The sequence below is a fragment of the Chiloscyllium plagiosum genome, unplaced genomic scaffold, assembly GCF_037043375.1.
Source record: "Chiloscyllium plagiosum isolate Xiang-an unplaced genomic scaffold, Cpla_swu_hap1 HiC_scaffold_37, whole genome shotgun sequence".
Classification (NCBI taxonomy): domain Eukaryota; kingdom Metazoa; phylum Chordata; class Chondrichthyes; order Orectolobiformes; family Hemiscylliidae; genus Chiloscyllium; species Chiloscyllium plagiosum.
The window spans coordinates 21,007,743-21,242,872 of NW_028270175.1; the positions used below are offsets into that span (position 1 = coordinate 21,007,743).

The 235,130-nt window shown below is 44.5% G+C and overlaps 2 protein-coding genes across 5 annotated transcripts; one reads left to right on the forward strand and one right to left on the reverse strand.

Moving 5' to 3' along the window:
• Nucleotides 1–41,446: 41,446 nt before the first annotated feature.
• Nucleotides 41,447–47,183, forward strand: LOC122540104 (taste receptor type 1 member 3-like). Its single transcript, XM_087980176.1, has 4 exons — nt 41,447–42,127; nt 42,869–43,087; nt 43,871–43,988; nt 44,890–47,183. The coding sequence occupies exons 1-4, from the start codon at nt 41,447–41,449 to the stop codon at nt 45,804–45,806; spliced, it is 1,935 nt and encodes a 644-aa protein (XP_087836302.1). The 3' UTR covers nt 45,807–47,183.
• An 18,507-nt stretch (nt 47,184–65,690) lies between these two features.
• LOC122540344 (segment polarity protein dishevelled homolog DVL-1-like) lies at nt 65,691–195,446 on the reverse strand. 4 transcript variants are annotated; one of them, XM_043675923.2, is made up of 16 exons: nt 195,142–195,276; nt 162,061–162,246; nt 158,698–158,767; nt 140,297–140,418; nt 122,361–122,485; nt 93,804–93,936; nt 83,221–83,314; nt 82,797–82,866; nt 81,767–81,906; nt 79,950–80,026; nt 79,286–79,353; nt 78,287–78,436; nt 77,458–77,589; nt 70,565–70,732; nt 68,482–68,688; nt 65,691–67,349 (listed from the first exon to the last, which is right to left on the reverse strand). In XM_043675923.2, exons 2-16 carry the CDS (start codon nt 162,168–162,170, stop codon nt 66,988–66,990), a joined length of 2,028 nt encoding a protein of 675 aa, XP_043531858.1. In that variant the 5' UTR covers nt 162,171–162,246; nt 195,142–195,276; the 3' UTR covers nt 65,691–66,987. The 4 variants fall into 4 exon arrangements, with proteins under 4 accessions (XP_043531858.1, XP_087836570.1, XP_043531857.1 ...); XM_087980444.1 differs by having other exon boundaries at nt 162,051–162,246; XM_043675922.2 differs by lacking the exon at nt 162,061–162,246 and having other exon boundaries at nt 195,142–195,446.
• Nucleotides 195,447–235,130: the final 39,684 nt, after the last annotated feature.

The window sequence follows — 235,130 nt, forward strand, 5'->3', positions numbered from 1 at the left end:
TTAATGAAATATTTGTATCATTGATAGTCACAGGTGAGGTGCTAGAAGACTGGAGGTTGGCTAATGTGGTGTCACTGTTTAAGAAGGGTGGTAAGGACAAGCCAGGGAACTATAGATCAGTGAGCCTGACGTCGGTGGTGGGCAAGTTGTTGGAGGGAATCCTGAGGGACAGGATGTTCATGTATTTGGAAAGGCAAGGACTGATTAGGGATTGTCAACATGGCTTAGTGCGTGGGAAATCATGTCTCACAAACTTGATTGAGTTTTTTGAGGAAGTAACAAATAGGATTGATGAGGGCAGAGCGGTAGATGTGATCTATATGAACTTCAGTAAGGCGTTCGACAAGGTTCCCCATGGGAGACTGATTAGCAAGGTTAGATCTCATGGAATACAGGGAGAACTAGCCATTTGGATACAGAACTGGCTCAAAGGTAGAAGACAGAGGATGCTGGTGGAGGGTTGTTTTTTGGACGGGAGGCCTGTGACCAGTGGTGTGCCACAAGGATCGGTGCTGGGTCCACTACTTTCCGTCATTTTATGAATGATTTGGATGTGAGCATAAGAAGTATAGTTAGTTAAGTTTGCAGATGACACCAAAATTGGATGTGTAGTGGACGGCGAAGAAGGTTACCTCAAATTGCAACAGGATCTTGGTCAGATAGGTCAATGGATTGAGAAGTGGCAGATGGAGTTTAATTCCGGTAAATGTGAGGTGCTGCATTTTGGGAAAGCAAATATTAGCAGGACTTATACACTTAATGGTAAGGTCGTAGGGATTGTTGGTGAACAAAGAGACCTTGGAGTGAAGGTTCATAGTTCCTTGAAAGTGGAGTCACAGGTAGATAGGATAGTGAAGAAGGCGTTTGGTATTGAGTACAGGGGTTGGGAGGTCATGTTGTAACTGTACAGGACATTGGTTAGGCCACTGTTGGAATATCACGTGCAATTCTGGTCTACTTCCTATCGGAAAGGTGTTGTGAAACTTGATAGGATTCAAAAAAAAGTTACAAGGATTGGAGGATTTGAAATATAGGAAGAGGCTGAACAGGCTGGGGTTGTTTCCCTTGGAGTGTCGGAGGCTGAGGGGTGACCTTTTAGAGGTTTACAAATTCATGAGGGGCATGGATAGGATAAATAGACAAAGTCTCTTTCCTGGGGTGGAGGAGTCCAGAACTAGACGACATAGGTTTAGGGTGAGAGAGGAAAGATGTAAAAGAGACCTAAGGGGCAACTTTTTCACGCAAAGTGGGGTACGTGTATGGAATGAGCTGCCAGAGGAAGTGGTGGAGGCTAGTACAATTGTAACATTTAAAAGGCATCTGGATGGGTGTATGAATAGGCAGGGCTTGGAGGGATGTGGGCCAGGTGCTGGCACATGGGACTAGATTGGGTTGGGATATTTTGTCGGCATGGACAGGTTGGACCGAAGGGTCTGTTTCCATGCTGACATCTCTCTGACTCTGAGGTCTGGCAGCATCAGTAGAGAAATCAGAGTTAACGTTTCCAGTTGAGTTACTCTTCCTCAGAACTCAGAACCTTCCTCAGTGCTCTCAGATGCTGCCAGACTTGCTGAGCTTTTGCAGCAATTTCTGTTTTTGTTTCTTATTTACAGCATCTGCATTTCTTTTGGTTTTTAATAACTTAAACAGCAATGTAGTAATGACCAATTAATCCAATTCCAGTTGAGAAATAAATTTTAAACTGTCATCGTCAGTAATCACTTGCTAATGGGCAAGATATGAGAATTTTGTATGGGGAGAATTGAATTCCTCTAGATGCCTTGCGTCTTTTAACATGGGAATGCTATTGCACATCACCAGAGACACAGTGTTTGTCAGAAAGTAGATCCAGTTCCAGTAGTAAGGAAACCTTAACAACTGGGTATCTCCCTACTGCCCCAATCTTCATCCATTGTCACAATTGTTGGTATCGCATGAATAACTTCCAGCTGGATTGCCATTGAAGACTTGTTTTAGATTAATTTTAAAAAACATGAGTGGCTTTGAGGGAATGGTAAGGAGATCAGTAGATTGGGTTGAGGGATAAGGTAGGTAGGTTAAGGGATGGTGAGAATGTGAATGGTGGTGGTGGTATGTTACAGATCACTCAGCAAGTGCCCTTTTCACCACCAGCCAAGCTATGTCTGGTGCTGGTTGGAAAATTCGCACAATGAGGCATTCTGCCAAATGACATTGACAGTTTGCTCAGCCTTATTCTTTTTTCAAAGGGTCTCTATGTGCTGAAAATAGCCTGATGGGCTTGTGGTCAAAGCTGTTTACCTTTACAAATTTTTCCATGAGGGACAGACGATGCAAAGTGGTCCAACTATTTAGAGTGTTCCACGCCAGTCAGGCAGGTTCATTCTTTCTAACACCAGGGTCAGGTAGAACATCAGTATGTTAGTGACACTTGATGCTTGCACACCAAGGATCTATGCACAGCTTAATGCAGCTGCACACAAAGGTGGCCATCAGGATGAGAGCAGCATTGCGTACATTCTTCCTCCCCTTATGTGGAATTTCTTACCTCGTGTCCCTGTGGACACGGTCCATCTTTGACCTCCAGATGAAGAAGAAGAAGGCTCAGGTGACTGCAATAGCACAGGTTCGAGGAATAAGCGAGATCTGTGCCACATATAACAGAGTGCCGCACACCTGATGACCATGTTTTTACCTGCAATGGAGAAAGAGCAATGCTCCCATCTGCCCAATTTCTGCCTCAACTTAATGATACACTCCTCCCAAGTTTTGGCGCAATCCTCGGCCCATCTGAACCATATATCGAGCACCTTCAAATAATCTAACTTGAAGGTGAAGGGGCTAAAGGATTGGTCGGCCTGATTTCCAAAGAACATGGCCTCGTTCTTGCCATGATTTACCTTGGGTCCCAAGGCCAGTTTGAACTGGTCACAGATGCTCATGAGTTTGCGTACTGACAGCAGATCAAGTAGAAAACAGCGATGTCATCCATGCACATGAAGGCTTTGACCTGCAGGCCACTGCTGCCTGGAATAGTCACGCCTTTCAGGCTCCCATCCTTCCTACTGGATTGGGCAAAAAGTTCTATACAATACATAAACAAGGCAGGAGAGAGAGGGCAGTCCTGCCTGGCTCCCGATCTGATCGAGAAGCTTTCTGATTCCCACCCATTGATTGAGATTGCACTGATGATGTTGGTGTAGAGCAGTCAGATCCAATTGCAGATTCCTTCGCCAAAGCCTGTTTTGGAGACCACATCTCTCATGTAGTTGTGTGATGGATATCCCTTCAAAGGCCTTCTGGTCCAGCCTGATGATGCAGATGTCCACCCACCTGTCCTGCATGTAGGTAATCATATCTCTGAGGCTCTCAGCAATCTTCCTGCCTGGTGCAGGACAGGTTTGATCAGGGTGAATCACCAATCCCAGACCAGACCTGACTCAGTTGGCTATGATGTCAGACAAGGTTTTATAATACAGATTCAACACTGAAATGGTGCCACTTACAAATTTCTTCTTTCTCCCTATCGCCTCCGAAGATAGGGGAGGGTGATGATACCGTTCCTCATTGATTCATATGTGAGATCTGCCATAGGCCTTCTGCTCAAAGGCAGAGATACTACATATTGCATCATAAGATTTTCCCCAGCAAGTAGGTATATGGGATTGTCCTATATGGAAGGGATCTAATTATCTTTCCTTCTTCCAACATACTTTTCATGATAGGGCTAGAATATGAATTTGGCCATTCATTGTTTGGATTTTTCCTTTATACCAACCTAAGTTTTAAAAAAAGACTGACCTTGGAGTATTTTTAACTTGAAACATTGTTCCATTACCTGTGTGGTTAAGATGTTGCTCAGTAGATATAAAAATGCAAATATCCCTCAAATGAGGTCGAACAATTACTTGAATAAGAAGAACATAGCATAAATGTTCACAATGAAAATCAATGAGTTTCTGTTTGCACAGAAGAGTCAATTAATTTGGAGATTTGTTGCAATTCAAAATGAATTGCTGTCCTGTCTCTTACAACTGATATTTTTATTTAGTGATGGGCAAGAGTTCTGTGATTGAGACTCAGGGGCTTCATTGAATCAGTGCACAGGACATGCTGCCTGGAGTCTACAATATAGGACCCCTGGTTCTTTTCCATACAGTACCCATTGGGCTTGTTCATCAGTCAAAGCCCGAAGAGGTGACTTGTGACAGGTAAGGTACTCTGATAGAATAATTATACATTCTCTCCACCCTCAAGGTACTGATTCTCTCTGTAGTTCAGATCACCTACTCTCTTGCAGTGCTGACTCTCCCAACATTCACGACCTTTTGTATGAAAAACTGCATCCTTATTTCACTCCTTAGTGTCTTGGCTATAATTTTCTTGTTTCCTTGTTTTTAATTCTCTTATCAGCAAGAATCTGTATATATCTTCATTAATCCCTTAATCATTATAAAGCACCTCAATTAGATCATTTCTCATACTTCTATACAAGCCTCGTCTATGAGTCTGTTCTCATAATTTAATCTCTTTAATTTTAGCTTCATTACAATGAATGTGTGCTGTTCCCCTTTCAAAATCAATCTATTCCCTACAGCCATCCCCACAGTAGGTCATGTATTTGAAGAGGCCAAATGTCAGGTTAGTTGCCAACAGCATGACTTATAGCCATGGGTGAGGTATAGAGAACACTTTTGCTCCTCCATAGTATAAGTTGTAATTTAACTATTTACAGTAATAATGAAAACTGTGATATTTGACATCCCTACAAACAGAATAAATGTGGACTCAGTACTTCAATTCCAAGCACCACATCCAGCATAAATCACAAGAATAATGCCAAAGATCAACTGTCCTAACCCAACCATGGTTAATGCTGATATGTCCAAAATCAAGCAGAAATGCAGTGCAAGTGCTCACACTGAGTGTCAGTTGGCTGGTTAGCTACAGAAGACAAGTTTATGTGTTCAAGCATTGCTTCAGAGACTTGAGCCCATAATCCAGGCCACACACACCAGTGCAGTCCTGAAAGAATGCTTCAGTGTCAGAAATACTGTCTTTCAAATGAAATATTAAACCAAATCACAGCAAATGATGGGGAAGGCAAATGGAATATTGGCCTTTACTTCAAAGAGAATGGAATATGAAAGCAGGGAGGATTTGCTAAACTGTACAAGGCACTAGTTCCAGTATACCACAGCTAGAACACTGAACAGTTTTGGGTCACTGATCTAGGGAGAAAGTAAGAACTGCAGATGCTGGAGATTAGAGTTGAAAAGTGTGGTGCTGGAAAAGCACAGCAGGTCAGGTAGCATCTGAGGAATAAGAAAATCAACGCTTCGGAATAAACCTTTCACCAGGAATGTGAGGCGGGGGAAAAAGAGCTGGCAGATAATCAAGAGGGTGGGAATGGGGGAAGATAGCTGGGAATGCGATAGGTAGATGCAGGTTGTGTGGTGATAGTGATAGGTTGGAGGGGAGAGTGGAGCAGATAGGTGGGAATGAAGATGGAAAGGTAGGACAGTTCAAGAGGGTGGTGCCGAGTTGGAGGGTTGGATCTGGGATGAGGTGGGGGGAGGGGAGATTAGAAAACTGGTGAAGTTGATGTTGACACTGTGTGATTGAAGGGTCCCAAGGCAGAAGGTGAGGCATTCTCTAGTTGTCAGATGGCTTGGATTTGATGGAGGAGGAGTCCCAGGACTTGCATGGCCTTGATGGAGTGGCAGGGGGAGTTGAACTGGTCGGCCACAGGGCGGTGGGGTTGCTTGGTGCATGTGTCCCAGAGATGTTCCCTGAAATGTTCTACGAGTTGGCATCCTAATTCTCCAGTGTAGAGTAGGCCACATCGAGAGCAACGGACACAATAGATGAGATGTTTGGATTGCAGGAAAATTTCTGCTGGATGTTAAAAGATTCTTTGGGGCTTTGGACAGAAGTGATGGGGGAGATGTGGGTGCAGGTTTTACACCTCTTGTGTTGGCAAGGGAAGGTGCCGGGTGTGGAAGATGGGTTGGTGGGGGGGCATGGACTTAACGAGGGCATCAGAGGGAATGGTCTCTGCGGACTTATCCCCACTGATCTCCAGATACAATGTATTATCCTATGCCATTTCTGCCACCTACAATCAGACCCCACCAACAGAGATATATTTCCCTCATTACCCCTATCTGTATTCCGCATGGACCATTCTCTCCATGACTCCCTCGTTAGGTCCACGTTCCTCCATCAACCCATCTTCCACACCCGGTACCTTTCCTTGCCACCGCAAGAGGTGATGAAGAGCTTATGCTCGAAATGTCGATTCTCCTGCTCCTCGGATGCTGCCTGACTGGCTGTGCTTTTCCAGCACCACATTCTTCGACTAATCAACCTCACCTACCACTCTGCCAAGGACATGCAAGTCCTGGGCCTCCTCCACCACCAAATCTAAGCTACCCGATTATTTTAGGAAGAACACCTCATCTTTTGCCTTGGGACCCTTCAACCACACAGCATCAACATCGACTTCACCAGTTTCCTCATCACCCCTCCTCCCCACCTCATCCCAAATTCAACCCTCCAATTCGGCACCACTGTCTTTAACTGTCCTATCTTTACATCTTCCTTCCCACCTATCCGCTCCACCCCCAACCTAATACGGAGACTTGGATATCACAGGGATAGGAATGGTTGTTGGATGTTCCAGGGTTTAGATGTTTCAAAAGGAATTGGAGGGAGGTAACAGAGGTGGGGGAGTGGCATTGCTAGTCAGGGATAATATCACAGCTGCAGAAAGGGAAGTCATCAAGGAGGGTTTGTCTACAGAGTAAGTATGGGTGGAGGTCAGAATCAGGAAATGAGCACTCACTTTATTGGGAGTTTTCTACAGACTCTCCAATAGCAACAGAGGTACAGAGGATCAGATTGGGAGGCAGATTTTGGAAAGATGCAGAAGTAACAGGATTGTTGTTGTGGGTAACTTTAACTTCCCTAATATTGATTGGAACCTCCTTAGTTCAAATAGTTTGGATGGAGCAGTTTTTGTCAGGTGTGTCCAGGAAGGATTCCTGACTCAATATGTAGATAGGCCGACTGGAGGGGAGGCCATATTGAATTTGGTGCTTGGCAACGAACCAGGCCAGGTTTCATAACTCTCGATGAGAGAGCATTTTGGTGACAGTGATCACAACTCCCTGACCTTTACTGTAGTCATGGAGAGGGATAGGAGCAGATGGTATGGGCAAGTATTTAATTGGGGGAGGAGGAATTATAATGCTATTAGGCAGGAACTGGAGCACCTAAATTGGGAATAGATGTTCTCAGGGAAATGCACGACAGAAATGTGGAGGTTGTTTAGGGAGCACTTACTGATAGGTTTGTCCCACTGAGACAAGGAAGGGATGGCAGACTGAAGGAACCTTGGGTGACAAGGGATGTGGAACATCAAGTCAAGAGGAGAGCTAGAAGAGGGCATGAGAAAGCTTTAGAGGGTACAATTAAGGAAAACCCTAAGGCTTTCTACACTTAAGTGAGGAACAAGAGGATGGCCAGAGTGAGGGATAGTGGAGGGAACATGTGCCTGGAGTCGGAGAAGGTAAGGGAGGTCCTTAATGAATACTTTGCTTCAGTATTCTCTACTGAGAGGGTCCTTGACCTTTGTGAGGGCAGCATGGAACAGGCTGAAAAGCTAAAAAATATTGATATTAAGGAGGATGTGCTGAAAATTTTGCAAAACCTGAGGATAGATGAGCCCCCTTGGCTAGGCAGGAAATGGGATATACTCAAAGTTACTACAGGAAGTGAGGGAAGAGATTGATGCACCTTTGGCGATGATCTTTGCGTGCTCACTGTCCAATGGAGTAGTGCCAGACGATTTGAGGGTGGCAAATATTATTTCCTCATTCAAGAAAGGGAATAGCAATGATCCTGGGAATTACAGACCAGTTAGTCTTATGTCTGTGGTGGGCAAATTATTGGAGAGGATTCTGAGAGACAGGACTTATGATTGTGTGGAAAACCATAGTTTGATTAGAGATAGTCAGCATGGCTTTGTGAGGAGCACATCATGCCTCACAAACCTTATTGAATTCTTTGAGGATATAACAAAACACATTGATGAAGGTAGAGCAGTGGATGTAGACTCATTCAGAAAGTAAGGAGTCATGGGATACAGGATTGGCTGGCCCATCAAAGACGGAGGGTGGTAGTAGATGGAAAGTATTCGGCCTGGGGCTCGGTGACCAGTGGTGTTGTGCTGGGATCTGTTCTGGAACCTCTGCTCTTTGTAATTTTTATAAATGACTTGGATGAGGAAGTGGAAGGGTGGGTTAGTAGTTTGCTGATGACACAAAGGTTGTTGGAGTTGTGAATAGTGTGAAGGGCTGTTTTAGATTGCGATGGGACATCAACAGGATGCAGACCTGGGCTGATAAGTGACAGATGGAATTCAACCTGGAAAAGTGATTCATTTTGGAAGGTCAAATTTGAATGCAGAATACAGGGTGAAAGGCAAGATTCTAGGCAGTGTGCAGGAACAGAGGGATCTTGGGGTCCATGTCCACAGATCCCTCGAGTTTATTGGGTTGTTAAGATGGCATATAGTGTGTTGGCTTTCATTAGCAGGGGGACTGAGTTTAAGAGCTGCGAGGTTATGCTGCAACTCTATAATGCCCTGGTTAGACCACACTTGGAATGTTGTGTTCAGTTCTGGTCGCCTCATAAGAAGGATATGGAAACTTTAGAGAGGGTGAAGAGAAGATTCACTAGGATGCTACCTAGACTGGGGGGCATGTCTTATGAATAAAAGTTGAGGGAGCGAGGGCTTTTCTCATTGGAGCGAAGAAGGATGAGGTGATTTGATAGAGGTCTACAAGATGATGAGAGGCATATGATAGAGTGAATAGTCAGAGACGTTTTTTTCCAGGGCAGAAATGGCTGTCTGGAGGAGGCATAATTTTAAGGTGATTGGAGGAAAGTTTAGGAGAGATGTCAGAGGTCGGTTGTTTACACAGAGAATGGCGAATGCAAGGAATGCACTCCCAGCGGTGGTAGTAGAGTCAGATAGATTCACTCTTTGGTAGGCACATGGATGATATTAAAGTGTAGGGTATGGAGGTTAGTTTGATGTTAGAGTAGAATAAATGTTGGCACAACACCGAGGGCCGAAGGGCCTGTACTGTGCCGTACTGTTCTATATTCTATCACTATCCGCGTCTACCTATCACCTTCCCGGCTACCTTCCCCACATTCCCCACCCTCCTATTCATCTCTCAGCCCCGTTCAGCTTATGCCTGAAACGTTGACTCTCCTGGTCCTCAGATGCTTCCTGACCTGCTGTGTTTTTCCAGTGCTACACTTTTTGTGTCTTTTCAAAGTCCCTTACTGGCATTGGAGACGATCCAAAGAAGATTCACTTGGATGATCCCATGTCTTATGAGGAGAAGTTTAGTAATCTGGGCTTATACTCGTTGGTATACAGAAGAATAAGTGATAACCTTATTGAAACATACAAGATTCTTAGCGGACTTGACAGGGAAAATGCAGAGAGATTTTTTTCCCCATGTGGGGGAGTACAGGAGCAGAGAGCAATGTCTCAGAATAAGAGGTTGCACATTTAAGACAAAGATTAGGACAGATTTCTTCTTTCATAGAATTGTGAATTCATGAAATTCTTCACCATAGAAGACTGTGATTCTCGGTAATTAAATATATTCAAGGCAGAGATAGACATGGAATCATGGGTTGGGGGAAAAGGCAGAAAAGTTAAGTTGAGGATTATCAGTTCAGTCATGATCTCATTGAACCGTGGAGCAGACTTGATGGGCTGAAAAGCCTACTTCTGCTCCTATATCTTATGGTTATATCTTATGGTTAAGTACTTTGGAATATAAACCGTCATGAAAAGTCTGTATTTCCAAAATTATTTCCAAAAGTGCAAAATGTTGCTTTTAATCAACCTGCTTAGATATGTTATGACATACCTGCAGGTAGGTAGGACTTCAACATGGACCTTCTAGCCAAGAGACAGGGGCATTGCCAGTGTACATGACCCATCCACCCAAAAGCACATGTTGTACTATTCTGTTTGTTGATTATTCCTTATTTTGGATGTGGGATAAAGTTATTGCATCCATTGGGGACAGCACAATACTACATTACTCAATGAGTCAATCAACCTGCCTCGAGTACCTAGAATAAATGGGGATAATTTTGGTCTCCAGGCAAAAACAGATCCTAAATGCTAATAAGAAATGCTCACTTTGGTATTCAATTTTCGGCTTCATTGATGAACATTTTGATTTAAATGTACCTGCAGTTGTTATCACTGGTTTTGTCCTCAAGTGCTGATTAGACACAATTTGCGTGGAGTGATTTATGTGGGTGCCTTGCACGTACTTTCACTAAAGGTGTGAACTGCTCTGGATGACACAGCAGCGCATTAACACTGGGACTAAGTATAGAGTCATAGAGATATACAGCACGGAAATAGATCCTTTGGTCTAACTTGTCCATGCCGACCAGATATCCTAACCTAAACTAGTCCCATTTGCCAACACTTGGCCCATATCCGTCAATACCCTTCCTATTCATGTACCCATCCAGATGCCTTTCAAATGTTGTAATTGTACCAGCCTCCACCATTTCCCTCTGGCAGCTCATTCCATACACGCATCACCCACTGCGAGAAAAAGCTGTCCCTTAGGTCCCTTTTAAATCTTTCCCAACTCACTTTAAACCTGTGCCCTTTAGTTTTGGACTCTCCTATGGCAGGGAACAGACCTTGTCTATTCACCCTATCCATGCCCCTCATGATTTTATAAACCTCTATAAGGTCGCCCCTCAGCCTCTGACATTCCAAGGAAATAGACTGTCCTGAGAGCTCAAACCCTCTTGTAAAGCTTTTCTGAACCGTTTCAAGTTTCACAATATCCTTCTGATAGGAGGTGGACCAAAATTGCATGCAATATTCTAAAAGTGGCCTAACCAATGTCCTGTACAGCTGCAACATGACCTCCCAACTCCTGTATTCAGTGCTCTGACCAATAAAGGAAAGCATACCAAACACCTTCTTCACTATCCTGTCTCCCTCCGACTCCACTTTCAAGGAACTATGAACCTGTACTCCAAGGTCTCTTTGTTCAGCAATACTCCCCAGGCTCTTACCATTAAGTGTATAAGTACTGGCCTGACTTGCCTTTCCAAAATGCAGCACCTCACATTTTTCTAAATTAAACTTCATCTACCACTCCCCATCTGATCAAGATCCTGTTGTGACCTCTGAGATGACCTTCTTCCCTGTCTACTATACCTCCAATTTTGGTGTAATCTGCAAACTTACTAATTATACCTCCTATGTTCACATCCAAATCATTTACATAAATGACGAAAAGCAGTGGACCCAGCACCGATCCTTGTGGCACACCACTGGTCACAGGCTTCCAGTCTGAAAAGCAACCCTCCACCACCACCTTCAAGCCAGTTCTGTATCCAAATGGCTAGTTCTCACTGTATTCCATGAGATCTAACTTTGCTCACCAGTCTACCATGAGGAACCTTGTCAAATGCCTTACTGAAATCCACATAGATCATATCCACCGCTTTGCCCTCATTAATCCTCTTCGTCAATTCTTCAAAAAACTCAATTAACTTCGTGAGACATGATTTCCCATGCACAAAACCAGTCAATTATCCCTAGTCAGTCCTTACCTTTCCAAATGCATGTAAATCCAGTCCCTCATGATTCCCTCCAACAACTTGTCCACCACTGATGTCTGGCTTACCAGACTATAGTTCCCTGGCTTTTCCTTACCACCTTTCTTAAATAGTGGCACTATGTTTGACAACCTCCAGTCTTCCGACACCTCATCTGTAACTATCGATGATACAAATATCTCAGCAAGGAGCCCAGAAATCACTTCCCTAGCTTCCCACAGAGTTCTAGGGTGCACCTGATCAGTACTTATGGATTTATCCACTTTTTTGCATTTTAAGACATCCAGCACTTCCTCCCAAGTAATATGGACACTTTTTAAGATGTGACCATCTATTTACCCACATTCTATATCTCCTATGTACTTCTCCACAGTAAAAACTGGTGCAAAATACAGGTACACATCCTTTATCTGAAATTCCAAAATCCGAAAAGCTCTGAAATCCAAAGATTTTTTGTGAAGTTTTTCTCTGTATAACAAGGTTGTTTGGCGTGCGAACAGGTGACCCAACTCCACACACGCTTGATCCACATCACTCAGATGTGATGTGGCAGCGTGGCCCAGCACTGGCAGACATCAATTGTGTCCCAGTGCTCATACTAGTCACATGTGGGTCTGCTGTTCAGTGAGGTTTTTTTTTATTTCACTGTGAAAATGTCATTTATTCTGAAATCTGAAAAATTCTGAAATCCGAAAAACAACTGGCCCCAAGGATTTCGGATAAAGGATTATGTACTTGTACTCATTTCGTATCTCCCCCATCTCCTGTGGTTCCACACATAGGCTGCCTTGCTGATCTTTGAGGCACCTTATTCTCTCCCTAGTTACTCTTTTGCCTTTCATATATTTATAAAATTTCTTTGGATTCTCCTTAACCCTCTTGCCAAAGCTATCTCAAGTCCCCTTTCTGCCCCTCCTGATCTCCCTCCAAAGTATACTCCTACTGCCTTTATACTGTTGTAAGGATTGACACGATCTCTGCTGTCTTTACCTGACATATGCTTCCTTCTTTTTCTGAACAAAAGCCTCAATTTCTCTAGTCATCCAGCATTCCCTACACCTACCAGCCTTGCCTTTCACTCTGACAGAAATGTACTGTCTCTGGACTCTTGTTATCTTATTTTTGAAGGCTTCTAATTTTTCAGCTGTCTCTTTACCTGCGAACATCTGCCCCCAATCAACTTTTGAAAGTTTGTGCCTTACACTGTCAAATCGGCCTTCCTCCAATTTAAAACTTTAATTTAGAGCAGTGAGAACATAGTTTATTGAATGTAGTGTTGGAGGTCCTGGTGGAGTAGATTGAGAATAGGAGGAATATTCTGCAACTGCATGGAGAAAAGATGTCAGCTTACCTTCCTCTGTTCCACTCTGCAGCAGCTGGTACTGCTTTGTATTGGCTCATTATTCCTCTATTCTTCAGCTAAGAAGCAAGGAGCACTGCAAGCAAGATGCCAATGACTAAACACTCCTTCTCCAGGTGATCCATCTAAAGTTATAACTTAGCAGTTAGTCTTTTTAGGTGAAGTCATCAGAGAATTTCCATTTGTTGTTCAAATATTGATGAAGTCTTAACAAAATTTCCCTGTTTGAGAGGGCCCATCTTCACTGCTTCAGAAACATTTAAAATGAAAGGTCAGAATTATGTGGTGAGGATACTTTTAAGTAGTCATGAAATCCACATCAAGCATATGTTTAATCTCAGGTAGCTGGTTGCTTTTTGGAGAGGATTTTTAACTAACATAGTGCCAGTTATTCCTTTAACAGATGGTGTATGGTGCTGAATTCAGAGTAAGTTGGCATTTCAGCTTAAGACCCCATATTGGCTGCCTATTTAGTCTCTAAGATATTCAGCAAAAACTCCTTCCTTTGTCTCTCCAGGTCAGGGTCACATTATTCCTGATGAAGGGCTTTTGCCCGAAACGTCGATTTTGCTGCTCCTCGGATGCTGCCTGAATTGTTGTGCTCTTCCAGCACCACTAATCCAGAATCAGGCCATCAGTTGTCTTCTCTGTCTATCTGTACTTCTGTCTTTATTTTTTTCTTTCTTTTTTTGTCACCCTCTCCCTCTCTGTTACTCTTGCCAATTCTCCCTCTGTCAATTTTTCTTTCTCTTCTTCTGCCCTCCCTTCTTATTCTTCTTCACTATTGTCATCACACTCTGTTCGCTCTCCTTCCTTTCTATTTCTGTGTCTTTCTTTCTCACAATGGCAGGATTTTCTTTGTATTTTTCCCTCACTGTTGCTGCCTTGTTTTCTCTCTCTGTCTGTTACTAGTTTGCTCTGGCTTTTATAGCTGTCTGTTCCTGGTTGATATCCATATGCCATGAATTTCTCATTTATCTATATTTAAGCTTTTATCCTGTTGGTTATGGGATTTTTCTGGTGATGACGTTTGCGATTGATGAAATAAATAATTCCACCTCTCTTCTGCTGGGTGTGCAACTGGGTTATGAAACCTATGATGACTGTTTTGAGATACTGGCCTCCCTCCTGCCCAGCCTTCTATTGTTATCAGAAGACAAGAATAATGAGATTGACATTCTCTGTAATTACACAGAAACCGTGATAGCACTGATAGGATCTTGGGCATCAGAACGAGCAATTGTCACAGCCAAACTATTCAGCTTGTTTTTAATTCCACATGTAAATTGTGTTTTCAAGGTTTGTGAACTGAATACTTCTTATGTTGTGATAACTAGGAATTAAAGTTTCCAGGATAGAAACTAATTGTGAATGGCAGCATAAAACAGGTGATAATGAAGAACATCAAGAACATCTCTGAAATGACAGCCAGACTACTGCGACCACTAGGACTTATAACAGCACACAAACCAACAGCCACACTCAGACAACAACTCACCAGAATGAAGGACCCGATACCCAGCATGAGCAAAACTAATGTAGTGTACAAAATCCCATGCAAGGACTGCACAAAACACTATATAGGACAAACAGGAAGACAGCTAACGATCCGCATCCACGAACATCAACTAGCCACGAAACGACATGACCAGCTATCCCTAGTAGCCACACACGTAGACAACAAGCAACATGAATTTGACTGGGACAGCACTACCATTATAGGGCAAGCCAAACAAAGAACAGCCAGGGAATTCCTAGAAGCACGGCACTCATCCACAAACTCCATCAACAAACACATCGACCTGGACCCAATATACCGGCCACTTCAGCGGACAGCTGAAACTGACAACTGGAAGCGGCAGGGACAGGCCACTATAAATGCCGGAGGAAACACCACAAAAGCGCTTCACAGGAGGCTCCCAAGCACTGAGGATGTCACCTAGACAGGGGACGAAACGTTTGCAACAAAAACTTCCAGCTCGGCGAACAGAACCACAGCAACAGCAGGTGATAATGAAATTTCAGCAATATTTACATATCACTGAAGTCAACAAAAGAAGGGAATTGAGTTGGATATAAAATTCTCTATTGAATCATTATCATCCATTTTGTGCAACCACTGTCTAACATTAGTTATATAGGTCCGAGGCTCATATATGGACCATTCTTTATTCCAGTCTTATCCAAGACTCCCCCATTTTACCAGTACATTGATAACTGTATTTGTCACATTTCATGCTTTCACCACAAAATGTAAAATTTCACAACCTTTGCTACCAGTTTCCACCCTTTCCTCATCTTGAATGGTCCATCTCAGACCCTCACCTTTGATTTCTCTGTTGTCATTTCTGGGGAGAGGTCTTGAACATAATTTGTGAAAAGACTTCACTTCCTCACAGCTTTTTATTAGAATAGAATAGACCACTTAAAATTCCACTGTCTTTCTGTCATATCTGTTCTCATGATGTAAGGTTCCATTTTAGAGCTTCAGATTTTTCATCCTTTTTCCTCAACTGAGGGTTCTCCCACCACTGATTAACAGGGCCCTTGACCATATCTATTCAATTTCCTGTAAACCTAAACTCATATATTCACGTCCAAAAACTACAATAGTATTTTCTTTATTCCATTGCACTTTCTACCCCAACCGTAATGGATTATTCTCCAGCATATCAGCCACCATCAATCATATCTTCCCTTCCCCTCCCTTTCAGTCATCCAGAGGGACCATTCCCTCTGTGACACTGATCCACTGTAGGAAAGTGGAGTTGAAGATTATCAGATCAGCCATGATCTGATTGAATGGCACAGCAGACACAATGGGCTGAATGGCCTACTTCTGCTCCTATGTTTTGTGGTCTTATAGATCAGAATTGAACTAACTAAACTAAATAAGCTAGCAATTAAATGGCATAAGTCTGGGTCTTAAAATCCAGCATCAACACAGCAGATAGTGGGAGGTGAAAAGCTCCACAGTGGTGAGAAGGAATGTTTTGAGAATGGAATAGTACAATGAATCTTGATAGCAACATTATGAACATGCAAAAGGAGATGTGTGTTGAATCTTAAAAATAATTGAAAAGCCAAGTTTAGAGGAGTAAAAACAGGAAATGCTGAAAATACTCAGCTGGTCTGGCAGGATATTTAAGAGAGAAGCAGGGCTGAATCTTACCAAATCAGTTCATAAAAATGTAATTTAATAAAAATATGAATAAAAAAAAACTAATGGTGCCATTATTACGTATTGTGAAAACCTATCTGGTTCACCAATGCCCTTTAGGGAAGGAAATCCGTCATCCTTACTTAGTCTGGCCTACACTTGCCCACAGCACATATATTCTCCCTGGACATGGCAGTTAGGGGAATTTGGCACCCCACTTTGCAGATGGGAATCTGGAGGAACTGTGGATGAGGTGATGCAGAGGAAGAATGTCCTTTTTCCCAAGGAAGGCAAGGCAACAGACACTGTCAGCCTTCATATCAAAGCTCATACTCTACCAGCCTCACTATTACATGCAACATCTTCCCTCACTTGTCCTCTCCCGCCCAAACACCACTAACCTACTAACCCTGCATACCCTCTGCACTGCCTGCTTACTCACATGGGGATCTCATCACCTTCCCCTCATCTGCACCAGCAGTAACAGTTGTGTCACCAACTTTCATCTCATTCACCCCCTCCTTTCTCTCATTGCAGAAGAAATGGCCATAAGAGCCAGGGTAGGTGGTGAAGTACCCCCAACACTAGGCTCCTCAGCCCCTTCAAGGAGAGGATCTTGACCCCCTTACTTATGAGGACTGGTCCTGTGGAAATGCTGAAACTTCCATGTCCTGCCAACCAAGTAAGGGGCATTATTATTGTGATGCTATTCACCCATTATCTCAACAGTGAATATATTATTAACATAAATTTATCTCTTGCTCACAACATACTCTCTTTTGTCTCCTGCAGGTACAATCAGGAATTCCACAGTCTCTGTGTTCAAGAGGATGGTGCACAAACACATCCCCTGGCTTTCTCCTCTTGAGGAATAGATGGCTCAAGAGAAGCATTAGCAAGGTTGCCTCTTGCACCCCTCATCAGCTCAGATATTGCCACCTCAATGGATAAATAAGTTAGATTAGAGTCAGGAGCATCTGCAGGTGAACATCTGACTGCCATGTATCTGCAGGTGGTACAGGACTGCTGGAGACTAGGCATTTGTTCAGCACCAGGCAGAAGAGGAATCTTGGAAATGACCTTTAGCTCTTTGCTGACAAGGAGACAGGGTGGTGCCAGTAGGTACTGGCCAGAGGAGGAACCACATACACACCCCCGAGAAGCCAGGATGCTGCAGACTGTGAATGACAACCCTCTCCTGAATGGCGCCTTTTGGTTCCCTGCTTTGTCATCTCCTCACTTATAGATTGAGTCACACACCTTCACTTTTGTAATCCCCTCTGCATCCCAGCATTCTGCCTTCAATCATCACTATAGGTTCCCCAGCTTCCTTCCTGTAGCAGTAGCCCCTGATAAAGCCCACTTGACTTTTAGTGGCTGGATGCCAGGACGAACAGTGGTCCACCTCCTAGTGTAACTTAGCCGAAAAGCTGTGAACAATGAGTGACAAGACCCCTGCCTGATACCTGCCCAGAATGATCCATAGTGCTGACTGTGGCCTGGCACCTGGTCCATAGAGGCATGGACCTCCTGATTCTGAACACTCTGAGTGACCAACTAACCATCCCTAATCCTAGACTGATATCAGCAGCAGCCTTTTACTATACTAGGACCCATGCCTGAAATGTCTTCTTTCGCTGAGATCGATTCCCCTTAGACTTTGAGACATGGTTGCTTGTTTGAAGTTCATGTATGTTTGGCTGGTATGCAGCTGGCACATATGCAGGTGTGAGACCGACATAGCACAGTGCCACACAACATGTCTACTCCCTTGAAAATTGTCTGTTGACCACTATGACAAGCTTCCTGACTTTGTCTGCTCTGAATAGCAAGGTGAGGTAGAAGTACTGTGAGCATTTAAAGTCTGGGTGAGGGGTCAAAGAGTAAATAGGCAAGACAAGAGAAAGCAGGGCTGCTATAAGCATCCAAGAAGGTGTGAAATGATGAGTGCTAAGGAAGTAAGCAAGCAGCCCTGAGACATAGCAGGGTAAAATCTATGAGGTGGGTTCTTGGCCCTTTGCCTGTAGTGTCCTTGAAGCAGCATTCCATTGAAAGGTGCTGATGTGTTGCAGAGTGCTTTGAAATGTAGTTTAAGTTGATTGGAGACATGCCATGATGATGTGGAGAGACTGGTTGCCAATGTTCATGGAGTGCATGCGGCTGTTGCCTGCTGAGCATGCCCTGAGAAAATGGTGATGCTGTCCAAGATAGAGTTCCAAAAGAGCAAGCAGTAAGCTGGAGTTGCCAGTTACCCATTCAGACTTTCAGCACTTTGTTTCTATCCAGTATGTGTATGCCTACATATTAATGAAATGAGATTAGGTCATGATGAGGGTGATAATGAACAATAATTCAACTTAACAGGCTTCTCACCACTCTGATCAGAATCTTATGTCAACATCTGGGACTTAATTGGTCTCAACATTGAGAAAGGTCTTGCTTGATATCTTACCTGGTTTTCTCAAACTTCTCACCATTGCGCATGTCATTCAGGGCCTGGGAAGTTTCCTCCCAGAGTTAACGTTTCAGGTCTGGTTCTCTCTCCACAGATGCCATCAGATCTGCTGAATTAGTTCAGCACTTTTTTGTTTTAATTTCCAGTATTCACAGTATTTTGCTTTTGTGTCAAATTCAGAAGAACGAAAGCCATAGTTTTATTGATTGGGCATAAAGAGAGACAAAGAGACAGGAAGAGAGAAACAGAGAGACCAAGCCTGGCTTGCATGGGAAAACAGTGACATGATGATTTAATTGTTAAGTCTCTTCAATCTTCAAATTAGTTATGGGTCCTCAAGTGAAAAACTGAACAACAAGAATATCTTCCCATCATTCCTGAGTTCAATGCCAAGTGATCAAAACCAAGCCATGGCCATGGTCTCCATCATCAGAAACTTCTGCTGGAATTGGGAGCAATGATGAATATGGGTGAGAGGGAATAGAATTAGTTCAGAAATATGCATTATTTGAAGGTATCTCCATAGGCTACATCGAGCTGATTCCCTTCCACCTCAATCTACCCAGCACCAAGCAAAAACGTTTCTGAGATTGTGGACCGGATCAGGCATATGAATGTCAATGTTATAATTCTCTTCTCCAATGAGAGACCCGCTCATGAATTCTTGAAACAGATACTTAAAGCAAACATCACAGAGAAGTTCTGGATTGGAAGTGAGGCCTGGGTCAAATCTGCCTTTATTTGTACCCAAATGTTAGACAGATTGGCACTGTGATCGGTACAATCATTAACAGCAGAAGCATGCCAGGTTTCGACAGTTACGTTTTAAACCATCTTACTAATGTCAGGGAAGCGACGAAACAGGTTCTCATCACAAAACGTGGTGATAATCAGACCTTTCCTTTTTGGCCACGTGCCGCGGAGTTTTCCAGTCAGCTGCTCAAAGCCATTCAGCATCTGATCCCTGACAACCTACCCATGGTGTTGAATCAACCAGTGACATCTAGTGTGTACGTGGCAGTGTACAGCATTGCACATGCACTCCATACTCTGCTCAAGTGCCACAGTCGAAGATGCCAAAACACAGCTGGATGGCACAACTGGCAAGTACAGGAAAGTCTTATTGTTTGTGCTCAGGATTAGATGCTCCAATGGATCATTGCAGCCCTGAATGTATGCTGTAATAAAATTATTACAATTTCTAATGCATTTACCAATTTCTGCATCAGATCTAACCATAGGGTTCCTCAGTAATGAATACACTCACGAACCACAGGATTCTCCAGTTGTGTACATACTGACTTGACCACAGGGTTCCTTAGTAGTGAATACACTCACTAACCACAGGGTAAAGCAAAGTCACTATGGTCTTACCAGCCCATGGAGCTGGTCTCTCATTAAAGAAAGATGACTGGTAGTGTGGTCACCACACCTCAGGCAAGGGGAGAGGTTCAGAAGGGGAGACCTTCATGGAATCTGCACTGCAGGAATTGAACACACACTGATTGGCATCATTCTGCATTGCAAACCAACAACCTTTGAACCAACTGACCTAACCTAAATAGTGTGCGCACTCACTGACCACTGGATTCCTCAGAAGTGGTCACATTTACTGACCACATGATTCTTCAGTACTGAACATATTCCCTGACCACAGAGTCCCTCTGGATTGAACATACCTCTTAACAGAGGATTCCTCAGTCATGATCACACTCACTGACCCTAGGGTTCCTTAACAATGAATGTACTCACTAAGCACAGAGTTCCTCAGAAGTGATCACACTCACTGTCCACAGGTTCACTAGTAGAGAATTGAATGAGCAGTTCAGGCTGAAAGGTCTATTCCTGTCCCTGTTCCCTGCTTTGGCAAGTCTGGAGTCCTTTATTGTTGAAATGTACATATGCCCTGGAGGTACTGGTCAACAGCACAGGGTCCATTTATTTTAGCAGTAACTAACTTCCTAAGTTTTCAACCTGATGTGGAGGAAATGTGCAGTCAGGCCCATGATTCACCTAGTTCCATATAATGAATGGGCACCTGTCTTAATGTCTTTCATCATAGGATCATACGAAATAAGAAAAGTCTGCCATTCAGCCTGTCAAACTTCTTCCACTTTTCAGTAAGATCATGACTAATTTGATTGTTGTCTTAACTTGATTTTCCTTTTGTCCATGAGTCTCAACTCTCTTGTCAATTAAAGATTCTCAATTAAAGAATCTGACTTGCTCACTTTTGTAGATGTTCAATAATGCAATCTCTGCTGCTCTTCCTGGAAAAGTTTACAAAGACTCTTTAGGCCAGTGTCATTATTTTTGTCTGATTACACTTCTTCAAAACTTTCCAGGATGTTTTATTACATTAAAGGTGCTATGTATATTCAAGCTCTATTCTCTCCCATGCACTGGTCAACCCCTTTCATCGCCATCTTTGCTCCCTTAATTTAAGAAAACAGATTTGATTGATTATTAGATTTAGCCATTCTTTCCCAATTTGTCTGGACTGTTTCAAACAATATCAGGTCCCCCTCTCCTCTGCAAACTGCTCACTATTTCAGGATCTTCCTCAAATTTATTGCAATCCATCTTTTAATACCCTCCTTGATTCTCACCTCCAACGACAAAACAGGAAACTGAAGGCTTTCTTTGTCACAATTTTGAGATCATCTGCTCAGCTGCATCTGCTATTTTTGTCTTCTCCAAACCCACTAAGCCAAGTTTACCCCTGCCCTGTCCCTGAATTCATCTTTCTTTCTTGTGTGATGTTTCTTGGCATAGTTTCCTAGATTAAAGGTTTTATGTAATACAACTTGTCATTGTATCATTTTTTAATGAGAGGATTTACAGGTAGATTAACAGATTTCCAAGCCATAATTTTAATGCTCCTTTCATTTTGACTATCTTTAAACTAGTTGTCAGGACTGGGGAGGAGGTGGGAAGGTGGGGGTCTTCTTTGTGGCCACATTCAAATTTTGAGTGAGAGCAAAGAACCACCCACACTCACCAAATGCATTTGTTCCATCGGATGTTGCTTAAAAATTCTTAACCAGGGCTCAATGGCTCTTTGCTCAAGGATTTAATTGTACATATTTCTTGAATTCATTAGTATTAAAAGTTCTTTGGTACAGAATTTAAAATATTTGTAACAATATTAGACTTTCAGCTTGTAACTCGCTCTAGGGTATTTGTTATCCTATAAATGAGCCACAAGTATGCCCTTCAATTAGATTTTAATCAAAAAGTTTGTGTTTCAGATATAAGTATCTGATACGCAGGAGTGAGCTACAGGCTGGTATCCATAACCCTAACCCTATCGGTCTGAGGGGCATTGCTGGGATTGTCTAGAGTGCGATTTGAATTCTGCATGCCAATTCCCAGAGTGGAATTTTATTACAGGGCCAGAAAGACGTCTCATCTCTGAACTGATTTCTTCAATCCCTTTAACAAGTATTGGGCTTTGCAACGTAGAATGTCTACACCAGTACAGAAAACACATCCTGGATTTCATTTAGTGATTCAAGGACAGTACACCAAGATTAACTAATTAATAAACATACCTGTATCGGCAGGTACCTCCATCCTATTCTTCCAAGAGCTGTGGCCTGGGGCAGAAGGAAATTGCCATCAGCCTTTATTTCTACTGCTTTGAATATAAAGGTTGTCCAGGAGGAACTTTCCAGAACCTGGCCAGTAAGCCTAATTACTTATCGAATATCATACAGTTCACTAGATCAGAGCAAAGGAATAATTCTGTGGAATATTTTAATGCCAGCAAGAAATCCAAATATGGGAGGACAGCAGTTTATTTGCACAGAAATGAAGAGTTACAGGATGGAATCCAATTTTAGAAAGAATAGTCAATATAGAGAATAATTAAAACTTTTACAAATTGGATATCAGTTACAGGTTGTTTATTTTTCCATTTATTCATAGTTTGTGGGCATTGCCATCATTAGTTCCCCACCCCTAATTGCTAATGAGAAGGTGGTGGTGAGCTCCCTTCTTCAACTGTTGCAGTCCATTTTGTTGTAGGTATCCCCACAGTTGGGTATGGAATTACATGATTATAATCCAATGTTGTTTGAGAGACAGAGTTATATTTCCATGCCAAATGGTGTGAGACGTAAAGGAGAACTTATATTTGGTGTTCCCATATTCCTGCTATCCTGGATGGCAAAATCACAGGTTAGCAAAGTGGTGTCGAAGAAGCTTTGGTGACCTTCTGCAGTACTTGCTGTAGATTTTACACGCAGTAATAATTGTGGATGAGGTGCCAGAAAGTATCCAATGTCTGACCAGCTCTTGTCACCACTGTGATCAATGGAGACTCCTAGGATGTTAAAGATGAGGATTTTGGGGATTCTAAAGTTGTTGAATATCTTGAAAAGATGGTTAGACACTCGTGTTTATTTTAATTTTTTTATGGGATGTGGGCTTCATTGATTGGACCAGCATTTATTGCCTATCCTTAATTACCCAGGTAGTGAGCTGCCTGCTTCAACTACTGCAGTATATTTGGTGTAGATAGACCCACAGTACTGTAATGGATGGCGTTCCAGAGTTTTAACCAAGCAACAATAAAGGAATGGTGATATATTTTCAAGTCAGGATGATGAGTGGCTTGAGGTATTATCTTTTTTTCTGATAGTGTTCCCATGAATCTGTTAACCTTGATCTTCTTGATGGTAATAGTTAAGGGTTTGGATGGTGCTCTCTAAGGAGCCTTGATGAATTGAAGGAGCTAGTTATTGCCTGGTACTTGTTAGGGATGAAATACTACTTGCGCAGACCTGTTTGTTACTGCGTACAAGCAAAACCTCATTCATTTTCTGAGCAGTTGCAAATGAACTATGCATTCATCAAAGAGAAATCCCTTTTTCCCTCTTTCATAAGATCAGAGATAATTGATGAAACAGCTGAATATGATTCGGACTATGGTCCTGATTAAAAGCCATAGCTTTGTCCAGAGCTGAGATGATTGGCCTCCAATGACCACAACTATTGTCCTTTGCCTTAGGTCAATAATTTTAATTAACTTGTACTCTCAGAGCAGGTAGTATTTGAACCTGTATTCTCTGGCTCAGTGGTACACTTCCACTACACCACAAGAGACCTTCCTTTGCCCTAGGGATGACTGCAGCTAATGAAGAGTTTCTCAACAATTCTATCAACTTCAATTTTACCAGGAATTTAGGATTAACAAGACATGGAAGATGTAAAGGATTGTTGGTCATCCATCAGATGAATTTTGACTGATTACTTTTTTTGTGCACATAGCTTTTCTTGCGATGAATGCAAATCTGTTGAATGGTCACCACCAAACAGTCCTTCCTGCTTCAAGGAAATTTTGCTGTATCTGTCCTGGATCTCACCTGTTGGTATCACTCTGCTTCTGTTCATGGTACTCAAACTCACTCTGATACTGGCCATTATGGTGATCTTTCTAGTGTATTCTAGCACACTAACAGTGGAAGGTGCTGGAGGAAAGAAGAACACGATCATCCTAACCTCACTGGCTCTCTTATGCTGCAGCATATTGTTGTACCTCAGAGAACCTTCTGTATTCATCTGTAAATCACGTCTACCGGTCACTGCCTTCAGCCTCACCTTCTCTATCTCAACTCTTCTAGTCAACTTGATGCAGATCCTGCTCAGCACTGAGCTCACTGGATGAGCCAAGTCTTTGCTGCAGAGAAAGAAACACAGTCGTTGGTACATCATCATCTGCATCAGCCTCATGGGGCAAGGCACCATTTGTTATCTTTGGCTGAAAATAGATGGTGATTTTCTGATGAAGACCACAGGCAATTCTAAAGATGCCCTTGTCCTCTACTGTAAGAGTGATTCAAAGGTGATGTCCTGGCTGATGTTGGGTTACAGTGGCCTACAGGCACTGGCTTGTTTCATGTGTACCTTTCTGATCCAGACCCCCATCTCAAACTTATAACCTGGCCTGGGAAATAAGTGTCTCTGTGCTCTTCTGTATTATCATCTGGCTTTGCTTCATCCCATTTTACCCAGTAGTAAGCAGGAAACATGCATCCACCATTCAGATTTCTGCCACACTTTTCAGTTACCTGTTTTAAACCACAGTACAACACTCCTGATTATTTCCTCATTTATGGTCTATAAACATCAACAAGGAGGGAGTGTCAATGATACAAACTCATTGAGTTATCTTTAGAAATATGAGGGAAGGATATGGATAGAGGACAGCTGCTGGATAGAAGGAGAATGACAAAGAAGAGGAGCAAACACTGATGGAGAGGAACAGTTTATAGAGAGAGGATTAGTTTCACATCTCATTTTGTGCCCTTCACTCTTTCCATATGCTCAGTGTCCTTACTCTCTATCCCTAGCTGCTGGGAGCTGTATTGCATTGATCCTAAGGTGCAGTCTATCCTCAAGGGTTTCTTATCACTCCCACATTAGGCAGGTTTGTTCTTCATTCTTGACTGGCACCTAATCCAGTCAGGACCTCACTGTTGGAATAACCTTGAATATCCACCTCAATCATTCGGTCTGTACTACAGTGATCAAACATTTTGTGCCAATCTACTGCTCTTTAGGTCCTGCACAAAATGTGTTGGAAAAAATTGGTGAATACTTGGTGAATGCATGTTGCAAGTTGATAATGCAGGTAAATGGAAGACTTTTCAACATTTAACACCTTGCTTTTGTGGCTACCTCTTGAAAAACCCAGTATTATTCACCATGCACTCTACACTTTGCACCTTTGGAACAAATCCCCAATCTGTTCTGAAATACATGCATCTTTGAGCTGTGACTGAAATCACCAAAATTTACATTGCCATTGGCCAACCCAACTCACTGGTGCTAGAAAAGACAACCAGATAAGAGTAACTCTTCCCCCAAACATACAAGGCTGCATGATCTCAACTCACTCCCACATCCATGTCACTCCCTCAACCTATGTCCAGAAATAAATGGTTTACTATTTATTTAATATACTGCCTTTAATCCCATTAAACAACTGTACTTTGTAAGGTGGATCATTTTGTCTGCAGAATAACTGCCTTGTTCAGTTATACATAAGCATCTAATGAACATCTGTAAAACATCTGAAACAGATACTTAAATCTCTAGTCGTAGTATTACACCTTAACAAGGCCAACCTTTCTAGAGAGACAGAATTGAAGAGCAGAGAAGCTATGTTAAGTGAAAAGAATCTTGGGAATATTATAAAAAGAATATAGATGCACTGGAGAAAGTATAAAGAAAAAAGATTTACACAGAACAGTCTAGGTCATTTCTCTGGAGAAGCAAGCTCTGAGGGATAACTGATTAAGATCTTTAAAATTGTGAGGGAATTTCTTAGGGAATATATAGTAAATTTAGTTCCACTTGTGGGGAAACATGGCCAGATCCAATAAATGTAAATTAGACATTAATAAGACCAATTGGTTTTTAGGTCAGTCTTTTTAATTCAGAATTAGTTCATAGCTCACTTTTGAAATATTTGTGCAATTCTGGTCTCCCTTCTTTCGGAAGGAAGTTGTGAAACTTGAAAGGATTCATAAAAGATTTACAAGGATATTGCCAGGGTTGGAGGGTTTGAGCTGTAGCGAGAGGCTAAATAGACTGGGACTGTTTTCCCTGGTGTCGGAGGTTGGGGACTGACTTTATAGAGATTTATAAAATCACGAGAGGCATGGATAGGGTAAGTAGACAAGGTCCTTTCCCTGGGGTGGAGGAGTTCAGAACTGGAACTTGAGAGAGGAAAGACTTAAAAGGGACCTGAGGGGCAACCTTTTCACCCAGAAGACGGTGCATATATGGAGTGAGCTGCCAAAGGAAGTAGTGGAGCTGAAAATGTGTTGTTGGAAAAGCGCAGCAGGTCAGGCAGCATCCAAGGAGCAGGAGAATCGACGTTTTGGGCATGAGCCCTTCTTCAGGAATCTGAGGAAGTAATGGAGGCTGGTACAATTGCAGCATTTCAAAGGCATCTGGATGGGTATATGAATAGAGAGGTTTAGAGGGATATGGGCCATGTGCTGGAAAATGGGACTAGATTAATTTAGAATATCTGGTCACCATGGATAAGTTGGACAGAAGGGTCTGTTTCTGTGGTATACAACTCTATGACTCTAATAAGGGGGTCAGCCATTTGGCAATGAAATGAGTGACTTTTTTTTTACCCAAAAGAGTTGGGACATTTGGGATTGTACAGTACATATTTAGTGATTGAGTATATTCAAATCAAATATTGATAGATATTTGGACCCAAAGGGAATCAAGGGATATGGATATGTTGCAGGAAGAAGGTGCAGTTATGTTAAGGATCCATCAGTAATGAATAAATAGTGGAAAAACAAATTGCTCTCCATGATTTACCTTTCTCAATGACGACAGTCACTGTTTCCACATATGTGCGCATTGACTGTCTTACTCACTACCTCAGGCTTCTCTTTTGCCCTAATTTCTCAGTCTAGCTGCTTTGCACTGATCCTCCTAGATAGTGCCTCCCAGAAAGTTGGCAAAACTCCAAGAGAACATGGTATTTTACAAACAGGGTTTACTCAGGTAAAGTTGCCATAGTCACAGAGAACCATGCGGTGCTCTTTCATTAGAGAGAGATAACTGGTGGTGACTTTAATCTGAGGGTCACCACGCCTCAAGCATGGGCAATGTTGAGAAAGCAGGACCTTCATGGTAATCTCAGGCTGTGCTGGGGTAAATGGCAAAAGGTTTCATGGTACAAGGTCAAAGGGAGTGGTTGTGTCATTTAAGCTCTCCTGCCTTCTATCATTTCACTTGCTCAAAACCTACAACATCTCTGACTTTTCCCTGTTCCAGTGAAAGGAACAGACCTGAAACATTGAGCAGAATCTTAAGTGCTCCTCCCTGGTGAGTTTGGGGCAAGGAAAAATTTAATCATGGGCTGGGATCATGGGGTTCCTGGCTCTGTCCTGATTTAGTCCATAGTGAATTTTGACATTCATGCTCCAATGCCAATTGAGGCCCTTAAATTGGCAGTTAATAAACATTTCCATTATGTTCTATTTTCATTTATTATTGCCATACGATAATTTGTCTCATTTACTGCTGTCCCAGCAGATGGCGATAACATACAGCATTCACTCAGTTCTCACTGGGATGAGTATCTTAATGGAGAGTAATAACAATATTTTGCTGTTAAAAACACCTTTTATCAAAAACAAATCCAAACATGTTTCCTCAACAGCGATAATTTTGACTGAACTCTTTCAACTGCATTGATCTGACACCTCTTGCTTACGTATCATTCAACAAAGAATTCTGACAATTTAATTGAAAGCATAACATATTAAAATACAGTACTGATAAGTTAGCTTCCCTATTCAAACAAATTAACTAGGACTGCCATAGTGTTAAGGGTTTAGACGGAGAGGAATTTGTTAAGTGCAAACAAGAAAATTTTCTGATTCAGTATGTGCATGTAACTACGAGAGAAGGTGCAAAACTTGATCTCCTCTTGGGGAATAAGGCATGGCAGGTGACTGAGGTGTCAGTGGGGGAGCACTTTGTGGCCAGTGATCATAATTCTATTAGTTTTAAAATAATGATGGAAAAGGATAGACTGGAAGTTCTATATTGGAGGAAGGCCAATTTTGACGATATTAGACAAGAACTTTCAAAAGCTTAGGGCAGATGTTCGCAGGTAAAGAGATGGCTGGAAAATGGGAAGCCTTCAGAAATGAGACAACAAGAGTCCAGAGACAGTATATTCCAGTTAGGGTAAAAGGGAAGGCTGGTAGGTATAGGGAATGCTGGATGACTAGAGAAATTGAGGGTTTGGTTAAGAAAAAGAAGGTAGCATATGTCAGGTATAGACAGGACAGATCAAGTGAATCCTTAGAAGTTATAAAGGCAATAGGAGTATACTTATGAGGGAAATCAGGCGGGCAAAAAAGGGACATGAGATAGCTTTGGCAAATAGGGTTAAGGATAATCCAAAGGGTTTTTACAAATACATTAAGGACAGAAGGGTAACTAGAGAGCGAATAGAGCCCCTCAAAGATCAGCAAGGCAGCCCATATGTGGAGTGCACGAGATGGGGAGATACTAAACAAGTATTTTGCATCAATGTTTACTTGGAGAAGTACATGGAAGATACAGAATGTGGGGAAATAGATGGTGACAACTTGAAAAATGTCCATATTACAGAGGAGGAGCTGCTGGATGTCTTGAAACACATAAAAGTGGATAAATCCCCAGGTCCTGATCAGGTGTACCCTAGAACTCTAAGGGAGGCGATTGCTGGGCCCCTTGCTGACATATTTGTATCACTGATAGTCACAGGTGAGGTACCGGAAGACTGAGGGTTGGCTGACATAGTACCACTATTTAAGAAAGGTGGTAAGGACAAGCCAGGAAACTATAGAACAGTGAGCCTGACGTCGGTGGTGGGCAAGTTGTTGGAGGGAATCCTGAGGGACAGGATTTTTACATGTATTTGGAAAGGCAAGGACTGATTAGAGATAGTCAATATGGTTTTGTGCACGGAAGATCATGTCTCACAAACGCAAATGAGTTTTTGAAGAAGTAACAAAGAGGATTGAACTGGACAGATCGGTGGACGTGATCCATATGGATTTCAGTAAGGGGTTCGACAAAGTTCCTCATGGGAGACTGGTTAGCAAGTTTAGATCTTATGGAATACAGGGAGAACTAGCCATTTGGATACAGAACTGGCTCAAAGGTAGAAGACAGAGGGTGTTGGTGGATGATTGTTTTTAAGACTGGAGACCTGTGACCAGTGGAGTGCCACAAGGATTGGTGCTGGGTCCACTAATTTTATCATTCATAGAAATGATTTGGGTCTGAACATAGGAGGTATAGTTAGTAAGTTTCCAGATGACACCAAAATTGGAGGTGTAGTGGACAGCAAAGAAGGTTATCTCAGAGTGCAATAGGATCTTGATCAGATGTGCTAATGGGTTGAGGAGTGGCAGATGGAGTTTAATTTAGATAAATGTGAGGTGCTGCATTCTGGAAAAGCAAATCTTAGAGGACTTATACACTTAATGATAAGGTTCTAGGGAGTGTTGCTGAACAAAGAGACCTTGGAGTGTAGATTCATAGCTCCTTGAAAGTGGAGCTGCAGGTACATAGGATAATGAAGAAGGCTTTTGGCATGCTTTTCTTCATGGTCAGAGTATTGAGTACAGGAGTTGGGAGGTCATGCTGCGGCTGTACAGGACATTGGTTAGGCCTCTTTTGGAATATTGTGTGCAATCCTGGTCTCCTTCCTATTGGAAGAATGTTGTGAAACTTGAAAGGGTTCAGAAAAGATTTACAAGGATGTTGCCAGGGTTGGAGGATTTAAGCTATAGGGAGAGGCTGTACACGCTGGGGCTGTTTTCCCTGGAGCGTCAGAGACTGAGGGGTGACCTAATAGAGGTTTATAAAATCATGAGGGGCATGGATATGATAAATAGACAATGTCTTTTCCCTGGGATGGGCGAGTCCAGAACTAGAGGGCGTAGGTTTTGGGTGACGGTTAAAAGATATAAAAGGGACCTAAGGGGCAACGTTTTCACACAGAGGGTGGTGCATGCACAGAATGAGCTGCCTGACGAAGTGGTGGAGGCGGATACAATTGCAGCATTTAAAAGGCATCTGGAGGAGTATATGAATAGGAAGAGTTTAGAGGGATATGGGCCAAGTGCTGGCAGGTGGGACTAGATTAGGTTAGGATATCTGGTCAGCATGGACGACTTGGACTGAAGGGTCTGCTTCTGTCTGTGCTGTACATCTCTATGACTCTAACTTTAAAAGACATCATAAAACTTGAAGCATAACAGCTTCGAACTCAAAAATGAAGTAAACATTAGCAGCAGAGAATGAAACAGATTTTTCAATGTTAAAAGAAATATAAATGGTGACAGAGTAAGGGCACAATATTTGCCCTGAGTGACGGAAAGTCTAATTCGGTGCCACCAACTGGCATGTCCTTTCTCCAGCAGCATCCTGCCCCTCAGCCTTGTTCCCACAGGTTGTGGGGAGGGCTAGTCACTGGCAAGCAGTGGATAATCAATTCTGGTAAATTAAAGGAGCTGGTTTGTTGCCTCGCTGTGGTGCCATACTGCAGCAGAGTGTAGGGTGATATTTGCTACATCTGGGCAAATATATATATGGTGACTTTATGAAGAAGACAACAAGCGCTGCTGAAGATCTCGTTGTCCCCTTCAGTAAGGATCATTCGAGGTAATATTCTGGCTCATATGCGGGATACAGTTGTCTGCCTACAGGTACTGGCCTGTTTCACATGTATCTTTCTGATCCAGATCCCAGATGAAAACTGTAATCCTGGATTGGGAGATCAGCATCTCAAAACACCTCTAATCTCAGAACTGGATTTGTGTCACTACAAGCAAGAAACATGTATTCACCATCAAGTTTCCTGCCAATTTTTGAATTTCCAGCAATCCTGGGTGCCTCCTGGGTGTCTATTTTATCCTCGGATGTTCTGTTCCAGTACAATACACTGAATGTCTTCAAACTTATGGTTTCAAAATATTAACAAAGAAGGATATGGAATGAGAAAAGTGTGATGTGGGAGCCCTCGAACCCAACCCACTGCAAGCTGTAGTTTAGAGTCTCCAAGTAGATACAATTTGTCACGTGATACATAGCATATATGGTGATAACTATACAATTATAGAAGCTAAAAAATTTCAAGTGTTGACCAACTTTCAAACTATAGTCATTTTTGCCTTCAGTTTTTTTCTGCCATCTTCGTCTTATCTCAAAGGTAATGTTTCAAAGCCTTGTCTTCCATGAGATAGTCGCATTGCTCACGTAGTCTGAGCCTAGACAAGGAAGTTGACATAAATTCACAGGATCACTGGGAACCAGTTGTCTTTCTTGACATCAGTGTATCTTCCTACATGTACTCCATCTTTTTTCATATCCTCAGTGGGTAACTGGGTACCTTGAGGACAGTAAATGAATATTGAGAGGAAACCTTGCCTGTATCTTCAGAAGTAGTCTAGATTTACAACCAACTTCCCAGGGTAACTAGGGATAAGCATCAAATGCTGGCGTTGCCAACAGTGTCCACATCCACATCAAAATGAATACACTTAAATTTTCCAAGTAGTACTAATAATCTTTCATTATTTACCTTTTCAAACTATTTCCAAAAAACGCTTCATGTCTCCTTTAAAAATGGCAAGTAGTGAGTGTGTTATCATTAGTCCGTAAGTGAAGATTGTAGAATGTAACAGGTCCCATCAGCATCTAAGAGAAGCTGAGATGCCTATTCCACAAAGAACTAACCCTCTCATTAGACAGCTCAAGAATGTCACTTGCGGGAGGTTAGTAATGTGCATTCCAGATAGGGATTGGGATATATCTTGAGGGTCAGAATAATCTAAAGACGGAGAAAACAAATCAACAGTAAGATTGAACTGGGTTTGTACGACTGAACAATGGACAGGGCAGGGGTGACTTAATCTGAGACGCGGTTTAATTTGAAAATTGCAGTACCTGAATGTATTTACACAGTTCAGTGAATCACATGCAAACAAGACAGGACATGAAATTACAGCAACTTGGTGCAATAATAATACTCACAGGTGTTCAAAATAAACTTGATTTTCTTACATCATGGTCCATTGATAAATTCTGGTACTGAAGAGATTCCTCTTCTTAATTATTTACACCAAATAAATCTTCTCTTGACTAATGGGATATCAGTCTTTATTTCAAGGACTTTGGGGAGAAAATTAAGTTTCAGTTCTTCAGAGTTTTGGTCAGAATCCATTTGTGAAATGATGTTTAGTTTGAACACTGAATCCCATGGATTTGCAAGGAGTACAGCACAAATTCACCAGCATTACATAGGACCTGAAAAGATTGTGCAGGGTATTTTTTAAAAATGACTTCATGGAGTGTGGACCAATATTTATTGCCTGTCCCTAGTTGCCCTTGAGAAGTTGGTGGTGCAGGTGAGCTGCCTTCTTCAACCACTGCAGTCCCACAGTGGCATGAGGGAGAGAATTCCAGGATTTTGACTCAACAACAATGAAGGAACAATGATATATTTCAAAGTCAGGATGGTGTGTGGCTTGAAGGAGAATTCGCAGGTGGCAATGTTTCAATGTATCTGGTGCCCTTGTCCTTCTAAATGGTAGTGATCATGGGTTTGGAAGGTGCTGTCTAAGGATTTTTGGTGATTTTCTGCAGTGCATCTTGTAGATGATACACACTACTGCTACTAAGCACCAGTGGTGGAGGGAGTGAGGTTTGTGGATTTTGTGTCAATCAACCAGGCTATTTTGTCTTTGATCATGTGAAGCTTCTTCAATGTTGTTGGAGCTGCACTCATCCAGGCAAGTGGGAAATATTCAATCACACCCCTCCTGACTTGTGCCTTGTAGATGGTGGACAGATTTTGAGGAGTCAGAAAGTGAGTTAAACACTGCAGGATTCCTTGCCTCTGACCTGCTCTTATAGTAATTATAAAGCTAGTCCAGTTTAATTCCTGGTATGTTGATGGTAGATTAGATTAGATTACTTACAGTGTGGAAACATGCCCTTCGGCCCAACAAGTCCACACCGACCCGCCGAAGCGCAACCCACCCAGATCCATTCCCCTACATTTAACCCTTCACCTAACACTACGGGCAATTTAGCACAGCCAATTCACCTAACCTGCACATTTTTGGATTGTGGGAAGAAACCGGAGGACCCGGAGAAAACCCACGCAGACACGGGAAGAATGTGCAAACTCCACACAGAGAGTCGCCTGAGGTGGGAATTGAACCCAGGTCTCTGGCGCTGTAAGGCAGCAGTGCTAACCACTGCGCCACCGTGCCGCCCACACCATTGTAACACCATTGTATGTCAAGAGGTGATAGAATCTCTCTTGTTGGAGATGATCATTACCTGGCACTTGTCACAAAGCTCATCCCTTTTTTTTCCAGAAGCTATTTCTTGGCTCAAGGAGACTCTGTTCTTGACTTTTTTTCAGAGGGCCAATAAACCAGGCCGGGCTCCAATCAGTCTGGTTTGGTACAGAGATGAAAAGAATTTTGAGAGGCCTTTTGTTTATATGTAAACAGATGAGACTTCAGGCCAAAGTGGTTATGTTTTAGAAGTGACCTGTATAATGAAAGGGGAGTAGTCAGCTCTCTAGCAGAGCGGTTTTAGTTCACTCTTGAACTGGTTGGAAGTTCAACAGGAAGCTGTGTGGAAACTCTCTCTCTCTTTGCTTCCCTCCAACTTCAACCTGTAAACATGTGTTCCATTTATACTGGTTTTTAAAAGGAGTTTGCTTATTGGGACTGTTGTGTATATTTGGAACAGCATAATTAAGTCTAGTTGGATAGGTTGAGTTCTGTAGGGGTTCTTTATTCTGTTTTTTATTGTGTAATGTTGTGAATGAATGTTTGTCTGTTTTAAAATCTTGTGTCAACCTAGCTATCTTACTCCGGGTAATTTTCACTGTACATTTACTGAAACAAATTGCAAAGTTATGGTCTGGGGTTGCCTGCTTAAGAATGTTTTGAGTGGTCTGGCCTAGTCCATAACAACATTGCGGGAGGGAATGGCCTAATTACTACTAGATTGTTAAGCCAGAAACCCAGATAATGTTCTGAGCTCTTGGATTTGAATCCTGCTATAGCTAGATGGTAGAATCAAAATTCAATAAAAAGTCTGGAATTAAGAATGTAAAAAATGACCATGAAACCCATCTGATTCACTACTATCCTTTTGGGTGGGAAATCTGCCATCATTACCTGGTCTGGCTTATATGTGACTCCTGACTCATGGCGATATAGTTGACTCTCTGGGCAATTAGAAATAGGCATTAATGCTGGCCCAGCCAGCACCACCCGCATCCTGTGAATGAATTAAAACTAAACTTATGTGACTTGCTATTTGTCAGCCCAAAACCCAGATATTGTTTCATTATCTATGCAGTCACAAATGGTGTTGAATGTTGTGCAGTGATCAGTGAACATTCTTGCTTCTGACCTTGTGATGAAGTAGCTGCAGACGGTTGGGCCTAGGATTTTACACTGAGGAACACCTGCAGAGATATCCTGGAGCTGAGATAACTGACCTCCAAAAATCACAATCATTTTCCTTTATGCCAGGTATGACTCCAACCAATGGAATGTTTTCCCCTAATTCCCATTGACTCAGTTTTGTTGGGACTCCTTGATATTACACTTAGTTAAATCCAGCCTTGATGTCCTAGGCAGTCAATCTCATCTCACCTTTAGAATTCAGCTCTTTTGTGCATGTTTGAACTAAGGCTATAATGAGGTCAGGAGTTGAATGCAAACTGAGCATCAGTGAATTGGTTATTGCTGAGCAAATCTTGCTTGATAGCATCTTTGATGATACTTCCATCACTTAAGTGATGATTGAAGGTTATAAAGACAGAATCCATAAATTTAGTTGGTATTCTCTTGGATTTATCATGGGTGGATCGATGGCTCAGTGGTTAGCACTGCTGCCTCACAGCACCGGGGGCCTGGGTTCAATTCCTGCCTCGGGTGACTGTGTGGAGCTTGCACATTCTCCCTGTGTCTGTGTGAGTTTCCTCCGGGGGCTCTGGTTTCCTCCCACAATGCAAAGATGTGCAGGCCAAATGAATTGGCCATAGCATTGGGTACCTTAGTCAAGGGTATATATAGGGTAGGGGTGGTTGCTCCTCGGAGGGCCAGTGTGGACTTGTTGGGCTGAAGGGCCTGTTTCTATACTGTAGGGTATCTAATCTAATTTAGAAAAATGGAGCATGATCTAACTATGAAAGATAAGGTTATCAAGGGATATGGAGCAATGGCAGGAAAATGAAGTTAGGGTACAGATCAGAAATGATCGAATGAACTGGTAAAAGTACTCGTAGTTGAATGACTTACTCCTATTCGTATGTATACAGTTTCATCAAACATTCCTAAGTCAATGTGATAATCCCTACAAGGTCCATGGGGAGTCACTAATGTCCCTGTGCAGCTTGCTGAATACGAGTTCCCTTAGTAACAGGCAATTTCCTGTCCAGCTAGAACTCATCACCTGAGCCCTTGCTAAGGAAGACATTATCTCATCCTCTAACTCTATTCTGATTTTACTGCCTTACTACTCTCTCTACCTCCCCCTCACTTTTGATGGTTTGCATTGGCCTTAATGGGCTTTGCATGTAATTATTTATTGGCTGCAGGAGTGTTTTACAGGTGGTGGTTAATGTTTAAAAAGGGGAAAAAAAACAAAAAAAAAGAGTCACTGTGATTCTGGTAGTAGAAAAAAGAAACAGTTCAATTGCATGGTGTAAGAGCACTTCTAGACATAAAAACAAAAAAGTTAAGGCAGACCCACTCAATTAGAAACTCAGGTGATTTCCTGGTGGTGATTAATAGGATTAAAAGGAAAACTTATTATTGGTGATTTGGTAATGGGGGAATAAAAAAAATGTTGTGTATGATAGCACTTCCAGGTATGTATATAAGAAAAAGCAGACCCACGGATTTTCCATTCTGGCTTCCTGAGTTATTACAGTCAGGCAGAACAGGGGTTTCTTCTACAGTATCTCACCAAATGCTACTAGAGCAGGTAAAGCACAGGTTAGATACAGAATAAAGCTTCCTCTATGTGGTACCATCAAACAGCCTGCAACTAGTACAGTCATAAGTAGATGTTTTCCTTACAATTTCTATCAACAATAGTTTAGCACGAGTAAATTCACAGACATTAGGCTCAGAAAGGTCCAAAGTATGGTTCTGATATCGAGAGACAAAACGGCTAGTGGCTGTTTTCCAATTCCAGTTTATTTATTGGATTATTCTGAAATTGTACCTTAATTTGTGACAGTTCAATAGTACTGTATTTTTCTTTCAAGAAACAAGAACCACGTGCTATAAAATGCCTTCACAAATCCAGAGCAGTGAAAGAACTTCACAGCCTTTAGGTTTGAAGTTGAGCAGCCAACATAATTAAACCTGTCAGCTAATTTGCACATAGCAAGATCTAACGAACAGCAAAGAGAGAAATAAAGAACTAATGTGAAGACCACATCTTATTTTCTTCCTTTTTAATTGTGGACTGAAATGGGAAAAGGATTGTTTAAAACCATTGCTGAACTTTGAAAAACAAATTACTGGAGCTCAATGTAGGTTGGGTTTCCATTATTTCTTTTCAAGCAATGGGGGAGGTGAGATAAGTTACCACAGCACTGAAGTGTAGAGTGAAATTCAACCAATGGCAGATCGCTGATTGGCTTGTGCAATTGCAAGCAGTCGCTGGCTGTCAGAGGTGATCAGCCTGGCAACAACTCTCTGCTTGGTTCCTGACAACTGAGCAACTGGTGTGGGTGAATGATACAGAATCAGAAGGCCTTCAGATTGGAAGAAGCAGGGTCTGTATCTGTGTCTCTCAGCACTAAAAGTAACCAAAGTCTGATGAAAGCTGGTTATTTTCTTCCCCAGTTGCTTTAAGCTGATACCAGTAACTAAAACACTTTAGAATTAGTGTACCAATGCTCTGTGCCTCCTGCAAGGCAAGAAAGAATCTGGAAAAGGAAATTAGACAATAGAAAATCTTGAGAAGCAAAAGGAACATCTCCATAAATCGTATGGATTGGTGCTATTTAATTGTGTTTTCCCAATGACATTTTTAACCTCCATCAATAATCCCAATTTTTTTGGTGTGTCTGTCTGTATTTGTGTGTAGGTATTTGAAAAGGGAATTAGAGTTTTAACTAGTAGAGTTATATGTTGATATAGTTTGGTTTACTTGTGGTTAGAGCTTATTTAATTGCAATTAATAGTAATTCTTGTTAAGTATAGGAACCTGGTCAGTATTTTTTTGTTAACCTGATGCTATCAAACAGGTAAACTGGGCACTTTATGTATCTTGATTAAATCAGTAACTTTTGAGGTGACCCACGGAGTAATGGAGCTCACAAATTTGAACATGTTCCCAAGTGGTTGTAACACTAAACTCTTTCAGTGATGCTGATAGTGAAATAAGCATTAGCCAGGACACCAAAGAACTCTACTGTACTTCTTGCAGTAATGGCTTTGGATCTTTTATGCCCACCTGAGTGGACAAGAAGCATTTTACCTTAACATCACATTCAAAATGGCATTTCTGACAAAGCAGCACTCTCTCAATGGTGAAATGTCAGCCTGAATTATGAGCTAAATTTTCTGGAACGGGACTTGAACCCACACATTATGACTCTGAGGTGAGGGTTTTATCACCAAGTGACTGATGACACCCATGCAAATAGCCAAAAGTGTATGGCAGTTATTCATTATAAATTCAGGTATATAGTCCTTGGATACATTCATTGTCTGGGTAAACTGGCAGATTCTGCTGACAGGCTGCCTGGGTTCACTTAGAGAACCTGCAATCTGCCATGAACACAATGAAGAATAGCAAGGGGAGTATTCTAATCAAAACATTAAATAATTTACTAACCTAAGTTGAGTTGACAGTATCAGGAAAAAGATAAAAACTGTCAGCAGTGTAAGAACCAACTGTGTCTCCTAAAAGATACAGCCACATACTAAACATCCAATTGCACTGCATGTTGGAATTTCCATGCATGTCTCAATGGGTTCTGTCTTGTACTTAAATCCTGCTTTGATGTCAAATAAGCTCATTTTCCTTGATGTTTCAGTTCAGAAATCAGCCTGGCATTCTCTGCCACTGTCGACTGCAAATCTACTGTCACTGGTCAATATATATGTTGGGATTATTTTTGATCCTGAAAAGTATCTTTGGGTTGTTCAGGACATAGATACTTGCAGATCAACAACAATCCTTAGTCACAAACACAAATAGTTTCTGCATAAATTATGCTCAAGTAACACCTAGAATATGTCCAGTAATAATGGGAGGTGAACAGGGAAAAGGCAAGATAATGTCTGCTCAGAGAAAGTCTGAGAGGATAATATTTGGATAAGGAAACTAAGAATCAGATGTGCGGTCTGCCACTCAGATATTTAATCTTTCCACAATGCATATGCAACATTGATGATTTCTCATGCAAATAATGACTGAATGACGTCTGTGACCTGAGCTAACAACACAAGCATACAAACACTGTACTTGTGCACTTGTTTCAGCTCTTCATCCACTCTTTAACATGCTTCATGTTCATTACTGGATAGTTTTCTGTTGCATCCTAAATGGACAGTATGATACCTCAGCATCTGACCGCAGCAGAGACCCACTCAGGCAGTTCCAGGCTGCAGGCGACTACATACTTGGAGGGTTCTTTCCCCTTTATTCCACTGAAGTACACTGGATGAGTGAAACAAGGTCAGAGTCTGGAAAATGTGAAAGGTAAGGCATGCTGTTTGTGCTGAATTAAATTGGATCTCCATTAGCCTGATGTGGGACTGAATCTATACGATGTAGTTTCAAACTCTATTCCCGAGTTAGTACAATCATTTACATTTATATAGTGTCTTTAATGCAGTAAAATATCCCAAGATAATGCACAGAGAAAATTATCAGACAAAATTCTGACGTCAAGTCAAAAGGTCATAAGGTCATGTCCCCAAAGCATTATTCAAGAGGTAGGCGAAGAATGTCATAAAGGAGGAATGAGAGGTAGAGGGAAGTAGAACTTTAATGAGAAAATTCCAGCGCTTAGAGCCGTGGAAACCAAAACTACTGTTCTCAATTGTGGAGAGAAGAAATTTGGGGATGAATGGGCGATCAAAATTGGAAGAGTGAAGAGATTTGGAGTGAGGGTTTATAGGGCTCACTATGGTTACTGAAATAGCTTGTTCAAATTTGTAAATGACAGTGAAAATAATCAAATTGAGGCATTGGTGGAATAAGTTTTGATGTAGGTTAGTGAACACAGGGATGGCAGGTGAAAGGTTTATGACATTAACTTTGGATGATGATCTAATTTGGGTGAAGAGAAGAGGCTGGAATTGGCCTCAATGCTGTACCCTCTGGTTTGAAATGTAAAAATGCCCAGTGAGCTGCATCCTTGTTGGAATTTGTGCAGGCACATGGGCAGTAAACAATCAGTAAACTTGATAAATAACAAATGAATACATGCTACACCTTCCAATAGTACCTTACACCAGAAGCATTAGATGGCAGTGGAGCTGGCAAATTAAGGTGGAATTCTATCTGTATAAAATTGAAGTGTTTTGAATGCTGTCTGTAAAACGTGACTTTAGGGACTGGAATTTTTCAACCTGTGTGACTGACTGTATCATTAGTGTTAGCCCACACACTCACTCAGTAACCCCTCTATCAACATACTATGTTACCAACTCTCCTCATGTTAATCTTTCACTCCGCCATTCAATAGCAACCTTCCATTGAAGGAAATGTGAAATACCTGATTTTATGAATTTAAGCCTTTTCCTTGCCCTTACGGTTCCGTCAGCTATTACTTGTTGACCTTTGCTCTTTTACAGTTTCCAGCTGAATGGTTTCCACTGGTTTCAGGCGATGAAGTTTGCCATTGAGGAGATCAATAACTCCAGCACTCTCTTACCAGGTGTGACCCTGGGATACGACATCCAGGACACCTGCCTCAAGTCCTCGATTGCGATACAGTCAGCCATTTCCTTCTTGACCGCAAAGGATGAAAACAGATTTAAACTGAAGTGTGATTACACGAACTATAGTACACGAGTACTCGCTGCTCTTGGCCCCTCTAACTCTGAGCTCTCCAAGGTGATTGCTCGGCTCTTCAGCTTCCTCCTCATTCCACAGGTATGATAGAGGAAATCAGTCAATGGTATGAAAGTCACGATCATTCTCAAGAATCAATGCATTGATTCAAAATACAATGGTCCTAAAGGTGCTCTTCATTGATAATCCTAACCTGTATTGCTCTAACTATTCCCAATTGAAGGATCAGTGCAACATTAACGTCAGGTTAAGGAAGGAGATCAGTTGAGAATCTCACCTCTGCTGGAAAGTGTACTGGGATGTTAGGATCTTAGAATTGTTTAGGACAGAAATGGGTTAATCAACACATCATGCCTGTTCTTTGAATAAAGATATCTCATTATTCTTACTCTCCTTATACGTTTCCAAATGCCCTAAAGTTTTTAATGAAGTATTCATTCAAATTCCTTTAGGAAGCTACCACAAATACTGCTCTTGTAAACCTTCGTGGTAGTGTATTCCAGATTACATTAGCTTACTGTGTGAAAAGATTTCTCATTCTTCCCTCCAGTTTGTTTTTTTTTGATTGAGGAAGCAGGATTGGTCTTGCAATTATGCTCCCCATGATCAAAGAGCCTGGTGATACTTATTGACGAAAGCCATTGCACTAAGAATGTGCTGAAGCGTGGAGTGTGACTAATGACTGTTCTCCAGTGGAGCAGCATTCCAGCAGATTCCAGCATGGTAAAAATTGGAAACGAGGAATTTCTAAATCCTAAAATACTTTCAATAACATCCAGCGTTTTTAATGATAAATATTTTACGTTAAGCAGAAACTGCTTGTAACAGGGTGACAGGTTGGAAGAATTACTGAATTGTGTTGGGGAATCTACTGAAACATTTATCTATACCTTATTCACATCAGTCCAGTTCTTTCACTCAATAACCCATGTATCCAGGGCCCCGTGTCACTGAACTTTACTGATGCTAATCCATCGTTTTCACATAGTCATTCAATACTGCACCATATTCCTGTTTTTGCTGATGTTAAACAATTCCCTCATGAGTATCTATGTGGTTGGGCTTTTCTTTCTTGTTGCAGATTAGTTATGCTGCTTCAAGCAATTTATTCAATGACAGGACGAATTTTCCATCATTTTACCGGACGGTTCCCACAGATGAAGTCCAGGCAGCAGCCATGGTGTCAATGGTGAAGACATTTCAATGGAACTGGATGGCAGTGATTGGGACAGACAACATGTACGGCCGAAGGGGAATAGAACACTTTACCAAACTTGCTTCTGGAACTGGGATTTGCATTGCATATGAGGAATTGATTCCCTTGAATTTACCTGGCTCCACATTTCATAGAAAAATGGTGTCAGTCATCAAGAACATTATCTATTCACGAGTTAACATCACAGCTGTATTCGCTGATGAACATTATGCCCAGACACTAATGACAATAATCCTTGAGCAAAATGTGACAGGTAAAGTGTGGATTGCCAGTGAGGCTTGGGTCACCTCTGAAACAGTTGCTAGCTCCCCAAACATCTCAAGCATAGGGACCATTCTAGGTGTGGCCATTAAAAGTGGCCATATACCTGGCTTTGAATGCTACAAATCTGCAGCACTGGCCGTCAGGGACCTGCCCAGTCTGAAATCTAAGAGATGTGGGAGTGAAGGGAAACTTCTGAAAGCAGAGTGTAATGAATGTCTAACACAATCTGTTGATGAAGATGCTGACGGTGATAGTGAAGACCTACAGCGCATTTCGTTTAATGTCTATGCTGCAGTCTACACTGTGGCCCATGCACTCCATCGCCTGCTCCACTGTAACTTGGGGAACTGCAGTAGGAGCACTATTTACCCATGGCAGGTGAGTCTTGTGTAGTAAAGGCATCTCAGGGGGTCACTAATGGGATCAAATCTTTTGATCTAGTCTGAAGACTGAGGCAAGTAATTAATTGGAAAATAAAAACTCCTAATTTAATCATTGAAAAAATGCTCAAAGTGCTTAATATTGTTATTTGTTCTTTATAAAGAATGTTGTTACATTAGTGAATGTGTCAGGCATTCTACAGTATTAATTTGTTCTTTCGTGTTATTGATTGAAGTTAACTGTTGCTCAGACTAAGGGAGAGAATTTCCTTGCAATCATCAAATTGTACCATAGGAGTTCTAACATTCACCTAATCAGTCTCATTTGATAGATAGCATCTCTGAAATTTTTTTCATTCAAATGTGGGACATAGGCATTACTGCCCAGGCCAGCACTTATTGCCCATCTCCAGTTCAGCACTCCCTCAGCATTGCAAAGAGGTGTTGGCATGGATATTTGTCCAAAACTCTGAACTTTATCAAGAATCCATAATGGTGCTGACTCTCACTGGGTTTCAGCTCCCCCACTGCCTGAAGTTGGTATTTCTTAATGGGATACAGTTTCCCTCCTTTCACTGGAGTACAAATTCCACTAATATCAACTAACCTTCGATAGCTCACACATTTGGCTATTCTCCAACTATGTGTTAGGAGAGGGAACGTTTCTCAGATGTGCAGCATTTTTCTTACATATCTCAACATTTTTGTTAACTAAATATGACTCTTGGTTTCCATCCAGCTCCTCAAAGAAATTCCACAAGTTAATTTCACTCTCCATGGCAGAGTGATTTTCTTTGACAAATATGGAAACCCACCCACAGGATATGATATAATTAACTGGCAATGGAGAAGTGGGAATCAAATTCCTGACTTCAAAATGATTGGAGAATACATAGCACAGCAGAAGGAGCTTCGAATTAATACATCCCTGATCCAATGGAACACACCTCAGAATAAGGTAAAGGGTTTCTTCTCATCTCTCTCCCTCTTTTCTTCTCCCCCGCCCCCATATTTCCTTAAAAGATAAAATGGTCTCTGCCTCAACAACTTCACTTGTCAAAGCACTACATCATCAAGTAACCTCCAGTGTAAGGAAAACTCTACATTTCAATGAACCTTTTATCACATGCTGTTATAACTTTAAATTCCTCATTACTGATTCCCCAATCACAGGGAAGTCCTTTCTCAATTTACTTTACCAAAACTCATTGTCATATAAAAAAATTGTCCTTTTGGCTATCTCCATTCCAGTGGGAATGTTCCCAGCATTTCGAATCTGTCTTATCACTGTAGTTTCCCATTTTGGTGAATCTACATGAATACTAAATCTAAACACTTTTGTTACTTTTTAATGTTATAAACATTGCAAGAATCTGTACAGTAGCAACAAGAAGAGCAGAGAGGTTAGATAAGTGAATATTGGTGAGGTTAGAAGTGGCTTTTAGGAAAGCTTTGAAGACGACAGGACACATTTTCACGCACGAGTAGACATGCATGCATGAACTCAGATCAAAGATAAATTCATGGGGAATGTACTGTACTGAAGGAGCTGAAAATGATTACAAGGATTTTGAAGGTGGCACATTGAAGAACAAGGAGCTTGCAGAGATCAGAACCATTAGGAGAACCGAAGGTGAGGCAGTGTAACCTAGTAGTGCACCCATCAATCCTGTTCTGTCTTCATCTGAAGGAGGAGTTTTAACTCTTAATAATGCAAAGTTTATTATGTTTGTACTGTCAGATTCCTGGTTCCAACTGTTCAACTTCTTGTGAACCTGGACAAATAAAGATGGTGAAAGGATTCCATTCCTGCTGCTATGAATGTGCAGATTGTCCAGCAGGAACTTTTCAGAGTGATGGTGAGTCTAAGCATTTTCGTTTACACCAATCTACTGCTCAAAGGAGTCTTAGATACTAGCACTGAAGTGTCCAATGCAGGTGCTGTTTTTAGGTGGAAACAATGGTGTAGTGATAATAGTCTGGGGATTGGGGTTAAAGTCTTACAGCAGTTAATGAAATTTAATTTTAATTAATAAAGCTGGTCTCAGTAATAGCAAAAATGACAGCAATCATGTATTGTTGCAAAAAATCCATCAAGTTCACTAACCATTTAAATTTGACATCCTTACTCAATTTGAGTTACATGGGACTCCAAATCCAGAGTGAAGTTGATTGACTCTTAAATGCCTCCTGCAATAGCCAAGCAATCCATTCAGGTCAAGGGCAATTAGGAATGGGCAGCCCTTGCCAGTAATGCTCACAAGCTATAAACAAATATAGAAAACACTGTATTCAACTAAAGACCAATAAAATATTGAAATGGTCTACCCCCAATCGTTTTTATTATTTAGTCAAGGGATGAGTGTCACTGGCAAGGTCAGCAATCATCATCTAACTACACTTAAAGTGTTGCTTTCTCAAACACTTAACAGTTCACGTGTCCTGGGTTCACTCACAGTGGAGTTAGGAGGGGGGGGAGGTTTCAGGATTTTGATCCAGCAACACCGAAGGGGCAGTGATATGATTCCAAATCAGGATGATGCGTGACTTGGAGGAGAACTTGCATATGCGTATTCCAATGCATATTCTTCCTTTGTGCTTCTAGGTGTTTGAAATCATGAATTTAGAAGGTGCTGTCAAAGGAGCCTTGGCAAGTTGCAGTGTATCATGTACACACTATTGCTAATGTGAAATAGGGGTGGAGATATTTGATGCACAAATCCCCCTCGTATAGTAACAATGTTTCCCTCCTCCACACAGACAATCAGTGCATTCCGTGCCTGAAGAATGAATGGTCATTGCTGAAGAGTATTAAATGTCAGAATAAAACAATTGAGTTCCTACGGTGGACAGACACACTGGGTATCCTATTGGTCTCACTGACTACTGTGGGTCTTCTCATCATAGCGGCGATAACCAGCATTTTCATCATCAATCTGAATACTCCCATGGTCCAGCTGGCTGGTGGTAAAACCTGTCTGGTGATGCTGGTGTCCATGACCATCTCGTGCTGCAGTCTTTACTTGTTCATGGAGAAGCCAAACTGGTTGCTCTGTACCATCAGGCAGCCCATTTTCTCATTTGGTCTGACAGGCTGTCTATCAGCTATGCTAGTAAAGTCCTTCCGTGTAAGTGGCCTGTTAATAGGGTCCAGCTTTAGTGCACAATGGTGGCCTGGGGTTCTGAAGTATCTCGGGGTGTGTTCACTTGTTCTCATTCAGATCATTCTGTGTTCAGTTTGGCAGTCCACATCCCCTCCCTCTGTCTTTGCAAACTACAACATCTCTGTGACAGTAATAGTTGTGGAGTGTGATGAGGGTTCTGTGACTGGCTTTGGGCTACTAATGGGCTACAATGGTGTGCTTGCTCTTGCATGCTTCCTGTGCACATTCATGGTTCAAAGCTCAGCCAAAACCTACAACCTAGCACGGCACATCACCTTCGCTATGCTCATCTACCTCATGGCCTGGGTTTTCTTCATCCCAGCCCATGCCGCAGTGAAAGGCAAGTTTGTCTCCTCTATACAGCTGTTTACAGGTCTCGTGAGCATATATGGAATCATCACCGCCTACTTCCTGCCTAAATGCTACATTATCCTCCTTAAACCTGAGTTCAACAGTGAAACCTACTGTCGAAACCCGATGGTCAATCCTCCACCCAACACTGAATCCCAGTGACACATTATCCCTGCTCACTGCTGAGGATAATAATGACACCAATCATTACCTCCATTCATTTATTACTGTTGCCTTTAGGTTGTATCCCTCCAGTTCAAAACCATCTCAGATTACTCTTACAAGTGCCTATTCCTCACACAAACCGTGGGATTGGAAGGCTGGTTTCCCTTTCTACCCACCAGCCAATGGATGATCAATGGTTAGGGATCAGGGGTGGAAAGTCTGGCTTATGTTCCCCTCCCAAACCTAGGTTTACTGAGGGCATCACACACTTAATTTTAATCAGAGTAAAGATTGTGAATGTCAGTGAAACTTCAATAATCAATCTGTACCATGTGGCCCTCTATAAACCAGAGTTGAACAGCCAAACCTACTGTCAAAGCTTTATAACTGCACATGTGCTACAATGCTGCAGCATCAACCTTCTCATTCTAATAGAATGAGAATTTTAACACTGTGTCTCAGTCTAGTTAAGAAATCAAAACCTCAGCAATCTCAATTGCGCCAACTTGTCAGTCAACAGCCCCAACCCGAATCTTTGTCAACATCAAATCCTGAACCCTGTCAATATCAACCCAACAGCCCCAGTCTCAAACCCAGCTCCAATCCTGCGAATGTCAAATGCCCAAACCTACCCACTTCATTGTTGCTGTGCCCAGCATTTTGTCAGCCAGCTTCAACTAGTTCATTCTCACTAATCCTAGCTTCATCCTCACTCACTTTAGCACCCTGTACTCATCCACACCATTCTTAGTCCAAGAATCCACCTGTCAACTTCAATGAGTTGAACCCAGTATCATTCTAACCTCCCTCACAAATCTTACCCAGCCTATTAACTACTATTTATAAAGACATACTGCAAATTAGTTTCATAAAGTTTGAACAAATCTTAGATACTTCAAAACCGGAGAAAAGCATGTACTTCCTTAGGAGATGCAAGGTGAGTTGTAAAATGGATCCTCATCTATGGGGCTTGGATTCAAAGCTGACTATTTCTGACCCACAGGAGCCCACTGTTGTTCACCATTTAACATTCAGTAGGAAAATCAAGATGATCTTTGTCAATCTCTGCATATTCCAAATAAACTTAAGAAAAATGGAGTTCAGAGAGTGTGGTCTGTTAGAGAGTTTACCCAAGCAGTTAGTCAGGTTGTAACGTCAATTGCACACTTGTCAGTTCACTGTGTAATAGACTAGTATTGCTGTTATGGTCTAGAGAATGTTGTCTTCACCAACACAACTGCCAATTAATCTCCAAACTGTGACTGATGCAAACAGACATGCATTGAAGCCCAGAAGGATTTGGATTCTAGCTATTCAATTGTGATATGTTGTTTATTTTCTCCCCGACCTACAACTCAAAGAACAAGCTAATGGAATCCCAGCTGAATGTCAAGTTTACTAGTTATGGCACAAGATTCATGGCATTAGCACAACAGCAAAGTTTACTCTCGCAAATGTTAACTGGACTACCCTATTAGAATTGTGAGCAATTTATTTCTAAGTGTATATGATGCATGACATATCCAAATTGTGCATATCAGTAAGCGTGAAGGTTATATTAACAAACAGGATGAGAGTACAGCGACATTAGTTTACAATGCAAATAATATTCAAACCAATCAGCCAAAGCTATAGAAGTGTCCAAGTTTAACCTGCATACTTCCTCCAACAGATGCAATTGGAAAGTGTAGGCAAAACTTTACTCGATATTTAACCTATGATACACTTAGTCTGTGAGATTTTGATGCAATAGTGTTGAGGGTGCTTAAATCTCTACTTCACTCATGCTATATCTAACTTGGGAATGTTTGAGTGGGCTGTGTAACAAGAACTTTACTTTGTAGTTAATACATGCAGCATGCATGTCAATGCAAACTCCTCTAAGATAATCAATTTGTATCACCAAAGAAATAGGAGTAGACTATACAGACCCTTGAGCTAGTTCTGCCATTCAGTACAATTATGGCTTATCTCCTGCCTCAGCTCCACTTTCCCACCCATTTTCACATACATTTTGATTTCTTGAGAAACCTAAAAGCCTTAAACACATTTAATGATGCAATATCCATAACTCTCTGGGATAAACATTTCTAATGATACACAACTGAGTGAAGAAATCTCTACTCATCTCAGTGTGAAATAACCTCATTGTCTACCATGGAAAGCCCTTTCAGCATCTTTTATTTCAATGAGGTCACTGCTCTTCTCAACTTCAGATAATATTCAACACACCGTTGCTGTTCTGCTAACACCCTGTGCTCCTTATATGAGTACACCAAAGTCTGTGAAAGTTAACATTTGGAAGCTTCATGCATTTGAAAAAAAAATGTTTTTTCTAGATTTATAATATTCACTGCCCCACAATACTCTATCTGCCACCATTGCCCAGTCTTTAATCTGTCTCGATCACTTCTTTGTATTGTCACAGCTAACATTCTTACCTAACTTTGATTCATCAGTAAACTTAGATGCATTTGTCTAAGTCATTAATATAGATTTCAGATAGTTTAGATCCCAGCTCACATCCATGTAGCAATCCATTAGTTACAGCCTGCCATGCTGAAATTGGTCATTTATCTCTACGTTTTTTCCTGTCTGTTAACCATTCCTCCATTCATTCAAATATATTATCCCTTCTTCTTGCTTATTGACCTTTTTTTTGGTTCCTTACCAAATGTATTTTGGAAATCCAAGTGTATTATATCTACTTGCTCTTGTTTATCTACCCTATTATTTACATTGTTAAAAGATGTTAACAAATTTTATATATATGATATTTCCATTAAAACCAAGTTTATGTCACCTCCTCATACTCATATTTTGTAAGTGTATTTATTATTAACAATTAACAAAAAAAAATCATTTTCTCCCTCACAAAGGATGTGACTAGAAAAGTTGATGAGGGTCGAGCTGTGGATGTGGTGTATATGGACTTTAGCAAGGCATTTGATAAGGTTCCCCATGGTAGGCTCATTCAGAAGGTCAGGAGGAATGGGATTCAGGGGAACATAGCTGTCTGGATACAGAATTGGCTGGCCAACAGAAGACAGCGAGTGTTAGTAGAAGGAAAATATTCTGCCTGGAAGTCTGTGGTGAGTGGTGTTCCACAGGGCTCTGTCCTTGGGCCTCTATTGTTTGTAATTTTTATTAATGACTTGGATGAGGGGATTGAAGGATGGGTCAGCAAGTTTGCAGATGACACAAAGGTTGGAGGTGGTCGTTGACAGTATAGAGGGCTGTTGTAGGCTGCAGCGGACATTGACAAGATGCAGAGATGGGCTGAGAGGTGGCAGATGGAGTTCAACCTGGATAAATGCGAGGTGATGCATTTTGGAAGGTCGAATTTGAAAGCTGAGTACAGGATTAAGGACAGGATTCTTGGTAGTGTGGAGGAACAGAGGGATCTTGGGGTGCAGGTACATAGATCCCTTAAAATGGCCACCCAAGTGGACAGGGTTGTTAAGAAAGCATATGGTGTTTTGGCTTTCATTAACAGGGGTATTGAGTTTAAGAGTCGTGAGACCTTGTTGCAGCTCTATAAAACTTTGGTTAGACCGCACTTGGAATACTGCGTCCAGTTCTGGTCGCCCTATTATAAGAAAGATGTGGATGCTTTGGAGCGGGTTCAGAGGAGGTTTACCAGGATGCTGCCTGGACTGGAGGGCTTATCTTATAATGAGAGGTTGACTGAGCTCTGACTTTTTTCATTGGAGAAAAGGAGGAGAAGAGGGGACCTAATTGAGGTATACAAGGTAATGAGAGGCATAGATAGTCTCTGGCTATCGACTCTATTTCCCAGGGCAGAAATGACTAACACGAGGGGTCATAGTTTTAAGCTGGTTGGTGGAAAGTATAGAGGGGATGTCAGAGGCGGGTTCTTTACACAGAGAGTTGTGAGAGCATGGAATGCGTTGCCGGCAGCAGTTGTGGAGGCAGGGTCATTGGGGACATTTAAGAGACTCCTCGACACACATATGGTCACAGAAATTTGAGGGTGCATACATGAGCATCAGTGGTCGGCACAACATTGTGGGCTGAAGGGCCTGTTCTGTGCTGTACTGTTCTATGTTCTATGTTCTTTCCTGATGACTGCCATCCCTAGCCATTCAGTGTTGAAAATCTAAACATCTATACAGTTTTGTTTCTTACCTGGTGAATCTGAATTGCAGTTTTTGTAAGGGCTGTTCTTAACTGTGAGATAAGTAAATTGAAATAAAAGCAATGTTAGTTCACTGGTAGGTAGAGCTAGTGGTGAGGCTTTGCAGCATTGTCAGACGAGGGGTCAAGAGATTATGTAGATGTCAAAAAGGCTATTTTGAGTGCTTATGAATTGGTAGAGGTTGAGAAACAAAGGAGGTACTAGGTCAGACCTACGTTGAGTTCAAAAGAATTAAACCTAGTAATTTTAATAGATAGATGTGGGCCTTAAAAATAGATAAGATACATGAGGTTCTAGAGAGATTATTCTGCTGGAGGAGTCTAAAACCTACTTCCAGAGATGATAAGAATTCATGTGCATGGACAGAAAGTTCAAGAAGTGAGAAGAGTGGTAGAGATGGCAGATGAATATGCATTGGAACATAAGGCAAAGTTTAGCTTCTGACAGGAATTTCATCCTGTGAGAGACAGAAATTTAGAGAAGGGGAGATCCTTCACTACAAAACAAAGAGTAGTTCACACTGGAAATAGTTTATCACAGGTGAAAAAGGAAACCCAAGAGGGTGGAAACATGGTGAAAGGCTTCAGGGGTGTTTTCACTGTAATGGAGTGGGACACAAAATTACAGTGCCGATGGTTTAAGAAAGACACTGGGAAAAGGTGTTTTCACCGCCTGGAGGTTGGACACACAAAATCACAGTGCTGGTCATTGAAGAAAGGCACTGTGGGAAAATAGGCTAAGCCAGTGGGATTAGTAAATGTAGTAAATTAAATCCCAAGAAAATTCAAGGATCTACAGGAGAGTGCACAGCCTAGGCAGGGGCTGAGCATTGAGTTAGTGCCCGGTCTATACGTTGTCGGTAATGTTTACTCAGGAACAACAGGGGGACAAGGTTAAAAAGTTGTAATTTTGAGAGATATGGGAGCTAATCAGTCTCTAATAGTAACAGATGAACGTATTTGCACTCTTTCTGACGTTACCCAAGAGTGGTCATTTGTGGAATAGATGGACAGAAATTTAGCGTTCCCCTGTGTAAGGTCAAGTTGGACAGCCAAATTAAGACTGGGGAAGTAACAGTGGGAGTGATTGAGAGCTTGCCAGTTCCAGGAATACAGTTTGTTCTTGGGAATGATTTAGCAGGATCCAAGGTGGGAGTGACAACCCCTTGTTGTGGAGAAGCCAAAAGGAAGACCAGGAAATTGAAGAGTTAAAAAGAAAAATACCCTGGAATATTTCCAGACTGTGTAGTAACAAGATCATAAGTCACAAGAAGAAAAAACGAAAGTTAAAGATGAAGGAGTTGAAGTTCAATTAGCTGACACCCTGTTTCATGTAATGGTGCAGGAAAAACCTGAAAAGGTAGAGGATCAGGCGCGAGTGTTTAGTCCTGAAAGGCTAATGGACTTGCAAGAGAAAAACAAGACAATAAATATTGATGCACAATCAGAAAAGGAATCAGAATGTATTGCTAAAGGCTATTACCTTAAAGATAGAATCCTAAGATAAAATGGAGACCATGAAGGTTAGTGTCGAGGAGAAATGGGCGGAAGTGCACCAGACTGTGTTACAGACAGAAAGCAATATGGGTAGCACACATGAATTACCAGTAGGAGGTCATCTAAGTGTGAGGAACACTCAGGCTAAGGTACCTAAGCATGTCTACTGGCCTGGACTACACAAGGAAGTAGTTAAATTTTGCCATAATGTCACATGTAGGTGGGTAAGCCAGAGGCAATAATAAAACAAGCACCTTTGTTGCCAATTCCTGCATTCAAAGAACCTTTCACGTGGGTTGATTGTGTAGGTCCCCTCCCTGAAACTAAAAGTGGGAACTAGTACTTGCTAACCATAATGGATGTGTCTACCAGATTTCTGGAGGCAATTCCATTACAGATTATTAAGGTAAAATGGGTGGTGGAGGAGCTCAGAGGTTTCTTTACCTGGTATGGACTACCCAGAGAGATTCAGTCAGACCAAGGGTCTAATTTTATGGATGGGCTGTTTAAGGAAGCCATGGATAGCTTAGGCATACAGCACTTTCAATCAAGTGAATACCATCCTGAATCCCAGGGAGCTCTGGGAAGGTGGTATCAAGACCCTGAAGACCATATTAAGAGCATACTGTCAGGATTACCGAATGATTGGAATAAAGGTATCTCATTCATATTGTTTGCCATTAGAGATGCCCCAAATGAATCTATTCAGTTTACTCCCTTTGAGTTAATTTTTGGACATGAAGTTGGACTTACTACGTGGTTATTGGCAGGTACCTTTATCAGAGAAAGCAAAATAAATTTCTGCATTTGTAACACCAAATGGAATATATCAATTCAAAGTGATGCCCTTTGGAATGAAGAATGCACCAACCACATTCCAAAGACTCATGAACAGAGTTATGGCCGCATGAACAAATTGTGCAGTTTATCTGGATGATGTAGTGATCTTTAGCAAGTCACAGAAAGATCACATAATACAGTTGGCTGAGCTCTTTGAGCGGTTATGAGAATCAAAACTGGTAATAAATTTAAAGAAAACAGATTTCGCGAATGCAGAGGAGACATTCTTGTGAAATAACATCGGTCATGGAAGATTGACCTAGAGGAATGTGAAGGTGAAGGCCATCAAGGAATTTCCATGACCATCCTCGAAGAAAGAGCTACTTCAATATTTGGGACTAAACGATTCTACTAGAGGTTTGTTCCAAACTTCAGCATATGGTGGCACTGCTAACAGAGTTACTAAAGAAAAATACAAAATTTCGATGGACGAAACAATGCCAGGATGCATTTGAGAATTTAAAAGCAGTATTAACCACCACATCAGTTTTAGCTACACCAAAATTTTTGAAACTCTTTAAAGATGTAATCGATGCTAGCGATTTAGGAGTTGGACCTGTACAGTTATAGGAAGATGTTGATAGAATTGAATAGCCAACTGGCTACTTTCCAAAGAAACTCAACACCCACCAGCAAAAATACTCTACTATCGAAAAATAATTATTGAGTTTGGACAAGTCTTACAACATTTTAATGTTTACGTGATGAACAATGTGTCAGAGACTTTTGTGTACACAGACCACCATCTGGTTACATTCTTGGGAAGTTTTAAAGACAAAAACATGAAACAATTTCATTGGAGTCTTGTTACAGACTTAATTTACAAATTTCACCTGTTATGGGTCGTAAAAATGTGGTAGCAGTTGCGTAATCCTGGATTTAAAGGAAAAAGTGTAGATAAGATTTGACAGATTCCAATGTTATATATGTGTGCAGAACTTAATATGAAAAGTTTAACTTAGATTAATGACCTATGTATTTCATCGCAATGGGATTAAGAATCAGAAAAAAAAAGCCCATCTTTTCATTATGATCTTTTTTCTTAAGGTAGGAGGTGTGAAGTTGTTGAAGACATGTACTGTACCTTGAAGAGAGAGTGAATGCTGTGATTTCAAGCACCTGTGTATGAGAGTAGATGGCAGTCCCAGAGTATACTGGAAAATTGAAAATATGTAACATTTGGCTGCAAAATGGATACCTGAGTTTTGGTTGCTGTTTTGACAACAATTCAAATTTAACCAATCAGTTTAAATTATGCTCAGGATACTAAAATCCAATCAAGTTTGAATTTGTTGTTTTGCCAACATCAAACCAATGAGATGATCAGATGTTGGGGGATATAAAATGAGGACCTTTTGAAAATTGGGCAGAGAGCAACTGCCATTGAGACAGAAATGTATGGAGAGCTAACATCTTGCTCTCCAAGAAACTAGGAAATATTCCCTATTAAAGGTACCTTTTCATATGAAACATACTCACCGTAAAAAGACAACAATTCAGGGAGATCTTCAGCCAGTAGAGACACAGAAGACGACAGCAGCTGCATGGTTTTGAAATTAAGTTTATGCAATTTTAATAAGTGTCTTATTAGAACAGCATATTGTTAAACTGTTGGAGGCAGATAATAAACAGTGAAAATAGCTCCCTTACAGGAGACACACCTGTCGGATAAAGAACACTTGAAATTACGACAGGGTGGATTTGATCAGGCCTTTTTTTTCTTCTTTTAGCTCAAAAAGCAGGGGAGTTGTTATTCTTGTTCGGAAGAATTTCCCTTTCAAAATCCTAAATCAGATAAAAGACGAATCTGGACGATATATTTTGATTAAAGCCCTTATAAATGGAGAGGAATATGGGATTTTAAATTTGTACTGCCCCCCGGCACACCCCTTTAAATTTATAACGGAAGCCTTTTCAAAATTGATGGCTTTTGGTGCCCGTCATACAATTATAGGGGGAGACTTTAATTGTATTATGGATCCGGAAATAGATAGGATTCCCAAGAGTACAGCAGGAGTATCTCCCAGATCGAGACAATTGGTGGATCTGAACAAAGAATTAGGATTAGTAGATGTATGGAGATGTCTTCATCCACAGGGCAGAGATTTATCTTTCTACTCCAATCCACATAAATGTCATACCAGAATTGATATGTTTTTTGCCCCCTCGATTTTTTAAAATTCCATATCATCCTGTAAAATAGGTAGTATAGCAATTTCTGACCACGCTGCTATATATATGGAAACTAAGGCAAGGAACAATGGGACATCCCCTCGGCATTGGTGTATGGACTCCTTCCTAATGAAAGATAGTGAATTTGTAAAGTACTTCTCTCAAGAATTTAAAACTTTTTTAGAAATTAATTCAGGTATGGCTAGCAACCCATCAATGATGTGAGAGACCATCAAAGCTTACACGTGAGGTTTAATCATCTCCTACTCAGCGACCCAGAAAAAATTGAAGGGAGAACAACAGCGTCTGCTTGAAGCTCGCTTAAAAGCAGCTGAAACAGCATACACTGATAGACCTTCTATTATTAAATTGCAAAGGATTACGGCTCTTAGGACAGCTCTAACCATTACGCTTACTCAAACGGCTAAGAGGGAAATATTATTTGCAAAACAAAGGTTATATGAATATGGCGACAAACCGGGTAGATACTTAGCATTTCTTGCAAAGAAAAAAAAGGCCCCTCAGACTATTACATCTATCAAGGAAAGTACGGGTATTTTGACTCATGATCATAAAAAGATTAATGCTATCTTTAGAGAATTTTATTCTGAGTTATATAAATCACAGGATTGTGAAGATAGGACTAGGAGGATGCAGTTATTTTTTAAAAATTTGACCTTTACGGGCCTAACTCCGGAACAGGTATCGGTCCTAAATGCTCCTCTAACAGTCCAAGAAATACTTGATGCAATTAGGCAACTTCAGAGCGGTAAGGCACCAGGCCCAGATGGTTTTCAAGCTGAATTCTATAAAGAATTTACAGAAATATTGGCTGGTCCACTTATGGACATGTATAACTATGCATATAGTCCGGGCTGTCTCCCGCCTTCGCTGAAAGAGGCAAATATCTCTCTTATCCTTAAAAAAGGAAAGGATCCAGAAGATTGTACGTCATACAGACCAATATCCTTGCTAAATGTAGATTTTAAAATCCTTTCTAAAACGTTAGCACTGAGACTAGAAAGGGTATTGCCACATTTTATAAAGGAGGATCAGACGGGGTTTATTAAGGGCCGTAGATCATCCAATAATATTAGAAGGGTTTTGAATATGATTCAACCCTGTCATCAGGGAAAGATAGCAGGAGTAGTAGTTTCATTAGACGCGGAAAAGACATTTGATAGGGTTAAATGGTCATATTTGTTTTACACATTGGAAAGGTTTGGCGTTGGACAGGTGTTTACCAAATGGGTCTCAACATTGTATAGTGATGCCAAAGCAGTTGTGGTTACCAATGGATTAGGTTTGGATAGCTTCAGTGTGGGTAGGGGCTGCCGTCAGGGATATCCTCTCTCGCCATTGTTATTTACGCTAATAATTGAACCACTAGATGAAGCAATACGAGCTGATCCTAATGTAACGGCCCCGAGGATTGGTACAGGTAAACATAAAATTACCCTTTATGCAGATGATGTTCTTCTATTCCTCAGTAATCCTCTGATGTCCGTACCTCGCCTAATCCAAGTTATTAATACATTTAGCGCATTCTCAGCCTATAAAATTAATTTTTAAAAATCGGAGGCTATGCCAATGGGTGGCCTTGCTATGACACCCCACTTAGTGGACGGATCCCTTTTTCCCTTTCGTTGGTCCCTGGAGGGTTTCTTATATTTAGGCATTTTTATTACCCCAGTATTTGGTCAGTTGTATAAGGCTAATTTTGTGCATTTACTGGAAAGGATAAGGCAGGACCTCCAGCGATGGGGAGACCTTCCAATTTCCTGGTTGGGTAGAATAGCACTAATTAAAATGAATGTCCTGCCCCGTCTCCTATATCCTATGAGAATGCTTCCGGTGATGCTGCCGAGGATGGCTCTATGTAAATTATATGACTGGCTGGGTTCCTTTATCTGGAATCATAGACGGCCCCTCATTAAGCTGAAGAAGCTACAGCTTCCACAGACAAGGAGAGGATTGGACTTTCCAGATTTTAGGAAATATCAGTTAAGTTCCCTATTAAGTTACATAGCTGATTGGGTCTTGTCTGATCCACAATCAATCTGGTTGGACATCAAGGCCTCTCAAGTAAAATACCCACTTATTAACCTTTTATTTTCAGACAAGAGGAAAATCATTACAAATCACTGTAAAAACCCTATAATACTAAACACAATTAAGGCTTGGAATATAATGCGCCAAAATGAGGGTAATTCCCATAAAACATCCCCCTAAGCACCGATCGTGGGAGCATGGGGATTCCAACCGGGGTTTACAGATGCCACTTTTAAACTCTGGAGATCCAGGGGTATCTCATGTCTAGGGGACCTAATTAAAGATGGGGTCCTGAAGCCTTTTGAACAGCTGCGTCAGAAATTCGGATTACCTAATGGAGATCTCTTTCGATACTTCCAAATTCGAGACTATATACAGAAGAAGACTACGTTATTAGATAGTCTTTATAAATCAGATAGAGAATGTAGTGTTCTACGACCAGTGGGGGTATCTTCCGTCAGTACTATTTATCATTTACTACATGATGAAGTATCGGGAGATATGGATAATCTGCTTAAAACATGGGATCAGGATTTGGGACTAGAAATCTCTATAGAAACATGGAATGATATTTGGGAAAACGCTAGAAGAATTACTATCTGTAACAGAACCCAGGCTATCCAGCTGAAGATATTTCATAGGGCCCATATAGCAACGGTTCGATTGGCAAAATTTAAGGCAGGAGCATCTCCAATGTGTCCCAAATGCAAAATAGAGGTGGGCACTCTTGTACATTGCCAATGGACCTGTTATAAGATCCGTAGATATTGGACTAAAGTAGCAAGTACGCTGACAGAAATTTTAGGAACGGAAATTAAAGTGGACCCTGTATTTCTCCTTTTGGGCTTTTCGAACTTTCCCTCCCTGGACATGTACGGGAAGAGACTATTTTCTATTCTCTCTTTCTGTGCAAGGAAAAATATTTTGGTGAACTGGGTGGCTGAGGGCCCCCCTGGACTTTCAAATTGGCACAGATTAATTATGGAATGTATTCCCCTTGACTTCCTTACAAATATGGTGCACCGAAAGACCGAATTATTTTATAAAATATGGCAGCCCTTCTTGAATTACATAAATACAGATATTTCGGCTATCCTAACAAGGGCATTTATTTAATTGAGATTACAAACCTGGCTGGTCCAGGGCCCCTTAGGAGAGGAGTCCCGCAAGAATATAGGTTTTATTACATTTGATGTTAACACATTCCGAGCATGTAAGAGACTTAAATATACACTCTGGTTAGTTGTAGGTTAGATTAGTAGACAGTTGAGTTTTGTTTTTTTTTCTTTGTCGGTATGGTTTTTCTTTTGTTAAATTTTGGCTATTGTATATTTGATTTAATTGTATATCAATGTTTGTATTTGAGAATTTTGTTTATTTTTGTAAACTTTTAAAAATGTTAAATTTCTAATAAAAATATCTATAAAAAAAAAGTAAATTGATGTTATTTTGGAATTTGGGAGTTGTCACTCATTAACAGAGGGATTCCCCTCAGTGTCATAACAAATGGGACAGGAATAAACCCTGGAACCCGTTCCACCCCCTTTAAAAATCATCAGGATTGACCTTCTGCCTCAGCGCCAGGGACCTGGGTTCAATTCCGGCCTCTGGCAACTGTTTATGTGAAGTTTGCACATTCTCCCCGTGTCTGCATGGGTTTGCTCCAGGTGATCCAGTTTTCTCCCACAGTCTAAAGACCTGCAGGTTAGGTGGATTGACTGAGCTAAACTACTCATAATATCAAGGGATGTGCAGGCTGGATGGATTAGCCATGGGAAATGCAGGGTTACAGGGACAATCAAGGGTGTGGGTTGCTCTTTGGAGGGTCGATGTGAACTCAATAGGCCAAATGGTCTTTTTCCACACTAGGGATTCTACAATTCTATGATTCACTTTTCTGCCTACTCCCCATACCCTCTGAATTCTTAAAAAGATCAAATTCTGGCTACCTCAGCTTTAAACTCACTGAACAATAGTGTAATCACAATCCTCCAGAGTAGACAATTCAAAACATTCACAACCCTATGAGTACACAGATTTCTCATCTCACTCCAAAATGATCAACCTCTTATTCTGAGGCTGTATCCCTACATTTTATTCATTAACCAATCGATCATTCATATTAACGAAATAACCTGAACACTACGAGTCCTTACTGAGAGTCACAGAGATGTATAGCATGGAAACAGACCCTTCGGTTCAACCCATCCATGCCAACCAGCTATCCCAACCCAATCTAGTCCCACTTGCCAGCACCCACCCCATATACTTCCAAACTCTTCTTATTCATATACCTGTCCAGATGCCTTTTAAATGTTGCAATTGTACTAGCCTCCACTACTTCCTCTGGCAGCCCATTCGACACACGCACCACCTTCTGTGTGAGAAAATTGCCACATGGATCTCTCTTATATCTTTCCCTTCTCATCCTAAACCTATGCTCTCTAGTTCTGGACTCCCTTAACCCAGGGAAAAAACCCTATTTGCCCTATCCATGCCCCTCATGATTTTATAAACCTCTTTAAGGTCACCCCTCAGTCTCCAACGCTCCCGGGAAAACAGCCCTAGAGTATTCAACCTCTCCTTATAGCTCAAATCCTCCAACCCTGGCAACATCCTTGTAAATCTTTTCTGAACCCTTTCAAGTTTCACAATATTCTTCCAATAGGAAGGAGACCAGAATTGCATGCAATATTCCATAAGTGGCCTAACTAATGTCCTGTACAGCCGCAACATGACCTCCCAACTCCTATTGTCAATGTTTTGACCAATAAAGGAAAGCACACGAAATGCCTCCTTCACTATCCTATCTACCTGTGACTCTACTTTCAAGGAGCTACGAACCTACATTCCAAGGTCTTTTTGTTCAGCAACACTCCCTATGACCTTATCATTAAGTGTACAAGTCCTGCTAAGATTTGCTTTTTCAAAATGCAGCACCTTGCATTTATCTAAATTAAACTCAATCTGCCACTTCTCAGCCCATTGGCCCATCTGATCAAGATCCTGTTGTAATCCGAGGTAACCTTCTTCGCTGTCCACTACACCTCCCATTTTGGTGTCATCTGTAAACTTACTAACTATACGTCTTATGCTCACATAAGAGAAGGAACTAGCAGGAATAAACCCTGGAACCAGTTCCACCATCATTCAAAATGATGATTGACGTTCAGCCTCAGTAGCTAGCACTGCTACTTCAGCGCCAAGGGCCCAGGTTCGTCTACTGAAGTAGCATGGGCTGAGGTTAGAAACAGGAAAGGAGAGGTCACCCTGCTGGGAGTTTTCTATAGGCCTCTGAAAAGTTCAAGCGATGTAGAGGAAAAGATTGCAAAGATGATTCTGGATAGGAGCGAAAGTAACAGGGTAGTTGTTATGGGGAACTTTTAACTTTCCAAATTTTGACTGGAAACACTATCGTTAGAGTACTTTAGGTGGGTCAGTTTTTGTCCAATGTGTGCAGGAGGGTTTCCTGACACAGTGTGTAGATAAGCCAACAAGAGGCGAGGCCACATTGCATTTGGTACTGGATAACGAACCAGGCCAGGTGTTAGATTTAGAGGTAGGTGAGCACTTTGGTGATAGTGACCACAATTCGGTTAGGTTTACTTTAGCGATGGAAAGGGATAGCTGGATATAACACAAGGCAAGAGTTATAGCTGGGCGAAAGGCAATTATGATGCTATTAGGCAAGATTTAGGATGCATAGAATGGGGAAGGAAACTGCAGGTGATGGGCACAATTGAAGTGTGGAGCTTGTTCAAAGAACAGCTACAGCATGTCCTTGATAAGTATGTATCTATTAGGCAGGGAGGAAGTGGTTGAGCGAGGGAACCGTGGTTTACTAAAGAAGTTGAATCTCTTGTCAAGAGGAAGAAGGCGGCTGATGCAAGGATGAGACGCAAAGGCTCAGTTAGGGCACTGGAGAGTTACAAATTAGCCTGGAAAAACCTAAAGAGAGCGCTAAGAAGAGCCAGGAGGGGACATAAGTAGTCTTTGGCAGGTAGGATAAAGAACAACCCTAAAGCTTTCTATAGGTACATCAGGAGTAAACGAATGACTAAGGTAAGATTAGGGCCAATCAAGGACAGTAATGGGAAGCTGTGCGTGGAGTCCAAAGAGGTAGGAAAGATGCTAATTGAATATTTTTTGTGAGTATTCACACAGGAACAAGACAATGTTGTTGAGGAGAATACTGAGATACAGGCTGTTAGACTAGACGAGATTGATGTTCATAAGGAGGAGGTGTCAGCAATTCTGGAAAGTGTGAAAATAGATAAGTCCCCTGAGCCGGATGGGATTTATCCTCAGATTCTGTGGGAAGCTAGGGAGGAGATTGAAGAGCTTTTGGCTTTGATCTTTATGTCGTCATTGTCTACAGCAATAGTGCCAGAAGACTGGAGGATAGCGAAAGTTGTCTGCTTGTTCAAGGAGAGTGGAGACAACCCTGGTAATTATAGACCAGTGAGCCTTACTTCGGTTTTCAGTAAAGTGTTGGAAAGGATAAGAGATAGGATTTATAATCATCTCGAAAGAAATAATCTGATTAGGGATAGTCAACATGGTTTTGTGAAAGATAGGTAGTACCTCATAAACGTTATTGAGTTCTTTGAGAAGGTGACCAAACTGGTGGATGAGGGTAAAGCAGTTGATGTAGCATATATGGATTTCAGTAAAGTGCCTGGTAAGGTTCCCCATGGTAGGTATTGCAGAATAATCGGAGACGTGGGATTAAGGGTGACTTGGCGGTTTGGATCAGAAATTGGCTAGCTATAAGAATGCAGAGAGTGATGGTTGACAGGAAATGTTCATCATGGAGTTCAGTTACTTGTGCTGTACTGCAGGGATCTGTTTTGGGGTCACTGCTGTTTGTCATTTTTATAAATGACCTGGATGAGGGCGTAGAAAGATGGGTTAGTAAATTTGCGGATGACACTAAGGTTGGTGAAGTTGTCGGTAGTGCGGAAGGATGTTGCAGATTACAGAGAAACATAGATAAGCTGCAGAGCAGGGCTGAGAGGTGGCAAATGGAGTTTAATGGGGAAAAGTGTGAGGTGATTCACTTTGGAAGAAGTAACAGGAATACAGAGCACTGAGCTAATGGTAAGATTCTTGGTAGTGTGGATGAGTAGAGAGATCTCAATGTCCATGTGCATAGATCCCTGAAAGTTGCCACTCAGGTAGACAGGGTTGTTAAAAAGGCATACGGTGTGTTAGCTTTTATTGGTAGAGGGATTGAGTTTCAGAGCCATGTGGTCATGTTGCAGCTATACAGAACTCTGGTGCGGCCACACTGAGTACTGTGTACAGTTCTGGTCACCGCATTATAGGAAGGAAGGAAGTGGAAGCATTGGAAAGGGTGCAGAGGAGATTTACTAGGATGTTGCTTGGTATGGAGGGAAGGTCTTATGAGGAAAGGCTAAGGGACTTGAGGCTGTTTTCGTTTTAGAGAAGAAGGTTGAGAGCTGACTTAATAGAGACATACAAGGTGATCACAGGGTTAGATAGGGTGGACAGTGAAAGCCTTTTTCCTCAGATGGTGATGGCTAGCATGAGGGGACACAGCTTTAAATTGAGGGGTGATAGATATCGGACAGATGTTAGAGGTATGCCTGCAAAAGTAGTAGACTTGCCAACTTTAAGGGCATTTAAATGGTCACTGGATAAACATATGGATGATACTGGAATAGTGTAGATTGGTTTCACAGGTCGGCGCAACATTAAGGGCTGAAGGGCCTGTACTGCACTGTAATGTTCTAACTTTTTATTTTGTGACATTTTAGTGCATGTCTTTTGGAGATCTGAGTATGCTATATCTATGGCTCTCCTTTGTCGATCTGCCAGGTTACATCCACAAAAAAAAACATTTTCAAACACTATTTTCCATTCAGGAAACCATGCTGACTCTGATCATATGATGATTTCCTATGTGCATTAATTCTTTCTGAAATAATATATTCAAGTTTCTTTTGAACCACTGGCTTGTGGTTCCTTGCTTTCTCTCCCTCCTTTCTTGAATACAGATATTATATTTGCTCATTTCCAAACCAATGAGACCATTCTCGACAGAGGAATGTTTGGAAAATATAACCAGTTGCAACTTCTATTTCTGCAGCTATTACTTTGAGAACCCTAGGATACAGAACATCTAGTCCTCGGGATTTATTGGCTATTTGTCCTTTATGTTTCTCCAATAATTTTCTCTGCTGATATGAAAGACCTTATGTTTAGCACTCTTATTAGCCCCTTTGTTACATTTCCAATATGTAATTTGTGTCTTTTACTGTAACAGAGACAAAATATATTTGTTTTAAGTTTGTCATTTTCTCATTATAATTTCTCATGCCTCTGCATCTAAAAGACCAATATTTACTTGACCCCTCTCTTCATTTTTATATCAGCTCAAACAATCTGTTTTACATTCTGTGGCATCATGGCTATGAGAGAATAGTAGCTGGCATGGAACCTACCCATTGAGTTGATGATGTTGGTCCTAATCTCAAAACTGTTCCAGCATAAACAAAATTAAATTGACAAAGACACTGCAAGTGTAAAAAGGAAAATATAAACAAAATAAGACAGGAAAAAATGGAAATTTTTTTAGTTTTTAAAATAGCTTTTACATGGAGGCAGCGATATATTAACTATAGAGACACAGAATCAGAATGCAATATCTACAACACTGTTACACACAATGACAGCCTCCAGCTGCCACATGATCTGCAGTCTGGATTGAACTTCTTTCAGTGAATTTAATCTATAGAATAGTTATAATAATTAATTTAATAAAATTTAATTTCCTACTGTACATTTCTTTTTACATTTTATCATCATTCTGATTAGCATTCTTAAACTTTCTTGTAAATTTCAATTAGTGTTATTATTTCAATCCAGCTGAGTGCAGTCCAAATGCTGGACCAATTTGTGCCAACATTCAAAGAGTGCATTTTACGCAACATCTGTTGATCCTCAAGGTATCCACAAGATGGCCCCAGACAAAGCAATGTTTGATGAAAGGCTACAATTGAAAGTCCTTTTTGAGTGAGTTTCTCACTTCTCTTCAAAGCATGTTGCAGAATCCTGGAATTTTGGTACTGGTGCAAAGAGAATAATATTCACACTCACTTTTCGGAGGAACACTTTGCATGTGTATCAAAGGATGGAGGCGCACACACAATGTTTGGTTAGCTTAATCCAGTGCCCTGCTCATTTCTGTACTCTAAGGACTGCAATTAGATCTGGTGGAATCAAATCTGATTCTCCACAATCTACATCTTCCTCAATCTCTAAACAGAAGGAAATCGTTATTTCACACTATACATCCGGCAGTCTATGCCTACTCTTTTAGTTTACTGTTTACATTTAGCTCCAACTCTTGAGTAAAGTTGCATATGTTGCGCAGTGGAGAATATTCCATTATATTCCTGTCAGGAACAGAAGGCAACATTTCTGGAGTAAGTCTGATGTGTTATCTAGGGTAAGACAGCGTGGGGCAGGTGGTGTTAGGCTTATTGTGTGGCTTATTAGGGAGGGGGTGCAGGAGTAGCAGAAAATTGGGGCGGTCCTTGTGCAACACAAATCATCTACAATTCTCCTGGCCCCAAGCAGAAAGATTTTGAAACAGTCAATCTTGCAGGATGGATTTTAATTGCAATTTGAGTCTCACAAAGAAGACAGAAACATGATCTGAAATGTTAATTTTTCTCAGAATGTGGGCATCAATGTCATTGGTTGTTCATCCGTGGATGGAGAGGTGATGGCCTACTGGTATTATCAATAGACTATTAATCCGGAGACCTAGGTAACATCCTGGGACCTGGGTTTGAATCCCACCATGGCAGATAGTGGAATTTAGATTCAATAAAAACTTTTTTTTTTAAGCATTGGAATGAAGAGTCTAACAATCATCATGAATCCATTGTCAATTTTTGGGGAAAACCTATCTGGTTAACCAATGTCCTTTAGGGAGGGAAACTGCCATCTTATCTGGTTTGGCCTACATACGATCCCAGACCCACAGCAGTGTGGTTGACTTTTAACTGCCCTGGGCAATCAGGCATGGCCGATAAAGTTGGCCTAGCCGGTGATGCCCACATCCTGTGAATGAATTAAAAAACCTCTAACTACCCTTGAAACACTGCAGTCATGTGATGTAGGTACACCTACACTGCTGTTCGCAGTTCCAAGATTTTGACTGAGCAATGGTTAAGCAACTGTGATGTAGTTCCAAGTCAGCTTGGTGTGTGGCTTGGAGGGGAACTTGCAGGTTTAGTCTTCCCATAGATCTGTTGGCCTTCCTCTTCTCAGAAGTTGTGGTTATGGAAGGCCTTGTTGAAGGGGCTTTGGTGGGTTGCTGCACTGGGAGAAAGTGAGGTCTGCAGATGCTGGAGATCAAAGTTGAAACTTTATTGCTGGAACAGCACAGCAGGTCAGGCAGCATCCAGGGAACAGGAGATTCGACGTTTCGGGCACAGGCCCTTCCTCAGGAATGAGCAGAGAGTGTTCAGCAGGAGAAGATAAAAGGTAGGGAGGAGGGACTTGGAGGAGGGGAGTTGGAAATGTGATAGGTGGAAAGAGGTCAGGGTGAGGGTGATAGGTCGGAGTAGGGTGGAGGCGGAGAGGTCAAGAAGAAGACTGCAGGTCAGGAAGGCGGTGCCGGGCTGGAAGGATCCGGCTGAGACAAGGTGGGGGGAGGGGGGATGAAGAAACTGGTGAAGTCCAAGTTCATCCCCTGCGGTTGGAGGGTTCCCAGTCGGAAGATAAGACGCTCCTCCTCCGACCGTCGGGTTGTTGTGGTTTGGCGGTGGATGAGTCCAATGACCTGCATATCCTCGGTGGAGTGGGAGGGGGAGTTGAAATGCTGTGCCACAGGTTGGTTGGGTTGGTTCGTCCGGGTGGCCCAGAGGTGCTCCCTGAATCGCTCCGCAAGTAGGCGGCCTGTCTCCCCAATATAGAGGAGGCCACACCGGCTGCAGCGGATGCAGTAGATGATGTGGGTGGAGGTGCAGGTGAATCTGTGGCGGATATGGAAGTTTCCCTTGGGGCCTTGGAGAGAAGTGAGGGGGGAGGTGTGGGCGCAAGTGTTGCACCTCCTGCGGTTGCAAGGGAAGGTGCCGGGAGTGGTGGTTGGGTCGGTGGGGGGTGTGGATCTGACAAGGGTGCACTGCACTTTGTAGATGGTGCACACTGCTACCACTGTGCACTTGTAGACAGTGAATATTCAAGGTATTGGATGGGGTTCCAATCAAACAGGCTGCATTGTCCTGAATGTTTTTTGGCTTCTAAAGTATTTTATTGGAGCTACACCCAGCAAGGCAAATAGAGAACATTCCATCACATTCCTGACTTGTGCCTTGTAGATAGTGAGGACATCAGTTATTCACCACAGAATTCCCAGCCTCTAAACTGCTCACAATAAAGAAAAAGAGCAGGTGGAGTAGAAGTAGGGGTGGACAGATGACACCAAGCATGGGGCAATGAGTCCCAAAGAGTTCAGAGCAGGATAATCTCATTTGAATGATCTACTGACACTCACTGCACTTGAATGATGGCCACTTGCACATGATTATAGGGCAAATGGGGCCCATAAAACTTGCATCCCCCTGAGAGTTAGCATCTTCATTACAAGTGTGAAAACTGTGAAATAAAGCATAATCTAATTCATGTCCTTATGATTGCAGGCTGGATGCAATAGGTCTCAACACTGAAAGCAGCACTGAACCAAAGTATCATGTCTCAGTTGCTGTTCCAATCAAACTGTGAAACTTTCAGAAATGACTGATCCAGTTACATCATTCAGCAATAACCAGAACAAAAGTGCCCAAGCTAGACATTTAAAAAAATTGTGGATTGTACACAGGCGGCATGTCCAACTTCCTGTTGTTTAGGGGAATAAGCTACAGCGTGAAAGACCTGGTTGAATGTTTGGAGATGTAGCTGAAACTTTCTTAATGCTTCAATGGAAAACAATTCTTGGAAGGCTGCTAACCTGCGAAGAAAGTGAATCGTTTGTGCGTCATTGCGCTGGGAATGGAATCACATCCCTTTGTGCTGAGCCATCTCTGTATAACAAAACAGTGCTTGCTAAAAGGGTTACATGATCCACAATAACAAAAACAGGGTGCACCCATCACAACAGCAGATGAATGATGTTGAGAGGACCATATGAAATTCTCATCTGAGATCATCATCCAGCCAGGTCAAAAGGTCTTCAACATCTTTTTTAAGTCTACATAGAAGGTGATGATTACACTGAAATGTGCAATACACTTACATAAAGCTGTCCTTGGCACCAATATTTATCAAAACCAATACATTTAAAGTTGTTATTAATGGAGGACAGATAACAAAGAGAACCATGGTTAGAATTAGAAGCCTGAGGTTCTTGTGACACCAGGAGTGAGACACAAGCAGTGTTGTGTGCAAAGACTTTAGTGTTGTTTAGTGCAGAAGGCTGATGATGTCACATAATGTCAATAAAGAATTCGCAGGGGTTACCCATGGCCTTTTGGAAGGATTGCCGGCTGCCCGTTAGCTCAGGAGGGACTGCTGCTAGATCCCGGACAGGAGGAGCTCCAGGAGGCCCACTTGTTACCATGACTGTGGGTAGCTGGTAAACAGGAGGGACCCCCGGAGGTCCATGAGAGCAATAGCTGTGGTGACTGAGCTGGCTTGCTGGCCGTTCGCAGTGAACGCTGTTCCCAGTGGTACGGTCTGGCTCACTTCCATTACCCACTGACTTGGAGTCTGTTTTCTGCTCCTTTTCCTTCCCTGCTGAGCCTTTCCTCTCACCCATGCTCCGATTGGATCCACTGCTCTTGCTTCCTGTACACATAGCAGGTAACACAAGACACCAGTCATTTCATACTATGAGCCTCACCATAATAAAACATCCACAAATGCAGAGGTGTCCAGCTCGTTCAACTGTACCTGGACTGTTGAACAGACGTGTTATAAAATGGTTAAACAACATCATAGTCCTGCTTTCCCACAGCTACAGAGAGAATAACATGGCTACAGAAAAATCCAAATAAATTTTACAGTCAGCGCAGCAATTAAAGTTGGTCAGTAATGACTGGGTTTCTGAGGAGCAACTGAACATAGCTGTAACATTTGATAAAAGTTCATCTATAAAACTATTTCATTTATTTTGAAAGAAATTCAAATTCTTTTGATGACTCTGTCAGCATGCTGGGTCACTGCTACTTCCTGAGCATGTTCAAGTGAGTTAGGCTTCACTTACCTGCCTCTTCTGCTGCAATGAGTTACTGGAATTATGATCTTCATATAGCAAACGATTTGGTCTTTATATAGTGAACTTTAGATAACTATTTGTAAATTTAACAGAACTGGTGACTCCAGTGCTCAGACAAAAACTCAAACTTGCTGAATGACAGGTTTTCTTTTCTGAATTTTGCAGACATTTATTTTATTAAAACTTCTTAATGAAGCTACATTAACCTTACAATCTCACCCAGCTATAAAATCATTTCCTGTAAATTGTATGGCTCCTCCACTCAGGATTCCTGAAGAAGGGCTTATGCCCGAAACATCGATTCTCCTGCTCCTTGGATGCTGCCTGACCTGCTGCGCTTTTCCAGCAACACATGTTTCAGCTCCTCCACTCAATCAGACCACTCCCCTTCATTTCCCCATTCTTTACTTCCTTTTCTGTACCCAACCTCTCCCCAAACACTCCCTTCTTTTCTGCAGCCACTTGACATAGCCACAACCTATTCCTGCATCCCTTTCTCTGCACTCTCTTCCTCAAGCACCCTCCTCGTATCCCTCACACTTTCGATTCTGTTCTCCACAGACTTAACCCTAACCCCTATATCCCACCATCTTTCCCACCTCCCAACAGCACCACCTTGGTGGTTTTGGAAGGCAGTTGCATTGGCTGCTACACATTGTACATCAGACAAACCAGAGTTAGACCTATATAAATGAATCTTACCTTCACTCTGCTGACTCCCAGTGCTGCCATTTCCATAGGTCAAAGCAGGATCCTGGCAAGTGGACGAGTAATACGGATGAGGCAGTGGATACTGATATGGGAAGCCCTGAGTCAGTGGCCAGGGACAATTTGGATGTGGAAGAGGTGCGAGGATGTCATGCTCTGATGTCCCACTGGAACCTTCATTTAAGCTCAGGCCAGCCAAATCTACCGGCAAAGGGAAGAGTTCACCAAAAATTAAATACATTCCTTCAAGCCTTCCAGCCTCAAAATTGAGTTCAATAATTTCATTTCTTAACAACTTATGTCACTTTCTCAGACAGCTTGTGTAAGCAATTGTTGTGTCACTCTTGACATTCAACAGCATTACTCTCTCTGAATCCCCACTAGTTTCAACATCCTGTTGGATACACTGACCAGAAGCTGAACTGGACGAGCCATGTATAGTCCGACAACAGTAGGTCACTGCCTGGGAATTCAGTGATGAATAACCCACCTCCTGACTCCCCAAAGCCTGGCTGTTGAGTACAAGGCACAGTCAGGAGTGTCATGGAATATTTTCCACCGCTTGAATAGTGCAACTCCGACAATAATCAAGAAACTCAACACCACTCAGAACAAAGCAGTCCATTTGATTGGCACTCCCTCCATGCCTAGTTCACAGTGTCATCAAATACAAGATGCATTGCAACTCACTAAGGCTCCTGAGAGAACACTGTTCAAACCTGTAACTTTTACCACCAACAAAGACCGGGGAAGCAGATTCATGGGTCCACCATTAGAAAATTCTCCTCTAAGATACAGACCACTCTAACCTAAAAATATATCGCTTTTCCTTCATTTTCACTGAGTCAAAACTCTGGGGAATTCCCTTCTCAACAGCACTGCAATAAACCTCCACCATGTGGACTGCAGCAGTTCAAAATGTGGCTCAATACAACCTTCTCAAGAACAATTACGGTCAAGCAACAAATGCTGCTTTAGCCACTGATGCTAGAAAACTTACAGACTAACCTTCTCTTTCATTACTATACTATTTTGACTTGCACAACTGTGACATATACTTTTTAATCAATCCAGCCTTCCACTCCTTCACAAATTTTAGGTTTTTTTCCCCCTATTTTTTGCTGTCCCTGTATTTGCTTACAAATTGTTACATTTTTACCAAATAACATTTATTACAAATCCACGGGTTCTCATAGCTGCCTTGACCACACTTGCTTTCACCCTGTTTCCAGTAAAGACTCCATTCCATTCTTCCAGTTTTTCTGTCTCTATTGTATCTGTCTGATGATACTATCTTCCCTGCCAGTGCATCTGATGTCTTCCTTTGTCCTACCCACCATGATTGACAGGATTTTCAATTTTATCTGATTCACTTCATGCAACTGGGCTTCTATCCCTTTCCGACCTATCCAGAAAAATATTAGAGTGTTCCTCATTTGTCCTCATCTTCTACTCCATTCCACAAGCCTCCACTTTTAACAAATCATCGTTCTTCCAAAGTGCATCACCTCACCTTATCAGGGTTAAATATTATCTGCCACTGTTCTGTCAAGCTGACCAACCCATCTATATAACCTACAACCATCTTCTTCACTATTAACGACCCTAACAATCTTTGTTTCACATGCAAACTTGTTTAACATCCCCCCCACAGTTTCATCTATATCATTTATGTGTATAACAAACAGTAAGGGTCCCAGTACCAATCCTTGTGGTACACCTCCAGACATTGGCCTCCAGTCACTCAAACAACCTTCTACCATTATCCTTTGTGTCCTTTTGCTAAGCCAGTTTCTGAACCAACTTGCCAAGTTTCCCTGAATTCCATGTGCTTTAAACTTCTCAGTCTACCATGTGGTACCTTGTCAAAAATCTTGCTAAAATCCACATAAACTGTTATCATCTGAACTTTCCTCATACACATACATGATCTCATTTTTGAAAAAAGCCATACTATCGCTAATTAACTCATGTTTTTCCAAGTTGATATCAATTCTCTCCAGAATTTCCTCCAAGAGTTTCCCTATCATTGACATGACCAGGTTTATTAAATGTTAAGGACGCAGAATGAACTTACTGGTAGAGAGATCACCAAAGATGTAATAACATTGCTCGGAGAAGGTAATCTTGTTCACTGTGTGCCTTAGGTAGCCATGTTTCAGCATGCTGCTGGCATATTTCCTTGCTTCACGACGATCTTTGAAACCTTGCACATGTGAGAAAAGCCAATCGACCACATCCGCTCCTGAAAAAAATCAAAAGCAACTGCATTAGGAGCAAACCAACTGTAAAGCCTGCATTCTAACTTAAGACAGAGCTTGCAGAATCTCCCCACACCATTGATCTTGGACAGGATTTCTCAGGATTCCTTCCCAGAATTCAGTCAGGGCTTCTCAGGACCAGCTAGTCAAGCCCTCCATTTCTTCCTCTCAAAGAACATTAAAGCACAGGAAGAGGCCCTTCGGCCCTCCATGCCTGCGCCGATCCATATCGTCTATCAAAATCTGCCACCCACTTTCAAAGGATCTGTATCCCTTTGCTCCTTGCCCATTCATGTATCTGTCTAGATACATCTTAAATACACTATCGTTCCTGCCCTACCACCTCCGCTGGCAATGCATTCCAGGCACCCACCACCCACTGTGTGAAGAACTTTCCACATATATCTTCCCTAAACTTTTCTCCTCTCACTTTGAACTCGTGACCCCTAGTAATCGAGTCCTCCACTCTGGGAAAAAGCTTCTTACTATCCACACTGTCTACACCTCTTATGACTTTGTAGGCCTCAATCAGATCCCATCGCAACCTCCTCCTTTCCAATGAAATTAATCCTAATCTACTCAACCTCTCCTCATAGAGGGCACCCTCCATACCACGGAACATCCTGGCAAACCTCCTCTGTACCCTCTCCAAATCATCCACATTCTTTTGGTAATGTGGAGACCAGAACTGTACGCAGTATTCCAAATGTGGCCGAACCAAAGTCTTATACAACTGTAACATGACCTGCCAATTCTTGTACTCAATACCCCATATGCCTTCTTGACCACTCTACTGACCTGTGTTGCCATGTTCAGGGAACCATGCACCTGAACACCCAGATCTCTCTGTACCTCAATTTTCTCTAAGATTTTTCCATTTACTGTGTGGTTCACTCTGGAATTACATCTTCCAAAATGCAGCACCTCGCATTTGTCCGGACTGAACTCCATCTGCCATTTCTCTGCCCAACTCTCCAATCTATCTACATTCTGCTGTATTCTCTGCCAGTCCCCTTCACTATCTTAGTATCAATACACCAATCTTAGTATCATCTGCAAACTTGCTAATGAAGCAACTTAGACCTTCCTCCAAATCATTTATGTATATCACAACTAACAGTGGTCCCAGCACGGATCCCTGTGGGACATCACTGGTCACAGGTCTCCATTTTAAGAAGCTCCCTTCCACTACTACTCTCTGTCTCCTGTTGCCCAACCAGTTCTTTGTCCATCCAGCTAGAACACCATGGACCCCATGCGACTTCACCTTCTTTATCTGCCTTCATTAGGGAACCTTATTAAACACCTTACTAAAGTCCATGTATATGACATTAACATCCCTTCCCTCATCAATCAACTTTGTCACCTCTTCAAAGAATTCTACTAGGTTTGTAAGATATGACCTTCCCTGCACAAAACCATGCTGCGTATCCTAATAAGCCCATTTTCTCCCAAATGGATATATATCCTATCTTCTTCAGTAGCTTCCCTACCATTGACGTCAGGCTCACAGGTCTGTAATTACCTGGATTATCCCTGCTATCCTTCTTAAACAAGGGGACAACATTACAAATTCTCCAGTCCTCTGGGACCTCCCCCATTTCAAGGATGTTGCAAAGATATCTGTTAAAGTCCCAGCTATTCCCTCTCCTGCCGATCCAACTAGTCCCCCTCCACCGACACATTCATTCAATTGGCAGAACTGGTCCTCACCCTAAACAACTTCTTCTTTCAATCGTCCCACTTCCGACAAACCAGAGGGGTGGCTATGGGTATTCACGAGTCCCAGCTATGTCTGCCTCTTCAGAGGATACGTGGAATAGCCCCTCATCCACAACCATACTGGCACCATTCCCCACCTTTTCCTCTACTACATCGAAGACTATATTGGTGCTGCCTCATGCTGCCATGACGAGTTTGAACAGTTCATCCACTACACCAACACCTTCCACTGTGAACTCAAATTCAGCTGGACCATCTCTAACACCTCTCTCCTCTTCCTGGACCTCTCAGTCTCCAGTGATTGACTCAACACTAACATCTACTTCAAATCTGCCAACTCCCACAGCTACCTTGCCTACACCTCCCCCCAAACCCCTCCTGCAAAAACACGATCCCTTACTCCCAATTCCTCTGCCATATCTGCTCGCAGGATGAATGATTCCACTCCAGGACGTCTCAGATTTCCTCCTTCTTTGAGGACCATAATTTCGCCTTCCCTGTGATCAACAACGCCCTCAATCACATCTCCTCCATTTCCTGCACCTCCACCCTCAAGCCCCTCCCCGCCCCAACCACAACAAGCATGGAATTCCCCTGTCCTCACATTCCATCCAACTAATCTCCAAATCCAGCGTATCACCCACTGCCATATAGTGAGACCACACCACCAAAAATATATTTCCCTCCCCACTCCTATTTGCATCCCACAGAAACCACTCCCTCCGTGACTCCCTCGTTAGATCCACACACCCCACCAATCTCCTCTCCACACCTGGCATCTTCCCCAGCTGCTGTAAGAGGTGCAAACCCTGCACACACATCTCCCTCCTCACCTCTGTTCAAGGCCCCAAAGGATCATTCCAAATATGGCAGAGACTTACTTGCATATCCTAAAATCTCTTTTACTGCATCCGTTGCTCTCAGTGTGGTCTCCGAGACATCGGAGAGACCGAGCGCAAACTCACGGAACAGTTCAGGGAACATCTCTGGTCTGTACACACCAACCAACGCCACCTTCCTGTGGCCATCCATTTCAACTCCAACTCCCACTCCCACGATGACACGCCCATTCTGGGCCTCCTCCACCACTTCAACAAGGCCACCTGCAAACTGGAGGAAGAACACCTCATCTTCCACCTCGGGAGCTTATGACCACACATTGAATTCACCAGTTTCCAAATCTCCCCACCTCATCCCAGATCTAATCCTCTGACTCGGCACCACCCTCTCGATGACACTTCCCACCGACCTATCACAATCACCTCCTGCCTTTGCCCACCTATCACCTGCCTTTTCCCTAACCCCACCCCCCAACTTATTTCTCAGCCCTCTACCCCATCCTGATGAAGGGTTATGCCTGAAATGTCAGCTCATAGCTCTCTTGCTCCTCAGATGCTGCCTGAACTGCTGTGCCTTTTCCAGTGCCACATTTTATTGATGACTCTCCAGTATCTGCAATCCGCACTATCTTCGAGCCCCAATGTTTCCCAATGTTATTCAAACCTGGCCATGACTTCGGGATTCAACTCTAAATGCATTTTTTCAGCAGCGCCCACTATTTTAACACAGAGACAGAGACAGACAGCCAAACCCAAATCAGCCTTTCTACCTCTGGATTTGCAACGCAATTAAAATCAAAGACCCTGCAATAGTCATTCCAATGGTTCCTAACTGGACTTTTGATTAACCAATTCCAGACTTTGTGAATAATTAATTTCCAGACACTGGTTTTGTATCATACACAAAAGACTTGAAGTTATTGTGTATCTAATAAACAGTTAGCAGAGAGAAGGTTAAACAATAAGCTAATGAAAGTCTCTGCTTTAAACCCAAAACACCTGCTTTCAGCCCCATTCACACAGAAAACGGACAGACAAGCCAACACTTAAGGCACAAAGAAAATAACGAACTATCAGATTACTTAAAGGTCTTCCATGATAAAATGATTCATAGGCATAAAGGTAGACTCTTTGGTATTTTTTCTTAAACTTTGATCAAGGTCACCTTCTTAGTGCACCCATGCAGAGGCAACAATACTTCTGACTCAGCTTTCTAATCTTTGGGTTTCCAGAGGTGATGCAGCAGATTAGGCAGGAAGCCTTCAAATCTTCATGCTGTCTCAGGAGCAGCCCAGAACCATCTCTCAGAAAACATAGTTCAAAAAATAATTGATTCCTCCCAAGGCCTCAATTGCCATTCAACAACTGCTATCTGGTTGAACACAGGGTCTCTTTTAACTTGCTTGAACTAATTCCCATTAATAGGCAATTTCAATATCTGCCTAAAGACTTTGCTCTTCCTGGGATCACTGTTTCTGTTAAAACATTTTTAATTAGCTTGCAATTAGTCTTCAGGCCTGACCTCACAAACAAAGCTTGATTCGTCTGTTCTCCTTTTACCACAAGTTGTCCAGAAGTCCACCAGTCATTTTAAACTCATAACTCAAAACTGAAAAAAAGAATGAAAATACTCAAAGATCACTGAGGGTTCTAACACCATCAAATTCAGAACTCATGAAATCAACCAGAATATCAAATCATTGAGCTGCAGGCATCCCCATTTAACCAGAAACAAAAAAGTCTAGCACTGAAAAGCTGTGTCCGCCATCAAATTCATCTCTGGCATAGACCAAGTATTGTCCTCTTTGACCATGCAAAAAACACTTGCCTCAGATCATGAGCTGTCCATTTGGATTGCGCATCATTGTATCACATCACTTATGGTTCCCAGACACCAGACTTATTCTTGGACCATGAATAATCTCTTTACCCATATACAATCCTCGTGATCGTAAACTCTATCCACTTCATTTTCTCTCGAAAAAATCTATAACATAAATCTATAAGATTGTGGGGAGATTACTGTCCTCCTGCTGCTGACTATGATTCTTGGTATATGTGACTCATTGGTGAGTAATAGATTGGACAGGATTACCAGTGACCAGATTAAACGATAAAGTGACAAGGATGGGGCTCAAAGATTAAGCAAGGTCAGCCCAGCACCACAAAATACTTCAACCAACAGTGACTATACTTGTAAAATAATTAATTAATTGCAAATTAATCTGACATATACAGAGGGTGCAAAAGTCAATTTATTGCAATGTGAATAATTTTTAAGATTCTGGAAATCCAACAATTTCATTTTTACTCAATTGGCAACTTTACATGATAGAAGTTTAACTCGTAGTATTTGTGATCTCTGGATTATTATGGTAACATAAATCCGATATTACCATAGCTCTGTAAGTACTGGGCTGGGATAACTGAGAAGCATGGCAGAGGATGAGTTGTTTTCTGAAACTAGGAAGTTTGTTGCTTTTGAGGGTGTGGAAGGATCCCAGTCCTGTAAGAGTGACAGGGGGTGTAATATTCTAACCAACTGTTGCAAGTCTGGTTACGGCAGGAGGATCACGGCAGCAACATCAGCAGCAGGGTCGTTCTCTCGGCATTGGGACCGGTGGCGGCAGCAGCAGCAGGGTCATTCTCTTGGCATTGGGACCGGTGGCGTTAGCAGCAGCAGCAGCAGCAGGGTCATTCTCTCAGCATCGGGACCGGTGGTGGCAGCAGCAGCAGGGTCATTCTCTTGGCATTGGGACTGGTGGCGGCAGCAGCAGCACGGTCATTCTCTCAGCATTGGGACCAGTGGCAGCAGCAGCAGGTCATTCTCTCGGCTTTGGGACCAGTGGCAGCAGCAGCAGGGTCATTCTCTCGGCTTTGGGACCAGTGGCAGCAGCAGCAGGGTCGTTCTCTCGGCATTGGGACCAGTGGCGGCAGCAGCAGGGTCATTGTCTCAGCATTGGGGCCAGTGGCAGCAGCAGTAGCAGGGTTGTTCTCTCCATTTTGGGGTCAGTGGCTGCAGCAGTAGCAGGGTTGTTCTCTCGGCATTGGGGCCAGTGGCAACAGCAGTAGCAGGGTTGTTCTCTCGGCTCTGGGGCCAGTGGAAGCAGTAACAGACTCTTTAAGCTGGCAGTGCTGGCAAGGCGACATCTGCAGCCAAAGGAGGACTCGTGGTTTGGAGATGGCCTGACAACAGAGCCAGGGGACTCTTGGTTGCAGAGCGAGTGTGGATTCAGCAACGTCAGCAGTGAAAGATGGCGTCTAAAGTGGGATGAGGAGAAAGTGAGGACTGCAGATGCTGGAGATCAGAGTCGAGAGTGTCGTTCTGGAAATGCATAGCAGGTCAGGCAGCATACGAGGAGCAGGAGAATCGACGTTTTAGGCATAAGCCTGATGAAGGAATTTTCCAGCACCATACTCTCAAATCTAAAGTGGGGCGCCTTCCGACATTGATGGGTCTGGCGCAGGTGGTGGAGGTCTCCCTTGAGGCTAGGTGACATCATGGACTGCATTGAAAAGACTTATATTCTGAACCTTTTGTTTCTTTATTTTTTCTAATTTATTCATATGACCTACACTGGTGGACTATTTATTTCCTTATTTTTCTACATTTTTTTTGTTCCCTAAGAATTTGATCTTAACTATCTGTACCTAGGTCCTTTGTACCTAAGATGGCACTGTAGTGCGGGGCTTGTAAACATTTCACGGTACTCATTTGAGTACGTGTGACAGTAAAGCCAATTCAATTCAATTCAACTCAACATGGCTAAACCAAGTGAAGCTGTTCCCTAAAATACAGTGAAATCAAGATGTTCAGGGATAACCGCAAACAGTAAGCAGAACTTAAATTACAATCAGAATCCAGACATGGAAATTATGTGCAAAATAAAAAACGCCAGCTGGTGATTTCCCAGGACCACGTGCGTGTATTATAGAATGCAGGACCACAGAGAGACTCTGGAACATGGCTGAGGGGAAGCCCCATGAGACCTATTCCAAAAATAGTGGATGTTGAGTACAAGCTCTAGAATGTCAATACTGCCTGTTTTTAGAGTAAAGTGAGTCTCACTGATTTGGGATGTTCTCTACATTATTGACACAAACACAGTCTAAAATGAGAACACAGTCTCAGAGACACAAATACTCACCAATTACAGCATTTGAAATGGTGATCTTCAACCACAGTCGGTTACGGATCTCTAGCCCCGAGTCAGACAACTGCATGGCCTTGACAATAACAGGCATGTCGCTCTTAACTGTGAGTGGAGTATCCTCATACTCTGAGCAAATTAACAGAAAAAAATAAAAGGATCTGATCCTCAGATTTATCAGAATATTAAAGAATCTATTCCAATATTGCATATTCCATAGGAATACTAAAAGTGGTAAGGGGATTATTGGAAAATCAAAATTAGTACGTGCCACTAAACAGGGATACAATAGTTTAGCCAATGAGCTTTCTTTCACCCTTCAATTAAATCAAAGCTGAACTGTATAAAAACTCCACTTACCAGATCACATTGGTTCTTACCTTAACTGACTGTGGAAGAGTTACTAAACGTGGAAATGATATCATTATGATATGATATCATTAATGCTACTGTCCCACAGCATGAGATTTAGGGCAAGTCCCAAACCAGTAGGTGGCAGAGGTCAAGGTAAAATTTATTTTCTAAGTTTTTGAGAGGATTTCCTCTGGCCCAGAAGAGCCTCTGTCCACCATCCAAAGCCTCAAGCCCTCTGTACCACTGAGCTTCTATCAGAGGGCTTCCACTTCCCATCAAAACCTCAGGATAGGGCATGTCCTAAGCACATTCTTCAAGTTAAAATTATGGCTTAAATGTTACATACAGAGAGACAAGACTAGAGAGCCTCATGACCTCACGCCAATATAAATGTGAACCATTCAAGCAGTCCACCTCCTATACACTTGACAGGCTCGAGCATAGAGGATCCCAAAACTGAAATGTTACTTACTTTCTGAATCTGGGACGGAGCTGGTTAGTGAGGAGCTGGTGGAAGTGATGGCACTGGTGGTGGGGCTCATACCATAGCGAGGAAATGTTCCTGTCATAGCAGTAGTATGAGAGATCCAGGCCGCTGGGTCAATGGGTCTCACTGGTTCTGCTACAACACAAAAAGACCAAAGGAAGATTAGACAAAGAGCTGAACTCAGAATGAAAAGAACAACAAAATTGTACATTTATGACTCAAGGTGTACAAGTTCATCAGCAGCTGAGAGAAAGATATCACACCTCAGCATTATGCTGCAGGTACAATGACAACTGCAGTGTCAGCTCCAGAGAGCAGCAGTTAGAGAAGCTCATTAGAGATGGTTGACGTACCTAACAGAGCTTGCTCTACTTCTTCAATGGTTTACATACTGTAACAGTACAGTCCAAATTGAAATAACACATTCTGAGTAAACCAGTCTAAATATTGTTTAATAACATGCCTGTTAAGTTCCTTGGAATGCTGGAATGAAAGGCAAGTTGTGGCTGGTGTTGTAGGCAATCCATTGTATTTCTTAACTTTCTCCATAAAGCACAGGCACAAAGTTAGAGACTGAGAGGGAGAAAGGGAGGGAAAGGCAAATGGAGAGGCACAATTAAGGGGAGGAGGGCAGAGAGAGAGGGAGAGAGACAGACAGGCAGACATACAGACACACACAGTTGGAAACGATTACAGAGAAAAGGAATGCCAGAGGGGCAGAAATAAAATGTTAAATAATGCCCTGTAGGATTTTTAATTAAAAAAACTAGAATTTCTAGAAAAGTTAAACAAACACTAAACTTTGATATTATTATTAATAAAATTAGAAATTGGAATTTAAACACATGTTGTAGCTGTGACCTTCACAGGCTAGAGAAGCTCGAATGAAACACAGCTATCATTCACAGAGCCAAAAAACATCAGCCAAGTCAACATTTATTCCTTATGAACTACTACAGTTAAAATGCTGAAAGTGTTGCTTACTCCTGGGGATGGTGAAATAGCTCCTCGGGGTGGGGTCCCAACACTTGGCTACTGTTAAGCCGATAGGTCTGGAGAAGCAAACATAGTGAAACAGTTACGAACTGTTGCAAAGATTACACAAACAGAGGATTTGATAAATTTGTCCAGGAATCAAGAAAAAAGGAAACTGAAGGCCCTTATGGTTCAGGGAGGAGATGGAACATTGTGTGAAGAACTGAGTGCACAAACCAGGCTGATCTCAGCCCTCTGCATGAAATTGGATAAATGTAGGATTCAATCGAGATACCTGCTATATTCGAATAGGTAGCTAACATGTGTTTGACCAGTAATGGTGCTGTGATCCTGTAGTACCACCCATCTAATTTTCGTGGATTAACACCTCCGCAGGCAGACTGTGGTAGGATTTCTGGTCCCAAAGTAGAACTGATTGTTCTACCCTAAGTAACTTCAGGGGGTGCTGCATTAGGAAAACAAACCTGAACAGGGAAGGTGAAAAAATGTTTTAGACCTCTGCCCCTTGGTGAGGAGTTCACTGCTAGGTCATCACCTTCCATGCAGTAGTCCATTGCTTATTGCTATTGCTTAGGGTGACCCTGAGCCATATCCCAGTCTTCACAAAACATTTCTTAATCACACATGGAGGTTAGTGAAACTTATAACTTACCCAGGTTTCGAGACAATTTCCCGAAGAATTCTCACAGCATCATCATTGCTCATGTTTTCAAAATTGACATCATTGACCTAAATCATAGAACAGAAAACTGTTCAGTTCAAGGGGCTGGCTAAACTCTAGCAATCAACAAAGAGAATCATACATGAGCCAGGGAGACAATGGCAACATCCCAGGGATGTCAGCTTTTAGGTAAAATCCATAAGTGTTTTAAATTAAACTAACTGGATCTTGAGATACAATTAATGCCTCAAAGTTGCTTTTCACTTATGCTGAACATACTTCAAATTTTATGCAGTGATGTGCAAAAAGGCATCCAATGTTTGGACTGACGTGCCAAAGGAATAGAATGAGTGACTTATCCATCATCGTTGCAAGTTTATTGGGTGATATGATCCACAGGAAGCAGATGAATCACCATATACTGGAGTATTTTACACAAGTTTCTTCTTTTGCCTATAATATGATTTGAATGTCACTTCTAGATTAATGTCAACTAGAAAACACTGACAAATAGAGGTTAGCTCATTCTTCCTGCAAAGCAGTTAAAAATCACTGATATTTCTGGTATTTAACATATAAAGCGATAAATGTGAGTTATAAATTTTGCACTTTGTCATAGTCAAATTTTTTAAACATATGTCTCAGCTTGCCTCCAAATTGAGTCGACCAGTTAGAAAAATCAGATAAACCTGAGAAACTCAGATAAGCAATAAATTGCTAAGCAAGGTCCAGATCAAATTACACTGAAGGTGAAATCTGCAGATGTGACTGATATTTTCTCTCATTTAAAGGACTGATAGTTAAACCTGTAACTACTGCAAAGCAATGCGTTCCTTCCATCGACACGGTATTACGTCTGTTTACCAGTCAAGGTCTAAACCACAGTCTGGTTAAGTGTTTATTCTAACAACTTCAAAGCCGAGAAAGGCTATGCAATGGCACATCTTGTACCTGCCAAACAAAATATGATAATAAGGGTTCCCTATTCAATCCCTGGATTCATTTCAATTTTCCTAGACATTAACAATGCAAAGGCACAGTCTTGTTTAAAGGGAGCAAGGGCTTGGACACTTAAGTGGCCTGAAATACCAAACCAAGAACTATCTCAAAGCTGTAAAAAAAAAAAAAATGCAGATACACATACCGTAGACATTTCACCATCAAAAGCTCTGGTTTCATTTATTTAAGTTAACAAATAATGATGGAAGTTCAAATGCAGGAGACTACAGGGAAGTATCAAAAACGACAACGTAATTCACTACAGATCAAGGCCAGGACTCAACCAGTGGACAGTTGAACCTCGGCCAAAACATTCAGAGGGAAGGGATGATGTTCAGAGTGCAGGAGACCAGGAGATAAATAAGTTCCAAGGAAACAACAGTATAAAGGGAAAGGTCAACAAGATTCAATGCCCAGAGGGTGTAGGAGAGAAGCATCTCGATATTGGGCAGGTAAAGTTTTATTTTGTCAACACAAATGCTTTTGTTTAATAATCATCACTGGTAGGTCGTATCCATAATAACTGTGGCCTCTGTCAGGACCTGACTCTTCACACACTTTGTGACCCACAGAAATTTCATCATCCAACAACGGGCTTACTTTCAGAAATTCTACAGAGCAGGATACAGAATAAAACTTACATATCATCCGGAACTAATACTCTACCGACAGAAGAACTGACATGATTACCATAGCTGCAGTAGTATTTAACGTAGATCTAAAGGCTGCAGCTGGTATACTTCGGCTTGAGATATTTCGCTCTTAGTTAAAAGTTTTATTTGGAATGGTGTAGAGGTGAAGACACTGACCTGCAGAAGCATGTCACCAGGCTCAATTCTGCCATCAGCTGCCACTGCACCTCCCTTCATTATTGACCCAATGTATATCCCACCATCGCCCCGATCATTACTTTGACCCACGATGCTGATCCCCAGGAAATTGTACCTTTCTGAAAAGGAGGAGGAAAACAAATTACAGTTCGTTTAAGTTTGTGTCAGTGATAAAGATCCTGACTTAATGGAGGAGGTAACAGTCTTCAACTACATGGCAGGATAAACGATGAATAAAACAGGACATCAAGGCAGTCATCATACGTCCAGGAGAGCCACTAAACTATATGTTGCAGTTCTCAAATGACATATTCAGAGATAATTAAACTATTTCATCTTGTTGCAAATAAAAGCTGTTTTATGCACATTTATAAACCAAGCTGAACATTGGGTGTGTGCTGGTTCTTCGAATACTCTACATCTGTATTAAGGCTACTGAAGGGATATGAGTTGAGAGTGCGGTGCTGAAAAAGCACAGCAGGTCAGGCAGCATCCGAGGAGCAGGAACATCGACGTTTCGGGCAAAAGCCCTTCATCAGGAATCATTCCTCTCTCTACTCTCAACTCTAATCTCCAGCATCTGCAGTCCTCACTCTCGCCTATTGAAGGGGTATACCAAATTGCTTGTCCATTGCTAGATTAGTATATTAACAAAACAAGATTCTATATTTCAATCAATAAAGATTCACTTCCTTAAATCTAACTAACACACATTTATTAAAACAAAATTGCAAAGAATATCATTTGTCTTTCCTAATCAACTTCACCCAGTGCTCAATGCATATTCCAATAGATCCCCAATAAACATTCCCCTACTGACATCCATAAATGCTCCCACTACTGACCTCCACAAACACCATAACTTCATGGGTAATAGGTAATAGCCCTCATTCTGCCTCCCAATCTGATTATTACATACATATTCCGGGAACACACCTGCCTTCACACGGCCATTAACACATTATGTTCACCTTCACCTACACATTGGTAAAAGATAAGAGTCACTCACCCATGTTGAGTGTCACGGTGATAATATTGAGGGACATAGTGGAATCTGTGATGCTGCTCAACGACGAGGACTGTATGACATAAAATAGTTGGTTGTTTAAAAGAAACAAAGTATAACATTTTGATTCTGTTGGTCTCTTGACATTTCTCTAAGAAACATCTATTTCTCAGAACTACTTAAATGTTTTAAAATATTTCTAAGAAATTAAGCCTTTATACTTAATGCATTTCACAAACTCGGGATGCCACTCTATGAGCAATTCAGTATTTTTGAAGAGAAATAATTGTTGCAATGTAAGAAACAAGACAGCAAATTTTAATATAGGAAATTCCTGGATGCAGCAGTGTGATCAATTTCTTGATTATCTTGATGATGTGTTGTGATCTTCCCTCCATATTGTGTCAGCTGCTGATTGCAATCTTACCCTGTCCACCTGTTTCATGCGATGTCTCCGCCTCCTGCGTTTATGTCTTCTCATGAGTCGAGAGGAAGCACTCTGCTCCACTGAGCTACTTAACCTGAAGGAGTAAAGGAAGTCCAGTTAGCAGTCTGCATAGAACTGAATTAAACCCAGATCATATCATATTATCACATGCTTCACAAGACCAACATCTAGCTGCAAAATGACACCATTATCATGTTTCTAACTTTGTACAGAATTAGAACTTGGACTGCAACTGACAATCAAGACCCAGTCCAGGTTATCTATCAAACTGTCCACTTTGCATCAGGACTGACACATGCAATTTTTTTTAAAAGTATGTGCATTTGGAAGTCTCCTCCCCAAACTTATTGCCTCTCAACAGTGACAGTCGTTCAATTCCACTATTCCTCTAGAGTTTTCAGTTGATCGAGTGTTTCTCTTCAAAGGCCTCTAATTGCTTGGAGGAATACTTGGTGAAGCTTTTTCACTCAGCTCGAGAATAACTGGTGTACAAAATAATAATTACTCATGCTGGAGCTACATAGCAGTCAGTGTAAGAACTTTACCAAGCTGCGACCCAAACATGAAATTGTTTAATCCCCAAGGTTCTAGTAGGCTTATTTATAGTTCTATTCTGGGAAACAAATCATTGACTTGTTTCTTCTGTATAGTCACTGTCTGATCTACTAAATATTTTCTGTTTTCATTTCTGGTGTTGGTTGCTTCTAGTATTATCTGAAAAATGGAACAGCAACACAAACTGATTATAGATCACTGGCTAGGACTCACCTGGAGCAACCTGTCCAACTCTGGGTATCACATTTTCAAAAAGATGCCAATGTCTTGGAGAGTGTGCATAGAGGATTTATGGGAATGATACCAGGGATGGAGAATAGCAATAATGTAGACAGACTGCGGAAACCAAGATTATCCTCTTTAATACAAAAGCAAGAAAGTTATAATGGATCTTATTCCCAACAAGAGTACAGTGTCTAATTCTCGGCACTACTCTTTAGGAAGGATATTAGCAACTCAGAAAGAGTGCAGGAAGCACTTATTATAATATTCCAGGGATCAGGGACTTAAGGCATGTAGCTAGAAGCTCGGAGTGTTTTCCTTGGAAGAGAAGGTTGAGGTGAGATATGACAGATGTTCAAAATATTGCAGGTTCTAGACAGAGTAGATAGAAAGAAAACACTTCCATTGGTGGAAGAGTTGACAAGCAGAGGACACTGATCCAATGTGAATGGCACAAAATCAATATTGAAAATTCAGGAAAAGCATTTTTTTAGGAAATGAATGGTTAGGTTATGCAAATGCTCTGGTGATTGTGGTGGAGGGAAGATTCGATGTGGAGTTATATAAACTCCAGAAAACATTTTCAGGGTTGCAAGGAAATGGCAGTGAAGTGGGGCATGCAGAAAGCTGGCAGAGATATGACAAGCCACAGATATTCCTGTGCAGGAACCATTCTGTGATTCTATATGGCTCCATATGGCAGAAAGATGAAGGGGAGATTTTATAGATATGTTCAAACACATGAAAAATTTTAAGTAAATAAGAAGCAAATATTTACACTGATGGGGAAGATACTGAAAAAGATCCTAAGATTTAAGGTGACAGCATCCAGAATGAAATATTGCCCCGTGCATGCAAAGATGCTTCAGCAGCCCATTTTAGTCTGTTGATGTCACAGCCTGCATCTGTGCATACATCACTAACATCACCACATTCTGTGTGCAGTGACAGCAGCTGCAGTGGATATGCATATGCTCCCAATAGTGGGTGCACATGTGCAGTGGGCTGGGACAATGTGGAGATGGAGGTAGTTTCTGCTATCACACCCAGCTGCCTTGGCAGGGACAGTTCAGAGAGCCTGGAGACATATTTGGAGGCAGTACTGCAAATGTGTGCTTGGAAGTTTGATGAGGAGGTGACATGGGGGAACAATCGCACCATGTTTGAAACTGGCTGCGACATTTGGTCATTGAAGAATGACAGAGTGATACGAAGCACATGCTTTTTTTTTTATTCATTCACATCATGAGGGTGTCAGTGGCTCGGCAAGTATTTATTACCCACTCCTAATTGCCCAGAGGACAGTTAAGAGTCAACCAATGCTGTGGGTTCTGGATTCACATGTCGGCCAGACCAGATAAGGATGGCAGTTCCCTTCCCCAAACAGCATTAGTGTACCAGATGGGTTTTTTCCAATAATTTGCAATAGGTTCATGGTCACCATGAGACTCTTAATTCCAGACATTCTTTTGATTATTGAATTCACATTCCACCATCTGCTGTGGCGAGATTTGAACCTGGTTCCCTAGAACATTACCTAGGTATCTGGATTAACAATCCATTGATAATACCACTAGGCTGTCACCTCCCCTCTCTTTGTGCTATTTAGTGATGTCATTGCAGCATATGCAGCTTTAGAACAACCAAGAAAAAAATGGCGGAATGTTTTGTTTCTGACTTGCTTTGACCTGAAAGGTACTATTATAAAGGCTGAAAGAAGATGCAGTCTTAACTATCAAAAAGAATTCTACAAATACTTGAAGGGAAAACATTTGCAGAAATGTAGGGAAAAGCCAGAGACGCAGCAAGGTTTGAAAACTCTCTAAGAGAGCTGGAACAGGCAATTAGGCTGAACAGCTTCTCTGGGTTGTATCAGTCGATACAATAAGTTTAGAAACAAACAAGACACAGACTCTAAGCCCAACATCAATTGTACACTTTCAATATCAAACAAACCTTTCACTGACTACTTTTGAAAAACTCTCTCAACCTTAAACCCAAACATATCAATTATTTCAGTCTGCTGTGATGGGGATTGACATTGATTTCAATAATCACTATTTTACAAAGCTCAAATCAGCACCCTGTTGAAAACTCAATTTAGCAAGAGTTCTAAATAGTCAAGAAAGATTTATAGCTAAAGATAATTAAACAGAAATAAAAAGGATTAAAACTGCTTTCAAAATTATTTAACTCAACCCGAAGTGGCGAGTAAAGTCCTAGAATGAACAAGTAACCGGTAAAGTTTTAACTACAAAACATTCATATCTTCCTTGCATTATTAAACACACAACCACTTTTATATTGGCTCAGTTGGGAAAGTTGCTGTGAACAACATTCTCATTTCTACTATCAGAAGCTTACAAGCTCCACCTTGGTTTAGTCTATGGTAGCAACTGGCCTCAGTGCCCAGGCTAGAAAGGAGAAACCACCCATTGCTTTTGCAACTCATCACTATCCAGTACTTCTTCTGCAAAGTGTGATAGTGTGGACATACAGGAGACAGGAATGGCTTTGGCTGTGATTCTGTTAGAGAGCAATACCTGTTTCAATTCTCACTTAAATAAGGTATAAGGCTACTGGTTCTCTTGCAAACCAAACCGAGACAAGACGACAGTGGCTTTCAGAGAGGAGAGGAGCTGAACGTCAGTATCAGTCAGCACCTTCAGGGGAGGAGGGGGAGCTGAACCACAATGAGAGTTTGCAACTTCATGAGAGGAGGTGGAGCTGAACCCCAAGAAGAGTCAGCACCTTCAGGAGAAGAAGAGAACAATCAGAATAAGAATTTTACAGCAATGGAGGAAAGGCTGGGGTGTGGCACTAAATGAATTACACCTTCAGATGGGTCAGCACAAAGATAGTTTGATTTATAAAATAAAATGCAAAACTGCAGTGAGGGGGCTAGATAATGCAGTGTTATACTACTGTTTTAAGTATGCTATTAAGCTAAGGACCAGGATTACACCACATGACTCGCAGTCATGAGGAGGTGAAGCAGCAGTGTACTAGACTAAGAATGTGTACAAAAGTTGTTGTGTAATGACAAATTATCAGTTTGAGTGTTAAATAAATTTACTTGAGATTTCAAGTAGGTTCAACTCACTAAGTACAGGGCGACCCCCGTATCTGCGAAATCGTTTTCCACAATTTCAGTTACCTGTGGTTTACCGTGACCTGAACATTTTATTGGGAACTTTCCGGAATCAGGGACGAGGAGGCTGCCAGGAAGTAAATTTCCCATTGAAATGAATGGGTTCGCTCCTATCTGCATTTTCGGGCTACTTTTGGTCTTGGAACGTATCACCCACAGATACATATCACCCACAGGTACATGGGGTCTACAGTATGTGTGAGTTAGTTTGATATTAAGGAACATAACACAGGGTAAAGTTGCTATTGTCAGAGGACGATAGGCCTGCTCGCTCATTAGAGACAGATACCTGGTGGTGAGTTTAATCTGAGGGTCATCATGCCTCAGAAGAAGGCAAGGTAGAAAAAAAGTCACACATGGTAACCTAAGCCTGTTCAAGAACTGAACCCATGCTTTTGGTGCCACTCTGCATTGCAAGCCACCAGTCCAGGCAAATGACCAACTGATCCCCAACTCTCAAAATAAGATGACGGCATCAACAACCACTTCATATTGTAGATGAAGCTCATGCCCTGCTCTGAGCAAGCTTTACAGAATTCTATGTACAAATGTTAAATTTGGTTTGGATTCTGTGCAACAAGGAAGGAAAACTTAAATTTCTAAATAACCTCTCATCCTCAGGAAACTCAGAATACTTCATGGTCAATGAACTACCTTTGAGAGGATGAGAGGATCAAGTCCTGTCGCGAAACCGAGATTTTCAGTCATTTGACTGAGAAGGAAAATTGTATCAATAAAGTTTGGCAGTTAGGGAGAATTGCCTCCCTACAATACTTTACTCAGATTCTACACAGCATTTGGTGAGGGGATATTTTAGTAAGGCTTCCTTTCTTGTAAGATAAGACCATAAAAAATAGGAATAGGTGTAGGCAGTCTCCTTGAGCCTGCTCCACCATTGAAAACAGTTGATCTGACATTCCTCATGTCCACTTTCCGGTCCTTTCCCCTAACTTACATGACTTATATTTTTCAGCTTATACTTAGATAAACTTGCTACTTGGCATGTAAAATCAGCTCAAATTTCTGATTAGAGCTTAAATTTGCTGGATTTATGTCAGTCTAAACAGCGAGGTTTCTGAAATCTCCAGCAACTGAAGCAATAGGTCAATTAATCACCTTCCAAGAGCCTCACTCCAAACTGGCGTATTTTCTATGGCAAAGTGAAGGTGAACATTCAGGAGACTGTTTACCATTGTCTCTTTCCTCAGATAACAGCCAGCTGAGTTAGAAGGAATTAAAGCAAAGTTTGTGTTCCACTACCAGTAAACACCATGATTTACTAAATACCTCACACCTCCTAAAAAAATGTTTACCTTCGCCATTAAGAACTGTTTGGTATGGTACTGAGCCAGGAAAAAGATGCAAGAGATTAATTGAAGTGAAACTGGATGATTGGTCATGGAAGTGAAGCAAAAGAAACTGGAGCTTTTTTCCAAGATGTTCAGAATTATAGTTGGTTTTTGCAAAGCTAATCAGGGAAATCTCTTAATTTTGCGGGTAATGGTTATGTCCTGACTCACTGATGAGTGAAAGAGTCTAATAGTGATGAGGAAACCATTGTTGATTGTTATTAAAATCCATCTGGTTCACTAAAATCCTTCAGGTAAGGAAAATTCACCTTGTCTGACCTCCATGAGAATGCAGACCAAAACAATACATTAACCCTTCAATGCCCTTTGAAACGGCCTAGCAAGCCATTCAGTGTACCTATGCATTAGGAAGTTTAACAAAATAAACAAAACCAAAAAGACCACACCACAGTGACCAAGGCAATGGAAATGACAAGGATATACATAGCATTGTTGGCCCTGAAAAGTGTTGTTTACTAAGATTGAGAATTATACCAAATTTGGGAGAGCACTCTCCAGGCAATCAAGCAAAAACCTGACATATAATTCTCATGAAATCAGACCATGTCCCAGACATCAGCATCACAGGGTATATCCTATATCACAGGCAGGGTGGACCCAGCAGAGTTGATGGCACAGTGATGTAGAGTCAGAAGGAAATTGCCCTGGGAGTCCTCAATATTGAATCTGGAGTTCATGAAGTTTCATGAAGTCAGGTCAGACACAGGCAAGAAAGTGTCCAGCTAACTAGCACCTACTGCATCTCCCTTGGATGATCAATCAGTTCTCCTCCATGTTATGTGCCACTCGAAAAAAACACTGATGGTGGCAGAGGGACATAATGTACTCTGGATGGGGAACTTCAATGTCCATCACCACGAGTGCCTAGGTAGCACCACAAGAGGACACTACTGTTAGATTGGGTCGCACTCTGTGGGATACAAGAAGGGTACACCACCTCGTCTTTATCAGTCTGTCACAGATGCATTTGTCCATGACATTTATGAGTAGAGGTACCACTGCACAGTCTTTATGGAAACTAGGTCCCATCTTCACATCAAGGATACCTCCCATTGCGCTGAATGAGAGAGATTTTGTTCTAGCAACTCAAGATTGGGCACACGTGGTGCACTGTGGGCCACCATCAAAATCAAGGTGGCAATGAGGTCAGGAGTGAAGTCGATCTCACAGAACCCAAAGTGAGGTGTCAGTAAACAAGTTATTGTTGAGTGACTACTGCTTGTACCCAAACAAAATCTGCAACCTCATGGACTGACACATACTGCATTCTATCATTAACACCATGCCAGCAGATCAACCCTGGTTCAATAAAGAGTGCAGGAGGATACACCAGGAGCAACACCATGCATACCTAAAAAGGTGTCAATCTGGTGAAGATGCAACACAGGAGGCAGCAAGTGATAGACAGAGCCACGTGATTCCATAACGAGCGCATCAGATCTAAGTTCTGCAGTCCTGCCACATCCAATTGTGAATGGTAGCAAGCAATTAAACAACTCACTGAAGGAGGGGGTTCCACAAGTATTCCTAGCCTCAATGATGTCTTTTGCTCTGATGAACTGACACAAGGTTGAAGCATTTGTAAGCCAATTGAAGCCAGAAGTGTCAAGTGGACAATCCATCTCAGCCTCCTCCTGAGGTCCCGAGTATCACAGATGCCAGCCTTCACTAAATTCATTCCATATGGTATCAAGAATGGTTAAACTCAGTGAATATTGTAAAGGCTTTGGCACTTGAGAACATCCTAGTAATAATACTGAAGAGTTTGCTCGAGAATAAGTTTTTATCAAGCTGCTACAGTGCAATTGCAACACTGGCATTTTCCAGCAGTGTCAAAACATTGTCCAGATATGTCCAGTATTTCTAACAAAAAGCAGGACAATCCAACCTGGACAATTACTGCCCTATCGATCTATGCTCAATCAATAGCAAAGGTGGGAGGTGTTGTTAACAGTACTATCAAGCAGTAGTTACTCAACAATAACCTGTTCACTGACACCTCACTTTGGGTTCTGTGAGATCCTAACCTCATTGTCACCTTGATTTAAAGATGGACAAATGCTGAACTCAAGAGAAGCAAAGAGGGTGACTTTGGCATCAAAGCATTTGACAGAGTATGCAATCAAGGAGCCCTAGAAAATCTAAAGTCTATGGAAGAAAATTCTCCAGTTGCTGGAGTTACAAAAAAATGGTTATCAGCCACAAAATATCAGTGCAGGAATTCCTCAGGGTAGAGTTCTAGGTCCAACAATCTTCAGCTGCTTCAGCAAAGACGTTATCTTCATTATAAGGTCAACGGTTGGGATCATTGATGATGAAAGCACAATAATCAGCACCATTCACACCTCTGCAGGTAATGAAGCAATCTGTGCACAAATGAAGCATGGCCGAGAGAAGATTCAATTTGGACTGGTAAGTGACAGGTATAACACAAGTGCAAAGCAACTACCTTCTCCAACAGACGAGAATCAGATCTCTCCCGGATGTTGAATCCACCAATAAAAAAAAATCTAGGGGTTACAGTTGACAAGAAATTGAACTACATCAGCCATATAATACTGTGGTATTAAGAGCAGATTAGATGCTAGGAATTCTGCAGCGACTATCTCACATCCTGTATCCTCAAAGCCTGATCACCATCTAGAAGGCACAGTTCAATAGCATCGTGGAACATTCTTCACTTGCTTGGATGAGTGCAGTTTCAACAACACTCAAGTAATTTGACATCATCCAGGACAAAACAGTCTGCTTGATAGAAGCCAGTCTACCACCTTCAACATTCACTCCCTGGAATACTGACACCTTGTGTACCATCTATAAGAGGCACTGCAACAACACACCAAGGATTCGTAGACAGCATCTTTCATATCCGTGACTTTGTCCACCTAGAAGGAAAACTGAAAAGACTTGAGGTTCCAGCATCAATTCCTGTGGTACACCAGTCATGATATTCTGCCATTCTCTTAAAAATTCAGGGCCCCAAAGGCAGGCAGCTAACTACCCAGACATAAAATCAGATCAGCCCCATAACAAGGCAGGGCTACCTCTGACTTTTTGATCAGTGGACAGGGTCGTTATCACCAGGCCCTGAATTCAAGTGAACATCTTGAGCAGAGAAGGGGAGGAAAAAAACCCAACAAAGTGAAGAGATGAACGAATGAAACTTAACATAATCAGGCAGAATCTGACAGGAAGTGACCATGTGACCTAATGAGCAGAAAGGGTATCTTTTCACAATATTATCAAAAGACACAGAAGTAAAGTTTTAATGGTTGAACATGAAATATTGCTTTGTCCAGCCATGAGTCCAGGACAGCCCTTTGGTTAAATCCTGATTAATTTTCATTCTTCCAAAGTAACCATCAGTGATTTTTCTCAACATAATTTACAGTTTCTCTGTCAAAAGTAAGTGTTTTTACAGTAGCAACGATACAACCATAGATTGTCTCTAACAAAATTTCCAAGACAATGCAGAGATAATATTTTAAAAACTGAAGCCTGATCAAACAATTGGGCTTGAGGAGTATCTTAAAAGAGGAGAGAAACATGGAGTTGAAGAGTGTAGGCAAATTTTTTTTCATTATTTATTCATTGATGGCATCTGGGCATTGCTGACCAGAGCAGCATTAATTGCACAGAAGATAGTTAAACACATTGCTGTGGGCCTGGAGTCATATGTTGGCCAGACAAGATAAAATTAATCAGATGACATTTTACAATAATCAGCACCGGTTACATGTCATCATTAGTCAGCTGTTTATTCCAGATTTCACTGAATTCAAATTTCACCTTCTGCCATGGTAGAATTCAAATCCATGTCCCCAGAACATTAGCTTGGGATTCTGGGTTACTAGTCCAGTGACATTACCATTATGTCACCAACTCTCCCTCGGGTGACGGCACACAGGAAAATACACAAGATAGTAGAGTTAAAGAACCAGAATGAAGGGGAAAGAGAATTTGGAGCCAGAGGAGATTACAAAGATAGGATGAGGGGGACAACGAAAGGATTTAACCCAAATAGGAAAGCTTTAAATCGCAGGTAATTGGGGGCCAGGAGCTAACAGGCCTGTGTGACCCAGCAGAGATGAGTACAGGATAGGACACCGATAACAAGAATATTGGATGAGTTGAAGTTTATTGAGGATTGTGGATAGAAGGTGGGACAAGATGGCAATGGGGAATAGAGGGGTGTGAGGTGGCAAATGCCTGGATGAGGGCTTTCGTAGTAGACAGACTGAGGTATAGATGGAGATGGGTAACATTATAGAAGTAGAAGTAGGTGGTTGATTATGATGGTACAGAAGTTCAGGGTCAGTTAGAATTTGAGGTTTCAAACAAACGTAAGCACATGTTAAGAAAGAAATGGAGTTGGAAATCGCTTACAGAGTTTATAGTCAGGCTAAACTCAATGGCTTCAATCTTTGCAATATTTAAAATAGCAACTCATGATTGATTCAGAATCAGATGTGGTAGAAGCAGATTGAAAACAAGTGACATGAAGACATCAGGAAAATTTTGTGGAGAGAAAGAGGTGAGTGTTGTTTACGTACATGCAGAAATTGACATGTCTGAACATGATGCTGCCAATGGGGCAGCAGATACATGGTGAAGAGCAGGGATCCAAAAGTAGATTGTTTGGAGGTTATGTAAGAAACATGAATAAACCTTGGTTGGAGGGGTTAGGGTTACAGTGAGGTAAGAGAGGAATTAAGAATGGTTCCAGACTGCAATCAAGGAGAGATGATAGGCAAGGATATTAAACAACTCAATGGTTCCAGCAAGATCATGGAGGAATAATAATCTATCAATGGTTACAGTCATGTTCAAGGAGGTTATTGAAGTAACCAGAGTAACCTTACTGTCTGCAATAATTCAAGTACTTCTTGTCATAGAAGAACACTGAATTGGCAATTAAATTTCAGTACGACACAAAAAGGGTTACTTGGTCTGTAAAACCAGAGCCAATGACAAATCTAACTGGAGACAGCATGACAAGGAGATCAGCATCTCAGATACAAATAGAAGTAATCACCTTCATTCTGCCCTCATCAGACAGGCAAGCCTGGCAGGTGATATATCACCCAGTTTCCTCCCTGCAAATTGCATAACCTCTAATTCTGATATACAATGCATCATCTTTGCTACTATCTATAATAATATATCATCTGTCCTCTTATGTGTATGATGCACTGCTTGTTTACCTGACGTATAACATATTTTGTTTGTTCTGCTACATGCTCCTACATCACCTTTGCTCCTACCTGCTGGTGTTGTCATCATCTGAGTCAATGAAGCTGCTCGAGTCCAGCTCGCTGCTCATCACTGTGGAAGCACTCTCATAGCCACCTGCATTGCGATGCCGATCTGTTTTAGTATGTCCATTTACTCGTGGAACTGTGGGAGAAGTGCCATGGTGTTAGTAGGCTCAATAATGTCCATCAATAATTTTCACTTATTCTAAGACAGTATCAAGCATTTCAGTGAAATAACATCCAAAAAGTCCATCAAGAGGAGTAGACTGCTAATCAGTATCGAGTATTTCGCCCATTACCAGCTATTGACTAAATGAGTTCATTGGAGATGCTCAAAGGCCCTACAAATGCTGGGTGACGGTAGTATGGCTTTAAGAGCTGTATTTTGCCCTGGTTTCTTTTAAATGAAGAAAGGTTGAGACAGAGGTGGCTGAGCAATCTGTTCCAAAGCCAGCAAAGTAAACAGTTTGCAAGCCTTAGATTTTCTTTTTGAAAATTCTAGAAACAGCCTGAATGGGTGGGGCTCAAACACCCACAGAACGAGGATTTTTTGTTTAGTTTTAGCCTTCAGTAACAGTTGCTGGGGTCTGGAAGCTGGATGTAGAAGCTCCTATTTCTCTCTCTGTTACAGTTAAAAGCTCTGGTTCTCTTCCTGCTGCTAGAATCGCATGTGAGATAATCTATTTTACTGAATTAACTTTTGCCAAGGGCGTGTTTATGGGGTGTTACTCTATTGAAACATTAATTAGTAGTAATTAATATATATTATTTTGTTAAGCATTTTGATAGTTACAGTTAACCCAATCTTTTCTTTTTATTTTGTCTGTATTTTAATTATAGTGTATGAATAAAGTGCATTTAGTTTCAAACTGGTAGTTTGACCAATCAAATTGCATCTGGAATACAATGCCATACACTTACTTTTAAAATGAGTAGTTACAGACTAGACTACCTTCTTAATATATTTTGAGGGGAAATGGTCAGGTCCACAACACCCTACATACAACACAAGTGCAAAGGTCCAGTGTTTATACTCCTCATAAGCCTCCTCTCACCCTTTTCCATCTAACCTTGATCAAGACATTCTTCTAATATATTCTCCCTCATGTGCTTATCTACATTCCCCATACACACTAGTCACTACAACCAATCTTTTGTGGGATATGCTGTCTGACAGTGTGATATAGGCAGGTATCATCATGGAATTCAAGATGCCACTGGACTATTAAGATAGGAGAACGGCCCTAGTGAATTGCTTATTTGGACAGGTGGGACAGAAATGAAAGCCTGACCAGTTTTCTTCTGTGATTTTGAGTGCAACATTTGAACCATTCTTTAGAGAAAGTAACTTTCATTGAATTCCCTAATAAGATTATCTTATAGGGATGGCTCTTAGATCTGACAAACCTGCAGGCAGAAACATCATCTTTGCACCGATTAATCTCTTTCATTACCTTGAAGGCCCCTCTCTGGTCACACCTCAGAAAAGAAAAATCTTTTTTGGCTTTCCTGTTTACATCTTCTCAGTTTTGGTCTCATTCTAGCAAATGTTTTTGTACCTTTTCCATTGTCTTAATATCCTTTTAATAATATTAAAAACAGAAATTGTTCACAGTACTTCAAGTATAGTCAAACTAAAATTCAAGTCATTTAATATAAATTGTCTGTTTTTCAATTCAAACCTCTAGAAATAATTGCTAGCGTTTATATATGTTTTAATGGATTTATTAACTGTGATCACTATTTTCAAAGATTTTTCTATCCTTCTGTTCCATTTAGATACTTACTTTTCAAGGAATGTGTGACTTTCATATTCCTGCTGTCAAAATGCAACAGCTCACACTCATCTATGTTTGTCTATATAGTAGCTCATATGCTGTTGTATCTTTCCAAAGACTGACAAAAACTCATGAGGTGACATTTCAGAGAATTATAAAGGTTCAAGTACACACTAAATAAATGTTTGAGCAGTGTGGGGGGGAATGGGAACAGGGATAAGAACAACAGCAAGGAAAGAGAGAACGGGAGTAATGGGGAAGTTGTACTGAACAGCAGCATCATGGGAAGAAGTAATGTGTAGCTACAAACACATCAGATCCCTCCTCTCCTTTTAACCAGGATTTCCGCTCATAGCTGGCACTTAACATCTGGTGTCAATGTTTCCCATGGTGATGGTCACATGCTCTACCCTATCACACTGAGTACCAGTAGATCCTCACTCTGGCTGGACTCTATTGGGACTTGGTCTCAAAAACTGCTGGAAGCCCAATCACATACTTTGCTGCAAAAGGACCCAATATTGTATCGGAAAGGATGGAGAATGAGGGTCCAAAAATCTCTTGTACTCACGAGAAGGAATTTGTGAATGAAGACCTGGGAAATGTGGGACTTGGGACATTTCCTAAAATTTTAGAAAGCACAACAGCTTGGCTTTCTTACCTCCCTAATGTTGTCACTTAGCTAATAAATGAAATGCTTCTTGGCTCCGTTGGCAATCGTTTTCACTTTTGCTGGATTCTGTTTTTGCAAACCATGTGACTGAAGGCTGAGCAACTGCACAAATTTCCTGTGATACCCAGTCTGTCAGTACCGCTAGGCTCAGTATCACACCAGACTAGGCAGAACCAATAAAGAGTGTCATCCTTGGCACCAGTTATTATATCCAGTGTACCCAAACTAGAACATAATATCAGCACAGGCATCAATCTAGGTATACCTAGGCATGAAGCCATCAGTTAGTGTGTGCAAAAGAGCTGTTAAGGTGATAGCCTGAGAACATATATCACTGATTGCATTTCTGCCTCATGATAAGTCTAAAATCAATAATCTATCACACTATACTTACATGACTGAGAAAGACTATTCATTTAACCTATGCCAGTGGTTATGCTGCATTAGCATAGCCTTCTACTTCTTCCTCCATCATGAGTTTATTTAGATTTCCTTTGAATGCACAACACGATTTGTCTGTACTCCTTGTGATAGCATGATCCACATTTACATTAGCCTATTGTAGATTCAGAGCAAAGTTGGTAGTAGTACAGACATATGGAGCCAAATAATGTCTCAATATTAATATCAAGAAAGGCTGTCTCCTTAAAACAGAACTAACTTGCCAATCCTGCTCGGATATAAGCAGTTTTTTTCCATCAACAGAGCAAATATTCTTAAGTTTCCCACTGTCTGCCCACTCCAATTTAGACAGGTGGCGAGAATAAACCTCAGTGCCTATGACTGCTGCAATTCATACTGATTCCACACTGAAGTACATATAGCCACCTAATTAAAACTGACCAGTGACAATTGCTTTGTAATCTCTCTTCTTTATGAAGGGCTTGAACATTGAACATGTAAGGGACTCCAATGTTTATTGATGCTAGAGTCAAGCATTAGTAAATTCACAGGTTTCTCAGCTCCCTGATATATTTGTAGCTTAGATTGACAGACCGCAAAATATTCAGTTCCATCCCCACTTTGAGTAGAATAAATTAGCTCCAGGGTGACAGTCATTGACCTCAGCACCATGAGATTAGGAAGGAGAAAGAAATCAGCCATTTGAAGACAGTACATGGTTCAGTTATGATTACTTAATAGTGACACCTCACTCCATAGACAGGCACGTATGAAGTTGACACTGATGGTAAAGCAAATGAAGCCTGTGAAGTTGTACTCAGTGCTAGAGAGGAAATCAGAGCAGGGTGTGGAACAGGAAATTCAGGCCTGCTTGCAGAAGCCAGCTGACTTAGTGACAAGGAGGGAGGCTGGGATACATTAACTTGAGATTTGGTAGGGGTAAAATGAGATTGAGGCATGGATGGGAATAGGATTAAGGTGAGAGTGGGTCGAAGTGGGATGGGGCAAGGTTGAGGGAAGAGGCCAGGATAAGGGAACAGGCAAGGGTGAGTGAAGAGTGGAGGAAGGGAATTAAGCTAAGTGTGGAGGAGTTGGAAATGGGGCTCTGTGTCACTTTGTGAGGTATTTCATATTTTTTATCTTTAGAGGTTGGACAGATTGCAAATTGTTCAAATATAAATACAGCTTTGCTTGTTTTGCAATAATTGAATAAAGGAGCACAACTAGGATAACAATGGGCCAATCCATCCTCCCTTGTTCAAGTTGGTGCTGAGTGCCAATAGCTGGTTTACTCTTGTACAATTTAGACAGGATCCACACTAGAGTGGGTCATGGTTGATGCCATATATTTCTTCAGCCATTTTATACCTACACTGATAAACCCGGGGTGGTGGCTCAGGAAAGCATCGCAATGGCTGCAGTGGTTTCAATAGAGAGCGTCCAGATTGGAAGCACCGATTCAGTTGAGAAGAGCATTGTGTGGAATCTGGTCTCTGTCGGTTTCTTCCAAAGCACTGCCAGAACCTAGACGTAACCATTGCTGGTATCAGAACTCGTCCTTGTACCAAGCAAACGAGGGAGCTACAGTCCTCCTGTTCCAAGTGTGGCGTAATCCTTGAAGCGATAGGTCACCTGTATTCCCATATGCACAATACAGAAATATGCTACTGGGACAGAAGGCAAAATAGATCCACAGCAAATCCAAGGCAATTCAGGGAAAAGTGGTAAATCTGCTGTTCCTTTGAAAGATTCCGTTGGGCATCATTTGCCACACCGTAGATGTATGCTGGCCCTTGAATGGTGACAGCCACAATCTGTGGGAAAGTTACATCATTATTTCCACACTCTGCATCTACAACTCACCTTGCGTATGTCCCTGAATTGGAACTTGCCCCTCTTATGCAACAAAGTAGAACACTCACAAAAACATGCTGACAGATTGGGGTGTATTTGACAGCAGCAACACTGGCTGATTTACCCCTTTCTAATCCAGGGACTCTGAGATCAATTGTAGCATCAAAGTTCTCCCTTAGCTGACTGGTGGAATGATAGCTGGAAGCTTGCTGGTCTGTGAGACACAGTATCACACTATGTGGTGAGATAATGCTCCCAGCTACTGGGATGCAGTTCTAACGGCACATGTTGCACAATGCCAGGAAGATTACCTTACACAAAGTATCAAACTATCCACAAGAATGAAAGTGAAAACAATTTATGATTTGGGTTAGATGGAGGTCAACCCCACAACGACAGCAACCTCAAAATCAGCCAAGTAATGGGGGCTGAAGATGTAAAGGAAATGGTAGGCCAGGTGCCCTGATACCTACTCCCTCCCCTGGTGTTCACAGATGTGGAGGAGGCATGCAAGTCACACTGTGCCAATGCATCTGAGCAACCAGTTTGCTGCCAAAACCCAACTTCTAGGAGTTGAACATATTTCTCTTTAGAAATGAGAATGATTGAGTTTGACCATCACAAGTTTTTTTTGCATACCTGCAGCTAATTCATTTGATCTTACATTGTGTTAACCTGTATTACTACTGACAGATAGCAATGATGGTATGCTTAATAAAGGTAATACTGAGCAGTGATATTCTAGGTAACTAGGGAGTTGGTGATTATCTGGTAAATGTGTGAATTGGTAGTAACCCGACTTCTTTGTTGTATGAAATATAATTCAGCATTGCATCCTACTCAGTGTCTGCAATCATTCGGTGATTTTCTCTTGCCTTCCCCTCAGATTTTTGTTTTTAACAGTGGACAGTTTGTAAATGCTACATTATCAAAATAAAATTACCCATTGATTCAGTGGTAGAACATGATAGTGGCCAATCTTGAAGTTCTTTGACATCCAGCTGATGCATCATCAGCCAGAGGCAATGGCTGGCACAGGAGTAGTGTCAGAGTCAGTCAGAACCCCAGTGAAAGATTTTAAATTTGTGACTTAACAATTCACTTTAAATAATCCCCCCACATCAGTAGCTGGATGCAGAAAATTGACTCTTAACATACTCTGCCGAATCCCAGGAACAGCAGTGATATAGTGAATCGATAAACAATTGACAGTTTAACAGCAGGGTTCTGCTTAAGTTATGCAGAAAACCACTAATTTTGGGAGCAACAGAGGCCATAAAGGCTAGCTGTGCACAGGTACAGAGCCTGGCAACAAGATACCTACTGATGAGCACATTTTAATAGCTAATAATATTAGCACAGAAACAGTCATTGAAACACCCTAGATTAGATAATAAATTACTTACTGTAAAGAAGCACAGCAACTTTCCAGAGATGCGAGCAAGAGTTAAGCATGCTAATTTATACACAGTATTCAGAACTGCGTCTGCAGCAGCTTATGTACCTGTGATACAATGAGACTATTCCACTGACAGAGATCTTCTGTTTTTCAGGCAGTGAGGGGTAGTCGCAACAGTCGACAAGAATCCAATAGCAACAGCACATGCAAATTATCCCCCCTCCCCTCCCCTCCCCGCCTCTCTCGCTCTTCCCCCTTCTGTAGACCGTCAATGCCTGCCTCAGGCACCTTATTATTATGAAGGACTGAATGAGCGGCAACCGAAACTGAAGCACCATTTTGTATCAACGGGTACCATTCTCCCCAGCTTTGGAGTTAACCCCCTCCCTGCCACAGCCTATTTTTTGTTTATTCCAAGGTCATATTCTAATTTGTGTTGTTTTGATTTCAAAATTTTACTTTTTATATTGCTCAACTTTTTTCTGCTTCTTTCCTGAAGTGCTGACTTTCACAAGGAAATCAGTTTACTAGGTTCAAATTCCATCCTTTCCTGATGGAGCGGACTCTCGTCAATAGTGCATTTTTCTGTGTGAGGTTATAAGTTGAGAACAGGCAGACTATTCCAAAATCAAGACATCATACTGAAGTTTGATCCTCTCCTTAACAAATCCCTGCATCAATACACTTTCCTGCAGAAAATCACCAATGAGCAGATGGAATCCAGAGGGATTTTCCCCTCAGTCATACAGGGGTGAAGAGGCTAAATGCAGGGGTCGGAGGCCCAGCTTCAATTATCTAATTCAGTACAGATGAGGAACTGAACCTGGGATTTGCTCAGAAAACACACTTGGTTTTTTGTTAAATGTCAACCCAAGAACACAGACAGGGCCTCAGTATAATGTTTAATCCAAAAAAAAACCTCCAACTCCCTTAATACTCCCCACTGTGACGGAGCAACACTTATGTAATATTACCTTTCTCAATAAGATCGGATGGGTCAATTACTAGGGACACAGGCTGGGGGGGGGGGTGGGTTTAAAAGAGATGTGTGAGGCAACTTTTTCACACAAAGGGTGATGACTGCCTGGAACGTGCTGCCAGAAGAGGCGGTGAAAGCAGATACAATAGCAGCACTCAAGAACACCTGGACGAATACATGAACAGGAAGGGAATGGAGGGATACAGATCCTGTAAGTGAAGACAGTTTTGGTATGGAAAGGCCTAAACCTGTGCTATATTGTTCTGCGTTCTTTGGAATGATGAATATCTGCATGCATATTAAAGAGACCAGGCCATTCCCAGATTGTCATATCACTCTGGAAGATGGTAACACATAATATTGCTTGATTAATTTTAGACAGCAGCCCTTCCCAACCTGGTTGCAGTTCACTTGATGCACTATTCCAGGCTAAATCCCTTCGTATTTCTTAGTGTAATCAGTGACTGGAAAGTTAGTTGGTTGGTTGCAATTAGCAAGCTGAAACATTTACCCTTCCATTGTTATCACTATGTGCAGTGGTGCTACCAGCTATAAGATGCACTGCCAGCAACTGCCAAAACTGCTAGGACTACACCTTTCAGAACCATAACTCTTACCATTTAGAGAACAAGGGTATCTGGCACAAAAATGATGACTATCACCTCCAGGGTCCTTTCCATTCACAAGCCAGCCTGACTTGAAAATATATTGCTATTTCTTCACTGCTGCTGGGTGAAAACCTTGGAACTCCCTCCCTCAGGTGTGCCTCACCACAAGAACTACAGCAGTTCAAGCAGGCAGCTCACCACCATTTGTTGATGGCATAAATGCTGGCATTGCTATTGATACCTACATTCCATACCTAGATGCAAATGAACTGTGAAAACTGCAGTCTGACAAAAGAATGGCGCCTTTAATTAACCTTCGATCCAGACATTTCATCAATATCAGTTCCTACCCAAACTTCTTTTCCTTGGTTTTAAGAATTTCTTTCTGCATTTTAAAATAGTTTGTAATAAAACACCTGCTGTTGCATTCCTCACATGACAGAAGAATCACTGTGCCATTCAAAGAGAGTGAAGACCTTCCTTCAAACCCAAGTGGATAAAAATGGCATTTTGCATTGCTTCAGTTCATAAAATCTGATTTACATTAACAGCTCTCAAGAATTCAATTTTAACATACACATTAATTTGCACTGAATCTCATTGATAATCTGAACATCTGGGACTTGAAATTAATCTTAGGTACCAAATTTAACAGGGAAGAAAAACTGGGAGAGTGTAAAACAGGCAGCTGATTTCCCTCTCCATCTATTTCCCACATCCAATCTGTGCTACTTTCTCATCAATTCCCAGCCCAAAACCAGATTTCTGAGAGCCCTTACAACCAGTTTAGTACAGGATTTTGTATTTCTTAGCATATTTACTACAAACAAGAGTTCTTCAGTTGACAGATGAACCATCTGCACTCCCATCAATCTCTCCCTACATGATCCCAATAAAAAGAAAAGTTGAAAGTAAAATGCTGCCATTAAGAGTACTGAATATGGCCTCAAGCGGAGTATTTGTGTGTGTGCGTGAGAGAGAAAGCACTTCCTCAGACACCAAGGAATTGCTAGTGTTTGATCATTGCTGATGGACACAGATTGATCCTTGTGTAAGACCTGCAAACTCTGCCACTCTATATATTCAACATTATAGAACAGTGACAGGAGATTTCTGAAAGTGTAAATATTCAAAATATCAAAAGGGATAAGTAACTTACATCAATACAGTGCCTTTAATGCAATAGAAAAATCACCATATGCTTCACAGAAATATTATAAAACAGAATATGATTCTGAGGCACATATGATGATATTAGGTCAGATGACCAGAAGCTTAGACACAGAGATTGGTTCAAGGAGTGTCTTAAAGAAAGGCAACAATAGAGAGAAAGGTAGGGAGAGTATTCCAGACCTGACCACTCAGACACTGAAGGCAATATTGTAGTGCTTAAAGTCAGGGAAGATCGAGCGGTAAGAATTAGAGCAGTACGGCTATCTCAGATAGTTGTGGGCTGCAGGAGATTATAGGGATATAGAAGATGAGGCCACAGAGACCTAAAAACAAGAATGAGAATTTTAAAATCAAGATGCTGCTTGACCAGGAGCCGGTGTAGTTTAATAAGCAGAGGTGATGGGCAAACAGGACATAGTGCAAGGCAAGACAAAAGCAGCAGGGATTTGATTGATCTCAAGTTTACGCAGGGAAACAAGCTGAGACTATGTTGAAATAATTGTCAGGTAGTGATGAAAACAGGAATGAGAGCTTCTGCAGCAGATAAGCTGATACAAGTGTGAAGGTGGTGCATGATACAGAGGCATAAATAGGAGGTCATAGTCATGGCACAATACAGTAATTCCCCCATGTACCCGTGGGGGATACATTCCAAGACCTACCGCAGAAGCTCAAACCACGGACAGGAGCTAACCCATTTACTTAAATGGGAAAGCTACCTTTCCAGCAGCTCCCTGGTTCCAGAAGGCTCCCTGTAGTATGTTCGGGCCATGGTAAACTGCGGGTAACTGAAACTGCGGATACGGGGGTCATCCTGTATGTGATTAGAAACTCATCTTACATCATGTGTTACACCATGGTTGGAAACAGACTGGTTTAAATACAGACTGGTGCCAGCAAAGAGGATAGTGTCAGTAACTAGGGACTGGAACAGACACGACAACAATGGGTTCAGTCCCCCTAATATTTCATTGGAAGAAACGTCTTTTTATCCTGTACTAGATAGGAGAAGAGTGGTCTGTTAATTTAACAACAATACAGGAATTGAAAAAAGATGGTGTTGAGATAAAGCTGGGTGTCATCTGTAAAAATAACAAAGTTATTTATAACCAAGAGAGTAGATGTCGATTAAAAATAGGTAGGGGCAAGGATGGATCTTTGGGCATTACCAGATGTGACAGTGCAGCAGAAAGAGAGAAGTCATTACAAGTGATAATCTGGCTATGGTTAAATAGATAAAAGTGAGAGCAGTCCCACTCAATCAAATTTTAGTGGACATATTTTGAAGGAGGACTTTGTGCTCAAATTTGTCAAAGTCTGTTGATAAATTGAGAAGAGGAGGGACCTTTGTCACAGTCATATAGGATGTCATTTGCCACATTGATAACCACAAAACGGAGAACCACATAACTGTATAATAACTAGCATGAAATTGTATATGATTAGAACTGGATAATAATTGGTATGAACTAGTGATGCATTAGCATAATAATGCTTTAATTTAATAATGAGTATTAAGCAGATCAATATTTAACTCACCCTGACTAACGTTAGGATACTGAAAGTCTGAAACAAAAAGAGTGCTGCAGAAACCCAGTAGATCTGGCAGCATCTGCAGCGAGAATAACAGGTCCTTAATTGGATAACATTAACTTGATAATAACTAGCACAGTAAAATTAGCACACAGCTGAATTTGTTTTACATTGAAATCATGGCAACCATGTGATTTCAATAAAGCCAACTAGTTACACACACTATTTAACAGGATCTTCTCTTATTACACTTGTCTTTTGACAGTAACTGCATCAGTGAATAAGAACCATGTGAGGAATAGGTGCAAATATGATGAAATGTAAGGCACATTATCTAAATGCACAAAGCATACATGAGAAGATTTAATCTGCATTGCAGGCTCATATGAAGAACAGAGCCAGAAAAGGAATTTCAGGAACTAGGAAAAATAAGAGGTGATGCTCAGTCTCACTCAGGACACAGTGACCTAGGCTGAAAAGTTAAGGATTGAGATTTAAGGAATTGATTGTTAAACTGTAAGTGCTGCAGTGATTCTCCCCTCCTTCTAACTGCTGCAGGTTTAATGTGGCTGATACCAGGGCCACAATCGGAGGTATTGTGAAGGCATTTATGCTATAGCCACTGAATCCTACGGGAATGATGCTGTTACTTTATTCTACTTCAAATATTTACTTTATTAACATTATACAATAAGTCACATCACCTGATGAATGAGCAGTGCTCCGAAAGCTTGTGATTTCAAATAAACCTGTTGGTCTATAACCTGATGTCGTGTGACTTCTGACATTGTACTGTATGTAGTCAGAATAAGCATGCTCTCTACTCTAATCTTTTCAGCAAACTGTCACTAGTATTGAAAGTTCCTTTATGAAGACTTGTCTTGTTGACTCAGGGATCCTTTGGGATTAGCCATCAGGCTGATCAGACTTTACATTCCATCTCTTCCACCATCCCAGCAATAAGCACTTCCTTTTATAATGATTTCCTAATCAAATGTTGCACTAAATTCCTGATGACAACTTCTCAGTTCCATGGTATACTGACCTTGACAGTAAAACACCCTTTCCAACCTATGAACAAGTGTGCATTGCTTGGTCTTTTGGATGAAAAAGAGTTTTGCCCAACAGTTGAAAGAGTAAATATTCAACTCAGTGTATCCTGTTGGCTCAGATAGTTCTGGGATCAAAGCCAGTTTTAGACCCCATCTCAGCTAAATGTTCTTGCCTCTGTTAAGGTGCTCTTTAAAAGCCAAACATTTTCCAAGCTATGCCCAAATAATATATGTGGTCTGATGTCAAATTTTGTCTCATTTGTTTATGCAAATTATTTTGGAATATTTCATCACATTAAACAGACCATATAATGTTATTTAATGCCCATGGATTGAAGGATAGCAAAGAATTCATAATTCTGAAGAAGGGTCATTAAACTCAAAACATTAACTTTGCTCTCTCTGCATAGATGCTGCCACACCTGCTGAGCTTCTCCAGCAATTTCTATTTTAATTAAGGAGTTCAATAAGTTTGATCGACTTACCTTTCAGTGATTATGTGCAGGCAAGAAACAATTGCATTCTGACTTTCTATTAAAAAGTGTTCCTTCTTTAATCTGCTTTATCACAAATGATCAAACAGTGACCATGGTGAGCACTACTCCAGAGATGGGCACTTTTGTACATGGGACTAATCGGTTAAGGACTAATAAAGGACAATTGGTCCCAGCTCCCCTTCTATACAATCACGCTGCTTTAGTTTGTACATAACATCTCCTCAACCTAATGCCCATCTGTGATTAAAGCTGACCTCGGCCATCCTCATGGATAAATTGCCTCTAAGCAAAACTATCCTTTTTTTCTTTGGAACACTGACAGCAGCATTATACCAACAGTGAGCTCCTAATTACAGAGCAAGAAAAGGATACACCATGTCTGACTCTTAGAGGTGAGTCCTCTCAAACAGGGTGGAGGAGCAAAGAAGAGAAAGAATGAGAAAATACTGCATTTAGCAGTGCACTGCTCAACACATCTAGCAACTTTTAAGTTGAAGGGAACTATAAGGGATTGCCAGAGGATATCCAAACACAAAAAAAGGTACAATTTCCTGTTTTTGAGGTACCAGGAGTCCCACACCCAAACCAAGGGGCCAAATAAGCCAATTGGTTCCTTTACTGTTTGTAACCTGATCATTTTTGTCCATAAATATTTAAAAACAACTCCTAAATGTCACCCATTTCAGTATGTGATCTGGCACAATTGTTGACAACAAGCTCCTGGGGCTTTGTTCAGAGTCAGCAGAGAAGTCAACTCCAACCGTCCTTAGTTACTTGCTTCACAAAAAGCCCCTCAGGACATTCATACAGCTGGAAAAGGTATGTTATCAGATGGTACAGACGTCCTCCACTTTCACCAACACTGGCAAAGGTCACTGAACAAAGGGGACGGAACACTTCAGAAAATTGTAATCAAACAACTTCTGTTTAGATTTATTCTACACTGGTCGACTAGGGGTCAAACCAGCTTCACTCAGTCACTCAACACCGATGCCATTGTTCAGGCAATTTAATTGTACACTTTACACAAAGAAAAAATAGCTGTAACTACACATTACACCACATAACATGTAAACAGCATATACTTTAATACATAAGAGGACTTCTCAATGGGTTTGAGTTCCCGTGCCCCTCTTGTCTGAGGAGAAGCTGGAATCAATTGTCCTTTATTAGTCCTTAACCGATTGGTCCCATGTATAAAAGTGCCCATATCAGGAGTAACATTGGGAACATGATGAGACTCCCACGAATTGGGACATGCAGCCATTCAAGTGGTGAGCAACGTCAGAGGGAAAATAATGTTACTGAAGATAACTGCCATGAAGACTGTAGATTTGCCATTGTGCTGTTGAGTGTGTCCGATGGGATAAAACACAGGACAGTCAAGCCCCTCCAGAGAAAACTGCCAAAATAGCAATTCACAAAGTAAGTAGTCATCCACATTCACAATAATGGAGAGGTGGATGCACAAAGGTAACTTAAACATACAGCTGAGGAAAATTTGAGGTTTCTGACCAGAAGGATTACATAAAGAAAAAATGTCCTCTCATCTGAGACATATTTAGATAATTCTTCAATGATAACATTGTTGAAGTTAGATTTCATATCAGTGAAATTGCATTGGGCTAAAAGTCTTGTTCAACCATTGGATTTCTCTCTAGATAAGTCCTTCAAGGGTATCATCAGAAAGAAGTGGGATTATTGGATAACTGGAGAAGACATCGAGGAAAGCAGTGTCCAACCCTGTATAAATGGGCTGTAGAATGGTCTGGAATGAAATCAGAATGGAAATCATTCAGTAAATGTGGGATATTCAATGCATTTCATGGCACAAATGATGGTTTTTGAATGATATTATAAAATATAATTTATGATGATAATTGCTGAAGAAGATGAGGCTGTTGATCAATTAGTGATTCAATTCATGAAGCAAATTGGGAATATTATTTGATTCTCAAGGAAGAGGGTAGATTTTAATGAATTTTCCCACACATTCAGGGCACGTTTAATACAAGTAGTGTTCTCTATACTGTGAAGTAAATGGAATTAAATTGTAGAAATTTGTATATGTGGCTTTTGATTTTAATAAACTCAGTGCACACAAATTAATGTATGTCTCTATGATAGTTATTATTATAAAGATGTGATAATAAAAATACTTTATGATCTCTTTTGTATTACACCTGGGGCAGGGATGGCAAGAACAGCCTCCAACCTAGCAGGTTTATGATCATAAGACAATGGGAGGAGGTGTATTTCAACCCTTTAAAATATAACTCGTAAAAGATGAATTTCTATTTTTTGGCTGAAAATTTAATCGCAGAATTCAGACTTTTACACACATGTATATGGTACATCACTGGCTAATCAACAATATGAATTACATGGCTTCTTGGTGAGAAAAATGTAATGTTTCCCTTCAGATGGTCAGATCAAGGGTATGTAATGTATGACACTGGTGTGAAAGCCAGTATTCATCATAGCACTGAAAATGCACTGCTGCAGACTTTATCACAATTTTGTCACTGTGTCTTTTCATCACACACCCTAGCAGTGTGAGTTTTCTTTTTTAGGGGGGGGGGGGGGGGGGAGGTGTGCTCTCTGGGCCATTTAATTATCAGGTTGATCAGCCTTTCCTCACTAATACAATTTCATTGCTTTTTTGTGAAGAGTTGTTCAACTGATTATGATGTAAGACATTCAATACAATCTCACTGCACTATTAATTTAATTTAATTAAACACCAGCTGTTAACTAGAATGAGGTGACATGGAATATTTGAATGTTGTGTTTGGTTTTAAGACCTCAGTCAACAATAAGGTTGAGAACAGAGGAGCAGAATTAATCAGCAGGAACCCCGACCCCCTCAAACCTCACCTTTACAATGCTTAGCAGAGAACTAACTATACATCCTCTCCTTTGCCCTGTGAGGACACAGAATAGCAATCAAATACGGTCTGAAAAAAAAACAAACTTCATGAATAGGCACAGTCTGCTTAAAATTTCTACACACCCAATCCCAGTAGACGTCTCGTGACCAAACCACATCCCAGTCACCCTCATTAAATAGAATCCCTGATCCAAGCATAACATTCCAAATCAAAATCCTCATCTCTTAAAATTCTCAAGACAAATCCTTCCAATAAATTTTTAACATTTCCGCAAGGTTTTCACTCTCAGCCAGCAACAGGTTTCACTCTTCCACTCCTGGCTTTATTTCTACATTTTCTTGAGACTCATTTTCTTAATGCTGTTTGGAAACTGCTTCTCAGCCTTTTCTTCTTGCAACTTCCACCCCTTCAGGCATGCGTTCCAATGGCACTCAGTGTTCAACTTAGCATTTTTGCCAATCAACATTTCAAGCACTAGCCCCACTTCACACACAATGTTTGCATTTATATTTCTTTCCAGTAGGCAGCATCCCAATGTGGCTTCAGCAACCAACTATGTGGTGATGACCAAAGTTGCACAACCCCCGTACCCAAATTTGTGATCCTACTTTTTGCCTAGGAGAGGGCACCTGGACTGGCTGAAGTCAGCAGCCCGACATCTGTGAGCAAGCCTGAGGCAGGAACAGGGAAGGGCAGATGCCAAAGCAGTTATGCTTGAATACTTGTCTCTGTTCATCAGTCCAGTTTTGCAACTGACCCTCTACTCACCACCATGCCATCTGTATATTCCTATCTCCCAAATCCCCTCCATGCTTCTCATTTCCCCTATGCACTTTTCACATCTGCTCCCCCCCCCCACCCCCTCCCCAAATGCGACCTCCACAACCCCAAATATCTTCCACATTCATTTATCTAGTATACATTATGGACAGAACTCATGCTAATCTGTCAAAACAGTCAGCCATTTGTTGAACCAGATAGTCATCTGTTCAGCCTGTTTGAAAGGTTTCAATGTATTCAGCTCTTCATCTTTTAGCTGTACAGCTGAGAGACAGAATCTTATTAGGAATGCAAGGCTGAACTCCAAACCTACTAGTAAATTCAGTTCTGTAGAGGGTCTTCATAGAACTGTGAAAGAAACTGTGTGTTGAGTCAGATTTAACATTTTATGAGCTGTTGAGAGACCTGCATATCTTCGAATCAGACGTTGAGTGACAGTTTATTTTGATAGATTTATGGGCGTGTGAAAAGCTCATTACATTTTTGCAACTGGAGTTTGCATCACTTCATTTATTTTGACTGTTTCATGAGCATTTCAAATACTTCTCATCTTTATTATAAGGCCTACGACTTCTGCCATGGTGGATACCAGAAGGTCTCAAAACATTCAGCAGATCGCTGAATTTTAAAAGAAGAACGTTCAGTATCCAAGTGGCACAGTACAGTCAGATTCTTAAAACTGTTGTACACAGAGGAGAATTTTATCTATATGATGTCATAATCCAAAACTAATTTACAGAATTCTGTTAAATTTAATTGTCACTTATCTTTTTAAGAGTGAGTATAATAATCAATCACTGCATTAAAAATGTATTTAACTTATCATAGACCATCTAGTTAAGGAGGTCTCATGGCAAAGTGGATAGAATCTCTGACTTTGAGCCAGAAGCTCCAGATTGAGTATCACTTAAAAACATGCTGTCCAAGGAATGTGTGTTCATTATGCAGCCAAACAGAGTGAGTATCAACCTCAAATCCTTCCAAAGCAGGTCAAATAAAAATAAAAGCAGGGAATAAAAGTGAATCAATTCATGGCCAATCATGTAATGGAAGTAAAGTTAGAGTCTCTACTATCACTATCCAAAGCTCCAGACTATAACATTCACACAAAAAATGCATTCTGGCACAGCAATTTAGGCACCAAATGAACTGTAAAACACATCCAACCAACTGATGTTGACTACACCACTTAACTTACCTGTCAATAAGTTCCCAACTCCTCCACAGTCTTCCAAGATTCACAACTCTTTTGAGATGCTACAATGTTTTCTAACAAAATGGACCTGATTCTATAAAAATAACATGTCAAAACATCAACTCTAATAGGAAACAGGGTTACCACGTGCAGACTTGATACTCATATACTTATACCAGAGCCATAAAACTCCCATACATGGAAATGGGGAGCAACATTTCTAGAACTGAATCCCATCTACATTTTTAAATTCCTCCAGCCCCATTTCAACACAGACAGAGGCATGAAAACTAAGGTCAAACTGTCCTGTGATTGCTTTTGGTCTATGTTAAAAATTAGACAACTGAGTCAAACACATTAACATTAAACACTATCAGAGAAATCAACAATGACTCTCTGGAAAACATCTAATAAAGGGCTGAAAAGTTGCATTCATCTTAAGCATTTGCTTCACAAAAGAATACTGAGAGGATAGGACTGCAAGTCTCTATAGTCCACTGAGAGAGAAAGCAGCTGACTAAATCAACTTACTTGGCTCTTCATGTAATTCTCAGCTCTGTGCAACACCACAGTATTTATGAATCAGACTGCAGGTCTAGAGGTAAATGGTTACACAGTATCAATACTTAATCTGAAAAAATTAACAATATTTAGTCATTAAAAGCAAAAGGAGATGGACACCAGGAACCATGGCCAGTGATCAATCTAATTTCTTTATTTCCTTCATAATAACTTCCAATTCATGTCTCACGAACTTCCTCGATTTCAATCTCTTTGTTACCTCCCAGATGTATTAATTCTTTATCTTTCTCTCCTCCTTTAAGATATTCATACAAATCCATTTTTTTTTGGTCAAGCTTATGGGCAAATGTCCTGATATCATCTCCTGTGGTTCAATATGAAACATGTGTTTTATTAATTGATAATACTCAGAGCATCATTGGACCTTGTGGTATATTAAAGGTACCATACAAAAGCTTGTTGTTCTTGTACTCTCAATATGTCTCTAAATTCTGCCTTCCCACAGTCCTCGATACAGTCTATGATGGAAAACCAACTCATTATCCTTTGCACCGTTTATACTGGCCACTTCATGGTCCTTATCCCATACCTTGCTTCCTCTTTGGATAGTAATGCTCCTCCTCAGTTCCCTCATGTTAAATCTCTAGTACCTGGATTTTGAACAATTAATTTCCAGCCATTCTATGACCACTGCTTGCCCAAAATGAGTAGCTTCAGGGACAAGCACAATCTATAAAGTAAGGCTAGGAATAGCTATTAAATAGAAAAAAAAAATTCCTAGGCCAGAGGGAGGATGCTGCATAAAGAAGCAAAAATAAGCTCAGGTAAAGTATTTTAACATCAATTCCTGCTCTGTGATGCCAATTGCTAAATGAGGTACACACAGAAATGTAGAAAGAGACATGCAATTAACCTGACAGAATCTCAGTAACAATATGATTACATGTTAAAATATTATGTACAGTATCAATGCAAGAGAGAGGGTGGCTGAGGGAGATACAGCACACATACAATTACTATGATTATATGTTACAATATTTTTAGTGTGGTAATTATCGACAATTAACTATCAGTGAGAAAGAGCGAGAAAAATAAACATATTTAAATAGAAGGTAGTAATATATTGAAAGTCAAAAATGCATGTTCCAACTTCTGTAACTGTAGATTATCAGATCGGATTTTACCTCAGCAAGAGAACCTGAAACCTGACTAAATATGCTAACTAACAGTGTATGGTCTTTAACAAGTGACATTTAAGGACTTAGAAAAAAAATAGTAAAACTACTGAGGAAGACAAAGTAAAGTAAGTGATGGTCAAAAAGTTTATTTAAGGAAGTAAGCTTTAAAAAGCTTCTTAAAAGAGGCAGTGACGTTTAGGAAGGAAAATCCAGAGTTTGGAGCCCAGCTACAACTGAAAAATTGAAATTTGGGATATTCAAGAGACAATAACTAGAGCAGTACAGGTATTCCGTTGCCTGAGATTATGGAAGTGGAGATGAATGATCATAGAGGAATATGAAAGCAACGATGACAGTTTTAAAATTAAGGCACAACTTAATCCTGAGACACTGTAGATCAGTGAGCATAGGGGTGATAATGAACAAGAAATGGGGTGAATTAGGCAGGGGCAGCAGAGCTTTGGACAACATCACGTTTATAGAGAGTACAATATCGGAGGTTATATAGGAATGCTTTGGAATGGTTAAGTCGAGGCATAGGTGAAAATGTGTTGCTGGAAAAGCGCAGCAGGTCAGGCAGCATCCAGGGAACAGGAGAATCGACGTTTCGGGCATAAGCCCTTCTTCAGGAATGAGGAAAGTTTGTCCAGCAGGCTAAGATAAAAGGTAGGGAGGAGGGACTTGGGGGAGGGGCGTCGGTAATGTGATAGGTGGAAAGAGGTCAAGGTGAGGGTGATAGGTCAGACTGGGGTGGGGGCGGAGAGGTCAGGAAGAAGATTGCAGGTTAGGAAGGCGGTGCTGAATTCGATGGATTTGACTGAGACAAGGTGGGGGGAGGGGAAATGAGGAAACTGGTGAAATCCGAGTTCATCCCTTGTGGTTGGAGGGTTCCTAGGCGGAAGATGAGGCGCCCTTCCTCCAACCGTCGTGTTGTTGTGGTCTGGCGATGGAGGAGTCCAAAGACCTGCATATCCTTGGTGGAGTGGGTGGGGGAGTTGAAGTGTTGAGCCACAGGGTGGTTGGGTTGGTTGGTCCGGGTGTCCCAGAGGTGTTCTCTGAAACGCTCTGCAAGTAGGCGGCCTGTCTCCCCAATATAGAGGAGGCCACATCGGGTGCAGAGGATGCAATAGATGATGTGTGTGGAGGTGCAAGTGAATCTGTGGCGGATATGGAAGTTTCCTTTGGGGCCTTGGAGGGAGGTGAGGGGGGAGGTGAGGGCGCAAGTCTTGCACCTCCTGCGGTTGCAGGGGAAGGTGCCGGGAGTGGAGGTTGGGTTGGTGGAGGGTGTGGATCTGAGGAGGGAGTCACGGAGGGAGTGGTCTTTACGGAATGCTGATAGGGAGGGGAGGGAAATATATCCTTGGTGGTGGGGTCCGTTTGGAGGTGGCGGAAATGACGGCGGATGATGCATTGTACATGGAGATTGGTGGGGTGGTAGGTGAGGACCAGTGGGGTTCTGTCCTGGTGGCGGGCGGAGGGGCGGGGCTCAAGGGCGGAGGAGCAGGAAGTGGAAGAGATGTGGTGGAGGGCATCGTCGACCACGTCGGGGGGGAAATTGCGGTCCTTGAAGAAGGAGGCCATCTGGGTTGTACGTTTTTGGAACTGGTCCTCCTGGGAGCAGATGCGGCGGAGACGAAGGAATTGGGAGAATGGGATGGCGTTTTTACAGGGGGCAGGGTGGGAAGGAGGTGTAGTCCAGGTAGCTGTGGGAGTCGGTCGGTTTGTAGTAGATGTCCGTGTTGATTCGGTCGCCTGAGATAGAAATAGAAAGGTCGAGGAAGGGGAGGGAGGAATCTGAGACTGTCCAGGTGAATTTGAGGTCGGGGTGGAAGGTGTTCGTGAAGTGGATGAACTGTTCAACCTCCTTGTGGGAGCACGAGGCGGCGCCGATACAGTCATCGATGTAGCGGAGGAAAAGGTGGGGGGTGGGGCCAGTGTAGTTGCGGAAGATGGACTGTTCCACATATCCTACGAAGAGACAGGCATAGCTGGGGCCTATGCGGGTGCCCATGGCTACTCCTTTCGTTTGGAGGAAGTGGGAGGTTTGGAAAGAGAAGTTGTTCAAGGTGAGGACTAGTTCAGTCAGTCGAAGGAGGGTGTCAGTGGAAGGGTACTGGTCGGTACGGCGGGAAAGGAAGAAATGGAGGGCTTTGAGTCCTTCGTGATGGGGGATGGAGGTGTACAGGGACTGGATGTCCATGGTGAAAATAAGGCGCTGGGGACCGGGGAAGCGAAAATCATGACATACTTTGGTAAGTCTAGACATACCAAAGGCACAGGAGAGCAGCAGATGAGTTTAAGTAGGGATGGGAATTGAGTGATGTTCAAGAGGTGGAAGTAGGCAGTTATAGTGATAACATTGACCTGGGAACTCATCTCAGGTCAAACATGGAATCAAGATCGTGGACAACATGATTCAGCCTGTCACAAGAAAGTTATCAGAAAGAGAGATAGAGTCCCTTGGGATAGAGTTTTAATTTCTGCTCATCCAGTTCTGATTGCTAGACAAGATGCTAACAATTTAGATTTAGTGAAAGGTCAAGAGACACGGTGGTGAGATAGAACTGGCTGTCATCTGCATCATGTCATTAAATCAAGTCATTGAAAAAATGCTTGCACTTTCAATGACAAGCTCCAAGTACCTGTAGAAGGTCAGCTTATATCTGCTGTTTAAATATAGCACCTTTGTGAAATTGAGAGTACATTATAACTGTGAAAAAGGCGTCTTTCTGTCTATTTCACTAAGTAAATAGAGTGGTGCAATTTGAACAGCAACTTTGAAATACAATATTGGTACCTGTCTGTACATTTGCTCCTCTCCTGATGATTGCTGCTTCATTCATACACAAACAGCAACGAGCACCATTAATCAGGGGAGCATTTAGACAAGTTACACCAGGCAAGTGAGTGAAAAGCTGGAACTGCCTGCCAGAGGACAGACAGGAGTCTCGAAATATGCCTCATTACATTTCACATCTTACCCCTTACTACCAACTACAGATTCCGCTCAGAGGCACCCCCAAAATGGCCCAGACTCTGACTGTGCCAATTCCAAGCTCATATAAACTCAGGCTAACAGAATGAAAGTGCTTTGAGATAAAAAGCTTTTACTCCAGAACATGTTGTGCTTTAAAATGGTTAAGTTTTATAATTTCTAGGTATATTAGTTATGTACAGTTATACTGAGCTCTACTAGTTTGCTGGTATTTTGTATATTTTGCTGTATCTGGCAACATTACTTCACTGTAGTGATAGTCTAATTTTTTCTAATGTGTCTCCTAATTTTTTTGGAGAACGAAAGAATCCAGTATGGTCTTCTGAAAGTAAATTCAATGAACTTATTTCAGGTTTTAATAGTCATTGTGGAGCTGCACATGGCTTTTTTCACTAAAACATATTGAGGGGCATTGGAATTTTCCAGACAATCACAAGGTATGGCACTACATATTCTCACACAAGTGCAAAAATTGCTCTACTGGTGATTAACTTTCTTGGAATAGATATAAAAAATTAAAAAACTAAGGGATACAAGTGGTGATTGAATGAATAATCCTGCAAGGGACAGCATTTCAAGGAACAAATCAGAATATTGTAGGAAATGACATCAGTAAGATGATCATCATTTTTAAAGAAACCAAGTTAGGAATTGTACACACACTGTTCAGTCATTCTGAGATTGATCATGTACTATTCATGTATTGACAAGTCAATGAGGATTTGGGATGCCTCTGAATGTGCACAGGAGCTAGTAGCTTGCAAGGATCATTAGGCAGTGCCTTTTTGTCATTTGGTGCACAATATTAAGATTGAAGACAGAATGAAAATTATGGTCAAGCAGCCAGCCAGCCAGCCAGAAAGAACAAGCTGATATTCCATTGTGAATCGACCGAACACAGTTTTTTTTTACTGAGTATCATTTTTTGTCATTATTAAGATAAACTTGATAAATTCTGTGAAACTTGTGAAAGCATACTTGCACCTGGAATGGTCCTGCAAGGACTAGTATATATTTAGATTTGCACTCTCAACTCAGTCTACAGATGTAATTGACTTAAATCTTGCAGTTAAAGTGGATACATATACACACAGAGCAAAAAAGTGCACAGACATTGCTGTCATCGAACAGTATTCCATATTATTTTTATTTATTCCTATCACGGCTGTCTAACTACAGATTGTAAGGTAGGGTAATAAAAAAAAGACTTGCATTAATAGACCACACTTTCTACTACTGAACATCTCAAATTACTTTATAGCCAATGAAATATTTTTTGAAATATGGTCACTGCTGTAATGAAGGAAACAGGACAGAATTTTTGTATACTGCAATCTCCCATAAACAGAAATGTGACAATCTTATTGATTGAGGAATGAATAATGACCAGGCTACTGCAGATAGCTCACCCATTTTTCCTCAAATCGTTTCATGGGATCTTTTATGTCTACCTGAGAGAAAAGCATTGTGATGAAGGTTTACAATGTATTAAGTTTTTGAGGGGATCTGAGTTCTAAAGTAGGGGTAAATGGGTTTTTGGTTTCGGTTCTGTGAAAGTGACTTTTTTTTTTACAAAGGTCAGACACAATTTTTAGCAGTGGGTCAAGACAGCATTTCCAAGAAATCATGTGACTTAAGCAAAATGACGAGTGAAGGTATAACTGCAAGGATATTTACAAGATTGTGCTTTTAGGGCCTAGAAAAAGAGAGGCCAGAAGCAAATTAAGTTCATAAGAAAAGATCCATGCCAGCAGGTGTGCTGTTTAGCAACCTCAAAGTAGTCAAAATAACAGGGAAAAAGCCTGAGATTTTCTTTAGTGGAGAATGACAAACATCAGTGAGTTAGACTGTCTGTGTTTCTTGGGAAGAGATAGACAGAATCACACTTAGTGGATGTGCAGAAAGTCACCAAAAGGAAAGATTTGCAACCTTGTTAAGTAAGAAATTAAAGTTGAGTGTCTGAGTCAAATGGTTGAATCTTTCTTTTTGTTGTTTATCATAGGGTACTTCCAAATATTTCAAAATTGTCTTACATCAGTATATATTTTTTAAAAATACCTGTTTTGTTTTTTTTTCATTTGCAAACGGAACTTCCTGGCAGTCTCTTGGGAATATGTTCAGAGACTGACCATCAAGATAGCCAAACAGCAAAAATAAAACTTCTAGTTTATCAAACCAGGTTGGATTCTGACTTGCCATCAGATGGATCATAATAAAATAGCCTTAGTTAACATCGCATCGCATCCAAAAATCTGCATCTCTAACAGTGCAGCTCCTTGTCAGTACAGTGTTAAGATATCAGCCTTGATTTTTCTTCTGAAATTCTAGAGTGGGATTGAAATTGGAAACTTTGGCTCAAAGGAAAGAGTGCCAACAACCATGGTTGAATGACAACTTATAACAAAGGGTTAAACTATAGTCTGCAAATGGGAGTTGAACTATAGCCTGTAATTGAGAAGTGGGGAGAAGAAACATAGCCGTTCAAATGCAGCCTATAACAGAAAAGATGGTTACACTCTGGAATGACATTGATAGGAAGGGGAAAGTTAAACTATAGCCCGTCAGTAAAAACTAAAATTATAGTCTGCAACTGAGAGTTAAATGATAACTGTAACTGAGGATTACCTAGTCATGACACACAGCCAGATTTTGATTGTACATATCATCAATACCAGACTCTGCCATTTCAAGTTTACTTTCAAGTTATGATAAACCAAGTTTGGAGAGAACTCCTGACCTCTAAGGATCATTACACGTATCTGTGAGCTGCTCACAGCCTGCTGCAGGTGCTAGGAGTGGAATGGAATGAGTTTGACAGCCACCATCTGTTCATCTGTGGTGCTACAAAAATTCTAATGGTGAGAAGCAATTGTCTGTAGACAAACAGCTGTCTCTGAAAATATTTTTGTTTTGGTAGTAAATTATTGAGAGATTTGAAATGTTCTACCACCCTGTTCTACATTTAGCCAGTCACAGAATTCATAAATGCTTGTGACTAGGACTTGTCAAAAGCACGAATTAAGGTTAGTTAACATGAGGTGGGAGAGCACAGAGTGGGCACGCCAGGCAAGAGCATACACAGCGGGCACACCAGGTAGGAGCACGCGAAGCAGACATGACAGGCAAGACAGTGTACAGTAGGCACGACAGGCAAGACAGCATGAAGCAGGCACAGAAGGTAGGTGAAAGTGGAGAGAACACATCACGCATGGTATAGTGCAGAGTGAACTCCACTTCCTGTAACACACTGTCCTGTGTGAACCCTTTCCCTGGTTTACTGAATTGTCCTTGTGAACACTTTATTCTCAGGTGACACACCATCCTGTATCATCCTCTTACCACAACTGTAAAACACCATTCTCGGCCACCCTGAACATATTATTATTATGATGATGATGTATGGCAGCATTCTTTGTCGCTCTTACTTTCATCCTGTTTTAAAAGGTAAACATGCAAACATACACCGCCTGCAGCCCTATACTTCAAGAACTAGGCTGCAAACACTGAGTTGGAAGGAATGTTCCACAATATTGCCTAATCCAGATACAGATTTTAATTCTTATTTTGCCTGTTCTAGGGGTAAGCGACAGCCACCTTTGAGGTTGCACAGTTTAGAGAATAGCACAGATATGGGTGATCCCAAAGATTCAGAGCTGGAGGACAGTATAACAGCATATTTAATAAAACTGCAATTCTCTCAATATCTTACTAGCAACATAATAATTTCTTCAGAGAAGGCATCACTTCTCACCACTGAAATTTTTGTACCAGCACAGATGGTGGCTGTCAAATTCATTCCATTATTTTCCCATAACATTCCCTGAACAGGCTGTCAGCAGCTCACAAGCATACAGCAATGGTCCAGAGAGGCTAAGACCAAGGATCCCTGTCAAAACACTGATAACCCAGAAGTCAGTATCTCTGTTCAAATAAAGTGTACTGATCACAAGAGGCCATGATCTCCCCACATACAGTGTAATGATCCAGAGAGGCCAAACACAGCTTAATAGATATCTTACCATTTTTAAATGTATTCAATCACCAGCCTCTGCACTCTCATGAATATTGGAATCTAAGGCATTGGGAAAATACAACATATCAAATGCTACTGCCCAAATACAACCCTGCTAGTCCAAATTTGTACTTGTTGCCTGTAGTGTGATTTTTTATTTTGCTTGCTTTTAAATCTAATTATAGTGAAGAGTCACTGATGGGGAAAGCTCCAGCTATTCAATTATTTGGGTGTCGCAGATATAGCTGAGCTGTTTCTGAGTGCAGTTTCATGGACTGTGTGAGACTGATGCCTCAACCAAGGCCCAATCTCATACGTTGGCCTGGACTGTCACAATTTCTAAATGACCAAGAGAGGAATAATGACAGAGAAATGATATGTAGAGACTTTTATATCAGTTAGTTAGGCCAGTTGTATAGCATCCATGGATAAAAGATCAAAGAAATGTTAGATGACTTTGCATTTGTTGGTTATTTCTTACTAATAGGTGCATCTGACAGGTTCAAGTAATTACATAACTGAGTTACCAATCAATATTTTTGCCTTGGATATGTGATGCTTTGAATGTGTGTAACTGCAGAAATGCATCAGATTCAAAACTTGTACTTAGACAGCTAGCATTACAGACTTGCAATCACGGCACCATCCTCCAACTAGGCTGGGATGTGTATGATTATATAGGGAAATATGTCTAATCACATTCCTTATCAAGTTAACATAGTACTTAAATAGCACATCTTTCATCAGGTCAGCCAGGTTTCTTGTTGAGAATCAATTAAGTAGACATCATAAACAGTAATAACAGCTACAGGCTGCTGCAGTTATTGACAGCTCCTGTCTGCTTGCTCACTGATTAATGCTGTCAGAATCCTCATACTGTAACACAATGAATGATCTCTAATCAGATGAGAAAAATAATAAATGAATTCATTCAGAATTCCAAACCCCCTCAGATTATGATACAGCAATTGAGTTTCACTAGCAGCAGAGTGAAAATAGCAGTCTGATAGCAGAATCAGCATGTCCTCCAATGTATTATTCTTGAAATGTGAAGAATGAGATGGATTTACTACTGCTATCAATGTCATACAATCATAGAGATGTACAGCACAGAAACAGACCTTTCCATCCAACTCGGTCCATGCTGACCAGATAGCCTAACCTAATCCGTTCACATTTGGCCCATTTCCCTCTAAACCCTTCCTATTCATATACCCATACAGATGCCTTTTAAATACTGTAATCATACCAGCCTCCACCACCTCCCTTGGCAGCTCATTCCATACACGTACCACCCTCTGCGTGAAAAAGTTGCCCCTTAGGTCCCTTTCATATCTTTCCCCTCTCACCCTAAACCTATGCCCTCTAGTTCTGAACTCCTCCACCCCAGGGAAGAGACCTGGTCTATTTATCCCATCCATGCCCCTCATGATTTTAAAAACCTCTATAAGGTCACCCCTCAGCCTCTGACGCTCCAGGGAAAACAGCCCCAGCCTATTCAGCCTCCCACTACAGCTCAAATCCTCCAACCCTGGCAACATTCTTGTAAATCTTTTCTGAAACCTTTCATGTTTCACAACATCCTTCTAATATGAAGGAGACCAGATCGGCATGCAATATTCCAAAAGTGGCATAACCAATGTCCTGTATAGCTGCAACATGACCTCCCAACTCCTGTACTCAATGCTCTGACCAATAAAGGAAAGCATACCAAACACCTTCTTCACTATCCTATCTATCTGTGACTCCATTTTCAAGGAACTATGAACCTGCACTCCAAGGTCTTTTTATTCAGCAACACTCACACACTTACTGGTAAGGTCCTGGAAGTCCTGCTCTAATTTGCTTTTCCAAAATGCAGCAGCCCGCATTTAACTAAATTAAGCTCCATCTGCCACTCCTCAGCCCATTGGCCCATCTGATCAAGATCCCATTGTAATCTGAGGTAACCTTCTTCGCTGTCCACTACACTTCCAATTTTGGTGCCATCTACAAACTGAATAACTATGTTCACATCATATCATTTATAAAAATGACGGAAAGTAGTGGCCCACCACCAGTCCTTCTGGCACACCACTGGTCACATGCCTCCAGTCTGAAAAGCAACCCTCCACCACCACCCTCTGTCTTTTAGCTTTGAGCCAGTTCTGTATTCAAATGGCTAGTTTGCCCTGTATTCTATGAGATCTATCATTGCTAACCATGAGGAACCTTGTCGAACATCTTGCTGAAATTCATACAGGTCACAACCACTGCTCTGCTCACATCAGTCCTCTTTGTTACTTCTTCAAAAAACTCAGTCAAGTTTGTCAGACATGACTTCCCACATACAAAGCCATGCTGACTATCCCTAATCAATCCTTGCCTTTCCAAATACATGTAAATACTCTCCCTCAGGATTCTCTCCAATAACTTGCTCACGACCAATGTCAAGCTCACCAGTCTATAGTTCCCTGGCTTTTCCTTATTTCCAAGCTATTGCACAGGCTCAATAAGAAAATGCTCACCATGTGTAGCAATAAACTGGATTAGATCGGAAGATTCGCAGTTTAATCTCTGCGCTGGTGAGTATCAGTATATTTGATTTGTGCGTTCATCATGTGGACCCCCAATCCACCACCTGCACAGTCTTTTCACCAGATGGAACCTTCACTGAGCTGTAGCTGAATGATTGGAAAATGCAATGCAATTCCCCAGAAAAGAGTTTCAACAAGCCTACCCATCTGAGCAAATATTACAGGCATGTAATCACTTACAGAGAGAAGAATTCCTGACAGACGAATGCTGGAAGGTTAAAACAGATACAGGTCAGAAGACAGAAGCACTAACCAGCAGTGAGTTACTGCTTCTTACAAGTGTTACATCTCACCTCTACACCAACACCAAGGTACTTTATCATCAGCTGCAAATGTTGCACTGCCAACACCACAAAGGAGAGCAAATCATTTCAATGTTCCTAATTTAATTGTGATCCTTTGCAGAACATCATCTGCTGTAAAGTTTCAGTTGCTCCAGTTTCTGGTCAAGTGACTGGACTTAACTCACCATCATCATGCACCTCACGTTCTCTGTTCCTTCGCCGGTGTCGATCCCGCTCCCGCCTGATGCTCAAGATTGATTCTGCCCCTGTTTCATTGTCCAGTCCGTCCCGACTGCCAGCAGTGTTAGCACTGCAATAAACACAAAATTCCAAACATCAACCTTAAGAAATTAACCAATATGAGATTGGATGTAATGAGGAAGAGCCACATTGCGCAAATCATATGAGGTTTTTTTTAAGGTGTACATAGAATAACAGGTACTAATGCTGAGATAGAGGCTAGGATCAAATCAGGTGCTTTTCATCATGAAACATTAATCACCATAATTTAATCCCTCAGTGAGATTACAGCTTTCCCCAGGCACAAAATGATAATATCTGATGAGCACTTTGATAAGATACCAGAGGTCACAGGTACTGGCTGACCAGCAACTTTATAGGGGACAAAGATAAGCACTGGCTCAATCGACTCTTATGACAATCTAAAAACCACCTTTCTATTACATAGAACCTTTCATAACCTCAAGATGCCCCAAAGCACTTTACACAGCCAATGAAGAACTTTTGAATTGTAGGAAAAGTGGCAATAAATTGAAATAGAAGGGTCCCAATAACAGGACTATGATAATAATCAAAAAGGTTCATAATTCCTTGAAAGTGGAATCTCAGATTGTTGGATAGTGAAGATGATCTTGAATATGCTTTCCTTTATTGGTCAGAGCACTGAGTACAGGAGTTGAGAGGTCATGTTACGACTGTACAGGACATTGGTTAGGCCACTTTTGGAATACTGTGTGCAATCCTAGTCTCCCTCCTATAGGAAGGAGCTGTGAAAGGGTTCAGAAAAGATTTACAAGAATGTCGCCAGGGTTGGAGGGTTTGAGTTATAGGGAGAGGCTGAATAGGCTGGGGCTATTTTTCCTGCAGCATCAGAAGCTGAGGGGTGACCATATAGAGGTTTATAAAATCATGAGAGGCATGGATATGGTAAATAGTCAAAGTCTTTTCCCTGGATTGGGAGAGTCCAAAACTAGAGGGCATAGGTTTAGGCTGAGGGGGAAAGATTTAAAAGGGGCCTAAGGGGCAACTTGCTCATGCAAAGGGTGGTGCATGTTCGGAATGAGCTGCCGGGGAAGTGCTGGAGGCTGGTACAATTCCAACACTTAAAAGGCATTTGGATGCGTATATGAATAGGAAGGATTTAGAGGGATATGGACCAAGTGCTGGCAAATGGGACTAATTAATTTAGGACATCTAGTCGGCATGGACGAGTTGGATGGAAGGGTCTGTTTCCATGCTGTACACCTCTATGATTCTGAGTTGTTTCCAGTCATGCTGGTTGAGAAATAAATATTCTCAGGTCACTGGGAATACCATGTTCTTCTTTGTAACTGTGCTACGGGATCTTTCACATCTGCCTGAAAGGGCAGGCAGAGTTAAAAATTATAAGTTCATCAAAAACAGCTAGCATAAACTTGTGAAAGACACTGATTAAAGGTCATTGACATTAAATAATATGTCAGATGCTTCGAGATTTGCTGAGCTTTTCCAGCATTTTGTGTTTAATTATGAATTTGTGAAAGAAGGTCATGCTTGACAAATCTGCTAAAGTTTTTGAAGAGATGACTAAAGTAGTAGATTTAGATTCCCTTCCAGAAGGTGTTCAGTAAAATGTAAGTTAAAGTTTAAGCTAATATAATTGATATCGAGGTTGGCTGAGTGGCAGTAGACAAAGTAACAAAGGCAGTTAAGTTCTCTCATTGGGAAAATATAACTAGCAATGTCTCAGAAATCAGAGCTCAATTTTGGACCTCAGCTATTCACTTCCGTCACCAGCAGCTCAGTTAATGGGATAAAAAGGAACATAGCCAAGTTTACCAATGACAAAGATTGGAAGTATAATTAAGGAGCATATAATTACAATGATGGATTAACAAACATATGAATGGACTGTAGTGATTAGGTTTCATAGAGTCATAGAGATGTACAGCATGGAAACAGACCCTTCGGTCCAACATGTCCATGCTGACCAGATATCCCAACCCAATCTAGTCCCACCTGCCAGCACCTGGCCCATCTCCCTCCAAACCCTTCCTATTCATATACCCATCCAAATGCCTCTTAAATGTTGCAATTGTACCAGCCTTCACCACATCCTCTGGCAGTTCATTCCATACACGTACCACACTCTGCATGAAAAAGTTGCCCCTTAGGTCTCTTTTATATCTTTCCCCTCTCACCCTAAACCTATGCCCTCTAGTTCTGAACTCCCCGACCCAGGGGAAAAGCCTTTGTCTATTTATCCTATCCATGCCCCTCATAATTTTGTAAACCTCTATAAGGTCACCCCTCAGCCTCCGACGCTCCAGGGAAAACAGCCCCAGCCTGTTCAGTCTCTCCCTATAGCTCAAATCTTCCAACCCTGGTAACATGAGACATCATCTACTTTGGACCCAGAGAAAACATTATGAATGTTTTTATAAATGTTCTTTATAATTGGTGTAACGCTAGAAACACTGGAAGTCCACAGATACTTAAAGATTGATGTCCATAGTTCATTAATATTTCATAGAGAGGTACAAAAATAATCAAATGGCTAAAAGAATGCTGGGTTTTAAATCTTAGGGCCAAAATACAAAGGGTTAGAGCTCATAATAAAGCTATATAATGGTATACTGTGGGCAGTCTGGGCACAGCACCTTAGCAAAGATGCACTGCAGTGTAGCACAGAATGATCCTAGACTCCAAGGGTTCTGATTCCACATATGAGGGAGTTCACAACATCTCTATTACTCTATAAATGGGGTTTGGGGTTGGGGCTGGGGCAGGGTAGGGGGAAGGTGGTGGTAGAACGAGGATAGACTAAATACACTTACAAAGCAAAAGAATATAGCCACAATGTAGCGTTACTATTTTGGTAACAAAACACAGAGTTGCACAGAAAGGGACAAATAGTTAAAAAAAGGAGCAAACAGGTTCAAAAGAGGAAAAAAAGGCAAGATTAACGTCTGGTCCACTCCTACTCCGCTCCCCATAGCACCTTCCAATGCAATGGCAAAAGGAGAACACCTACCCTTTTACATTCTCCCTCCTCACCATCCAAGGTCCCATACACAGCTTCCAGGTGAAGCTGCACTTTACCTGCACTTCACTCAATCTAGTCTACTGTATTCACTGCTCGCAATGTGGTCTCCTCTACACTGGGGAGACAAAATGCAGACTGGATGACTGTTTTGAACACTTGAGCATTCAGATGCCTGCCACTTTAACATACCATCATGTTCCCTGGCCAATATCTCTGCAGTGCTTCAACAAGGCTCAGCACAAGCTGGAAGAACAGCATCTCATTTTCCACTTGAGAACCCTGCAGCCTTCAGGGCTCACTATTATGGTCAATAGTTTTAGGGAGTGATTATCTACTTCCATGTCCTTCTCCTGCCCCCGCACCCCAAACTGTGTCATCACATTGTTTGAAGAAAATATATTGGATGCGATGACAGCAACTTATGGTTCCCTTTCAAAGCTTTTCTTTCTCCCTGGCTCACTACTCACCATTCCTTGATCTGCTCAACTTCTGTTCTCTCTCTCTGGCTCCATCTCCACCTTTCATTTACTTCCCCCTCCTAATCATTCACTGTTTTCAGCATATATACTGCTTTCTCCTAGCTACAATCAGTTCTGAAGAATCGTCACTGGAACCAAAATTATGATTCTTCTTTCTCTCCACAGATGCTGCCAGACCTGCTAAGCCTTTCCACAAATTTCAGTTCCAGATTTCCAGCATTTGCAGTTGTTCATTTGTTGTTAAGATTAATGACTCTTTATTTAAACATGCATAGTATTTGGGGGAAGAAAAATTGAATTAATTGAACAAATAAATGCTGATGTGTATGATCTCATAGCCATTATGAAGACATGGGTGCAAGGTGATCAAAACTGGGAACTAAATATACAGGATTATATGACTTATTGATAGGATAGGCAGGAAGGGAAGGGTCTGGATCAGTGGTGCTGCAAGAGCACAGCAATTCAGGCAGCATCCGACGAGCAGCAAAATCGACGTTTCGGGCAAAAGCCCTTCATCAGGAACAAAGGCAGAGAGCCTGAAGCGTTCAGGCTCTCTGCCTTTATTCCTGATGAAGGGCTTTTGCCCGAAACGTCGATTTTGCTGCTCGTCGGATGCTGCCTGAATTGCTGTGCTCTTCCAGCACCACTGATCCAGAATCTGGTTTCCAGCATCTGCAGTCATTGTTTTTACCAGGAAGGGAAGGGTGGTGGTAGCTTTGTTGATAGGAAATGGAATAATTACGTTAGCAAGAAATTATCTTAGGTAGGATGATACAGAATCCATATGAGTCAATGTAGTAATTAAAAGGATGAATATGACACTATTGGGAATAGTTTATATACCTCTTAATAGTAGCTGTTCTGTTGGACAGAAACGAAAGTGACATAATGAGAGTATGGAGAAAGGAAGCACACTAACCATGGGTGACTTGAATCTTCATGCAGATTGGGAACATCAAATTAGACAGAGGTAGCCACTGGGAAGAGTTTATTGAATGTAAACAGGACTCTGTGTGGAGGGTTGGTAAGGTAGGGTTTTTAAAATCTCTTTTGGCAACTTAAAGCAAATGAAATGGAACCTAGGGTAGTTGCACACTCCTCTTGCAGAATGTGGGAGGTAAGGGTCACCACTACTGACCCTGCTGACTTCACCTGCAAGAAGTGCACCCAACTCCAGCTCCTCACAGAAAGCATTAGTGAAGTGGCGCTGGATAAACCTCTGATTATTCGGGAGGCTGAGGGGGTGATAGAGAGGTAGTCACACCTAAGTTACAGGATAAAGGTAGCTGGATGACTGTCAGGAGAGGGAAATGGAATAGGCAGTCAGTGTAGGCATCCCCTGTCGCTGTTCCCCTTAATAATAAGTATCCCATTTTGGATACTGTTAGGGGGGGATGACCTACCAGGGGGAAACCACGGTGGCCAGGTCTCTGGCACTGAACCTGGCTCTGTAGCTCAGAAGGGAAGCCGGAAGAATATGATAGCGATCATGATAGGAGATACAAGAGATAGGAGGAACAGACAGGAGATTCTGTGGTCATGAACAAGACTCCCGGATGGTACGTTCCCTTCGGGTGCCAGGGTCTGGGATGTCTCGGATCGAGTCTACAGGATTCTTAAGGGGGAGGACGAGCAGCCAGTAGTCATGGTACACATCAGTACCAATGACATAGCTAGGAAAAGGGATGTGGACATGAAAAGTGAATATAGGTAGATTGGAAGCTAAAAGGCAGGACGAGCAGAGTAGTAATCTCAGGATTAGAGTGGTGCTGGAAAAGCACAGGTCAGGCAGCATCCGAGGAGCATGAAAATCGACGTTTCGGGCAAAAGCCCTTAATCCACAATTCCTGAAGGGCTTTTGCCCAAAATGGCGATTTTCCTGCTCCTTGGATGCTGCATGACCTGCTGTGCTTTTCCAGTACCACTCTAATCTTGAACTCTAGCATCTGCAGTACCCACTTCCGCCTACTAATCTCAGGATTGCAACTGATGACATGGGCTACTGAAGCTAGGAACATAGAGTGAGTGCAGCTGAACACGTGGTTGCAGAGCTGGTGTAGTAGGGAGGGCTTCAGATACATGGAACATTGAGATACGTTCTGGGTAAGGTGATACCTGTACAAGGAGGACGTGTTGCACCTGAACTGGAGGGGCACCAATATGTTGGACGGGAGGTTTGCTAGACCTCTTCGGGAGGGTTTAAACTACTTTAGCAGGGGGATGGGAACTGGAACTATGGATCAGAGGATGGGGAGCTGGTGAACAGGGAAATACAGCTTGCAGAGAATCTGTGAGGAAGGACAGACAGTTGATAGGGCAAAGTTGCCATCAGTGTGATGGTTGAAGTGTGTCTATTTTAATGCACGAATAATGGTGTTGAACTTAAGAGCATGGATCAGTACTTGGAGCTATGATGTTCTGGCCATTTTGTAGACTTGGATATCATAGGGACAAGAATGGTTGTTGGATGTTCCGGGGTTTAGATGTTTCAAATGGAATAGGGAGGGAGGTAAAAGAGGGTGGAGGAGTGGCACTGCTAATCAGGGATAGTATAACAGCTGCAGAAAGGGAGGTCGTCAAGGAGGGTTTGTCTACTGAGTCATTATGGGTAGAAGTCAGAAACAAGAAAGAAGCAGTCACACTATTGAGAGTTTCTATAGACTCCCCCCACCCCCCCCAAAAAAAAACACCCAATAGCAACAGAGACACAGAGGAACAGATTGGAAGGCACATTTTGGAAAGGTGCCAAAGTAACAGGGTTGTTGTCTTGGGCGACTTCAACTTCCCTAATATTGACTGGAACCTCCTTAGTGCAAATAGTTTGGATGGAGCAGACTGTGTCAGGTGTATCCAGGAAGGAGTCCTGACTCAATATGTAGATAGGCTGACTAGAGGGAGGCCATATTGAATTTGATGTTTAACAATGAACAAGGTCAAGTGTTAGATCTCTCGATGGGACAGCATTTCAGTGATAGTGCTCACAATTCCCTGACCTTTACTATACTCATGGAGATGGATAGGAGCAGACAGTATGGGAAAGTATTTAACTGGGGGGAGGGGGCATTACAATGCTAGTAGGCTGGAGCTGTGGAGCATAAATTAGGAACAGATATTCTCAGAGAAATGCACAACAGAAATGTGGAGGTTATTTAGGAAACATTTGCTGCAAGTGCTGGATAGGTTTGTCCCACTGAGGCAAGAAAGGGTTGGTAGAGTGAAGGAACCTTTGATGACAATGATTGTGGAATATCTAGTCAAGAGGAAGAAGGAAACTTACATAAAAGGTTGAGGAAGCAAGGATCAGACAGGGCTCCAGAGGGTTACAAGGTAGCTAGGAAGGAACTGATGAATGGACTGAGGAGAGCTAGGACGAGGCATGAAAAAGCCTTGGCAGGTTGGATTAAGAAAAACCCCAAGGCATTCTACACTTCTGTGAAGAAAAAGAGGGTGGCCAGAGTGAGGGTAGGGCCAATCAGGGATAGTGGAGGGAACTTATGCCTGGAGTCGGAGATGGTATGGGAGGGTCCTTAATGAATACTTTGCTTCAGTATTCACTAGTGAAAGGGACCTTGTCGTTTATGAGGACAGGATGAAACAGGCTGATACGTGCAAAAAAGGTTGCTGTTATAGACGAGGATGTGCTGGAAATTTTGAAAAACATGAGGATAGATAAATACCTTGGGTCAGACAGGATATACCCAAGGTTACTACAGAAAGCGAGGGAAGGGATTGTTGCACCTTTGGCGATGATCTTTGCATCCTCACTGTCCACTGGAGTACTGCCAGATAATTGGAGTGTGGTAAATGTTATTCAAGAAAGGGAATAGGAATAACCCTGGGAATTACAGACCAGGCAGTCTTACATCAGTAGTGGGCACATTATTGGAGAGGATTCTGAGAGACAGGATTTATATTTATTTGGAGAAGCATAGCTTGATTAGAGATAGTCAGCATGACTTTGTGAGGGGCAGGTCATGCCTCACAAACCTTATTGAATTCTTTGAGGGTGTGACAAAACACATTGATGAAGGTAGAGCAGTGGATGGACTGTACATGGATTTTAGCAAAGCGTTTGATAAGGTTCCCCATGGTAGACGCATTCAGAAAGTAAGGAGGCATGGGATACAGGGAAAACTGGCTGTCTGGCTACAGAATTGGCTGGCCCAAAGAAGGCGGAAGGTGTTTCCACAGGGATCTGTTCTGGGTACTCTGCTCTTTGTGATTTTTATAAATGACTTGGATGAGGAAGTGGAAGGGTGGGTTAGTAAGTTTGCTGATGACACATAGGTTGGTGGAGTCGTGGACAGTATGGAGAGCTGTTGTAGGTTGCAACGGGACATTGACAGGATGCAAAGCTGGGTTGAGAAGTGGCAAATGGAGTTCAAACTGGCAAAGTGTGAAGTGATTCATTTTGGAAGGTTGAATTTGAATGCAGATTACAGGGTTAAAGTCAGGATTCTTGGCAGTGTGCAGGAACAGAGGGATCTTGGAGTCCACATCCACAGATCCCTCCAAGTTGCTACCCAAGTTGGTCAGTTTGTTAAGAAGGCATATAGCGTGTTGGCTTTTATTAGCAGGGGGATTGAGTTTAAGAACAGTGAGGTTATGCTGTAGTTCTATAAAGCCCTGGTTAGACGACACTTGGAATAGTGTGTTCAGTTCTGGTTGCCTCATTATAAGATGTGGAATCTTTAGACAGGGTGCAGAGGAAATTTAACAGGATGCTGCCTGGACTGGAGGGCATGTCTTATGAAGAAAGGTTGAAGGAGCTATGGCTTTTCTCATGGGAATGAAGAAGGATGAGAGGTCACTTGATAGAGATGTACAAGATGATGAAAGGCATAGATAGAGTGGATAGCCAGAATTTTTTCCCAGGGCGGAAATGGCTGTTATGAGGAGGCATAATTTTAACGTGATTGGAGGAAGATTTAGGGGAGATATCAGAGGTAGGTTCTTCACACAGAGTGTAGTGGGTGTGTAGAATGCGTTGCCAGCAGTGTTAGTTGAGTCTGATACATTAGGGACATTAAAGTGACTCTTGGATAGGGACATGGATGATAGCAAAATGTAGGGTAGGTAGGTTAGTTTGATCTTAGAGTAGGATAAAAGGTTGGCACGACATTAAGGGCCGAAGGGCTTGTACTGTTTTATGTTCTACGTATTTGGGACAATCTCCTGCAACAGTGTGCTATGGATCCAACCAGGCATCAGACTACTTTGGATTGTTAGTTTGTACTAAGGCAAGCTTAATTTTTAAAAGACTGAGAGGTGATTTTACTGAAATAAGAGGGTGTGACAGGATTGATTGGCATGTGGCCTGACAAATAAAAGAGGTGCCAAACACACACACATGTTTTTGGCCTTATAGAGATGAGCTCAGTATTTCCAGAAGCATTATCTTCAAAGAAAACCCAAGTACTTGTGCTTGAAGCTGTTTGCTTGGACATAGTGTAGCAAGGGCACATGGACATAGAAAAACAAGATAACTGACACTTGATGTGGTATATTGGCCAGGGATTAATAACTAGATTGAAAAGTTAGTGAGGGTGAGAAGTATGCTGGAGCTACAGGCCACAGCAACAGAGAGAACCTCTACACCAACGTAAGATTCCATCAGTCCAAAGTCACCATTGATCTCTCTATCCTGAATGGCAATGTTTTAATCTTAGTTAAAGATCACTTCAAGCATGTCCGTGGCAGAAATATTGAGTGCCACTTTCAGTCCATCTGTGCACCTAAATTTCTGAAATGGGCCACAGTACACGGGCAGAGCTTTCACAGGAGTGTGCATCAAATGGGGTGTGAACCATATGACATTCTATCACATTATATCAAACCAAACAGTCCACTGAGTGAAAGCTTTGCACTTCAACTCATTCATTCTGAAGTTCAATACAATGAAACAAGATTTTCATGTTGCCACATTACACCTGACAGCTACATCTGTGGTGTGAGGTCACCATCATCATGCACATATCATGAGATTGATATTGCCAAGCCATCACTCATCCAAATTCTCCTAGATGCATCACACGTCTTGACAATAAAGGGAGGATGAAGATGGTGCAAGACTAGCATCCAGGCGTGGCTCATCTCAACCAAACACAGAACAAACACCGGAGTCACATATCCTACAACAGGAACATGGTTAACTGCAGAGTTTCGAAAGTGTAAAGCGAGCCCAGGTCTTATAATCATGACACCTAATAAAGCAATACTGAGGAGGAACAGAAGCGAGCTCAAGGAAGCGTACAATGCATCAATTGCATGCAGGGAAGATGAAATTACACACCAAGACAACAAAAGTGTAATGGAACAACAGGGCAATAAATCAATATACTGATGACACGCCTGTAAAACAATACAAGGTAAACCAGGGACAAAGCTCATATTTTTAAAAAGGTTACCCCCAAACTAGATCTAAATGAGTCATCAAACCACCGAAACAATAAATGGATTCTTTCTCAGTCCTGAGAAAGGATCACTGGACCAAAACCGTTAACTTTGATTTGTCTCCACAGACGCTGTCAGACCTGCTGAGCTTTTCCAGCAATTTCTGTTTGCGCTGTGAATGGATTCTTAGAGTTCTATACCCATACATTTTCTCATCCCTATGTTTGTACAACATCTTTTCAATTGTAGCATACAAGAACTATCTTTAGGGAAAAAAAGGTGGAAATTGTGTTATCACCATTGGAGTGATATTGCTTTAACAGATCAATACGTACATGAGCTAAGTGCTTGGATGTTGTTACATGACCAAAGTGTGTCTGCACTGTAGCATGAGGCATCAGCTGTGGCTGGAGATTACTTTGTATGGTATACCTGAAAATAAATCCACAGAGATTTTCAACTAAATGGAATCCACATAGCTGATTTGTATTATGCTTAGATAATACCAGATTATTGTTATTATTGAGACAGGCAGCAATATGAAGGAAAGACTGCAATCAGTTAGCCATGATCCAATTGAATGTTGGATCATGTTCAAGACCAAATGGTCTGCGCCTGCTTCTGTTCATCATGTTCTTATGTCATGTCCTCTTCCTGCCTTAAAAATTCCACAAACAAAGATGAAAATGGAGTGCAGAGCTTTTGCAGCAGGTGTCCCTCTGCAGCCCTTTCCACTGCCCACAATCCACTGCCATGATCTCGGAATTTTGGGGATTTTGCCAGTGGACAGGATGAGGTCTGAGGCTGTAGTGGGCACATTTTTAGTGTAACCAGGTAGGTCAATGGAAAACATAGCATATGTCTTGGCAATGGCAGAGAATCTCCACAGAGCAAAATGGCGTCTTTGAGAGATGTGATCGGTCATGAAGAGGATAAATCTAAGGAATAATCTTAAGACACAGGAAGGAAGATGGAATAAAATTACATTCACCCTCCTTCCCACTACCTTCAGGCTTCTCCAGCTGCTGGCATAATCTCTGCAACCCTCAACACTGCTCCTGTTCTAGCCAACATCCCTACTTCCAGATCCTATCAGAGGAGGAGGATACCTGAACTGCTCAAGTATGTCCAGGTCAAGAAATTTGAAAGAACAACACTAATTCCTTATTGTCAGTCGCACACCTGAAATGCACTACAACCATGACACCTGGCAGAACAGTAACTGGCCCGTTATCAATACTTTGCATGAGAGTAACGAGCGTTGGAGCTGACATTCCTGGATTGTGAAGGGTCATAAGGTGGATTTTCTGAGGGCACTCAATGAGAAAAATTCGGCCATAAGTTTTGAAATTAGTGATTGACAAGGGTTTCTGTGCAGTTCCTGTGCATTGTTTGTCTGCCTGCCTATGTTTGTGTGCGCGCGTTGCGATTGTGCACATGCAGTGTACAGTGTACTCAAGTACTTTGAACTATTTCATTGAGTGTGATGCACTTTGAGATATATTTGAGAGGTGACAAGATGCCACACATAAACAAGTCATCTTTCATAGCCTAATAATTGATTTCCCACCGGCAAGACTTTTGTAAAAAGTACAAAGAAGTTCATGAAACATTGCTGTTATATTTTGAGTAAAAATCTCAAAACATGCCCCTATTTATAAAAGGAGAAGTGCTGGCAATACTGAGCAGATCAGGCAGCGGCAATTCAATTGATGTTCTATAGAATGGATCCATGAAGTGTGTTGCATTACATCGCCCTCCAATGGCGTCATCTAAAATTTTAATTCTGCTCAGTTTGCACTGTCCACACAGTGGCTGAAAAGCCCAGTAGCCAGGGCCAGACAGCTGTGCACACCTTTGGCATAACTCATGTTGCTGCTGTACCCATGTACAACACTTGTATGATGCAAAATTCTGACAAAAATGAAAGGGGTTTTCTCTCGCATGTTTGTCAGTACTACTTAAGTGATAGGCAATTGACAATTCAACTGCTGGCCTCTCCATAGATATACCAAACATTGCAATGTTTAACACTTTAATACTATCCAGTCTTTAGCATTGCACTAGAAAGACTTCTTTCACAAGTTTACTGTGTCTCCAGGTGTTGCACAGCCAATCAAGTACTTTGGAAGAATAGGCAACTCTTGTACCCGAAGAAATATGGTGCCAATCTTCATATTGGAAGATATAACAACAGTAATGAAATAATGGTCAGACTATGCCTTTTTTTGAGGTATGAGTTTGAGGAATAAGTATTGGCCACGGCATTGGAGAAACTCCCCTGTTCTTCATATAGTGTCATAGAATCTTTTACATCCACCTGAGGGAGCAAACTGCACCTCAGTGTAATGCTCCACGTGAAAGACAGCACCACAAATATTGCAGCTGTGCAGTGTCAACCCACTTGAACCCACAACCCTCTTACTCAGAGATGAGAGTGCTATCAATGGGACCAGTTAATGCCAAACTGACACACATCAAGGAATCCCATATAAGTACAGACACATCCCCAGGAACAGCCATGAAAATACTGATGCATTCATGGGATCACCATAGAAACATACACACTCCCAGAACTCCATCAAATATGAATACATCGTAAGGTAGTTGAGTTGAATAATGTCACCCTCCAGAGGAAAGATTTCTAAACGCAGACAGAGTCCTCCTGAGAGGTAATGTTACCAAACCACAGATCCTGCTATTTTTAATTATAGAGTTGAGCTGTGAAATAACTCCAGAGGGCGGTATCCTGTCACTAACTTACCCTTTATTTACACGTGCATAGTACTTGACACAGATCCGGTTTTCTCAGAGTCAACTTTCAGAGTGAACAGAACCTTGGACAGTCTGATTATATCTGTCTGCTAGGGGTCCCTGATTGGTGCTGTTAATCTGGTCCAATTGGGGAACTCATTCTATGGGGTTCACCTGGCTGACCTTGTTGCTACAAGTTAAGTCAATAGAGTTGAGTTAGTCAATACATTCTGGAGACCTCATCACAGACCATTATGGGAATTTCAAGTTGAAAAGAAAACCACAGATAGTGTTCAATCGTCATGGTATCAGTGATTTGCGATAAAGTTTATGTTTGAACTGTACACAGCTGTTTTGTTCTTCACCTTGCAAAGTGATGAGGTCAACTACAGCGTATTTTACAATATACCAATTAAATCTTCAAAGAAGCAGCGACTGAATTAGTGCAAAGCTCAGGTGATGCAATGCAAGGTAAAGATTTCAGTCTACGTGTGAAGAAGAATCTCATTCGAAAATGGAATATTGCTGTAAATTGTGTTCAGTAAGAGATGTGATAACTCAAGAAGTTGAGACCAGCAGTTGATTAAAGGGGGAGCATGTAGTGCAGGTCAAGGTGACTATGGAAATAGGCACCTTAGGCCAACAGGTAATGAAGTAGGCGAAAGTGAGGATTGCCCCGATGCTGGAGATTAGAGTTCAGAGTGTGGTGCTGGAAATGCACAGCAGGTCAGGCAGCATCTGAGGAGCAGGAGAGTCAATGTTTCGGGCAAAAGCCCTTCATCCAAATGAAGGGCTCATTCCTGACGAAGAGATTTTGCCCGAAATGTCGACTCTCCTGCTCCTCAGCTGCTGCCTGACCTACGGTACTTTTCCAGCACCACACTCTCGATAGATAATGAAGCTGATTCCCTGAAATGGAAACTCTAGTACCAATTGCACATGGCAATCAATCAGTAGAAATTATACATGAGACATGGTTGTTTTCATTCTGTGAACAGGGAGATTGGGGGCACTGTTTTGAAAATGCTCAACACTATATTTCATGTTTGTTTTTTGTAATAGTCACCTTGTGGTAAGGTAACTGATGAAACCTTCAGTCGCAAGATTCCCAGAGAGAATGAGAGGGTACTAAATTAGGAGCACAGCTGCGACAGTTCCAGGCATTGGGCTAGTGTGGCATGAATGTGCCTTCAGTTACATGAATATGATGGCGTTCAGTGGGTGCTATAGCAGTAATGAATTTCAAAGCCAGGCTTTCAATACACTAATCAGTTCTTCAACTGGTTGCTATAAGAACCCAGAATGAAAGGAAAGGGAAAGAGAAAGTGAGAGCGCAGTGGTGAGGATTTATAAAGCAATAATGGAAGCACTCTCAGTGCAGCTGATCACATTAGCAGAAAGCCTGGGGCTCAGTATATTGTTTATAATCTATCAGAAGTTGAGATGCTACATCTTCTGCTTCTGCTGGAAAACACAGAACTGAAAACAGATTGTGAAACTTCCAGTATGGCAAACATCAGGCACTGAATCTATCAGATGAGACCCTGAAGTAGATGAAGCCAAATAAGCACGTTACCAATACTGGATAGTTCCTAAAGCCTATAACTCTCCCTCTTTTTAGATCTGGACATCAATAATCCCTGGTCAAATAGCCTCCCATCCTCCAGCCTCTCTAAATACTAGCATGGCCAGACCTCTATCCTTCATTCCACCATCAACACTTTGGTCCCTTCAAAGCCCACTTGCTACAGCGCCCTTCATAAAACCGGTGTCTCTTATCATCGCTCTGTCTCGCAATCTTAAAAATCTTGAATTCTAGCTTTTTCACTGACCTCCCATGTGCCAGTTCTAATCTCTCACTCTTCACACAAGACGGATTTTCCTTACCCTTTGTGAAGGAACTGTTTAATAAACACACTCCATTATTGATCCACTCTACCTAGGCTCACACTCAAAGAATGTGGGAAGGAACTGCCATACACCTCATATCTAGACCTCAACAACAAGCAGCTGCTAGAGGACAAAAACATGCATCTTTCATCAAGAAAGTAAAAATTTGCAGTACCTTAGGGAAAGAGCAGAAGGACATAATTAATTTGATTCCCCTTTAAAAGAGTTTATACCTGAACAGTTTCCTTTTGTTCCATATCAAAATCTCTGAACTGGAATAAAAGGAGAAACAGAGAGAAAGAATGGTGAACAGACTATCCTTTTGATAGTCTGAAGACCAGGAGCTTATGAGGCATTAAGGTGACAAAAATCCTAGGAGGTGACCCACAGAGAAAATGTTGCATTGTAAATGCAATCGAAGAAAGCACTTTTAGTAAAATGCAATCCAAAGATTATACTCGCCGATAACTGATGATGCAAACTGTGCATTATGATGCAGACATTTAGGTCTTGTAACATACATAAACTGCAACGGTGCTGCATTGCTCACAACACACACTTTATAAAGAACTAGTATAAATATAACAGGACGTAGGAATCAAGATGATTGATAGATACCTTTTTAACAAGAATGGTATGTGAAATCTGTGGCTACAAATATCCAAACCACATTCAAGATTCTCTGCACATGCAGAGGATTTAGCTCTTACAAAAATTAGGTGAGTCTAGCTGAGAATTAAAATTAAAACTATAAATCAAATTAAAAGCTGTAGAGGGTAGTAACGAAACCAACAATAACTTGCATCTTCTAACATCTTTAATGTATATTAAGGTGCTTTTCAGCAAAAAGGATTGGTAGTTATTAAGAAGCAGTCTGGTTTATGGAGTGAAGGAAATCAATGACATGCAAGAGGAGAGAACAGGAGGAGTCCACAGACCATAGAGGGACTAATTCTGGAGAAAAGTGCAAAGATAGGAGAGAGGAAAGATCATGGAGGAATTTGGAAATAATAATTGAATTTTAAAATCAAAAAGTTGAGTGAATGGGACCAATGTAGGTCAGTAAGTACAGGGGTGATAGGTGAATGAGCATCTAAGTGAGTAGTGCTGGATTTGGTAAAATTGATCTGTTTTCTGTTGACAATGCTGAGGCACATTGTTCCTGTTCATGCAGTTTGCTGCAATTCCTATAAAGGGACGGTAGAGGGAGTCAGTAGCCCAGTTTGTATCCAGAACACTGCTTTACACAAAGGGAAAGAAATGACAACAAGCAAGAACTGCTACCGAACAGAAAAAACAGTGTGGATGCTAGAAATCAGAAACAAAAACAAAAATGACTGGAAAAATTCAACAAATCTGGCAGCATCTGTGAAGAGAAAGGAGAGTGAACACTTCAGGTCCAGTGACCATTCTTTAGAACTCAGTTCTAGGCTTAGCCTGACTGTAACCCCTTTAAAAGGCAGAGGCTGGAATTAATGAAACAAACAGAACAATTTACTTTTGTCTTGATGCAGGTTACATCTACACCTCCCCCTAAAACTATCCACTGTCCCTGGGCTCAATCCCATAGTACCTAATGCCGTTCACATGACCTCTGATAGTTATGTCAATGTGGGGATGGGGGGCGGGGGCTGGAAATCACTGAATCCATTTGTGTCCCTACATCAACCTACTGGTCAGTCATCTTCCCAGGCTGTTCATTCTCCTACTCTCTTGATCGGTGCTGCTAAGAGTTGTATGGAAGAACAGGCAAAGAGCAGAAACACTTGGTTCCAGCTGATTCTTGTTCACTCCTCTCTTGGTGCACTTTCCAAATCCTGAGCAGTAGTACCTACAACACTAAAACACTTGCCCAGAACTTCAAAGTTGTGGACTCACTTCTAGCAACCTCTACATTCTCTTACATCACAGAAACTCAAACTTAACATAAGAATGTAACAAATAAGAGCAGGACTAAGCCACCTGGCCCGTCGAGCCTGCTCTGCCATTCAACAATAACATGGCTGATCTTTTTGTAGACTTCGCTCCATTTAACCGCCTGCTCATCATAACCCTTAATTCCATTACTGTTACCTTATGGCACAAGCTGGACATCACCTAATTTAATTAATCTGCTGACTTTTTCTTTGTAACCTTGGCTTCGTGCCTCAGCCATCACCTGGATCTTTCAATAAACGAAACACTGTTAACTGAACACTTCCATGCTGATCTCCCACACACACCCTTTTACCACACTACCAGTGTTAAGGTTTCGTAACAAACAAAATAAAAACATTTTAAACTCAGATTAAAGATTAAAGGAACATCAAGCAACCCGAAGTATTAAAAATCACTGTGCAAGTCTTTCTTTTGCAGATAATCAGAGGAAAAGGCAACAGGTAGTTTGCAAAATGCTGACATCAGGAAAAATTCAATAACAGTAATAGGATAGAGTTTACTACACAGAAATACAAGAACTTCAACCCAATCCTTCTAAAGATCTTTATCAGGACTGGGTTACATCAAGTCCCACTCTTTTATCCACTTTCTGTTCACAAGCACAGCATAGCAATTACCTCAAAATATGAGCATTACACTACAGAAATGTAATAGTAAAGCATTGTGGATGAAGGGCTGGATTTTATGGGCAGGGGCTGGTTTCTGGCCCTGGAGTAGAGGACAGTATTGAACCTGTCCCCATTTGCCCCAGAGCCAGCTAACGACCATCAGGTTGCAAATTAGCTTGAGAGGGAGGCCTTCTGCCTGTAACTAGGCTGCAAGTCCTTCCTTCAGGGCTGCTGATGAGTCTGAGTGGGATATTCTTTGGAGAGTTGGTACGGACTTGTTGGACCAAGTGGCTTAATTCCAAACTGTAGGGATTCTATAAAATGTTGCTGAACAATGCTAAGAATTCATCCCATCCAATTACATCAGTGTCTTCATGATAGAAGGAGAGCTGAAGCCCAGGAAGAGTCAGTACCTTCAGGAAAGGAGAGGAGCTGAACCCTAGTGGCAATCAGCATCTTAGTTGGGGGATGGTACAGAGACCTCTACCTCAGAGAAGAGACAGCATCTTCAGTAGGGCAGGTAAGGATGATTATGACATGGACAAAAATCTGACTGCATGCCACTCATCTTTTGGGAAGTGAGGAAATGACATCTAGGAGACCATGGGCGGTGAGGAAAGAATTAGAGTAGATAGATGTTGCTGTTATACAGCCTGCTGTTTCTTACTCCATAACCATCACTCCCTTGGACAGAAACAAGAGTTGAAGGCCCAGTCAGGACAGGCATTGCTCGGCATGCCTCTTTATTCAATGAAGCTATACTCTAGAACTTGACAAAGAGAGGTTCTTACTGGAAGGATGGTGGCCTGGAGTCGCCGATGCCGCCAGTCCTCTCAATGGGGGGCGGTAACTCTGACATACTGTCTGCACACTGTGAGCCGCCGTCAGATGCTGAGCCTTCAGCCAGGACCAGCTGTGGAGAAAGATAAAGGCAGAGATTGAGTGGGTGGGGAGGAAGTTGCACACAGGTTACACTTAAGCAAGTGGTGAGGGGAAAGAGGTGGAGAAAGGAGTGTAAACAGGAGGGGAAGACAAACTATGGCCAGGGCAGAGTGATGGCTTTTGGGGGTGGCAGGGGAGAGGAGGGGTGGGGTGGGGGTGGGGAGGGAGCAAGACGAAGACTGTGATGGGGGCAGGGTGGCTGACACCAACTGTGTAGGGACAGCACCAAATAAGCCAACTTAGCATTATGAACCCTGTTTTATAAGTTGTCACCACGTGTTCAGCCAAGAATTTGAACAAGAATTATCTTAACAACAAAGAACTACTAAACTGCTGTGGTGAGAAGACAGAATAGGTACTGACAAACATATTATTTTTCCATTGCTCTATCCCCATGTCATTTCTGTGTCAGGACAATTTAAATTCCATTTATTGATGTACTCTGGTTGTAACTCCTCATGAAGGGAGTCAAGTTGATCTGCATCACTTTCAGCTCCATTATTAGATGACTAGCTGGTGTTACCAAGAGCACAGCACACATTCGCTTTGTGCCCCAGTGTCACCAGGTACAGTCACATCATTTAAATTGGACAGGTACATGAACAGGAGAAAGTAAGGACTGCAGGTGTTGGAGATCAGAGTCGAATGTGTGGTGCTGGAAAAGCACAGCAGGTCAGACAGCATCCAAGGAGCAGCAGATTCGATGTTTCAGGCAAAAGCCCATCATCAGGAATGGTTTAACCTGCATTTAACGCTTCCGTATTCCGCATACAAACCACCATGTGTGTGTGAAAAAGATGTCCTTCAGGTCCCTTTGCGATCCTTCTTCTCTCACCTTAAACCTATGCCCTCTAGTTTTAGACTCCCCAACCCTAGGGAAAAGAGCTTTGCTATTCACCTTATCTATACTTCTCATGATTATATAAACCTAAACATGGTCACCCCTCAACCTGCTGTGCTCCAGTGAGAAATCTGATCCAGCCTCTCCTTATAACTCAAACTCAAACCCTCCATTCCTGGTAACATGCTTGCAAATCTTTTCTGCACCCTCTCCAATTTAATGAAGGGCAACCAGAATTGTACACACTACCCCAAAACTGTCCTCACCAACATCAAGTACAACCTCAACATAACACCCCAACTCCCATATTCAATGGCCTGAGTAATGAAGACAAGTGTGCCACACATCATCTTTGCCAGTGTTTACCTGTGACACAGCTTTCAATAAACTATGAACCTCAAAATCTCTCTGTTCTACAATGCTCCCAAGGGTCTACCATTAACTGTGTAAGTCCTGCCCTTGTCCACATTATCAAATTGCAACACCTTGCATTTATCTAAATTAAACTCAATCTGTCACTCTTCAGCCCATTTGTCCAATTAATCAAGATACCTTTGTAATCTTAGATAACCTTCCCCACTGTCCACTATACCACCAATTTTGGTGTCATCCACAAACTTACTAACCATGCTTCTTCTAGTCTCATCCAAATTCTTTATATAAAATGACATAAACAGTGGATCCCTGCAGAACACGGCTGACCACAGGCCTCCAAAAAACAACCCTCCTCCACCACCACCTTCTTTCTCCAACCGTCAAGGCAATTTTATATCCAACTGGTAAGCTCTCCCTGAATCCCATGTGATCTAACATTGCTAACCAGTTTACTATGTGGAACCTTGTCAAAGGCTTTACTAAAGTCCATTAAACAACATTTACCACTGACCTCAACTATCTATTTTGGTCACATCGTCAAAAAACTCAATTACATCTGTAAGACATGATTTTCCACACACGTAGCCATGCTTACAATACCTAATCAATTCTTGTCTCTTAAGTGCATGTAAACCCAGTCTTTCAGGATACCCTCCAACAACATACCACTGACATCAGACTCACCAGTCTGTAGTTCCCAGGCTTCTCTTTGCAGCCTTTCTTAAATAAAGGCACAACATTAGCCACCCTTCCAGCACCTCATCTGTGGCTGTAGATGAATCAAATATCTCAGTTAGGGGCCACGCAAGTTCTTCCCTAGCTTCCCACAATGTCCTAGGACATATTTAATCAGGTCCCAGAGATTTATCTACCTTTATGTTTTTTCAGATCTCTCGTAATTCCTCTTCTGGAATTTGGACTGTTTTCAGAAGTCAAAAGTTATTTCCCCCGAGTTCCCTAGCTTCCTTGTCTTTCTCCACAGTAAAGATTGACACAAAATATTCATTTAGCATCTCTCCCCTCTCCAGAGGTTCCACATATAGACAACCTTGTCAATCTTTAAGGGCCCTATCTCTCCCTAGTTGTTCTTAATATACTTCTAGAATCTCTGTGAATTATCCTTAACCTTATCTGCTAATGTGGTCTCATGTCCCCTTTTTGCCCTCCTGATGTCCTCCTTAAGAATGCCCCGTTTCCCCTTATTCTCTTCAAGAGATTCACTTGATCCCAGTTGTCTATACCTAATGTATGCCTTCTTCTTACTCTTGACCAGAGCCTCAATATTTCTATTCATCCATTGTTCCCTACTCCTTTCAGCGTTACTCTTCAATCTTACAGGAACATACTGCCCATGAACTTTTCAAAACCTCCCACTTGCCAGTTGTCCCTTTACTTGCAAACAGTTTACTCCAATCAACTTTTAAAAGTTCGTGTCTCATATTGTCAAAATTGGTCTTACTCCAATTTTGAACATTAACTTTTATACAAGGCCCATCCGTTTTGACTGGTAGCTCTAGACCTATACACCAGTTTGTCAGAAGGGGAAACTGCAGAATATGAAACTGTTAAGAAGCAAATCTCATGTTTATGAGCTTTTCACTAATAGTCATGAATTAAAATGCATGACTACGAGAAAGAAACCTAGTCAGGAGTTTGTAGAATTTGCAAAAGAAAAATTAAATGCTGAGGGATCCGTGGTTTTGATCATTGAAGTTAGAAAAAGTGTTTGAGAACGTAGGAGAAATCATGATTATGGAAGATTTCAGAAGCCAGTAACTGTAAGACTTATTTAACATCAAGTAACAAAGGTCTAAGAAGCAGCAGCAGTTTTGTTAGATATCGATGATATCTCACAGTTACATGTGGGGATGTTTCCACGAGTGAGAGAGACTAGGACCCAACGGTACAGCCTCATAGGGACAATCCTTTAGAACTGAAATGAGGAGAAAGTTCTTCAGCCAGAGGGTCATTACACTGTGGAACTCATTGTTGCAGAGGACTGTGGAAACCACGTCGTTCAGTGACACAGATAGAAGAATGGGGTTCAGAAACATATCATCCGTGAAAGAATGGCGCAGCAGCCTCGATGGGCCTCGAGTGGCCTAGTTCTGCTTCTATGTCTTATGGTTTTATGGGGGAAACTTACATGGAAATCCACAATTAAACTGAAGGATAGCAAATCTGCAGATGGAACCAAATGACATTATCGAAATTGACTTGTATAAAACTTCATTGACATGAAACTCATTGTGTGTAATGTAAACATTTTACTGTTAATGTGACAAATAATGTTACAAAAATTGTTGATAGAAAATGAAAATACCTCTTGTATGATGAAAGATGTGTAAAATACATTATCATTTTTGGATTTGGACTGTTTTAAGAAGAGAGGCATACGGATGTGTAAGTTTTATTTTAAAACGGGTCAGAAAGCCATTCTGGAACAGTAATCTAAATGCACCAGTTCAAAGAAGACATACGACCGCAATAAAGGGTTTGGGAGAACCAGAGGAGAGTTAATGGAAAAAGATAGTTATACCATTGAGGTTATGACAAGCAGTGCGAATATATCGATCATTTGTTTTATTTTCAGCTCAGTTCAGAAAAGAACAGTTTTATTTTTTAAAAAAATCAAGAGTTAAGTTCAAAAGCAGGTTCTAATTCAGTTCAATGAAAACCAGTCATTGCAACAGGAATGTTTGTTTATCTAGTTTGTTTAGTATCCAAGCAGAGAGTGTTTGGGCATGAAATCTTCAGGTTGTTAGAACTGTTGAAAGTTTAGGCTATTAGATTTGTGAAAGGTTTCTGCCAGCAGATTCAGGGTGGAATTGTAAAATTGTCTGAAAACTTCAAAGGAAGAGAAACCAGAAGGAGTCAGTTATATAGAAACTTGAACAGTTGAGACAGGAGTGTAATTTTGCTGGACGTTTATGGATCGCATTGGGAAACCGGTTGAACCTGTGATTTAACGTTTGTGTTAAGATCTTTCTAACTGTAACATATACATAAATATCCAGACTTAAAGTGATTTGCAAAGAAGCAAATGCGAGATGAGAAAAGAACTTTTCACATAGCAATTCGGGTATGGAATGCACTGCCTGGAAGTGCGGTGGAGGAAAGTTTGATTGAAGCATTAAAAATGGTGATTATTTGGATAGAAATAATGCAAGGATGCAAGGAAAAAACAGGAGATTGGCACTCAGCAATAATGCTCACTTGAACAGCCATTGCAGATACAATGGAATGAACTGCCTACTTCTATGATTTAACACTTGTGTGATCTGTGGTACACATAGATTGGTTTGCTCATTTGTTTTCTTTCTTTTGTGTAATAAACTTACTTTCTTTCTTAAAGAACATCTTTAGTCTCATGTGAATATGTTTTATTGACCAATCATCCTGTTAACTAACTAAATGAAACAATTAAACATATGATCTAACAAACCAGCTTTTGTTCTGAGATCAGACTTGTCCAATCACCTCGCATCAGGACAAAGGTCAAAAAGTAGGATGTTTGCACAATTCTTGGCATCATCCACAACTCTGCAGGTACAATAGGAATCCATGCTCACGTGCAACAAGTCCTGAAAAACATTCAGGCCTGAGGTGTTAACTGGCAAATAAAATTCATGACACTCTGGTGCCTGGAAATGACTATTTGTCCTTGTGAAAATGTAGTATTCAGGACATGGCATTTCTACAGATTATATATTCTAATAGATGATATTCAGCTGCCACGTTTTAAAATTGAAAAGCTCTTGATTGAATCTTCAAGCCCACCAATATTGCGCCCGGAGGCAGACAGAGTTTGAAATTAGAATGCTTAGCTGGCATTTTAGCTTTTTGACCCAGTTCTTGATTAGATTCCTTACAGTGTGGAAACAGGCTCTTCGGCCCAACCAGTCCACACCAACCCTCTGAAGAGTAACCAATCCAGACCCATTTCCCTCTGACTAATGCACCTAACATTACAGGCAAATTAACATGGCCAATTCACCTGACCCGCACATCTTTGGACTGTGGGAGGAAACCGGCGTACCCGGAGGAAACCCACGCAGACACAGGGAGAATGTGCAAACTCCACACGGACAGTCGCTCAAGGCTGGAATCGAACCTGGGACCCTGGTGCTGTGAGGCAGCAGTGCAAACCACTGAGCCACTGTGCCACTCACAGTATGTTTGGTTGAGTTTGCTGGCCTGCCCCACTATGGCAGAAAGACAATTAGATTCATTAAGAATTTCGTTAAAGTGAGGGAGACTGACTAGGATTTTCTGGACAGCCTCAGGTTTCCAGGTGTAAAAGGATAGGGGAAGATCACCCACCTGAAGGTAGGCATGCACCATCAGGCAGTGGTGCCGGTGCCCTGGCCAGCCTGCAGACCTTTCCTGACTGTTTGGGTGGTGATGCCACCAAAGATTACTGCAGAAAAAGTTTTTGTTCCCATTCATGGTTGTGGTCAACTGCTTTTTCTTGTTTCATTTTAAAATGTTTTAAAGATACTGAGACTGGACCTTCCTGTTGAACTGTACTTACTGTTACTGACCTTGAACTGCAGCAGGGTATTCCTCTGAGGATGGAAAGCCTCTGATTACCCCTCCAACCCATCTGGCACCCTCCTCCATGAACAAATCTCAAATTTTATTCATTTCTGACCGATACAGGATTGGGATCTAAAAACAGTTCCAACCTCCGTTCCCCTCAGTGTGAGAATTCAGTCCACATGTCTGTCAATATCTTTCTTAACTCAGACTCTCGGATTTTATGCATCTATCTCATGGCTATTTGCATCAGTTTTAGGGAGTTTGAATGCCTTCTTGCATCACAGTGACCAAATGACAATTTGTAATCCAGGTAAAGGTATGACCAGAAACTTACATTGTAAAAAATCTGTACCTAGCATCCAAGATACAATATAAAATAGTTACAAGACGAATCCAAGGAAATAAGGAAGAATATCATTTTTCAGAATAGCTAGAATGTAGAACACATTACCACAGAAAGTGGTTGAGGCACATAGTTTAGATACTTTCAAGGGAAAAATAGACAAGGACATGTTACAAAAGGAACAAAACAAAAGCTGGAAGGCTGGTGGGAGGTACATGAGAGGAAACTTGAGTGGAGCCTAAACACTTGCACAGATGACGTGGCCTAAAAAATCCTTTTGATATTCCACGCAATCTAGATTCTATGCCACAGGAGACTAGGCGGAGGTGGGTGTGGGGAGAGTGATAAAGAACAGCTGTGAACCAAGATTTGTCCTGGAATATTTGAGTAATGAAATGTGAACTTTGAAATCTTTTATTCCATCTTTCTGAACATTGCTAATTTCCACAACTCACTTTAAAACACGATCAGATGATAAGCTCCCTTTGGCTTATCAGTGTCTCTGTGGAACCACATTGGTTTGACTTTGGACTCTGCAGCTTCCACCTAAAGATTCAGGATTTAATGCAAAAGCAGAGGCAAGAAATCAAGAAACTGTAATATTATCCCTATGGTCAAACACTCCGACCTGGTTTCCGATTGCATCACATTGCCACAAACCATATGATCCAATAGAGGTTAATGAGACAGCTATCAGCAGAAGGAACCCTGCTAATTTCTTCTCTCTGGACCCTGGGCCACAGCTACTGAATGCAGTTCTTATCAGCATCCCCAGTGAGAAAGCTAACACAGTACAGTTTCACACAAAGCAGTGATCTCCTGCTCTGTGGGTGTTAAGCTGAATCCTGTCTGCCTTCTCAGGTTAAAGGAAATAAATAGAAGAGGAGTAGAAGAGATGTTCAGTGTCCTGGCCAGTACTTCCCCTCACTGAACACAGAAGAAAACAAATGAACTGATCATTCACCTCACTGCTGTTTCAGGAAACCTGCTGCACCAAACCAGAAGTAACTTTTGTTCGGCTTGTAGGAAAAATTCAGTGACTCTAGGGAACAGCAACAGGGGTCAGTTCAGAGTCACAATGATGGAAGGTTAATGATTCACCAAATCATTGTTACTTATACACACACATACAGAAATAAGTCAGTCATTCTGATCATGTCCATGCTAATTCTTTTCTAGAAGAAACCAAATAATCTTATCAAAACTATATAAAGAGGCTGGCGTAACAGAAAAAATAAAACTCCTTTCAGAATTTTCCTGCCTGGATAATTGTGATGGGATATTTCACAGTTGACCAGCCACACTGATCACGATGAGTCAGAGGGTTGGAACAGGGCAAGGGGTTCACTATCAGGTGAGATACAGAATCCTTCAACATTTTGTGCAAAACTCCTATCTACATATACTCCTTAAGTTGGGATTTAACAAGTTTCATCTTGGTCTTTAAACCTTCCTACATGGATCAATGTTGAATTTTGTTAGATGATTGATGAAGCATCCTCACTGCTAGACAACTATATTACTACCTTAAACATGTTACCCAAACTTAAGCTGTTGTTAAATAATAATGTAGAATATAAGTGTAACAGATAATAGAGTAATACAATTATTTTAATGCACAACTTGCACTGATGTACCAAGGCACTTCATCAGCAGCTTAACAAATAAAAGTTGACACAAAGATAGGTGGCCAAATGATTGTCCAAGAGGTAGTTTTAAGGATAATTTAATAGAGGAGAGTGCTTAAGGCCTACAGGGCTGAACGGGAGCAAGTGTATCGTGGCAATGCCACTGAATTAATAGTTCAGACCCTCAGGCCAATGCTCTCGGGACACAGGTTCAAATCCCACCAGTGGAATTTAACTTCATTTAATAAATCTCATAATAAAGGTAGTCTCAGTGTCATGGCATTATCATTAACTGTTGTAAAAACATATCTCACTCTTGGGGAAATTTGCCATCCTGATCTGGCCTACATGTGACTCGAGACCCATTTCAATGTGGGTGACTCTTAAATGCCCTCTGAAATGGATTTATAAGCTCAGTTCAAAGGCAATTAAGGATTAGAAAAAGAATTGATGCCCAAATTCCATTAAATAATAAAAGGAAATTTATACCGAACATGCTAGCCACACAGGCTAATCCCAAAAAAACCCTCTTGTTCTGAAAGCAATAGAAGCCTCTTTAATTATTTTATCGAGTTACTTGCTCCTGTCCTATCAATTGCATTCAGCTTCAACATAACTGGTTTCATGGTGTTGTACTTCATACCACCCCTCATCAACCATCTTATATAAAAATATTGCTCTCCTCACATCCTGTCTACACATTATATATAAAGAATTTCAGTTGTTTTTATTTGGTTTCTCACTGATTTTGCATTATCATTGATAACTTATGCTGTTATTGGCTTACATACAACATAGGATGCACAATGGCAATAAATGCACAATGCGTGGCTGGACTAACTATCCAGAAAGTGTGCCTGCCTGATTTCTGATTAAATCAAGCATCATCTCATTATTAATTAGTAACAGATCACTGTATTTCAGAATCACTGCCTGTCAATTCAAGGAATAACATTAGGACTGTCTGTTCCTGTGAAGGAGCCAACTCAAAACTAAGAAGAGTTGCCTGCTCACTGAGCTGTGTATTTGGAAGACTTTCTCCATGGATTTCAATATTCCAGTATTCATGATTTTGTTTAAATTTCTACTCCTCAATCACAGAAGTTAAGGAGCACTCAGTCATTGATATAAAGATATACATTTTTCAAAAGATTTTACGGTTCAATTGCTAAAATCCAGCACACACTAGTTTTACAACAGTATAGCTGCAATACCACAAGATCCCATTCAGAATGGTCTTAAACTATGTGTGTATGTGTTCTCTTATGTATGTGTATCTGCCTCCTAGCATCAAGGCCAATGACAACAAAAGTGTGTTTTTCAGAACCTTAAATATCACAAAGTGTTCCAGGGTGGTACTCAGGTGATTATCAAAGTTCAACCCTAAGCCACACAAAGAAACATCAGTGCAAAAAACCAAAAGCCTGGTTAAAGAAGTGAAATATAAGGAGTGGCCCAGAGGAGAAAAGAGAGGTAGCATGGTTTAAGAAGGGAATTCCAGAGCTGAGGATTTTGGTGGCAGACTGGCACCAATGGTGGAGTGATTTCACAATAAAAACAGAGCAGCTATTTTACAGTGTTGTTGAAATGGGGGAGAAGCAGCAGGGCAGAGCAGAGCAGCTACTGGCACCCTGGAGACTCTTGTGCCAGCTGAGACTTCTGTTAGCGCTGTTGCCAAGGAGAAAATTTCATCTATCCATCCAGGACAACTTCTCAGCTAAGAATGGCGACCTATTAACCTTGCTGTTGGGAACAGGTGCAATGGAGGATCTGAAACATGTGGTGGCTACACAAATTGATGGTGAACCCCTGCAAGCTCTCCTCTATGCTGAGTGGATAGTGGGCAATTCTAATACTACAGGATGGTTAAAAGCAAGTTCCCCACCAGATCAAGTCAGCCAGGGAATAAGATCCTAGGATCCAGGAATTTATTAGCCCATAGCTCCAATAATTTGTTCAATACCACATCCCTTGTGATTTTCTTTAGCTAGCTTACTATGGGTAATTTAGAATGGCCAATCCACCTTACCAGCACATCTTTTGACAGTGGAGGAAACTGGAGTACCTGGAGGAATCACCCACAGACACACGGAGAACATGCAAACTCCACACAGTCCCCTAAGGCTGGAATTGAAGCCGGGTCCCTGGTGCTGTGAGGCAGCAGTGCTAACCACTAAGCCATCATGCCACCCGGTTCCTCCCGCCCTTCCATTTCCTGAATTCCAGCTAATTCTGGGATATTACTTGGATCCCCTAAGAACACTGATGCAAAATATCTAATCGAATCATCTGCAATTTCCTTATTTTTCATTATCAATTCTCCAGACTGACATTAGGACCAATGCTGACTTTGATGACTCGTTGGTTAACTATCTATAGAAACTCTTATTATCTATTCTTTATATTCTGGAGTACTCGAATATTTACCTTTTACCAAACTTTTAGTCATTGTTTGAATTCTTAAATATTCTGTTAATCTTTTGACCTGCCAATCTTTTGTGTCTGATTATAAACATTTTTCTTTCAAGTCTGATATTAACTATAATGGTGGGACCTCCCTCAATAATCTTTTTCAAAGGGAAGTCTATCTATTCTGTGTAGTCGAATTATCCCTTAAATGTCTGTCATGACATTTCCATTGACCTTCATTGACTCAATTTGCCTGTTCAGCTAGCTCTGCTTTCATGCCTTTATAACTGGCCTTATTTAAATTTAAAGTACTAGTCTTGGACCCACTCTTCTCTCCTTCAAAGTAAACACAAAATACAATTAGAATTTGATTGCTAAACCTAGGGGTACCTTTACTGTGAGATCACTAATTAATCCTATTTCTTTGCGCAATACTAGGCCAAGTATAAGCTGCTCTCTGGCTGGCTACAAAGCTGAGAAACTTTCCCAAAAACAATTGATGAACTCCTCTTTCATGCTACCTTTGCCCATTTGACTTTTTCAGTCTATAAGTAGATTATAATCTCCCACAACTATTACTATGCTTTTCTGACAGGCTGTCATTATTTCTTCCTTAATAGTCCATCCTAACACGAGGTTATTGTTAGTAGCCTTGCACATCACTCCCACAAAAGAGTTATTGCCTTTATCAACCCAAAATACTTCCATTTCTTGGTTTCCTAAACTTAGATCATCCCTCTTCAATGTGCTAATGCCACCATTAATTAGTAAAGCCACTCTTTACCATTTTTCCTGGCTTCTAGTCCTTTTTAAATGTTCTGTACCTGTTATCCTGTACCTTCAACCCATATTATCCCCAGCCACATCTCTGTAATGGTTATCAAATCAAACTTACTAATTTCTATTTGCACTCAATTCATCTGTTTTGTTCTGAATGCCACATGCCTTTAATTTTGTCTTGTTATTATTTTTGTAATCTTTCACCTTATCTTTTGATTAACTCTTTGGTATGCACTCTCCACGTTTTCCTGTCACTGGGAGTTTATTATTTCCCATTCTGATTCCCATTTCTCATGCCATTGCCAAATCACTAATTTATCACATCTTCTCAAACTTCTTCCATGTTTAATTTAAAACCTATGTTCTCAGATATTGCTAGATTACTAGCCCCAGGCACAATTCAAGTGTAGACCATCCCAACAGATCCTACTTTCTTCAACATTAGTACCAGTGTCCCACAAACTAGAATTCATTTTTCCCATGCAAAAAGATCCCAACATCCTTAACTTTACCTTCAAAAATAAAGCCACTTAGCTGTCTCCAACCACTGCACTGCCCTTTCTGGTGCTTTCCTTATCCAGGGTCGCTGGATCAGCCAGAATGGTCTCCCAGTTCTAGGAAAGGGAATGTGGTAGCTATAGAGAGCTGGAAATGAGCAGAATCCCATTGCAGAAGCTTCATCTCGCCACAACCCCTAGTGCAGGTCTTACCTCCTGCTGCTCCAGGAGTAGCCCACCATCCTACCAGTCCAAGTGGATTCACCTACCCTCCCCACCACCTGCATTTATTTCTCTAATCTTGGATGCCCTACGCCAATTTGCTCAGGACTCAGGTAATAAATCGAGAGATTAGTTCCTCACACTGACAATGCACCTCTTTCCTTGTCCTGTTCATGGTGTTGGTACTTACATGGACCACAATAACTAGATCCTCCTACTCCTACTGTAAACTTTTTTCCAACACATTGCAGATGCTCCTAATCTTTGCATTGGGCATGCAACACAGCTGTTTGGACTTCTGTTTCTTTGCTGCAGTAAATCATGTCAAACCCACTCACCATCCTGTCCCTTACTATTTAAGGTTGCAAACACTATAAACACCAGCTCTAAGTGATGGCAAGAGCGCACACATAGGAAGAGGCTCCTAACATAATTTTGCAGCAACACAAGATGCACAGTCTCCAATATGGCATTGCCAGAATGTTCAGTTGGCAGGAATCAAGAACTCAAGGAGGATAGGGTTGGCAAAGAGGAGCCAAGTAGTGCATGGGTTTTACCCTTCTAAAATGAAAATCTTGTCATCCAGTCCTCTTCAGCTACCGCAATGCCCTTCCAAGACCCACTATTATGCCCACTTCCCCATCCCCAGAAGCAGCATTAGCCAACATGGCCACCTGGCTCCAGGAAGGGGAACATGGCAGTTGGTAAGGGCTAGGGATAAGTTCAGCAATGTGCTGATCTTCTCTCCTCCCTGATCTGCGTGCACATGTCACCTCCTACAACTCTAATTTAGGTTGGCACTCATTGCATGATGGAGATTTGTGAACATCAACCAAACTTTCACTCTTTAGTAAAGGCTCCTTTGGTTGAACTAAGAGCTAAAATTCAAGTCTTATTTAAAAGAGGGGACCACAAGAATGCAGTCACAGAAAGGAGCTGTTCTCAGCAATCTTAAGGTTTTGACCATTGGCATCATTGCAGTTCCACTGATATCAGATTCCTGTCTCATTTTATGCCTCCAAAGGACTTTATGTCACCAACTGGATTTTATAATGAAAGTATCATTTTATATCTTATTGTTTTACATCACATATGTATGATATGTAATAGATGGGACATCTGGTATTAATGTTCCTCTGAGACATTATATCTACCTGAGCACAGCTTGAAATCATACAGAAATAGAGCGGCAGGGGCTAAGAAAGATGTCCCAGTTAGTATTTTGCTGGTGTCAGGTGAAACAGTTAAACAGTAACACGTCTGAGATAAGGTCAGTTTTGATTCCATCGTAAAGGAGAGCCAGGAATGGAGACCTCAGCCATCTTGGTTCAACAAATTACTCAACTGAGTGGATCATCATAACTGAATTCAAGCCTGTCCCATCCTCTCACAACATCCAATTTTTGTATTACAATGGACAAGATGTAATTCTTCAGTCTATCCAACATGTCCCACCTAACAGTAGGTACCTTCTGCATCATTGTATTGGGGAGGTGCTTGTACAATGGTATTGTTAATGGACTAGTAATGCAGGTGGACTTGGCAGGTGGACCATTCTGCCATGGCAGCTGGTGAAACTTAAATTCAAGAAAACGTTTGAACAAAAAGCAACCATATAACCACTGTAGGTGCTGTTAAAACCCATCTGGTTTACTAGCATCCTTTAGTGAAGGAAATCTCCCTTTCTTAGTTGGTCTCGTCTGAACGTTACTCCAAATTCTCAGCAATGTGGTTGACTTCTAACTGCCCCCTAAACAATTAAGGATTGGCAATAAATGCTGGTCTAGCCAGTTACAGCTGCATCAAAGGAACGCACATTAGAAAAATACACTGTCTACCCAGCCTATATTAGTGGTTTTCTGCAAGAGACCAATGATCAGCAGTTTGAATCTGATTTTCACTCCAAGAGCCCTGATTAGATATTCAGTGTATTCAATGGATTGATCCAGGCAACTATAGAAAGATACACTTTCAATTGACAAATTAAGAGTCTGAATCCAGAATGAGCAATGGTTTGCCTGCAGTGTCAACTTGTGTAAGTTGCCTCAATGGGACATCAGACATTCCAGACAACTGCTCTCTTATGGTCACTTGTCTTTTTTTTCGTGTGAATGCACTACAAATGATGTGATGGCAATAAGGTACAACCGCACCACTAGTGATATTTGTCAAAGTTCCACTCAGACGACTGCCTTTTTCCAAATAGAAGAAATGTAACAGCAACTCAATTGACAGTCATGAATTAGTGAGAGGAAAGAGAAGTGAGGGTCAGAAAGGGCTCATAAGTGATTTATTGCCGATCCTTAATTTCCAGTGACAGATGTACATACCCAGGCCCTAAAGTATTCAGAAGTATGTTTTTGTTGCATGGCATTTGGAGATTTTGGGAAGAAGGCTAATTCTCCAGCTCAGCACATTACCTTGATATACACTTATGGAATTTTGGATACTACAAGCTGTGAAGTGCAGAAATAGATGGTTAAAAAGTGCAAACAAAATCAGAAATTGCTGGAGACCTCAGAGGGTCAGGCTACATCTGAGGAGAGAAAGCAGAGTTAATGTTTCAAGTCCAGTAACTCTTCTCCAGTTCTTAAGCGCTGAAGAGTCATCGGACTCAAAACATTAACTCCGCTTTCTCTCCATAGCTGCTGCCAGATCCATTCAGATTCCCCAGCAATTTCTGTTTTTGTTTCAGGTTTCCAGCATCCGCAGTTTGTTGTTTTATTTTATTATTCAAAAGGAGTAATGAAGTTTGCATGGCTGAACGATTTTCTCACTAGACTGTCATTTGCTATGGTGAAGCTGCTCTTTACACTACCAATCACATTCCTTCATCAGCTGAACTTATCACCATTTCACGGGCAAAACTGCAATGATAAGCCACTGCTTCACTAATAAACCAGTTCAACTAATTGAAGCAATGCAACAACATAGTACTGTGGATGCTGGAAATCTGAAAGAAAAACAAATGATATTCTGCCAAGTTGCAGTTGACCTGAGGTAAACTAGAAGCTTTTCTCTGGATTTTTCTCAGACCAGTTTGTTCTGAAAATATCATTCACTCAAAGAGCTCATCTTTCATTTCATATAATAATAAAATGGAAATACAGATTTCCTCATTTGACTTTCTGCAAAACTCAACAGAAACTCAATGCCTTCTGGCACAGTTAGTCTGTGAGCGAACTTACATTGCATCTACAGCACAGAAACAGATCATTTGGCCCAAATAGTAAGTGACTTAATTTATGTTCTACATTGGCCTGCATTCAATCCCACCCAACTGCACCTCATTCATATGGGGATCATTTCTGCAACAATTCTGAAATCTTAGAACAGCAAAACTCACATCCAATCTGCTAACACAATCCACACAAAATCCAATACCTTCAACAAAAAGTAACAGCACTGCAAATAAAGTACCCTATCAATCTTCAAATAATATAGAATGGCAATCTCTTCTTATTTTGCGAAGCAGAGTGCGGGATGGAGGGAAAGCAGAAAGGGGATGGCAGAATTGAAGCATATCAGCTCTGAGGAGTACAGACTAAAGCTTTGTTGAAACACCAATGATCCTCTCCCATTATTAAACAAAGAGCCTCTGTCAAAATAAAACAGCAACTCAAAGATCCTTTCAACCCTCTCAAAAGTAAGGGAAGGATTTTCGCCAAGGCTTCAGAACCCCATTGTCAGGCTAGTGTGGGAATTAAAAGCCTACATCATTTGGGCAACAATCACTCATCAGTGGTTTTCCCCAAATTGGCCAGTGAGCAGGGAATTGACTCTTGATGTTGGAGGGTCAATCAGAGGCTCTCAGCTCCAAAGCAGCAGCAGGATGTGTTTGCAGGTAAGGAGATGTGCCTCAAAATGATGTTATCCTCTCCAACTTCCTTCAAATTTAAAATCTTAAGATTAATCTTATCAACTAGCTGACATCATAACAGTAGAGATGGGTAATTCCACCAGAAGGTAAGCTGTAGCTATACGTGAAGCCAAAATGCAAACAAAGACAGCCTATAAGTTTATCTGGAGTGCTCTGCTGTCAGAAGTTAATCTGGAGAGCTACACTGTTCCCCACTATTTCCTAAGACCTAGAGGCTGACTAGAAAATTCTAGTCTCTGCAATAGGCCCTGAACTACTTAAATCAGGCACCGGTTGCAAGTCGATTGGTAACCATGCTGCCACACTATCTCCAATCCACCTGGGTAAAATGGTCCAGGGTGGAGAACCTGCAAAGATCACAAATTTATGTTTCTGTCTGCAGCCTAATCTCAAGTATGGAAAAGGTAAAATGCTCAAATGTTTCACCTGGTTGCTATGCATAAAAGCTCAGGTTTGATGATATCTGACATACTGCTTTAAACATATGAACACCGCCAAATCATCAACAAAACAGTATGATAAATAGAAATAGTAAATACTGAAAATACACTGCAGGTCAGGTGGTATCTATGGACAGAAACTGAGTTAATGATTTAAATCCTAAATGTTTCTCACTCCACAGCTGCTGCCTCAGTTGCTGAGAATTTCCAACATTTTCTGTTTTCATTTCAGATTTAGTCATTTGGAGGCTACTTGTTCCAGCACATGCTCTTTGCTACTTGATCCTTGGAGGCATAAAATGAGACAGGAATCTGGTATCAGTGGAACCGCAATGATGCCAATGGTCAAAACCTTAACATTGCTGAGAACAGCTCCTTTCTGCAGTGGTTGTGACTGCATTCTTGTGGTTCCCTCTTTTAAATAAGACTTGAACTTTAGTTCTTAGTTCAAAATATTTCCACTACCCACTTCTATCCATCTCCAGCCTTCTATCAATGCAAAACCAGCCCCATTGTCTAGTGCTCTCCCAATAACATGGATCAATCCAAAACTAAACTTTACCCTCTCCCCATCACTCTGTATCCTTCCCTGGACAAATACTAATTTTCCCTTAAAAGTCACAATCAACCCTCCCTCAATCACTCTGTTGGGAAAGCCCATTTTCAACAATACCATGTATAGACTTCTCTAAACCAGTCTGTCCTTGCTATCTAAATTATTGAAGCCTTGTCACTTATGGCAAAACCTGAAAGAATAGGCTTTCGTTTAACATTCAGGTGAAATACTTCACTACAGAAAACCTTTTCTTACTTTTGTCTGCGCCTGTGGAAACAGTCCCACCAGCTCAAAGCTCTCTTTATGGTTCATATATTACTAATCAATCAATTGTTGAAAAGTTTTGTCACACACCTCTACAGCAGGTGGAGTTTGACATTGGACTAGTTGGCTCAGAGGTAGGGATGCTACTACAGAGCCACATGTGCCCTCCTATTCATGGTTCATGGTGAGGAGGGGGTTATATCCTTACCCAGCTAATGGGATTTGGGCAGATTTTGATTGACTGCCAGTTTTACACTCAACAAGTCTTACTTCCAAGAATAAATAGAACAGACCAGACAGGGAACAGGCCAAGACAGGGTGTAAAAGTAGTCAGTTTTTACATCAGTTGGGTTAAGTTTAAAAAAAACCCTTAGTTTGCCATCACCTGCACCACCCTGCAGAATTTAAGACATCCATTCTCCATGAGTGTGTGCGCACACATATCTGCATGGTAACGTCAGCAGTCATTCATTGGGATGGAGACCAGTGTGCACATCACCCATATTGCAACAATAAATTGGAAGCTAACTGCGAAATCTCAGTAGGTCTCCTTTAAATGCTGCTGACAAAGCTATTAATGATACTGGTTAGCTTTCCACCTTGTGGGGGCAGCAAACCTTACTAGGCTGCAAACCCACTTCCTCTAAAATGGTGAACACCAAGAACATGGTTGGGAAACTTGCATACTTGAGAGGTAAATGTTTTACACAGAGAGGGTCGTTCGCATGCTGAATGAACTTCCTGAGGAAATGGTGGATGCAATTACAATTAAACATTTAAAAGGCATTTGGATAGGTACATGAATATCTAAAGTTTGAAGGGATATGGGTCAGGAGCAGGCAAAAGGGACCAGTTCAGTTTGGGACTGTGCTCAACATAGATTGGTTGGACCAAAGGGTCTATTTCCATGCTGTTTGATTCTGTGACTAGCCAGCATCACTGTTTCCAAGATCTGCCCACCTCACACACTACTTTGGTGAGACCCAAGTATTTTGCCCAATGGTTTTAATGTATTTGCTATAATACGAAGGCTAAAGGTGCACTTAATTTATAACTGTGGTCTATTCAATGTTTAGAGAAATTTATTATTTATCTACGCATGTGTTCTGTACCTAAATTATAAAACTCAAACAATGCCCTCCATTTTGTAGCTTAATTTAAATATACCCTTACTCTCCATAGTTTTGTATTTGAAACCAAGGTCTCTCTGTGTATTCACAGCCTTTGGTATATTTTTATTATTGTTCCTCCCAAACAAAGGAACTACACACACCAGACATTAGCTGCTGATGATGCATGACCTATTGAGTATTTCCAGAAACTCCTGCTTTTGTTTCTGACATTAACAAAACCTGGGTCCAGGAATATTCTGAGTCCAAGAAATCATCTGGACCCTCCATTGGGTTAACAAGTCAAAGGAATGTATTACTCCTTCCCTGTCCACTTACTCCCTCTGCCATATCACATACTTACCCATGAGACCACTCTCCCATTGAAACACGGTAACTTGGCATTGTCATCTGAAATTTCTTCCTTCACAACCCTGCAATGAAAATAATGACAACATTAACGAGGACACTTAATATTTATTAAGCAGGCCAGAGTCCCAAGGATGATAGTTAAAAATTAGCCCTCTGTTCCATCAACATAATGATGTACAATTCCAACTCCTTAATTCAATTAACAACCTCCTGAGGTTGGAGACTCATGCCAACAAATGACATGATATCTTGCCTTTAACAATACTAATTAGCTGCATGTCATCAATTAGCTGCATGTCATCTATCAGCAACCAGCAGTCTGTACTAAACTGTGCATTTCACACAGCCTGGGCACAGGAACCTCCTGACAGAATTCAGTCTCATCCACTGGTGTCTTCTGTTACCCAAGTCACAATGTGGAGCTCATTAGTTTTATCCACAGACATCTCTTGTTGACTCAGTACAATAAAGAACAGGCAAGGTCACAAAACGTACTCCAGCTGGGAACTTCAATGTCCGTATCAAGTGAGGCTCGGTATCACTACGACTGTCTGAGCTGGCTGAATCCAAAGGATGTAACTGCTAGACTGAGTCTGTAGCTGGTGATGAGGGAACCAAGGAAAATATCTACTTGACCTTTTCTTCTCAATCTACCTATTTCAGATGTTTCTGCAGATACATCCATCCACAACTAAATTGGTAGCAGTGACTACCACACAGTCCTTCTGCAGACAAAGCCTTAACTTCACATGAGGATGCCTTCCAATATGTTCTGTGGGGCTAGCACTGTGGCAAATGGCACAGACTTCAAACCGCTCTAGCAATTCAAAACAAGATATCCATGAGACACTGTGGGTATCAGCAGCAACAGAGTTGTATTCAACTATGATCTGTAATCTCACGGCCTTGCATGTCCACCATTTTACCATTACCATCAAGCTTGGCAATAAACCCGGTTTAATGAAAAGTGCAGGAGGGAATGACAGGAGCAACACCAGGTATACCAAAAAAAAGGTGACAATCTGGTGAAGCGACAACACAGGAGTACTTAAATACAAAACTATGAAAGGCAGGGCTAAATAATTCTACAATCAATGGATCAGATCTAAACTCCACAAACCTGCCACCATCCAGTTCTAAATGGTGACAGACAATTAAACAATTAAAGGCTTCATAAATATCCATGTCCCACCAATGGAGGAGCCCAGTGCATCAGTACAAAACAAAGTTGAAGTATGTGCATTAATAATCAGTCATAAGCACCAAATGGATGTCCCACATCAGCCTCTTCCTGAGGTCCCCAACACCCTGATGCCAGTTCTTAACAATTTGATTCACAGTGTGTTCTATCAAGAAGAGCTAAAGACATTCCCCACTACAAAGTTATGGGCCCTGACAACATTCCAGCAACAGCTCTGAAGACTTTTTCTCCGGAACTAGCCAAACCCTTGACAGGTATTCCCTGCGCTGAAAAAGCAGGTTAATTCTAACCCAGTCAATTACTGTCTTTCGGTCGCCAGGATAGGGACAGATGAGGTGGCTGGATGGGCCATTCAGTGATGGATTTACGAAAAATTTACAATAAATGAGGCATGCTGGGAAACTGAGACAAGCTTTAACCAAACTGACTGTGCTAATATTCTGGATTAGTGGTGCTGGAAGAGCACAGAAGTTCAGGTAGCATTCGAGGAGCAGTAAAATCGACGTTTCAGGCAAAAGCCCTTCATCAGGAATAAAGGCAGAGAGCCTGAAGCGTGGAGAGATAAGCTAGAGGAGGGTAGGGGTGGGGAGAAAGTAGCATAGAGTACAATAGGTGAGTGGGGGAGGGGATGAAGGTGATAGGTCGGGGGGGGGAGGGTGGAGTGGATAGGTGGAAAAGATAGGCAGGTAGGACAAGTCATGGGGACAGTGCTGAGCTGGAAGTTTGGAACTAGGATGAGGTAGGGGAAGGGGAAGGGGAAGGGGAAATGGGGAAACTGTTGAAGTCCACATTGATGCCCTGGGGTTGAAGTGTTCCGAGGCAGAAGATGAGGCGTTCTTCCTCCAGGCGTCTGGTGGTGAGAGAGCGACGGTGAAGGAGGCCCAGGACCTCCATGTCCTCAGCAGAGTGGGAGGGGGAGTTTAAATGTTGGGCCACAGGACGGTGTGGTTGATTGGTGCGGGTGTCTCGGAGATGTTCCCTAAAGCGCTCTGCTAGGAGGCGTCCAGTCTCCCCAATGTAGAGAAGACTGCATCGAGAGCAACGGATACAATAAATGATATTAGTGGATGTGCAGGTAAAACTCTGATGGATGTGGAAGGCTCCTTTAGGGCCTTGGATGGAGTTGAGGGAGGAGGTGTGGGCGCAGGTTTTGCAGTTCGTGCGGTGGCAGGGGAAGGTGCCAGGATGGGAGGGTGGGTTGTAGGGGGCGTGGACCTGACCAGGTAGTCACGGAGGGAACGGTCTTTGCGGAAGGCGGAAAGGGGTGGGGAGGGAAATATATCCCTGGTGGTGGGGTCTTTTTGGAGGTGGCGGAAATGTCGGCGGATGATTTGATTTATGCGAATAAACAAGCTGCAGAACATAGGCAGATTGCAGCTACACACAGAGTATGGAATTGACACAGCAGCTGCAGACAATAGAATATGCACTTGAATTTAAATTGAATATAATCAACCTGAATGCCATACCCAGGACAATCGGAACCTCGAATTGTTTGCTAGACATAGGGACACCTCACAACCTTATTTGGTGAAGGCTACCTGACTTATGTGCACCTAACTCCGCCAGGAACGGATGCCCAAGGACTACCCTGCCATCAACATGTCAATGCCTGGTTGGGTCCAAACGATTGGGATGATCGAGCCCTGATCGATCTATTGGAGTACACTAACAACTCTCTCAAAGGGCTTGAACAACTACTAAGTATAAGAATCGCTGCAACACAACCCTCCCTCACCTCAAGACCAACCACTGTGAAGGGAAGACCCATGGGACCACAGGGAGAAGACAACCAGACAATCATTGCCACATAGATCAAGGCCAAGATCTAGTGCTGTGGTATATGATCATCCAGAGTTAAGTTAAAGCACAAGATAGTTGATTTCCACATACTTTTCGACTCTGACTCTCCAGCATCTGTAGTCCTCACACTCTCTTAGATTTATAGTGTAAATTGTTAGTTTATAGTGTATTTTGTTGTTATAATATTAATTGTGTTAAATAGATATTGTTCATTATTACTAGAGAGTCAACTCACAGTTCCGTTGCTAATTATAAGAATTAAACACACTGTGTGGTAGGTGCAATAAAGGGATCATCGACATTGCTAACAAGCAGCACATGCAAAGAAATAACATGTTTACTCATCCTTGCTTTGAATTCCACAAGGGCCACTTGGCTGCTGACATCATTAAAGCCTCGGTCCAAACATGAAGATAAGAGCTGAACCCCCAAGGTGAAGTTTGAGTGATTGCCCTTGACATCAAGACAGCATTTGCTTGAGTACGACATTAAGAAGCCCTTGGGAATCATGGGGAAATCTCTCTGATGGTTGGAGTCCTATTGAGCACAAAGGAAAATGATTTTGGTTGTTAGAGGTCAATCACTTCAGCCTCAGAACATCACTGCAAGAGTTCCTTGGGACAGTGTGCTGGGTCCAGTCATAGAGATGTACAGCGTGGAAACAGATCCTTCAGTCCAACCCGTCCACACCAACCAGATATCCCAACCCAATCTAGTCTCACCTGCCAGCCCCCGGCCCATATCCCTCCAAATCCTTCCTATTCATATACCCATCCAAATGCCTTTTACATGTTGCAATTGTACCAGCCTCCACCACTTCCTCTGGCAGCTCATTCCATACACGTACCACCCTCTGCGTGAAAAAGTTGCCCCTTAGATTTCTTTTATATCTTTCCCCTCTCACCCTAAACCTATGCCCTCTAGTTCTGGACTCCCCCACCCCAGGGAAAAGACTTTGTCTATTTATACCATCCATGCCCCTCATGATTTTGTAAACCTCTATAAGGTCACCCCTCAGCCTCTGATGCTCCAGGGAAAACAGCCTTTTCAGCCTCTCCCTATAGCTCAAATCCTGCAACCCTGGCAACATCCTTATAAATCTTTTCTGAACCCTTTCAAGTTTCACAACATCTTTTTCTCCATCATAATGTCAGAGTGGGAATGTTCGTTGAGGATGGGACAATGTTCAGCACTATTCATGACTCTTCAGATACTGAGGCAGTCCATATCTGCATGCAGCCAGACCTCTACAACATTCAGGCTTGGGTTAAATGGCAAGTAAAATTATGCAACACAAGTACTAGACAATGATCAGCTCCATCAAAAAGGTAATCACACCACTGCCCTATGGCATTCAAAGATATTATCATCGCTGAATCCCCTACTACTGATATCCTGAGGATCACCACTAACCAGAAACTGAACAGAACCAGCCATATAAATACTGTGGCTACAAGAACAGTCAGAGGCAAGTAATTCACTTCCTGACTCTCCAATATCTGGTCACCATCTAGAAATCAGAAATATGACTTGCCTAGATGACTGCAGCTCCAGATCATTCAGGATAAAGCAGCCTGCTTGACAGACACTCCATTGACCACCTTTAACATTCACTTCCTTCATCACTGACACATTGGCAGCAGTGTACACCACCTACAAGATGCACTGCAGTAATTCACTAAGACTTCTCCAACAGCTCCTTTCAAATCCACTATCTCTACTACCTACAAGGACTAGGGCTCCTCTCCTAAAAGTATTGTGGGAGGTCTTTCATCCCCAGAGCAATACTTAGAAATCCGTTCTGCATCCTCTCCAAACGCAGTCACATCAGTCATAAAACATGGTATACAATTGGACACAATACTTCAGTTGAGGCCAAACCAATGATTTGTAATAACTTCAGCATCTGAGGAACTGCAAATGGTATTGAACACTATAATCAGTGAACATCCCCAGTTCTGATCTTATGATGGAAGACCATTGATGAAACAGCCGAAGATCAATGCAACTAATACTCTGCTGTGAGGAACTCCTGCAACAATGGTCTGAGGTTGAGATAATTGGCCTCCAACAACCAAAACCAATTTTCCTTTGTGCACTCCAATGCATTTCTCATTAATGCAAACTGACCTGAAATTTGTCAGGGCTCCTTAATGTCATACCTGGTGCCTAGATGTCAAAGACTATCACCTTCACCTTGTCTCTTAGCCACTATCAACCCCTGATATCCCAGTGAATGATAGTACAGAGATATTCGTTGTCACTACAGGAAGCCATGTATCAAGTTCAATTAAAAGAAACAGTGCTGAAATCTCTGAACTTATTAGGCTAGCACAGCAAATGGAGAGGAGAAGGTGCAGACAAATGCACCACATTCCTTCTAGAATGAACCCAGAATTTTGGGATATGATGCCAAACATCACTTTCACAATTTTCAACTGTTTTCTCTGGAAAGCATATTCAGCCCTCCTCCCTAAGCCCCACCTTTCCCCACACATCCCTATAAATACTACCACTACGCTACTCTCCAAGGATTTAAAGGACAGTTAAATGTATTAGTTGTGGCAGATCTATTCACATAGCAAACATCATGTTTTTTCTCTCTAAACGTCCAGGAGATTGGCCCAAGGCCAAGACTGGACTAGCTGTGGCATTCTCCTCTCAGTCTGTAACACTGACAATTTAAACAATTTGCACGTGGGCGCATCATGCTGAGCTTTTGCAACCAGAATACAACAGTTTTTAGTTTTCTTCTTGAAGCAAATTAAAGGCAACTTTAACCACTGAGTTGCTTACATAAACCCACAGGGGATTCCTAATTCCAGCTAAATACTTAACATACTTAGAAACTGTAGTTGTTCATTGTTCCCCTCAAGGATGCACGGTGACTGGGGCTTGGTGCTTAAAAGCAGCACTTCAGAATGGATCTGGCCAATGCACTGTTTACTTCCCCACTTCGTATTTCAGCCCTTTAGAGATAAATGCCAACATTTCACAAGCCACTTTGATAACCTTTTTGGGATTTGTTTGCTGTATCTGGATAGCATCCACTGAAGCAAAGAACAGCTGCATTTACAGCAGAGATAATACAAATAATGCAATGGCACAGTGGATCATAATGTTCACAAAGTCCTAGATTTGATTTGCAGTGTATGAGTTTATAGATCGCAGGGGGCACAGTAGAAGGGTGACATGACAATCTAGGTATTCTTGGATTTGGGAGTGACAAAATATGGAGCTGGATTTTATAGCATCCCAGCTGGATGTGGTTTCACAGTGGGAGCCACATCAAATGTCAGGTGACTATCCCACTGTCTTCCTGCCCACCCATATCCCAGTACCCATAATATTGGCAGCCCATCCATTAGTGGCAACATAGATACAAAATAGACTGAGTAATAAGAAACACAAAACAATGATGAATGAATATTTTTTCAGGTTGGAGGAAGGTTTGTAGTGGAGTTTCGCAGGGGTCGGTATTGGGACTCTCGCTTTTCCTGATGCATGCTATTGATCCAGATCTTGGTGCGGTGGAGGCAATTTCAAATTTTGCAGATGATACCAAACTTGGACGAATTGTAAGCTGTGAGGAAAACAAGGTAGAATTCCAGAAGGACGTAGATAAATTGGTGGAATTGGTAGACGATCTGACCAAAAGGAATAGATAGGCAGAAACTGTTCCTGTTCATAAAAGGAGTGATACAAAGATTGGTGGAGTTGCAGATAGTGAGGAGGATTAGGCAAAATTGAGGACTGCAGATGCTGGAGATCAGATTCAAGATTAGAATGGTGCTGGAAAAGCACAGCAGGTCAGGCAGCATCCGAGGAGCAGGAAAATCGACGTTTCGGGCAAAAGCCCTTCATCAGGCCTTTGCCCGAACGATTCCTGATGAAGGGCTTTGGCCCGAAACGTTGATTTTCCTGCAATAGTGAGGAAGATTGTTAAGGGAATACAGCAGGATATAGATCAGTTGGAGGTATGGGCAGAAAAATGGTAGATGGAGTTTAATCCAGACAAATATGAGGTGATGCATTTTGGAAGGTCAAGTACAGTGAATGGTAGAAACCTTCGGAATATTGATATGCAGTGGGATCTGGGTGTGCAGGTCCACAGATCACTGAAGGTGGTAGCACAGGTAGATAAGGTAATAAAAAAGGCATATAGTATGCTTGCTTTCATTGGAAGGGCATTGGGTTTCAGGATAAGCATGTTATGGTGCAGCTTTGTAGAGCTTTAGTTAGGCTACACTTGGAATATTTCATACAGTTCTGGTCACCACACTACCAGAAGGATTTGGAAGCTTTGGAGAGGGTACCGAAAAGATTTACCAGGACATTTTGTGGTACGAGGGGAATTTAACTGTGGAGAAAGGTTGGATAGACTGGGTTTATTCTCATATTTTCAGCATATGTAATATTTGGCTTTTGTTTGAGGGTTAGCTGTAAGTTGCTGAATAGGAATGGCTGTATAAAGTGAATATTGCTTGAGATCTCCTGGGCACTGTTTCCACCCTCTCTCCTAAAGGTATGATTCTCACTGGACTTAGGTCCTTTCCTGACAGTTCTGATGCTTGTTCGGATAGGAGGAGATCTGAAACCAAGGGAGTTGATGGAATACAGCTGGCCTCCATTACTTATCCATCACTCAGAGTCTGGATAATGAGGGCTTGGATGCCCCTCGAGGCATTACTGCCTGGATGCAGTAGCCAATCACATACATGCACTTTTCAAAGGTGATTTATCAAGAGTGGCAACCCTAGATGATTTCTTCTTCTCTCTAACTAAGTCCTTATTACATGCCTAATGCCAGCACACTCTGTTGCAAATGAATCTGAAATCATGCAGTGAACACACTGGTTAAAGGTGAAAACGACTAAGAGTGAAACAGCCAGATCTGTTTTCACCCTTTTTCTGTATTGAGGGCAGAGCTCAACAGAAATTCTCACTTCATCTACTGGGTAACCTAGATCATTCATATTCTTTAATTGAACACCATCAGGCTTTAGAAAACTGCATGATGTTTGAATAATGATTGAAGACGACAGTGATAAAACTAGCTATTTTACTTACATTCCCCAAATCCCTTTTGCTCAATTAGTTCATCGCCAAGCCATTCCACCCTCACTCTATCCCTCAATGTAGTACATACATGGAGCTATTTATGAGCTAAAGAGCTACTGACAGGATACATAGATTAGTACCTCCATTCCATATTTCCTTCTCCTAGTTAGGCTGCAGGTAGTACATAGTATTCCCAAAGAATACTTAAAAGGATAAAAGCATTGCAAACACACAAGGGAGACAATCACTCGTTCCCAGTAACAAGTTTTAAGGGATTATATTATGATAAATATTTCTAGCGAGTTCTCATTATAGCTTTAATTGATTACCAAGTCAAACAACTCCCTGTAAATGGCCACCACATTCAAGAGAGACACAACTATTTACACCACAAATCACTATTTTGTTTAGATCTATTTAGTTCTGTCTTTCCAGTGCATCTGGACAGAGATGTTTTGGGACAAGCTACTGAGCTCAGTCAGGTCCCATTGCTCACTGAAGTATCACATCATTCATGCATTAAAGCAAGCACTAAATGCTAAGAGAGATGACAGCAGTTGTCTTCAAGATCACAGCAGTGTTTGATGGTGTACATCACCAAGTAACCCTAGGAAAGCTGAAAACAACAGAGGTGGAATGAGAGCCCTCCAGGGTTGGAGTAATAACTGATCAAAAGAAAGCGAAACTCTCAACACCTTTGCTGCATGAACAGATGAAAAAGATTGGTTATTGCACAGATTATTCATGCCCTGATTACTTAAGGCCTATTTGTATCCATCATTCTATTGTGTGTGTCCCATGAGCAGAAAGCCTTAAAAGACATGCTTATTATATCATAACTTTACCACAGCATGTAACCCAGGTCTTTATAAAGATCACATACTCCATCTTAACTTGGATCACTCCAAGCATCTACACTATTGGAAGCATGTGGTTAATGCTGTTCTGTCACAATATAACAGCTTGATGTTATCTCAGACATTTATGCACCTGTGAACATGATGTTTGTATGTAATAAATGTCTGTTGGGACTCTTCAATACATTGTCCAAACCTAGTTTCTTATGTTACAAGGGAAACCATAAGCATTGCTATCTCAAGTAAAATGCCCTGCAGAAGGCAAAACCTACATCAAGCTCAAGAGAGCTGTATGATGGAACACTCATCACTTGATGAGAATTAAGTCAATGACACTGAAGCTTGCGACCTTCCAGGAAAGAGATTTCACAAGATTGGTTTACAATATCTCCCTTCTCCCATCAACACAAGTACAGCGGACACTGCTGTTAGTCACTAAGGTTACTTTAATAGCACCTGCCAGTACTCCAAGCTTATCAGCGAAAAGTATAAAAGCAATAAGAAAGACACCTTCTCCAACTCACAATGGCTTGAGATCACATTGCCTGTTGTTCCTTCCTCTTAATATCCTTTTGTAACCCATCACCATTTTCTTGAGGAAATTAGAGACGGGCAATAAATCCAGTCCATGTTGACACTATATAGAAATAATATTTATTGGTTGCTGATCACACTGTGGTTTATGGGATACTGCTGTTTCCAAAATGATAGTCCCATTTGCCTTCATAACAGGAACTGCACTTCAGAGTTATCTGTCATTTGAGAGCTGTCTTGGGAGGTGTCAGGCACCCTTTGGTGTCCTGAACTATAGACCTCAACCCTTCACCTTGACGTCCAAAACCAAAATAACCCCTGCTATCAGTAAAGCAAACTGATCTCACTGGTATGGCTGGTTACTGGTTAACATATAACCAAGCAGGAGTCAAAGTGCACATTGCAAGGCACAGAAATTATAAACTCTCCTGGTTAATAGCTTCTGACTGTGGTATACTAGCCAATGAAACTAATGCAAACGTAATTTGTTTTTCTAGTCAGAGCACAATTACTTAATGCATTGCGTAGAAGGAAATGGAAATTGTACAGGGAGCAATTTTAAATTCAGCAGACAGCTGCTACACACAGCAGGGAGTATCCTCTTCCAATGAGACTGCATATTTCCAACACAGTCTCAGCACAGCAAAGAAAACTGCACCACAGCTACACTAATTAGCATTTGCCTGGCAATCTTAGGGAGTGGAAAGATCAAGTTAGTGCTGTGTGAGAGGATGTTTTCCCAATACTGGGCATAATATGTTCTGCATTTGATCTGTGCTACATTAGGAACAAATAGTTCCATCACCAGTTGCTAAGTTATTACTGCCCCTCCAGCATCCAATAACGATAAGCACCTCTAGAAAGCTAGTGGCAATGTGGGGGTTCATTATTAAATTATTTGAGTTAGCAGTTTCAAAACCTTCTGTTAGTCACCCTTCACATTATTTTGAAAAGGTGCAGTGTGCTGCTTCCACACTAAGACAGTGGTGATGTAATTAGACTAGTCAGAGGCCCAACTTACTATTCTGCAATAAAAAGATAAAATTCTGGAAGAACTGAGCAGGTCTAGCTACATTTATTGAGGGAGAAACAGAGTTAATGTTAGAGTCCAATTTGGCTCTCCTTCAGAAGTAGAACTTCACTGTTGAAGAGTCATCTCTGGTTTGCAACATTAACTCTGTTTCTCTCTCCACAGATGTTGCTAAACCTACTACATTTCTCTAGCATTTCCTCTTTCCATTTCAGATTTCCAGCACCCCTGTCTTTTGCTTTTATGGAACTTTGCTTTTAGAGTCCAAATCTCACCCCTGCAACCAGTGAATTTTAAATTTAATTAATAAATCTGGAATATAAAACAACCAGACAACTGTCTTTGATTGTTGTAAAAATCCATCTGGTTCACTCATGTCCTTTAGGGAAGGAAATCTGCCATGCCTACCCAGTCTGACCTACATATTGTGGTCAACTCTTAATTGCTCTTTGAAATGGTCACTCAAACCATTGAGTTCAGGGCAATTAGGGATGGGCAACAAATTCTGTCCTTGCCAGCGACACTCACATCCCACATAAAAACAAAGAAAAATTTGCTAGGCACCAACACTAGAGATGCGACCGTTAGGGGTAAGATTTGTTAGGCACAGTGCAGAAGAAGCTATCTCTGCTGAAATACTGAAAATGAACTTCTCTTGGCAGAAAGGTCTGCATGGACGAGTTGGACCGAAGGGTCTGTTTGTAAGCTATATGACTCAATAAATGGACAACTTATCACTGATCAATCACTTTCCCTCTTTGAACTGATCCACTGTGAATTTAAATTTCGGAAAGAATCTGTCTGTAAGTCGACAAGGGTCTCTTTAAATATGCAGATCCAGCTCAGCTAGCATTATCTGGTCCATTTCATTATGACAACTGAATTTCTGTCAGATCATCAAGTTCGTATTTTCCAAAGTTCTGTTGTTCAAAAGATAGTCGAAGACTAACTCAAATTCAGTTGTGTCACAATTTAAATTGTATGTACACACACACACACGTCACTGACAAGGCAATATTTATTCCCAATTTATAGTTGCTCTTCAGTATGTGATGGGCATTTTGATAAGGGGCTACAACCAAAGCATGCCTTTGCTTTTTCCATAAACTGATAGAGTTGCCTTATTTCTGGAACATTCTATCTTTATTGCAGATTTGTGTGTCTTAAGCGTACACTGTCATGCTTTTTTGGAATCTGGGTTTAATCCCTCCTCTGAAGAATTCCTGACCTGTTGTGCAAAGTAGGGCAGTGGCAGACACATCGGGATGGAGGTTATCTCAGCCACAGATTGGCCCAAACCCCACTCATCCACTTCAGGTGGGAACTGAAGAGAGTTTTAAGGGGAAGCAAGGAAGTGGACTTGAACACCAATCAGATCGGCCTTAATTATATTAAATGACAGAGTGCAAATTACCAACTCTTGCTTGTAAATCCTTAGTTTCAATCCTTCATTGGTCTTACCCCTCCCTACTGATTACCTCCTGCAGCCCTACACCTCTGATATCTCTGCATTCCTCAAATTCTAGTACCTTCTACCTTTATCAAAGTTGATTAACAATTTATCAAAGTTCTACTATCAGGTGTCTCAGACCCAAACTCTAGAATCCCCTCCATAAAACTCTCCATCTCTCTCCCTCTCGCATTCCTCCTTTAAGACATTCCTCAAAATATATTCACAAGCAGTTCTATAACGCGATGGTTACGTTCTTGTGCAACCCCATGTTAAATAAAAATGCACTTCAGAAACAGCGCTTGAAGTGTTGGTGGTTAATCACATTACAGCCAACACACATTTTAAAAGTTCGCTCTCGGGAAACAGTGTCTCCAATTTGTCAATCACATTACAGCAAATTTGCGTTAACAAAATGTGCGTTGCAGCAGAACGACCTGTATTTGATGTATTTTCGTATGGTGACTATATGGCTAGATTCTGATTCAAAGGCTTGAGAGGATAATCAGGATGCACAAGTGCAAATGGGACCATGGTAAGTAGGGAATTTAAATTCAATTAGTTAAGTAAAATCAGGAGTAAAAAACTAGCATCAGTAACAGTGACTATGAAACTACGAGACTGCCACAATAAGGCATGTGATTCACCAACCTCTTTTGGAGAAGGAAATCTACGTTCACCTACATGGTCTCCAGACCATCAGCAATATGGTTAAATCTTTGATTAAATCTTAAATATCCTCTGAAGAGGCCAAGTAAATCATTCAGTTGCTTTTAGGAAGTGCAATTAGAGATAGGAATAATATACTGGCCTTTTTATGAATGAGCGAAAGAACAACTTTAGTCACCTCTCCTAACATATCCGTGTGGTAGGGTATCAATTTTTGTTTGATAATTGCTCCTGTGAAGCACCCTGGGACATTTAACACCATAAAAAGCATTCCAAATGCAAGCTGCTGTTATTTTCTCTCGCAGTTACAGTCCCTTGAGAATCAAAGAAAAAAAAAGGGAAGAAGTTGGTTCTGAAATATTTTTTCAGAAGTAAAATGATATTTCAGCCATCTGGACTGTGGTCGTGACTCCTTTCACTGCAAGCTTTACAAGCTGTTTCTGAGTAACACAGATTTGAATCAGCAAGAATGGTCACTGAAAATGTGGTTTTCAAAAAACATTAAGAGTATTTCTAAAATCTGAACCTACACATTATATACAAGAACATTAGGGACTGAAAATTGCAAGTGGAGAGCAGAAGACAAAAAGAATTATCCGAAAGGAACACAAAAGCATAGAGGTGTTCAAGGCAGCAGATTGCCATCTTATATGAAAATGCCAGGCTAGTGTTCCATAAAGACTCTCTCTGAACTTCAAAAAAGGGTATTCACAAACACGAATCCAGTTAGGTTATGAGTCCAATCTGACTGAACAGCCTGATACCGCCAACCAACCACAAAAAATTGGCAAATACATGAAATGCGGCCCGATAATTGCAGCCATAACACAGTATGCTACACTCTCAAATCTCACCCAAGACTGTAACGTCATAAACAAATTAACAATCAGGTTAAGATTAGGGAGAGATGGGAGATCAGGTTAAAATAGTAAAACAAAGATGCAAGTCAATAAAATGCTGTGTCCCCAATCTCCAATCAGGGCAGTCATTGCCAGCCCTCTATTTTTGCATGAAATATCATCTATAATTGATACTGTGGGCTCAGTATTCCAATCTCGGTCTATGATCTTTCTTTAGGAAGCTTCTCTCCATCGTTATGGTTACAAATGATGTTTTTTTCTTTGCACACTTACATCATTTAATTGCACACGTCAATTTAAAATACAATCCAGAGCTTTTACATTCTCTGAAACACCATTTCCCTAAGACAAACCCCAACTGCTGCTGTAATTGCTCCATTTTCAATTTGATCTGAATCGTCTGTGTACCAATGTAATGGTTCCCTGGCCATTTCATCTCCCTACACAAGTGCCAACCCTTCCCAGAGTGATCCATCAATTAGATTTTCATTCACAGGAAGCTAGATCTTAAATTTTAACTGGAGGAAATGAATCTGAAACAATTTGAACACAGCTTCATTGTGAAACTATTCGTGCCCTCTTCACCTCCACTTACTGCTTGTTTTGCCTTCTCCATAATTTTGAGCAACAAAAGTAGATGTAGCAACTGATCCTGGGTTTTGCCAGTGATATCCTGCATTCACTAACACTTTTTAAAAAATGTTATGCTCTTTGGCCTGTCCTCTCCATTTTTCAGAGGCCACAGTTACCCAAAACCTTACAGCTGTGCCCTCTTGGTGCTTCCAAAATCCTCACCCCAGTGCATACTACAGCCAATTTCAAACTACATGGGAGACAATACTTCCAAACCTTCTCAAACGACTAACACAACAAGCAAATTTGCCAACCTGTTACAATTCCTGTCCTCCATCCCACCAGCAACCAATCCCCCAGTGATAAACACCTCTGGAATTCTTGCACGACATTCTAATACTTCTTAACTCTCTCTCTGATTGGGTGCCCAGTACTCAAGCATTTCATTCACCAATGTTTGCAGTTTCCTTCCTCCTCATTATGTCTCCTCTGGCTGACAAAAAGCAAGCTATTTCCACCCTAGCTAAATGGAAGACACTATAGAAGGAATTGCATGGAACCTGTAAGTCTTTTTTTTTTACAATGCACACAGAATCATAGAGTAATACAACATGGGAAACAGGCCATTCAGGCCAAACTGGTCCATGCACTCTTAATTTGCATTCTTTCCAGTTTAACTAAGTCTTTCCTATAACAGGGTGACCCAAAACTGTACACAATACTCCAAGTGCAGCCTCACCAACAACTTGAACAACTGCAACAAAACATCCCAACTCCTATACTCAATGCCTTGACCGACGAAGGCCAGCATACTAAATGACTTCTTCACCACCGTCTACCTGTGACGCCACTTTCAAAGAACTATGTGCTTACACTCCGCAGTGCCTTTGTTGCACATAGGGAGGGTTAGGTGAGCCAGCAGGTTCAGTCATTTCCCAGAGACTGGCAAGTACAAAACTGGACAGTGACATTGACATTCAATAATAAGTGAATACAAACACACAGCTTTTCTACAAGAACTTATCCCTAACCACTCTGTGACCACTAATGCATGACAATGATAAGGCATGCCAAAACATTGAGCTCTTAAGTTAGTCCCAACAAAGACAATGATAATATCCATGAAAGATAATAACACCAATGTAATATCTGATACCTACAAATTATATTTACAGCAAAATCACAATAAGTCAAAACATAGGAGGACTACCCACAAATTTGTGTTAAGTGGCAGTTCAAGATATTCAAGGGAGTCCCTATGTAACCTGATTTGCCTTCAGATACACTATCAAATATGCCTAGCAAACTTGTTAGAACTCGAGGACATAACAAGCAAGTTCGGCAAAGAAGACCCAGTAGACGTGATTTATTTGGATTTCCAGAAAGCCTTTGACAAGGTGCTGCACAGAAAAATGCTGACTAAGGTAAGAGCCCATGGTGTTAAGGGAAAGGTTATAGCATGGATAAGATTGGCTAACTGGTACAAGGCAGAGGGTGGGGATAAAAGGGTCTTTTTTCAGGATGGCAGCCAGTGATTTTTGGAGCTCCGCAGGGATAAGTGTTGGGATCACAACTATCCGCATTAATTATTAATGATCTGGACAAAGGGGTATTTGTGCTAAGTTTGCAAATGACACAAAGATAGCTGGAGGGACAGGAGGTGTTGAGGAGACATGGAGGCTGCAGAAGGACTTGGACCAGCTAGGAGCATGGGCAAAGTGGCAAATTGAATACAATGTGACAAATTGTGAGGTTACACACTTTATTCGGAAGAATAGAGGCATAGGTTATCTTCTAAATGAGGAAAGGGTTCAGAAATCTGAAACACCAAGGGACTTGGGAGTCTTAGATCAGGATTCTCAACATTAACATACAGGTTCATTTGGTAGTTACAAAGGCAAATGCATTCATTTCAAGAGGGCTAGAATACAAGAGCAGAAATATAATGCTGAGGCTCTATAACGTTCTGCTCAGGAGAAAGTGAGGACTGCAAATGCTGGAGATCACAGTCAAAAAGCGTGGTGCTGGAAAAGCACAGCTGGTCAGGCAGCTTCCGAGGAGAGTCTACGTTTCAGGCATAAGCCCTTCAACAGGCTTACGCTCAAAACGTCAACTCTCCTGCTCCTCAGATGCTGTCTGACCGACCGTGCTTTTCCAGCACCACACTTTTTGACTAAGGCTCTGGTCAGACCACAATTAGAATACTGTGATCAGTTTTGAGCCCATACCTAAGGAAGGATATGCTGGTTTTGGAGGGGATTCAGAGGAGATTTACGAGCATAATCCCAGGGATTAAGGGTTTATCACAGGAGGAGCAGTTGAGGACTCAGGGTCTGTGCTCAATAGAGTTTAGAAGTATAGGTTGGGGGGGGGCATCTCTGTGAAACTTTCAGAATACCAAGAGGCCTGGATACAATGAGCACGGAGAAGATGTTTCCACTAGTATGAGAGACTAGGGCTTAAGGACACAACCTCTGAATGAAAGCACAACATGTTAAAACTGAGATGAGGAGGAATTTCATCAGCCAGAGGGAAGTGAATAGGTGGAATGCTTTGCTGCAGGAGGCTGTGGAGGCCAAGGCATTGAGTGTTTTTAAGACAGAGACAGATAGGTTTTTGATTAGTTGAAAAAACATCAGTATGATTGAATGGCGGAGCAGACTGGCTGAATGCTGCTCCTATGTTTTATCTATCTTATTAAAAAAGTGAAAATACTGATATAGTAAATAGTGGAAAATGTATTTATTTTCCAATTTGCTCAAACATTATACAATAAAAGTTATTGAAAATAAGCTAGGGATTGGCTCTGGAAAACTAATTGCTTTTTTGCTTTACATGCTGCCTGCAGATGAGCCTGCATGTCATCAATGCAATCAAGCATGTTTTCTGTGTCTATGTACTGCACAGGGAAATCCTAGAGCGTTTCTACTGCCTTTGAATTCACAATTGCCTTAACAGTACAGAGTATGGTGTCATCCACTACAGCAGACACTTTCATGGGTGCCTTTGCTGAAATTTCCATACTGGCTTCCTGCAGCAAAAAAGGACTTCGTCAAGTTGGTTGGGCTCACCCTACCTCTCTGTATTTTTGGCATTATGCGCAGTTGTAGCCAAGTTGAACTCAGCATGGTGAAAACAGTCAATTGAAGCTTCTGTCACCATCTTCCACACCTCCCTCATAGTAACATTGGTATCTAGACAGTTGCTTTGTACTTCTGCTTACTGATTACCTCAATAACTTGAGCAATTTGATAAAAGATGTTTTAGCAGTGTTTTAACTATCTCTTGATCCATGTTCATTTCTTGACAAAGACCCTTTGAGTCATCCATCATTCAGGTGAACTCCATGTGGGCCAGTCTTTTTGCCAAGACAACATGCTTTTCCCTGAGAATTAGGCTAGAGATGGGCACATTCATCACTCAAGCTTCCTTGAAAGACTTCAGCAAAGTTTCTTCAATGTTGGGATAGGCAGCTGTTCCCCTTCTCTTCCTTGCTAGAGAGAATGTCTGCTGTCAAACTGTTTTAAGATGTTTGTCTTATGCTTCAGAATGTTTGAAAAATGATTGAATGGTTGATGGTGAAATCTTCCACTGCTTTAGTTATGTCGGCTTTCATTTCACACCATGGTTTCTCACTTGCTGTATAAACTTTGTTTGGTCTCCCATCAATAGCACTTAATTTTCTCAAAGATTTAGCCATATTTGCAGGGACTGAACACTCTTTAACAGAGAAACCTTGATGTCAAATGGTGATTTTCCCATGATTTAATGCTCTGGCATGGCCCATCTTCACTCCAATTGGTTGGTGTAATCATTTGACAAGCATGTGTAATTTTGGCTGAACCAGAGTTACCAGATGAAACATTTGTGTATCGTGGGCATTCTTCAATTGGATTTCCTTCTCTACCAGTGAGAATAGCAGGCAACTGTATTACAACCAGAGTTTTGGGTTATCTGAATTTGACTCATTGTGTTTTCACTGCAATTTTAAGAAAATCACTAATCCTACCTTTATATTCTCAATGAATCATATGTGAATGGTAATGGAGTTGGAAAGGAGAGTTGTGGCCATGATGCAAAGCCTTACCCATCTTGCAGGATGTTCTTTGTAGCTTGGATGTACTTATTGCATCAGCTGAAAGTAAGCTTCACCAATAATTGCATGTGATTACATTTGTCTCCCATGCCCACCATTAAGGATACTTTCTAATCAAGAAGTCAGGGATGTTATGACATCTCTGGGGCAGAAGAGACTTAAATCTGGGCCTCCTGATTCATAGTTAGGGGCACTACCACTGCACCAGAAGAGCTCTACCCAATGTTGACACTTTACATCTTAATTAGAATCACATGGGAACTGATAAAAAGGGAGCAAGTGGAATTCCATCCAATTCTCAAGCTGACATCAGAAATGGGGTTACAAGGATACAATTTCAGAAAAAATTGTCTGTACAAGGTAATAGTTAGGATGTCACAACACAGGCCAAATAAAAGCTGTTGTTTTCTCGGTCAGCCTTTGAGGCAAAGATGACCATGCTCATTCTTTGGACTAGGTAAAAACAATGACTGCAGATACTGGAAACCAGATTCTGGATTAGTGGTGCTGGAAAAGCACAGCAGTTCAGGCAGCATCCGAGGAGCAGTAAAATCGGCGTTTCGGGCAAAAGCCCTTCATCAGGAATACCCGATGAAGGGCTTTTGCCCGAAACGTCGATTTTACTGCTCCTCGGATGCTGCCTGAACTGCTGTGCTTTTCCAGCACCACTAATCCGGATTCATTCTTTGGACTGTTTGCTAGAGTTCCACAGCAAGTTTTTGACTGCTAATCTGCAATTAGAAGGTTCTATTTGCAACCAAAAAGAGAAATTGCTGGAAAATGTCAGATCTGTCAGAATAAGTGTCACCGAACCCAAAACGTTAACTAATTTTTTTACATAGATGCTGCCAGACCTGCAGACTTTTACCAGCGATTTCTGTTTTTGGTTTCTGATTTCCAGCATCTGCGGTTCTTTTGTTTTTTTAATTTAGGTTCTATTGTAAATAGGATTTGGGTTTGAATGAGTTGCCGGTTGAGAGTTCCTCTGTTTGCATTTCCTCTCTGCCTCGGACATAAACCGGCTTTTGAAGGAGGCCACACTATTTTTTTCTTTGGTTGTGCCAGGTGCAGCATTACTGGATGAGCTTTTCCCGGTGTACAGAGTCTGAGTGCCTTTGTGCTGTTTCTTCAATCACTATGAGAGCAGACCCCAGTTTCAAATTCTCCAAAGATGATTCGTTTTAGTAAACAGTTGCATTCTGACTTTATCACCAGCCCAACTCAGCTGTATCTTGTCTCAATATTCTGGATGCCAGCTCAGGTAACCATCTTCTCTGTCTGGTATTCCGACTGGTCATCTAAAAGGCAGCTCAAATGAAAATGTTTGAACTTCATGGTATGATGCTGGTACATGGTTCAAGTCTCGTGTGTATGGAGAAAAGTGGACTGGGCTATTATGCTTATAGGCTTTCAGCACGGATAAGATACTTATTCCTTTTCATTCCCAGACAGATGTTCACGATCCGGAGGTTATACTTACTTTGGCAATCCTTGCAAGGGTCTCATCTGACAACATGGACAAATTGAGAAAGTGTACTGCTGAAACAAAGTGAACTGGTTCTGGTCATAGACAGAAACCCTGGTCTATAGATACACTTTTCTCAAGTAGGCTGGTGCATTTCTTCAATTTTCTCACACTGATCATAAGATTGAAGTTGTTGCATGCAATGTATAATCAGTCCAAGCTACTTTGCATTCCCAGCTCTGAACTGACAGCTGATACACAGTCATCGGTAAATAATGAAGGGTTTCCTTGATGACCTTAGTCTTTGTCTGGTGTTGCCGCAGCATGATCACATTTCCATCCATGTGATATCTGATTTCAATGCCAGGATCATCACCATTGGAGGCACTGGATAGCATGGCAGAATAGAACCTGCTGAAGGTTGGCTCTAACATGCAGTCCTGTTTAATTCCATTACTGACTGGGAATGGGTCAAAAGACTCATCATCCTCCAAGACATGCGTAAGCATACTTTCACAGAGCTGTCAAATCATTTCAATAAATTTCTTGGGACAGCATTTCAACACTAACTTGCAAAGGCCCTCATGACTGGCTGTGTGTAAAAGGTCCACATGATTCCTTTATCTTTTTTGAAACTGCACTCACTCTCTGGCTGTAAATCCTAAGTGAGATATTGCAGGAAATGGTTTAGTGCAATTCTGGCAAAGATTTTGCAATAATGGAGAGGAATGAGCACAAGGCATACACACAGTGTTACTGACAGAACAATGTGTAAGCCAGAGCTTCACTCACAAGATAATGGTGTAACATACAGTGTTTGACACAGGCACCACATGGATTTGGTGGTGGTAGCGGTTGGACTGATCATCAACAGAATAACAACACATTCTTCAATCTGTTATTCAAAAGATGATATTTAGGCATGTCTCATGTTTTATGCTGAACATTAACAATATACAAAGCAGAATGTTACTAAGATAATGCATAGACAACAGAAGAACACATACTATGTTCACCAGTGACATGATCTCGCCACAGTAACCAGCCTGCTGAAGGCTTGCATATGAAGAATGGCAACCAGGTAGCATTGCACAGGTACATGGTGTAGGATGCTGCCAATTTGAGATTAACACACTAGATAAATAGGCACAAAATCAAAACTCCCCATTGCAGTCCCAATGCCAACAGGCACCATCTGTCGGCCATCAGCTTACTCTCCAAGCTTTATGTTTTCAACTAACAATGTAATTATTTCTTTTCAACTTGTCAATGCTTCCCTCTATGCCACTGCAAACGGTTCATAAATTATGAATCACAAGCTCTGGTATCAGCTGCAGTGTGTAACAGACTGCAAAATTAGTAACTGTCCATTGAGTTTAATCATGGAGGGGGAAAATAGAAAAGGCAGCGCGGCCTAATTTGTGTCAGGAGATTACAGCACCTATAATATCATTAATAGCATAACCCTATCCCAATCCCAATGAAGCTTGATGAAATACAATTTGAACCAAGTACAATTCTTCCGTAATCTGTACCGAATGACCTATAATGGCTCAAGGTGCAGCAAATTTGAGATCCTCTATGATCAATTCACTCCAGGATTTTGAAACAAACTTTGGAACCACTTTCAGCCCCAGAATCCTCAAAGATCTCTGCATTTTTCGAATTCTCACCTCTGACATGGCCCCGATTTTAATCATTCCATCATTAAGGTCATGCACTTAATTGCCAGGATTGTCCTTGAACTGTTCCACTCTCTCTCCTCTTCTTCAAGACACTCCTTAAAAATGACCTCTTTGACCAAGCCTTTAGGGCTACATGTCATAGTGTCTTCTTACATATTTCATTGTCTAATGACACTCAGAAAAACATCCCAAAGTGCTTCACTATTTAAAAAGTTACATAAATTCAAGTTGCTTTAGCTAAGAGTTACACTGTGATGGGTGCTCAGTAGGTTACAACTCAGTTCTTTCCATGTACTTTTAAATTGTGGATTTTCAAATTTGGAAGCAATATTCAAGTGGAAACTGCTTTTATAAACCAAAGGCATGATTAATAAATAGTATAAATATTACAAACTAATGAAAACATTGAATAATTTTAAAAAGCTGAAACCTTTGTGAGATGATTAAAACTTAAATCACATTGGTGAGCTGTGTAAAGGTCAAGTGATCTCTGCTTGCACGTCTTCCAAAGTGTCAAATCATGTTGCTGATTATTGCCCCCATTCTTGCTGACAGCAAGAACCTGTTCCAATTTCCTCAACACTTACTGGTGCTATGTCCACCACTCTATCAGGATCATGACTTCTAACTAAGAGGTTTAAGACCCAAAAAAGAGTAACAGATGGTACAAGATGACCCTCAGGTACAAGATGACCCTCACATTATTTGATTCTGCTTCCAGCCCTCCAGCAAGTGTGCTCTGCTCATTAACAGCAGTGAATCTGGTTTTGCCCCATGGCTTTCAGGAATAAAGGCAGAATGCAATTGTGCCTACACATTCAAAGTTCCCAGGTTTATTGGCAGTTTGAACTTAGAACTCTTTAATCCACCCAAATCATATCAAGAACAAACATTAGTCAGTAATCCTGTACCAGGGAGATCAACATTAATTCAATGAAGACTTAGGAGGGCATACCAGCAGCAGTACCAGGTATAGCCAAAACGAAGTTGAAGTCACAACACAAAATTGTTTGTGTTCCAAGTAACAGAAGCAGTTTACAACAGATAGGGCTTAGCTATCCTATTAACAAATCAAGTCTAAGCTCTGCAGTCCTGCTACATCCAATGGTGGTAGACAATTAAATAACTAACAGAAGAATGAGGGTCCACAAATATCACAATGCATAATAATAGGAAGTCTATCAAGTATTTGCTTGCATCTTTAGCCAGCTGTGTTGAGCAACTGATCTATTTCAACCACTAACAAAAGTTCCCAGCATCAACAATGTCAACCATTGACCAATTCAATTTGCTCCACATGATATCAAAAAACAGTTGACGACCAATGGGAAGGATGTTGTGAAACTTGAAAAGGTTCAGAAAAGATTTCGAAGGATGTTGCCTGGGTTGGAGAATTTGAGCTAAAGGGAGAGGCTGAAAAAACTGGGGCTGTTTTCCCCTGAGGCTGAGAAGTGACCTGATAGAGGTTTATAAAATCATGAGGAGCATGAATAGAATAAATAGACAAGGCCTTTTCCCTGATGTGGTGGAGTCCAGAACTAGAGGGCATAGTTTTTTTTTAATTTTTATTAGGGTTCCTACAGTGTGGAAACAGGCCCTTTGGCCCAACAAATCCACACTGACCCTCTGAAGAGTAACCGAGGGACCTAAGTGGAAACGTTTTCACACAGAGGGTGGTGCATGCCAGAGGAAGGAGTGGAGGCTCGTAAAATTACAACATTTAAAAGGCATCTGGATGGCTATATGAACAGGAAGGGTTTAGAGGGATACAGGCCAAATGCAGGCAAATTAGACTAGATTAATTTAGAATATCTGGTTAGCATGAATGAATTGGACCGAAGGGTCTGTTTTCATGCTGTACATGTCTATGACTCTCGATACAGCAAAAGCTATGGGTTTGGAAACATTTCAGCAATAGTAATGAAGAGTCTGTCCCAGAACTGGCTGTATCTGTGAAAAAGCTATTGCAGTACAACTACAAAACTAGTGTCAATCTGACAACATACAAAAATAACCTGCTCACCAACATATGGTTTGGATTCATTGGGGCCACTTAGCATCTTTATCATATCCTGGGTCCAAACGTGGACAAAAAGTTAAACACCAGACAGGAGCAGAGAGTGACTACCCTTGATATCAAAAGTCTGATGCAAAACTGCAGTCAATTGGTTCTGGGAGGGAAAAACAAACTCTCCATTGTTTGGAATCATGACTAGCATAAAGGAAGGTGGTTATGGTTGTTGGAGGTAAATCATTTCAGCCCACAACATCACTGAAAGAGTCCCTCAGCATAGTTATTTTTCAATCAATTTATTCAGACATGTTAAGACAAACCTCTGGAGCAGATGGCTCTTGAACCTAGGCCTCCTGGCCTAGAGGTGGGCAAATTACCAGTAAAACACAAGACCCCCAATTCTTTAGGACAGATTATTTATCCTAATTACACACTTCTGGAGCAGGTGGGACTTCAACCCGGGCTTCCTTGCTCAGAGGGCCAGACAGGATATACCCAATGTTACCACAATACTCAAGGTTACTACAGGAAGTGAGGAAGAAATTGCTGCGTCTTTGGCGATGATCTTTGCATCCTCACTGTTCACTGGACAGGTGCCAGATGATGGGAGGGTAACAAATGTCATTCTCTTGTTCAAGAAAGGGAATAGGGAAAGCCCTGGGAATTACAGACCAGTCAGTCTTACATCTGCGGTAGGCAAATTATTGGAGAGGATTTTGAGAGACAGGATTTATGATTACTTGGGAAACCATAGTTTGAGCAGAGATAGTCAGCATGGCTTTGTGAGGGGCAGGTCTTGCCTCACAAACCTTATTGAATTCTTTTGAGGATGTGACAAAACACATTGATGAAGCTAGAGCAGTGGATGTGTTGTACTTGGATTTTAGTAAGGCATTTGATAAGGTTCCTCATGGTAGGCTCATTCATAAAGTAAGGAGGCTTGGGATACAGGGAAATTTGGCTATCTGGATACAAAATTGGCTGGCCCATAGAAGACATTGGGTCTGGATGTAGGTTTGCTCGCTAAGCTGGAAGGTTCATTTTCAAAGTTTCGTCACCATACTGGGTAACATCTTCAGTGAGTTTCCGGATGAAGCACTGCTGGTGTTTCCTGCTCTTTGTTTATATGTTTGGGTTTCATTGGAAACCCAAACATATAAACAGAAAGCAGGAAACGTCAGCAGTGCTTTGTAGAGAGCTCACTGAAGAAGTTACCTAATATGGTGACAAAACGTCAGAAAATGAACCTTCCAGCTCAGCGAGCAAAGCTACATCCAGAACTTCAATCTGAGCTACAAATCTTCTCAAAACTTGCTAAGACAGAGAGTGATAGCAGATGCAAGTTATTCAGCCGAGAGCTTGGTGACCAGTGGTGTTATGTAGTGATCAGTTCTGGGACGGGGAGGGGGGGGAGACGGGAGGGGGGGTGGGGAGAGACGGGGGGGGGGGGGGAGGAGACAGGGGGGGCGGGGGGAGACAGGGGGGGGGAGAGACGGGAGGGGGGGGGAAGAGACGGGGGGGGAAGAGACGGGGGGGGAAGAGACGGGGGGGGAAGAGACAGGGGGGGAAGAGACAGGGGGGGGAAGAGACAGGGGGGGGAAGAGACAGGGGGGGGAAGAGACGGGGGGGGGAAGAGACGGGGGGGGGAAGAGACGGGGGGGGGAAGAGACAGGGGGGGGAAGAGACGGGGGGGGGAAGAGACGGGGGGGGGAAGAGACGGGGGGGGGAAGAGACGGGGGGGGGAAGAGACGGGGGGGGGAAGAGACGGGGGGGGGAAGAGACGGGGGGGGGAAGAGACGGGGGGGGGAAGAGACGGGGGGGGGAAGAGACGGGGGGGGGAAGAGACGGGGGGGGGAAGAGACGGGGGGGGGAAGAGACGGGGGGGGGAAGAGACGGGGGGGGGAAGAGACGGGGGGGGGAAGAGACGGGGGGGGGAAGAGACGGGGGGGGGAAGAGACGGGGGGGGGAAGAGACGGGGGGGGGAAGAGACGGGGGGGGGAAGAGACGGGGGGGGGAAGAGACGGGGGGGGGAAGAGACGGGGGGGGGAAGAGACGGGGGGGGGAAGAGACGGGGGGGGGAAGAGACGGGGGGGGGAAGAGACGGGGGGGGGAAGAGACGGGGGGGGGAAGAGACGGGGGGGGGAAGAGACGGGGGGGGGAAGAGACGGGGGGGGGAAGAGACGGGGGGGGGAAGAGACGGGGGGGGGAAGAGACGGGGGGGGAAGAGACGGGGGGGGGAAGAGACGGGGGGGGGAAGAGACGGGGGGGGGAAGAGACGGGGGGGGGAAGAGACGGGGGGGGAAGAGACAGGGGGGGGAAGAGACAGGGGGGGGAAGAGACAGGGGGGGGAAGAGACAGGGGGGGGAAGAGACAGGGGGGGGAAGAGACAGGGGGGGGAAGAGACAGGGGGGGGAAGAGACAGGGGGGGGAAGAGACAGGGGGGGGAAGAGACAGGGGGGGGAAGAGACAGGGGGGGGAAGAGACAGGGGGGGGAAGAGACAGGGGGGGGAAGAGACAGGGGGGGGAAGAGACAGGGGGGGGAAGAGACAGGGGGGGGAAGAGACAGGGGGGGGAAGAGACAGGGGGGGGAAGAGACAGGGGGGGGAAGAGACAGGGGGGGAAGAGACAGGGGGGGGAAGAGACAGGGGGGGGAAGAGACAGGGGGGGGAAGAGACAGGGGGGGGAAGAGACAGGGGGGGGAAGAGACAGGGGGGGGAAGAGACGGGGGGGGGAAGAGACGGGGGGGGGAAGAGACGGGGGGGGGAAGAGACGGGGGGGGGAAAGAGACGGGGGGGGGAAAGAGACGGGGGGGGGAAAGAGACGGGGGGGGGAAAGAGACGGGGGGGGGAAAGAGACGGGGGGGGGAAAGAGACGGGGGGGGAAAGAGACGGGGGGGGAAAGAGACGGGGGGGGAAAGAGACGGGGGGGGAAAGAGACGGGGGGGGAAAGAGACGGGGGGGGAAAGAGACGGGGGGGGAAAGAGACGGGGGGGGAAAGAGACGGGGGGGGAAAGAGACGGGGGGGGAAGAGACGGGGGGGGAAGAGACGGGGGGGGAAGAGACGGGGGGGGAAAGAGACGGGGGGGGAAAGAGACGGGGGGGGAAAGAGACGGGGGGGGAAAGAGACGGGGGGGGAAAGAGACGGGGGGGGAAAGAGACGGGGGGGGAAAGAGACGGGGGGGGAAAGAGACGGGGGGGGAAAGAGACGGGGGGGGAAAGAGACGGGGGGGGAAAGAGACGGGGGGGGAAAGAGACGGGGGGGGAAAGAGACGGGGGGGGAAAGAGACGGGGGGGGAAAGAGACGGGGGGGGAAAGAGACGGGGGGGGAAAGAGACGGGGGGGGAAGAGACGGGGGGGGAAAGAGACGGGGGGGGAAAGAGACGGGGGGGGAAAGAGACGGGGGGGGAAAGAGACGGGGGGGGAAAGAGACGGGGGGGGAAAGAGACGGGGGGGGAAAGAGACGGGGGGGGAAAGAGACGGGGGGGGAAAGAGACGGGGGGGAAAGAGACGGGGGGGGAAAGAGACGGGGGGGGAAAGAGACGGGGGGGGAAAGAGACGGGGGGGGGGAGAAGAGACGGGGGGGGGGGAAGAGACGGGGGGGGGGAAGAGACGGGGGGGGGAAGAGACGGGGGGGGGGGGAAGAGACGGGGGGGGGGAAGAGACGGGGGGGGGGAAGAGACGGGGGGGGGGAAGAGACGGGGGGGGGGGAAGAAGAGACGGGGGGGGGAGAAGAGACGGGGGGGGGAGAAGAGACGGGGGGGGGGAGAAGAGACGGGGGGGGGGAAGAGACGGAGGGGGGGAAGAGACGGAGGGGGGGGAGAGACGGGGGGGGGAGAGACGGGGGGGGGAGAGACGGGGGGGGGGAGAGACGGGGGGGGGGGGAGAGACGGGGGGGGGGAGAGACGGGGGGGGGGAGAGACGGGGGGGGGGAGAGACGGGGGGGGGGAGAGACGGGGGGGGGGAGAGACGGGGGGGGGGAGAGAGACGGGGGGGGGGGGGGAGAGACGGGGGGGGGGGGAGACGGGGGGGGGGGGGAGACGGGGGGGGGGAGAGACGGGGGGGGGGAGAGACGGGGGGGGGGAGAGACGGGGGGGGGGAGAGACGGGGGGGGCTGAGACGGGGGGGGCTGAGACGGGGGGGGGGGGAGACGGGGGGGGGAGAGACAGGGGGGGGGGAGAGACAGGGGGGGGAGAGACGGGGGGGGGAGAGACGGGGGGGGGAGAGACAGGGGGGGGGAGAGACGGGGGGGGGAGAGACAGGGGGGGGAGAGACAGGGGGGGGGAGAGACAGGGGGGGGAGAGACAGGGGGGGGGAGAGACAGGGGGGGGGAGAGACGGGGGGGGGAGAGACGGGGGGGGGAGAGACGGGGGGGGGAGAGACGGGGGGGGGAGAGACAGGGGGGGGAGAGACAGGGGGGGGGAGAGACAGGGGGGGGAGAGACGGGGGGGGAGAGACAGGGGGGGGAGAGACAGGGGGGGGAGAGACAGGGGGGGGAGAGACAGGGGGGGGAGAGACAGGGGGGGGGAGAGACAGGGGGGGGAGAGACAGGGGGGGGGAGAGACAGGGGGGGGGAGAGACAGGGGGGGGGGAGAGACAGGGGGGGGGGAGAGACAGGGGGGGGGAGAGACAGGGGGGGGGAGAGACAGGGGGGGGGAGAGACAGGGGGGGGGAGAGACGGGGGGGGGGAGAGACAGGGGGGGGGGAGAGACAGGGGGGGGGAGAGACAGGGGGGGGAGAGACAGGGGGGGGAGAGACAGGGGGGGGAGAGACAGGGGGGGGAGAGACAGGGGGGGGGAGAGACAGGGGGGGGGAGAGACAGGGGGGGGGAGAGACAGGGGGGGGGAGAGACAGGGGGGGGGAGAGACAGGGGGGGGGAGAGACAGGGGGGGGGAGAGACAGGGGGGGGGAGAGACAGGGGGGGGGAGAGACAGGGGGGGGGGAGAGACGGGGGGGGGAGAGAGACAGGGGGGGGGAGAGACAGGGGGGGGGAGAGACAGGGGGGGGGAGAGACAGGGGGGGGGAGAGACAGGGGGGGGAGAGACAGGGGGGGGGAGAGACAGGGGGGGGGAGAGACAGGGGGGGGGAGAGACAGGGGGGGGGAGAGACAGGGGGGGGGAGAGACAGGGGGGGGGAGAGACAGGGGGGGGAGAGACAGGGGGGGGGAGAGACAGGGGGGGGGAGAGACAGGGGGGGGAGAGACGGGGGGGGAGAGACAGGGGGGGGGAGAGACAGGGGGGGGGAGAGACAGGGGGGGGGAGAGACAGGGGGGGGGAGAGACAGGGGGGGGGGAGAGACAGGGGGGGGAGAGACAGGGGGGGGAGAGACGGGGGGGGGGAGAGACAGGGGGGGGAGAGACAGGGGGGGGAGAGACGGGGGGGGGGAGAGACGGGGGGGGGGGAGAGACGGGGGGGGGGGAGAGACGGGGGGGGGGGAGAGACGGGGGGGGGGAGAGACGGGGGGGGGAGAGACGGGGGGGAGAGACGGGGGGGGGAGAGACAGGGGGGGGAGAGACAGGGGGGGGGAGAGACAGGGGGGGGGAGAGACAGAGGGGGGGGAGAGACAGAGGGGGGGGGAGAGACAGAGGGGGGGGAGAGACAGAGGGGGGGGAGAGACAGAGGGGGGGGGAGAGACAGAGGGGGGGGGAGAGACAGAGGGGGGGGGAGAGACAGAGGGGGGGGGAGAGACAGAGGGGGGGGGAGAGACAGAGGGGGGGGGAGAGACAGAGGGGGGGGGAGAGACAGAGGGGGGGGAGAGACAGAGGGGGGGGGAGAGACAGAGGGGGGGGGAGAGACAGAGGGGGGGGAGAGACAGAGGGGGGGGGAGAGACAGGGGGGGGGGAGAGACAGAGGGGGGGGAGAGACAGAGGGGGGGAGAGACAGGGGGGGGGAGAGACAGAGGGGGGGGAGAGACAGAGGGGGGGGAGAGTCAGAGGGGGGGGAGAGACAGAGGGGGGGGAGAGACAGAGGGGGGGGAGGAGACGGGGGGGGAGGAGACGGGGGGGGAGGAGACGGGGGGGGAGGAGACAGGGGGGGGAGGAGACAGGGGGGGGAGGAGACAGGGGGGGGAGGAGACAGGGGGGGGAGGAGACAGGGGGGGGGGAGACAGGGGGGGGGGAGACGGGGGGGGGGGGGAGACAGAGGGGGGGGGGAGACAGAGGGGGCGCTGGTGGAAATGTTAACTCTTTGTGGTATGATTTGAGTGAACACTGGCTTGTCATGGACTGAATGTTTATGTGTTGTTCCCTGAAGCTCAAGTTCCGGGAATGTTATGAATTTAATTTGCATTCTGGGAATCTAAGATGATTTTAAAAGAAAAAGCCATTTTGTAGAACAATGATAATAGCATGTTAGCTGAGTGAGGTTACCTCATGAACTTTTCCATATAATTTAGACTAGTCTCTCGTTATGATGTACGAGCCAAAGCAATTGATCATTTGCCTTAATCAAGGTTTCCCACTTTGGTGGTCATGTAGGTTAATTAGTCAAGCATACTCAGACCTGTCAATGAGCTTCTCTTCCTCTGCAAATTTTTGCATTTTATTGCTGCTTAAGGGCATGTGGCATTTTTGTAATCTTAATACCAAATTCTGTATGGAGACAGCTTGTTTGCAGCAATTGGGGGGGGGGGGTAGGCTGAGAGAGGTCTTAGGGCTAAGAGCTGGCGTGAGTCTTTTTGATGCCTTGCCACAGAGAGCTATAGGGGCAGAGTCCTTCGTATACTTAATGTTGAGGTAGGTAGATTCTTGATCAATAGAGGAATTAAGGGTTATGGGCAATGGACATAAAAGTGGACACGAGAAGTGTCAATCAGTCATGATCCTATTGAATGATGGAACAGACTCAATGGCCACTCCTTTTCCTTTATATAAACGCTGTAAAATCCTGGAACTTCTTTCCTAACAGTATTGTGGGGTATACCCTCACCAAACTGACTGCAGCAGTAACTGAATGCTGTTCACCATCAATTTTTCAAAGGCAATTAGAAATAGACAATATTTTTTGGCACTAGACAGCAAAGTCCAGATTCCCACAATAATCCAAAATCTCTGACTCAGAGATGAGGATGCTACCCACTGTGCTACAAAATATAGTAGAAGGCCAAATTATTCTAAAAGTGATAAGTGAACCTGATCAGGTGTATGCTAGAACATTATGGGAAGCTGGGCCTCTTGCTAAGATACTTGTATCATCGATAGTCACAGGCGAGGTGCCAAAAGACTGGAGGTTGGCTAATGTGGTGCCACTATTTAAGAAAGGTGGTAAGGATAAGCGACGGAACTATAGACCAGTGAGCCTGACATCAGTGGTCTGCAGGTTGATATAGGGAATCCTGAGGGACAGGATGTACGTGCATTTGGAAAGGCAAGGACTGATTAGGGATAGTCAACATGGCTTTGTGTGTGGGAAATCATGTCTCACAAACTTGATTGAGTTTTTTGATGAAGTAACAAAGAGGATTGATGAGGGCAGATCAGCAGACATGATCTATATGGACTTCAGTAAGGCATTCGACAAGGTTCCTCATGGTAGACTGGTTAGCAAGGTTAGATCACATGGAATACAGGGAGGATTAGCCATTTGGATATAGAACTGGCTCAAAGATAGAAGACAGAGGGTGGTGGAAGAGGGTTGTTTTTCAAACTGGAGGCCTGTGACCAGTGGAGTGCCACAAGGATTGATGCTTCGTCCACTGCTTTTAATTGTTTATATAAATGATTTAGATATGAACATAGGTGGTTATGGTTATTAAGTTTGCAGATGACACCAAGATTGGAGGTGTAGTGGACAGCGAATAAGGTTACCTCAGACTACAATGCGATCTTGATCAGATGGGGCAATAGACCGAGGAGAGGCAGATGGAGTTCAATTTAGATAAATGTGAGGTGCTTCATTTTGGAAAGGCAAATCAGAGCAGGACTTATACATTTAATGGTAAGGTCCTGTGGAGTATTGCTGAGCAAAGAGACCTTGGAGTGCAAGTTCATAGTTCCTTGAAAGGCAGGGTTGTAGATAGAAAGAATAGTGAAGAAGGTGTTTTGCATGCTTGCCTTTATTAATCAATGCATTAAGTATAGGCGTTGGGAGGTCATGTTGCGGCTGTACAGGATATTGGTTAGGACATGTTAGGAATATTGTGTGCAATTCTGGTCTCCTTCCTATTGGAAGGATGTTGTAAAACATCCCATCTAAAGGATGTGTGAAACTTGAAAGAGTTCAGAAAAAGATTTACAAGGATAATGCCAAGCTTGGAGGGCTTGAGGTATAGGGAGAGGCTTAAAAATACTGAGGCTATTTTCCCTGGAGTGTCAAAGGCTGAGGGGTGACCTTATAGAGGTTTATAAAATCATGAGGGGCACAGAGTGAACAGATAAGGTCCGTTCCCTACGATAGGGGAGTCCAAACGTGAAGGGCACAGAAGGTGACGGGGAAAGATTTAAAAAGGGACGTAAGGGGCAACTTTTTCATGCAGAGGGTGGTGCATGTATGGAATGTGCTGCCAGAGCAAGTAGTGGAGGCTGGTACAAATATATCATTTAAAAGGCATCTGGATGGGTACATGACTAGGAGGGGTTTAGAGGAATATGGGCCAAATGCTGGCAAATGGGACTAGATTAATTTAGGATATCTGGTTGGTATGGATGGGTTGGACCGAACGTTCTGTTTCCATGCTGTACAACTCTATGGCTCTGAGCACTGTCATGAAATTATGGAAAAAGGATAATCAAAAAAGACAGTATTAAGTATTGGAAGAAGTCTTGTGAAGAATAAATATAATCAGGGCTGTAGTAATGGTGACAGAGGCACTAACTAGAATGAAAGAATACAGTTAAATAGACTTGGAAGAGAAATATGGCTTTAGCCAGGGCAAGATTGGCAACTAAATATTCTTGGCTCTAACATCTCTAAGAGAAATGGCATACCAATTAGTTACAGTTATGGAAAGGTTCGTTAAAGGTATCAAGCACACAGTCTACATGGTACACCGTAGACTAGTCAGCAACGGAAAAACAAATGACAGTGTGGCTTACAGATAGGTTTGTTGCACTGAAAGTGTAGCAACATGGGGACTCATCAAACAGCAGTAAGTGATATAACAACTATTGTGGTCATAACATTGATGCTGGGTAACAAAGCAGGGATGATCAGAGCCTCAGCTAAAGGTTTCAGATTGAATATCAATTAATCCAATGGGATCTAGCTCAGATCAATTAAGTGAAATAAAATCATGGATTAAACTGCAGAGTGACTAAATAAATTACACTTCAAAAGATCTGCAGAGATTCAATGGGCCAAATGGCCACCATCTATCATTCTAAATATTTTTTAATCAACCTGTTCAGAGATGTTATTACATACTTCTACAGCAAGTGTAACTTAAACTCAGGCCTCCTGGCTCAAAGGTAGAAACTGCACAACAGCCTTCACCTTCTAGCATTATCTGAAATGGAGTGTGGATTGTTGAACATCAAACATGAGCAGAGACAGGGCGGGTGAAGTAGTCTCTACTGAAAATATTTTGATATACAGTAACACTGTACTGTTATTTATGCAAGTGACTGACCTGACCTCAAATTTGAGTACATTTACACTGATAATTGGTAATTTCCTCAGATTTTTCAGCATTCAAGATATCATAGTTAATTATGTTTGGATGAGCATTATCCATTATTATCTAATTAGAATGAAAGACACAGTGTTCACCTGATTTGATTCCACCTTTCATTAAGACACCTCTGGCAACATTTAAAAGCACTTGGATTGGAAAAATAATTGGGTTGGGTCTTTCTATATCCCACTCATTATTTCATCTTCTCCACGAGCTACTTCCCAGTTGTAAAACAGAGACATGAGAAATTAATTTACAGAATGCTAGGAAATAGATATGTATTATAATTTTCTTTGAAACTGGATGAAAGCATAAGATGAAAGAAGTAACGGTAAACTTGCTTACAAAAATACTTAGACCCCAATGGTCCTTGGACAGTTTCCTAAGTAAGTCGTAGATCAGTTGTTAGCACTCTCACCTCTTAGTCCAAAAGTTAAAATTCCAGTGTGTCAACTCAAATCTCCTACCTCTAAACAAGAGGGCTGGGTTCAGGTCCCAACTGCTCCAGAGGTGTGTCATAACTTATCTGAACAGGTTGATTGAAAAGAACATCTCTGGCAGTACCAAGGGAATGCTTTACTATGGAGACACTGTCTTTCAAAAAAGATGTTAAACCATTGCACTGACTGTCCTCAAACAACAGCAAAATATCATTTAGCATTTTTTTCCAAAAGGGAACTCTCCCTGTTGTGTTGGTCAATATTTCTTTTATTTTCACTGAAATTGATTGAAACAAACGTTCCAGATGTTGGAAATGCTCAGCAGATCTGGAACATTTCACGGGAGTGAAACACAGTGAAGATTTCAGGTCTGTAACCTTTTGGTTCTGATCTTAACATACATAGGTATTTCCAGCATTTTCTGTTTTTCATTCATTCAAACAAATTGTCTTATCACACTGCTATTTCTGGGATCTCACTACAGGCAAATTGCTACCATCTTGCCTATATTACACTGACTGAAAAGTACTTAATCAGTTGTAGGGCTCTTTAGGACCCTGAAGTCATGATAGGTGCTTTATAAATCATTAAACTGAACAGAATAATGTCAGAAATGCAAGATTATAATTACAAGATGAGATGAGAGATATTAACATTGTTTCCACTTAATGATTGATGAGGGAAGGGCAATGTGTTTACATGGACTTTAGTAAGACATTTGATAAGGTACCTCAAAGCAGGCTGGTACATATACGGTAGTGTCTCATGGGATCTGGGATGAGCTGGCTAGAAGGTAACAAAACTGGCTTAGTCATTGAAAGCAGACAGCAGCAGTGGAAGGTGCCTTTTGGAATGGAGATCAGTAACTAGTGGTGTTCTGCAGGGGTCAGTGCAGCACCTTTGTTGTTTATAATCTATATAAGTGATCTGGAGGAAAATGTAGGTGATCTGCAGATTATACCAACATTTGTGGTTTTTCAGATAATGGGAAGGATTGTCAAAGGATACAGTGGGATACAGATAAATTGCAGATTTGGGCAGAGAATTAGCAGATGATAGTCTGGACAAATGTGAGGTGATGCATTTTGGAAAATCAAATTCAGGTGTGAATATAACAAATGGCAGAACCTATAACAGCACTGACAGGGCAATCCGAGCACATAGGTCCACAGATGCTTAAAATTGGTTAGGCCACTTTTGGAACATTGTGTACAATTCTGGTCTCCCTCCTATAGGAAGGATATTGTGAAACTTGAAAGGGTTCAGAAAAGATTTACAAGGATGTTGCCAGGATTGGAAAGTTTGAGCACAGGGAGAGGCTGAATAGGCTGTTTTCTTTGGAGCACCGGAGGCTGAAGGGTGACCTTATAGAGGTTTATAAAATCATGAGGGGCACGGATAGAATAAATAGACAAAGTCTTTTCCCTGGGGGAGTCCAGAACTAGAGGGCATAAGTTTAAGATGAGAGGGGAAAGATATAAAAGAGACCTAAGGGACAATGTTTCCACACAGCGGGTGGTGCATGTATGGAATGAGCTGCCAGACAAAGTGGTGAAGGCTGGTACAATTACAACATTTAAAAGGCATCTGGATGGGCATATGAACAGGAAGCATTTGGAGGGACATGGGCCAAGTACTGGCAAATGGTACTAGATTACTTCAGGATATCTGGTCGGTATGAACAAGTTGGACCAAAGGATCTGTTTGTATGCTGTAAACCTCTATGACTCTGAAAGTAGCAAAATGTGGGAAGAAGACATACAGCACTCGTCTTTATTAGTTGAGCCATCAAACATAAAAGTTGAGAAGTTATATTACAGCTGTATGAAACTTTAATTAGGTCACATTTGCAATGTTGTAATTCTGGTCACCACACAATCAAAAGGACGTGAGTGCTTTGGAGAGGGTGCAGAGAAGGTTTACCTGGAATTTGCAGTGTTTTAATTATGAGGAGAGATTGGATAAGCTCCGATTGTTTGCACTGGAAAGATGGAAGCTGAGGGGTGATCTAATAGAAGTCCACAAAAATTATGAGGGGCATAGATAGGATGGACAGTCAGAGGCATTCTCTCAGGGTGAAAAAGTCAACTACAAGAGGGCACAGGTTCAAGGCGAGAGGGGCAAATTTAGGAGTAAAGGACAGGGAACATTTTCAGAGGGTGGTGGAACCTGGGATGCACTGCCCAATGGAAGTGGTGCAACGAGGCACGTTAGTAACGTTTAAGGCATATCTTGATAGACACATGAACAGCAGGGGAACAGAGAGATAGAAACCGTGCCTGGGCAACAGGCTTGATGGGCAAAAGGACTTGAGCCTGTGCCAAATTGTGTTAGAAAAGCAAATTTAATGGTGGATTTTTAAATGTAAAGGTTTTGGTAAAATTAATAGGAAAGATAGTCTCTATCGCTGAATAATGCAAATCCGTGATGAGGGACCATGAATTTAAAAGTATCAGAGGAAGGAAGCAAGTCAAGATAAATTTCTTTGCACTGTTGGGAGTGTGGAATGCTTTGACACAGGAAGTGTTTAAGAGTCTGCCCATTGCATTTTCTGAAGCAAAACTGAATGGATATCTGAATGAAAAGCACACAAGGACAAGGGGAAAATACAGGGTTAGAAGTTCTGGGCTGCCCTAGCTAAATATCAGTGCTTAAAAACAAAGGGCCAAATGGCCTCCTCTGTGGTAGTGTAATTCTAGTTGAGTCAATGTTATGTAAACAAATACAGCAGCAATTCGGTTTGCGAGACCTAGACCCAAAACAAATGAATGGCGTTTTGAAATATTTCTGGTGATGTTAGTTAAAAGGAGAAGGAATACTGGACGGGTCACCGGAGGGTTAAGCAAGATGCAGATTTACACACGAAGGGGCAAATATCAAATAGCGGGCACTTCCCTCACAAGAGCCCAGTGGCCACCAGACCTTCCTCCATTGACACAACAGTCCTGGCTTTGCACAAATCTCCCTCACTTCACCCAACGGCCGGAGCCCGTGCAGCAAACACGGCCCCTCTCAAACCCACCAGACACCCCCAATCCGCCTGAGAGCGGCGGCCGGAGGCTGACCATCACCCCGGGGGGGTTGGTCACTCACCCGAAGTCCAGGTCCATGGACTTGAAGAAGAATTTGAAGCTGCAGCTCGGCCTGTTGTTGAGAACCTGCTTGAAGTGACCGAGGGTGACCCTGTCCGGCGGAACCGGCACCTTCACCAAGTACGGCGTCTCCTCCTCGTCCATGTGGTAAATTATCTTCGTCTCCGCCATCGGGAGGGCGGGGGAGGGTCAGAAACCCAGCGGCGAACCCGCTCCCTCCCACCCGCCTTCCGTCTCCGTCTCACCGGCTCATGGATGTGGGAGAACCGGGAAATGTCAAAACCCGACAGCGCGGCCTAGCGGACGGGCCCGCGCGCCTCTCCCCCGCCGACAGCCCTGTCCTCCTCCACCCACCCCCCCGCCCCTGCGCCTCTCCCCCAACCACAGCCCTGTCCTCCTCCACCCACCCCCCCGCCCCTGCGCCTCTCCCCCACTCCCCCAACCACAGCCCTGTCCTCCACCCCCGCCCCTGCGCCTCTCCCCCAACCACAGCCCTGTCCTCCTCCACCCACCCCCCCGCCCCTGCGCCTCTCCCCCAACCACAGCCCTGTCCTCCTCCACCCACCCCCCCGCCCCTGCGCCTCTCCCCCAACCACAGCCCTGTCCTCCTCCACCCACCCCCCCGCCCCTGCGCCTCTCCCCCAACCACAGCCCTGTCCTCCTCCACCCACCCCCCCGCCCCTGCGCCTCTCCCCCAACCACAGCCCTGTCCTCCTCCACCCACCCCCCCGCCCCTGCGCCTCTCCCCCAACCACAGCCCTGTCCTCCTCCACCCACCCCTCCGCCCCTCCCCCAACCACAGCCCTGTCCTCCTCCACCCACCCCCCCGCCCCTCCCCCAACCACAGCCCTGTCCTCCTCCACCCACCCCCCCGCCCCTCCCCCAACCACAGCCCTGTCCTCCTCCACCCACCCCCCCGCCCCTCCCCCAACCACAGCCCTGTCCTCCTCCACCCACCCCCCCGCCCCTCCCCCAACCACAGCCCTGTCCTCCTCCCCCAACCACAGCCCTGTCCTCCTCCACCCACTCCCCCGCCCCTGCGCCTCTCCCCCAACCACAGCCCGCCCCTCCCCCAACCACAGCCCCGCCCCTGCGCCTCTCCCCCAACCACAGCCCTGTCCTCCTCCACCCACCACCCCGCCCCTGCGCCTCTCCCCCAACCACCCCCCCGCCCCTGCGCCCCTCCCCCAACCACAGCCCTGTCCTCCTCCACCCACCCCCCCGCCCCTCCCCCAACCACAGCCCTGTCCTCCTCCACCCACCCCCCCGCCCCTCCCCCAACCACAGCCCTGTCCTCCTCCACCCACCCCCCCGCCCCTCCCCCAACCACAGCCCTGTCCTCCTCCACCCACCCCCCCGCCCCTCCCCCAACCACAGCCCTGTCCTCCTCCACCCACCCCCCCGCCCCTCCCCCAACCACAGCCCTGTCCTCCTCCACCCACCCCCCCGCCCCTGCGCCTCTCCCCCAACCCCGCCCCTGCGCCTCTCCCCCAACCACAGCCCTGTCCTCCTCCACCCACCCCCCCGCCCCTGCGCCTCTCCCCCAACCACAGCCCTGTCCTCCTCCACCCACCCCCCCGCCCCTGCGCCTCTCCCCCAACCACAGCCCTGTCCTCCTCCACCCACCCCCCCGCCCCTGCGCCTCTCCCCCAACCACAGCCCTGTCCTCCTCCACCCACCCCCCTGCCCCTGCGCCTCTCCCCCAACCACAGCCCTGTCCTCCTCCATCCACCCCCCCGCCTCTCCCCCAACCACAGCCCTGTCCTCCTCCACCCACCCCCCTGCCTCTCCCCCACCCACCCCCCCGCCTCTCCCCCAACCACAGCCCTGTCCTCCTCCACCCACTTGCCCGCCCCTGCGCCTCTTCCCCCAACGACAGCCCTGTCCTCCTCCTCCACCCGCCCCTCGCCTCTCCCCCAACGACAGCCCTGTCCTCCTCCACCCACCCCCTCGCCTCTCCCCCAACGACAGCCCTGTCCTCCTCCACCCACCCCCCCGCCCCTGCGCCTCTCCCCCAACCACAGCCCTGTCCTCCTCCACCCACCCCCCCGCCCCTGCGCCTCTCCCCCAACCACCCCCCCGCCCCTGCGCCTCTCCCCCAACCACAGCCCTGTCCTCCTCCACCCACCCCCCCGCCCCTGCGCCTCTCCCCCAACCACAGCCCTGTCCTCCTCCATCCACCCCCCCGCCTCTCCCCCAACCACAGCCCTGTCCTCCTCCACCCACCTGCCCGCCCCTGCGCCTCTTCCCCCAACGACAGCCCTGTCCTCCTCCTCCACCCGCCCCTCGCCTCTCCCCCAACGACAGCCCTGTCCTCCTCCACCCACCCCTCCGCCCCTTGCCTCTCCCCCAACGACAGCCCTGTCCTCCTCCACCCACCCCCCCGCCCCTCACCTCTCCCCCAACGACAGCCCTGTCCTCCTCCACCCACCCCCCCGCCCCTCGCCTCTCCCCCAACGACAGCCCTGTCCTCTCCACCCACCCCCCCGCCCCTCGCCTCTCCCCCAACGACAGCCCTGTCCTCTCGACCCACCCCCCCGCCCCTCGCCTCTCCCCCAACGACAGCCCTGTCCTCTCCACCCACCCCCCCGCCCCTCGCCTCTCCCCCAACGACAGCCCTGTCCTCTCCACCCACCCCCCCGCCCCTCGCCTCTCCCCCAACGACAGCCCTGTCCTCTCCACCCACCCCCCCGCCCCTCGCCTCTCCCCCAACGACAGCCCTGTCCTCTCCACCCACCCCCCCGCCCCTCGCCTCTCCCCCAACGACAGCCCTGTCCTCCTCCACCCGCCCCTCGCCTCTCCCCCAACGACAGCCCTGTCCTCCTCCGCCCCGCGCAGACAGCCCTGTCCTCCACCTACCCACCCACCCTGCCCCGCGCACCTCTCCCCCCCACGACAGCCCTGTCCTCCACCTACCCACCCACCCTGCCCCGCGCACCTCTCCCCCCCCACGACAGCCCTGTCCTCCTCCACCCACCCCCCCGCCCCTCTCCCCCAACGACAGCCCTGTCCTCCTCCACCCGCCCCCCCGCCCCTCTCCCCCAACGACAGCCCTGTCCTCCTCCACCCGCCCCCCCGCCCCTCTCCCCCAACGACAGCCCTGTCCTTCTCTACCCGCCCCCCCGCCCCTCTCCCCCAACGACAGCCCTGTCCTCCTCCACCCGCCCCCCCGCCCCTCTCCCCCAACGACAGCCCTGTCCTCCTCCCCCCGCCCCTCTCCCCCAACGACAGCCCTGTCCTCCTCCACCCACCCCCCCGCCCCTCTCCCCCAACGACAGCCCTGTCCTCCTCCACCCACACCCCCGCCCCTCTCCCCCAACGACAGCCCTGTCCTCCTCCACCCAACCCCCCCGCCCCTCTCCCCCAACGACAGCCCTGTCCTCCTCCACCCACCCCCCCGCCCCTGCGCCTCTCCCCCAACGACAGCCCTGTCTTCCTCCACCCCCCCCCCGCCCCTGCGCCTCTCCCCCAACGACAGCCCTGTCTTCCTCCACCCACCCCCCCGCCCCTGCGCCTCTCCCCCAACAACAGCCCTGTCTTCCTCCACCCACCCCCCCGCCCCTGCGCCTCTCCCCCAACAACAGCCCTGTCTTCCTCCACCCACCCTCCCGGCCTCCTCCACCCACCCCCCCGGCCCTGCACCTCTCCCCCAACAACAGCCCTGACCTCCTCCACCCACCCCCCCCCCCGGCCCTGCACCTCTCCCCCAACAACAGCCCGGTCCTCCTCCACCCACCCCCCCCCTGGCCCTGCACCTCTCCCCCAACAACAGCTCTGTCCTCCTCCACCCCCTGCCCCTGTGCCTCTCCCCCAACGACAGCCCTGTCCTCCTCCATCCACCCGCCCCGCGCGTCTATCCCCCAATGACAGCCCTGTCCTCCTCCACCCGCCCCCCCACGCCTCTCCCCCAACAATAGCCCTGTCCTACTCCACCCGCCCCCCCCCCATGTCCCACGCACCTCTTCCCCCAACAACAGCCCTGTCCTCCTCCACTCGCCCCCCCCCATGTCCCACGCACCTCTTCCCCCAACAACAGCCCTGTCCTCCTCCACCCACCCCGCCCGCCTCTCCCCCAACAGCCCTGTCCTCCTCCACCCCCTGCCCCCGCGCGCCTCTCCCCCAACAGCCCTGTCCTCCTCCATCCCCCGCCTCCGCACGCCTCTCTCCCAACAACAGCTCTGTCCTCCTCCAGCCCCCACCCCCGCGCGCCTCTCCCCCAACAACAGCCCTGTCCTCCTCCACCCCCTGTCCCTGTGCCTCGTCCCCAACAACCCATGTCCTCCTGTACCCACCCCCGCCACCCCACGCGCCTCTTCCCCAACAGCCCTGTCCTCCTCCAACCTCCCGCCCCGCACGCCTCTCCCACAACGACAGCCATGTCCTCTTCCACCCATCCCCCCACAAGTCCCGCGCACCTCTCCCCTGACAGCCCTGTCCTCCTCCACCTGCCCCACGCACCATGCACCTCTCCCCCAACAATAGCCCTGTCCTCCTCCACCCCCCTGCCCCGCGCGCCTCTCCCCTGACGACAGCGCTGTCCTCCTCCACCCGCCCCCCTGCCCCACGCACCTCTCCCCTCTCCCCCAACAATAGCCCTGTCCTCCTCCACCCCCCCGCCTCTCCCCCAACAGCCCTGTCCTCCACCCACCCGCCCCACGCGCCTCTTCCCCAACGACAACCCTGTCCTCCTCCACCCCCCCGCCTCGCGTGCCTCACCCCAACAACAGCCTGGTCCTTATCCAACCCCCGCCCCGCGCGCCTCTCCCACAACCACAGCCCTGTCCTCCTCCACCCGCCCCCCCCCCCCGCCCCACGCACCTCTCCCCCAACAATAGCCCTGTCCTTCTCCACCCCCTGCCCCGCGCGTCTCTCCCCCAATGACAGCCCTGTCCTCCTCCACTCACCCACCACGCGCGTCTCTCCCCCAATGACAGACCTGTCCTCCTCCACCCGCCCCGGGCGCCTCTCCCCCAACGACAGCCCTGTCCTCCTCCACCCACCCTGGGCGCCTCTCCCCCAACGACAGCCCTGACCTCCTCCACCCCCCGCGCCTCTCCCGCCTCTCCCCCAACAACAGCCCTGTCCTCCTCCAGCCCCCCGCCTCCCGTGCCTCACCCCAACAACAGCCCTGTCCTCCTCTACCCACCGCCCCTGCGCCTCTCCCCCAACAACAGCCCTGTCCTCCTCCAGCCCCCGCCCCTGCGCCTCTCCCCCAACGATAGCCCTGTCCTCCTCCATCCCCCCGCGCCTCTCCCCCAATGACAGCCCTGTCCTCCTCCATCCCCCCGCGCCTCTCCCCCAACGATAGCCCTGTCCTCCTCCACCCCCCACACCTCTCCCGCAACGATAGCCCTGTCCTCCTCCACCCGCCCTGGGCGCCTCTCCCCCAACGACAGCCCTGTCCTCCTCCACCCACCCCCCCCGCCCCTCGCCTCTCCCCCAACGACAGCCCTGTCCTCCTCCACCCACCCCCCCCGCCCCTCGCCTCTCCCCCAACGACAGCCCTGTCCTCCTCCACCCACCCCCCCGCCCCTCGCCTCTCCCCCAACGACAGCCCTGTCCTCCTCCACCCACCCCCCCGCCCCTCGCCTCTCCCCCAACGACAGCCCTGTCCTCCTCCACCCACCCCCCCGCCCCTCGCCTCTCCCCCAACGACAGCCCTGTCCTCCTCCACCCACCCCCCCCGCCCGTCGCCTCTCCCCCAACGACAGCCCTGTCCTCCTCCACCCACCCCCCCGCCCCTCGCCTCTCCCCCAACGACAGCCCTGTCCTCCTCCACCCACCCCCCCCGCCCCTCGCCTCTCCCCCAACGACAGCCCTGTCCTCCTCCACCCACCCCCCCGCCCCTCGCCTCTCCCCCAACGACAGCCCTGTCCTCTCCACCCACCCCCCCGCCCCTCGCCTCTCCCCCAACGACAGCCCTGTCCTCTCCACCCCCCCGCCCCTCGCCTCTCCCCCAACGACAGCCCTGTCCTCTCCACCCACCCCCCCGCCCCTCGCCTCTCCCCCAACGACAGCCCTGTCCTCCTCCACCCGCCCCTCGCCTCTCCCCCAACGACAGCCCTGTCCTCCTCCGCCCCGCGCAGACAGCCCTGTCCTCCACCTACCCACCCACCCTGCCCCGCGCACCTCTCCCCCCCACGACAGCCCTGTCCTCCACCTACCCACCCACCCTGCCCCGCGCGCCTCTCCCCCCCACGACAGCCCTGTCCTCCTCCACCCGCCCCCCCGCCCCTCTCCCCCAACGACAGCCCTGTCCTCCTCCACCCGCCCCCCCGCCCCTCTCCCCCAACGACAGCCCTGTCCTCCTCCACCCGCCCCCCCGCCCCTCTCCCCCAACGACAGCCCTGTCCTCCTCCACCCGCCCCCCCGCCCCTCTCCCCCAACGACAGCCCTGTCCTCCTCCACCCGCCCCCCCGCCCCTCTCCCCCAACGACAGCCCTGTCCTCCTCCACCCACCCCCCCGCCCCTCTCCCCCAACGACAGCCCTGTCCTCCTCCACCCACCCCCCCTCCCCTCTCCCCCAACGACAGCCCTGTCCTCCTCCACCCACCCCCCCGCCCCTCTCCCCCAACGACAGCCCTGTCCTCCTCCACCCAACCCCCCCGCCCCTCTCCCCCAACGACAGCCCTGTCCTCCTCCACCCAACCCCCCCGCCCCTCTCCCCCAACGACAGCCCTGTCCTCCTCCACCCACCCCCCCGCCCCTGCGCCTCTCCCCCAACGACAGCCCTGTCTTCCTCCACCCACCCCCCCCGCCCCTGCGCCTCTCCCCCAACAACAGCCCTGTCTTCCTCCACCCACCCCCCCGCCCCTGCACCTCTCCCCCAACAACAGCCCTGTCTTCCTCCACCCACCCTCCCGGCCTCCTCCACCCACCCCCCCCCCCCGGCCCTGCACCTCTCCCCCAACAACAGCCCTGTCCTCCTCCGCCCACCCCCCCCTGGCCCTGCACCTCTCCCCCAACAACAGCCCTGTCCTCCTCCACCCACCCCCCTGCCCCTGCGCCCCTCCCCCAACAACAGCCCTGTCCTCCTCCACACCCCTGCCCCTGCACCTCTCCCCCAACAACAGCCCTGTCCTCCTCCACCCGCCCCCCCACGCCTCTCCCCCAACAATAGCCCTGTCCTACTCCACCCGCCCCCCCCCGCGCCTCTCCCCCAACAATAGCCCTGTCCTCCTCCACCCGACCCCCACACGCCCCTCCCCCAACAACAGCCCTGTCCTCCTCCACACCCCTGCCCCTGCACCTCTCCCCCAACAACAGCCCTGTCCTCCTCCACACCCTCGCCCCTGCACCTCTCCCCCAACAACAGCCCTGTCCTCCTCCAACCACCCCACCCCGCGCGCCTCTCCCCTAACAGCCCTGTCCTCCTCCCTCCCCTGCCCCCGCGTGCCTCTCCCCCAACAACAGCTCTGTCCTCCTCCACCCCCTGCCCCTGTGCCTCTCCCCCAACGACAGCCCTGTCCTCCTCCATCCACCCGCCCCGCGCGTCTCTCCCCCAATGACAGCCCTGTCCTCCTCCACCCACCCCCCCACGCCTCTCCCCCAACAATAGCCCTGTCCTACTCCACCCGCCCCCCCCCCCCATGTCCCACGCGCCTCTTCCCCCAACAACAGCCCTGTCCTCCTCCACTCGCCCCCCCCCATGTCCCACGCGCCTCTTCCCCCAACAACAGCCCTGTCCTCCTCCACCCACCCCGCCCGCCTCTCCCCCAACAGCCCTGTCCTCCTCCACCCCCTGCCCCCGCGCGCCTCTCCCCCAACAGCCCTGTCCTCCTCCATCCCCCGCCTCCGCACGCCTCTCTCCCAACAACAGCTCTGTCCTCCTCCAGCCCCCACCCCCGCGCGCCTCTCCCCCAACAGCCCTGTCCTCCTCCATCCCCCGCCTCCGCACGCCTCTCTCCCAACAACAGCCCTGTCCTCCTCCAGCCCCCCGCCTCCCGTGCCTCACCCCAACAACAGCCCTGTCCTCCTCTACCCACCGCCCCTGCGCCTCTCCCCCAACAACAGCCCTGTCCTCCTCCAGCCCCCGCCCCTGCGCCTCTCCCCCAACGATAGCCCTGTCCTCCTCCATCCCCCCGCGCCTCTCCCCCAATGACAGCCCTGTCCTCCTCCATCCCCCCGCGCCTCTCCCCCAACGATAGCCCTGTCCTCCTCCACCCCCCACACCTCTCCCGCAACGATAGCCCTGTCCTCCTCCACCCGCCCTGGGCGCCTCTCCCCCAACGACAGCCCTGTCCTCCTCCACCCACCCCCCCCGCCCCTCGCCTCTCCCCCAACGACAGCCCTGTCCTCCTCCACCCACCCCCCCCGCCCCTCGCCTCTCCCCCAACGACAGCCCTGTCCTCCTCCACCCACCCCCCCGCCCCTCGCCTCTCCCCCAACGACAGCCCTGTCCTCCTCCACCCACCCCCCCGCCCCTCGCCTCTCCCCCAACGACAGCCCTGTCCTCCTCCACCCACCCCCCCGCCCCTCGCCTCTCCCCCAACGACAGCCCTGTCCTCCTCCACCCACCCCCCCCGCCCGTCGCCTCTCCCCCAACGACAGCCCTGTCCTCCTCCACCCACCCCCCCGCCCCTCGCCTCTCCCCCAACGACAGCCCTGTCCTCCTCCACCCACCCCCCCCGCCCCTCGCCTCTCCCCCAACGACAGCCCTGTCCTCCTCCACCCACCCCCCCGCCCCTCGCCTCTCCCCCAACGACAGCCCTGTCCTCTCCACCCACCCCCCCGCCCCTCGCCTCTCCCCCAACGACAGCCCTGTCCTCTCCACCCCCCCGCCCCTCGCCTCTCCCCCAACGACAGCCCTGTCCTCTCCACCCACCCCCCCGCCCCTCGCCTCTCCCCCAACGACAGCCCTGTCCTCCTCCACCCGCCCCTCGCCTCTCCCCCAACGACAGCCCTGTCCTCCTCCGCCCCGCGCAGACAGCCCTGTCCTCCACCTACCCACCCACCCTGCCCCGCGCACCTCTCCCCCCCACGACAGCCCTGTCCTCCACCTACCCACCCACCCTGCCCCGCGCGCCTCTCCCCCCCACGACAGCCCTGTCCTCCTCCACCCGCCCCCCCGCCCCTCTCCCCCAACGACAGCCCTGTCCTCCTCCACCCGCCCCCCCGCCCCTCTCCCCCAACGACAGCCCTGTCCTCCTCCACCCGCCCCCCCGCCCCTCTCCCCCAACGACAGCCCTGTCCTCCTCCACCCGCCCCCCCGCCCCTCTCCCCCAACGACAGCCCTGTCCTCCTCCACCCGCCCCCCCGCCCCTCTCCCCCAACGACAGCCCTGTCCTCCTCCACCCACCCCCCCGCCCCTCTCCCCCAACGACAGCCCTGTCCTCCTCCACCCACCCCCCCTCCCCTCTCCCCCAACGACAGCCCTGTCCTCCTCCACCCACCCCCCCGCCCCTCTCCCCCAACGACAGCCCTGTCCTCCTCCACCCAACCCCCCCGCCCCTCTCCCCCAACGACAGCCCTGTCCTCCTCCACCCAACCCCCCCGCCCCTCTCCCCCAACGACAGCCCTGTCCTCCTCCACCCACCCCCCCGCCCCTGCGCCTCTCCCCCAACGACAGCCCTGTCTTCCTCCACCCACCCCCCCCGCCCCTGCGCCTCTCCCCCAACAACAGCCCTGTCTTCCTCCACCCACCCCCCCGCCCCTGCACCTCTCCCCCAACAACAGCCCTGTCTTCCTCCACCCACCCTCCCGGCCTCCTCCACCCACCCCCCCCCCCGGCCCTGCACCTCTCCCCCAACAACAGCCCTGTCCTCCTCCGCCCACCCCCCCCTGGCCCTGCACCTCTCCCCCAACAACAGCCCTGTCCTCCTCCACCCACCCCCCTGCCCCTGCGCCCCTCCCCCAACAACAGCCCTGTCCTCCTCCACACCCCTGCCCCTGCACCTCTCCCCCAACAACAGCCCTGTCCTCCTCCACCCGCCCCCCCACGCCTCTCCCCCAACAATAGCCCTGTCCTACTCCACCCGCCCCCCCCCGCGCCTCTCCCCCAACAATAGCCCTGTCCTCCTCCACCCGACCCCCACACGCCCCTCCCCCAACAACAGCCCTGTCCTCCTCCACACCCCTGCCCCTGCACCTCTCCCCCAACAACAGCCCTGTCCTCCTCCACACCCTCGCCCCTGCACCTCTCCCCCAACAACAGCCCTGTCCTCCTCCAACCACCCCACCCCGCGCGCCTCTCCCCTAACAGCCCTGTCCTCCTCCCTCCCCTGCCCCCGCGTGCCTCTCCCCCAACAACAGCTCTGTCCTCCTCCACCCCCTGCCCCTGTGCCTCTCCCCCAACGACAGCCCTGTCCTCCTCCATCCACCCGCCCCGCGCGTCTCTCCCCCAATGACAGCCCTGTCCTCCTCCACCCACCCCCCCACGCCTCTCCCCCAACAATAGCCCTGTCCTACTCCACCCGCCCCCCCCCCCCATGTCCCACGCGCCTCTTCCCCCAACAACAGCCCTGTCCTCCTCCACTCGCCCCCCCCCATGTCCCACGCGCCTCTTCCCCCAACAACAGCCCTGTCCTCCTCCACCCACCCCGCCCGCCTCTCCCCCAACAGCCCTGTCCTCCTCCACCCCCTGCCCCCGCGCGCCTCTCCCCCAACAGCCCTGTCCTCCTCCATCCCCCGCCTCCGCACGCCTCTCTCCCAACAACAGCTCTGTCCTCCTCCAGCCCCCACCCCCGCGCGCCTCTCCCCCAACAGCCCTGTCCTCCTCCATCCCCCGCCTCCGCACGCCTCTCTCCCAACAACAGCCCTGTCCTCCTCCACCCCCTGTCCCTGTGCCTCGTCCCCAACAACCCATGTCCTCCTGTACCCACCCCCGCCACCCCACGCGCCTCTTCCCCAACAGCCCTGTCCTCCTCCAACCTCCCGCCCCGCACGCCTCTCCCACAACGACAGCCATGTCCTCTTGCACCCATCCCCCAACAAGTCCCGCGCACCTCTCCCCTGACAGCCCTGTCCTCCTCCACCTGCCCCACGCACCATGCACCTCTCCCCCAACAATAGCCCTGTCCTCCTCCACCCCCCTGCCCCGCGTGCCTCTCCCCGACGACAGCCCTGTCCTCCTCCACCCGCCCCCCTGCCCCACGCACCTCTCCCCTCTCCCCCAACAACAGCCCTGTCCTCCACCCACCCGCCCCACGCGCGTCTCCCCCAACGACAACCCTGTCCTCCTCCACCCCCCCGCCTCGCGTGCCTCACCCCAACAACAGCCTGGTTCTTATCCAACCCCCGCCCCGCGCGCCTCTCCCACAACCACAGCCCTGTCCTCCTCCACCCGCCCCCCCCACCGCCCCACGCACCTCTCCCCCAACAATAGCCCTGTCCTCCTCCACCCCCTGCCCCGCGCGTCTCTCCCCCAATGACAGCCCTGTCCTCCTCCACTCACCCACCACGCGCGCCTCTCCCCCAACGACAGCCCTGTCCTCCTCCACCCCCCACACCTCTCCCGCAACGATAGCCCTGACCTCCTCCACCCCCCCGCGCCTCTCCCGCCTCTCCCCCAACAACAGCCCTGTCCTCCTCCAGCCCCCGCCTCCCGTGCCTCACCCCAACAACAGCCCTGTCCTTATCCAACCCCCGCCCCGCGCGCCTCTCCCCCAACAACAGCCCTGTCCTCCTCCACGCACCCCCCTGCCCCTGCGTCTCTCCCCCAACAACAGCCCTGTCCTCCTCCACCGACCCCCTCGCCCCTGCGCCCCTCCCCCAACAACAGCCCTGTCCTCCTCCACCCACCCCCCCGCCCCTGCGCCCCTCCACCAATAACAGCCCTGTCCTCCTCCCCCCTGACCCCCGCCCCTGCACCCCTCCCCCAACAACAGCCCTGTACTCCTCCACACACCACCACCCCCCTGCGCCTCTCCCCCAACAACAGCCCCGTCCTCCTCCACCGACCCCCCCGCCCCTGCGCCCCTCCCCCAACAACAGCCCTGTCCTCCTCCACCCACCCCCCCGCCCCTGCGCCCCTCCCCCAACAACAGCCCTGTCCTCCTCCACCCACCCCCCCACCCCTGCGCCCCTCCCCCAACAACAGCCCTGTCCTCCTCCACACCCCCGCCCCAGCACCTCTCCCCCAACAACAGCCCTGTCCTCCTCCACACCCCCGCCCCAGCACCTCTCCCCTAACAGCCCTGTCCTCCTCCCTCCTCCAGCCCCCGCGCGCCTCTCCCCCAACAACAGCCCTGTCCTCCTCCACCACCCCGCCCCGCGTGCCTCTCCCCCAACAGCTCTGTCCTCCTCCACCCCCTGCCCCCACGCGCCTCTCCCCCAACAGCCCTGTCCTCCTCCATCCCCTGCCCCCACGCGCCTCTCCCCCAACAGCCCTGTCCTCCTCCATCCCCCACCCCCACGCGCCTCTCCCCCAACAACAGCCCTGTCCTCCTCCACCCACCCCCCCCCATGTCCCACACGCCTCTCCCCCAACAACAGCCCTGTCCTCCTCCACCCCCTCGCCTCACGCGCCTCTCCCCCAACAGCCCTGTCCTCCCCCACCCACCCGCCCCGCGCGCCTCTCCCCCGACAGCCCTGTCCTCCTCCACCCGCCCCACGCACCATGCACCTCTCCCCCAGCAATAGCCCTGTCTTCCTCCACCCCCCTGCCCCGCGCGCCTCTCCCCCAACAATAGCGCTGTGCTCCTCCACCCCTCCTCCCCGCGCGCCTCTCCCCCAACAATAGCCCTGTCCTCCTCCAGCCCCCCCGCCCTGCGCGCCTCTCCCCCAACAGCCCTGTCCTCCTCCACCACCCCCGCGCACCGCCCACTCTCCACAACCTCCTCAGCACCCCCTCCCTCAATAGGCCCTCACAACACTGCCCTCCCCAACCCCCGAAAGCCCCACAACACCTCTCTAACACCCTCCTCCCAATCCCCCACCCAGAGTCACCCACAACACCTCCCTCCCCAAATCCCTCCCAAGAACCCCTCCACAACACCCTCCTCCCAATCCCCACCCAGTCTCTCCACAACACCACCCTCCCTAACACCCCCCCAGCCGAGAGCACCCCCAACAAAAACTGCATTACCCCAAGCCCCCCACAACACCACCCTCCTGAACCAAATCCCCAAGAGCCCCTTTCCCTGGAACTTGTCACCAATCACGTGAGAGCCCCCTCAACGTTGCCCTCCCAACCACTCGATAAAACCAGTGAAACTTCCCCCCTGCCCTGATAGCTGTCTGTCCACCCCGCATGCACAATCTCCCCTCTCCACATGCCTACCAAGAGAGCTCCCCTCCCCCAATCTCTCCAAAGATCTCCCCCACACCCCTGAGAGTGTCTGCTACAACACCGGCCTCCCCACCCTCCAAAACAGCTCTCCCACACTGCCTGCTTGCTGCCCTGAGAGAGCCCCCCCCCAAAATCTGTGCCATAGAACCCTACTGCCACTGCCTCTCCACACAGGCATTCCCATTACCCCTACCCATAACTCATATCCATGCTCAGCCCCCACTATGCCTGCCTGCCAGCACACCACCCAGTTTCCCTCTACAACACTGACTTGCCAACCCATTATCTATCTGCTTCAACTCATGTCTGTACCTATTCAGTCTTCTAACCTCCGTCCATACCCCACACATAGTCTATGTATCTAAATTCAAACTCCTCACTCGTGCCGCTAATTCACATCTTCACTACCCTATCAACCAGATCCAGACTCCTACTTACTCAACAGGTCTGTGTCCACACTCTGTTCCCACCACACCTACTAGTGGAGTATCTCCCCACTCCATTCTCCATGCTCATATACAAAACCAAATATGCACAGGTTGCATATGCAATCACTTCCGACTCAACCTGCTTGTGTCCATACCCCCTTGTCATTGCCTCCCTATGCCTCCCATGGCCACTCCACCCACATTTGCACTACTTGTTCACTTCTCCCAGGCCAAATCTTCCTGGTTGCGAGGAGTTGGGCTTGAATACAGGACTAGGAACATATTTCAAAATGAAGGTGCCAGGACAGCAGTCCAACACATCTCTAGGTCATTTTGCCAGGTGCATGCCGTCACTGTAAGGAATCACCATTTTACAATTATATAAAATCATAAGAAACGTTGTGAATATTATTGGAATAACTCTTTCTCCTTGTCCTTGACAATCACAGAACAGTAAAGGCAGTTACCTCCACCAAGGACATGTCTAGAGCAGCACTGGAATAAGATGCCAATCCTGATATGGGGTGGGAATTGACTTAATCACCCATTCATAAACCAACTGTCTGAAGAGTTAGGTACTTTAGCAAGGAGAATGAAGTGAGAGAGACCCACTATTCACTCCTGCCCAGTTATCCTGGCTGTGTATGTTATTCCTGATAGTGTTCTCACCAGCTCCTTGAAGCAGGGATGGATTTGTGGAAATTTAAATCATGATATACCAGTTTGGCTTGCTGGTGGCTTCTAACCACTGTGAATTTTTCTGGAGGCAGACTTCCAGCATCCATGACTACTTGTCCCATAGCAGTGGGTTGCCAATTAAGGTTATTAAAAGGGTAATTAGCCCTGTTGTTTAACTGTGGCACACAGGCTCCATACAAATTAGCAATGTACAAGTCAGTTAGGGCAGCTGCACAATGGAAAGTAAATTTCCATAGTGAAAGTAGATTTCTCTGTGACCATCCAGCATTCTAATGGGAGATACCAACTAGAAAATTCCTTCCATAGTCAAAAACCTGTAAATGAGGGATCATTATTCTAAGATAGATGATAAGAAAGGTAGGGGTATAATAATTTATCGGATGGCTTCCACTAGTATAATATCCTGAAGCAGTCGAGAGTTTGGTGTTGGAAAAGCACAGCAGGTCAGACAGCATCCAAGGTGCAGGAGAATCGATATTTCGGGCAAACGCCCTTCATCAACAATGAGACTTGTGAGCCAAGGGGGTGGAGAGATAAATGGGAGGGAGTGGGCTGGGGGAAGATAGCTGAACAGTCCATCTTCCGCAGTTACTCTGGCACCATTCCCCACCTTTTCCTCCATTCAGTTACGTGGAAGAGTCCATCTTCTGCAGTTACTCCAGCACCATTCCCCACTTTTTCCTCCGCTCCTTTGAATCCTCCCACTTCTTCCACACCAAAGGTGTAGCCATGGCGACCTGCATGGGCCCCAGCTATGCCTGTCTCTTTGTCAGTTACATGGAACCGTCTTCCACAGTTACTACACCGGCACTATTCCCCACCTTTTCCTCCACTCCCATCCCCTCCCATTTATCTCTCCACCCACTTGGCTCAGAAGCTTCATTGTTGATGAAGGGCTTTTGCTTGAAACATCGATTCTCCTCCTCCTCCTCAGATGCTGCCTGACCTGCTATGCTTTTCCAGCACCACACTCTCAACTCTGATCTCTAGCATCTGCAGTCCTCACTTTCTCCTAATATCCTGAAGCAGCCTTGACTGTCTCAATATCTTTACCTGGGTGACTAGTTATGTTCATGAATGACACAGTTCATGACACTATTGCAAAACCCCACAACAGAGGCACGTGAATAATGTAACCACTGCAATTTTCACCAGGGCAATCATCAAGAAGACCACTGGTCTCCTGAACTTGCAGCTCTGCATCCTTGATGCATCCAATATGATTTTTCAATGACATCACACATTTGGGGTACTAAGCTGTGCATTGTATAAAATGGTAATGCAGAGAGGAAAGGAACTGGAGGTATGTTATAGGCATTAGTACTCTCCATCCTCAGAAAAGGAAGAGGATGAACAGCTATGATAGACTAATTAATAAAGTTAGATCAAGGGATGAGCTTGCCAATTGGACACAAAATTGGCTTTCTGATGGGAAACAGAGGGTTGTGGTGGAGGGTTGTCTTTTGGACTGGAGGCCTGTGACCAGCAGTGTTCCACACGGATCAGTACTGGGTCCACTTTTGTTGTCATTTATATAAATAATTTGGATGAAAATATGGGAGGCGTGGTTAGTAAGTTTGCAGACGGCGCCAGAATTGGTGGTATAGTGGACAGTGATTGGGTCAATGGGCTGAGGAGTGGCAGATGGAGTTTAATTTAGATAAATGTGAGGTGTTGCATTTTGGAAATACAAACAAGGCAATTAATGGTAGGGCTGTGGGTAGTGTTGTAGAATACTAGACGGAGGGCTTCAGGTACATTGTTCTTTGAAATTTGTGTCACAAGTATAAAGGGTTTTTAAAGTGGTGCTTAGCCACGCTTGCCTTCATTGCTCAGACTTTTGAGTACAGGAGTTGGGACGTTATGCTGAGGTCATTGGTGAGGCCTCTTGTGGAGTACTGTGTGCAGTTCTGGTCACTCTGCTATGAGAAGGATATTATTAAATGTTTCAGAAAAGATTTAACCAGGATGTTGCTGGGAATGGAGAGTTTGAGTTATAAAAATAGACTGAAAAGATTGGGACGTTTTTCACTGGAGCATTGGAAGTTGAGGGGTGACTTTATTGAGGTTTATAAAATTATGAGGGATAAATAGGCAAGATCTTTTCCCTGGGGTGAGGGTGTCCAGAACTAGAGGGCATAGGTTTAAGGTGAGAGGGAAAAGATTTAAAAGGGTCTAAGGGGCAACATTTTCACTCAGAGGGTGGTGCGCGTGTGGAATGAGCTGCCAGAGGAAGTGGTGGAGGCTAGTACAATTAAAACATTTAAAAGGCATCTGGATAGGGGCATATGAATAGGAAGGGTTTGGAGGGATATGGGCCAAGTGCTGGAAAATGGGACTAAGTTAATTTAGGATATCTGGTCGGCATGGACGAGTTGGACCAAGTGGTCTGTTTCCGCACTGTACATCTCTATGACTCTTTGACTCTATGAGTAACAGAGAGTCTTGGAGGAAGCAAAAGGGACACCTCATGGAATTCTGTGGACTCGAGCTATTAAACTGTGTTTCACTAATATCTATTTCTTCTGTAACATGTTTCTTTGTCAGTATTTATCTGTATGCGTGTATTGGGGATTGAGAAGCAGATTAAAGTTTTGGCTGGTAGAGTTATTTGTTAGTAATTCATAGTTTTGTTTGTCTGTGTTAGATTTGAATTTTTTTTAGTAAATAGTTTATTTTTTAAGTTCAGAAATCTGGTTTGTATTTGCTGTTAACCTGTTCATTATACCGGAAAATTGGGGATCTTGAATTAAGTCTTTTAACTTTTGTGGCAGATGTAGTGGGACTTGTGTATAATTGCACTTTCTGAAGTAGGTCATGACAAAACAGTGGACAGGAAAGAGCAAGATGTTGGAAATTTATCGAGTTGCAGAGTAGAGAAAGCCAAACACATAAAGGTTCATCATTGCACTAACTGTTAAAGTGACAGTAATTAAATATATAACCTGCTCTACGTTGAGGTTGTGGCTGCAGCAAAAGACATTTCAATAAGGATGTTCTGACTGAACCACGGATGGTTTTTCTTTACTGAGGTTCAAGTAGGAGAATTACTTAATGAACGGCACAGATACTGTCTCCTACTGTGAACCCTTCTCCTCCTCCTTTTAGCAACTTGTCCTTTTACTTGCCTGTTCACTCTACAAATCGTTCCCTACTCATGTCTGGCACCAGCACCTTTTGCAGGAATTTTGAAATCATTCAAATGTTCATCACTTGCCATTCTATTCCCTGTACACTTGCAAATTTGAAACGACAGTAGAAGAAAACTGAACACTTTTGAACTGAAGCAAAAATAAGAAGAAATCAAACTATAGACAACCTGTAAGTAGTTGATGGTTCTTTTAAACAGTGTCACTGTGGGGTTATTCCTACTGTTGACCAAATATTTTACAAGCATTTTAAGTTAAGAGAAATCATTGACTGAATTGTTGAATTCCAAGATGGCACTACTGGTAACAAGCTGGTTTTGCACACCATTTAAGCATTAAAGGCACTTGTAGTGCCTAAACAAAGTATGCTAATGAGCCCAATTTCTCCCATGACTCTAAATGGAGGAAGCAAATTAGTTCAGTAATTCTGGAATTTACTGTGTTCTTTAGTAAATTATCTTATTTTCCCCTCTATTCCCAAATGAAACATTGTGAATCATTTCTTTCGTCCCAAATATATTATAACATACAAACTAAGGTTAAACATTTGAAATCAAATGTCTCAAAAGCAATAAAAGTCTTTGTGTTGTGGTTGAACATCGCCATCTTCTGGCTTTCTAAAAGTTTTCATAGGGTCAGTAGAGGGAGGTTCCGAGATAGATCCTTATGCAGGATGATTGTAGTGTAAAATGGACGATTGTGAACTGCTGGCCCAGTTTGTAACTTCCCAGTGGCAGTTAGACGTTAGTTGTGAACACGAATACTTGCCATGGATTACTTCTGTTTGAAGTCCAATAAGCCTCCTACATCTCTGTGTTCCTCCACTTCTAGAACAGAACTAAATAGCACAGGATCAGGCCCTTTGGTCCATGATGCCAAATTAAACTAATCTCTTCTGCCTGCTTATGATCCATATACCTTCATTCCTTGTATAGTCATGTGCTTATCTACAAGTCTTTTAAAAAAGGCCCCTGATATATCTGCCTCCACCACCACCACTGGAAGCACATTCCAGACTCCTACTCTGTGTAAAAAAAACTTGCCCTCACATCTTCTTTGAAATTATCCCCTCTCACCTTAGATGCACGTCCCTAGCTTTGGACATTTCAACTCTGGCAGAAAGATTCTGACCATCAATTCTATCTGTGCATTTCATAATTTCATAGACTTCTATTATGTCTCCCCTCGGCCTCTGCCACTCCAGACAAAACAACCAGAGTTTTTCTACTCTCTTGTAAATCCTCAACTATTTGCTCAATTTGTGATCATGCTCTCACTTGTTTATACCCCCCCCCCCCAACCCTTTCCACCTTTTGCCAACTCACTTTTCTAAACAGCCTTTAAATCTATCTCAAAGTATTAGTGACCTTTCCTAATAAGGTCCTTATGTGACTCAATGTCATAACTTTGTTTGCTAACCACAATTTGAAGTGCCTTAGGAAATTTTGCTTCATTAATGCTGCTTTAAGTGCAAATTGTTCCTAAAAGTACATCTTTTAGAAAATTGTTTTGAAATATGATCCCTACAACTAAGTGATTTTCATTTCCTTCATATTGTCTTCTTAATTTCATCTAAATTTAAGCTTCATTGAAGACAGCAAGAAGACATGAGAAACAGCATTTGAAAGAATAACACACAAGCACCTGTTTCTAACTTGAATCGGTCTCTCAAAGAAGAGACAGAAACAATATGGTTAATTAGTAGAATTTTAGAGGAGGGAGAACAAAGTTCTTTGAAGGTGACAGGGTTAGTTGAGAAGACTGTTAAAAAGAGTCTTGCTGTTAAAAAAAAAAGAGTTTTACGTATGGACATAACTTCCTTGCTTGCTTGTACTTTATGTTAAATCTTTCTGAAATTCTTGTTAAGCGTCAGGTGGAGTGTCATGTTCATTGCAAGCATCACACTTTAGCCAGGTTATCAAATCTCAAGAGTATACAAAGGAGGTGTAGTGGATTAGTACCACGGATGATCGGTGGTTTAAGTTACGTGACGAGACTGGGTTAGTCCTCTATAGAGTTACAGAATGTTGAGAGGAAATTTAATCAAGGCATTCAAATTCATAAAGGGTTTTGACAGAGTAAATAAAGGTAAACTGCTTCCAGTGGCAGAAGCATTGGCAAGAGGACGGATGATTGGGTAAACGAATTTGAGGATATTGAAGCAAAAGAAAAGCTCTCATAAACAGTCCAAGATACCATTTTGGAAACAGCTTTATTAATAACTTTCAGAAGCAAATTTGATAATATATCAGTGGAAAAATGTGCAGCATTATTGAGGAAAGAACAGAGTTTAGAACTAACTGGATTGCTTGGTCAGAGAGTTGGCATAGACAAAATGGGGCCAATGGCCCTTTTCTCTGCAGTGCATATCTGTTATTTTGAATGAATTCAGTTCATCTATTCTCACTTTTGGTGATCCTCGTCATTTTCTATAAGACATCTTAGCTTATGCAAAAAAGACAACTGACAGTGTAACAACTTTATGAGCTGATCTGGATATTTATGTCTTTTTCATGTATGCTTTATCGATCAGTTCAAACCAGACTGGGAGAATATTTGCTTTAAAATAAATTGATAAGCAGCTTTGTTTCACAGACATAGATGAATGGTTGCTCACAAATGATAGTGAAGGAGCAAGTCCTGCAACCATTCAAAAATTATTAGAAACTGCATTGGAGGATTGGGAAGTGATCAGAATTTAAGAGATAACAAAATACTTTGCTCTTTTCAAGTTTGAGAATATGTCACTGTGCCAATTAAGGAAGTCCAAGATTTTCATTAAGTGAGCTCAATTTATACAGATTACGGTTGTTTTATTTGGTTCTTTTGAATTGATTCCAGCATCTTCCTTGAGATAAAACAAAACAGTGCAAACTAAGATTGGGACTTTTTTCCCTGGAGCATTGGAAGTTGAGGGGTGACATTATTGAGGTTTATAAAATTATGAGGGATAAATAGACAAGGTATTTTCCCTGGGGTGGGTGTGTCCAGAACTAGGGGGCATAGGTTTATGGTGAGACGGGAAAGATTTAAAAGGGACCTAAGGGGCAACATTTTCACTCAGATGGTAGTGCGCGTGTGGAATGAGCTGCCAGAGGAAGTGGCGGTGACTGGTACAATTACAACATTTAAAAGGCATCTGAATAGGCATATGAATAGGAAGGGTTTGGAGGGATATGGGCCAAGTGCTGGCAAATGGGACTAATTTATTTTAGGATATCTGGTCAGCACGGATGAGTTGGACCAAACGGTCTGTTTCCATGCTGGACGACTCTATGACTACATAGTTGCTGATGAATATATTCAGTTTTTCTGGTATGTATTACCTGTGTATGTGGTATTATTTGGTGTTTCTCATACTATTCAGTACCTTTGGTGAATAATTTTCTGCGTCTAGTGAGTATTATTTCATGCTTTGGGTATTATTCAATATTTTCAGGAAGTATAATGCAGATTGACCAGAACTACATCAAGTCTAAAAGGGTTAAAATTATATTAAGGTGGGTTGCATAGGCTGGTCTAATATTCCCTTGAATTAGATTAGAAAATTATCAAAAAGTTAATAGAGCAGCTAGAGAGAAAATACAATTCCTCTGGCAGACAAGCGCAGGAGGCTGAAACTTAAAATTAAAGCTTAGCCATTCAGAAGTGATTCCAGGTAACACATTTTCACAGGGTACATAAGGCAGGAGAACACACCATCTACAAGGTTCACAGCAACAGCTCTCCAAGGCTTCTTTGACAGCACCTTCCAAACTCACCATCTCTACAACTGAGGTGGAGAGCAGCAGATACATGAAAACCTGCAAATTCCTCTCTCAGCCATGCTGCCCTGACTTGGAATTATATCATTGTTCCTTCAATGTCAGTGGGTCAAAATCCTGGAATTTCCTTCCAAATAGCACTTTGGAAGTATCTATGTCATATGTAATGCAGTTATTCACCACCACTTTCTAAAGGGCAATTAGAATTGAGCAACAAATGCTGACTTAGCCACACTCTATGATAGAACTCAAACAAGGAATCAACCTCATGAACGTTTTCCAAACTGCCTCTACTACAAGTATATTCCTAAAATAAAGAGGTCAAAACTGTCTGCACTGCTTTAGGTGTGACCCCACTATGTGGTGTACAATTGTCACGGGACTTCCCTATTTTCATATTATATAACTATTAGAATAAAGGACAATAGTCCATTTGCCTTCTTAAATGTTTGCTGTAGCCTTGTGCTAATTATTTTGTAATTTATGTCTGATAATCAGATTCCTGTGTACTGCACCATTCTGCAATAGCTTTCTGTTCAAATAATATTATGCTTTAAGATTCTTCTTTAACATAACAGATCTAATCATGGCTTTAAAAATGCTTATCCTTAACCTCCACATTTCAAGTTCAGTTTAATAAGCTCAGATCTGGAGGAAAAAAAGCACCTTCAAGGTCAATCTTTAAAAAGAGGTTGAGATCTTCCAAATAAAAAGTTTGATGTAGGCATTAAAACACACAAAAGATAATTCAACAGAAAAATCATTACTTTTAAAAAAAATCAAACCCGTATTTTACATCTTTAATTTCTGATGGAATAAAATTAAACTGAAATATTTTCAATAAGCATTTTTTAGTGGCCGGTCAATGTAGTCATAGAATCATAAAATGGTGACTGAACAGGAAGAGACCATTTAGCCTGTAATGATCTTGCCAGTTCTCTGCAAAAATAATTCGTTCAGTCTCACCATCTGCCTTATCCTGGAGGTTTCTCTTCAGATAATTGTTCAATTCTATTAAACGCCAATGGTTAAAAGTTGCTTTGGCAGAATCTAGGATTATACTTTTGCATTTAGGGATTAGTTTATTCCAAGTCACCTGTATTTTCCAACCAAATGCTATATTTTATAACCAACCAGTTCAGAGATAACATTTCTCTTGAACCTGGGATCTCACTCCACAAGAAACCCAACTACCCTATCAAGTGTTCACTTAATCAATCCACAATCATCACCAGTCACTAGTTCAGTTTGGCCTCAGGCATTCCTGCAAGGCTTGACTAGATGATAATTCTTTCTGGAAAGCCATGGTTGGATCTGCCTCCAGTCTATCAGGCCGTGCATTCCAGATCATTACCACTGATCATGTGGAAAAAAAAAGTTTTGTTTTCTCATGTTACCCTTTTTATTTGCCAATGACCTTAAATCAGTTCAAATTCTTTACATTGCAATGGGAATTTTTTTTTCCATGTAATCTATTCAGACTGTTCTGGTTTTGTAACCTCTATATATCTCCTCTCAATCTTATCTTTTCATCTTAAAAGAGGATATCTCCAGCGTTTCCAATTTATCCACACAATTTTTCCCAGGAATCATTGCAGTAAAACATTTCTGAACCCTGTGTGATGGCTTCAAGTCTTTCCTAAACTGTAATGTCCAGAGTTGGTCACAGTACTTCAGTCGAGTCCATGCCAGGTTTTGTTTTTGTGCTTTGTGTCTCCATTTATTTAAATTTTAAAGAATGCTTTTCTATTTTTTTCCTAATGTATCCCTTGGAAATTAGATATACTGCTTATGCTCAAGCTTCAAATTCAAATGAAGTTCAAGGAGTCACAGATCTGGGAAAACACATCAACTCAGAAGCTGAATTATTTTATATTGCTTTTCATCATTCTTCCTTCCAAAGTCTATCAGTTCACACTCTTTTGCAATACATTTCACCCGTTTCACCAGCCCATATCTCTTGAAGTCCGTTACTATCTATTTCACAGTTCCCAATACTTCCACATTTGTGTCATCCCCAAATTTTGAAATTGTACCCCACAGAGAATAAGTGGAATTCCAGGGTACAGAGGGACTTAGATGTTCTGGTATGAGTTACACAAACCTAGCATGCAGGTAGAACAAGTAACTAAGAAAGCTATTGGGATGTTGTCCTTGAGTACAAAAGGAATTGCATTTAAAAGTCAAGATTTTGTGCCTTTCTTTATTCACTCACTTGTGGGAAGTGGGCATTGCTGGCTGGATTGCCTGTCCCAAAGTGTCCTTGAGAAGGTGGTGGTGAGCTGCCCTTCTTGAACTGCTGCAGTCCAGGTACTGCAGGTAGACTCTCAATACTGTTTGGAAGGGAATTTCAGTTATTGGTGGGATCACATCTTAAATACTGAGTGCAGTTTTGGTCTGCTTGATTAAAGAAGGATGTAAATGCATTGGAGCAGTTCAGAGATTTACTAAATTGATACCCAGTATGAGAGTGTAGTCTTATGAGGATAGATTGGACAGCCTGGGCTTATTTTCACTTGAGTTTAGAATAGCAAGAATTGAGTTGATTGAAGTGTATAAGGTCCTAAACGGTCTTGACAACGTACACATGGACAGGATGTTTCCTTTTGTAGATCAATACAGAAATAGAAGGCAGTGGTTTAAATTAGGGGTCATCCTTTCAGAACAGAGATGAGGGAAACATTTTTCTCAGTGAGTTGTGCAACTTTGGAACTCTCTGTTTCAGAAGATAAAGTCATTGAGCCTCTTGAAGACAGAGTTGTGTAGATTCTTGTTAAGGAAAGGAACTGAGTGTTTTTGGGGTAGATGGAAATATGAAATTCAAATATATGAGCCATGATCTTGTTGAATGGTGCAGCAAGTGTGAGGGACTGAAAAGTCTACTACTTCTCCTGTTTTGTATGTACATCAACCTTATTATGTCTTGCCTTTTCTTGATTAATCTATATTCACTCATGTCAGTGTGACAAATTTATTTGGGCAAATCCCATAACAAATGTTTTATAATGAGCACTTAAAACAGGTAATGTTGACTGAATTGTATAAAAAAAGATGACATCCAATAGTATGGAATTTTAAAAATATGTTTATAAAGTCTGTTTATTAAATATGCAACTTAAAATTAGACATATGATAGAAACAAATTGTGAATGATATACAAAAGCATACTGCATAAGGTTGTATCATGATATTTTTTCCATTTCTAAGTATCAAAAAAAATGTTTTGTTCAATCCTTTCATCCAGCAGTTCACCTTTTCTTTGACTGTAACTATTTTCAATTTCAGCATCATTAAGACAGCATAAACAAATATGACTTATAAAAATATTAGATGCTTTCATATAAGGTTTGCTATCATCTGTACACCAAGATATTAAAAGACTTAATAAACATCTACAGTAGTCCCTCGGTACCCGCAGGGGATACATTCCAAGACCTACCGCGGAAACCCGAAATCGCGGACAGGAGCGAACCCATTCATTTCAATGGGAAACATACCTCCCCAGCAGTCCCCTGGTCTCTGTTTCTGAGATTTCCCATGTAATACGATTGGGCTGTGGTAAACTGTGAGTAACTAAAATCGCCAAACTGACTCCGCGGATATAGCGGTCGCCCTGGTTGTGTGGTAATTGTAACAACGTCATCCAGTTGGACCTCATAGAACATGAGTTCCCTGGTTGGGGCTGTTAATCTGGTCCAATCGATCAGTGAGCCCTGACTGACAGATACAAATAGGAATGCTCCCTTTTTGATTTTCTTAAAAACCTCCTCCTCTGCTTTTGGTTGCACTTCAGTCCCACGCTCCTGATCTTCGGGCACCCGGTACGGAGGAGGGAGGGCAGGTCTGAAGACCTCCTCGTGGGTCTGTTCCTGGGCCTGGCCAAACTGGCCATAAACAGGTCCAGGCAGCAGGCCGAGGAGGGGGTCGTTAGGGCCGACTGCCTGCCCCTCTTCCGCGGTTACGTTAGGGCCCGGGTGTCCTTAGAGAAGGAGCACGCGGTGTCCACCAACACCCTGGAGTTGTTCAGGGAGAGGTGGGCGCCGCAGGGAGTGGAGTGCATTATTTCCCCCTCCAACTCTATTTTGATTTAGTCCCTACCCACCCCTTCACTGTTTTGATCACACAGCACTGCCCTTTGATGTGAAGGGCAGTGCTTGTCACTGGCCACCCGGGTGTTTTCCTATCTTCCTGGTGGTGGAAATTGAATAAAGATTGGTGCACTTTGTGTCTTTCACTGTGTCACACACCTGCACACACACACCATGGGTGCTGGGGAAAAAATAAGCACTACCGCACTTAGGTGGTAGTGTGGGAAAAAAAGAAAAAAAAAAACAAAAAAAAAGAGAAAAGAAAGAAAAATAAAATCGCCAAACTGACTCCGCGGATATAGCGGTCGCCCTGGTTGTGTGGTAATTGTAACAACGTCATCCAGCTGGACCTCATAGAACATGAGTTCCCTGGTTGGGGCTGTTAATCTGGTCCAATCGATCAGTGAGCCCTGACTGACAGATACAAATAGGAATGCTCCCTTTTTGATTTTCTTAAAAACCTCCTCCTCTGCTTTTGGTTGCACTTCAGTCCCACGCTCCTGATCTTCGGGCACCCGGTACGGAGGAGGGAGGGCAGGTCTGAAGACCTCCTCGTGGGTCTGCTCCAGGGCCTGGCCAAACTGGCCATAAACAGGTCCAGGCAGCGGGCCGAGGAGGGGGTCGTTAGGGCCAACTGCCTGCCCCTCTTCCGCGGTTACGTTAGGGCCCGGGTGTCCTTAGAGAAGGAGCACGCGGTGTCCACCAACACCCTGGAGTTGTTCAGGGAGAGGTGGGCGCCGCAGGGAGTGGAGTGCATTATTTCCCCCTCCAACTCTATTTTGATTTAATCCCTACCCTCCCATTCACTGTTTTGATCACACAGCATTGCCCTTTGATGTGAAGGGTACTGCTTGTCACTGGCCACTTGGGTGTTTTCCCTTTTGAGAATTGGATCAGTGTGAGTGTGTGTGTACGTGCAAGGACTCTCCTCCTTGAAGGGGACTGTCCCTGGACTAGCTGCCCCACATCCAGAGAGGGGAAGAAGAAGAAGGAAGAGGAGGAGGAGGCAGAAGCAGAAGGAGGTGAGAGCTTTTGAGTCTGGGGCCTACTTTTGGAGCTGCAGCCTGGGCCTCACCCAGGTCAAGGGAGTGTTGCTGCTGACCTGGAGCCCACTCCCACTGCTGGTCTCTGGGACCCCGCCCGGACCTGCCTCAGCTGTTGCTACCTGGGGCCCACCTCCACTGCTGCTGCCTGGGACTCAATTTTGGGGCTGCCTGGGACTTGCCTTAGGGACCCTCCCCAACAGGTCTGCCCCCCACCGCTGCGACCTAGGACCTGCCTAGGACTTGCCAGAGGCCTGCCTCCACTGCTACTGTTGCCTGAGGCCTGCCTCCACCACCGCTGCCTGGGACTCGCCTTGGGCCCCTCCCCACAACCTCCACCACTGCTGCTGCCTGGGACTCAATCTTGGGGCTGCCTGGGACTTGCCTTGGGGACCCTCCCCCACAGGTCTGCCCCCCCACCGCTGCGACCAAGGGCCTACCTGGGACTCGCCTGAGGCCTGCCTCCACCGCTGCTGTTGCCTGAGGCCGGTCTCTACCGTCGCTGCCTGGGACTCGCCTTGGGTGACTCACCTTGGGCACATCCCCAGGACTTCTGCCACTGCTGCTGCCAGAGGCCCACCTCCACCGCTGCTGCCTGAGGCCTACTAACATTCAGCAGCAGAGTATGGCGAGCCCGAAGGTCGCGGAGCCCAGCCGCACCTACGCCGGGGTAGCCGCTGCCTTAGGCTCGGCTGTCCCAACCCAGCCGCAACTGCAACCCCCTTCAGACACCTAACCAAACGCCTGGGGGTCAAGGCCTCTCCCCACCCCAATATGTCCATCAAGGCCTGCAGCAAGGCCATGGCTAGTGTGGTCGGCCCACTGGCCATCGTCGCTGCAGCCCGGATGTACGGGAAGGCCGTTTTTTTCCTGAAGACCGAGCAGGCGGTCCACCTGGCCGTGGAGAGGGGGCTCACTGTGGGCGGGACACATTTGCCCGTCGACCCTCTGGAGGTTACGGCCCAGAGGGTCGTGATCTCCAACGTCCTGCCCTTCATTGCCAGTGAGCTCCTTCTCCCCCACCTCACCACCTTGGGGGAGATCCGGTCGGGTGTCCAACCGCTCCTGCTCGGTCTTAAGGACCCCTCCATCCGACACATATACTCCTTCCGACGCCAGGTATTTATTTGCCTGGTCCGGGAGGAGGTCACTGAGGGCTCTTTCACCCTCCTCCATGAGGGCGCGGCCTACCGCGCCTTCTGGACAGCTTGCGGTGCCACCTGTGCTGCAAGGTGGGGCACATAAGAAAAAACTACCCCACCCAGAAGGATGCCCAGCCCACGCCAACGGCTGATGCTGGTGCCACCGCACCCATTCCCCCTCCCCCGAAGTCAACACCACAAGCCCCGGCACTGGAGACTAAGCCGGAGGCTTCCAATGCTCCAGCCTCTGACGGGGAGGGGGGTGAGCATCCGGCCGGCCAGAAGGCGCTCAAGAAGACGCGACACGTCAGGCCCGCCTATGGGGAGACCATCCTATCCCCTTCCCCGACACCTAGCCCACGCCCTGCCCCGCCCCACCCCACCCCAGCACAACAATGCCCCTGCAGCCGTGCCAGCGACACCCCAGCGCGGGAACCCTGACCCTCAAACCTGTACCTGATCCTGGCCCCACTGACCCCACATCCACTCTCCACCCCGATAGAGAAACCCCTAGGGCTTCAACGCCTGACCCTGGCGCTGCAACACTTGGCCCAGGGGCCCCTGAGCTCGAGCCCAGCCGCACCCTGGCACTAACCTGGGGGGAACCACCGCTGCCCCACCTCCTGTAGCGACCGTGTCTCCAGGCCCCAGAGAGGGAACTGGGCCCCTACCCTGCCCGCCATCACCTGATGAACCAAGGGCGGGGCAGGAAGTGACATGGCTGACCCTCCCCACCCTGGCCACGCCCCCTGTCTTCCCCCAGCCAATCATATTCCGGGAAAGGCTGGGGGGGGGGAGGGACCTCAGGCCCCATGACCACCAAGGCGGGCAGGGAGGGGAAGGCCCATAAATTCCCCCCGGTCTCTCTGGGGAAGAGGTACTGCTCCTTGGAGGGGAGCGACACTCCGGCAGCGCTGCCCCTCTCCAGGGGACGAGTCAACGCTGCCTCTCGACTGTCCTGCACCGTGGCCCGACCTACCAAAACTCCTTAGGGGCTACAGCAGGGCCTCCTGCTGCCTCAACTCCTCTGGTCCCTGGGGAGGACTTTAAAAACCACACGGGCCACGGTGTGGGCGATGACGGAAGACCATCTGCTGGGTCGTGGAGGGGAGGAGGGTGTTATCCTCGCTCTTCCCTCCCAGACTGTTTTTCTGGGGGTCTTTGCCCTGGGGGAGGACCTTTTCCCTGAGGAGCCAGGCGTCCCGGTGTCAGGAGAGGAGCGGGGCCCCGAGCCTCTGCTGCCCGATGACCCGAACTCGGGGTGTTCTGGGAAGGGGTGTGCCGAGGAAGGTACCACCGGTGACCCTGGGGGTGGGGTTGCTGGGGGTTTGAGGCCAGTTGGTGGTGCCGGACCAGCCCCCATCCTCGGTGGGGGAGGGGTTGGTGACCGAGGGAGACCACCCGGAGGAGGGTTTGGGATCAGTGGCGGACACTGGGGACGATGCGGACTCTGTCTGCATTGACATTTTCGAGTCCCAGGTGCCCCCCCCGCCACCGATCTCCCCCCTCATCCCCCTCGAGGAACTCTGGGAATTTGTCGAGAAAACCCGGGGTCGCCAGGATAGAGCCCAACTGGCGCTCGACCGCTGGAGCTCATTCGTGAGAGTTTACTGGTCGGCCCACGCTGCTCGCCAGGCGCCTGGGCTTGACGTGAATGAGCGAAAGCGAGTCAGGAACTTCCTGGGGGCACTCCTGGTGAGAGCGAGGGACTTCTGCGCCCCTCCCCTGTCCTCCCAGTAAATATGTATATAGGTTTGTTAACTTTACTGGTGGTGGTTGCACAATGCTTCCGACATGGAGACAACTATAGCCAGCCTCAACATCAATGGCAGCAGGGGGTCACAGCACAGATTCCAGACTCTCTCGGTCCTCCGGGACAGGAGGTATGCGGTGTGCTTCCTGCAAGAAACCCACACTACCCCGGGAGACGAAGCCACCTGGCTCCTGGAGTGGCAAGGGGGGGGTCTACATGAGTCACCTCACCCGCAGATCTGGCGGGGTGGCTATCTTGTTGGCCCCACATTTTCAGCCGGAGATCTTGGGGGTCAGGAAGCCAGTGCCAGGCCGTTTGCTTCACCTGACGGTTTGGCTGGGGGGGGGGGGGGGCGCGGTGCTTCACTTGGTGAACGTCTACGCACCCCTGGCCGGGCCGAGGCAAGTGAGCTTCTTCGAAGAAGTGTCCGCTCATCTCGCCTCTATCGACGAGAACCAGTGCGTTGTCCTCGGAAGATTTTAACTGCGTCCTCGAGGGCAGGGACCACGGCGGTGCCCGCATGGGTTGGGCATCGGGGAGGAGGTTGGGGGACTTGGTCAATTCCTTCGACCTGGTGGACGTCTGGCAGAATCTCCATCCTGACTCCATCGCCTTCACCTTTGTGAGGCCTGGGGTCGGAGCGTCCAGAATCGACCACCTGTACGTTTCACGAGCGTACGCCTCCTGTTTTCCGAAGGCTTCCACGCGGCAGTTGTCGTACACGGACCATCACCTGGTGTGGGCGGAACTCTTTCCGTTCGGCGCCAGCCTCGGCTCCGCGTACTGGCACTTTAACAACCTGCTGCTGGAGGACGAGCGGTTCTGGGACTCGTTTCGTCGTTTCTGGGCTGGCTGGAGAAGGAAGCGGGGAAGCTTTCCCTCCGAGGCAATGGTGGGACGTGGGCAAGGCTCACGTCCGCGTCTTCTGTCAGGAGTACGTGAGGGGGTCGACTAAGAGGTGGAAATCCAGGATCCGGGAGTTGGAGAGGAGATGCTCGACCTGGAGTCACGCCTCGGTCAGCCCGACGCGGACCCGGCCCTGCGCGGGGCGTACGAAGAGAAGAAGGCCGCGCTCCGGGACCTGCAGCTCGTCGGGGCTCGGGGCGTGTACGTGAGGTCGCGGATCCAGCTCCTCCAGGACCTGGACCGCGGCTGCCCCTTCTTCTACTCGCTGGAAAAAAGGCGTGGCACCCGTCAGCAGCTCCTTATGCTGCTGGCCGACGACGGGTCCCTCGTCTTGGATCCGGAGGGTATCAGGGCCCACGTCCGAAACTATTACACGGCTCTGTTCTCTCAGGATCCGTCCAGCAAGGATGCTTGCAGAGTTCTGAGGGAGGACCTGCTGCAGCTCGGCCCAGAGGACGCCGAAGGCTCGACGCTCCCGTCACTTTAGAGGAGCTGACCGGCTCTCGAGGGACAAAACCCCAGGGCTGGACGGGCTGACTTCTTCAGGGTGTTCTTGAACGTCCTGGGGAGCGACTACGCACAGGTCCTGGGGAGTGTCTAAATGCCGGAGAGCTGCCCCCTTCTTGGCGCAGGGCGGTCATCGTCCTGCTGCCAAAGAAGGGGGACCTTCGTTCTTTGAAGAACTGGCGTCCAGTCTCCCTCCTCAGCACGGATTACAAAATCTTCGCCAGGGTGTTGTCTTCTCGCCTGGCCTCCGTACTGGCCCACATGATTCGCCTGGACCAGTCCTACATGGTCCCGGGCCAGAGGATACACAACAACGTCCACCTGGTCCGGGACCTGATCCATTTCTGTCGACGGGCTGGTCTGCCGAGCGCCTTCCTGTCTCTCGACCAGGAGAAGGCGTTCGACAGGGTCGATCACGAGTACCTGCTCGGGACTCTGCGGGCATTCGGGTTCGGAACGCAGTTCGTCGCCCGGATCCGACTTTTGTACGCTGCCACAGAGTGTCTGGTTAAAGTTAACGGGTCCCTGACGGCGCCCCTTCGCTTCGGGAGAGGAGTGCGTCAAGGCTGTCCCCTGTCCGGCCAGCTGTATTCCCTGTGCGTGGAGCCTTTCCTGCGCCTCTTACGGAGGAGGTTGTCGGGGCTAGTTCTGCACGGTGCGGGCACGGGGGTGGTCCTCTCTGCCTACGCCAACGACTTTCACCGACCCGGCTGACCTGGGGAGGATGCGCGAGTGCCAGGCCGTGTATTCGGCAGCGTCTTCCGCCAGGATCAACTGGGCCACATGTTCCGGACTACTGGTCGGTCCATGGCGGGTGGACTCTGCCGGAGGAGTTACGGGGGTTCAGCTGGAGTAACACCCATCTCCTCTACCTGGGGGTCTACCTCAGCCCGGCTGAGGAATCCTGGCCGGCCAACTGGCAGGAGCTGGAGGCCAAAGTCTTGGCTCGCCTAGGCCGCTGGACAGGACTGCTCCGAGTGCTATCTTACAGGAGTCGAGTGCTGTCATAAACCAGCTGGTGGCTGCCATGCTATGGTACCGGCTGGTCACTTTGGTCCCTCCTCCTGGCTTTGTCACTGACATCCAGAGAACGCTGGTCGACTTCTTCTGGGACAAAAAGATGCACTGGGTCGCTGCGCAGGTTCTGAGTCTCCCGATTGAGGAGGGCGGTCAGTCGCTGGTGTGCGTCCGCACCCAGGTCGTGACGTTCCGCCTTCAGACCTTGCGGCGATACCTTTACGTCGAGCCTCCTCCTAGGTGGTGCGCCCTGGCGATGTATTTTTTCCGCCAAGTGCATAGCCTCAACTACGACACGCAGCTCCTGTTCGTCGACCGTGACGGTTTGGAGGTCACCCTCAAGACGCTGCCTGTCTTTTACCAGGACCTGATCACTGTCTGGAACATGGTCGAATCGCGTCGCGCCTACCCTCCGGCTGGAGTAGCGGCTGTCGTCAGGGAGCCGTTGCTCAGGAATCCGCACCTCCGTACTCGCGGGTTCGAGTGGCTGTCGGAGGGGAGGGCCCTGGTGGCGAGGGTGACCAGGATCGGGGACGTGCTGGGTGCCGGGGGCCTGGGCTGGATGCTGCTGCAGGACATAGCGAGCAGGGCAGCGGTAGACATCTGGTACGTGGCCACCGCCATCCGACGCCTTAAAACGGCGGTGCTCGGACCCGACGTAGTGCACCAGTTGGAGGACGCTCAGGTGTGCGGTGGGATCCCGTCCGCGCCCAGCCCGGACTGAATTTCACATTGGGCCCCAAGGTCCCGTACTTCCCGCAGGAACCTGTGCCCCACAACCTGAGCCGCCTCCGGAATTTTAATTTTGTCTCTTTTCAAGGATGTAAAAAGGCGGGCCCTCTCTAGACTGCTGCTGCACACCGTCCACCTCTTCTCCCTCATCCACTGTCCAGACACGCCTTGGCGTGCCCATTTGCCACCGGGCGGTGGGGATCCCCAGTGGAGGGCTCTCTATGCGGGAGTCCTCCCCCTTTCTCTCGGGGATCTGGGGTGGAGGGTGCTGCACGCAGCAGTCCCCTGCAACCGCAGGTTGAGGTGGTTCACGGACTCCCAGCCCAACTGCTTGTTCTGTGGCACTGTGGAGTCCGTGGACCACGTGTATATTGGGTGTGGGCATTTGCACTCCCTTTTTTTGATTTTGATTTTCTCAAAAACCTCCTCCTCTGCTTTTGGTTGCACTTCAGTCCCACGCTCCTGATCTTCGGGTACCTGGTACGGAGGAGGGAGGGCAGGTCTGAAGACCTCCTCGTGGGTCTGCTCCAGATAGCAGGCTGTGGAGGGGGTCGTTAGGGCCGACTGCCTGCCCCTCTTCCGCGGTTACGTTAGAGACCGGGTGTCCTTGGAGAAGGAGCATGCGGTGTCCACCAACACCCTGGAGTTGTTCAGGGAGAGGTGGGCGCCGCACGGAGTGGAGTGCATTATTTTCCCCCTCCAACTCCTATTTTGATTTGGTCCCTACCCTCCCCTTCTCTGTTTGATCACACAGCACTGCCCTTTGAGAAGGGCAGTGTTTGTCACTGGCCACTCGGGTGTTTTCCTTTCTTCCTGGTGGTGGAAATTGAATAAAGATTCGTGCACTTTGTGTCTCTCACTGTGTCTCACACCTGCACACATACACCATGGGTGCTGGGAAAAAATAAGCACTATTTCAGTTAGGTGGTAGTGTGGGGGTTTTAAAAAAAGGAGGGAAAAAAAATATATACAGGGGATAAATAAACTGGAAACTTCATGCAGCATTGCCTTTTTGAAAAAAGGATTTTTTAAAAAAGAGAAAAACAAACAAATAGGAATGCTCCCTTTTTGATTTTCTGAAAAACCTCCTCCTCTGCTTTTGGTTGCACTTCAGTCCCACGCTCCTGATCTTCGGGCACCCGGTACAGAGGAGAGAGGGCAGATCTGAAGACCTCCTCGTGGGTCTGCTCCTGGGCCTGGCCATAAACAGGTCCAGGCAGCGGGCCGTGGAGGGGGTCGTTAGGGCCGACTGCCTGCCCCTCTTCTGCGGTTACGTTAGGGCCCGGGTGTCCTTGGAGAAGGAGCATGCGGTGTCCACCAACACCCTGGAGTTGTTCAGGGAGAGGTGGGCGCCGCAGGGAGTGGAGTGCATTATTTCCCCCTCCAACTCTATTTTGATTTAATCCCTGCCCTCCCCTTCACTGTTTGATCACACAGCATTGCCCTTTCATGAGAAGGGCAGTGCTTGTCACTGGCCACTCGGGCATTTCCATTCTTCCTGGTGGTGGAAACTGAATAAAGATTCATGCACCTTGTGTCTTTCACTGTGTCTCACACCTGCACACACACAACATGGGTGCTGGGGGGAAAAATAAAAAAACAGGCATATCAAAGGTTCTGTTCACTCTGAGAGCTGGCTCTGAGGGAGCTGGATTAGTGTCAAGAACTCTCTATGTGTAAATAAAATGTGACTTGGTGACTGGCTTCTGTCAAGTAGAAATAAAAACAAAAAAAAACAAACAGGAATGTCAGATATCTTGTTCACTCTGACGGAGCTGGATAGTGCCAAGGACTCTCCACATGTAAATAAAAGGTGACTTGATGATGAGATACCGGCCTCTGTGGAATTATTTCATTATTTATTTACACCTACGCCATGGAAATGAGGAAGCACTTTTTCACACAAAGGGTAATTGAATTCTGGAAGTCTGTTAGAAAAGCCATTCATGCTGTGTTAATTGGAGACTATCAGAAAAGGATAATAGATTATTGTTAGCTAAGGAGCCTAAAGTGTATGGAGCAAAGGTTTATAAACAGTGTTGAGGAACACATCACCCATGATCCATTTCAATGGTAATATAAGCTGAAGAATTGGATGTCTTGGTGTACGGGAGAAGGATTCACATTTTTGGACCATTGGAATCTCTTCTGGGGTAGAAGTGACCTGTACAAGAAGAACGGATTGTACCTACATTGGAAGGGGACTAATATACTGGCAGGGAGATTTGCGAGAGCTGCTCGCAAGGATTTAAACTTGGGAGGTGGGCGGTGGGTGGGACCCAGGGAGACTGATACAGCTGAGTAAAAAAGTGAGCCAAACATTAGGGCAGGCAGGGACAAAGTAGAGAACAAGGTAGGACTGAAAAATTAAACTGCATTTATTTCAATGCAAGAGGCCTAATGGAAGGCAGATGAATTCAGGGCATAGTTAGGAACATAGGACTGGAATATCATAACAGTTACAGAAACGTGGCTCAGAGATGGACAGGACTGGCAGCTTAATGTTCCAGGATACAAATGCGACAGGAAGGACAGAAAGTGAGGTAAGAGAGAAGGGGGAAATGGCATTTTTGATAAGGGATAGCATTACAGCTGTACTGAGGGAGGATATTCCCTGAAATACATCCAGGGAAGTTATTTAGGTGAAACTGAGAAATAAGAAAGGGATGATCAAATTATTGGGATTGTATTAAAGACCCCCTAATAGTCAGAGGGAAATTGAGAAACAAATTTGTAAGGAGATCTCAGTTATTTGTAAGAATAATAAGGTGGTTATGGTAGGGGATTTTAACTTTCCAAACATAGACTAGAACTGTCATATGGTTAAGGGTTTAGATGGAGAGGAATTTGTTAAGTGTGTACAAGAAAATTTTCTGGTTCAGTATGTGGATGTACCTACTCTTGGGAAATAAGGAAGAGCAGGTGACCGAGGTGTCAGTGGGGAGCACTTTGGGGCCAGCGACCAAAATTCTATTAGTTTTAAAGTAGCGATGGAAAAAGGTTGACCAGTTCTAAAAGTTGAAGTTCTAAGTTAGAGAAAGGCCAATTTAATGGTATTAGGCAAGATCTTTCAAAAGCTGATTGGGGCAAATGTTTGCAGGTAAAGGGATGGCTGGAAAATGGGAAGCATTCAGAAATGAGATAACAGGAATCCAGAGACAGTATATTCCTGTTAGGGTGAAAGGAAAAGCCGGTAGGTGTAGGGAATGCTGGATGACTCGAGAAATTGAGGGTTCAGTTAAGAAAAGGAAGGAAGCATATATCAGGTATAGACAGGAGAGATCAAGTGAATCCTTAGAAGATTATGAAAGCAGTAGGATTATACTTAAGAGGGAAATCAAGAGAGCAAAAAGGGGACATGAGATAGCTTTGGCAGAGAGAGTTAAGGAGAATCCAAAGGGTTTTTACAAATACATTAAGGACAAAAGGGTAACTAGGAAGAGAACAGGGCCCCTCAAAGCTCAGCAAGGTGATGTTTGTGTGGAGCCACAGGAGATGGGGGAGATACAAAACGAATATTTTGCATCACTGTTTACTGTGGAAAAGGACATGGAAGATATAGAATGTAGGGAAATAGATGGTGACATCTTGAAAAATGTCCACATTACAGAGGAGGAAGTGCTGGATGTCTTGAAACACATAAAAATGGACATATCCCCAGGACCTGATCAGGTGTACCCTAGAGCTCTATGGGAAGCTAGAGAAGAAATTGCTGGGCCCCTCGTTGAGATATTTGTATCATCGATAGTCACAGGTGAGGTGCCGGAAGACTGGAGGTTGGCTAATGTGGTGCCACTATTTAAGAAAGATAGTAAGGATAAGTCAGGGAACTATAGACCAGTGAGGCTGACCACAGTGGTGGGCAAGTTGTTGTAGGGAATCCTGAGGGACAGGATGTATGTGTATTTGGAAAGGCAAGGATTGATAGGGATAGTGAACATGGCTTTGTGTGTGAGAAATCATGTCTCACAAACTTGATTGAGTTTTTTGAAGAAGTAACAAAGAGGATTGATGAGGGCAGAGCAGTAGATGTGATCTATATGGACTCCAGTAAGGCATTTGACAAGGTTCCCCAGGACAATCACCTGATGAAGGAGCAGCACTCTGAAAGCTAGTGTTTTGAAATAAACCAGTTGGACTATAACCTGGTGTTGTGTGATTTCTAACTTTCTACACCCTAGGCCAACACCAACGTCTCCAAATCAAAGTTCCCCATGGGAGACTGGTGACCAAGATTAGATAACATGGAATACAGGGAGAACTAGCTATTTGGATACAGAACTGGCTCACAGGTAGAAGACAGAGGGGCAAGGTGGAGGGTTGCTTTTCAGAATGGAGGCCTGTGACCAGTGGAGTGCCACAAGGATCGGTGCTGGATCCACTATTTTTTGTCATTTATATAAATGATTTGGATGTGAACTTAAGAGTTGTAGTCAGTAAGTTTGCAAATGACACCAAAATTGGATGTCTAGTGGACATCGAAGAAATTACCTCGGATTAAAATGGGATCAGATGAGTAAATGGGCTGAGGAGTGGCAGATAGAGTTTAATTTAGATAAATGTGAGGTGCTGCAGTTTGGGAAAGCAAATCTTAGCAGGACTTATACACTTAATGGTAAGGTCCGAGGGAGTGTTGCTGAACAAAGAGACCTTGGAGTGCAGGTTCATAGCTCCTTGAAAGTAGAGTCGTGGGTAGATAGGATAGTGAAGAAGGCATTTGGTATGTTTTCCTTTATTGGTCAGAGTATTGTACAGGAGTTGGGAGGTCATGTTGTGGCTGTACAGGACATTGGTTGGGCCACTTTTTGAATATTGCATGCAATTCTGGTCTCCTTCCTATTGGAAGGATGTTGTGAAACTTGAAAGGGTTCAGAAAAGATGTATAAGGACGTAGTCAGTGTTGGAGGATTTCAGCTATAAGGAGAGGCTGAACAGGCTGGAGCGGTTTTCCCTGGAGCGTCAGAGGCTGAGAGGTGACCTTATAGTGGTTTCTAAAATCATGAGGGGCAAGGATAGGGTAAATAGACAAAGTCTTTGAAATGGGCTGGGAGAATCCAGAACTAGAGGGCATAGGTTTAGGGTGATAGGGGAAAAATATAAAATAGATCTAAGGGGCAACATTTTCACGCAGAGGGTGGTGCGTGTGTGGAATGGGCTGCCAGAGGAAGTGGTAGAGGCTGGTAGAATTGCAACATTTAAAAGGCATCTGGATGGGTATATGAAGAGGAAGGGTTTGGAGGGATATGGGCCGGGTGTTGGCAGGTGGGACTAGATTGGGTTGGGATGTCTGGTTGGCATGGTTGAGTTGGACCAAAGAGTCTGTTTCCGTGCTGTACATCTCTATGACACCATGACCAGTGTCCCTAGTTTGAGTGCCAGATTTGATGGGCAAAGAATGCGAATTCTTCATGTGACCAAACAATTGAATATGGTCAGGTAAATAGACAAGGTCTTTTTTCCTGGGGTGGGGGAGTCCAGAACTAGAGGGTATATTTAGGGTGAGGGGGAAATATTTAAAAGGGACCTAAAGGGCAACGTTTTCATGCAGAGGGTGGTGTGTGTATGGAATGAGCTGTCAGAGGAAGTGGTGGAGGCTGGTACAATTACAACATTTAAAAGGCATCTGGATGGATATATGAATAGGGAGGGTTTTGAGGAATATGGGCCAGATTAGGTTAGGATATCTGGTTGGCATAGACGAGTTGGACCAAAGAATCTGTTTCCATGCTGTATGTCTCTATGATTCTATGAATAAATCCATGTCATTTTGAGCAAACATCTGTAGTGTTTGCTGCTCAAGGAACAAGTTAAAGAGCTGGAGTTTGAGCTGAAGACTGGGAAGGGAAAAGTTACTTGGACACTTTGCTGCAAAGGGCAGTCACACCTTACAGATTGGGTAATTCAGAATTGGTCTGTGATCAGGGACAAAGTGTGTGACAAAGTGTGTGTAAGGCAGATATGAAGATCCAGGGTGCTATAACAAAGAAGCCTTGAGACCTATTATTCAACAATTACAAGGTTCTTGCAAGCTGGGCAGACAAGAGTGAAGACTGCAGGGAGGATGTGCAAACCTGCCACAATACCATGATACAGGGAGACATTCAAGTGAGGGAAGGAAATAGGAATGTAAGTGCGGTAAAGGACAGTATTAAAGGGATAAATACCGAGTTCCTTGCAGTCATGAGGAAGAGTCCCAAAGACTGTGTAGCCTGCCTGTGCCAGGATTAAGGAAATCTGTTCAGGAAAAAGAACAAGAGGAGGGATCCAGTAATCATTGTCCACTTCGGCACCAACAACTCTGGCAGAATTAGAAATGAGATAGTGCTGAAACTATGAATAATTAAAACGCAACACCTCCAGGTTAATAATTTCTGGATGACTACCTGGCTTATGGGCAAACTGGTATAAGATAAACAGCTGTAAATAGGGTCAAAAGGGCAGAACTGGTTTTAAAAAAAGCAAAAGCAATGGTTTTTTACTTGAATGTGTATGCTATTTGAAACAAAATAGATTAATTAACTGCACAAATACAGGCTAACAAGTATAATTACATAGCCACTACAGAGAAATGGTTCGAAGGAGATCAGAGCTGGGAACTTAATATTCAGGGAGATGTGACTTTCTGAGAGGTCAAGCAAGAAATAGTGGTGGGATGGAATTATTAGTACAGGATGGAATAAGCAAGAACTGTTCTTGAAATGGAAGTTGTAGAATGCATGTGGATGGAGGTAAAGAGTAAAAAAGGGATTAAGACAATGGAAAGAGTAGCCTATAAGCACCGTTTCAGTAGTTATCCAATGAGACTGAGAATTAAATCAGGAGATAACAGCATGCAACAAAGGCAGCACATTAATTATCGGTGACTTTAATCTTCATATAAATTGGGGTAATGAAATTGGCAGAGGAAGCCATGAGGAAGAATTCATAGAGTGTATCTGGGACAATTTCTTAGAACAATATATTGTGGATCGAACCAGGGATCAGGCTACTTTGGAATGGCAATGCGTAATAAGCCAAGTTTAATATGTCAGAGTAAAAGATCCTCTCACAAACAGTGACCATAACATGGTACAATTTAGCATTCAGTTTGAGGAGGAACTTGAGTCAGAAATAACTGTGCTAAGTTTAAATAAGGGTGATTACAAAGGAAGAGGGCAAAGCTGGCTGAACTGGAGAACAAGTATAGCAACAAGGATGGTTGAGGAATAACAGCAGATCTTTCAGAAAATAGTTCATGGCTCAAAGCAAAGACATATTCCAGTTAGGAAGAAGGATTCCAGGAAGGGAATAAGTCAACCGTGGTTAACCAGGAAAATTAAGGATAGCATCAAATTTGAAGAAAAACACATATCACAAGGATTAGTGGTAAATAAAGGATTGGGAAAGTTTTAAATATGAACAAAGATGACGATAAAAGAGGGAGAAGATAAACTTTGAAGGTAAACTTACAAGTAATATCAAAGTGAACAGCAAAAGTTATTTTCATTATATAAAAAGGAAGAAGAAGCCAAGGTGAACATAGATACCTTAAAGA

Coding starts and splice junctions, on each gene's coding strand:
- LOC122540104 (XM_087980176.1), top strand. CDS start 41,447: ATGGTGTCAATGGTGAAGACATTTCAATGGAACTGGATGGCAGTGATT. Junction 43,088..43,870: donor GGAACACACCTCAGAATAAG/GTAAAGGGTTTC, acceptor TTGTACTGTCAG/ATTCCTGGTTCCAACTGTTC. Junction 43,989..44,889: donor AGGAACTTTTCAGAGTGATG/GTGAGTCTAAGC, acceptor TCCTCCACACAG/ACAATCAGTGCATTCCGTGC.
- LOC122540344 (XM_043675922.2), bottom strand. CDS start 195,311: ATGGCGGAGACGAAGATAATTTACCACATGGACGAGGAGGAGACGCCG. Junction 158,768..195,141: donor TCCATGGACCTGGACTTCGG/GTGAGTGACCAA, acceptor TTTTCATTGCAG/GGTTGTGAAGGAAGAAATTT. Junction 68,689..70,564: donor CTTTGGTGATCTCTCTACCA/GTAAGTTCATTC, acceptor CTTTGCCGGTAG/ATTTGGCTGGCCTGAGCTTA.